At 56.2% G+C, this 263290-nt stretch overlaps 7 protein-coding genes and 1 long non-coding RNA gene across 15 annotated transcripts; 3 read left to right on the top strand and 5 right to left on the bottom strand.

The window, feature by feature from the left end:
- Positions 1-31106: 31106 nt before the first annotated feature.
- On the bottom strand, positions 31107-99260 carry IRF8 (interferon regulatory factor 8). 2 transcript variants are annotated; one of them, XM_056500961.1, is made up of 10 exons: positions 99254-99260; positions 40343-40370; positions 37584-37758; positions 36547-36730; positions 35507-35595; positions 35028-35139; positions 34722-34769; positions 33711-34097; positions 33091-33206; positions 31107-32246 (listed from the first exon to the last, which is right to left on the bottom strand). In XM_056500961.1, the coding sequence occupies exons 3-10, from the start codon at positions 37755-37757 to the stop codon at positions 32076-32078; spliced, it is 1281 nt and encodes a 426-aa protein (XP_056356936.1). In that variant the 5' UTR covers position 37758; positions 40343-40370; positions 99254-99260; the 3' UTR covers positions 31107-32075. The 2 variants fall into 2 exon arrangements, with proteins under 2 accessions (XP_056356936.1, XP_056356937.1); XM_056500962.1 differs by lacking the exons at positions 40343-40370; positions 99254-99260 and adding an exon at positions 38769-38793.
- On the bottom strand, positions 42982-58017 carry LOC130257963 (dual specificity protein phosphatase 22-A-like). Its single transcript, XM_056500963.1, has 8 exons — positions 57943-58017; positions 57748-57823; positions 56404-56437; positions 55845-55927; positions 51163-51212; positions 48226-48300; positions 47418-47589; positions 42982-44120 (listed from the first exon to the last, which is right to left on the bottom strand). Exons 2-8 carry the CDS (start codon positions 57766-57768, stop codon positions 43932-43934), a joined length of 624 nt encoding a protein of 207 aa, XP_056356938.1. The 5' UTR covers positions 57769-57823; positions 57943-58017; the 3' UTR covers positions 42982-43931.
- Positions 58829-62973, bottom strand: LOC130257966 (cytochrome c oxidase subunit 4 isoform 1, mitochondrial). Of its 2 annotated transcripts, none has more exons than XM_056500966.1 (5): positions 62881-62973; positions 62093-62172; positions 61269-61436; positions 59918-60049; positions 58829-59095 (listed from the first exon to the last, which is right to left on the bottom strand). In XM_056500966.1, the coding sequence occupies exons 2-5, from the start codon at positions 62169-62171 to the stop codon at positions 58959-58961; spliced, it is 516 nt and encodes a 171-aa protein (XP_056356941.1). In that variant the 5' UTR covers position 62172; positions 62881-62973; the 3' UTR covers positions 58829-58958. The 2 variants fall into 2 exon arrangements, with proteins under 2 accessions (XP_056356941.1, XP_056356942.1); XM_056500967.1 differs by having other exon boundaries at positions 62093-62185; positions 62881-62954.
- On the top strand, positions 63910-71747 carry EMC8 (ER membrane protein complex subunit 8). The gene is made up of 5 exons (XM_056500964.1): positions 63910-64217; positions 68224-68300; positions 69709-69778; positions 70244-70338; positions 71086-71747. Exons 1-5 carry the CDS (start codon positions 64020-64022, stop codon positions 71243-71245), a joined length of 600 nt encoding a protein of 199 aa, XP_056356939.1. The 5' UTR covers positions 63910-64019; the 3' UTR covers positions 71246-71747.
- LOC130257968 (uncharacterized) lies at positions 75326-81501 on the top strand. 2 transcript variants are annotated; one of them, XR_008841415.1, is made up of 3 exons: positions 77853-77946; positions 79532-79897; positions 81165-81501. It is a non-coding gene; the product is annotated as an uncharacterized LOC130257968 (long non-coding RNA). The 2 variants fall into 2 exon arrangements; XR_008841414.1 differs by having other exon boundaries at positions 75326-79897.
- GINS2 (GINS complex subunit 2) lies at positions 83224-87396 on the top strand. The gene is made up of 5 exons (XM_056500965.1): positions 83224-83530; positions 84225-84339; positions 84963-85062; positions 86099-86225; positions 86657-87396. Exons 1-5 carry the CDS (start codon positions 83441-83443, stop codon positions 86780-86782), a joined length of 558 nt encoding a protein of 185 aa, XP_056356940.1. The 5' UTR covers positions 83224-83440; the 3' UTR covers positions 86783-87396.
- GSE1 (Gse1 coiled-coil protein) lies at positions 89774-187991 on the bottom strand. Of its 2 annotated transcripts, none has more exons than XM_056500957.1 (17): positions 185967-187991; positions 153578-153740; positions 104959-105177; positions 101677-101876; positions 100229-100410; positions 99912-100109; positions 99559-99750; positions 98981-99297; positions 98319-98643; positions 96186-96766; positions 95554-95666; positions 94835-95105; positions 94609-94731; positions 94136-94504; positions 92924-93190; positions 92464-92567; positions 89774-90734 (listed from the first exon to the last, which is right to left on the bottom strand). In XM_056500957.1, the coding sequence occupies exons 1-17, from the start codon at positions 187920-187922 to the stop codon at positions 90600-90602; spliced, it is 5715 nt and encodes a 1904-aa protein (XP_056356932.1). In that variant the 5' UTR covers positions 187923-187991; the 3' UTR covers positions 89774-90599. The 2 variants fall into 2 exon arrangements, with proteins under 2 accessions (XP_056356932.1, XP_056356933.1); XM_056500958.1 differs by having other exon boundaries at positions 89985-90734; positions 94609-94716; positions 185967-187370.
- A 44274-nt stretch (positions 187992-232265) lies between these two features.
- Positions 232266-257369, bottom strand: KIAA0513 (KIAA0513 ortholog). 4 transcript variants are annotated; one of them, XM_056500952.1, is made up of 13 exons: positions 257103-257369; positions 241974-242451; positions 241256-241355; positions 240770-240843; positions 240608-240678; positions 239906-240113; positions 239466-239506; positions 238920-238998; positions 238414-238491; positions 236891-236920; positions 234556-234636; positions 234210-234304; positions 232266-234088 (listed from the first exon to the last, which is right to left on the bottom strand). In XM_056500952.1, exons 2-13 carry the CDS (start codon positions 242306-242308, stop codon positions 234039-234041), a joined length of 1242 nt encoding a protein of 413 aa, XP_056356927.1. In that variant the 5' UTR covers positions 242309-242451; positions 257103-257369; the 3' UTR covers positions 232266-234038. The 4 variants fall into 4 exon arrangements, with proteins under 4 accessions (XP_056356927.1, XP_056356928.1, XP_056356929.1 ...); XM_056500953.1 differs by lacking the exon at positions 257103-257369 and adding an exon at positions 247853-248043; XM_056500954.1 differs by lacking the exon at positions 236891-236920 and having other exon boundaries at positions 257103-257365.
- Between the last annotated feature and the right edge of the window lie 5921 nt (positions 257370-263290).

Genomic DNA, 263290 nt, shown 5'->3' with positions numbered 1-263290 from the left:
CCTGTTCCTTCCCCTGCTCCTGCCCCTGTTCCTGCTCCTGCTCCTGCTTCTGTTCCTGCCCCTGTTCCTGCCCCTGCTCTTGCTCCTGCTCCTTCTCCTGCCCCTGCTCCTGTCCCTGCCCCTGCTCTTGCTCCTGCCCCTGTTCCTTCTCCTGCTCCTGCTCCTGTTCCTGCCCCTGCTCTTGCTCCTGCTCCTGCCCCTGCTCCTGTTCCTGCTCCTTCTCCTGCCCCTGCTCCTGCCTGAGCAGCAGGAACCTCCCTGGAATTGTCTCTCATTTAGAGCTGGGCTTGTCTGGCATTATTTTGGGGAGCTGGGTTGCCCCTTCATCCCTAAATCTCCTCCCATCCTCAAAGGCTGGGACGTGCCAGCATCACTCACCCAGGGATGTGTCTGTGCAGAGCTCCAGGTTTGAATGAATCCAGGTTTGGCACAGCCCTGTCTCCAAATAAACTCATTTCCTCCCATTCCTTATTGTGCTGAGAAAAATCCCAGGGAATCAGTCCCATTAAAGCAGGAATTAAAGTGCTTTGGGACCCAGGTCAGGCCCAGCATTGCTCATAGGTGGTTTAGATCAGCACAGAAAAGAGCAGCTCCCCAAAAATCATTATAAAATTATAAATCTGTTACACCCAGGTAGTAAATTTGCTAATTTTCAGCCAGAGCAAGCAGGAATGGATGAATAGGATTGATAAATCCATTTTCCCTTTGCACCAGGACTTCCTGAAGGAAAAAAGAACTATGGAGCTGCTGGGAAGTGGCCCTTTAAAGAAAGCAGAATGGGTAGAAAAGCAGAAAATTGAGGAGTTTGCCTCAATTCCCTCTCCAAATGGGTTTGATTTGGAATGGGTTTTAGCTGGGACATTAAAGTTTGAAAAGCCTTATAAAGAGTTTTATTCATTGATGCACAGGTATTAAGTTGAGGTATAAAATATATATGGATTGATATACAGAATCCAAAAAATAAAATATAAATGTGACCATTGCCCCCAGGTTTTCAGGAACAAGGAGCATTTTAAAAAAACCACAATATAATTTCTATGCTAAGAAAATCATAACATTCCTTGCCAGACTGGGCAATTTGTTACACATTTAATGATGAGATGATACTCAGAGGGATAAAGAATAAAAAAGACTTGATGCAAAAGCCTTTTTTTAAGCATTGAGCTTTGCAGCTGAATCCTGAGTGTTTTAGAAGAAAACCAGATATTTAAAAATCAATAGGGGTAGGTGGTTCCACTTCCCCTCCTGCCTTAGGGAAAGGAAGAGCCCAGGCAAGGAATAAGTTAAATTTTTAAGGAAGTCTGACAAAAGGTTCGATTTTGAAACTCCAGAGTGCCTTTTCTAGGCTGATTTAGGGGAAAAAGCAGAGTTTCTGCTTTCTCATTAGCACTCAGGGGGACATTTTTGCTGCTCAGCTGCCAGGGCTGCACCTCCTGCAGCTGAGCCTTGTGCAAAATCCCTCCCAAAGCAGCTTCCCCAAGGAGGGGCCCTTGAAGCTCATCTAATCCAACATCCCTGAATTAATGGGGAAATTTTCAACCAGTTCAGGCTGCTCAAGGCCCTGTACAAACCAACCTTGAATGTTTTTGGGGATGGGGCAGCCACCACTGCTCTGGGCAATATGCACCAAGAGATTTTCCACCCTCTTGGAATAATCCTCCTCCTTTTATCCAGTTATTGTTTGCAAAAAGTGCAAACCAAAAATCCCACCAATATTCCAGGTATTTCCAGTGGTGCATCCAGCACAGCTTTTATCTTCCCCAGCGCTGCTCTGCCTTTCACTGAATTTACAGCAGTCCAGGCTGTTATATCACCAAAAAAATCTGATTTTACCCCCACTAAACCCAGCCCAAAGGGGGTGCACAGCCAGAGTTTGTCAAACCCACACAGGCTGTGTTTGTCCCCAGCTCAGCAGCGCATCCCACAGAAAGAGGAAATGGTTTGGAGGCTGCAAATCTTTCTTTTTTTATCTTTTTTTTTTTTTTTTTTTTTTTTTTTTTTTTTGCAGATGAACCGAGTGTAAATTAAATGCTGAGCAACAGGGAAGGAGTTTTGCACTGGGAGAAAGTTTAGCAGTGGTCAAGCAGTTCCCACGGGTGATTTTGTGCAAGAGGAGGATCAGCTGTGCTGCAGGACACGAGGGCTTTGGAGGAAATGCTGCTGCAGTGGTGCCTTGGGGTGCCCAAAGAGCTTCAGAGCCAGCAGCTGGAAAAAACAGTACTGGGATTAGAGCTGGAATAACCAGCACTGGGATTAGAGCTGGAATAACCAGCACTGGGATTAGAGCTGGAATAACCAGGAGTGGGATTAGTGCTGGAATAACCAGGAGTGGGATTAGAGCTGGAATAACCAGCACTGGGATGAGTGCTGGAATAACCAGGAATGGGATTAGTGCTGGAATAACCAGCACTGGGATTAGAGCTGGAATAACCAGGAGTGGGATTAGAGCTGGAATAACCAGCACTGGGATTAGAGCTGGAATAACCAGGAATGGGATTAGTGCTGGAATAACCAGCACTGGGATTAGAGCTGGAATAACCAGGAGTGGGATTAGAGCTGGAATAACCAGGAGTGGGATTAGTGCTGGAATAACCAGCACTGGGATTAGAGCTGGAATAACCAGCACTGGGATTAGAGCTGGAATAACCAGCACTGGGATTAGTGCTGGAATAACCAGGAGTGGGATTAGTGCTGGAATAACCAGCACTGGGATTAGTGCTGGAATAACCAGGACTGGGATTAGTGCTGGAATAACCAGCACTGGGATGAGTGCTGGAATAACCAGGACTGGGATGAGTGCTGGAATAACCAGCACTGGGATTTTTCACTTGGAAAGCACCAAGTAATTCCTGCAAGTGGGCAGGAAGTTTTAAATTAAACCTTAACTGTGCCTTGAGAGGAGGATTGAGAAAATTATTTCATCTTAATCCAGAGCCTGGCCAGAATTGCACCTCAGATCAGGGGATTTGAATTTTCTGGCTCTGGACACCCCATACCAGCCCCCAAGGAGCAGCTGGGTCCTGCCAGCCTCCCAGCCCTGCTCATTTGCCCAAGTTGTTTTGGTAAAGGAAAAGCAGCACCCAAGGGTGTCCCCAGGCAGCAACTCCCCATTAGCTGTGGGATGCAGAAGGGAAAGGAGCTCATCCCAGCACTCCCCTCCATCAGCTGCCCAGTTTATTGATCAGCTCACACAGACACTTCCCTCCTCACAGCTTTGTGCTTTTCCAAGCAGAAACCCCCCAGGAAAAGGAAGAGGGCAGAGCAGAGGGGACACCCATGGGGGCACCCAGGGGAGCAGCAATCCCCTCTCCAGCTGCCCCAGAGCAGCCACCACTCCAGCAGGAGGATTTCTGCACTCCCAGTTACCTCCCTCCAGCTCCAGCATCGGGGAATTTACGCTCCATTGCGAGCCTTAAAGAAAATCTGCCAGCAGCCATTAACTCTGATAAGGCTCCCCCCGGGCTCAGGAACAGCCTCCTCCAAGCATTTCCAAGGGATGCAGAGCACATTTCACATGAAATCCAGGGAATTTGCTGCCCTTCCAGCAAAAAGGAGCAAGCAGCTGGCTCAGCAAACACCCACAGCCCTTGTGGGTTAAAGCTTTACAAGGTACTCGAGCTGCTCCAGCCACGGGAGCGTCAGGGAAAAAATAAATAATAATGCTGCAGCAAGAGCATTTCCCTTCCTGTGCTCCTAATTAGCCTCATTAACCACAGCAAGGTGCACTGTGCTGAATTTAAAGGGTTTGTGGTTAAATAGGTGTGGGGGAGAGGTGTCTACATAGAGGTGAGCATTGCTTGCTGAGTAAGTAATGGAAATAGGATTTTTTAAAGGTGTTTTAGGAGTAGTGCTAGTGCTGTTGTTAATAATTCTGTTAATTATCTATGATTTCTGTAGGTAACAGTAGAGAAATACAAAATATATCTTTCCAAAAAAATCTCCAGGAGAGCCACAGCAGGGAGCTGTGTTTGCTGGGGGATTTTGCTGTTCCCATTCCAGGCAGAAAATTCAAAAAGAAGACCCAAGGTGGGAGGGATGAGCTGGAAAACCATCAAAGCCCAGGTCCCTGCCGGCTGGGATGTCTCTGACCATGTTCTCTCTGTGACAAAAACTTAGAAATTATGCCCAGATTTATTGTTTGGTGTGACCCAAGCTGAGGAATAAGCACAGGGGGACAAAGGAGGTTGGAGGTTTAATCTCCAGAGATTAATCTTCCCTTCAACCCTAAAATTCTTTTTTATGAAAAGGGACCTTGGAGATGTGAGGATAATTCCCTGCTGGGACTTTCCCTGATGATGGGGTCTGCCAGTCCCTGTCAGGATAGTGCATCAGCAAGGTTTGCACTTAAAAAAAATCAGTTTTGTGTCCCACCTGTGCAGCCAAATCCCCCTGGCAGGGAAAGAAGTGCCCGCGGGTTTGAGGGTCTCTGATAAAGGGACCAGCCACGGCTTTTCTGCGCTGGGAGAAGCGATTTTGGGGCTGGGCAGGGCAGAGGCAGCGGCAGCCGCTGGGTGGCAATCGCCATCCGGAGAGCATCCCTCCCCTTCGCCGCATGCAAATACGGGAACATCTGGCAGCAGAGACTTGTAAAGATAGCCCTCAGCTAAGCAAATACAGGAACAGGGCTTCGACCAGGCTGGCGTGTAGTTAAAGTGCTTTTTTTAATATAATTATGCTTTTTTTTTTTTTTTTTTCCCAATGCTCATTTGCCTGTTGTTGCTCGCCCTGCTGCACCTTGCTGGGTTTTATGGGCTGTCTGCAGGGTTGGAAGGGACTTTAAACACCATCCAGTCCCAACTCTGTGCCACAGGCAGGGACTCATCCCTCTAGACCATGAGCTCCATCCATACCTGCCCTCATCCTGCCAGGGAAAACTGTTCCTTGCCATTTGAATTATCCTTAAAACTGCTACTTTGCCCTCCCTGGCTGTTCTGGGCAGGGTTGGGTGTCCCCTGCACCCTGGGGCACTCAGGCAATACTCAGGAGCTGCTCTGAAATGCAGCCAGTGTTTGTGCAATTCCTCCTCACTCTGCAGGCTGGTTGGGGTGAGGGCTGAAGGACTGGGAAGGAAACCTGTGGTCTGGGAGTCTGGAGCCTGCTGGAGTGGTTTATTGAGCTCTTGCTCAGGCTTTCCTTGCAGCCCTGGCTGAATTGCTGTGTGTCCCCAGCCTCTGCTCAGCCACTGCAGTGGGACACAGTTCTGGCCCAGGGAGGAGTTCTGAGGACAAGGGAATACCTGAAACACCCAGAGAGCTTCAGCTGTACTTCCAGCAAGTTTTGTCACTCATCCTGCAGAGCAACCCAGTTTAGACCCAAACCCTGGTGATTCAAGCCCAACTCAGCAAGAGCCAAACCACCACAGAGACCATCCCTTGGGCTGGCTCTGCCCAGGTCTGCATGGCAGTTCCAGAGCTGCTTCACCACCAGTGTTCCCCTGAACCACACTGACAATGCCCTGCCACCACCATCCCCATCCCTGAACCACACTGACAATGACACTGACACCACCATCTCCATCCCTGAACCACAGCAAAACTTTAACCACCATCCCCATCCCTGAACCACACTGACAATGACACTGACACCACCATCTCCATCCCTGAACCACACTGACAGCAAACCTGCCACCACCATCCCCATCTCTGAACTACACCAAACCTGCCACCACCATCCCCATCCCTGAACCACACTGACAATGCCCTGCCACCACCATCCCCATCCCTGAACCACACTGACAGCCTGCAACCACCATCCCCATCCCTGAACCACACTGACAATGAACCTGCAACCATCCCCATCCCTGAACCACACTGACAATGAACCTGCAACCACCATCTCCATCCCTGAACCACCATCCCCATCCCTGAACCACAGCAAAACTTTAACCACCATCTTCTGAACCACACTGACAGCAAACCTGCCACCTCCATCCCTGAACCACACTGACAACAAGCCTCTAACCACCACCTTCATTTATCTCTGCCTCACAGAGGTGCCTCAACCAGACCTGGGATTGTGCAGCCAAGGCTGGGTTTGGAGATCCCCAAGAGGTTGTGTTGGTGGCCATGGAGGACACCCCAGAGCAGACTCACAGCCACATCTTCCCCCTGTCCCCAAACCACTGCCCAGCAGGAAGGAGGTGATGGGGCAGCATCCCTCAGGTGATGTAAGTGATCCCTCAGTGGGTAAGAGGCTGTGGTTCCCCTCTGGTTTGTGGGGCCAAGCACCATGGTTGTGATGCTGTGATAGGTCCTGGGAGCCACCACTGCGGTCAGCACTGAAGAAATAGTGCAGAGGAGCAGGCAGAGAGACTGCAGAGGGTGGTGGAGTGAGGAGAACCAAGGAACTGCTGCCACAGGACAGCTCAAGGTACCTGGGGCTGGGGCAGGAGCAGAGGAAGGGGCACAGTGGGAGAGAGAGAGGTGGGGTGGTGGTGCTGGGTGAGTTGCTGGTGCTTGTCTGAAATGGGGAGAGTGGAAGGAAGGGTGGATATGAGGAGGAATGGGGAGGAAAGTTGAAGAAAGGGATGAACAGAGCAAGGTGAGACATCTCTGGGGGCTTGGATGGACTCACCAAAGGAGCCAGCAATGGACTGGATGGTGCCTGGGGCAGGCAGAGAGGAGGCACCAAGAGCCTGCTTCAGTTCAGGGAAGGAGCTCAGGCTGCCAGCCTCACCTCTTCTGGGAGAGGCTTAAAGCAAACCTCCCCAGCATGGCAGCCTCAGGCTGGCTGCACCTCTCCTGGGCACAGGTGACCCTGAGCACACAAGCACAGCACGTGTTTGTCATCACCTCAGTGACAGGAGCCTGTTTCCAGCTCCGAGAACATCAACCATAAAACCACCTTGTTCTTAATGGATGAAGGCACCGAGTGAAGGATTTGCATGGGAGTGGCATTCCCAGAAGGGGTGAGGCAAACACCTCCTCTCTCCAAGCTCCTGGACACAAATGCTCTAAATCAGCTCCCACATTTCTCATGCTGAGTGTTAAGTAGAAAAATATCCCCACAGCTTACAAGAATTTTGCTGGTCACCAACATCTGCTCCCAAAGTATGGCTGCCAAAGTTTCCAGGAAACCCTCTGAGGAATTTTTTATCATATTTACTCAGTGTTGTGACTCAGTGCTAGTTGCACGTTTTAGGAGAGAGACTAAAGCCCTGGTTTTAAAACCATAGAAATGATCTTACAAGGGTTGGGTGGAAGACATGCTCAGGCACGAAGGGACTTCGTCCTGGTGGATTTTCAGACATGGATCTGCAGATACTCAACCACAGCAAACTGTTGCTTGGGCTCTCCCAACCCAGAAGATGACAGAGGTTGACTGCACATCTGGCCAATTGACCCTGCAGTTCCATCTCCAGATGTTACCTCAGCAGGTTATGGCTGCAGAGATGGCTTCACTGGAGGTGGCTACAATTCTGTTTCTGGCCAGCAGCTCCTTCCTGTTAACCTGCAGGAGATGTTCTGCAAATTGTCATCAGCTGGTGGTGTCTGCAGAGGGGTTTGATGGGAACCAGGAGCTCTGCGTGGCTGTACCCATGTGGAAGTGAGGGCCCTCCTGCAGTTTCATGCAGGTGGAACCAAGAACAACGGGAGGCACCAGCACCGAAAGTCCTGTCTTGGTTTCAATGGTGAACCACATGGTTTTGTTGTATTGTTTTTATTCTCAGGCCCAAAAATTGCTCCCATCTGGTTATTTCCCCCGAAACCGTCGCGAATCGGCACTCAGCCAATGGGAGCGGGGCTCCTGGCCCAAAATTCCCTTCTTCCCTTTTATGGTCATGATCTGGTCTCTCCAAAGATAAAAAAAGGTAGGCAGGGACCACGCCAAGATGCGGGCGGTTGGTTCCACGTGACAGGTTGTCCCGTGACCTGCTCCTGCCAGGGCCACGAAAGAGGAAAACACCCAGCGGGCAGAAGGTGAGACAATTTTGGGCTCAAAAAAAAAACAGAGTCCCAACAGACATCTGAGGTGGTGAGACACAGAGAGCTCTGGGGGTGGGGTGTGTAATCCCCCCCTGACCAGCCCTGCTAATGAGCACCCGTTAATTGGGGCTGGAAATCAGCTCTGGGCACCATGGCTGGGACTGGGTTCTGGGGAGGTTTTCAAGGCTTGGCCCAGAGTTGAGTCCTTGTTGTCCAAGTGATACAGGAGGAGAAATCTAATGGAGAGAGCTTGATCCAATTAGGAAAGGGATTTCCTCCTCCCAGCCGTGACCATGGGAGCTGACAGACATTGATTTCTGTTTGTGTGTTCATACTTTGGTGGCATTTCCAGCCCCTCAGCCTCAAATGGTGACGTGCAACACCCCAGCTGGATGGATTCATGATCAAACCCTGATCTGAGATTGGTCTGCAAATTCACAACAGAAAACAGCAGAGGTCAAACCCCACTGCCAAGTGCCAACCCCAGCCCTCCCAGAATCAGAGGTGTTTGGATTTCAGGTGTTTTCTGAGCTCTTCCTGGTTCCCAACCAAGTGATTACACATCAGTCTCTGCTCATCTCATCCTGCACTCGAGAGGAGCCCAATAACCAAGGAGGCAGAAAGGAAGCCACTTTCCCACTCTGACCCTGAGCAGCCTCCCTGTGGGCTTTTGGGAGCCCTGGATTCTGACAGGATTGGCATTATTTGCTCTTTTCAAGCAGGATGAGCTACCAGAAGGAGTCGTGGAGGATCAGGGTCCCAAACCCTGGTCTCTGACCAGGCAATTCCAGCAGATCCCCATCCACCCACCAGCACTCACCAGGCAGCTGCCTCCTCCTGCCCTCCAAAAAATGCAGAGCATTTCACAAACACAGTCCCTCGTCATAGTTTGTGACTCTCTTAATTCCATTCTCTGACAGAAAAAGCAACAAATTACTGGAAGAGGCAAAGCACCCTTAGAGCAACATTTGCCTCCTGTCTGAGCCAATCCTTAGTGTGGGGCAGCCCTGTAAGACAAACAGATAAACTCCCTGGAACATGTTTATTCCCAGCACCCCCAATGTATTTCCTCATACTGATCATATTTAAATCTCCTCTCCTGGCATGAGTGCATTCAAGTATTTGGTTAGAAGGTCGATTCATCTGCCAAGCAGGAAAAAAAAAAAAAAAAAAGGTGGCATTGCTTAAAGAGGATTTAATGGGAGTCGTGCTGGGCCCAGGCTGAGTTTTTGTCACTTAAAGCTCCGTAAGCAAGGCAGGAAATTTGGTATTAATGAGCAGGGGAGCAGCTTTGAGTTTCATCAGCCCTTCCAGGGCAGCACAGGCACCCCAGAGCTGCAGAGGAGATCTCATTTCTCTCATGTGCTGCTTCTGACAGTCCCATCAATGTAAAATTAGAACATGGGAAGTTTCAGGAACGAATTCTCAAATGTGCTTCAGTTGCAAGAAGTAGAAGAAATTAATACCATGGGGAAAATTTCCTGCCAGGCTGAAACTCTTGTCTTGACGAATGAAGAGTGAAATGCTCTGCCGAGTCATGGGCACAGAGAGTGGGGAGAAGGGTGGAGGAGGCCAAATATTTAATCTGCTTTGAATCTCCAAAATTCTTGACTCAGACTTTCACGGCTCTTCCTACCAAGAGTGCAGTTCCTGCTTTGCCAATTCCTGCTCGTTAAAGGGATGCAGCGACAGGAGAGGCAGGAACAGAAGGAGAATTTCTGGGCAGCCAAATCGTCTGCAAAGGCTGGGTAATGTCACTGTATAAATTCATGAGCCCATTCCTCTGGGGAGCCGGGCTTTAGTGCCAAAAGATCCTGCGGAATTACAGCAATCAGAAAACAATAAAGAGCTTGGGAAAACGCTGATGAGGGAAACCGGAGAAATTAGGGTAGTTAGAAAGACAAATGAGAAGGAATAAAACCCAGGTATTAAATAATTGGTGGGAGGCAGGAGGTAGATTAAGAGCTGTTTTCATGGCTGGGACCCCAGCACAAGGAACCATTAGATGAAAGGAAAAATGGGAAATCAAACCCCCCCCTCAAAGGGCAGCACTTGCACTTGGCAGAGGCGATTGGAGCAGGGAGTTCAGGCTGAAGCCACCATCTGAAGGGGTTCATGTGAGTGTGCTGTGCCATTAGCAGCAACAAAAGCTGCTCTGAAAGGGATTTCACAAACCCAGCCTGGCCCCCTCCTCTCTCACTCCTTTCCTTTCCACATCTGCAGGGAAGCAGCTGCTGGACCACAAGGCTGAAGCAAGAGCCTGGTGAGGTTTTGGCATTGGCCAAGAGACCTGAGCCACACCAGGCACTGCTGACACCCACGGGAGTGCTCCCCACAGCCTTGACCCACTCTGTCCTGAGGTATTTCAGATCATCCCCATCATTCATGCCTAGGGATGACCTTAACTCAGCAGATTTCTGGGAATCCAGCACTGTCACAGCTCATTAATATTTAACTCCAGATTAGGGGGTTGCTGCTATCAGGGCATGGGGGAGGCAATATTCCCCTGAGCTCTGATAAGAGATAGCACATCCAACTCCAGGAGTTAAATAATCAGGGATTAAATAAGCAGGGGATAAATAACACACTGGAGCTGATGGAGTTTATTGCCTGACTTGTTCACCCTTTGCCCCACATTGATATAATCCTATCTAAAGCAGACCCAAGGAGAAAAGTGAGAGTCCCTTGTTACACCAGTAGCTGACAGGAGCAGAGGGAAGCACAGGTGATTATTCACCATTTAAGGATGAGCTGTACAACACTTGTTAATTTTTTTTTCCCTGTAAATCTCCAGCTCACGGAGTTCTGTCATTACATGAGAATATCCCTCTTCCTTTTTTTGAGAAACAAGAACTGCCAAGGCTCCCTGAATGGAGGGACAGGACACAAAAGGGTATTTTTTGCAAAGATTGTGCCTTTTAACACAAATTTTCTGTGTTCTCTCAGGGCTGACTTGTGGCACTCTGGGAGATCTTGATTTTTTTTTTTTGCGTAATTCCTGACCTTGGCAAAAGCACAGTGAGATGGTGGCCAGCAAGATAAAATAATGGGGGTGATTAATACTGACTCTTTAATTCTGCCAAACTTCATAAACAGCTTGACCTCAGCAGGCAAGAGCTCGAAAGTGAAAATAAAAGCCAGGACAAAGGTCACTTATTCCATGCTGGGAGGGGCAGAATTTGCTTGGCTTTCACAAATACTCTCCCAGAAGTTTTATGAATGACTTGTCAGATTTCTTGGTGAGTCCCACGTCCCCAAACAGCCTCCAGCAGCTGGGACCAGCCCAGACCCAGCACTGAGAGATCCCAAAGTGGGACAGACGGGTCAGGGGCATCCCCACCCCTGCACTAAAGCATGAAAATGTGATTTCCTCTGCATTTCACTGCAAAACTTCCAGGGGAACAAGTATTTCTAAGGGAAGAAATGGCTGCAACCTCTGCATTTCCAGCTCTACCTCTCCAAACATCAGGAGGTGACATTTGAAGGAGAACAACCCAAACACTGAGGACCTTGACATTCAAAGCTGCATTGCAGATGTCCTTCTCTAAACAGTATTTTTAGTTCAGGAGCAGCAGCTCCATCTGCTTCTTCCTCCTTCCCTATAAGTTAAATAAAACCAAAATTCCTGGAATCTCAGCTCCTTGCTCATTTAAGAGAGCTACATTTTTAAAAATCCCATCACGTTTTGAGTTTTCTCCTTCTGGTCCCATCAGCTTGCTTTAATACTAAAGCAAGGCAAATTTTCCAGCTACCACAAGAAGCTGGAATTTAGGATCTCATTTTCTCCTCTGCTATTCCCCTCTCTCCAATCAGCAAAACGTTTTCCTGCAGATGAGGAGAAAATGTCACATCGTGCAGGGCTTCTATCACATCCTGGGGGCCAAAGGACACCCTGAAACAGGTTTTTTTATGTGAGGGGGCACTTTTTAAACTCATAACCCATGGTAAAAAATCACAAATATCTGATATCCCAGCATCTGCCCCATGTCCTGAAGTGCCACCAGGTCTGCCTTGGAGATTGGCATTTTGTGGCACATGCCTGGTCTGGAGTGGGGCCACCTCAGCAGTTTTGCCTTCATCTTCTGTGGGGTTTTTCTGTTCTTTGGAAGGTTTCAGGCAGAAATAGTGTTTCCCCAAGCAAAAAATAGGTTTTCAGATGTGTTATTGTTTTCAGGGTGCCTGCAGAGAGAGAGAGCTGCTGTGAGAGCCGTGGTACACCAGGGACACATCCTTCCCCACTGGTTTGGGGCAGCAAGTGGAAACACCAGTAAACCAAAGGAAAAAGGAAAAATCGATGGGAATAGGACCAAAAACTCTCATTCCTCACGCTGTAGCTATGCATACAAGATACTGGAAGTCTGTTTGACTTTGAATCAAATTTTTTGAGCTGCATGAGCATCCTTTGACAGGAAACAGACACTCCTTACAATCCCCACCCATGCTGCTATCAGCAGGGTTTGAGGTGCTTTTCTGTAGGTTTGCTCACTCTTCTGGGGCACCATCACCAGGTTTTCTTACTCTTCTGGGGCACCATCACCAGGTTTTCTTACTCTTCTGGGGCACCATCACCAGGTTTGCTCACTCTTCTGGGGCACCAGCAGGTTTGTTCACTCCTTCTGGGCATCACCACCAGCTTTGCTCACTCTTTCTGTACCACCTCCAGGTTTGCTCACCCTTCTGGAGCATCACTACCAGGTTTGCTCACCCCTTTATGTGCCATCAACAGGTTTGCTCACCCTTCTGGGGCATCACCACCAGGTTTTCTCATCCCTTTCATGGCATCACCACCAGCTTTGCTCACTCTTTCTGTGCCACCTCCAGGTTTGCTCACCCTTCTGGAGCATCACCACCAGGTTTTCTCACCCTTTGTGTGCCATCACCATGTTTGCTCCCCCTTTCCATGGCTCTATCACCAGATTTGCTCACTCCTTTCCATGGCACTACCACCAGGTTTGCTCACCCTTTCTGTGCCATCACCAGGTTTTCTCATCCCTTTCCATGGCACTATCACCAGGTTTTCTCATCCCTTTCCATGGCACTACCACCAGGTTTGCTCACCCTTTCCGTGCCACCACCACCCTGGTGAAGCCACCCAGCAGGCAGAGGCCGAGCAGAGCCATTTGAGCCCTTGCTCAGGCCCTGCTTGGCTGGCTGGGGCTGTGTTTCCTTCCCTGGGAGGGCTGTGGAGGCCATGCCAAGAGCTCACTCTGGGGTTGCACAACCCCAGCCCAGCGCCGGCTCCCAACCGTCAGCGCTGGAGGCGGCAGCGCCGGCGGGAGGGGAGGACGTGCAAAGCCCGGCTTTGTGTGCCTCCCCCCCCTCCCCAGGCTCTTTTTATACTTTAGAGAAGTTGGGTTCATCCCTAAGTTCCTCTCCCACAGATTGTTCCTGTTGTTGTCGCTGCTCCGACCTCGCACATCATGTGGCTCGGGGTGACCTGGGCGCAGCCGAGCTGGTGGCTGGAGCTCCTGGTGCCTGGCCGTGCTGGGGACACTGGGGACACCACTGGGGACACTGGAACAGAGGTCCCTGTGGCTCCACAGCTGCCTGTTTTTCCTCCTCACCCTCTCCTCACTCTCAGCCCATCCCTTTAGGGAACTCGCTCCTGCTTTAACTTCCTAAACGTGCAGCTCTGTCTGTTCCTCCACCTTGGCAGCTGTGCCAGGGAGCAGCTCTGGCTTCCAGCAGCCCAAGCAGAGAGAAGGGGGTTCATTTTTTGGGGAGCATCCCCTGAACAGGCTTGGCAGGAAGGGCAGAGTCGTGGTTAAAGGTGCAGCTTTCCCTCCTGCTGCTGGGTATCTCTCAGATTTTATCTGCTGCATCGTGGCTGGGTTCAAATTCCCGGTTGTTTGGGTGCAATAAACCCTGATTTATTTGTGGGGTCGGGTTTACTTGAAGGCTCAGCCAGGAAACTGAGCTGCAGCCCTGCTTTGATGCACACCTGGGCCAAAAGTCACCCCCTTGGTGCCAGGGATTGCAGGGACACCAAGCTGGGAGCAGAAGGGAATAAATTCATGGAATAAACTGAGTTCTAAGGGACCCACAAGGACCAGCGAGCCTTGGCTCTGCACAGCACAACCCCAGGAATCACTTCAGGCTCTTGAGAGCATTTTCTAAAGCCATGTCCCTGCTCCCAGTGAACCAGGGAGAGCTTTAAAACCCACAGCAAGGGCAGAGCTCTGGGTTTTTAAGAGCTTTGCTGTGATTAACAGGTGATTAAAAGTGATTAAGCAGCCGGTGAGGCAGGTCCTTGGGATAGCTCTGCTGCAGCAATTCCTCCCACGGCTCCATTTGCAGCTGCTGGGCTTGGATGGGCACTCAGGGCTCTTTTCCAAGGTGCTGGTAGCCAGCGATGAATCCCATTCCCTTTGCCTCCCACCAGCTCCCAGGAGCACCGAGTTGATTTTAGCACAAAAATCTATTTTTTTCTAGGGGGGAAAAAACCCAAAGAGCAGAGCAGAGAATTGGCAGTGGAGCATCCCACCCAAATCCATGCCCAGCAGCTGCAAACCAGCCCATCCCATTGAATATTTGAAATTTTCCATTCCGGTGACCACTTCCTGCTTCAACTGGATCGATTGACAGCACAATTCCTGCTGGAGGGAGCAGTCGGCGACTCAAAGGAGAAACCTTGGTGGTTATATAAGAACAGGGTGAGCAATTATGGTGAGACTCTGACCAAGCCGTTACTTTTATGGCTGGGGCACGTGGGGCAAGGGGATCAAGGTGTGCAGGGAGGAGAGACAGAGCCAAACCATGCAAAAAAAAACACAGTGAGGGATGGTGGAAGGGTTTTTTTTGAAATCTCACAGCCTCTAATTGAGCTATGGGAGGTGGTGATGGAGATCTCCTGGTGTTGTAGAAGCCCCAGCTGGGATTGTCACTGATGTCACAGCAGGGGTTTGTGGCAGCACAAAGAAAATCGTGGAAAAGTTGAAAAAAAAGTTAAAAAGAGAGATCAGAAGTGTCAGGGTTTGGAGGGAGGGGCAGGGAGAGGGTTCCCAGTGGAGTGGCCTCTCCGCTGATCTTTGAGGTTTTCCATCCTCTACCTGCAGAAAGCTCATCCCAAAGCCCTGTGGAGCTGCTCCCCAGAACCTCCCTCTCCGGGATTTTCTCTGCTTTCTCCACATTTCCCCTCAGTACCTCATCCTAAAAGGGTGAATAACCCATCACCCGTGCTTTCCCTCTGTGCAGTAAGGGATTCTCACGCCGTGCCCATCTGGTTTTTGCAGGAGCTTCCCGTGCTGAAGAAGCAGTGAGGATTTGGGGAAGTGATTTTCCACAGCCCTAAAGCTTTGTCTGGAGAGAGAGCTCTCTCTAAGGCAGGGCTGGATCCAGCCAGGAGCTCTTCCTGCAGAAGAGAAAGGATCCTCCATCCCCTCTTTCCCACTTTTTGGGGATTTGGAGCCACATTCCTGGGATGCACATCCCTGGCAGAGACATGGGATCTCCCAGGAGAGAATTCCCCATCACCCACTGAGGGGTGGATCTGCAAAGCAGAATTTTTTTTCCACTTCTCTCCAAAAAAATTTCTTCCTAAACCAATTTAAAAAAAAATCAATTTACTTCCTAAAAAAAAAAAAAAAACTTTCAAATTTTTCTTCCAAATTTACCCTAAACCAAAACAAATACATTTAATTTGGCATCTCCAGGAATTGGGGTTGATGCCCAATTCCAGGTTCCTCCATCACTCAGGACCATGGAAAATCGCACCTGCTCGTGTATTTGTATTTTTTTGTTATTTTTTTCCCCTCTAACAGCAGCCTGTGGTTTTCCCAGTGACTCAACGCCGGCTCCCAGCGGCTCTGCCAGGGTCAGGCTCTGTTCTCAGTCAATCAGCCCTAATTAACACTGACTAATGGTTCTCCCCGTTCAGACAGAATATTCCCACTGTTCACTTCCCAGGCTGTGCTTGTTGTTTCTAGCGAGATCTTTTCCCCTATGAAGAGGAAAATCCAGAAGGATTCGAAGCTCCTGATTTCTGAGATTTGCTTAGGAGTCATGTTTTTCGTGCTGTTCTGCTTATTGCAAACCGAAAACCACATTTTTTTCCAAGCAAACACCACGAATAAGCAGCTAAAAAAATAAATCAACATCCTGAACAAGTCCCTGTGATCTCAGCTCTGCGTTTTAGCAACACTGGAATTGGGATATTTGCATTTTGTTAAGGCGTGAGGAAAGTTGGTTAGCAGCAAAATAATTCCCAGGCTCCCCATTAAACCCTCAGTACAAACATTTCTACTTCCAATGATCCAGGGGTGGAATTTCATGGAATCCACACAGAGAGATGTTTTTAGCCCCTGGAAGCACCGAGGAAATATTAAATATACAGAGGGAGGGGAAGTGCACGGCACCAGGGAATTTGGGATTCATGGCAGACATCAAGGAATTCACCAGGGCTTGTCCATGAGCCTGGATGATCCATAAAAACAGAGGGAAAACCCTCTGGATTTGTTATTGGTGAGCTTAATCTTGTGTGTGGAGAGTTTATGGATTAGAGGGGGGATGATTTAACAATTATCACAGCCTGGAGGGGGGTAGTGGGTAATTTATGGGATGGTTTGGGTTGGAAATGGGCAAGGAGACCTTCCCAATGGATCTGTGATCCCACAGCTTTGCTGGGAGCAAATGTTCCACCCAACCAGGGGGATCAGAGCAGTGAGGAAAAAATGGGAGAACTGGGACTGCTCAGCCTGGAAAAGAGCAGATTCAGGGTGATTTAATTGTGGCCTGAAGGGAGCCCACAGGAAAGGTGGAGAGAGAATTTGGGCAAGAGCTGCAGTGACAGGAAAGGGGGAATGGCTTCACACTGAGGGGGCAGGGATGGATATTGGGATATTGAAATATTGGGATATTGGGATGTTTGGATATTGGGATATTGGGATATTGAGATATTGAGATATTGGGATATTAGGATATTTGGATACTGGGATATTGGGATACTGAAATATTAGGATATTGGGATATTGGGGTATTTGGTTATTGGGATATTGGGATGTTTGGATATTGGGATGTTTGGATATTGGGATGTTGAGATATTGGGATGTTGAGATATTGGGATGTTTGGATATTGAGATATTGGGATATTTGGATATTGGGATATTGAAAAATTGGGATATTTGGATATTGGGATATTGAAATATTAGGATATTGGGGTATTTGGATATTAGGATATTGGGAAGGAATTCCTCCCTGTGAGAGTGGGCAGGTCCTGGCACAGGTGCCCAGAGAAGCTGTGGCTGCCCCTGGAAGTGTCCAAGGCCAGGCTAGAAAATGCTTTAGCAGCCTGGGATAGTGGAAGGTGCCCCTGCCCATGACAGAGGTGGAACAAGATGAGATTTAAATCCCTTCCATCCCAAACCAATCCGTGATTAATGACCCCACTCCCAGCTCACTCTCAGGCCACCCTCCCTGGCCAAAAGCCACCCCAGAGCCACCCCAGGTGGCATTTTGGTGGCACTGGGTGCCAAACACCCCCCAGCCCCCAGCCCTGGCCAGGAAAGCGGTCGGAACATGAAAATGAAGTTTCCCTCGGCAGCAGAAACGCTGGGGTGAGGTTTGATTATTTTGGGTGGCAGCTGCAGCCAAGCAGAACCAGGACTGGGCTGTCCCCACCTTCGAGCAGAGCCCTCTGTGCTCTCACCCCTCTCTAGCGTGGTTCCTGCCAGGGGGATTTGGCACTCATCCCCAGCTGGGTGGCATCAGGGAGGGACCAGCATCATGCCCTGACTCCCCTCAGCACCCCCAGGACCATCAAGGGGTGATCACAGCCAGAAAAACTCTTTATTTCCTTATAAGCTCCATGATTTCAACTCAAATCTGCTTGTTTTTTATCCCCCCGCTGTGGCTTCTCGCATGCAAGGAGCTTTTTCTTGAGAAAGCCGTGGCTCAGGGGGGATTTTGGAGGGTGGGTGACCTGCCCTGAGCTGTCCCCACAAAGGGGTGGAATGGGGAAACGCTCCTGAGATGCTGCACCCAAAGGCTGAGCCGGTTCTTTGAAATATTTTTAATTTTCTTTTCAGTTTTGCTCTACCTTGCGGCTTAATGGGAACTTTGGGCACCGAGCATTTTCATTAAGGAACAAGAATCCTGTTAGTTTTTTTTTTTTTTTTACAGCCCTTCCTCATCACCCAAACCCAAAGGGAAGAATGAAGATTATTACCCAGGAGATAACGAAAGTGGTGCCTTCCTAAATCTGGGCTTTGCAGCTCGTGGCTCCTTGCAAAAGCTGCAAACAGCAGGGACAAACCCCTGGGGGAGGATGGGATGAGGTTGTGATGCTTCAATCCCAGAGTTTGCTGCCATAAGCAGCATCTCCAGCCCTGTTGGGGCCAAAAAAATGAGATTTTTGGGGCTGGGAAAAGCCCCACAGTCTCTGTAACCATCCTCTTCACGTTTCCTAATTGCCTTTCTGCAGGGGTTATTATTGAGTAATGCCCATTGGGTTGAAAAATTGCACCATAAACAGCCAACAGGGAAGGAAATAAATAATTGCTAATAAATGTCAAAATGGATTAGCAAAGCAGAAAGGCCAAGAAAGAGCAAGTGTTTTTTTTCTTCTTTTTTTCTTCTTTTTTTCTTTTTCTTTTTTTTTTTTTTTTTTTTTTTTTTTTTTTGGCTTGGAAAACAACTTCTTGCAAAGATTGGCTTTAATGAAAACTATTTCAGTGCCTTGCAGGGGAGTTAATGCTTTGTCATTTCCTCAGAGTGGGTTAAAATCTGTCTGACTCCCCCACAGTCTGCAGCCAGCCTGGAAAAAACAGCTTTTTCTTCTGTAAAACAAGGAGAAGGCATTAAAAATTGATGGATTTCTCCTGAGCACACCAGGAGCTTGGAATATTGGATGCAAAGAGCCCAAGTGTTGAGAAAATTGGGAAATTTGGCAGGTTTAGCAACACTCCAGGGTTTGAAATTTCAGAAGATTATGTGCATCTCACTCATATTTAGCAAAAAATCAGCTTCCAGGTCCATTCAAAAGGGAAGGAAATAGGATTGCAAGCCTTAAATAAAGTGTAAAACCAGATATAAATTAGGAAAAAGTGAAATAACCAAGAAGAAGATGCTGTTCCCTCCCAGCCAGGCAGTGTTTGGGAGTTCTCTGTGCAGCCCCTTCCTGGAAGGAGACACCAGGTTTGCTTTGGCCACCACAAACCTTTGATTTAAGGACTCATTAACAAAGCTGTGCTTGCCAGGCTGGCTGCTGGGAGCTGTAAAAGTGACTTATGGAGAAGGGGAAAATGGGAGGAATAAGGAGAAGCCCCCACTCAGCTCTACCCTTGGACCAGGGTGTTCCCTTTCACCAGGCAGGGCTGGTTCCTCTGATTGCTGCAAAAATCTCAGGTTTTAAAGCTCAAAAAGCTGATTTTTTAAAAACCAGAATGCAAATAAACCTCGTTTTGAGCTGCTTCCACACAAACCCTGGGCAATTCTTTTTTTTTTTTTTTTTTCCTTTTCATTTTCTCCTCTTTCTGTGAGCAACTCCTATTTCCCTGCTGCTGTGCTGAAGAAATAAAAACCTCAAGAGCACAGAGGATGCTGAAATGAATGGCCAACCCCTCTGTTATCCCTCGTGGCTGCCCTCACTCCTGCCAGCTCAACTTGTGGTCGAGATTACAGTGATAAATCACAAGCTCCTCTTTGAAATAACAGCTCTGATTTCACCCAGGGTGAGGAAGGAGAAGGAAAAGGACCCAGGGGGTTGTGCAAGGTGGGGGGACGGGGATGGGGTGGATTCCCCTGGGCTGGGTGGGGAATAGAGGGGTCCCAGATAGAGCCACACACAATCCCAGGTGGAAAATGGGTGGAAGTATCAGAGAGATTTCCATGCTCCAGCTGCTGTCCCTGTGTAAGGACGGAGGGTTTGGGCTCCTCTTGGGCAGGATTGGGGTGTGCAGCTACACTGAGACCTTCTGTATGAGGCAAAAATCCCAAACCTGCAGATTTCTCCCCAAAAAACCCTAAAATCTGTGGGTACAGCATAGCTTTAGCTCCTTTGGGCCCCAGAATGCAGCTCCCTGCCAGGGTGGTGACCCCACAAAGCAAACAGAGGTGATGGGGAGACCCCACTAAACCCATACCCAAAAGAGCTCCCCCATTCCTGCAGCTGAGCCCCCCCAAGCAGAAATAACCCCAAAGACACCCTCAGCTTTTCAGTTAAGCCAGACTGAGTTTCACCTCACTCTTTGGGATTTTCAGAAGCTTGCACCACCACACCCCTATTTTTAGCCTGTCCTCTCAGCCCCAGCTGCTGTGGCTGGGAGACCCTCGCAGGACTCCTGTGGCCAGGCGTTATTTTGGGGTATTTTCAGCTGTGTCCATCTGTGATGGGGCAGGCTGGGTGAAGGAAAGTGTGGTTTGAGCATCTGTGAGCGAGACAGGCCGGGCAGGAGGGGCAGAAACGGCTCCAAGGGCTTTCTGCCCGTGGCCAGCAGCAAATGTGGAAGTGGCTCCTGGATCCTGGGGTCGGGGAGGGTTAAATAAAGAAAAGGGTGGCTGTGACCAGTGGGGTTTGGTGCAGCTGAGCCCCAGCTCCTCAGCAGGAGGGGAGAGATGGAGCAGCCCCGTGCCCAAACCCGTCTGTGCTCCTAATGGGGCAGAGAGGGGGGATAAGAGATTTCTGCTCTCCTGTGTCAGCCCTGTATCTCCTCACTGTTTCACTGCCCTGGTGCAACCCTGGGTGCTGGGGTTGACCCCAGATTTGCTCTCCTGAGGGGCAGATTCACAACTCCCCAGAAGCCACGGCCTCAGCGCTTCCCTTTTCTCAGAACACAGGGAGATGCTTCTCCAACAACAACAATATAAAAAAAAAACAAACCCACCACCCCCCAAAAAAAAGCCACGCTGGAACTTTTACTTTCCTTGTGCCTTTTGCTAAATTTCAGGTGGGATTTGGGAAGTTGCTGCAGGTTTGGCAGCTTTCAACTTCGTGTTTTCACTTTTTAAAGTCAGCTGCGGTGACCGAGATCTGCCTGCCTCTCCCACACCACCTTTGCCTGGAAATACCCACTGTACATGGAAAATAATAAAAACAAAACCTCTCCAGGGGAGCCTCTGGTGGTCTCACCAGGGTCCCTGGTGGGAGCAGGAGCCTGTGGGTTGGTGGGAGGCAGCTCTGATGCTGCTGGGGACACAAGGAGCTTATCCTGAAGTGGTGGCCAAGGCCAGTGGTGGTGACTCCTGCTGTGGACATGGAGTGGCCACCTAACCTTGCTGGTCATGGAGTCTCAGAATGGTTTGGGTTGGAAAGGACATTAAAGATCACCTTGTTCCAACACCTGCCACGGGCAGGGACAGTTTTCACTACCCAAGCTCTGTCTAACCTGGCTTTAAACACTTCCAGGAATCCAATCCTGGATTTTAACCCCTCATCACCCAACCTCCATGGGGACAATGACCCACCCAGGATTTCAGCCTCAGCCAGGCAATGCAGGTTGGATCCCAGCACCACCTTCACCATCATGAGGAGGTCCATAAGCTCTTGAGTGGAGCCTCCACCACCCCAAAACCAGTCACCCAGAGCTGTCCCATTCCAGCCCCACCATTCCCACCTGGACATCACCCAGCTCATGGCACGGAGCATCCAAACCTGCCCTGACCCCACCCCACACCCCAGAGCTGGATTTGATCCACACCACGCTGGCTGCCCTTCCCCTCACCCTCCCCTGCACCCTTCCCAACCGGGGCATGTCTTCAAAGCAGAGGATTTATAAATAAAAGAAATAAATAAGGCCTTTTCATGTTCAAATTTAGCCCCGGGCAGACAATGTGTCCGCGCAGTGAAAGACTCGGTTTCCTGTCTGTTTGTCGGGGCTCCTTAGAAGCTTCCTCTGCACAACAAACCCGGCCTGAGGGCGGAAAGGGTAAGGACGGAGCTGAAACGTGAACAGGGGGATTGCACAACCCCCCTGGCAGCCTCCAGGCTCCGAGATCCAGCTGGAAATGCAGCCGAGGCTGCAGCATCCCTGCTGCACCCACCCGCCCTGGGCTGGCTGGAGATGGTGCCCAGGCAGCACCAGCAGGGCAGAGCGCTGGAGGAGGCGCCTGCCCAGCCCCAAAATAGTTGTTGGGATCCACAAAATGAGTCATTCGATTTCTCCACCAAAAATATCTCCCAGCTCAGCGCACGGGCCCGAAAGGAAAAGCCGGATGGCGCCTGCGCCGGGCGCTGCCAGCGGATCCTCAGCGGATCCTGGCGAGGCTGGGGAGGCTGATCCCTGCTGGGAGTGTGGGAAGAGCAGAGCCAGAGCTGAGAATGATGATGCAGCGTTGTTCTTGTGGTATTTCTGGCCCAGCCAGAAGTGGGAAGTGTCAGAAATCTCATCAGGCGCCACTCTCGGCCTTGTGAGATTTCCAGCTCTTTTGCAAACCCCCCTGAGGCCTGGATTCATCTCTGACCTGGTTTGCTCTCCCTTTTTGTTGTTTATTCCTATCAAACACCCTTTTGCCCTAAAGGGATGCTCAGTTCTGTCTTCCACCTCGGTGTAGATACAAGGAGTACAGGGATTAATGGGATTAATGTCCCATTCCACCCTGCAACCTCCTGCACCAAAAACAGTGGGGGAAAAGGGACAAGGAGTGCATCAATAACAGCAGGAACAAGGAAATAAAGCAGGAAAAATAGATTTCTCTCATTCCCTGGCATACTCAATAGATGAGAAATAAACCCTCCTCCCCAGCCCTGCAGCTTGTCTGACACAGCATTTATTGGGTAAAGAAAATTTGGGGTGTCAAAAAAAGCTGCTTCATTAAGGACTCTGTTAAATGTGTCCCTTTCCACATGAATGTCCCCAAGCTCAAATTGGGGTTTCAGGGCCATGGGATCCTGCAGCATCCCAGGATCAGAACAAGGGAATCCATCTCCCAGCACCAGCTCCCCTCCACAAAGCACTTTTATTTCCTTCAGGTCCAAAGATGAGCACTTGGGCAAAATAACCTTGGGGAATTTTTCCTGGAGAATTTTGTTTGCTCCAAGCCCCATCCAACACTTCCAAGAATGGAGCAAACCTCCTGGGAGGAGAAAATACGACAATGAAGTAATTTAGGTCAGAAAAGATCTCTAAGATCATCAAGCCCAGATGTTTAACGAGGTCACCATGAACAGAGGTGACAGGGGAGAGGCTCATCCCCATTACAAGGCACCAGCGAATCCACCCACGAGGAAAAGAGGTTTGACAGCTCTCAGGGCTTTTCCCCCTTCGAGATTTTGTTCCAGCCCTGAGAGACACAAAACCAACAGGGGGTTTTAGGGCCGAGCCTGGTGCTGACAGGAAAGCAGCTCATGCCCCACTTCTCACCCACTGAGATGTAAATGAGGCCACTCCTGCACCCACTCCAGCACTCATCACTTTTTCTGACAGAATTTCTGCAAGGAAATTCTGATTTTTAAAGCAGGGACATCCCCAGGCTCAGTGTCCCACGGTGGGGAACCCAGGAGCTGAGATCTCACTAAGAGCAGAGAGCTGCAAATTAATTCGTTCCTGGCAGAGGCCAAAGTTCAAGCTCAAGGCTTGTTTGTCCCAGGGAATGGATCTCATCCTGGCTCATCCCAGCAGGAAAAGCACTCCTTGACTATTCAGGAAGCTTCAGTAGAATAAAATAAATATTTATTTAGTGAATTTTGTTTTTCTCTGCGCGTGGGTTTTGTGCACTGCGGCTCATTTAGGGTTTTGAAAATTTGGTCTCAAGCGAGAATTCTTCTCAAATTCCAGATTCAGCAGGAGGCTGTAGCACAAGCACACAATAAATATCTGGAAAAGGAGAGGGGTTACAGGATGGGGAGGGTTTTTTTCAGCTGGTTTCAGTGAAACTCCAGGGTTTGCCTGTACAAAACTGAGAGCAGCTCTTGTGTTGGGGAAAGGAGTTGGGGAAGTTTTTTTGCAGCTCTGTGAACTTTCAAAGCTTAAGCTTTTCCTTTTGTAGGCAGTGGAGCTACCCCAGAAGCAGATGAGATGATCACACCTGCAGACTCTGAAGCTGAAGCATGTGATGGAAAGATGCTGGTTTTGGGGAGAATTGGCTCTGCCCCAAATCCAGCCTGAGAAAAGCTGATTGAAAGCACAGGACAGCAGCTCTGACTCTGCCAGACCAAAAAAAAAACCTTAATAAAATAGCTAAAACAGCAGAAAAATAAGGGACAGGAGAGAGATGATCAACTCACCACTAATTGTTATCTCAAGAAAAAACAGAGGTGTGCTAAAGGCAGCTCAGATTGGGGTCACAGGTCCATGGGCCACCCGAGGAGCATTCCCGGAACGCTGGGGTCACCACACCGAGCCCAACCGGCAGCTCAGGCTGGAGTGAACCTTTACAGCACGCCAATAAAAGGGAAAACAAACGCTGCCATTCATTCCCAACCTCCTATTTTAAGATCTGGCCCTGCCCTGAAATCAGATCCCGTCTCTGGCAGCACCATGGGTGACACAAATCGAGAGTGAATTATTCAATTCGCCTGAATCGTTTCCAGCCTCACCTCCCCTGATAGCCCTGCAGGCTGATAAGGAGTAGGATGTCTCAAGGACTGGGCTCTGATGAATCAGCTCCAGGTTGTTTGGAGATGAACAAATTCCTCGTGGGGTAAGGGGAGAGCCAGCCCCAGGGTATTCAGCCTTTGGGAAATGAACCTTCATGGACAGGCAGAGATCTTTGCTGCTGGGATTCTGTGAAGAGCCAAAATTAGGAGAGAGGACTAGAAATGACACAGTGACTCCTTTTCCTGCAGCAGCTTGAAAAGGTGATGTCACTTTACCAGAAATACAGAATAATTTCTCAATGAGGCAAAACCAAGGCCAGGTTTTGCTTTCACATCGAGACCTCTGCAGTTTCAAACTCACAGCAGAACGAGTTCCAGGCCAGGTAAAATAATTTGGGAAGGAAAGGATTATTAAAGGTCTTCTAGTCCAAACTAGATGGCCCAAAGGCCATCCAAATGGGATGGGTGCTGGCCAGACACCTGCCTGCTACTCAAAATCCTCCCTGCTACTCAAACCCCTCCTGCAATGACATCTCTTGGCTTCATGACTCATCCTTGCAGCAAGGAGCTTCACCCAGACAATCTGATGGGGGAAAATTAAGTTGTGCTTTTTCTAAACACCCCAAACCATCGCCCTCCTTGAAAACCAACTGAGCCAATATTTCATCAGAGGGCACAGCCCTCACCTGAGAAGAAGGGGAATTTCAGGGGACCACAATCCTGAGGGCTGCACTGAGCCTGCCCTGCTCCAGCTGAAGTTTCTCCTGGGGGAGTTGCACTGGCTTTGAGTGCCCAGCCCAGCAAAGCTGTAAAACCCCTCAGTTTCTCACAACCCACAGCAAGGTTAAAATTAGCCCAGAATTTCCAGACTCTGGCCCAGACTGAGAGTTTCCCACCTCCCCCCTGAGGGCAGAGCCCCACAGGGTGGGCACAGGGGGATGTTTCCCCACCCCTCAGCTTGGTGTGATGTCCCTGCAAAATCCAGCCCTTGGCTGTCACTCCTTAGGGGCTGGTCCCCACAGCCATGAGAGGGTTAAGGGAATTAATGTCCATGGAGAGCTGTGCTGGGGGCTGTCCCTCCGTGCAGCAGCCACAGCCCATGGTCCAGGCTTCCCTCAGCTCCTGATTTTGGGGTTCAGCTCAGCCACACTTGCTCCTTCCCCTCCCAGGGATCTCTTGAGTGTTGTGTGGGACCAGGGCTGGACTTGTGGCAGATGTTCACCCTTCTCCTGAGCTGCTCCAGCAATGAACCTCCCTCCAACCATCAGCATCTCTCACTTTCCCCCACCTTTCCCATCTCCTGCTCGGTGGTGAGCACCACAGACCACCTTCCCCACCTTCCCAGCCACGAGCCTCCTTCCTCCAGGCTCCCCCTGCCCTTGCTGCTGACACCACCACTGAACATTTCCTGCAAGCAACTGGTCCCTTCCCTTCTCCTCCTGAAGCTGAGAGGCTCTTCCCATCTCTCCTTGGGTCTCCTTCAGACCTCACCATCTGCCCAAAGGGGGACTGGAGGTCACACTGGTCACCAGCATTTAGGAGCAAACACTAAAACTTGGGTTGAAGCAGCAAAGCAAAACAGCAAATTTGAAATATTTGGTATTTTTACAAAAGAGTTGTCCAGACCCTCCTCCAAAACAAAACCCAACTGTGTTTCTGGGGCAGAGGTGTAAAAGACATTCCCCAAAATAATCCCTCTTGCTATTTTCTAGCTGTGATCCCTGGGAAGACCAACCTGCCTTTTGCAGCCTGCAGACCTGTCCATGAGCCAGATTTCTCTCAGGGAGAAGTGGTTTCTTCTCAAATACAGAACAGAAAGGCACAGGCAGGGAATCACTGGTTTCAAACCACTGTGGCTTCCACATCCCTCAGTCCTCCCTCTGAAGCCCAACAGAAGAAAAAGCAGGGATGCTGGAAATTGATATTATTGAAATTAATTGTTCCAAAGACTAAAAATCTTGTCATTCTTTTGGGGTTTTGAGCAGCCTGGTCCAGTGGAAGGTATTCCAATCTCTAGGATGAGTTTTAAGGTCCCTTCCAACAAATCTTTCCACGTTTCTATGATTTGCATTTCTCTGAAAAACACCCAGCACAGAGCAAGGAGGTTTTACATAACCCATGTGAATTATTCTCTCAGCAAGAGCTGGAGCAACTCTTCTGAACACCCAACTCCATTCACACATTGAGGTGAAAAAGAAAGAAAAGGAATATTTCTTCAGCTTGGAGTATTTTTTAACCATCACATTGCAAAAACCTCCTCAAAATGCCCTTTTGCTTGTTCCCATTCCCATTTTAGGGCTGAGAGGAAGGAAGAGCAGCAGAGGCCCAGGTTCCCTGCTGGCTCTGGGACACACAAAAAGCTCTGGCAGGTTTTTATGGCTCCTCAGTGCATCCGGGTGTTTTGCTACTGCAAACAAATCACCTGCAATAAAAACAAGTCAGAGCAGGACACATGCAAACTGAGGGGGGAGGGAGGGGATTTCAGCCTGGACTGGGTTTCAGGCTTGGTCTCATAGCAAACCCAAATATTGCCGTGTTTCTCCTGGCCCCTGTGCTGGGTTTGCTGCTGTGGTTGGGTGGAGCCTGTTTTGGTGTCTGGTGTTCAGGCAGGGACCTGCAGAGGGAAAAAGCTGATTCTGAAAATTAAGCTGCTGTCACATCTTCTGGGGTTTGGGACCTCCTTTCCTCTGCAGCCAAGCCCAGCTTGAGGAAACCTCGGGCTCCTCACTCTCAGCTCTTCCCACCACCTCCTCTTCCTCCTTTGGTGATGCTCAGAGCTGAGGAGGTGCCTTTGGTCGATCCTGGTGCTGCCTCCACAGGTCTGACCTCATGGTTTGGCCCTTGAACCAAGTCCCACCATCCACCCAAACCAAAATACAACTGAAAAGTGTCACACAAAACCATGTCCAAAAAACCATCACAAAACTGAGCAAGGACCTTGAGATCCACCAAAACCAACCCTGGGTGGGTTTTCCTGCCAGATTTCCATCACAAATCATCATCCTTGGCCATAAAACCACCCAAGGGGGTTTAAATCCCTTTGGAAAAGGAGGTTGGAGCTTTCCTGCCTCCCCTTTGCAGGGAGCTGCTCCCACATTACAACACAGGCAGGAACAGCCTGGAGAAGCTCACCCTGGACAGTTCTGTGCTGAAACGGGGGCATTGAGCAATCCCAGCAGTTGGAGAGCCCAGTGTCTAGAAATAAAAAGTGACTGTTTGTTTTCTAACGCCCCTGGGGGGCTCAGTGCCAGGCAGGGGCAGGCTGGAGGAAGCAGCTGGAGCTGCTGGGTCCTGGATCCCCCCCAGCAGTTCAACCGTGAGCTAGGACCTGCCACCCACAAAAAAATCTCGAAGATTTTTCCCAGTCTAACTTTCTCAAGCTCAGCTTTTTTTCCCCAAGCTAGAAACCTTTCTGTAAAGGAAACAGAAATGTAATGTAAATAATGTAAAAATAGATACCTACAAAATAATAAACACCTACTAAATAATAAGCACCTACTAAATCTGTGGAAAAAAAACCTGAAACAAGAAGTGTTGTTTTCTCTGACCAATGAATCTTTTCTGTTTTATTTTGCACAAACTATTTTGTTTAAAACCATGGTTTTCTTCAATAAATACTCTCTTTCTTGCACCACACAAGAAAAAGTCATGTTACTGTGTGCTTTCACTGCTCCACAGCCCCACACAGTAACAACCCACTTGTGGTTGCACAGCACTGGAGGGAGATGCCTGCAGAGCTTTTCCTCCAGGTTGAATTGGGATAAATCTCAGGATTTAGCTGTGACAAATCTCACCTTCCTCTTCCTCAGCCCATCAGACTTGTTCTTCACGCAGATTTGGTACTAGGTAATTCCTCACACTGGGTTTTAGGGATGTGGGAGGGGTGTATCCCCATGGATGCTGAATTCTCCTCCTGAAGCCACCTTCAGTGGTGCTCTTGGTGTTTGGTGAGGGCACGTCCTGGGAAACTCCAGAAACACGTGATGAACAAGATCAATGCAACCCAGGACATAACCCAGCTCATTTTTTCCAAGGCAAAATGCTTCCCAGAGGCCCAGCTGCCTTCCAGCCCCAAATCTCAGGAGAAAGGTTGGCTTTGAATCCAAATTACATCCCTGAGTCAGTGAACACAACACCAAGGGGCTGCAGTGCTGATCACATCTTATGCAGCACCTGGAAATCAAAATGTTCCTGTGTCCACCAAGATGTCTTTAGGTTGGAAAATCTTAGGAAATTCCCCCAAATTTCCTGCCCTGGTCCACCCTTCTGTGCCAGGTAAGCACATGGCTCCTTCCCAAATATTTTTGAGGGAGCCCTGTATATCCTGCAAGGTTTTTTTTTGGAAACCAAGCTCCACTCTCCTTCCCATGTGGAATCTTCTGCTCCTGAGGGCAGGAGTTCAACCTGGGTAACTCCCAGAAATTCCCTTCCCATCCCCACAGGCCTTCTTGGGAAGCAAGGAGATGCATTGACATCAAGTTCTGACTCCAAATGTGGGAAAGCACCCAAAAAAGCAGCAAGAATTTTGGGGAGGGTGGTGTGAGCCTCTCATTTATGCTCCACTATCCTGCCACACCAGGAGGGATCATTCAGGGGAGGGGATGCAGGGGATCAATCAGCTCCAGGGCTTGGGGACAGGGTCCTCAGCCAAAAAATTTGAAACTTGCCAGCAGACAAGGCACTGACAGAGAGGAGCTGACACTGGCACTGAGGTTTCACTTCAGGGAGGTGACAGAGAGGAACCCAAATGAACAGAAACCAACGAAAGTCTTTGAGTCACCAGTGCCCCAAACCACCGAGACAGGCACAGCTGCAGCAGCAGCTCCTGGAGCTCCCAGGGCTGGGCAAGGAGCAGGGATGGGATGCAGGCTCTGCCCTGGGGCACTCACAGACCCCACCAGCTGGGCTGGCTGTGCCATCCCTGCCTGGCTTGCAGGAAAATGAGAGATGTGCAGCAGTTCCTGCTGGAATTTCACTAAAGCCACGGTGAGTCTGGGGCCAGAGTGTGAAATCAATGCACTCACCTTGAAATCTGGGACATGGTGATGGATTGCAGGGTGGGGAGATCCAGCTTAGGGCTAAACCAGGCATTCAACCTCAGCCCAGCACCTCTGCAAGCCCCAGCTGAGCTGAAAGGGGACACAATCACCTGCCCACCCCATCACTCCTCTTGCATCCCACTTCCCAGTCCCAGCAGGAATTTCCCCTTGGGATCCCTCTGGGGTGGAAGCTGTGGTGCTGGTTAAGGGCCCAAAGCGAGCTCTGGGCTCTGAGACACTGAAAACACAAAAAACAACCAGTGCAATAAAAGGCACCTCTGCAGTCTGGGGTGGGAATTGAAAGAGCCCTGGGCAGGATCAGGTGGCTCCAGTGAGCACAAGGTGCTGGTTTCTGGGGAAGGACTTGGCCCTGCACATCTGGCAAACCACCAGTGGGGTTTTGGTGTGCCAGGCTCCAGCACAGCCCACAGTGGGTGCCTCACTCACACTCACCCTGCCAGGCTCCACTGGAGGTGAGGTGAGGTTTCCTCACCCTCTGGGCTGAATTAAAAACAAACTGGATTAAAAAAGCAGGATTAAAGCCCTTGGGATCCTCAGGAAGGGCAGAGAGAGGCTGAGCAGAGTGCCATGCCCTCCCCAATGCCACAGCATCCCACAGGAGCTGGCAGGAGCTGACAGGAGCTGGGGCTCCTTTGCCTTTAGCTATGATTTAGGATCCTGGTACACCCTAAAAAAAGTGGCTGTGCAGCCAAATCCAAGGGCTGTAATGCCTGCAGAGGATGGGCACCAGGGCAGGGCAGAGCATCCCCCCAGCAGGGCAGGGCAAGGGTGGAGGAATTCCCTTAATCCTCATGTTTGATCACAAAGCTCAAGCTGGTTCTCCCTTAAACCACACCTCTTAGAAATCTGAATGAAGGGTCCTGGTTTCTGCTGGGATAGAGTTCATTTTCTTCTCAGTAGGGGTGAGCAATTATATCATGCAGAACTTGCTTCTCTTCACTTTTATTCCTCTTTCCTTTTCATTACAATCACTATACTTTATATTTTTATAATTGGAATCCCTGAACGGTTTGCATTGAAAAACTCATCTCATTCCACCTCCTGCCATGGGCAGGGACCCCTCCCACTATCCCAGAGAGCTCCAAGCACCATCAAACCTTGTCTTGAGCATTTCCAGGGATCCAGGGGCAGCCACAGCTGGGGCCAGGGCCTCACCTTTCTCACAGGGCAAAATTTCTTCCCAAAGTAAAGAATTTCTCCCAACTATTAAACTTTTCTCAATCCACAAGGTTTTTCTTTCCAATTCCCCTCCCCTTGAAGGGGCAGCAGGGAATGAGGGAAGCACCTGGCTGGGATTGCACCAGCTCCCATTTCCCATGGGAAAAGAGGAAGGTTTTGGACAAAACCATAAAAAACTGCCCCCAACCCATGGCCTGGGAGCACCAGACCCAGCTCAGTGCTGGGACAGATGAACAGGGACACACCTTCCTCCACCCATTTCCCTCCCTCCAGTGCATTACAGCATTTTTGACTCGTTTCTTTCCTGCCTGGAGATGAATCCAGGAAGTTCTGGAAGAGGAAGGAGGTGACAGAGGCTTACCACAGACCCCACCACAGGTAAAACCAAATTAGGGGCAAGTCAGACATCCCAGACTCCCCCCACAAACTCCAAGACCCCACTCATTCCACCCAAAAACCACATGGCAAGAGAAATACAAAACATAGCACTTTAATTGCAGGGAGATATAAAAATTTACCCCAAAAAAATGAATAAACCTTAGGCACACAATAAATAGGCAGCTTTGGTGGCACACACAGGTGTGCAGTCCTGCTCTGGGAGGCACCAGCAGCTCCCCAGAGCTGGGGGCACACACAGGGGCTGTGAAAATGAGGATTTACACATGGATGATGCTGCCTGGACACGCTTGGGAGAGCCCCACACGTGTGTTTGGGAGGGTGAGCCAAGCTACTCACACTGCTGCAAATCTTGAAAAATTAGAATTCTCTATATTTATATAAACTCTGGCTCTGGTCAGGAAAAATTAAGATTCCTATTAAGTTTTCATATTCAATATTTACACATAGGATCTCTGCATTGGTTTGCAAATTTCAATCCACTTTGGCATGAAAGAGAAACACATAAATCTCACAGCAAAAATAAAGAGGAATTTCAGGAGTTCTCTTCAAGAGGCACACCCTGCCTTCCATCAGCAGGGCTCTTTGAAGGGGGAAAGCTGATTCCTGGATATCATTTCCTAAATTTGAGCATTCTAAGGCTTTTCCAAGAGTCCCCTCCTATCAAACTGCTTCTCTCAGCAAGGTCTGAGCTGCAGATTGTTGGGGCAGGTGGTTACAGCTGTTGATTTTTGGTTCTGCTTGACTGGCCATTAACAAAGGCAACACAAAGCAAAGCCAGCCCTGACCTTCCTTGTCCCCTCATGAGCTACAGACAGTCCTGGCACTAGAAAAGTCACTTTTATCTTTTATCATAAATTGCTTGGAGGACAAACACTGAACATCGAACCACTGGAAACGGCAAAGAACGAAGCTCAGCTTTCATGAGCCAAAAAAAAAAAAAAAAAAATTAAAAAAAAATTAAAAAAAATAAAAAAGGTGGGGGTGAAAAGGGACTGATGGGACTGATGGTGTGCTGAGCCCAGCAGGAGGAGCAGGCTCAGACTGTCAGACTGCGATCTGCTGGCTCTCTCGGAAGAGCGGCCGCGTCGGGCACACGTCCTGGAAGATCCGGTAGCCCTGCTCGTGCTGGGGCTCCTCAGCCATGGGCAGCATGGGGCTGGAGCTGCAGCTCTTCCCAGCCTCGTCCACCACCTGCCTCAGGTACAGCTGCTCCACCTGGGACATGGGAACAAAGGTCAGGAACTGAGAGAGGAGCGTCTCCTCTTTGGGCATCTGCTGCTGGAGGTGGGGTGGGGGGCACAGAGCAGAGCACAGGGGTGGCCAGGCCTGCCAGGACAGCAGGTCTGACTCCACTGGCACCTCCAGGAGGAAAGGAGCAGCCCCAGGAGCTCCTGCCAGCTTATTGAGGTGCAAGGACAGGCTGCACATCCAGAGGGATCCACTGGGTCACACACCCAAGACAACAAGAGGTGACAGGTCAGAAGCTGTGCAGGAGGCACAGGACCAATCTCTGGTCTTGTAAAATCCTCTCAGATCTCTGCTTGCTCAAGAGGGGAAGCCACACCCTCCCTGTGCCCTCCCTGCCATGTCCCTGCTGCCACAAGAGGCTCCAGAAACTCCCTGTGCTGAGCCTCTGCAATCCTGCTGCAGCTTCTCCAAGGAGAAGTTTCTGACCAGAGCCATGAGGACTGACCCCACATCCCATCCCCTCCTTCACCCTCCCAATGTTCCCCAACCCCTCTGCTGCTGGCCACACCACTGATCTTAAATCCACCACTCCAGGGATTTACTTCCCCATTTCCCACAGGAAAAGGCAGAAGTCCCAGTACAGTGCAGGAATAAGAGGAAATGGAAACATTTCCCTGCAGTTCACAAAACTAATTAGGGAGTTTCATTTGCAAACCCAGCTCCAGGAATCTGACAATCAGCAGCCCAAGCACCCCTCAGGAGGCTGTGGAAAAGCTCCATCCTTCCACCCCCACTCCAGGCACCCCAATGCTCCGTGGGTGGAGCTCTGCTGGCAGAATTCCCACCTTGGCTGGGTCCCAGCCCCCCGTACCTGGACAAGGATGAGTTTGCACCTCAGTGGCACAGCATCTGGGAACTCCTCCCCGAAGCACAGCATCACTCTGCTGTCTGGGAAGCGGCCCTGGTTGTTGTAGTACTGCTGCAGCTCTGCAAGGACAGGGGAAAACTTGGAATTTGCCCTCCAGAGGCTGCCAGGCTTTCTTACACATCCCTGGGATCAAATGCAAGGAAGCTGTGGACTCAAGCAAAGCCTCCAATTTTGGAATTTGCCACAGGACCCAAAACACCAGATTATTCCTTCCCAGGTCTGGTAGTGTCACCTGCTCATCCAGAGCACTTGGCAACACAGCAGTGATGGATTCTAAGTGGTGCAAGGAAAAACGGGGCCCAAGGGAGTCTCACACCAGGTTCAAGCTCCAGAAACCCTTTGTGCATTGTCCCAAGGCTTTGGGATCCCAGAACTGCCTCAGCTTTTCCAGGGTATTTCTGGCCAGAGTCATAGGGACTATCCCTGTTATTCCAGAAGGTTTCCCAACCCCAAACTGCTGGGGGCTGATCACCACATCTGCTGGCTGATCAACCAATGCAAGGAAAGAGCAGAAGCCCTAACACCAAAAAAAAAAAAATAAAAATCAGGAGGCTCCTACAAACCTCTGAAGAACAAATTGGTGTCAAAGATCTTCACCACATCCTCCCGGTCCAGTTTGTTGGGTCTGTCCTTGTAGGCCATGGTGTTGCCACTCCAGAAGACCCTGCCCTGGCACAGCCTCTTGATGAAGATGCCCTGCTTGTTGCTGTGCAGGAGGACACCCTTGTCCAGGTGGCCAAAGAGCTTCCTGGTGATGTGCCTCTGGCGCTCGGTGGGGACGGCGTCGGCCGAGGGGAAGCGCACGAGCTCCAGGGCGTCGGGGGCACACAGCTTCTCCCCCTGGCCCGAGGGCTGCCCCAGGGAGATCCTGCAGCCCTCAGAGCACGAGGTGCTGACGTGGCCCACCAGCCTCCCGCTGTAGTAGAAGCTGATCACCATCTGGGAATAACCTGGGGGGTGATGGGCGTGCGGGTTTTGTCAGGTAAGGGTGGGTCTGTTCTTCGCTGCCAAACCCAAAGCCCAAATTTCCTGGCAGTGACTCTCTCTTGGTGGAGGGATATCTCCCTCAGCCAGGGCTGACCAGCAAGTGAGAGCTCCCAATATTGCAGGATTATGGAAGTGACCTCTGGAGATCACCCAGGCAGGGTGACCTGGAGCAGGTGACACAGACACAAATCCAGGTGGGGTTGGAATGTCTCCAGAGAGGGAAATCCCACAGCTCCCTGGGCAGCTCTTCCAACACTCCATGGGAAGTTTTTCCACATGTTGAGGTGGTTTAGTTTACGGCCATTAAATATATTGAACCTCTCCCTCCTGCCTTTGCTCCACACTCCCCCCATGGACTGGCTGATCCCCCATCCCAAAGGCTGGCTGATCCCAGGCCCCAAGCAGCTGCTTTCTGTCCCCATGCCACCAGGCAGGATTCATCCCAGCATGGAAATACAGAAAATCAGGAGGGTGCAGCACCTCCTAAACCCAAAGCAAAGCCTCCCTCAAGGTGGGGCACCAAGTCAGAGCCACCTCCTGCCACCACAAGCAGAGAAGGGCAGCTGCTGGCCAGGTGAGGTCCTTACCTGAGTGGTACTGCTCATAGCTGGAGTATCCATTCATCAGGGGCAATGCTGTGGGCACAGAAAGCCAAGCTGAGCCTGCATTCCCAGCTCCCAAATCCCAACCCTCCAGTTTCCCCCACCAGCCTCCCCATTATCTGTCCCAGGTTTCCCAGCTCCCACATAGGAAATGCCAGCAAAAGCTCCCAGCTGGATTTCTTCATGAGTACTCCAAACATTCTTCATAAGGAAGATTAAATAACTGCTCCCCAGGACGACTTTTCTGCCCCAAAAATCTCCCAAACACCACACAAGCTGTTGGCTACTCACCAGGGCTGGGCTGCTGCACCCACCAGTCGGGGATGGGGGGGTTCCTGCAGGTCTCCTGGGGGGGTGAGGGGCTCCTCTTGATGATCCCCAGGTATTCATCCACACAGGAGGGCTGTGGACAGCAGACACTGGGGTCAGGGCAGGTTTGATGCCTCCAGCAAGGCCCTTTCAGCACTCAGAGAGGCTCCAAATGGCAATGCCAACCAATTTTGGGGGGTTGGAAAGAGCAAGTCTGGCATTGCTCAGGTTGGATATTTGAGTAAGAGCCTCAAGAGCTGCTGAGGGGAAGCAGCCAGGTGTGAGAAGGGCAAGGAGGGGCACAGAGCTGTGATTCCATCCCCAGCAGCTCCCTCCCAGCTGGATGCACAAGGAAGCAGGAGCCAGCATCAGAACCCTGCAACCCTGCAGCTTGGCAGGTGGAATTTTGGGGAAGGCAGCCTGAGCCAGGCACTCCAGCTGCAGCCCAGGTGAGGCCTCACCTCTTTGATGAGGTCATCGATGGCAGAGGAGCTGCAGTCCATCTCTGTGACATCATTCAGGCTGCTCCCACTGGCAATCCCTGCCTTGCCTGCAAGGAGAGGTGGGGGGCAGTGAGAACACCCACACTTGCCAAGCACAGCTCATCCTGAAGGGTTTTAGAGACCTTTCAGTGCAAGTTATGAAAGCAAGAACCACAGCAGAGCCACATAACAGCACCTTGGAGAGGATCACAGCCCCTCCAGAGCTGCTTTTTGGGGCCAAAAATCACTTTATAACTCATTTCCCCCCTGCACGGGGATCTGCAGCAAGAAAAATCAAAAATCTGGCTGGAGATAGAGACAGAGCTGGAGCAGAGGAGAGGGTTTAGGGTTTTTTTGAGCACCCCAGAGACTGGGGCTGGGGCTGCTGCTTCTCCTTTTTCCACCAGTCACCCCAGTGCAGTGGTGCTGCTGGTGGGAACCTGCAGTGCCATTTGCATAGGGGCAGCTCAGCCCCTGTGTGAACGGGCTGGAGGGGACAGAGGTGCTAAAGGCAGATTTCCTGACTGCAAAATCATTCTTTTTTAGCAAGTTTTTAACCAAAAAAAAAAAAAAAAAAAAAAAAAAAAAAAAGGACAAAGCACACAGGTTCCCCTAGTCACAAACTGTGACCTGACCCACACACATCAGAGCAGCTCTCTGCAAAATTATTGCTCCTCCAGCTAGAAAAGGGATTTATTGCAGCTCTCCACCATCCTCACAGGGCAGGGGTTGGGAGGAGAAAAAGGTTGAGACTCCCCCAGGTAGGGAAGGTGGAATTAATTTGCCCCTACAGCATCCTTAGGGAATGGGAGTTTCCATGAGGCTGCAGCTGTCCCCTCTTTCCTAGGGGGTTTAAGGGGTTAAAAAACCCAAGCCTGGCTGTTCTCCTGCCCTCCCTGTCACCCAGAGGGGTGCAAAGAGCCCAGAGCAGGGTTTGGCCAGCAAACCCAGCCCAGGTGCAGGGCTGTGCTCCCAGGATGGACCCAGAGCAGGGCTCAGCCCTTTCCTGGGCAACTCACACTTCTGCTCCTCCTCTGGCACGATCCTGTAAACCTTGTAGGGCTCAGAGATGTCCAGCTGGGACCTGTCTGTCACCTCCTCAAAGTCAGGGCTCTTGTTCAGGGCGCAGCGGAGCCGCGTCTTCCACGTGGCCGGCTCAGCTTTGTCACCTTCCTTGAACTTGCCTTTGAAAACAGCCCAGGCCTAAAGCAAAGAATGACAAAAAAAAAAAATAAATAAACTAAGAAAATCCTCCCTGTGAGCTCTACAAAGCCTCCCAGGGAAAAAGGGCTGAGAGCATTTTGCATCTTGCAGCCTCTCAAGCATCTCCTGGGGATTTGCTGTTTCACTCCTAGACTGCAGCCACCTGCACAGCCACCACACCTGGGGGGGTTTTGGGGGTGCAGAGCAGCACTACATGCCTCAGAAATGCAGAGAAGTCTTTGAAAAGCCAAGTTTTCAAAAAGCAGAGGTTAAAATCATCATGTGTGGGTTCACTTCTGCACCTACGGGTCAGGTCAAGGAACTGCTGCTCAATTAAAAAATCAAAATCAACCTCATTTTCCAGCACCTGACTAATAAATCAGTAAAAAAGTAAACTGGTTTCTCAAAGATCAGAACATAATTGTGCTTTTGGTAAGAGAACATATTTTACCACTGAAGAAAGAATGAAAAATATTACATATTTTAAAATATATATACAGATTTTTTTTATAGATATTTCTGTATTTTCAGAGTGCTGAGTTCAAGGCTATCCCCATAACTCAGTGCTTCCAAATCGGTTGTTACTGAAATTAAACTCCTTCACCACTACAAATACTGGAAGTGGCCTCAGAGGGAAGGGAATTCCTGGGGAAGACCTGACCTTTTTGCTTCAGGATGGAATTTTCCCCATTTTTTCCAAAACTGGAAACCCCCCCTTTCAGTGAAACACCTGCAAAATCTTTATAGTTTTTTTAACATAAATCAAGAGAAGCTAAGTTTAGAGCAGGTGAAAAGCTGCTTTTTACACAGCTGAAAACAAACTTTAAAAAAAAAATTTTAAAAACAAAGTTACCTTGAAAATAGAAGCATCCACCTCCTGGTTGTAGTCCTGCTTGCCGGCGTGCTTCCAGGGGATGCGGAACATGGACTTGTGCTCGTTCTCCCAGACCAGCCCCGGGTAGAGCTCGCTGTCGATCTGCTCGATGAGCCACTGCCGCAGGCGCCGCCCGCCGCTGCGGTCACACATCCTGCGGGACACAGACCTCTCAGAATTCCCAATTCCATCCCAGCCCGGCTGGGGAGCCGGGCTTGGGCTGCTCTGCCCCGTGCTCAGCTGGCACAGGCACCACCTGAAGCTTTTAGAAGCCAGTGATCTTGATTTTCAATCACCTTGAATGTCCCTTCCAACCCAAACCCCCCACAGCCCTGTAATTAATTCTAGATTTAAAATACCCCCACCCCACTCGACTTTCAATTATCTTCAATGTCCTGTCCAACCCAAACCCCCCACAGCTCTCTTATTAATTCTAGAATTAAAATACCTCCACCTGATCTTCAATCATCTTGAATGTCTCTTCCAACCCAAACACCCCACAGCCCTGTAGTTAATTCTAGAGTTAAAATACCCCCACCCCACCTGATCTTCAATCATCTTGAATGTCCCTTCCAACCCAACTCCCCCCATAGTTCTGTAATTAATACTAGGGTTAAAATACCCCCAACCCCACCTGATCTTCAATGATCTTGAATGTCTCTTCCAACCCAAACACCCCACAGCCCTGGAATTAATTCTAGAGTTAAAATACCCCCACCTGATCTTCAATCATCTTGAATGTCTCTTCCAACCCAACTCCCCCCATAGTTCTGTAATTAATTCTAGAGTTAAAATACCCCCACCCCACCTGATCTTCAATCATCTTGAATGTCTCTTCCAACCCAAACCCCCCACACTTCTGCAATTAATTTTAGAGTTAAAATACCCCCACCTGATCTTCAATGATCTTGAATATCCCATCCAACCCAAACCCCCCAACAGTTCTGTAATTCTAAGATTAAAATACACCCACCCCACCCTTCTTTTAAAAATTAAAAAGAAAAATCAAATTATTTCCTTCTGAGTTACTACAAATTCTTCCTCCGGCTCTACCCAAGTTCCGCTCCCAGAAGCAGCTGACTCAGTGCTCTGCTTATTCCTATTTTGCTGCAGGATAAGTCACAGAGGAAGCAGATGGATTAAAGCCCCCAGCTGTGCTGTCACCTGAGCTAGTGACACTGGGCAGGCCATCCTGGGGTGCCAGAGCTGTCCCTGGCTGGTCTCGGCACAAGGATTAGTCCCGGAGGGGGCAGCAGCTCCCCTCACCAGGCACTATTTGGGGAGCAGATGCCAGCTCCGAGCTGCATCCCAAATCCTCACAGGGACAAGGAGCACACAGCTGCTGGAAGCAAAGTGCCAGGCTCAACCCTCCCTGTCACCTCCACAGCATGACAGGAGCTGGTGGCCCGGCAGAAGTGATCAGCAGCCCCTAAATCAATTTTCCTCTCCCTCATTCGTTTGTTATTTACTGTCCCATTGGAAGATTTTTGGGGAGAAAACAAGGATGCTCCCAATATAGCCTGAGAGACAGTGGTCCCTGCTTTGCCATGGGCTCCCACCACCAAATTCCAGCCCTTCCCCACTGGCCAGCAGGACACAGAGATGGCCCTGGCTACTCAGAGCACAGCCCCTGTGTTTTAGGGATGGTGAGCACCAACACCACCAGGCAAAACACCACGAAGGGCACAGCTCTGGCTGCCCCAAAGGACATCTAGGAATGGGCAGCCTCTCTGGGGGCTCCAGCACCCAACCTGAGTGATGCCATACGGGAAGAACCTGAGAAATCCCGCAGATTTAGGCCAATCCTAAATCACCCCGTTTTCTGGAAAGCTTCTCCCCATCACTGCCAGAGGACAGAGCTGCGTCTCCCTCCCCGAGAGGGACTCAAGGAGCCCCTTTCAACCCGCCCGTCCCGGGCTCGGTCCTTGCACAGGGGACCGCCATGGGGACTTCCCGCACCCGTGCGATCCCGCAAACTCCCTGCCCTCCTCCGGCCGTGCGGGTGACCGGGGTAGGGCTCCTGTCCCCTGCCCTCCCGCCGCTCGGTGCCGGCGCCTTCCCGGTGTCCTCTCACAGGGGATGCCGGTACAGGTCGCTGTGCTGCGGCAGGTCCCTGAACATCCCACGGGGGATGCCGATACCTTTTCCCCGACGGGTCTCTGCCCTACCACGGCTGATGCCGGTGCCGGTCCCTGTCCCTCAGCCGGTCCCTGCCCTCCCATGGGGGATGCCGGTGCCGGTCCCTGTCCCCCGGCCGGTCCCTGCACACCCATGGGGGATACCGATGCCGGTCTCTGCCCTCCCACGGGTGATGCCGGTGCCGGTATCTGTCCCTCAGCCAGTCCCTGCCCACCGCCGGGTGATGCCGGTGCCGGTCCCTGTCCCCCGGCCGGTCCCTGCATTCCCACGGGTGATGCTGGTCCCTGTCCCCCGGCCGGTCCCTGCATTCCCACGGGTGATGCCGGTCCCTGTCCCCCGGCCGGTCCCTGCCCTCCCACGGGTGATGCCGGTCCCTGTCCCCCGGGCGGTCCCTGTCCACCCACGGATGATGCCGGTCCCTGTCCCCCGGCCGGTCCCTGCCCTCCCACGGGTGATGCCGGTCCCTGTCCCCCGGCCGGTCCCTGTCCACCCACGGATGATGCCGGTCCCTGTCCCCCGGCCGGTCCCTGCCCTCCCACGGGTGATGCCGGTCCCTGTCCCCCGGCCGGTCCCTGCCCACGCACGGGTGATGCCGGTACCTGTTTCCCAGCCGCTCCCGCTGCAGGTGTCTCTCCCAGTGCCGCGCCCGCGCTTTCCCCGCGCTCATTTTATATCCCAGCGCGCTAATGAGGCCACGCCCATGACCACGCCCCTTCGCGCTGCACCAATCACGAGCCCCGCCCTGCCCGGTGAGGGGGCGGGGCCGTGAGGGGCTGACCAATGAGGGGCGGCCCGGCGGGGCGCGCGCCGCGGTTTCTCTTAAAGGGCGGCTTTCCCCGAAATCAGCTGACCGGGAGGGGGCGGGGCCGGGGCGGGAGGGGGCGGGGCCGGGGCGGGAGGGGGCGGGGCTAACCCGCGCCTGTCCCGGGTCTGCCCCGGGCCGGTTCGGGCCCCTCGGTCCCAGTCCCAAATTAATCCATTCCCAGTTCTAACCCAGTCGCCCCAGTCCCCGAGCAGTCTCCAGCCCCAGGTCGTTCTATCCCCAGTCCCAAATCAGCCTTTCCAGTTCCAGGCCAGTTTCCCCAGTTCCAGATCAATCTAAGCCCATGCCAGCGTTCCCAGTCCCAGATCAGTTTCCCCAGTCCCAGACTGGTCACTCTCCTGTCCCAGGTAATTCTATCCCCAATCCCAAATCAGCCTTCCCAGTCTCAGACCAGTGTCCCCAGTCCCAGACTGGTCCATCCCCACTCCCAGTTTAGTCACCCCAAGCAGTTCCTTTCTGGATCAGCTCCAGTCCTGGATCATTCCCTCCCTCCCTGCCCCAGCACTTCCCACTGTTCCCAGTCCACATTTGGTGTCCTGAGTGTGCCCCAGCCCAGCCAGACCCAGCCAGGCCACCAGAGCATAAAGGACCATCTGCAGCCTGACTTCAGAGGGGTTTTTTTTTGGGATTACCAGATTACACACACATTTCTTGGAAGAAAACCATAATTACTCCCATGTGGGTAATACAGAGAAATGGGAAATGTATGGAGCTGCACAGATGGTTTAATAAAAATAACGCTCTGAGGTGCACAGCCTTGCCTGTCATTTCTAATAAAGAATGGCAGGAATGGTCCTTGTTTTTAAACACCCCACTGATCCTCATTGGATCCCCCCAGGAGGTTTGGGGTGAGCCAAAAACATCTTCTGCACTCAGATACAGCCAGGAGCATTAATTCTCTTTTTTGACCAAAAATACGATTTTAAGCTTTGCAGGGGCTTTGCATCATTACCTCCCCCTGCTAGATAGAGACCCTCCTCTAAAAAAAACTCTTTATTTTATTAAAATTCTGAAAAACCTGTGATATTTTAAAGGGTTTGCACACAACCAAACTCTCCATCCCCTTTGGAGACCAAAGACCTGGAGATTCACTGCAATGGAGTGAGATGACTTCATCACTCCCAGCTTCATTTTGGCTCTGCAGCTTCATAGGCAGCCTGGAAAGGTAAATCCAAATTCCCTGAGGTGAGGATAAAAAAAAATTTACCTTCTAAAATGGGATTTCAGGTTTGGAATAGGCTGGGAGGTGCCCTGTTTGCTGCTGGGAAGGGAAGATGAGCACTCCAGGAATGTTTTGGGAATAATTTCCCCGTGTTAGCAGCACCCTGGGAAGCTCAGCCACACTTCAGCAGAGTAGCTTTTCCCCATGCCAGAGGCACCAGAATTTTGGGAAAACTGATGTGGAACAGCAGAGCTGAGCAGCCAAGCGTGAGCTGCTCTTGGCAATGCCCAAAAAGTGGAAATCAGCTCAGTTTTACCTGTTCAGGGTTTGCTTCCCAGCTCCCAGAATTCCTAAATCCTCCTCAAGTCCCACTGGAAATAGATATAGATATATAGATATATAGATATATAGATATATAGATATATAGATATATAGATATATAGATAGATATATAGATATATATAGATATATAGATATATAGATATATATAGATATAGATAGATAGATAGATTGATAGATAGATAGATAGATAGACAGATAGATAGATAGATTGATTGATTGATTGATTGATTCACCCAGCTACCCCTCAAATCCAGGGAGATCTGGGTTAGGAGGAGCTTTTCAGGCACAGTTATGGCTGTGATGTATGGAGGGTGCTGCTGCTCCCTGTGGTTCCCCAAATCTGAGGGTTTTCCCAGGTTTTGTTTGGTGCTGTGGTTCCCTGGGGAATGTTTGATCCCCAGGAGGGGCAGAGCTGTGGAGGTTATCACACCTCCTGCAAATCTAATCTCTGCTTATCACCCATCTCAAATTACTTCCTATTAACTCCCACTTTCTTCTCTTTTCTCTTCCTGAGTGCAAGTTCCATTTTTCTGCTTCCTGAAATGAAATCAGAGGCTTTAAATCCAATATTGATCCATTTGCTCAGCCCACTCCATCAACAGCCTCGACCTCATTAATTGCTTTCCCATTACTTCCATGTGGAACAACAGCCACAGGGATCCCTCTTCTCCATCTAAAAAAAAAAATGGGGAAAATCAGCATTTTTTCTCCCCTGAAATTCTATACATCATGGAATATTTAAAACTTTTCGTTTGGCTGGTGGTTCTCATCAAGAAAATGGGAAGCAGGGCAGTCATTTCAGTCATTCCCACCAGGAATACCACAAATCAAGTCCAGGCACCCTCATGATTTTAATCACTCTCTTCTTTATTCAAAGCTGAGCAAGTCACCCCTGGTGCTGTCACACCATGAGTACCCAGAAATCGTCATCAAGAGAATTCCTAGAAATGTTTTTAATCCCTTTTTTCTTAGAAGGAATTGCAGAACAGACATTTTTGAGTGGACAAACAGTATTTATAGTCAAAGGCTGAGATGCCACAGAAAGGTTGAAGGTTTCCACGTAGAAGGGCTGAATCCATGGGATGGGACCAGATGAGGGGGATTCCTGCCAAAGAAAGCTCTGGAAAAACACAATCCAAGTTTGGGATGAAAAACTGGATGGGTTTTAGGTATTAAAAAGCTTTTGGAGAGAGACAGAGTTAAACTGGTCCATGGTTGAGTAAATCCAACCAAGCTTTTGGCTTCTTTGGCAAGCAAGGACATTCAGATGGGGCTCAGGGAAAACCCAGACCCACTCTGGCTCCAGTGCTGGATTTCCCCCCTCCCTGGGGCTGGGATAAGGAAAATGCCAGATATTCACCTGCCAAGGACAGGCTGCCCTGGGAAGCTCCATGCACAGCAAGGGGCAGCCCCAAACCACCTCCAGCCCCTCTCCCCATCCCCCTGGGTGCCAGCCAGGGCTCAGCAGCACCTCCACATCCCAAATTCATCCCTCCTTCCTCAGGGAAGCAGAGGACAAGGTGGCCTCTCTCCATCTCATCCCACCTTGCATTTCCAAGGCCTGCATCACATTTTGTGATCCCTGCCAGCCCAGGTATTGTCATGAGGAGAGGGGACAGGGCTGGCTGCAGCTCTGAGGGTGGAAAAGTGGCTGTAATTGGGAATGGGGAATGGGACAGAGCAGGATGCTGTCACCCATTCATGGAGCTGGCAGCTGACAGGGGGTCTGTGAGTCCTGTCCCCCCTCTCCAACCCTGGTGCTGGCAGATTGCTGCCCTAGGCATGAATCCCTGGAGGTGCTTGGCAAAGGGCAAACGGAGTTTTCCAAGCCCCAGGGCCTGCCTGGGAGCAGCCTGGCTGCTTATCTGCTCATCCATCTGCTGCCACCAGCGGTGCCACCTGCCTGGCAGGGAGGAGGGGAGGTGGGAGCTGGGGAGCTGAGCCAGGAGCAATCCCTGCTCCCCAGCTGCTGCTGGCCCAGCAGGCTCTGCAGCTCCTCCTGGTCCTGGAAGGGGTTCCTGCCATAATCCCGGAGGATCCATGCACGGTACTGCCAGGAAAATCCAGAAAAACTTGTCAGGGTGACCTGAAGAGCTGAGAGACAGCAGGGCTGCGACAGCTCTGGTGGAAAGCAGCGAGCAGAGCAATTCCTGCTGCATCCCCAGGCACATCCAGCATGCAGGAAGGTCCCAGTCCCACAGAGCTCACACTCAGCACACCACAGATGCAGAGGATCCCTCCATCCCAGCACTCCCACATCCCCAGCCCAGCACAGTCCCTGGCTGCAGCTGGGACAGCAGCTTTATTTATTTCTCCTTGCCAAGAAGCTGCTGCTGTTCCTCATGTGCCTGAATTCCCGTAAGGAATGCTTCCCAAAGTGGTTTTTGGTGTTTTTTTTTTCCCCACAAGCAGCACAGCCAAGTTGGTCCAGCAAGGTGGGGCAGGTTTTAGTCAGAGCACCTCACTCAGCACCGGGAGCGTGTGAGGAGCCTCTCCTCCCACTTATCCTGATTATTCTGGAGGCAGGAGCATCCTGGTGGCCAGGGGCCAGCTGGCAGCAGGCTGAGGCCTGGGAGCAAGGGATGATCCAGAGGAACTGTTCCCGTTAGTGCTGGGATGAGGAAACAGCCAGACAGCCCCAAATTGCAGCAGCCAGGGGCGTGGGCAGGAAGGGGCAGCTCTGCCAGGATTCACCACTGCAGCTGCCCAGGGCTCACAGGGAACAGCCACAACTCCCTGAGGAGCTGGGAACCAGCTGCTCCAGCAAGGAATTACTGGGATGAGTGGCAGGAGCACAGCCAGCAACACCAAACACCTGGAGGAAAGGATGGAGGGTGTGAGGGTACAGAGAGGGACTGAGCATTGGAGCCTGGGCAGGGATGGGATGCAGCCAGGGGATCCAGGGGCAGAGGGAAGCAGCTCCCATGAGCTTTGGCACCCCCAGAGTGAGGTGCTCTCACTGTGGATTTCACCTCCTGAATGGGCAGGAGGCACCGAGTTCCCAGAAAAAGTTTGGGATTCAGGACAGGCAGCTCAGCATTGTGCTGCCAGTGATGAGCCACAAGGGAAAAAATTTTAGACTGAGCCTGATGGTATCTCCCTCTCCTGCAGCCAGAGAAAATCAGCTGGGGCAGGGGGGATTTCCACTGGGAATGTCTGGATTTCCCAAATCCACTCTCTCCCACAGCAGGACTCCCCAGGGCTGTCAGACAATTGCCACCTGCAAGCAGGGAGATCCCTGTCCAGGGAGTGTGGCCTGTATTCCCTGCTAGGAAACAGCCCCTGGGAAGTGAGACCCAGAGGGTTTGGGGCAGGATTTGGGGCAAGATCCATGCCAGGATCTCATGGGTGGAACATCCCTTCCAAAAACCATCCAGAGAGATGGAGCTGCATGGGCAGCACTGCCTGGCAGGCACCACCCAGGCTGGGAGCTGGCTCCCAGCACCCAGGGAGGAGGGAAGGAGAGGGTGGGAGATGGGGGAGCTGCCAGGAATTGCCAGGAGCACCCAGCCCACCTGGGATGGCAGCAGGGGGAAAAAGGCAGCCTGGCCACAGGGGACAGGTCTGCCACCAGAATGCCCATCCCTGCCCACTGACTTCCTTTTCTGACCTTACCCATCACCCTGCTGCTGCTCTTGGTCCCTTCCATCCTTCTTTATCCCTCCAGCCCAGAGGAGCCCCATTTGCCAGCTGGAAACCACAGCAGCGAGGCTGGAGCATCTTCCCCACTCCTTCCTCCCATCTGAGCTCCCTGAGATGAAGGAAACTGAGGCACCACAGCCCCAGGAGGTCCAACTTGTTCCTCACAGGTTTTAACCACCAAGGGTTGAGGCTTTCCACCCCCTAGGGCCATTCCCTGCCCAGTGCTGACATCACAGGGAACACGAGTGGGAGTTTCAAGGAAAAGGCAGCTCTTGCTAAATCCCACGGATAGAAAAATGCAACCAAGCACCTCCACACTTGGCTGTGCCTTGGGTGTTTCAGGGAAAGGGTTGCAAAGCCACAGGCAAAGCTGTGAGGTGATGGAAAAAAGCAGCTTCAAAGGGAAAGGGAGGAAATTGTGGTGTCCACTGAGCCCAGGCTGGATTTTGGGAGCAGGAGGAATAACTGGGATGGAGGGAGGGCACAACAAACCCCCCACCAGGGGCTGTGCTGAGCCATGGCCAGAGCCTGGGAAGGGCTGGGGAGAGCTGGCCCAGCCAGGGGAAGCCCCAGAGGGAATCTCCAGCACTGAGGGTGTTTTGTAATCTCTTGGAGCATTTTCCACCCTCCTCCAGGGGCGTTTGTGCAAGCTGGTGATAACGGGGCAGAGCCACATCCCTCATGTGACAGCACCCAGGGAAGGGAACTTGGGGCTGGCCTTGGGGCCAGTGTCACATGCTGTCCCTGCTCATCCCCTCCAAGAGGAGAGGAATCCCCTCCAAGGGCTCTGCAGGCCAGAGGGACCACGGGGCTGTTTGCCACAGCTGCAGTGGGTGGGGGCTCTGCCTCCAGGGATGGCACCCAGCTGAGGGTGACACGAGCTGTGACATCCCTTGCTCACACCTTGGCCAGGGTTACCCTTTCCTTGCAGTCTGTGTCCCCTGGGAAGTTTGGGAGCCCAGGGATGGGTGAGGAGCACAGTGCAGAGCAGGAGGCTGGAGGCAGCTGAGAGCCAGGTGGGAGCTGTGTTTTAAAAGTCTTTTCCTTCATTTTCTCAGGTCTTTCCCTTTGCCTTTCAAGGCCTTTCCCTCTGCTTTCCAAGGCTTTTCCAGGTCACAAGTGCAGCTCTGATTTCTGCTGCTGGAATCCAGCTGGGCTCTGCTCCATCCTCCCTCCCCTGCACGGGGTGGGAACTCACCCAGCCTGAGCTTCTGCTCCCCCAAAACCTGCTGCTCCACCTCCTTTTGGGGAGGAAACTGGAGATTTCTCCACCCTGAGAGCAGATCCCAGCGTGCCCAGAAATCCCAAAACTCCTCACAAGAGCCTTCCTCCCTCTCCCTGCTGCATTCCTGGGAACTGGCCCAGCTCCTTCCTGAGGTTCCCAAGGAACAAACTGCTCTCCCATCCCTCATGCTGTGTCCCAACTCAAGAAAACAAGCTCAGGGTTTTCAAGTTGAGGGTTTTAAAGTTGAGGGTTTTCAAGTTGAGGGTTTTCAAGTTGAGGGGGTTTTAAAAGTTTTTTTAAAGTGCTTTCATATAATACCAATGCGCTGCTTCTTTTTTAAATTTCCTGTTCTTGCATGCAAACCCCCAAATCCTCAGGTGATAAATGACATTCCCAAAATTTAACTGGGGCGAACAGCTGCATGCAAAGGAGCTTTGCATTCTCGACAACCCCTCTGAAATCTGCCCAAGGGGATCTCACCTCCTGGAGCAGGGTCCTCTCGTACTGCTGCAGCTGCTGCTGGAATCCCGAGTTGGGGCTGGCGTAGGAGCGGGCAGCCCTGGTGGCAGCCAGGCAGCTCTGCCAGCCCAGCTCTGTCACTGTCATCAGGTATGCCACCAGGATGGTGCTGCTGCGGGACACCCCGGCCAGGCTGGGAAACGCCAGGAAACGCGTCAGGGGGAGGAGAATCCCGCAGGAATCCCGCAGGAATCACTCTCCATTCCCTCGCTGGGGTGTGAGCAGGAACGGGCTGGGAGGGGTTAACCCTCACCCTCAAGCCTGTCACACATTTTGGATGCTCAGGTGGTCAGTGCAAGGACCACCCATCCCTGGGAATGCTCCTTGAAAGTGATGAAATCTTTCCCAAAATAATTTTTCCTCCTTCTCTCCCCCTTCTTTCATCCCACCCTTTCTCAAAAGCAAAGCTTGCTCCTAAATGAGCACCTGGATTTTGGAAATGTGGGGTTTTCAGGTGAGTTCTGATTCAGTTTTTGCAGAGGGAGGTTGGCATCAATTCCTTGATATTTGGATGAGGGTTGCTCATTCCAGCCCAAGGCAAAGAGCTCTCACATGGGGAAGGACAGAAAATCTCCAAAAGGTGAGAATTATTATTTAGCTTCCCAAAAATAAGGATGGATCCAAAGCTGAAACCTTCCCATGGCTCTCCTTGCTGCTCTGTGCCCCCTCCTCTCCTTCCTGCCCCTCCCCAGTGATGTTCAGCACCAGGGACACTTTTTGGGAGCCCATCCCAGCTCCCAGAGGACGGTGGGGTGTGAGCAGCTCTCACCAGTGCACCAGGCAGCCTCCCCCGCCCAGCCGGCACTCGTGGATGAACTGGATGCACTCCTTGAAATGCTGCAGCCTGCAGGGAGAGAGCAGAGCTGAGGGGAAGGGCTGGCCGTCCCTGCCGGGCACCAGGACACCCAAAAACAGCAGCAGGGTCACTCCCAAGGGTTCTCCACCACCCTGGGAGCAGAGATCCTTCCTGTGCCAGGGGAAGGAATTAACCTGGGAGACATCCCAGGGGTTTCCTGCTTCCTGAGGGATCAAGGAGCGAGGGGGGTGGCATCAGACAAACCAGCTCAGCCCTGCAGGGACAGGGACACAAACTCTCCCAGTTATCCTGCCAAAAACACCTGCCTCCCTCCTAGGGAGAGAGGAGAGATGCCAGCAGGGAAGGAGAAAGGGAGAGAGAAAGGGAGGGAGGGAGGGAGGGAGGGAGGGAGGGAGGGAGGGAGGGAGGGAGGGAGGGAGGGAGGGAGGGAGGGAGGGAGGGAGGGAGGGAGGGAGGGAAAGGGAAAAAGGGAAACGGAAAAAGGAAAAGGGAAAAGGGAAAAAGAGAAAGAAAGGGAGAAAGGGAAAGGGGAAAAGGCAAAGGGAGAAGATATAGAGAGGTGCCAGCAGGGAAGAAGAAAGGGAGAGAAAGAGAAAGGGAAAGGGAGGAAAGGGAAAGAGGGAAAGGGAGGAGGAGACATTTTGGCCCCACCACAGGAAGGCACACAGAGGTGTGCACAGCTCATGTCCGTGGATTGCTGCCTGCATTCCCAAAAGCACAACCAGGAGCTGCTGGCAAAGCAGAGGGAGCACATTCCCCAAAACCAGAGCATTTCACAGCAAAACAGGGCAGGTGGGAGCCAGGGCTCACTGTGGAGACCTGGAAACAGGATAACAATTCCATGTGCACTGAGTGGACAGAGCTGGGTGTTCGTGGCAGGCTCTGGTGAGACACATCCCTCCTGTTGCCCCTGGATGGGATTCAGGAGCTGTTGTGCTGCTGAGATCCCACAGGTTTCCTCTCCTTCCAACAAAACCTGCCCACCTCCCCAACCACACTGAGCCCTGGGGCAGTTTTGAGGCAGAAAACCTGAATCTGGTCACTTGTGCTGCTGGTCCACCCAGGAGGAGCAGAGGATCCCTTTGGCAGCACCTCTGCTCTGGGCTGGACTTCCTCTGCTCCTCGTGATGGGGTGGGCGGGAGCCCACGCAGCCTTCCTGATTTCTCAGAAGCCAAGGCATGACCTCCCACAGTTATTCCCACTGTGTCCCTTGCCAAGGAGCTCTGGGAGCTCTCCAGAATCTCCTCCATCCCTTGCTAGCCCAGGGAAAAGGGTGCTCTTCACCCTGCCCTGGGAGTGCTGGGCTCAGCACCTCCTAAGGAGCCAAAGATTAATTTATTCAGGAATAGGAGGAGGTTCCTCCTAAGGAGCCAAAGATGAATTTATTCAGGAATAGGAGGAGGTTCCTCCAAAGGAGCCAAAGATTAATTTATTCAGAAGGTTCTGCTGAGCAGGAGCAGGAGGAGAAATGAGGGAGTCTCTGATGCTAAAAATACTGAGCCTCTCATTCCTGGAAAGAGATGTCAGCCCAAGGATGCACCAGCAAATGGAGCATCACCATTTGGGAGGATTTTCCCCGCCCTAAGTTTGTCCCAGGGGATTTCCCTGCTTGTCCTGCTGATCTTCAGAGAGCAGAACCATCCCCCAGGTCCTGCAGGTGCTGTCCCCACAGCCCCAAACGCTGCAGCTCCCAGTCCTGCCCTTCAGCAGGACCAGCAGGAACGTTCTCTGCTGGCAGAGACACGATGCTCGTGCAGCCTGCATCCCTGCCCCAGCCCATCCCCAAAGGAATTTGGCTCCCCCATCCATCCTCACCCACTCCACGGGTGTTTTTGCCCCAGGGAAAGCTCTGCCTGTGCTTTTCCAGCCTCAGAGCGTGGGATCAGGGAGTGGAACTGCAGTGCTGAGAGTCACAAGCAGGACACAAAGTTCACCAGCATTGTGAAATCCAAGGCATAAACTGACAAGCAGAAAATAGTTTCTTGAATAACTCTTCCTTCCTGCAGCCAGCCTTATCTTATTTTTTTTTTCCTCTCTCTCTCTTTTTTTTTTTTTTTTTTTTTTTTTTTCCCTTTCGTAAACACGAAAAGCAAAGAAATGAGCGAAGGGAGGGGGAAAAAATAGCAACAAAAAATCCCATTTCTTGCTGAGGCAGGGTTTTCTTGTAAAGCTTCTCTTTCCGCTCAGTGGGAGCATGAGCAAGCAGAATTCCACCCCCAGGCACGGCTGCTCCCAAGGATGCTGGAAAAAAACAGCACCCCCACCTTGGAAATTGAGTTTTGATGCTTTTTTAGGGTTTGATTGGAGAGAAAAATCCCGTGGATTTGCCAATTTGCTGGTGCAAATGGAGGATTTATGGGTGTTCCTCACCCAAAGCAGCAGCATCCCATAAAATCCTGGGAATTTCTCCCAGCTCCCCTCAGCAGCTTCATCTCCAAAAGAGCATTCCAAGATTTATGAGCATCTGTGCTTTATATGGTGAAAAAAAAAGTGGTATTTTAATAAATTTATGGTGGAAAAAATTGTATTTTAATAAATTTATGGTGGAAAAAAATTTGTATTTTAATAAATTTATGGTGGAAAAAATTGTATTTTAATAAATTTCTCCCTAAAAAAAAAGCCTGGAATACTGACATAAATCATCTAAAATTCCAATTTTCAATCCTGCCCAGTGGAATAATTCTGAAACTTGAAGAAAAATTACATTTCCTGACTGCAAATACACATTAAAATAGATATTAAGCCCTAAAATGCTATTTACCACATGAAAATGAACTCCAGCTTCTGGGAAGCTCAAGGATTATGTGAAATTTCACAGCATGGATGGACTAAGCCACAGAACCTGAGCTTTTATTGACCAACAGGAAAAAGGATGGGAAATCACTTACAGGTTTTCACTGGATGAATCCGAGGCTGAGATGCACAGATAGGTCATGTCCTGCAATTCAGAATAAAATAGTAATGAAATACCTCCAAGAATCACAAAATCCTTCATTTCTCTCTCTCTTTTTTTTTCCTTTCTCAGTTGACCTCGAGGGGAGAAGAAAGCTGAAAACCACTTTGGGGTTTGCTCCACTGCAATGGAGGGTGCATCCATCCCACCCAGAGATTTCCTCTCAATCCCACAGGACAGAACAGGCTGTGGGGACAACTAAAATATTCAGGAGCCTCCAAAGCAGAGCCAGGGAGCCCCAGACTCCACCAGGAAGATGTGCACTGACAAAGCCACTCTCATCAATGAGTTATTTCCTCCCTGTCCTTTTAATACCCCATAAATCATCTGCTGCCTGCTGGCCTAGGTCAGATTACTTTCCTTAAAACATCTCTTCCTCGATCCTCCCTGTTCAGAGCTAAATTTATATCCTTTTTAGCTAGGGGTTGGGTTTGGGTTTTTTTTTTTTTTAATCCTTTCTTAGCAAAACAGGGGGGAAATCAGCCAGAGCACCAGGGATTGCCCCATCTCCATCAAGTCCCTCCTGGCTCAGGCAGCCCAACCCCCTGGACCAGGAGGCTGGAAAAAGTGGAATATTTAAAGAAGGAAAGGGCAGAGCAGGATGGGCACAGGGATAATTCCATGCTGGAATGACCCACATTGGAAGGATGAGCATGGACAGGCTCTCCAGGCATCACCCACAGCACCATTCCTGGTGCCATCCCATCATCTCCCCACACTGGGAAGAGCCACCACACCATCAAATCCACCATGGAGAAGCCAAAACAACCTCAACTCACCCCAAACCCCAACTCACACCTCCCAGCCCCAGATTCATCCCGTGTTGGAGCCAGTGAGTTAGGGGAGTCTTTGAATCCCTTGAGGAGGAATCAAGGTGCAGAAATTGAGTTAAAGCCTTTAGATGATTTAAAATATATGAAGCCATTTACACATTAAGTAGAAGTCAGAAAGGTTCAGTAGGAGCTGCAGAGTTCTTAGTAAGTAAAAGGCCTCAGATACCACAGCAGCAGAGAGTGTTCTATTAAAGGTTGCAAAAATACTGATATCTTCACTAGAGGCTCCAAGCCCACTGTTGTGGACAGGACTTAGACAAAATAGAGTTATAGTACAAACATTGCTTACATTTCTTAAATAGAACAAGATAGATTCTATCCGTGGTATTACACGTAACCTGGTGTGCTAAGAAACCAAGATTCTAATAGGTAAGTGACAGTCTAAGCTTGCATCTTAGCTTGTTAGAAAAATGCTATATAACAGTATATATATATATATATATAATCAGAGAGTTGTTGCTTTTAGCCACTTGCTTCTTGCCATTTGCTTATTGCTGTTGCTTTGCCATGATTTTGCTATTGCCTGCTGAGACTGATGTGCTTTGTAACAAGATGTGCTTTGCAATAAATAACCTTTTTAATTATTAGCTGCTTTGCTTATTAAAATTACCCAATTAACTAAAAGCCTAAAAGCAAACTAGGACTAAAAGCTCAATGTAAAAGCCTTGTAGAGCTCCGGAGTTTGGTGCCATAGAGCACCTGGGGGTCAAGAAAGAACCCCCATACTGTTTCCACAATCCAGCAGCTCCCCACGGGGCTGGGTGTCCCCACCTCGGGTGTCCCCATCTCTGGGCCGGGTGTCCCCACCTCGGGTGTCCCCGCCTCGGGTGTCCCCACCTCGGGTGTCCCCGCCTCGGGTGTCCCCATCTCTGGGCCGGGTGTCCCCACGCCGGGTGTCCCCACCTCGGGTGTCCCCGCCTCGGGGCCGCGCGTGGGAGCGCTGCCGGGGTTTGCGGTCAGCGGCTCGGGGCCGTGATTGACACATTGCTCAACCCCCCCCCCGTGCCTTTCCACTTCCCCTTTGAGCAGCTTTGCTCCGTGGTGTAAGTGCTCCGTGTGCTTGCTCTGTGTTGGAAGAGCTCCGTGTGCTTTGCTCCGTGTTGTAAGTGCTCCATGCACTTTTTTCCCCATTGCCAGCGCTCCGTGCGCTCTGCTCCCTGTTGTAAGCTCTCTGTGTGCTTTGCTCCACGTTCTAAACACTCCATGTGCTTTGCTCCTTGTTGTAAGCACTCCGTGTGCTTTGCTCCCCGTTGTAAGCACTCTGTCCTCTTTGCTCCTTGTTGTAAGCACTCCGTGTGCTTTGCTCCCCGTTGTAAGCACTCTGTCCTCTTTGCTCCTTGTTGTAAGCACTCCGTGTGCTTTGCTCCCCGTTGTAAGCACTCTGTCCTCTTTGCTCCTTGTTGTAAGCACTCCGTGTGCTTTGCTCCCCGTTGTAAGCGCTCTGTCCTCTTTGCTCCATGTTGGAAGTGCTCTGTGTGCTTTGCTCTCCATTGTCAGCATTCCGTGCACTCTGCTCTCCGTTGTAAGTGCTCCATGTGCTTTGCTCCCCGTTGTAAGCACTCTGCACGCTTTGCTCCTCATTTGAAGTGCTCTGTGTGCTTTGCTCCATGTTGTAAGTGCTCCATGCACTTTGCTCCCCATTGGAAGCACTCCGTGCACTCTGCTCCCCGTTGTAAGATCTCCATGTGCTTTGCCCTGTGTTAGAAGTGCTCCGTGTGCTTTGCCCCCCGTTGGATGCACTCCGCATGCTCTGGTCCCCATTCTAAGCGCTCCATGTGCTTTGCTCCTTGTTGTAAGCACTCCGTGTGCTTTGCTCCACGTTCTAAACACTCCATGCGCTTTGCTCCTTGTTGTAAGCACTCTATGTGCGCTTGCTCCCCACTGTAAGCACTCTGTACGCTTTACTCCTCATTGTAAGCACTCTGTGCACTTGCTCCCTATTGAAAACGCTCCTTGCGCTTTGCTCCGTGTTGGAAGCACTCCATATGCTTTGCTCCTCATTTTAAGTCCTCCATGCACTCTGCTCCTCATTGTAAGCGTTCCGTGCGCTTTGCTCCATGTTGTAAGCGCTCTTGTGTGCTTTGCTCCATGGTGGAAGGCCTCCGCACACTCTGCTCTCCACTGGAAGGGCTCTGTGCACTTTGCTCCACGTTGGAAGTGCTCCACACACTTTGCTCTGTGTTGGAAGTGCTCTGTGCGCTTTGCTCCATGTTGGAAGTGCCCCATGCGCTCTGCTCCCTGTTGTAAGCGATCCGTGTGCTTTGCTCTGTGCTGTAAGCGCTCTGTGCACTCTGTTCCCCCTCGTAAGTGCTCCATGTGCTTTGCTCCCTATTGAAAGCGCTCCGTGTGCTTTGCTCCCTGTTGTAAGCGCTCCGCACACTCTGCTCCCTGTGGTAAGTGCTCCATGCGCTTTACTCCCCGTTGTAAGCGCTCTGGGTGCTTTACTCCCCATTGTAAGTGCTCCATGTGCTTTGTTCCCCATTGTAAGTACTCCATGTGCTTTACTCCCCATTGTAAGCTCTCGGTGAGCTTTGCTCCCTGTTGTAAGTGCTCCATGCACTCTAATCTCCATTGTAAGCTCTCCGTGTGCTTTACTCCTCATCTGGCCCAGCCCTGCGCTCACCAGCCCTGGCTGCTGCCCCAACCCCAGCCCCAAGCAGTTTGTCCTCCCTGTGGCTCTGTCCATTTGTCCTTCCCTGTGGTCTGTCCGTTTGTCCTTCCCTGTGGTCTGTCCCACTGCCGTTACTCAACGCCTCAGCAGGGGAAAGGCTCCTGCTGGGCTTTTGTTGGGGTTCCCTCCCCACAGTGACCCCAAAAAGGAAGAGGGGTCCTGGTGGCCCCATTCCCTTCCTGCAGCATCCCAACATCGGGGTGAAGCACCCCCAGACAAGGATGTGGAGCTGCAGGAGAGAGTCCAGAGGAGCCAGGGAAATGCTCCAAAGGCTGGAGCCCCTCTGCTCTGGAGCCAGGCTGGGAGAGCTCAGAGCCCCTTCCAGTGCCCAAAGGGGCTGCAAGAGAGCTGGAGAGGGACTGGGGACAAGGGACAGAGGGACAGGACACAGAGAATGGCTTCTCACTGCCAGAGGGCAGGGAGGGATGGGATGTTGGGAAGAGAAGATTGGATGGGATATTGCCTGGCGAAGCTGTGGCTGCTCCTGGATCCCTGAAGTGTCCAAGGCCAGGTTGGGACACTGGGATGTGTCTCTGCCCCCATCAGGTATCCAGCACCCCACGGCCGTGCCCCTCACTCCTCGCACATCCCGGCAGCCGAACCTGCAGCTGCTCCCGGCGCACGGAACCATCCGGGCGGGATTTGTGAGCGAGTCCGACACCTCTGCCATCATCCCAGGACGGCTCCCGCTGCCTCAGTTTCCCCGCGGGGGATCCCGCAGCGCTGGGGGATCAGCGAGGCCGGAGGAGCGGGGACACGGGGCGGGCAGCGCCCGGTCCCGCGGTGTCCCCTCCCTGCCGGGGCTCCATCCGCGGGGCGCCGCCGCCCTCTCGTGGGGACCCCCCGGCAGCACCGGGCACCCGCCGGGCTCGGTCCTGCACCTCTGCCCCCCAAAAACCACCGAGTGATGCCCCGAACATCCCGCTGCCCCCTCCCCAAATCCAGCGCTGAGCGCATTGGGGCAGCATTGCCTGGTGCAAATCTGTGTAAATGGGTGCAAATCGGTGCAAATCGGTGTAAATCCAGCATTGCTCCTCCCCAGGCCAGGAGAAGCTCCTGGGTGTCCCTTCCCAGCTCCTGCTGCCCCGGTGGTCCCCAGGCCCCCCCACGCACCTCCAGCACGGGCTTGGCACGGTTGTGGATGGACAGGATGTGGGTCACCCCCTTCCTCAGCAGGTTCTCGTGGTCCTCAGAGTCTGGAAACGGGAGCCACGTGGGAATTACCTGCCCTGCTGGCACACACCATTCCCCCCCACCCCTGACCCCATTCCAGCCCTTCCTGCTGCCCCTCATCCCACATGGTGCAGGGAAGGAGACTGGACACCTCCTGCCAAGCAAAACCCTCCTAAAGCCACCCCCAAAATCAGAAATCACCCTGATAACTCAGAAAAGGCTGTTGTGTCCCTGCTGCTGAGGAGGTTTCCAGACATGCCATGAATTTCCTGGTGTTCCAGCCTGGCTGCTGAGCACAGCTCCCAGTGGACATCCCTGTCCTGGGCTAGACTGGGATCACTGGCAGTTGGGATGGGGATTTGGGGCAGCTCTGGAGCTCTGGAAGATGCTGAGATTCCCAGCTGGAAGCACATGGAGCTGCCAAGGAGAGGAATTCTCCAACCCTGCCAGCTGCCCCAAGGATCCCACAGCACCATGGAGGGGCAGGGAGAACACTTACCACGAATATTGCCGAGGTAGAGGCCGGTGACAATCTGGGAGGTGACAAAAAGGAGAGGGAATTCAGATGGCACCAGGAACAAGGTACATCTGATGTGGTGGGCATGAGCTCCAGGTCTGGTTCCAGCAGGACCAGGACACCTGGCACAAAACTACCCAGGCCATGCCAAACCAAGCACCCAAATCCATGGATCATCTTAAAAAACAACCAGGAAAGGCTGAACCCAAAGCCCTCAGGAGAGCAGAGCTCAGAAAAATTCAGCTCAGAAATGGGAGGAGTTTGGATGAGATCCTCTGGAGTTTCAAAGGTTGCATCTGCCAGCTGGGGATGGATGGACACTATTTATAGCAGGATTTATATTTATTGCAGTTAAAGAGATGTCAGGGCTGCAAATTTGGTCTCCAACTTGTTGCTGCAGGGTTATGAAGGAGAAAAGGGACAGCTCAGGTGTTTCAGGGGTGTTAAGAACCCACCAGGGCATTTCCAGAGGCACAGAAAGACAGAGCTGATTATCTGCTGCCCATCTGGCAGAAGAGCCCTGCTTGGAGGAGTTTTGGGGTTTTCAACAGCACTGGGTGACATCCAGCTGAGCCCCAGCCCATTCCTTGGTGCAGACACCTGGATTCAGCACAGCACAGACTGTGAAGGGGAATGCAGAGCCCTGCATCTCATGGAATCCAAAACTGGACCCTACAAAAGTGTCTGCACCAACGCAGCCCTTGGCAACAACAGCCTGGGCTCCCCAGAAGGGTTTGGTGGCACTGTGGGGCTGTAAAAGCCACTTTGCCTGTCAGGCTGAGCTCACAGGGAGTTAAACCTGGTGTTAAACCACATCAGAGCCATGCAGAGGGAGGCTGCCCTGATCTGATCTCTCTGTTTTTGTCCCAGAGTCTAATTTTAAACTGGAGGACTCACATTCCAAGTGGTTATTTAAGGACACCAGCAGGAATTGATCCCCTCCTCCAGCCCTGGAGGAAAAAGCAGCATTGAAACCACACCTCCCCCATTGCTGGGGTACACCCCGAGGGTGGAAAGGGGGTGTGCAGGAACCCCTGTTATCCCTGAGGATGAAAATGCCAAGGTTTTGTCACCCCAGGGATGAGCACTGAATGCCAGCTGTCACTTTTCTGACACCTGCAGACACTGAGCTCTTCACCTCGGATCTAAACCTTGGATTTAAATAAATCCCTGTTTGTTTTCTTAATTCTCTTGAAGTGCTTGGCATTCCAAAGGGGTGTGGGAAAAGGGAATGTGCAGATGGTTGTATTTAGGGATCTGGGAAGAGCATCCATGGGCTGCAGAAGAAGAGGACATGCTGGCCACCATCCCACTGTCCCCCTGTACCTTGCTCATTCCACTCCCCATGGATTTTCTCTCCCCAGGATCAGGATTCGGGTGGTTGCTCGGTCTCCAAGGCTACCTGCAAATAAACACCCGAAATTCCCAGGGAGGGTGGTGAGATCTGGGCCCCTCCAAGAGCAGGAGGAAGGGAAACACACCAGGAGGGGAGCAAGCAGAGCCCTGGCATGCTCAGCTCACCTGCAGGCTGCTCTGGAGGGTCCTGCTGCTGCTCTGGAGGGAAAGGGAGCAGAGAGTGGCTGCTGCTGGGAAGGGGAGGGTGAAATTAGGATCTGGGATCATGGCAAGGCTCAGGTTTCTCTCCTGGCCTCCCTGGGGTTCCACAGCCTTTTGGGAAGGACAGCAACTCCCTTATCCCAGCAGTACAAACTCCAGCATTTGCTCCAAGACACCAATTTTCCAGGCACAAACCCCTGGCTGCTCCATGTTCCTCACCCAGGTCGGTGCCACCAGGCTGCCAGAGGCAGGAGGTGTGCAAAGGGCAGGGAAAAGCAGAATTCCAGCCATCAGCAGCCTGGGATTGCCACCCTCCTCCTTCTCAGCACCCCAGAGAATAATTTATCACCTAAGGGAATTTTCAGTTCCCACCAGATTACCTCACCTTAAAATCCTTCCCAAATTTCTGAGTGGAAGGGAAAGAGGAGCCAGCAAGTGGCTGAGACCCCACCACAGTTCCTAAACCACAACATCAAATTTCCTGATGGTTTCCTCTCCCATCAGGAAACAGCAAACTTAAATCCAAGCTTGGTTTAGTCTTCAGAGGGACCAAAGATCTTAGGAATAAAAACCATGAGTCTACATGTGGGTGCACAAGAAGCTCCATCATAATTAAGAAAATTTCTTCATGGATCAGTTCTGCTCACTGGAAAAACAGGGGTTAAGAGCTGTTCCAGGCATGGCCTGAAACAAAAGGCTGCTGAGGCCAGGAGACACCAGCTCAGCTGAAGGGAGAAATTTGGCAGCAGCTTTCTTAGCCCTGAAAATATTAAGCCAGGAAGAAAATAGTGTTCAGGAACCCAATGTCCCACCCCAACAAACCCATGCAGAGACCAGCAACAGGCACCTCTCAAGTTAACCAGACATTTATTAGCATTTCTGGAGGTGGAGAGGGTGTTCCAGTACAACAAGCAACGAGGTCACACACAGGTGATGGAATCATTTCATATTCAAGCAGAGCAGGTTTCCACTGAGTTGCTTTATTTCTTCCATTCGTTATTGTCATAATCCCACTGGGCTGAGATGCCCTCCACAGGGTTAACCCTCATGTCCAACATCCTCTTGGTCTGAGCTGCCAGCCACTCATCAGAGAAGGTGTGTGGGATGGGGCCATACACTGCAGGAAGGGAAGGAAAGGGAATGATGCAATTCTGTCCTCATGCCACATGAGCAAGGTGGGAATTTTGGGCTAAGTTTCACTAATAAAAGGGTTTTTTCCCCCTGAAGTCATCACACTGGAGCAGGTTGCCCAGAGAAGCTGGGGTTACCCTATTCCTGGGAGTGTCCAAGGTTAGGTTGGACAGGGCTTGGAGAAGTCTGGGACAGTGGGAAGTGTCCCTGCCCATGGATGGAGGTGAAATGGGATAATCTTCAAGATCCCCTCCAACCCAAACCAGCCTGTGATTCTGCGATCTGTTCAAATCTCCACTCCCTGCCTTCAGTTTCTGCAGCATCCAGCCCTGACTACACTCCCACATGGATTTTCCAGTGGTTTCCTTCATCACCGTGATAACAGCTTCCTGCTTTCCTATTTTTGGGAGCCTCAAGGCAGGGAGCAGCTCCTTTAACTGCTGCTCTGCCTCCTGGCAGCTAGAGGCTCCCTGGAGGTCAAATCCTTAGCTGGGAAAGCAGCCAAACGTGGCAGAAACCCAAATGTTCACTCCAAAGGCAGCAAAGGAGGGGAAGCTCTGGGATCAGGAATCTCACCACTCATTCCCTTCCATTTCCTGTCCTCCCAAAGCCCCACTCCATTTCTGTGAGTCAGCTTCCTGAATATCTCTGCTACATCCCCACAGGTGACAGCTCCAGGATGGAGTTTCAGGGACTAACAGACAGCTCCTGCTGAAGTCCCTGTTCTGGCTGTTCCATAAACCATTCCACCCCACAGAACTCCCATCAGCCATCTCCTGATCCCACTCTCCATGGAAGAGTTACTTACTGAAGTGCTTCTGCCAGATAAGGATGAGCCCAGTGAAACCAAGGAAGAACAAAACTCCCCCCAGAATGGTTTTCCACTCGTTTGTCCCTTTGTTCATCTCTGCGTAGGTCTCGTTGAATTTCATCCGATACACTGGGGGGAAAAAAGTATCAAATCCTCTCTATTAACTTTTTCTGAGATTTGCAGGTGACCAGGAACTCTGCAGAGGGAGGTGAACAAAGCCTGGGGCTGCCCAAAAGGGGATGGATGTTAAATTAGGTTTGGCACACACCAAAACAAACCAGTTGTTTCATCCTCACATCAATTTTAGTCTCCATTTTACAGATTATCCTAAAGTTGGGCACAAGTTACAGTATAGACCTGAAAGAAGGAAAATTGGGAGTTCTCCTTCCTCCCCTCCAATTCCCAGTGTGGTATTGACCCCAAAGCTCCCTAGCACAAATAATTCCAACAAGAATGCTTTGAGCTCAAAATGCTTCTCAGCTGCAACTGAAATCCATAAGAATTTTAAATCCAAAGCAACAGAGAATCTGGAGTGTTCAGAACTTCTGAGCTTTAAACTTTCCCTAGACCAGGTTCTCCCTTCACACCATGAGAGGAGTTAGAAAAGATGAGGCAGATTTATTTGCAAGTCAAAACACCCATGGGGAGCTTTCATGAGCTGGAATTTGGTTCATGCCAAGGTCACTGGTTATTAACATTCAAATCCACGTTTGTGTTTGGGGCTCACTTCACCCAGCTGCTCTAACAATGGCACTTTGTTGTTTGAAGAGATTTTTTTTCCTGGCTTGTTGAAAGCAGATAGGAATCAAGAAATAAATCTAATTATTATTATTGGTTTGTGGGAGAGGAAGGAATGGCTGAAGGTGACTTCAGATATGGAACAGAAGCCACAACAGGGCCATGTAACAACACCAAAGATCTTGGGAATAAAAACCATGGAGCACACAAGGAGCTCCATCATAATTAAGAAAATTCCTTCATGGATCAGCTCTGCTCACAGAGAAACTGGGAAAAACAGAGGCTAAGAGCTGTTCCAAGCATGGCCTGGAACAAAAAGCCGTCAGAAGAATTTGAAAAGGGCCTGGAGTGACAGGACAAGGGGAATGGAGCTGAGTGGGCTTAGATGGGATGTTGGGAAGGAATTGTTCCCTGTGAGGGTGGGGAGGTACAGGGTGCACAGAGAAGCAGTGCCCAAGACCAGGTGGGATACAGGACCTGGAGCACCCTGGGATGGTGAAACGAGCTGATCTCCCAACTCCCTTCCCACCCAACCCATTCCACACCACCCAACCCTGAAACAGTGCTGCTGCTGGAGCCTGGGAGTTCCCTCAGAGCCCCCCAAACCTACATTCCACTTTCTCATCCACGGACAGAGCGCTCCAGGACGCCTTCTCCTTCTCCTTGAGGGCCTTCTGCTGCGCTGACAGCTCCCTGACAAAGGCCACCTCGGGCAGGGGCACATCCCGCCGGTCCACGTAGGCTGGCAGGGTGTAATCCTCAGCCTTGACCACGCCAGCTGAGGGGACACAGGGACACTGCTCAGGCAGCTCTGAGTGCTGGCAGCACAAAACTCAGCAGGGAAAAGTGGAAGAATCAAGGGGGTGAGGAGTTTGGAGTAAGTCGTGGTTTAACAGTGTAAAAATGGAATTATGGAATGGTTTGGGGTGGACTGGGAAGGATGTTAAAGCTCATACATCTGTCACCTATCCCAGCACTCCAAGCCATGTCCAGCCTGGCCCTGGACACTGCCAGGGGGAATTTGTGGCTCTGCACAACTCCCTGACAGGAGGGGACAGCCCAGGTTGGGCTCTGCTCCAGGGAACAGGGACAGGAGCAGAGGGAATGGCCTCAGGCTGGAATCAGCAAGAATTTCCCCATGGAAAGGATGCTCAGGAATTGGTTTGGAGTGCCCATCCCTGGAGGTGTCCCAGGAATCCCTGGAGGTGGCACTCAGAGCTCTGGGCTGGGGACAAGGTGGGGATGGGGCACAGGCTGGACTCAGTGACCTTGGGGCTCTTCTCCCACCTGGTGATGATTGTGATTCCTGCCACCTCCCCAAGCTCCCTCCATCCCAACTCTCCCCTCACTCACACCCCACCCAGAGCAGCTTTTTGTGCTCCTCCCCTCCAGGCCCTGTTTCATTCCCTCCTGCCCCCAGCAGCCAGGACTCACCGTGCCCATGTGCCCTGAGGCACAGGGAGGTGGAGATGGATCTCCTCCCGACCAGGCTGAACACTCTGGAAGCCAACATCCTGCAGGGGCAGGCTGCAACAGTCAGTGCCCGAGGTGAAATAAGAACACTTCCCACGAGTTTATATTAAAAAATTATATATACAGTCTAAAGATGTGCTGCTTTCTCCAGCGGGCAGCACATCACTCCATGCTGAAAAGGATATTAGTGGGATATTCTCCCACTGAACGGACTTGGATGAGACTTACTCTCCCTGTTTTTAACCCGAGCCTCCTGCACTCGAAGCAAAGGACATTCCCTTATTTAAATCACCCTTCTAGAACCCCGTAATTCCAAAATAAACCATTCCTGGGCAGACTCCAGCAGCCCCAAGCAAGCCGAGGCCAAGCACATCCCACAGGCACTGCAGTGATCCCTCAGCAGGGAGCAGATCCAGGGAAGGGATTCCCACCCACATGGGATCCGAGCTCCCAAAGCCGCCCAAGCTCCCGCAAGGAGCCGTTGTCCGCCCCTGACCTTGCCCTCCCTGACTGTCACCTCAGTCCCGCCCGCCATGTCGCGACACGGGGGACAGAGCCCCGCACGGACACGCTGGAACCCGCGGGAGGGGTCGCAGCGCTCCCCCCTCACAGCCCTCCCCGCAAGCCCCGAGCCCGCGCCGCCCCGCCCGCCCGGGCGAGCATAGGGATGCCGGGGGGGCTCCATCCTCCCTCCCAGCCCGCTGCCAGCCCGTTCCCGGGCTCCTCCCGGCCCGGCCCGGCCCCGCGACCTGGCGACCGTCCTCTACGGCGGCGGGACCGGAAGGAGGCGCGGGCGGAAGCGCCGGGCACGCCGGGAGCGCGGGGCAGCGAGAGGCCGGGCCGGAGCGGCCGCGCGCGGGGGCTGACGGGATACGGGCGGACCGCCCCTGGAGGTTTATCCCGGATTCCCAAAATCCCGGGATGTTTGAGGTGGAAAAGAGCTCCAAGGTCACCGAGTCCAACCTGTGCCCCATCCCCACCTTGTCCCCAGCCCAGAGCTCTGAGTGCCACCTCCAGGGATGGGCACACAAACCTCCCTGGGCACCCATGGAGGCCACTGCCCACTCCATGCTCCCCCCAGCTTGGTTCACAGCTCCCTTTTTATACCATGGTTTTCCTTGTAGGAATCAATAATTGTTATTGTTTTGTTGTAGTAATTCTGCAAAGTAAGCAGTGGTGGTCAGAGAAACTTCCAAACTCCCGTGGGACAGCTCTTGGGACAATTGGTCATGGAACCATCTGGTCTTGGGAGATATAAAATAGAAGAAGTGGGAATTCTGATCTTTAGCAGATAGTTTGTGATTGATTACGCAAAGGCAGGAAATCTGATTCTGCAAAAAAACCTTTCAGACTATGGAAAACCCTTTAATTTTTTCTCTTTTACAAACTGGTGAACACAATATAACAGGGAGATTTAAATAGAGTGGGTTAAATAATCTATTTCCCTTTATCTAGCTCCATGTTATCTTATTTTACGTGTTCTGGTTTATACAAACTCCAAAACTTCTGTGATTAACACGAATCATTTATCAATTATCACGCAGGGATTTAAACAGAATGGGTTTAATAATGTATTTCCCCTTATTTAGGTCCATATTATTTTCTTATTTTAAATATCCTGGTTTATACAAACTCCAAAACTTCTGTGATTAACACGAATAATTTCTCAATTACCACACGCCCCGTACCCCCCCAGCCCGCTGTCGCAAAAGCGGGCGCGCTTGGCGGCGCTGCGCGGCAGTCGGGATCGCTTGGCGGCGCTGCGCGACAGTCGGGCGCGCTTTGCGGCGGGCGGGGAGCGGCGTGAGGCGGCGGCGGGGCCGCACCGGGCCGGGACCGGCGGCGGCACCGGGCCGGGACAGCGGCTCCGGGCCGGGACAGCGGCACCATGAAGCTGACAACGCAGGCTTACTGCAAGATGGTTCTGCACGGCGCCAAGTACCCGCACTGCGCCGTCAATGGGCTGCTGGTGGCCGAGCGGCCGCCCGCCCCGCGGCCGCCGCAGCCCGCGCTGTTCGTGGATTGCATCCCGCTGTTCCACGGCACGCTGGCGCTCGCTCCCATGCTGGAGGTGGCGCTGACCCTGGTGAGGGCGATGGGGGACGCGGGGAGGGGTGGTGGCGGAGCTTGAGGGAGGTGTTGGCACGGCCTGGGGGGAGAGAAGGGTGTGGAGATGCTGCAAAGGTTGGGAAAAGTCTGTTAGAAATGAAAAACAACGTCTCGATACTCAGCAAAATTTAGATTGCTTTATTTCATATAGAGCTGGGGAAAACGTGAGGGGTCACTGCCCACTCCGTGCTACACCGAATTTGGTTTGCAGCTCCTTTTTTATAGGATGATTTTCCATAGTAATCAATAATTGTTATTGTTTTGTTGTCATAATTCTGCAAGGTAAGCAGTGGTGGTCAAAGAGACTTCCAAACTTCCATGGGACAGCTCTTGGGACAGTTGGTCATGGAGCCATCTGGTCCTGGGAGATAAAAACAGAAGAAGTGGGAATTCTGAACTTTAGCAGATAGGTTGTGATTGATCACACAAAGGCAGGAAATCTGATTCTGCAAAAAAAACTTTTTTTTTTTCTCTTTTACAAACTGGTATACACAATATTCATAACAAGGGGATTTAAACAGAGTGGGTTTCATCATCTATTTCCCTTTATCTAGCTCTTTTCTTATTTTAAGTATTCTGGTTTATACAAACTCCAAAACATCTAGAATTAACACGAATCATTTATCAATTATCACAAGTCTGGGAGAGCTGGGGAAGAGAAGGATCCAGGGAGAGCTCAGAGCCTTTTCCAGTGCCCAAAGGGGCTCCAGGAAAGTGGAGTGGGATGAGCCTTAAGATCCCCTCCATGATTATTTTAATTTTACCATAAAACACACAAAATTCATCACTTAAAATATATTTACAGCAGTGTAGGAGTAGCAGGACACTGTGTGTTTTCTTTAAATCTGGATTAAAATGTCTTTCCACAGTGTTTGTGGCAGTGAATTTTATTAAACTTTAGGCTTTCAGTGCAGCTTTTGAGTGTAGATCTTGCAGCAGGATCAGATATTAGGAAATAAATCCTGTTTCTTGCAACATCTGCAGGAAGAAAATTATTCTGGAGCCAGAGCAATGGCAGAGTTTTTGGTACAAAAAGGTAAAGATTGGAAACTCTTGGTGTTTTCCACAATAATTAGGGTTTGGTGCAGCTCAGTGTGGGTCACAGCTGCTGAAAACACAGAATTTTACAAGAGCCTGGGGCCTTTTGCTGCTGTTGTGGGTTTAAACAAAGGCAAAGGAGTCAATAAATCCTGTCAGAGCAGCGGTGAAAATTGGATTTTCTCATGGAAAAGGTTGGAAGGAGCTGATTCCACATCTCCTGTACAACCTGGTGTGTGGATCCAGAATGAATCAGGGAGATCAAGGAATTAAACTCAACTTTTGCAGCAGAGCAGTTTCATTTCTAAAGGATTTAATGGGATCTGCTTCTTTCCAAGTTCAAGTATTGCTGATTGGTGGCATCTGGAAATCGAGGAGGCACTTCCAAACTTTCAGGGATACAAGGGATCAAAAATCACCAAACAAACCTCCAGAGGGAGGTCGGGCACTGAATTCCCCAGGGAATGTTCACATTCCCGAGGTTCCCAGAGCTCCCAGCACGGGGAGGGATTTTGGGGTGTCTGTGCAGGGGGGGAGTTGCATTGATGATCCTCGAGGGTCCCTTCCCAGCTCGGGATATTCCAGCAGTCTCCGATTTCCCGAGATTCGTAGCTCCGGAGGGCGGAGCTGAAGCTCCCGTGTTTAATTTGCACTTTGAAATCCTTTTCCAAGCCAGAGTCGTTAAGAAAAAGTGAATTAAGTTGCACTCCAACCTCTGAATTTCTCAGCTAATTGATGTGGTTTTACAAGCACGGCTCCAAAAAGGAGAAACCAAGGAGTGTTTCCTTCCTGGAACAGCTCTCAGCTCCTCCTCCTTTTCCTCTTCCTTTTCTTCCTCCTCCTTTTCTTCCTCCTTTTCCTCCTCCTTTTCTTGCTCCTTTTCTTCCTCCTTTTCCTCCTTTTCCTCCTCCTTTCCTTCGTCCTTTTCTTCCTTCTCCTTCTCATTTTCCTCCTTCTCCTTCTCCTTCTCCTTCTCCTTCTCCTTCTCCTTCTCCTTCTCCTTCTCCTTCTCCTTCTCCTTCTCCTTCTCCTTCTCCTTCTCCTTCTCCTTCTCCTTCTCCTTCTCCTCCTCCTCCTCCTCCTCTTCCTTTTCCTCCTCCTTTTCTTCCTCCTTTTCCTCCTCCTCCTTCTCATTTTCTTCCTCTTCCTCCTCCTCCTCCTCCTCCTTCCATGGTTTTCCAGCCCTGGTGGCTGCAGCAAAGCAAAGCCACTTTAGATTTTTCCTTGGCAGGGCTGGTCATGACTAAAAATATTTCTAATATTAAAATATTTCTAATATTAAAAACATTTCTAATAGGAGCTAATTGCTGTATAATACCTGTGAGGATAGTGCTGGAAATTACAGCTGGAAACAGCTTTCATTCCAAAATTAGATTTTTTTTTTCCCCTTTGTTTTATGCAGAAGCAATTTTTAATTACCAATTAGAAAAGTGAGAGCTTAAAATAATTCTCTTCTTTCTTTTCAAGACAGTTTTTAGTATGGAAGAAAAATGGATTTAGGAGAATGGTGTTTAATTTTTAGATGGATGGAGGTGCTTTTATATTATTATTGTTATTATTTGTAGTGGTGGTAATAATAATAATAATAATAATAATAATAATAATAATAATAATAATAATAATAATAATAATAATAATAATAATAATAATTATTATTTTGCTGTCTGTGCTGCTGTCTCTAATGCCAAGCTTTCAAACCACAACAATTAAAACCAGAGTCCTAAGCCCTCAAAATGGGTTTGGAATTGAAACAGCAACTCTTGCAGGGCTGCACAGCTTTTTTTTTTTTTTTTTTAATCACTTAAATCCATGTCATCCCTTGGATTATTCACATGGCTGTGTTGTTTGGTTGATTCTGCAGTCTAATACAATAATTATTGCTGAAAATGAGATTGATTTGACTCCCAGCATGCGACAGGTCAGCACCAGATGTATTTTTGGAGTCCTTTTTAATAGAGCTGGGGAGGGTTTTTTGAGGCTGTGCTCTCTAGGGACTGCAAAGGAAAATTCGAGCTGCTTCCTCCCCTTCTGTCTTTGTGTTTTGCTGACTTGATACCCTCAATTCTAATAAAAAACATTATATATATATATAGATATCATATATATAGATAGATATTTTCAAAGTCAGACTCAGCAGGAGGAATTCAGCTCCAGTTTAAAGCAGCAAGAACAGCAGTGTTTAAACTCATTCAATTAAAAAGCAACAACCAACTAAACAACCTGAGTTTTGTACTTGTGTAAATCAAAAATTGTATAAATTATGTGACAAAAATACATCTGTTTAGGCATTTACATAGAGATGTTAAATCAGGACAAACTCTCAAAGGAAAACAATTTTATCTCAGTTGAAAAGCTGCTAAATGGGGCAAACTTCTGCCTCACATTTCCCTTTCACCTCCAGATTTTAGTTTCTGATGAAGGCCCCAGATGATTTCACTTTCCCCTAGAAATGTGACATTAGAAATAAAACCTTTCTGCAAGGACAGGGCAGCCACACATCCATTCTCTGAAGTCCCTTGGCAGGTGAGCAGTGACAGAAGATTGTCCCAGCCATTGGTGGGTGAGACCCAAACCCTCTCTAGGCCGAGTTTAATTGTCCTGTCACTCGGATTTAGGCCAGGCTTTGACTGAGACAACTCCTTGCTCTTTTGCTCCATTTGGTTAATACTTCCCATCATTCTCCAAATGCTCTGTTGGGTTTCTCCATCCCAGCTAAATCAACCCAACTGTGAGCACACCAGAACCAGACAGAACTATTTCGAGATTTACTTCAGCTTTATTTCAGCTTTATTTCAAGAACATTGTGGCAGAGATTGAGCAACACTGGTTTATTTACAGTTCACCCATGAGATTTCCTTCATCTTGGGTTAGTTTTTTTTTTTATTTTCTTTAATCCTGGAGGTTTTTTTTCCCTTTAGGATTAATTGTTGCCATTGCTTTTGCAGATTGATTCGTGGTGCAAGGAGAACAGCTACGTGATAGCTGGATATTACCAGGCGAACGAACGCGTGAAAGATGCCAGGTGTGTTGGGCCAATATTTCCTTCTGTTTGCTCTTGTAGCTTGTATCTTGGACTCTGCCAGCAGCAATCATCCCCAGAAATCTGAGTGTGTGATTCACTCTGACAACTGGCAGCTGCTTGCACATTGTCTCCCTGGGCCTTTGGTCAGGTGCAGAAAGTCCAGGCTTTGCAGAATCCCTCCTCTCCCCCGTGGCTGCTATAAAAGGCCACTCTTTGAACCAGTGCCAGCTTCTTCAGTTGCAGTTGTCAGGGAAAAAGCCAAAATCTGCAGAGTGTTTGCTCGTGCAGTATGGATCTTGGAAAGTCTGGCGACTCCCAGGATCTTATGGAAAGTCAGGAGTGACCTGATTCTTTTGAAATTTCTTAATCATCGCTCAGTTTTGTCAAAGCAGTTTTGTATGTGGTAAAGAAGTGGAAGATTATGTCAGTCAGGCAGTGATATCTCTTATTTATCACTTCTTTTCCTCAGGATTAGTCTTTTTTTTTTTTCCCTGCTGGCTGACTCAGATTACTCACTAAACAATGAGGGACCTTCCTGTGGAGCCACAGTTTAATTTTAGATCTGTGGATTCCATGTTTTCACCTCTATCTATTGGACAAATCCGGGATTGGGACTAATTAGAGTAAGAACAATTTATTTAAAGTGTTATACCCCATTCCTGCAGGTGTCCAAGGTTGGATGGGGCTTGGAGCAACCTGGGATAGTGGAAAGGGATGGGATGAGAGGATCTTTAAGGTCTCTCCAACCCAAACCACTCCATGGTGATCTCATTCCAGTTATTTGTTAATTTATATTCAGACTCAATTATGTTTTTTAAGGGGCACTGTGACTTCTAAAGTATCTAACAGGGATAAAAGCATTATTTGTCCTTTCCTTATAAATCTACATTTTTAAGGAGAAGTTACAGTTTGTTCTCTTTGAGGGTTGAAGGAATATCAGAGGCTTGATGGTTTTTTAGAGCTTTGGTTTGATTTCTGAAGAAAAGTGGCACAACACAGAGATTGTCATTGGCACCACATTAAGTGGCACTGCATAGAGATTGTCACCTCTGAAAGGTGGGAAAGGTTTTCAAAGGTTATCTGATTCTGGATGAGTTTTCAGTGCAGACTGGGAGAAAACTCAGTTTCTTTTTCAAATACCTGCCAGAGCAGAGTCTTTGGTCTGGGGGAAGAAGATAGGAGGCCACAAAATGTTGATTCCCTGTCCTATCAAAGCCATTCCCAAACCCAGCTGAGCTCCAGTTCTGAGTGCTGCAGAGCCTTCTATCAGCTGTGCCATCAGCTCCTTTATCTTGTTCCTGTTTGCAAGCACCCAGAGTCACTCTCACATCTCTCTGAGCTCATTTCCTGCTGCTTTCAGCTGAAACTGTGGCTGCCATCACTCAGTTCCTTTTCCCTTCTGCTCCAGCCCCAACCAGGTTGCAGAGAAAGTGGCGTCCCGGATTGCCGAGGGTTTCACAGACACTGCTCTCATCATGGTAAAGAACTTCCTCCCCTCAACCCCTGTGTGCTCTGAGCCTGCTGCTGGACCAGGGAAATTCTCTTCTCTGGCTCCTTTCATGAGGAATTCAGTTTCTCTTCCTTTCCAAAATGTTCTGGGAAGGAGGTGCAGCAAGCAGTGAAAGGCAGAGTAAATCCACAGAGAGATTGTGGTGAGGTCTCTGCCCCTCAGAGGAGCTGGAGGCCTTCTCTGCATGTTCAGGCAGCAATTTCTGCCTCCAGCCCTCCTCATGCAACTTAAATTCTTATATTTAATGTCACAAACAGGGCTTTGCCTCCTCACTGCTGTGACAAAGCACACTGGCAGCTTAAATTTGGCAGTTTGAGGGTAAAACAGTGGATGGGTGTAAAATGCCCTGTTTTTACAAACTGATTTTGGGTTTATTTCATCTGTTGGGATGCTGAGCAGGAGACTGAGGTGGTGTTTCTGTGTCCCACGCCAGGTTGACAACACCAAGTTCACCATGGAGTGTGTGGAGCCTGCCATCCACGTGTACGAGCTGCACGAGAACAAGTGGAGGTGCAAGGACCCACACGTGTGAGTGGAGGGAATGGAGTGTTTGCTCCCCTTCATCAGGGCTTTGTCTGAAGTTTCTTCTGTTCTCACTCAGAGCCAGGATGAAAAAACACAAAGGAAACCAATTTTAATTAATAATTCTTGTATTTGGGCTTGGTTGTTTATTAAATCTTATCTAAAGTACAGAGAGTTCAGCAACATTTCTATCTACTGCTAAAAGTGAGCAAAATGGAGACAGATCCAGCTGCTACAAGGTCTCTTAAAGCTGAACAGTCCAATAGAGAATTAACACCTATATTATTTATACTTTTGACCCAAAAACCAAATTCCTGTGACCTGCAGTGCAGCACTAACTATCCATCCAAAACTCCTCCCTGAAATCATGAAGAAGAAGGAAGAAGATGGAGATAACACCCAAAATCCTCCATCTTGTCCCATACCTATTACTATATTATAAAAAATTCAGTTTTAAAACCCTTCACCATGTGAAATTGCACACTTCTATTTAACTACACACCCATGATTTTAACTCCATCACTCACTTTTGGAGGCTTTCTCCAAGGCCTCAGGTCAAAGGCAGTGTTCTCCAGGGGGTCAGTGCCAGAAAGCTCAGAAATCCCAGGTTTTTGGGATCCAACAGGTGAACTGGGAATTTTAGGGGATTTGGGGAAAAGCAGCTTGTCCGTGTGAGGACGCTGCAGCATGACTTAATTTCCCAGAGTTTTTTTGTGGTGATTCCAATTGATAGCTGGTTCTTTTCCATGCCAGTGACTTCTGTGAAGATTGGACTGAAGCCCAGCGAATCGCTGCCTCCCTCCTGGACAGCAAATCCTACGAGACCCTGGTGGATTTCGATAATCACCTGGACGACATCCGCAACGACTGGACAAACCCCGAGATCAACAAAGCTGTGCTGCACCTGTGCTAGGAGGGATCCTCCTGACTAATCCATGGCCATTCCCACTCTGTACTGAAGAGAGAAAAATGCTATTTTTGAATGTAAATGGAGTTCATATTCAGTACCTTGTGTGGAAAGCTGACTGATTAAAGAGGAGTGGCACGGTGCTGTGTCCCTAAAGCCGTGGAATGTTGGTGGTGACATTCCCTGGAAGAGCTGCCAGCTGTCCTGGTGGGCACCATCCCACTTGTAGTGAATGTTGCTATTCCTTGGAAAACAGAACTGCTTCTGCTTGGCCCCCACTGTTCCTGTTCCAAAGTTTTGACTCCAGCTTTTCTAATCTTTAGAGAGGTTACTTTTTAACGATTTCTGGAAATACCTTTCCAAAAAAGAAAAAAGAAAAAAAATCAATCCTGTCCTCAGATGAGAGATTTTAAGGGTAAATAGATCAAATGGGAGGTGAATGGTTTCTTCTGGCCTAGGCTGGAATTGTAACTCTCTTGGCACAGTAAAAGGCAATCTGCTGAGGATGTTCCATGCTCATGTGTCACCTGTTTTGCAGTGCTTTAGCATGACAGAGAGTTTTAAAGCAGCATTCCCAAATAACCTGGTGGTTCCTGCACTCTGTGGGCTTGGCAGGCACAATTACTGCTTGAATGTGTTAAACCCAAAGTAAATGATTTATAAAAAGGACTGGAAGCACACTGCTGAGTTTGAATCCACAGTTGGAGTCTACAGTAGTGAGATACTTATTATGTGTATTGGGGGGAGGTGTTCATCAGCAGATCTCATTTTCCACATGGTCCAAGTACATGGAATCAGGGAGCCTGGATACAGCCTAGTTCAGCTTACCCTGTCTTTCCCTTTAATATTTATTTCCAGGGGGAAGTTTCCTGGACAATGCAGCTTTATACCAGCCTGGAAGAGCTCTTTGTAAGCCCTTGCTGCCTCACTCCTCGTGGGTGTTTGCCCAACTGTAGTTAAACACAGCCTCAACCTGCAATAATTCCTCCAGAATTGTTCCTTCTCCAGCATTCCTTCTCTTCCTGCCCAGAAATGTTGTTACAAGGAAGATTCAAATATCCACAAAATGTCTTTCTGCCTGTCTCCAGTCTTGGTGTTAAAATCACAGCCAAGTTTGGGTTGGAAGGGACTTGAGGATCATCCCATTCCATGGGCAGGGACACCTTCCCCATGACCTGGTTACTCCAAGCCCCATCCAACCTGGGCTTATTTCAAAATGGAAATGTCACAACCTCTGAATTTTGAGTCAATAAGCCCAAGTTTTACTCCTGGTCTTGGAGAAGGATGGGGCAAGGCTAAAATCCCTTTTGCATCAGGGAGTAGAGCCTGGATGCCCCCAGGCTGTCGAGTTCCCTCCAGGTGAGATTCCACAGGGCTGTGAAGTGAGGTGAGGTCAGAAGGAGGAGAGGAAGCTTTGGACACTTTGTTTTTTATCTCCCTGCTGTGCCTGGGTGAGGTGTGATTACCAAAGAGATTGGCATCAAGTCAAGAACCTTCCCTAGGCTGAGTCAGGCTTGCAGGAGAGGGAAATGTTTTCACTTGTTGACTGAAAACATGTATTTAGCTCCCAAAAGCAGCGAGATAACACATTGAAGTGGCTGCTCCACTCCACATCTCTAGGAAAAGACACCCTGGGAGCAGAATGCAAAGCACCCAGGCTGCAGGAAGAGCACTTTGTACAAACACCCAGGGAAATCCGAGGCATTCTTCCAGAGGCAGATCCTATCTCAACCAGATTCCTCGTGTGGGGCTGTCACAAGGAGCTGCTGGGTCTCCTGAGCCAGGGGAAATGGGAAATGTGTTTCTTGTTCTTTGTAACAGCATCTCCTAATCAAGCTTTGATCATAAATACGCAAATTCAGGCTGATCCTGCTCCCCCTGTGAGGCAGAGTTTGTCTCCTCAGTGTAACCTGCTGGAATATTCCCTGTCACTAACCTGGGACACGGTGCTGGCAGGGGGGCAGCTTTTAGTGCTTTGTCTTCCCCTTTTTTTAATCTTCCCTTTGCTTTCAAATGAGGATTTTTTGCCACCAGCAGAAGCCCAGGCTGGCTTTAAGCAAAGAGGACAAACCTGCAGATCTTATCTGCCCTGGCCTATTTGCATTGAAGGCTGGACAAAAGCAGCAATTCCATAAATCCAGGCAGCCACCCTGGCTTTCCTGAAAGAATGAGGAAGCTGCAGGGCTCGGGTCAGGCTGTGTTCCCCTTTCCTGCTGATGTGCCCCGAGCAAATGCTGCTTTCCTGGCTGCTTGATCCGCTGGATTCAGCACAGGAATCCAAGGTAATTCCTTTTAAAACTTCAGGGGGAGGAAATCTGGGGAAAGGCATCTCTTGCTGCAGCCCTGGGAAGGCAGCACTGAGAATGTGTGTCCTACTCTTTTTTGGTTTGTTAGCAATTAATGACTTTCAGGATTAACTTTTTTTCTCCCTATCCACCAAAATTTGGAGATTTGACATTTGCCTGTCCAGATGTTTTAACATCCAGCTTTTTACTTCATCCACACGACCTGAAGCACTTGGAAAAAAGAACCTCTGAATGGTTTGGGATGGAAGGGACTTTAAAATCATCCCATTCCACCCCCTGCCATGGGCAGGAACACCTTCCATTATCCCAGGGTGCTCCAAGCTCTGTCCAGCCTGGCCTTGGGCACTTCCAGGGGGTGCAGGGGCAGCCACAGCTGCTCTGGGCACCTGTGCCAGGGCCTGCCCACCCTCACAGGAAACAATTCCTGCCCAATATCCCTTCTAAGAGCAATGGGAGCCATTCCCTGTGTCCTGTCCCTCCATCCCTTGTCCCCAGTCCCTCTCCAGCCTCTTTAGGCTCTGAGCTCTCTCTGGATCCTTCTCTTCCCCAGGTGAGCACCCCCAGCTCTCCCAGCCTGTGGGATTCTCTTTTCCCCACCCAAGCTGATTTTTCAGAACTGTGGCAAACATCCCCACAAGCAGATGGATGACAGGAGCCACGGAATCCCTGCTCAGCTGTTCCTGGGGCACTCACGAGTGAGGTCTCTGTTCCCAGGGAATGCCAGGCCCCACATTCTCCCTGAGCTCATCACTCTGTGTGTGCATACGAGGATTTGGGGAAGTTTTTTTCCCCATCCAGCAAGCAAAGCAGCCTGCTGCTGGCATTCTCTCTCTTCCCATCTGCTCCGGGGATGTTCCCTCCCCGAGGAAAGTGAGCAGAGATGTAACAGCTCCAGCCCTTGGAGCTGATGTTGGACGGGGGAGCAGGTGAGCGGTTCAGACATCACCTGGCACAGCTGGAGCCAGCTGCAGACAGATGTGCAGAGCCCACCCCAGCCGTGAGGGGCGGCCCCCTGCCCCCGAGAATTCCTTCTGCGAGTGGTGAGGCGAGGAGAGGTGACAGTGACAGATGCAGGAAGCAGCGCCGGGGCTCTCTGCTCGCTGGCTCGGCGCCTAATCGCTGCACTCTGCGATCGGGGAAGCGTCTGGAGATGCCGGTGGAGGAGGGCACTGCCAGGGAGAGCCGGGATAATGCTAATGGAGGAGGCTGTTAGTGGGGTGGGCTGAGTGCAGCCTGGAAAATGGCCTCGAGGGGAAATGCGCTCGGGCTGTGAGCTCTGCTTCTCGTTTGGGTGAAATTCAGCTCCTGGAGCCGAGCTGGGGCACCCACACCCTGGTCCCTACTGGGCTGCTCCTCTCCCATCCTGCCCAGGCTCTGCTATTCCCTTCTGGGCTTAAACACCTCCGCACATCCCAGTCCTGCAGCACAGCCCCGTCCTTGCTTCCCCCAGCGCCCTGACCCAGCCCTCCCGCAGCCAGCAGCGCTTTCTGCGTGCCCAAGGATCCGCTGAGGACTTTATCGATTTCCCTTTTGCTTTGTTTTTTTTCACTGTCGCTTTTAGACCACATTTTCACCCAGCCTTCTCTTTCGAAAGTACACCCCAGCTGCATCCCTTCCTTTTGGTTTCCCGTGGAAAGCAGCAGAGGCAGACTCGGAGAGGACGGTGACAGGGGGCTGGCAGAGGGGACAGCGCTCCTGCGTGTGGCACTGCCAGCCTGCCGGAGCTGGGATGAGGGAAGCAGGGAATTCTGCTCTTAAAAGCACCGGGTAGGTGGGCTGGGGGTGAGGGGTCACTCGGGAGCGCTTCCAGGCAGCGCCGCTCCGGCTGCAGCACTTCAGCGGGATGCGGGCAGGAGCCGTGCCAGGCACGGCCCAGGGAAACGACACAGCCCTTCCTAGAAATGCGCCCTGGGGCTTAAGAGATGGACCTAATTGAAAAAAACTCTATCGAGGTTGTAGCAGCAGGGATAAAAGGGAAAGCTGGGCCCAGATTAACCTGGACTCAGCGAGCGGGGAAGCGCGGCAGCCGTGGCCGGGTCCCGGCGGCGATTCCCGGCTGAATCCATGCTGGGAGAGGTGCTCTGTGCTGGATGCGGGGGGTCTCTGTGCCTCAGGTACGTGCTCGCTCCCCTCCCGACCCCTCCCGCCCCATCCCGCTGCATTTTCTCCGGGGGTGCTTCCAGCCCACGCGGTTCCTGCTGCTCCTGCCAGCAGCCCGTGCTTGGGCAATGCTGGAGCTGCTCCAGTTCCCCCGGAGCTGCATCTTCAGCACTCGTGACATCCTCCTCCCTCCCCACGCCTGGCATCCCCTCCGGGCCCGCTCGCCAGCCCTGGGTGACCCTGGATCTCCGGGAGGGAGTTTCTTCTCTGCTCCCGGCACCGGTTGCCACTTCCCAGCTCCTGCAAGCCCTTTCTGGGGCAGGTCCAGAGCCAGGCTGGGAGCAGCCCCTTCCCCTGCTCGGGCCAGAAGGGACGGGGGCAGGAGGAGAGAGGTGGCCTCGTTGCTGGGTTAGCACCGAGCCAGGGTGACGTGTCACCTGCGTTAGCAGACCCCGGCACTCGGTGACCCAGAAAGCTGCTTCCTCCCCCTCCCTGCTGAAAGGGGAGCCCAGCTGGTGTTTGCAGGAGCAGCTCCTGAAGGGAGCCAGCAGAGCCTCTCCGGGCTCTCCAGCCAAAGCTTTTCTTGTGGCCAGTGTTTGCACAACACGTCCCTTGTCCCTGCGGTTCCTCTGGCGCCTGGGAAGCATCAGCTCTCCCTGCCCTTCCCCCGGAGGGAATGTGGGAGGCTGCCCTCCATCCTCACCCTCTCACCAGGGCTTCAGCCCCGGGGCAGGATGGAGCAGGAGGGTTGGGAAGCAGCACAGCTACCAAAGGGACACAGCCAGGACTGGAAACCGGCCAGTGACCACCCCAGGGGGCAGCCGAGTGCTGGCCGGCTCTGGAATCTTCCCCCAGGGAGTGAAGGTGGCTCCGTGCCCCCCACCCCCTGAGCCCACCCTCCTCCTCCTCCCCTGGCCAGCTGGCTCTTGCTGGGCTCTGGCCACTTGCCCTGACGTGATGCTGAGCAGGTCACAGCTCAGAGCCTTGTGACAGGAATCAGGAGCTCCTGGAAGGGCTGTGACCCTGCACTGGGCTGCTCCTGTTCCTGGCACTCAGCTCTCCCTACCCTGCTCACCCAGCAGTGACCAGGAGGGGCTCCAGGCCATTCCCTGTCACCTCAGAGTGGACAACCCCCACTTTTAAACCTTCACAAAGGTTTTTGCTTTGCTCACCAGCCCCGGGGAGGACGGGAAAGGGTGTTTGACGCTGTGTTTGTGCCTATCAGGTGTCAGCAGAGCAGCTGGAGCTGTGCTGCACCCGCAGAACTAACCACAGGTATTTTAGCAGCCTGGTGTTTATGTTTCCCACCCCTGCTGCAGCAAGACAATCACTTTCTGTCACTGTTGTAGCAACAACTGCTGTTCCAGGCCAGGCTAATTCTAGCCCTCGTGGGTTTGGGGCTGTTTGTTCTCACCCAGCAGCAGCAAACAGGTAGTTTTGGAGACAGCTCAAGGTGGAGGTGGGATTTGTGCTGCTCTGACTGGATTTGTGCTCCCTCGGAGTGATCCCTGGCTCCATGGGATGCTGCATGCTCTGAGTTTGGGATGGAATCTTGAAAGATCAAGTTTGCCAGGCTCTGGTTCAGGATTTGTCTCTAACTCTTGGACTTTGTAGCTGAACAGGGGAAATAAATCCACATAAACCACTCAATTTGTTATTTTCTGGGAGGGGAAAAAAAGGAGCTGTGGGTTGCAAACATCTCTGCCCAGGACAGTGCCTGCAGCTGGAGCTGCAGCCTTGCCCCTGTGGCACCCTCCCTGCTCCTGGAGCTTTGCAATAACTCAGTTATCTGACAAACTGAGAAGTCAGATGGGGAAGGAAATCAGCTCTTCCCAGATTTCTGATTTTCATCAGACATGGCAGCACCAAACCAGCAGAAAGTGGAGCAAAACCACCCGTTCCCTCTCCCTGCTGCCCTCCGTGCCCATCCCAGCCGGGCTCGGTGGGTGGCTCTGATCCCACCGGGGACCTCCCAGACTCCTGGCATCACTTCTCTCCCGATGCCTGGGTGAAGTGCCAAGCTTTCCTTCCCTTCCCTTCCCTTCCATTCCCTCCCTCCGCAGCCGGGGGGTGTTTAATGTGCGGCCGGCGTTCCCTGCAGGCCGGCGCCCTGCGTTTGAACCGACGCTTTTCAGCTCCGGCTGAAAAGGAGCCGGCGCGGGGCCTCGCCTCTTAATTGCGGAGGAGGGGGAACATGGAAAAGCCTCTGGCTGCTGCTAATGCAGGAGAAGGCGGCTGCTGCGAGGCACAGCAACCTCCCAGCGGGGTGGGAGCCGAGCCGGAGCGCTCGTCCTGGGAATGGTGAGGAACCCGCTGCCTCCTGCTGCAATTCCCGCTGCCAGGCTGGGTTTGGGGCTGGGAAGGGGAAAAGATCCTTCCTGCAAGCTGGAGAAGGTGGAGGTGTTGCCGGAGGTTGATGTCTGTTGACATCAGGACCTCAGGGTCCTCCCAGAGCCGGGTGTGGACATTCACTGGCCATTTGTGGGCACTTGGTAGCCCTCAGGCTGCTTGTAGGGGTGTTGGATGCCCGGGGGCTTTGCTGACAGCCCAGGGCACTCCTTCCTCTCTATCTCCCGGCTCTGGACTGGCTTGTGCAGCGGGGTGAGAGTAAAGCAGCGTTTCCTCATCACCCAAGGGCTTTGCTTGGGGTTGGAGTGGGGGCTGGATGGGAGGAGCCGGCGCTCCGCTAACCTGATTAACCAGGTTCCCAACCAAGCTGGCCAAAGCCAAAGGCGGCCGGCGGCCACCTCCTGCATCCCTCCTGCGAGGGGAACCCCCTGCCAGCCTCGGGGTGCGCTGCGAGGGGGGATGCGACCGCGGGCATCGGGTAAGTGCCACCCCCTCGGAGCTTTGTCCCTTTCCCCCTCCCCAGTGCTCCCCTGAGTGTCCCCCCAGCCCGGTCCCCGCTCCAGTGACGCCTGCGATGAGTGTCTGGGGGTTTTTGGAGCGTGAACTCGTCGGGATGCAAACATTCCTTTGGCCTGGCGCTGGCACACTGGAGTTGGAGCCCCAGCAGCGAGCAGCAGGAATCCCGCCGGGATGCTCCCCGGGGGGAATTCTCTACCCGAATTCTGGAGCTGGAACCCGGCTCCCAGCCATGGGATGGGGGCTGCTGAGTTCTGCAAGGGTTTGGCCACAGGGGGTGATTCCAGAGCATCAGATCCCAGAGGAGACTCCCTGTGCACAGAGCTGGGTGTCCCCACCGTGACCCTCCTCTGTCCCTGAGCGGTGTGAGCCACCAGCAGGTGCCCAAATCCACAGGAGTTGCCACAAAACAGATTTCCTGATATTTGGGCAGCCTCCAGGAGAGCTGCAGAGTGAGGTCCTGGGGAGGACTCCACTCCCCAGCCCTGGGAGGGGGTGTCACAGCTCAGGCTGCACCTGGGGAACTGATAAAAATACAGAATTAAAAGCAGAGAGAGCAAATTTTCACTTCCCCTTGCTGGGTGCTGCCAACCCACCTCAGGGCTTCTTGGAAAGGCAGGGGACAGGCAGGGGGAGCAGAGGCTTTCCTTGGCTCTTTGTGTGGCCCAGAGCTTGGAAGAGCCAAAATGAGTCACTGACCCTCATCCCAATAAGCTTTTCCCAGCAGTGGTGGGAGGAGGGGTGAAGATTTCCCAATAAAGGGGACTTTTTTTTCACAGAATAATTTCCAGCATCTTGAAAAAGATGATGTCCCCCAGTGGGAATCCATCCAGAAGCTCTTGGGATATCAGGGATGCCCAAGAGGAGCAGGATGATGTGAATTCCAGCAGTGCATCCCAGCTCCAGCTCAGCTCTGGAGCATCCCTCTCTTTCCCTGTGTGGACTCGGGGTTTTCTCTGCAAGAACCAACCCAAAACCAACCCAATTCCTCCTGCTCACAACCTTCCCAAAATATTTTCAGCCCAGACCCCAGGAGAGGAGAAGCTGGGTTGGGACCCCTCACCCACCAACAGGCTCCTTCTCCACCCTCCCAAAAAGTTCTTCCTGAACCTCATCGGGCCAGATTGAGTCACTGGAGTGCCGTGACATCAGCGGTGGTTTTGCGAGCGAGCAGCCGCGTTTCCTGTGGTGCCCGGGCTCCTGTAGACACAGACACGCAGGAGGGATGTGAGCTTTGAGCTCCTGCTCCTTCCTCCCTCCCAGGATCGCTTCCCCCACCCCTCACCTCTCTCCCCCAGCGCCAGCGGCGAGGGCCGGCGGCGGAGCTGGAGAGCTGGATCCCGCTGAGAGGATGAAAACATGGGGCTCAAGTTATCCTGCCTGAAAGGTGAGCCTGGCACGGGGCTCCGGGGGGCCCCCGAGGGATGGTTCTGCCTGGAGGGGATTTGGGTGTGGGCGGGATTGGTGGAGTTTGGGAATGCGGTGGAATTTTCTGAAGTCCTACGGGTGACCTGTTGCACCTGGATCACTCCGGAGGGGATTTCCCAGCTTTATTTTCCCCACTCCTGTGCTCGTTCTACACTCTTTGCTCTGGAGAATCCATGGGTTAAGGGCAGCCCTCAAGGAATCAGGTGGGTTTCCTTGGAGGCAGGAAAGGGCTGCTCAGGGTTCTGGCTCCTGGCCTCCAGGCTGACCCCAAGCATCCCCCACTGCTCCACTCTCCCCAGGGATGCTCCAACCAGGAGCTTCTTCCCCAACTTTCATTTTCTTAATGGATTTAGGCTGGGAATGGCGTCAGGGATGTCTGCACTGGGGCAAAGTGGGAGCTTTTAGTGCTGCTGGCCTCGCAGGGCGAGGGCTGGATATCGCATCTCCCATTAGCTCTGCATCCCTCTGCCTCCTGCTAATCGTCCTTGGGGTCGTTAGGGATGGGACTTAATGAGGATCCCTCTCTAGGACGCAGAGCTGCCTCTTCCCTGGCTTTTCCTAAATTCTGTGGGATTCTGGTTGTGGTGGAGAGTTGGATGCACCACCCAGAAATGAGCTCTGCCCCCTCTCTCCATCAGGGATGTTGGGTGGGAGTGGTCGGGGGGGGTTGGGGTCTCACAGCCTCCCCTGTCCAACAAGGGATAACTGAAGAGGAGAAGCAAGCAGCCAGGGAATCCCAATCCTGCCCCAAATCCAGGACAGAGCACCAAAATATTCCCCCATGGCTCCAGACCCCTGAGATGAGCCTGGAGTCTGAAATAAAAGCAAAGACCCTCCCCCTTTTCCAGCTCCCTTACATAAGGCAGGGTTTTATCCTTAATTAAAAAGAGATTAAAAATATCAGTGTCTGTCCCCTCCGGGCATTTTCCTGCTTGGGAAGAGCTGAAACCTCCCTGGATGCCGCCTGTGCCGCACGGGGGCTTTTCTCCTGATTAAAAAAGCAGATTAAAGCGATCTGCTCCCCTCGGGTGGGGGGGTGGGTGGGCAAGTGGTCGGGGAAGGGGGGGATCCAGCTATGAAACCCCCCAAAATCCAAGGTGGATCCAGGGGAGGAGATGTGAAGATGCTGTGGATTCTCCATTAGACACGGAGGAGGGTGGGGAGCTGGGGGATGCTGTAGCCCAGTGCCTGATCTCCTTTTATCCCCGCTTCCAAAATTTCCCCAGGCTTGAAGATGTGTGTGAGCAGCGGGAACGGCAGCGAGGGGACCCCGGCGGCGTCCTCGGGACAGAAGCACCTGCACGTGCCCTCCATCATCGTCACACCTCCCACGCCCACGGGCACCACGCTGTCCCGCGAGGGGCGGCGCGGGGAGGGACCCTCGCCCTGCAGCCAGTGCTGAGCTGGGGGACACAGGGGACACCCAGCCTGGCTGGGATGGAGCCGCAGCCTGCGGGGAGCAGCTCCCAGCCACACACGGGGCGGGTTCGGACACCAAGGACTGGGGTTTGTGTCTTTTGCCATCAGCGCCCCCACGATGAATAAAACCCCTGGGGCTCCACACCCCCGGTTTGGCTGTGTCGGCACATGGGGGGTGGGTTGTGCCCCCCAAAATACTCCAGAGCCGCCCTCGTGCCCGTGGGTGGCCACTTCTCCGGCGGGGATTGAAGAATCTATTCCAGCGAGCAGCAGCGGGAAGATGAGCTCGGCATCACCGCCCGCGTCCCGGCGGAGCGGGCGCGTCCCGCAGGGAGCCGGGGGCGAAGCTTCCCGCGGAGCGGCGGCACCCGGAGCCGGCGGGAGAGGCGGGAGTGTGAAAGCAGATGGAAATTTAATTTTTTAATGACAGCAGCAGATGGCAAAAGACACGCGAGGGGAGGCGCAGCGTGGGGGAGACGTTCATGGCGAGCCCAGAACGAGCCGGCGGCGCCGGGGGCTGCACCGGGAACGGGGGCTTGGGACCCTCCTCGTGGTGGGGGGGGGTGGGGGTCAGCAAAGCTTGGATCGCACCCCAGGATGGGGGTGACGCTCATCCCAAGGGTTGTGGTTGCTCCAAGGGTGGTGCCCGAGGTGGTTTGGGAGAGGGATTGGGGAGAGGTGGATTCGTCTGGTGAGGGAGAGTTTCCATGGGGACTTGCAAAGGGGATGCAGCCCCCAAAAATCATCCATTGCTGAGCTGGGTGTGGGGAGGATGGATGGATGGATGGATGGGTGGATGATGGATGGATGGATGGATGGATGGGTGGATGGATGGATGGATGGATGGATGGATGGATGGATGATGGATGGATGATGGATGGATGATGGATGGATGATGGATGGTGGATGTGGATGGATGGGGAGCAGAGGAAAGGGACAGGCGAGTGATGGCAGGTGCCTGAGTGTGGGTGTCTGCACAGGAACCACTGAACAGACAGACAGACAGACAGACAGATGCTACTGGTCTGTGGACATGGGGGCAGCTGCCAGGGCCTGGGCACAGCCCAGGGACAGCCACACACAGCCTATGTCACCCATCCCAGCCCAGGTCACCCATCCCAGCCCAGGCCACCCATCCCAGCCCGTGTCACCCATCAATCAGCCTGTGTCACCCATCCCAGCCCGTGTCACCCATCAGCCCGTGTCACCCATCAGCCCGTGTCACCCATCCCATCCCAGGTCACCCATCCCATCCCAGGTCACCCATCCCAGCCCGTGTCACCCATCCCAGCCCGTGTCACCCATCCCAGCCCAGGTCACCCATCCCAGCCCGTGTCACCCATTACCCAGCCCGTGTCACCCATCCCAGCCCGTGTCACCCATCCCAGCCCGTGTCACCCATCCCAGCCCATGTCACCCATCAGCCCGTGTCACCCATCCCAGCCCGTGTCACCCATCCCAGCCCGTGTCACCCATCCCAGCCCATGTCACCCATCAGCCCGTGTCACCCATCCCAGCCCGTGTCACCCATCCCAGCCCGTGTCACCCATCCCAGCGCGTTCCCGCGGGGCGCTGCCGCTCCCGCCCGCCAGGGGGCAGCAGCGTCGGGCGCGCCACTCCCGCGGCGCCCCGGCAACAAGTGCCGCGCGCTGATTGGCCGAGCGCCAGCGGGGAGCGCCGCGATTGGTCCCCGTGCCCCATCCGGGCCTCCCATCGCGGGGCGGAGCGGAGAGCAGGACAGCCAATCAGAGAAGCGTGCGCCACGGCAACAGCGGGCAACAGCCAATCAGCGCGCTCCGCGCCGAGCCAGGCCCCGCCTCCTGCCGGAGACCGCGAAAAAGAGCCGGGAGGCGGGAGCGGGGCGGGGTGGGCGGGGCCTGTGGGGTGCGCAGCCAATAGGGAGCGAGGGCGCGCGGCGGGCTCGGCACCCGCCCGGAACCGATTCGATCCCGGTTCGATCCCAGTGAGGTCCCGGTTCGATCCCATTTCGATCCCGGCGTGATCCCGGTCGGATCTCGGTTCCATCCCGGTACCATCCCGGTCCGATCCCGGTGCGATCCCGGTCCGATCCCGGTTCGGGATCATGGAGCCGGCCGAGGTGGAGTTCCTGGCCGAGAAGGAGCTGGTGACCATCGTGCCCAACTTCAGCCTGGACCGGATTCACCTGATCGGGGTCTGGGGGCCGGGCTGGGCAGGGGCCGGGGCTGGGACACGGCTTGGGGCGCCCGAGAACAAATCTGGGGGGTTTGTGGGGCAGGGTCTGGGGGGTTTATAGGGGGTTAGGTCTGGGGAACTGGGTTTAAGGGTTTGGGATTGAAGTGCTGGGTCTGGGGGGATTAGGATGGCTCTGGGGTGTTTGGGAACAGGGGGAGGAGATGGGGGCCATGGGGAAGGATCGGGATGGATTTGGGGCGGTGGGGATGGAGGGATGAAGGGATTCGGGGATGACAAGCAGAGGGGTTGGGAGAGGAGGCAGTGCAGCCCCCCAGGAGGTTTGGGAGGGGGCTGTGCTGTCCCCCACATCTTTGGGGGGGTCTGTGCAGCCCCTGAGCCCTGGCTGGGAGTGTCCGGCTGTCCTGGAAGTGACCAGAACCTGGGCGTGTCCAGGGAGGTGGAATTTGTGGCTGTAACTCCTGTGAAACACCTGGAAATAGAAAATGCACTGGAAACGTGTGTAATTCCTTCTGGAGGGAGATGAGGAAAAGTGTGAGCGGGAATTCTGGGAAGCGAGAGGAGGAAATGCAGGATCAAATGTTTGACTCAGGCTTTTCCAAATCCTCTGGAAACTCTCACCACATTAACAGACGAGTTCTGTGCAGTCCAAGCCTTGGCTGTTGCCTGCCTCTCATCCCTGATTTGTTTTCCAGGGAGATCTGGGTCCCTTCAATCCTGGTTTGCCAGTGGAAGTGCCTGTGTGGTTGGCCATTAATCTGAAGCAGAGGCAGAAGTGTCGGCTCATCCCCCCAGAATGGATGGATGTTGGTGAGGATGGAGGCTCTGGCTTCAGCTCTGGCCTTCAGTGGCTGCAGTGGAAACTTGAAATTAAAAATAATCCATTTTTCATCATTAGTGGGGAGCTTAATTCAGAAACACAAAGCAACTGAGAGAGAAGGATCTCATGTTCCACTGCTGGGATTCTTTATTTAGTCTGAGGGTGGTGGGGCTTGTTCAGAAACAGCTTTAGGGACTTTAGGTCACAGAATCCCAGAATTTTTTTAGGTTGGAAAAGACCTCCAACCTCATCAAGTCCAACTTGTGCCCAGCTCAGAGCACTGAGTGCCACATCCAGCCATTGCTTGGGCATCTCCAGGGATGGGGGACTCCAAACCTCCCTGGGCAGCCCCTTCCAGAGTTTAATCCCCCTTTCAGTCCAGGAATTCCTTCTGATGTCCAACCTGAACTTCCCCTGGCAGTCAAAAATTCCCTGGGAAAATCCCTGTGAGGAGGGAGAGCTTGGAGGTGTCCATGGGTTGTGTGCCTGCTCACAGGAGCCTTTTCCTGCCCTCACATCTTGAGCTGATCCTACAGAAACAACGTGGGTTCTCCTGGGGAGGGGGGAAAAACACACCTGGCAAAACCTGAGCATCCCTGGATGTATTTTTTAGGGAAACTGGAGGAAATCCGGGATCAGGAGCGGAAAGAGGACACCTTCACTCCAATGCCCAGCCCCTACTACATGGAGCTCACCAAGCTGCTGCTGAACTAGTGAGTAGGAGCTGAGCTGGGCTGTTCCCCACCCTGGGATGATTCCTCAAGCTCTGCTTGGCAGCAGCCCCGCAGGGCGGTGGGGAAAGGGAGAGTTGAGGGAGGTTTATCCCCTCAGCCTGCCAAGATTTCACAGCAGCACTTCCCTGGAGGTGACTCTGCCTCTCAGGAACTCGGGGATCGCTTGTTCCGTGGCCTCCTGATCGGGGCTGTGCCGCTTTACTGAGCAGCAGCTCAGTGTGGAGGCCTGGAGGAGCCACAGCACAATCTGTTCAGCAGCCTCCAGGCTTCTTCCTTGGCTCTCCTTCAGGAGGAAAGCTCCTCTCTGCTCAGCCTGGGAAGCAGGAGGCCGGGGATATTCCGAGCCTGAGCTCCTGCCTGCTGAGGCATTTCACTTGTAAAATGTGCTGGCTGGTGTTTGTCTCAGCGAGGGCTCTGCTGACTTTTTAAGCCCTCGATTAAGCAGGGTGGGCATTCCAGCTCTGGTTTTTCCTCTGGAGAGGAGGCTCCTGGCGTGCTGCTCCTTCCCAGCACGCTCCAGCAACCCTGACAGCTCTGTCTGTGTGCATTGATTGCATCTCCAGCTCCTTATGGCAGCGCTGAATGGCCTTAATGGGGTGATGTGGCACATCCCATCCAGCCCTTCCAGCTTAATTCTGCCTGATAGAGCCCCAGGAGCCCCGAGCTGGGGATTTCATCATGCCTGAGCCCTTGGTTTCCCCAGCTGGCTGTGACTTTGGCCAGGTTTGGGGTCCTCTGTGCACCTTGTACCAGCTGGGCAATTAAAGAGCAGAAGGATTCTAGTGACAACCAGCTGCTGCATTGGGGCTGAGCATTCCTGGGGAAGGAAACCATCCCAGAAATCCCAGCAGGACAAGGAGCAGAGAGGATTTTAATGTGGAGTAGCAGGTTTTTAGCAAACTGTGCTGCGAGCGCCTGGGGTTGGGAGGGGTGACATGGTGACAGCATCACTCAGTGACACAACCACAGACAACCACACACCCCTCTGACCCTGCCTTGCCTTCCCCTGTGCCAGTGCCTCTGACAACATCCCCAGGGCAGACGAGATCCGGACGCTGGTGAAGGACACGTGGGACACGCGCGTGGCCAAGCTGCGCCTGTCGGCCGACAGCTTCGTGCGCCAGCAGGAGGCTCACGCCAAGGTGGGCCAGCCCTTCATCCCAGCAGGGATCCAGCAGGGATCCAGCAGCCCCTGGGGGCCCAGGGATGAGGGATGAGCTGCTGGGAAAAGGCTGGCTTGGGCCGTGCTTGTCCTGCCTTGTGGGAGCGTCGCTGGAGCTGTGGGTGGAACCTGGTGGGTCGGGGGCAGCACCTTGTGGGAGGCTGAATGGAAGTGGAATGGTTTGGGTTGGCTCTTGAAGATCTCATTCCACACCTTCCACTAGACCAGGCAGCTCCAAGCCCTTTGAACACTCCCAGGAATGGGCAATGCTCCTGAAATGGTGCTGGGGTGATTCTCCTGACCAGAGCTGGCAGCTGGGTCAGTCCCTTGGGGTGTCACCAAAGGGAACTGTGGGCTGTGAGCTGCTTCCCAGTACCTTGTCCTCCTTGACCCTGTTCTTTCCTCTTTTAGCTGGATAATTTAACCCTGATGGAGATCAACACCACCGGGACTTTCCTTACCCAAGCCTTGGATCACATGTACAAGCTCCGGACTAACCTCCAGCCTGGAGAGAGCTCCGACTCCCAGGATTTCTGACAGGGAGCTGGGAAAGAGCTGGAGCAGCTCCCACCTCCCTGCAGGGACCTCCCAGCCCTCAAATCTCCCCTCAGGGCTGGGTGGGAATTGCTCCGGAGCATCCCAGAGCCTCGCTGGGTGGATCTCTCAGGTTGTACTTCAGCAAGGGAACTTCTGAGGGCAGCACAGGCCACACACTGCCTTGAAAGCCATAAATTTTGAGGCGGTGCTTCCATGGATTTTCTCAGAGCCTTGGGGGAAAAAAAAAAAAAAAAAAAAAAAAAAAGGAAAAAAAAAAAGGAAGATGTGCTGGCAATGAGGTGTCTGCTGGGGAGATCAGCTGGGAAGCAGATCCATCTGCTCTTTGGAGAAGGACAAAAGAAAATGGTTTTCCCTCTCAGATACCAGGCTGTGGGGAAATACCAGAATATCATCCATCTTTATTTTTGTAATGTTTGGGGTTTTACTCTGAAACTCGTCTGTAAAAAATAACGTAATAAAAAAAATAATCGCAGCTGAAGAGCAGCATCAAATTAATCTTGGGCTGTGTCACAAGCAGTGCTTGGAAAATCCTGCAGCTCTCCTTTGGCTCTGGCCCCGTTTCCTGCAGTAGTGACAGGCAAGGAAGGGCAGGATCCAGGGCAGGATCCAGGCAGGATTCAGGAAGGATCCAGGCGGGATCAAGATGGGATTTAGGGCAGAATTTAGACAGGATTTAGGCAGAATCCAGCCAGGATCCAGGGCAGAATTTAGGCAGGATCAAGGTAGGATCCAGGCAGGATTCAGACAGAATCCAGGCAGGATCAAGGTGGGATCCAGGGCAGAATTCAGGCAGGATCCAGGGCAGGATCCAGATGGGATTTAGAGCAGAATTCAGGCAGCATCCATGGCAGAATTTAGGCAGGATCCAGGCAGAATTTAGGCAGGATCCAGGGCAGAACTCAGGCAGGATCCAGGGCAGAATCCAGGCAGGATTCAGGGCAGAATTTAGGCAGGATCCAGGCAGAACTCAGGATCCAGGGCAGAATTCAGGCAGGATCCAGGGCAGAATTTAGAGCAGGATCCAGGCAGGATCCAGATGGGATTTAGAGCAGGATCCAGGGCAGAATCCAGGCAGGATTCAGGGCAGAATTTAGGCAGGATCCAGGCAGAACTCGGGCAGGATCCAGGGCAGGATCCAGATGGGATTTAGATCAGGATCCAGGCAGGATCCAGATGGGATTTAGAGCAGGATCCAGGCAGGATCCAGGCAGCTCTGGCCGAGCAGGGCTGGGTGCCAGCTGCTGTAACTGTTCCTGGCTCCCGCGGTGCCAGCGCTGCCCTTCCCCGAGCACCTGGGCCAGGCTCCTGCTGCCACCTGTGCCCTCCTGCCCGGGCTGTGCCCCAGGGCTGGCACTGCCAGGATGGAGCACACACGGCAGGAGCTGCTGGGGATGCTGGGGTAGGGCTGCGTTCCCAATGGAGAAAGGATTCCTTGCCGTCATTAAGGAAGAGTTTATTTTGGGGAATTTTTTTGGGGGATGTTTTCAGGAATTACAGCAATATATTCATAAATACCTAATTACTACATTCAACAAATAATATATTACATTACAATTAATTCTGACAAAGTACACTTTGAACATGTTTAGGGTTGGGTTTTTCTCCTTTTTGGGGTTTATTGTTTTTTGTTTGTTTTCTTTCACAGCATCCAACCTGCTCCCAGCAGGCTCTGCCTTCCTCTCCTTCCTCCTTCCAGGCTCTGGCACAGCTGCTCCAGCAATTCTGCACGGACACAAATGCTCACCACAACCCTGGGGCGGGGGGAAAATTGGTCCAAAAACCAAAATCCAGGCTGATGATGAGGCTGCATCCCAGCCAGGCTCCTCAGCACGGCGAGGGATAAATTCCCAATGATTTTCCATCCCTGGCTTCTTCCCCCTCCCAGGAAGGGAAAGGAGCAGAGCCACGAGTGAATTTCACCGTGTTAAAATTCCCTTCCAAGCCCAGAGCTGGCAGTGGCAAGGCCAGAGGCTGGCGAGGCAATTGGGGATTTAAAAAAGATTAAACTAATTTCTGTCACAAGGGCATTCTGCTTTTTAATCTTGCCCAGCTTTTTTTTATTTGGTGAAGCCAATGAGAGAGCAGGGAGCAGGGGGGGTTTAGTGCTTTCCTTTGCCAGTGCAAAGAGGGAATTTAAAGCAGGAAGCAGAGGTCACCTTTTCCCAGAGATGTGAGCTGGTCTCGTGGTGAATTAAAAACAATTTCTAATAAATAATTTAAAAATAACAATCAAATAAAAAGCTTCCCCCTGGGGGAGGGGAGGCAGGGTATGAGCTGGTTTTTAGCAGGTTTTTTTGGGTTTTTTTTTAGCTAAAAATGGCACCAAGCCTGACCCTGGTGGCACCAGGACATCCCTGCCTGCCTGCAGGCACAGCTGCACATGGATTGTCCCCAAAGTGCCACCAAGAGACCCCACAAACCCCCTCTCCCTGTGCCCAAACTGCCTTAGAGCTGCTCTGATTGTCTTGGTATTTTTTTGGGGGGGACAAGGACACCCCAATGCCACCCATCCCTCACCCTCCACCCTCTCAGCACAATTCCTTGGGATTTTTCCTTTGGCAGACAGAGCCTGGGCAAGGCTCAGACACCACCCAGCATTTTGACACCCACAACAACCCAGCTGGAGCAGAAAAAGCCCCAGAAAGTGAAGAAAAAGGGTAAAAATTAAAAAAAAAAAAAAAAAAAAAAAAAAAAGTAGGATGGAAGGGCTCAGCTTCCTAAGGGACTGGTGGTGGGATGGGACTTGCCCCAGAGGAAAAGGGGATTTATTTTTCCTGGGTTTCAATCATTTTTAAAACATTTCAATATCTTTTCTGGCCCGACCAGCAGCAGTACAAACACTAAAAAGCGAGTTAATCCTTTTGCCAAAAGAAAAAAAAAACACCAAAAAAACAAACCAGAAAGAAAATAAAAACAGAGAGGTAGAAAGAGGGGGGGGAAAAATGGGGGGAAAAAAAAAGCAGAAACACCTTAAAAAAAAAGGCAAGCTTTTTATAACAATAATTAAAGCAATAAAAACATACAAAACTTTGTTGTTTTTTAATATATATACACAGTACAAGGCTGAAGCACCTTTTTTCTTCTTTTTTCCACCTGTTCCATCCCAAAACTGGGGTGACAAAGTGACCCCACGCGTGTCCCTGCCCCTTCCCCGCCAACCAGGAACAAAAAGGGACCTTCAACCAGTTTATTGACTTTATTTTTTGATAGCCAAGTGCATTTCCAGGGGAAGCCCCGGGCTGGGGGTGCCGTGCTGGGAGCAGGAACCCAGCAGCACCCACAGGGCCCCCCCGGGTTTAGTGTTGTGGAGTTTTTCACTGTCTTTTCTATTTATTTTATTTATTTTATTTTTTTTTTTTTTTTTAGAAAAAAAAGAAGAACCAACAAAAAAAAAAGTGTGGGTGGGTGGAGGGGGGGGGCGCTTCAGAGCTGTGGCCCCCCGAGGAGGGGACAGGAGGGGACATGCCAGGGGCTGCTGGCCGTGGGGTGGGCTCCCAGCTCCTCCCAGCTCCCCTTTGCTTCATGCATGGCACATTCTCCATTTATTTATTTCTCTTTTTTTTTTAATTTTTTTTTTTTTTTGCTTTCTTCCTTTTATTATTAACGATTCTGTCGTCGCCGCTTCGTTTTGTCGTCTTTTTTTTTTTTTTGTCGTCGTCTCGCTTTTTTTTTTTTTTTTTTTTTTTAAATTTTTATTATTTTAGCTTCAAACCTCCCAGTGAAAAATATTAAATATTCAAGGTAATAAAATAGATTATTATTTCTAGACTATATGTTCGGCCTGGCCCAAGGAGCGTCACCTGGGGTACCCCTTGAAATAACCCCTGGACCACTGCATTGCAGGCAAGGCAAGGCACTTCCGCAGGTGATCCAGCTCGGCTTGCAGGCGCTCCCGCTCCGACACCATCTTCTGCTTCTGGCTCCTCAGCTCCTGCAGCCAAGGGGAGGGGTCAGAGAGGCACTGGGCAGCTGGTGGGGCAGGGGGTGGTGGGGGGATAAGGTGGGGGTGGGGATGGGAATGGGGGTTGCAGGGGATGGGGCAGTGCAGGGAATGGGGCAGTGCAGGGAATGGGGCAGTGCAGGGTTTAGGATACATGAGAGAAGGGATGGGGCAGTGCAGGGGATGGGGCAGTGCAGGGAATGGGTGCTGCAGGGTTTGGGATACAAGAGAGAAGGGATGGGGCAGTGCAGGGTTTGGGACACAAGAGAGAAGGGATGGGGCAGTGCAGGGAATGGGGCAGTGCAGGGAATGGGGCAGTGCAGGGTTTGGGATACATGAGAGAAGGGATGGGGCAGTGCAGGGAATGGGGCAGTGCAGGGAATGGGTGCTGCAGGGTTTGGGATACAACAGAGAAGGGATGGGGCAGTGCAGGGTTTGGGATACAAGAGAAGGGATGGGGCAGTGCAGGGAATGGGTGCTGCAGGGTTTGGGATACATGAGAGAAGGGATGGGGCAGTGCAGGGTTTGGGATACAAGAGAAGGGATGGGGCAGTGCAGGGGATGGGGCAGTGCAGGGAATGGGGCAGTGCAGGGTATGGGTGCTGCAGGGTTTAGAATACAAGAGAGAAGGGATGGGGCAGTGCAGAATGGGTGCTGCAGGTTTTGGGATATAGCAGGGGTTTGGGATATAAAAGGAGATGGGCACTGCAAGGTTTGGGATATAGCAGGGTTTGGGATATAGCAGGGGATGGGCACTGCAGGAAATGGGGCAGTGCAGGTTTGGGATACAGCAAGGAACAGGTAGAGAAGGGAAGGGGCAGTGCAGGGAATGGGGCAGTGCAGGGTTTGGGATACAAGAGAGAAGGGATGGGGCAGTGCAGAATGGGTGCAGTGCAGGGTTTGGGATACAAGAGAGAAGGGATGGGGCAGTGCAGGGAATGGGGCAGTGCAGGGTTTGGGATACAAGAGAGAAGGGATGGGGCAGTGCAGGGAACGGGCACTACAGGGTTTGGGACATAGCAGGGTTTAGGATATAGCAGGGGATGGGCACTGCAGGGAACGGGCACTACAGGGTTTGGGATACAGCATGGTTTGGGATGTAGCAGGGTATGAGCAGTGCAGGAAATGAGTACTGCAGAGTTTGGGATACGGCAGGGTATGGGACACGGCAGGGTATGGGATATAGCAGGGTTTGGGATATAGTAGGGGATGAGATATAGCAGGGTTTGGGATGTAGCAGGAGATAGGCACTGCGGGATTTGGGATGTAACAGGGTTTGGGATATAACAGGGTTTGGGATATAGTGGGGTTTGGGACATAGCAGTGTTGGGGATATAGAAGAAGATGGGCACTGCAGGGTTTGGGATATAGCAGTGTTTGGGATATAACAGGGGATGGGCACTGCAGGGTTTGGGATATAGTAGGGTTTGGAATATAGCAGTGTTTGGGATATCGTAGAGGATGGGCATTGCAGGGAATGGCCACTGCACAGGATGGGTACAGCATGTAAATGGATGTGCTGTGGGACAATTGGGTGCCTCGAGGTCAGATCCCAGGAAGGCTGGGAACCCAGGAGGGTTGGATGCCCAGGGGATGAATGCCCACAGAGCCTGGTGCCCAGAGGATGAATGCCCAAGGGATGGATGCCCAGGGGATGGGTGCCCATGTGATGAGTGCCCAGCTGATGGGTGCCCAGGTGACGTGTGCTGTCCCCACTCACCGCCATGCTGTGTGACAGCTGCTCAGCTGTCAGGCTCAGGGTGTAGTGCTGGGCCTCCAGCCGCCGGCACTGCGTCTGCAGCACCTGGCGCTCCAGGTTTTGTTCTGCAACACCCAAAGGACAAGGGCTGAGCACCAGCTCCTCCCACGGAGGGTGCCAGCCCTGCTCTAGGCTCTGCCCAGCCAGCAGTGACCGCCCCCAGCATCCCAGAACATTCCCAACCCTGGCACTGCCTGTGGGGAACCTTTAGGTCCCACTGGAAGGACATTGGGCAGCTGTGAATATATAGATTTTTCATGCATACAGTAACTCTTGCAAAAAACAACAACAGTGCCTGTTGCTTTCATGCTGCTCCCACACTGCTGGAGATCCCCCAGTGCTTCCCAGCCCACCCCAGCAGCAACCTCCCACGGGAAACTAAAGCACAAACCAGCACTGTACCCTCCCTGCACCCCCTTACCTTCTATATGTTCCTGGTAAGCTTCAAAAATTGCCTCGATCCCTTGCCACTTGGGCCTGGGGTAGTCCTCCTCCTCCTCCTCCTCTTCCTCCTCCTCCTCCTCCTCCTCCTCAGAGGCAGAGTCCCGGGGCAGGGGGGGCAGTGGCCGCAGTGGCCCCTCGGCCGTGCCGTTGTGCGGGGGCCCGGCCAGGCGGCTGGACGCCTGCAGCTCCGGGATGTTGTAGTGGATGGAGGTGTCCAGCTTGTGGTTCTGCTCCACTGTCCCCCCTGTGGGCAGCCACAGTCAGCCCCATGGCCGTCTCAAGGCATTCATTCCCACCCTTCCCAGATTTTTAGGGGGATTACAGCAACTTCTGTGGGTTTTTATCTCTTCGCACACCAAAGTGGTTTTATTTATTTCAGTCACTCGACTGAGTTTGGAGGCTTTGGAGCTGTGTTATCCCTCATTTTTAGCTTCAGCAATGAGCTCATGGGATGCTCCAGCAGTGAGGCTGCCAGTGTCAAACCCTGGAGGGGTACAATGGGGTGATATCCCAAGACCCCACCAGCTTCCTAAATCCCTGCTTCTCCTTCTGGACATCAGGGGAATTTCTTGATTGGCAGGGTTGTTAAACACTGGAAGGAGCTGCTCTGAGAGATGATGGAGTCCCCATCCCTGGAGGGGTTCAAGGACCTAATGTAGCACTCAGTGCAGAATATTACTCTCCTGGATTCTTAAGTACTTTAGATTTGTATGTTAGGCATGTAAAGAAGTTACTGTTGTGTGGTACAGTAAATTCTATATGAATCCCTTGCTAAATTGTTTAAGTTATCAATTAAGTTAAAATGTTGTTCAGTTTAAGTTAAGTGTTGTCGGGCCTTTAAACATAACCTGTTGATCAAGTCCAGCCTCAGTTTAGCACATGGGTTTACTCTAAATTTGTGACTCAACATGAGGGTCTTTCATATTCCTTTTTGTCCTTACCCTTTCTTATCCTTTTGTTTTCCCCTCACTCCAGCCTCCACACAGATTATTTGGGGGTTTATTTATTGACTCTGGATTTTTGTTTGCTTTTCCTCAGAGTGCTTTAACCACCTAATAAACAGGAGACTGAACCTTGCCAACGAACTTTGTCGTGATACTGGCTTTACACCAAACCTGGCTTTACTGATACTTTTGCTGACCGTTCTTTAAGTGACTTTAAAACATCATTCCCAACAACTCCCAGTTACCTTTGTGCTTCTGCAGTGCTTTCTGCGTGGACTGCAGCACCGACTCGTGGAACTGGTGAGCGAACTCCTCGGCAATGAAGGGCTCCCAGGGCTTGCTCTTGCCGTTCATGCTGTGGGACAGCGGCACCGGGATGTCCTTGGGGAGGGGCCCCCTGACGTAGCTGAGGATGCTCAGAGCCTTCTTCCCGGGGTGCCCATCGCTCAGCCGGGGCTTCTCCGGCGCCGTGCCCGACTCCTTGGGCCTCGCTGGCTCCTGGGCTCTCAGCTGCTCCAGCCTGGAGGCTTCTGCTGCCTTCGGCCCCTCCGGCACGGAGACGGCGATGCCCACGGGTTTATCCAGGTCCAGCAGGAGCGGCGGCACCGGAGGCTCTTTGGGAAGAGGAGCAGCAGTTGGTTGCAACCAGGACTCTGCAACCCTCCAGGCAAAGCTGTGCCCCTCAACCCAGACCCAGGGAAGGACTCGGGGCGCTTACCAGTGCTGGGGGCACCGGGGCTGTCCCGCGGGGAGCTCTTCACCACTACGGCGGCCGGCGTGGTCTTCTGCTTCATGGCCTGCAGCATCTCCACCAGCTTCTCCTTGTCTGCAGCATGGGAAGCTGAGGTTTAGTGTAGCCTCTGCTCAGCAGAGCCAGCTCAGGGCCCCAGGCAGATCCCCCAGGGCACCCCCAGACCCGGGCGTGCGCGGGGCGTGGCTGTTACCTTTCCTCTTCTCGGCGCTGATGTGCGTGAGGTTGAAGATGGTGAGGAAGCGCTTCTTCTCCTCGAAGTTGGGGCTGTTGTTCATCTCGTCGGGGCTGTAGCGGGTGGAGAGCGGCAGGCGCGGCGAGGGCGTGCGGCGCTTGTTCTGCACCGTGGGCGGGGACGGGCTGCGCTCCCGCAGCATCCGCCGCCGCTTGCGCCGCTTCTGGCTCAGCAGTTCCTCCTTCTGCTGCTGCGTGGTCAGGCCGAAGAGCTGCAGGAACTCCAGCTTCTGGGGCGGCCCGGGGGAGAGCAGAGCAGGGTCATGCCTCGTCCTCGTCTTATCCCCATGCGCATTGTCTCATCTTCATTCCTATTCCCATCCTCATGCCCACCCTCACCTCTGTTGTGATCCCCATCTCCATTCCCATTCCCATCCCCATTCTCATCTCCACTCCCCATCCCCATTCTCTTCATTTTCATTCCTCATCCTCATCCCACTCCCATTCCCATTCCATGCTCACCCTTACAACCATTTCCATTTCCACCCTCATTTCCATCCCCATTTCCATTACCCATCTCCCTCCCCATCCTCATCACCCCATCTCAAACTCCCTGGTTCCTCTGCAGATATGTGGTGATGGTGGCTGCATTGGGCACTGAGAACTGGTGTAAAGGAGGGGCTGCTCCCCCAGGGGACAGGGAGGGGACAGAGAGGGGACAGGGGGTGGCCCCAGTACCTCAGAGGACGTGTCCAGCTTCAGCGGGGGCTGCTCAGCCACGCAGCGGAGATGGGCCCGCACCTCCTCCTCGTCGCTGTCGTCACAGGAGTCATCCAGGTCGTAGTAGTACCCTGGGCATGGGGAGAGGCTGGCATGAGGCTGGGGACACCTTGGGAATCTTCTGGGACACAGGGGAAACCCGCTGGGGATGGGGGTGCAGCAGGGTAGGATGTCAGAAGGGATGTGGGTCCAATATGGGGCCCAGCAGGGTGGGGGGGAGCCCTGTCCCCTCTCCAACAGCTGTGGGACCTTGGAGGGGATGGCCCATCGCTGTGGGATGGGTGGCGGGGGATCAGGGGGTCAGTGGGGCACAGGCTAGCGAAGCTGTGGCTCAGCCCCCATCCCACTGGAGTGGGGACAACAATTCCAGCCCCTCCCAGCTTTCCATCTCCTCCTCACCGCAGTTCCCATCCCTGCTCCAGCAGCCCCATCAATATTTAAAACCCTCTTATTAGCTCCAGCTCATCATTTATTAATGGGGCACGTCTGGAGCGCAGGGTTTGCCGAAGCGCTCGGATGTGGGAACGTCGGCATTCCTGGGAGACCCCAGCCAGGCCCCGCTGCCGGGGGGGAAATCCCTGCTCCCCCACCTTTCTCCCGGGCCTCCCGCCGCCGGCGCTCCTCCAGGTCCAGTTTGCTGACCAGCCTGCGGTGCTGCTGCACGAACTCGTCGTAGATGTACATGGGGTCCTGGGCGCGGGGCTGGGGGAGCCGGTAGGGTGAGCTGGGCTTGCTGGGCTCGGGGAACGGCGTGGCTGGGGCTCTCTGCTGGCTCAGGATGCTCTGAGTGGACTTTTCCAGCTCAGCTAGGAAGGGCGTGTGGGTGAAAGCCCCGTGCTCCGGGGCGCCGGGCTCCCGTCCCGGCGGGTATTTCTCCAGAGTGTCCCTCTTCCTCGGCCCCTCCTCCAGCTTCTCGGGGCAGAAGACCCTCTCCACCTTCACCAGCGGGATGCCCTGGCGGCCGGGCTCGAAGGGTGCTGGGTGGCTGTGGAGGGCGTGGGGCTCGGGGAGGCGCCGCGGAGGGTCGGGGGGGCTCTCCATCAGCGAGACGGGGTTCCAGAGGGACGTGGTGACGGGATGGTGCTGGGGTTTGGGGGAGATGAGGGGTGGCGGCCCGCCAAAGTGCTGCCCTGGCTCCCGGCTGCTCGGCTCGTGGCGGCTCGATCCCAGCCTGCAGGAGAGGAGAGCACCGAGGTGAGGAGCTGGCACTGCCACCGGAGAGCTGGCAGCGCTCCAGCCCCGGGGGATTTTGGGGTGAGGAACACCCAGAGAGGTTTGTGCACGTGGGGCTGCCACATTTGTCCCCTCCCTGCCACAAACCTGAGGGATGGGGGGCAGAGTTAAGGCTGTGCACGGGTGGGTTGGGCAGGGATGCGGCTGCATCCCAAGAGCTGGAGACCCCAGCCTTGACCCCTGCACGGGGACAAGCGAGCCACCAGCCCTGCCACAGCCCCATGGCAAGGGCAGCACCCCAGTGCAGCCCTCCTCTGACAGCCAGAGCCAGAGCCAGCCCGTTTGCAGGATAAATATTTCATGTGCCCAAGCTGTGCATTTAACACTTTTCCGCTCCAGCGCCCCGGCGCTCCGCTTCAGCTCGGCGCCGCCACCGAGTCACCACGGGCGGGGAGCGCAGCCTGCCTGCCCCTGGGAGGCAGGAGAAGGATGGAACATCCCCAGCTGCAGGTGTTTCGGGGTGACCTTGCTGTCTCCTCTCCGCTTTGGGGTGGGAGGAGCGGATGGGGAAGGGAGCCTGCGGCGGGCGCTCGCCTTTGTGCCGCCCCGTGATCCGCTCCTTATTATCCTCCATGAGCCGTGCTAATCCCCTGGATACCCAAAAATAACAAAGGGAGCAGGCGGCAGAGCTGCCTGGATGAGCCTGCACCGCTTAAGTGCTCAGCCACGGGGGCCAGCAAGGCTCTGTCAATCACTCCAGGGGTGTGGGCACGCTCTGCTGCCCCCCAAACTGCCCAGGCTCAGCGCAGGTGCCCCCCAAATGAGGCATCCAATGCCCAGCCCCACTGCCTGGGAGGGGGGAGCTGCAATTAGCAGCGCTGGTGGCTGGGCAGCACCTGGCCACTCGCCGCTGGCCCCCAGCCACCTCCCGGGCTCGGCGCCTGCCTCTGCGCAGATGTCGGGCACCGGGAACGCCTGGCACTGCCAGCACAGCCGGCCTGGCTGGCACCGGGCGGCAGGAACCTGCTGGCACCGGCCAGGCACCGTGGCTTTGGCTCAGGGGATGTGTGAGGGGCACGGCTGTGGGGTGGTGGGTGCTTGATGTGGGGCAGAGCTGGGTGATAGGGCGGGCACAGGCCACAGGTTGGGGGGGAAATCCTATAAATCATCATATTATGGCATCATGGAATGGTGTGGGGAGAAGGGACCTCAAAGATCACCCTGTCAAGGACAATATCCACTAGATCAGATTGCTCCAAGCCCCGTCCAGCCTGGCCTCGGACACTGTCAGGGATCCAGGGGCAGCCACAGCTTCTCTGGACACCCTGTGCCAGAGCCTCAGCACCCTCACAGGTTAGAATGTCTTCCCACTATCCCATCTAACCCTGCTCTCTTTCTACATAGAAACATTCCTCCTGTGCTAACACTCCTTTCCCTTGTCCAAAGCCCCTCTCCAGCTTAAGACAGGGATATTCCAGCAACATGGGAAAACACAGCTCATTTTTGGGGCAAAGCTCCATCCCTGGCACGGCGGCTGGCAGCATCCCTACCTGGGGTGCTCGGGCCGGTGCTCGGGCTCCGCTTGGCTCGGGGCACGCCCTATGTCCAGGTGCTGCTCCAACACTTGCTGCCGGAACTCCGAGACCTGGGACTGGCGATCCTCCTTCTCCTGGCGCAGGCGGCGCTGCCGGGCCAGCCACTTCTCCTCCTCGTTGGTGCGGTGGATGAGCAGCGCCGTGGCCGCGCTGCTGCCGGGCAGGGGGAACACGCTGTGGTTGGGGATGAGGCTGGGCACGGGGTGGTGGGAGCCCGGAGGGGGGTGCAGAGGGTGCTGGATGGGCTTTGGCGTGGGCAGCACCGAGTCCTTGAGTTTGTCTGCGGTGGGAAAAGGGGTGATGGAGAGTCAGGGTGTGGAAAAGGGGGAGTATTCTGGGGTGGAGGGACACAGAGCTGTGGGGTCAGAGCTCAGCACGGGGGGCTGCCAGCCCAGCTGCCTGGCACGCTCAGGGCACGGTGCCAGCCCTGCCCCAGTCAGATGGCACCGGCGCCGCGCCGCCGCTCCGAGCTGCCGCAGCTGGGCTGCTGGCAAGGAGATCTGGCAGCCAGGACCGCCCATCCCCGTCCCCAGCCCCCTCCCAGGACACTGACCCCCTCAGCTTTGCCATCTGGAGGGGACAGGGGACCAAGGCAAGCTCTGGAAGGCGGGTGTTACCTGCTCTGCTGGGCGCCAGCGGCTCCACCGGCTTGCCCCGCTCCTCGGCCGGGTGGCCCCGCAGCCCGTGCAGCTCTGCCACGGGGAGGAAGGGCCCCTCCATGGCTTTGACCATGCTCAGCTCCTTCTCCCGGGCGCGCTCCCGCTGCCTCTCCAGCTCCCGCTCCCGCTCCTTCTCCCGCTCGCGCTCCAGCTCCTTCTCGCGCTCCCGCTCCCGTTCCCGCTCCTTCTCCCGCTCCCGGTCGGCTTCTCGCTCCCGCTCCTTCTCCCGCTCCCTCTCCCGCTCCCTCTGCCGCAGCTCCTCGTCCATCTGCAGCCTGCAGAGAAAAATAATCAAAAAGAAAAGCACCAACCCCAAACACCCCCCTAAAATCAACCCTGGCTGTCAGTCAGCATCCCCTGGAACACCCTTGAACCTCCAAAGCACCCCCAAACAATTCCTGGGCACCTGCCAGCACCCTCTGCAGCACTCCCAAATCCCCAGTCACTCTCAGCATTCCTAGAGCATCCCAAAACCACCCCAACCCTCTGTCAGCTCCCTCTGGAGCATCCCCCAGCATCCATCAGCCCCTCCGTACCTCTCGGCGGCGAGGCTGGAGATGCGCTCGGACTGCAGGGCGGAGAGGGAGGAGTGGGAGAGCTCGGGGGGGTACCGGACCCCCGAGAGGTGCAGGTGCATGGCCGAGGGGTGCAGGGGGGGCAGCGAGCCCGGCGCTGGCAGCGGGTAGAAGGGGGACCTCAGTGCCGACAGGCAGTACGACTCATCCATCCTGGGGAGAAAGGGATGCTTAGACGGGCAAAGAATCCCCCCAGTTCCCCTCCCAGGAGCCAGATGGGGGCCGCCTTCTACTGGGAGAGCCCCCAAAACGCCCTCAGTGCATCATGCACCCAAAGCTCATCCAGGGGTGTCCCCAGGCTGGGAGGTGCCCACCTGAAGGCAGGGTGAGGGAAGGGGTGATGTGCCAGGTAGCTGGGGTGGTAGTAGGCGGCGGCGGTGGCCGGGTCGAGCCCGAGGGGCGGCAGGGAGGACATGCGCAGGTCCTCGGCCGTGTGGTAGGGACGGAAGCTCCGCAGGTAATCCTCGGTCACAGCGCTGGGAGGCACCACGTGGTGCACCGGCCGCTGCAGGCTGGGGGACAAGGAGAGGCTCAGCACCCCTCCCTGTCCCCCTCGAGGAGGTGCCACCTCCCCCAGGTGGGGCAGAGCCGGCAGGGGACACCCACACCCTGCAAACCCGAGCAGACTCACTTGAGAGGCGGGAAGCGGGAGTCCTGCACCACGGAGCTGGGGGGCAGCCCGAAGGAGTAGGGTGTCCCCAGGAGGTGGGAGGGGACAGTGGGACCCCCTGCCTTCTCCTGGGCGAGGGGGGGCTCCGAGATGAGGCGCTCGCGGCCGGCGCTGCTGCTGCTGCCTCGAGATCCTGCTTCCTGCTGCAAGGCAAAGGGGAGCACTGCCAGCGTGGGGACAGCTGTGTCCCCACCACAAGACCCTCAGCAGGTCCCCAGCGTGCCCTGGCTGGCAGCAGCACCCATGGAAGGATTCATCCACCAGGACATCTCCTGCCCCCAGGCGCTGGAAGGGCAGCTGGAGGGGTGGGAGGGTCTGGGAGGCTACACTGGGGGGGCCCCAGTGGGAAAGGAGGTGCTGAAGCCAGGGCAGAGCTGAGGGCAAGACTCCCATTACCTGCCCGGAGATTTATGGCTGCTTTGTTCTCCCCAGCTATTAATCATGCGGGGAGGAGTGACACGGCCAGGGGGAAATCCAGGCAGCCTTTGATAAGGGCCATAACCCAGGGGTCAGCCCACAATCCCCCCGGCATCAGCACCCTCCCACGGGGCCTCAGAGCCGCCTTCCATCAGCTTCCACCCGGTGTCAGGATGAAGGTCACCCCCTCCAGCTGGGGAGGGACCCTCAGCAATGGGGGAACAACTTGGGGTGGCAAGAGACCCCACAGATCTGGCAGTTAGTGGGGTGACCCCCCAGCAAGGAGAGTTTTGGTTTAAAAATTATTATTTTTCATTGCACCTTTTAGCAGCTCAGGAGGAGGAGGATGGTGGCACCCACAGCATCCCCCTCCTCACCCCATCCCATCCAGGGCAGGGCCAGCCCCAAGGTCACCACAAAGGGTTCGGTGTCCCCCCCTGGCAGCCACTCCTGCACGGAGCTCATTGTGTGCCAGGCTCTGCTCTAATTACCTCCCATCTCGGATTGTCTGCCAGACAATCACCACGCTCGGTTAACCCCCACCCCGGGGGGGACACGGGGGTGACACCGGGCTCGGGAGCTCCCGGACACCCCACACACCCCTCTGAGCTCCTGGGGATCACGGTTCCATTTATTTTTTCCACCCCACCCCTGCCCCCAGCGTTTCTCATCCCCTAGCCTCGCCTCTCCGCTTTGTGGTTTAATTAGTCTTTCCAAGTGGCATAATCCCCCCGGGAATCTGCTTGTAGCATGCGGAGGAGAGGAGAACCACTAACGATGCTTCTTAATTAGCTGCTCTCCCCCCCTCCTCACCCCCCTCCTCCTCCTTCCTCACACTCCCCTCCGGATGGCAGCCCGGGGATGCTGATGGCAGAGGGGGACGATGGTGACACAGCTCGGGGACACACTGTGGGCAGCCCAGTGATCCGTGCACGGTATCCCACACCCTGCATCCCTCCGGGGGGCCGGGATCCCCCCAAACGCAGCCGTACCTGCCTGCCCTCGCTCCTCCAGACCCCGTTGACCGTCTTGGTGGGGGCGATGGTGACGACGGGCGGCGTGCTGGGCACGCTGTGCCCCCCCGGGGGGACAATGATGGGGCCCATGGGGCCACGTTTGGGGGTGCTGGCAGGGGAGCTGTGGTTGGTGGCCGGGGAGGACACTGGGGATGACTCGCTGCTCAGTGAGGACCCTGGAATTAAATCAGAAATTGAAACGAGTTAGGAGAACAGCAGTTAAGTGGATGAAACCACCCTGTGAAGGAGCTGGAGCCATTCCTGACAGGATGCCTCACTGCAGGGAGCAGGGGGGGAGCACTGGGATGCACTCAGGGTGTGCAGCATCCTGCCAGACTCCCAAACTGGACACACATCCTCCCATCCCAGAAGTTCCCAGTGGTGCTAAAGGCTCCACCCAGCACGGTGGGATGGGGCAGCCTCTTGCTGCCACCTAACAGGGACCCCCAGTCCCACAAAGCCCCTTGGCACAAGAAAGACAGACGTGATGCCAGCCCCAGCCAGCCACATCTTCCCAAGGCAAACCCAGGGACTCCAGAACCCAGCTGCAGAAGTCACAGACAAGCCAGGGCCTCTGGAGACACTGGGATGAAGGAGTGACTCCCTGAAACCCTTGGGCAAGGCTTTGGTTTCATTTGCATAATACATCTGTACTTTAACTTATCCCCACCCCAGGGATGCTGGCCGTATTTCCAAAGGAAAAATAAAAATGGAGAACAGGAAAAACAGAGAAGTACAAATTCCACATTAAACACAGCACAGGGAGCCTGGTGTCTGATCCACAGAACACTTTCTACTCCCCAAACCCAGCTAGGCAGCCTGGGGGGGCTCTGAACCCCCAAACTCTGCTCCCTGCATCCCAGAGTGTGGGTCAGAGGGAGATTCCAACACTCCAGCGGGGATCAGCTGCTGGAGAGTGAGGAGTGGGCTGTGGTCCCAGGATGAGGGGCAGAGAGCAGGGCATGGAGAGAGGCATGGGTGTGCAAGGGCACTCCCCTGAGTGTGCAAGGGCACTTCCCTGTGTGTGCAAGGCCACTCCCCTGAGTGTGCCGCCAGCTCCTGCCCTGTGGGCACAGCAGGACACAGCTCCTCACCCTGCACCCCACCCTGCCCTCTCCTCACACCACACACCACCGGGAGGGAGCTGGGAATGCCAGGGGCAGCAGGAGGGGTGCTGGGGGGGAAGGATGCTCCAGAAGGATGCTCTGTGGGAAGGATGCTCAGCAGAGCAGAGGCCAAGCAGAGCATCCCGCTGCCGGCCGCCCTCCCTGATTAATTATTCCCGAGTCGCTCCGAATCGCTTTCATTTGAAGAGCAGCGAGGCTGGGGGAAGGAGAAAGGCTGTCCCCGACAAAGGAGGCCGATTTGACACCCACTGAAGTCTATCTTGTCAGCGCAAGGCCAACAACAATTAGCAGCCTAATCCCCTCTGAGCTGGGAAGCCATTACTCACCACGCGATAGCGTTAACAATCAATACCATCACAATGAGCCCGGCAATTAATGAAGCTAAAGTCTTACTTCAGAACCTTAATTCTCGCTGTGTGGCTTTAAACGGGAGGGTTTGTGATCGTTATAATTAACTGGTGGTATTCAGCCAGGAGTTAGTCAATGAAACTAATCTGGATTGGAGATGACAAGAGGCACAGTGTGATGGTGTCACCTTTGTTTTCTGACCTCCCGCTTCCCGCTCGGCGATAGCAGATTAGCAGCCCGGGCTGACAGGCAAATGTAATTAACAGCTGAGACCCTGACGGAGAACTGGGAAAAAAAGAAGGAGGGGTGGAATAAAACCCACCCTGCGGACAGCCCCGGGCAGGACAAGAGGCAGCAGCCCCCGGGCAGGCAATGGCTTTGTGGGGCTTAGCTGGGAAGGGGTCAGTCAGGATGAGCCGTGACAGTTTGGGATGCTGTGGAGCAGCAGGATATCCCTAGGGATGTGCCAGCACACCTGTGAGCCCATAAAGCTGGAAAAAACACAGTGATCCTGCATGGATCTGGCATCTGCCACAGCAGAGCATCTCCTGAGGTGGGAAGGGGAGTGGAGTGAGCATCTCCTGGTGTGGGAAGTGGGTGAGGGTTTGAGGGAAAAGCAATTTGTTTCCTGGTGCTAAAAACCACAGCAAGGAGAAAAAGCCCCTTCCCAACACACACCCAAACCCACACGGATCAAAAACCTCTGGGATGGGCCACCTGAGGCACCCAAATGGGCAAGGGAGGGGTTTTTGCAAACAAACTATGCAGGTGTTAAGGGGAAATCCAAAGGGAATGCGGCTGCTTCTCTCCAGTGCCATAAAATCAGTGCCCAAACCTGCTGATGTCCCTTGGGATGGGCTGAGCAGCACAGGGAGGGCACAAGCTGTGGGGTGCAAAGGGAAAAAAAAAGCAAAATAATTCCCCAAACTCAATCAACTGCTCCAAAGGAAGCAGATGGGTTCCAGAGGAAGCAGTTGAGAAAAACCAGGAACTTCCAGTGAAGATGAAGCATCACCAAGACCTGGTTCCCTCAGAGTTACAGGGAACAGTTTCCTTGGGAGCAGCTGATGCTTCAGGTCATGGCTGAGCCAGAGATTTTCAGGCTGCAAGGAAGGTCTTGTAGATGCAAAAGGGATTTTCCAAAAAGAGCTTTACAAAAGTGGTCTTGGGAAAAGGATTGTGCCAAAAGGGCCTCTTAAATAGGGTCTTCCAAAAAGACTTTGCAAAAAAACATCTTGTGGAAGGGATGGGTGTCTTTTCCAGGGATCAAAGTGCCCAGGCAGTGGGCAGTGATCCAAGGGGAGCACCCACTGATGCAAATTGCAGGGATAAAGACTATTTCATCCCAAATTGATGATACCAGCAGTCTCCTAAACACTTCCCAGCCTGGGGACTGCCTGCCTCCCCATCTGGGTGTGGGAGCCCTGGCAACTCCCATGGGATACACTCCATGAGGCAGGGGGGACCACGGGGTGCTCCAGAATCCCACATCCAAACTGAGGGAGGGGGGTGAGATGGAGGATGTGGGTGACAAGAGCTGGGCTGTTCAGGTGGGAAACTCAGCTGGGGAAGCAGAAAATTTTGGGGAACCCCTGGCAAAAGCAGGGGGTGGGAGGGAGGGAGGGCTCAGTGAGTGATAGAGCTCGGATTACTCCAGATGAGCTGAATTCCCAAACTGCTCCCTCAAACACAACACCAGGAGAAGGCACAGCTGGGAAACAGCAGGAAAACCATTTCCTGGGAAAGGCAGCAGTGTTGGTGCCCAGGCTGTCCCTGTCCCCACCTCTGGGCTCCTCGGCTTGCTTGGCGAGCTTGCGGAGGGCGGCGGCGAAGCTGGAGGAAGGTGCTGCCTGGACGGACAAAGTGCTGCTGGAGGCGGGGCTGCCATTGGGGACGATGGAGCCGTTCAGGGGGGACGGGGTCAGCGGGCTGACGGTGGCAGTGGTGCGGGTGGCCGTGGAGAGCATTCCTAGGGACGGCGACTTCGGCTCATGGCTCATGCCTGTGGGGGAGAAATGCCGGGTTAGACACGCTCGCCCAGCACCTTTCGTCTAGCTCCACCCTCCTAAAATGCACCCCGAGTTCAGGCAGTGGGGGGGGGAAGCACTCTCAGCATCCCACTGAATGCCTGGATAACGGAGCAGGAGGGCTCAGCAGAGCTCTGCAGGAATGGACAGGGTGATTTGGGGTGACACAGGGACTTCAGCATCCTGATGCAGGTGATGGGGAGAGGCGCAGTCCCCTGACTCACGTGGTGCTGCCAAAACCCAAAGTACCACTGCTGCACCCCAAATGCCACTATGGCACCCCCAAATCCCAGACACTGCACACTCAAATCCCCACTGTTTTACCCCTAAATCCCCAATACTGCATCCCTGGATTCCCAGCACTGCACCCCCAAATTCCCACTGTTGCATCCCTGGATTAACAATATTTAATCCCTGGGTCTTCAGCACTGCACCCTCAAATCCTCAAGATCCCCAGAACTGCACACTCAAATCCCCACCATTGTACCCCCAAAACCCCAACACTGCATCCCTGGATTCCCCGTACTGCACCCCCAAACTCCCACTGCTGCATCCCTGGATTAGTAATATTTAATCCCTGGGTCTTCAGCACTGCACCCTCAAATCCCCAGTAACACATCCCTGGATCCCCAGAACTGCACCCTTAAATCCCCACCACTGCACCCCCAAAACCCCAATACTGCATCCCTGGGTCACCAGCACAGCACCCCCAGCTCCCCACACTGCACCCTCAAATCCCCATTAACACATCCCTGGATCCCCAAAACTGCACCCTTAAATCCCCACCACTGCACCCCCAAAACCCCAATACTGCATCCCTGGATTTCCAGCACAGCACCCCCAGCTCCCCACACTGCACCTCCAAATCCTCACGCCCCAAACCCCCACCACTGCCCCCCAAAGCCCCGAGCTGCTACAGGGCACAGTGACCCCAAAAGTGAGGTTCAGGTGCTGAGCAGGAGGGTGCAGCCCTCCCCGAGCTCCCCCAGCTGTCACACCAATTGCTCCAGGGCTCTCCACCTCCCAAAACAGCAACTGCTGATGTCAGGGGCCCTTAAAATAGACTTCACCCAGCAGCTTCATTAACACCAGCCTAAAATTAGCCCTGCTCCCAGGTGGGCAGGAGGACAGCGGGGTCGCGGGGCAGCCCCCAACTCTCAGCAGGCCTGGAGGCAGCTGGAGGCATTGAACACCTGGAGCATCCTCTGCAGAGAGGGCGGATGGAGCATCCCCGGAGCATCCCTCGGACGGGCAGGCAGCAGGGCGGGCGCCGCGGGAGCCGGGGGGGCACGGGGGGCACTCAGCGTTGATTAATCTTTGCCCCCCGGCCCCAGGAGAGGCGGCCGGCGCGGCGGCGCGCTCCCCTCTGCCCTCATTATACAAGCATTTATTAACTCCGCTGCTCTCAGCCATTGACTGCCGCCTTGTCGACACGCTCGGCTCATGTAAATTCATTACCAGAACAGCTGGGAAGCCAACCCGCCACGCCAGCCTGGCCGCGGCACCCCCGGGCTCTGTGCTGGCACCCCCGGGCTCCGCTCCAGCCCCGGGTGAGGGCTCGGTGCTCCCCCGAGAGAGGGGCACCGGGATCTGCCTGCAGCACCAGGCGCCCACGCACCATCCAAAGGGGACACGGCACTCCAGGCACAGCTTGCAGCTCCCGTTCCCCACCGAGCATTGCCTCACACCCACCAGGCACTGCCCCACATCCACTGGGCACTGCCCCACATTCCCCAGACACTGCCTGGCATCCCCTTGGCACAGCCCTACATCCCCCAGGCACTGCCCCACATCCACCAGGCACAATCCTGCATCCCCAGGCACGGCCCCACATGCACCAGGTACAATCCTGCATCCCCAGACACAGCCCCACATCCACCAGGCACAATCCTGCATCCCCAGGCACAATCCTGCATTCCCAGGCACTGCCCCATATCCACCAGGCACGGCCCCACATCCACCAGGCACAATCCTGCATCCACCAGGCACGGACCCACATCCACCAGGCACAATCCTGCATCCCCAGGCACAATCCTGCATCCCCTTGGCACAGCTCTGCCTCTTCTCAGCACTGCCCCACATCCCCCAGGCACTGCCCCACATCCACCAGGCACAATCCTGCATCCCCAGGCACAATCCTGCATCCCCAGGCACTGCCTGGCATCCCCCTGGCACAGTTATGCATCCTCCCAGCACTGCCCCACATCCCCTAGGCACAGCCCCAAACACTTCCCAGTGCCCCCCAGTTCCTCCCCACCTACTAACCCAAACATAACCCCGCACTTCCAGCCCCAGTCCAGGTCCGGAGACGCTTTCCCAACCATGCGGTGGGATCAGCAGGCTGGCACACGGGCACGGGGCTGGCAGCAGGGCACCACCGTGTGATGCTCAGCTGATCCCAAACCCCTCCCGGCCAGCTCCTGATCCCAGCGGGATTTGCCAGGCGAGCGCAGGGCAGCCGAGAGCGGCCGGGCAGCGTGCGGGGCTGAGCTGTGCCGCTGCCCCAGCCGCGCTCAAAACCAGTTCTGCCGCTCCCTCCCGGTGATAAAATCGGCGCCTCCGCCCCGGCTGGGGCCCGAGCAGCGCCGCTCACCCGCCGTGCCCCGCCGGCGCTGGCGTCCGTCTGTCCGGGCGGCCCTGGGCTGCTCCGCGGGACAGCTGCCAGCTGGGGAAACTGAGGCACGGAGAGCTGGCTGGGCGGGAGCATCCTCACTGGGATGGGATGGGATGGGATGGGATGGGATGGGATGGGATGGGATGGGATGGGATGGGATGGGATGGGATGGGATGGGATGGGATGGGATGGGATGGGATGGGATGGGATGGGATTGACAATGGGATGCGGGGCTGCCACGCTGCATGCCCCCCCCCATCCCGCCGGCATCCCGTCCCCGGCACGGCGTGGGTGCCACTCACCCCTGCGGGTGGCTGGGGACGCCGTGACGCCCCACGGTGAGGTGAGGCCCCCCCCCAGCTCTGCCCCTCCCCGGCTGCTTCTCTCAGCAGGCAGATCCGTGCGGAAAAACAGGTCAAGTTTGGTGCCTGGAGCAGCCCGGGGTCATGGCAGCAGTTGCCTCAGCAGGGCGGGGAGATGAACCCCAAAACGGGACAGGCTGTCCCTACGCTGTCCCCAGCCCTGTGCTGGGTACAGGGCTGGCACTCCCAGGGAAACTGATGCCTGTACCCCACACACCAAGGCAGGGGGGCTGTGGGGGCCACAGGACACCTGGATCCCCCGCTGAGGCCACGAGGGAGGTTGGGGAGCGGGCGATGTGTCACCGTGTCCCCGTCCCTCCCCCAGCATGTGCCCGGGCACAGCAGCACAGGGAGTGTCTGGCATTCCCGGTGCCCGCTGGCTGCCTGCCCGGCACAGGAGGAGGAGGAGCGGGGATGGCAGGGTCACCGCCACGCTCCCCTCACCCTATGAGGGTTCCCACACGTGTCACCCGCCGTGGGGCTGCCATCAGCACCCCAAAGCCCTGACTCCTGGAGCGGCGCTGCCGCCCCCCCCGAACCCCCGCACCCCCGGCTCAGGGCTGGGAGCCGCGAGCTGGGAGCGTGCCATGTTCTCTCCATCTGCTCCTGATGATGCTGGCGGGTTTTTTGGCAGCGGGAGCCTCCTCCGGCAGCGAGAGCAGAACCAGTCTGGCTGCCTGGTGGGGCTGGAGACAAATAAAACCCCTTGGCAGGCGCTGCGGGCAGGCTGGAGCGGGCAGCGAGGGGCAGGGATGGGCTCCCAGCGCCCTGAAATCCCCGGGCACGGCGTTCAGCTGTCGGGAAACGGGAAGTGGGCAGGTTTAGCACCTTGGCTCCCGACTGCCCCCTTCCCAGCACCTCGAAAGGCCTCTAATGAGCGTGGAGTGCCCTTGGGAGCAGATTGCCATTGAACTCGACCTGCACCAGCCGCCCGCTCTTACAGCAGCTATTTTGAGCTGCCGGGCTCCCAAGTGCTGGAACTAATAATTTATTACCAAATACAATCAGGCAGCAGCTCCAGCCCCTGGCAAATGGAGCGGAAAAAAACCCAGTGCGGTGGGAGGCCGAGGGAGTGGGGAGAGACGAGCATCCTGCATCCTCCTCCCCGGGGATGGATCCGCACCCACCCCGCAGCACCGCAGCTGGGACGGAGCCCACTTGGCCAAACCCTCTGGAAAGCTCCACCACGCTCACTGCTGACGGCTCCCCAAGGGGTTTGGGGTGATGAGGTCCCCCCTCAGCCTTTCCCCCCTCTCTCAGCGCCTCTGCTCCCGCTGCTGAGCCGCATCCAGCTGCACGCTCCAAGCAGGAACAGCTGCTCTTGCATGGATTTTCAATGCTAATGGCCTCGCATTGTCAGCCCCCCCTTCCCTGTGCCTGAATGCAGCCAGGATGGAGGGCAGGGGGCCAGGGCCAGCACGTGCCCATCGTCCCCCTGTCACACACCCTGCCTCCCCCTGGGGCAGGGGACAGGCAGAGGGGACAGGCAGAGGGGACAGGCAGAGGGGACAGCTCCTCTCCCAGCGATGTCCTGCCGAGCCGCCGCACGTTTTCCACCCCTCATTAAAGCAGCTCTGCTGCTGCACCTCCAGCATGCTCCATTAATTAATTAATTGATCGATCGCAGCCCGCGCTCCTGCCCTCCCTCCCCACTTCCAGCACACAGCTGAAATGAAGGGAGGTGGCCAGCCTTGGTGTCCCCAAGTGTTCCCAGGCTCAGAAAGATGCAGGCACAGCCTCTGTCCAATTTTAGGGTGCTCAGGGCAGAGCACAGGACCCATCCTGAGAACATCCCCCATTCTCTTGGAGAGGCCTGGATGGGCTCCCCGTGGTCAGGAGCACCTCGGTGGGAAAGGCTGGGATTTGGGGCTCCCTGTGGAGCCCAGCACAGCACTGAGCATCCAGCACTATTATCCAGCTGGGCCTCCATCGATCACTCCTCCATGGACCATTGATCTGGCAAACGACAACAAGCAAACTAATAAGAGCTCGTTTGGAGGGCGCAGCGCTGGGGATGCAGCGATGCCGGGTGGTTTCTCTCCCTTCCTGGGCCCAGCCAAGCAGCCCTGGGAGCCTCTTCAGCCCTCAGGACATTGAGCCAGGGCAAGATTTACTTCAAAGCAACTTTTCTACCCTGTTTCTGCCCGGTTTTGAAACTGGGAAGTTGGAAAATCAAGCCCCTGTACCCCAAGGGTGCTGCAGGGCCCTGAACTCCCCTCTGCAGTTTCAAAGGTTGGGTTGACAGCTCCTCTTGGCTCCTGATGCCCAGATCCAAGTGCCAGCTGTCTCCTCTGCTTTGGGGGAAGTGGGGTACAGCCCTCAACCCTTCATACTGGTGTCTTCTGGGGCTCAGTGGCTTTGTGAGGTACCCCATGGGACAGCCAGGCATCGCCTGGGAGAGACTAGGCATTGCACTGGGATACTGGGAATTGCCTGGGGAAGAGTGGGCATTGCACTGGGATGCTGGGAATTGCCAGGGGAAGAGTGGGCACTGCACTGGGATGCTGGGAATTGCCTGGGGAAGAGTGGGCACTGCACTGGGATGCTGGGAATTGCCTGGGAGAGACTGGGCACTGCACCGGGATGCTGGGAATTGCCTGGGGAAGAGTGGGCATTGCACTGGGATGCTGGAAATTGCCAGGGGAAGAGTGGGCATTGCACTGGGATGCTGGGAATTGCCTGGGAGAGATTTGAGAATTGCACTGGGATGCTAGGTATGGTCTGCACTGCACTGAAGGACACTTGATGGCACTGCCAGGCACAGTTTGGTGCTGCCAGGCACTGCACTCTGGCATTCCCTGGAGCCACTGAGCATTGCACAGTGCTGCTGGGCACCTCATGGAGGTGGCACTGGGCATTCCCAGATGCCACAGGGCATTGCACAGCGGCACTGGGCAACACCTGGGTGGGAGCCAGGTGCCCCACAGCGCTGCCAAACCTCACAGGGCACTAGCAGCCCGAGAGCAGGCAGTGCCTGGCACATCCAGGCTGCCCTGCCATGCCCACATCCCCGTGCCCCACGGCCCCACGGCCCCGGGCTGGCGCAGGCGTGCAGCAGAGGCAGCGCATTGTTTTGGGCGCAGGATCCCTTGCCCAGCAGATGGCAGGTATAACAAAGCAGCTTGCTGCGGCCAAGCCAATTATTTATCTAATTATGATTTACCACTTAACCACATGATCTTTCTGCAGAGTTGTAGGCAATTAAAACCAGGGTGATTATGTGGATTATGCAAATCGGCTGGAGCCGAGCGAATAAAATTGGAGATTAGAGTTTCACGCAGGCTGGATCTTGTGTGGGGCAGGTCCTGGAGGGGCAGGGGCAGGGCAGGGGGTGCAGAGAGGGGCAGGGGGCTGCAGGCAGGGCAGGGGGAGGCAGGGCCAGGGGGCTGCAGGCAGGGCAGGGAGCCAGGACTCAGCCAAGGAAAGGAGCTGCAGGACACAGTTGGGAAGTGCCAGGACGAGGTGAGCAGATGCCTCGTGCCACCCCCCTGCAGCATTGCAAAAAAACTGCCAAAATCTGCCTCCATCATGGGGTGGGGATCCCCACTGCTGATGGGTGACCAGGGACTCCCCAGCATCCACCCCAGCCGCACCCCAAAAATCTGAGAGAGGCTCCACAGCGCAGCCCCCATCCCTCACCCCATTCATGGAGCAGCTCATGCCAGGCTTCAGGGGCAATTAATAACAGGTATTAATGATGAGTACTAATAAGGGGCATTAATAATGAGTATTAATAAGGAGCATTAATAACACTGCCTGGCAGATTACGCCGCCCGCCCGGCTCGATATGAGATTTATGGATGGCGCGAAGTCCGGAAATACAGGAGTATTAATGGTAATTCCTCGTGTCCTAGCAAAGGTCACAGGCAATCTCCATCAATCCTGCTGCAGAGCTGGGGGTCTGGCCAGGATGGGGGGCTCTGGGCAGGATAGGGGGGTCCCCTCTTCACCCCCCCAGCAGTTTCTGGTCGTGCAGATGGGCCAGAGCAAAGGTTTTACCTTGGGATAAGAAATTATCCCTGGCAAACAGTGAATTTGCTGTGTGGATTTTCATTTTCCCAATGCCAACGCCATCTGCTCCCAATGGGTGCCTCAGCTTTGAGCTATGAGATGTTGTGGAGGTCTAGGGAAGACCTTGGATTTCTCCAAGCCTGGAAGCACCTGCAGTGTCACCAGGGCTGCCTTAATGGGTGTTTCTCTTTTCAAAAAAAAAAAAAAAATGAGGAAGGTTTGAAGGAACAGAGATGTCCCTGGAGCCAGACTCTGCTGGGAGCCAGACTCAGCACTGGTGGGACAGATCCAGCACGTTCCTCATTGCAAGGAAGATCAACCAAAACCCCAGCAAGGGGAGCAGACCCCTCTTCTCTTCCCACGCTGGGATTTAGGGTGATTAACACCAGTGATCCCCTGTGCCAGTGCTGGGAAGGCCAGCCCGTGCCCCCACGAGCAGCATCTTCCCTTTTCGCCTACAGTAATCCTCAGCCTTTCGAGCAAATTATTAAAATTCACTTATATTTAATCTGCCTGCTGGAATTAATTGAATTTTTACGCTTGGCAAATGTCAGTGGGTGCACGCTGCCTCCCAACGGGGACCTGGCTGCAGGTGCAGCGGGCACAGCCCACGGCTCTCACCACCCTCCAGGGATAAATCCCACCCTGGAGCAGGGGGCTGGCTGCCCACAGGCCCCACTGGCAAGGGTGGTGGGATGCCAGGATGCCCAGCACCCTCCCAGCTCTGCAGGAATGCTCAGTGACACCAGGCGTGCGTCCCTGTGGAGAGAGGCTCCCCAAATCCCACGGGATTCCAACTGTGCTGGCTTTGGAGGGGACATGGGGACCCCTTCTCTCCCTTTCCCACACTCGTGCTGGAGATGCCAGCGCCCTGCCTGGCATTGTGGTCACCCCTTCCTCCCCTCCCCATCCTCCTCCTCCTCGCAAATTGCCAAAGCATCTAATTTGCCCGCCGGGAAGGCCGAGGGAAAAGCGCCGCTATTTTGCCGGTAATAAGCCCTCCAGACAAAGGCGGGATGAGCCATTCAGAGCCGGCAAGGGGGAAGGGTCCGGCCCCACGCCGGAGCGCTGCCAGGGGCTTGGGGGAAGCGAGAGATTCCCTCCTCGCCGGGGGAGCCAGCACCGGGACACACACACAGGATGGGACATCACCCCAGGATGACCCTGGGACGGGACACACCAGCGCTGGGGACACCCCAGCCCTGCAAACTGACCCCAAATCCCAACCCCAACTCGCTGTAGCCCCCGGAACAGCCCCGCTCCCTGCTCGGGGATGCTCCTCTCCCCAGTGGAGAAGTTCACGGTCGAATGTGGAGTTCACGGCCGGCAGGAGCCACAGGGGACCCCGGGCAACTTCCAAACTTGACTGGCGCTCGCCCCCCTCTCCACCGCCCGCCCGGGATTATCATAAATTAAGACGTAATTACTCCATGGAAATTTACAGCACAAAGCTGCGGCGCTAACAAGTGTGTTTGGCGGCACCGGGGGGAGATACAAAGCGCTATTGTCTGGCAGGCGCCAAAAAAGCTGCTCTGCCCCCAAACCCACACATCCCGGGGACAGGGACGAGGGTGGGGATGGCGAAGGAGCCACAGCACGGCAGCAGCGCAGGGAATGCGTTGGTTTGACACGGAGCTCCAAAAGGAGGGTCCCAGCAGGGAGGGGTGGGTGAAGGCTGCCCAGGGTGATGGGTGCCCCCCAAGCAGGTGCCACGGCTCTGCTCCCCAACAAAGACATCTCCTTTATTCCCTTAAATAACTCTCAGCTCCCAGCCATGGGTGCTGCACCCCCTTTAAACCCTTTTGCTCAACTCCAGCACACATGGGGTTAAAACTAAACCCCCTGGGGACCTGGAAAGGGGGGGGACACATGGGGATCAGAGCCATTGCTGGCGTGTGTGTCCCCCCCGGTGCTGCCACATTCCCCCAGCTGTCACACGCATTAAAAAATAATAATCATCAACGTGGCAAAAAAAAAAAAAAAAACAAACCAAAAAAAAACAAAAAAAAAAAAACAACAACCGAACCCAACAAAACAGTGCGAAAAAATTCAGGCGGCTAAAACAAATCCAGCAATAAAGGAGCTGGGATCCTCGGAAAGCTGGCTGTGCAATTAAGCAGTTTTCTGCTGTATGCCGATAATCACCTAATTATACTATTAATGACAGTTCAACCTGCTCGGAAATAAAAGGACATTCTTCCATAACAGGATGCCAGCTGTTTGTTACAGATGTCAAACATCTTTAAAGCATTATTATTAAAAGAAGGGGGGAAGGAGGAAGCTTGGGGATGCTGAAGCACAGCCGTGTTTTCCCCTCAAAGCATCTTGAAAGGCGTGTAGGGGGGGTTTTGGAGCATCACCCCCACTTGGAATCCGGGAGAAGAATCTGTCAGAGGGGGGTTTTTTTTCGGCGGGGGTCGATGTTTTGGAGTCATAAATCCCCCACGTCGGGCTCGCGGCGAGAGGCGCCTGGGTTTAATTAAGCGCGGCGTTTGGGAAATAAAAGTTAAAAAAAAAAAATCAGTCATAAAATTAGAGGGAGGGGATGCTCCTGCTGCCAGGCTCGGGGCAGGGCTGGCCCCGCTCTCCCCCTCCCCGGCTGCCACCGCCGGTGCCTCGAGCGCGGCTGCCGCCGGCGCTGCCCGCGCACGTGCCGCGGTGCCGTGCCAAGGAGCATCCCGGCAGGTGCCGGCAGCCGCTGCCAAGGCGAGGGAAAAGGGGGGGACACGCCAGGAGAGAAAGGCAGCACCTGCTCCCCCTCAAAGCCCCGCGGCGCGCTGGGAGGTTTGGAGGTGAGCGGTGCCCGCTGCACCGCCGGGGATTTGGGGCGCCAAGGAAAGGGGGGGCGGGGATTGTGGCAGGGGTGCCCCAAATCGCCAGCCAAATTCCTGCTGGGGTGATTCCACCTCTCTCCTGGAGTTCTGTGGCTTCGTGCTGGCACAGGGCTCTCGGGGGGCAGCCGGGTGCCCACCCGCCGTGGGGTGATGCCAGCGCTGGTGTTACCCACCCACCCAGCCAGACACCTGGCTTTGCACTCTGTCCTATATAGCTACTGGCAAATCTGCCTGTAAAACCATCAGGAACCGGGTTTAGCCTGGGAATAAAGAGATTATGGGGGGCGGAGGGAGGAAGGAAGGAGGAAGGAAAAAGGGGGTGTCTAATTCACCCTGCTCCTGGCTGTGTGCTACTGATATCCCGGGTGCCTGCAGGCCATGGCATGAGCAGGATTGCTGCAGAAAGGCAGCGGGTTTTGGGGGTGCCCACCCACCCACTCAGAGCTGGGGGGCTGTGATGAAGCCCCCTACCCAGGCCAGGACCCCCTTGGCATGCGCTGGGCTGGCACTGGCCCCACTTGCCAGACAGGATCCAGCAGGAAAAAACCATCTGGGAAGCGTCCCCTCGAGCTCCGAGCAATGCCCCCAGTCCCCCCCTTCCCCTGGCTTCCCTTTCCCCCCCTCCCCTCCTCAAACCATCACGGGGAAGCTGAAAGTGGTTGACATGGTTGCCATGGCGACCGAATTTAGGACTGGCGAGAGGAGGAGGAGGAGGAGGATGGTGGGGTGGGCAAGGGAGGAGGGCAGGAGGACTTCCCGGCACCCCAACATGGCTTGGAAACCCCCGGCATCACCCAGCCCCCCCTCAGCACCCCACCAACACCTCGTGCGCCCCTCGACCCCACACGCAGCGAGGATGAGGAAGGGTATCCCCAAACCCCAGACCCAGCTGGGGGGATGCCAAGAGTGGGGCTCAGCCCCCAGCACCCCAAACCCAGCCTGGGGGCGACTGTGCCCGCCCGGCGCTGCCGAGAGCCGCCGGTGACTCACACCTCGCACCAGCGGCACCCGCCGAGAGGGTGTTTACGCGGCATCACCCAGCTCCTTCCATCTGCTTTGATCCAGGGGCTAAATATTCCCGGCCCCGGCATAAAAATAGGAACCATTTGGGAAGGTCCTGAGTCAGCAGCATCCGCTGCCGGCACCCACCGCCATCCTCCCCGGCACGCCAGGCACCCGCCGGGGAGCCCCTCCGGCACCTGGGGGATTTGCCGGATTTGGGGACACCCACAGGGAGGGGGAGCCCCCAAAAAGCTGTGCGTATGCAGGTGCCACCCTCGTGCCTGCTGGAGCAAACAGCCAGGCCCTCCGGGGATGCTCCGTGTCCCCGAGGGGTGCCGCTGTCCCCAAAGGAGGGTGGTGTCCCCGAGGGACGCTGACACCGGCCGTAGGGTGACAACTGCACCCACGTTATCTCAGGGAAGATCAGTCTGAGCATGGCTCCCATATGGACCCGCAGGGCATGGGGTCCCTTCCCTGTCCCCTGGCTCTCAGTGCTGCCTGATGGCAGGTCCCCACAGCGCCCAGTGTCCCCTTGCAGCCGGCTGAGCCCTGTGGCACAAATACAGAGGGACAGAGGGGACAGAGGCATCGGTGACCACAGGGATAAAAAGGGACAGAAGCATCAGTGACCAGAGGGACAGAGGGGACAGGAGCATTGGTGAGGTGACCAGGATAAAAGGGGACAGCAGCATTGGTGACAACAGGGACACAAGCTCCAGTGACCAGAGAGATACAGGGGACAGGAGCATCAGTGACACGAGGGGACAGGAGCGACCGAGGAGACACAGAGGAGCCGGCTGGATCCTGGGCCAGCCAAGCTCCACCGAGGAGCAGCAGCGTGTGACACGGGCCACGGCCAGGCAGTCCCCGAGGCGGTGACAGTCCCCGAGGCGGTGACAGTCCCCAGCAGGACTCGCGCCGCTGAGTCACCGCCACCAGCCCCGCGCTGCTGAAACCCCCGCGAGCCCGGGGCGGGGGGAAGGCTCCTGTCTCCATCTGCTCCCACCCGACCTGGCCCACCGGCATCTCCCAGCGCCCGGCAGCGATCCCGCTGCGTGCCAGCGCCTCCAGCATCATTCCCCCTAATTGCTTTAAACCTCGCAGCCTGACACTTCCATGTTCCTCTCCGCCTTGCTTTTCTCCTCCGCTTTTATTATCCCCCCTCCTCCGAGGTGGTTGAGGAGCCGGCCGGAGCAGGGTTTTCCAGGGCGCAGGAATTAGTGCATCAACGGCAAAACCAGAAGTTTCACGCAACAGGAGCTGCCGCCGGGAACCCCGGCTCGACCGGCGCGTGCTAAATATGGAATTTAAGGGGGGAAAAAAGCCAACCCCAAACCCGTCTCCCTGCACCTGCAGCCCTCGGAGGAGTCCCCACCGCAAGGGACGGCTCTGGGGCCGGGCAGGAATCTCCCAGAGCTGCTGCAGGCAGTGGGGAAGAGCGAGGAGCAGGCGAGGTGTTTTTTGGGGGAACACGGGGAGCGGGACCCCCACAGCCGGCACGGAGGAGGGCGCAGGGTGTGAGCAGGGTGGGAGCACTCAGGGTGCCACAGGAAAGCAGGTCACCCATGTCCCCAGCGTGGCCCGGCGCTGGCAGGGGATGTCACACACAAGCGGGGGGACCCCCATTTGGACCCCGGTGCCCCCCGGCTGCCCTTCCCGGCTCGCCTCCGTGTGAGGAGCGCAGGCGCGCCGGGAGAGCCGCTGGCTCCGGTAAGAACGGCCACATGCCAAAGCCATTTCCTGAAACAAACAACCATCCACCGGGGAACGGCCACGCGTGGGCACCGAGCCCCGCGGAGGGCCCTGCCACTGCTCCCCAACTCCGGGACAGCGCCCCGAGCTGCACCCCAAAAGCGCCTCGAGTTGACGGCCGCGGCTCCCAGCCCCAGGCTGCATCCGGAGGCTGCACCCCGAGATCACATCCTGAGAGCGCTGAGGCTACACCCCCGCTGTGCACCCCAACCCCGCACCCCCAGAGCACCTCCAGCTCCCACCCCTAAGCACCCCAAAGCCCCCCCAAAACACACCCCAACCCCACCGATGCTCCCCAAACCCCGCGGGGGATCCCCCTCCCTCGCCGGCTGCCGCTGGGGTGGCACAGCAAACTTTGGTGCCCCAAATCGCCCTGCCCTCGCAGCGACGAGGCTGGCACCCCAAAACACAGCACATCCCGCATTTCTCCCCATCCCATCCTCGCCAGAACGCCCCCGGCTCCTCGGGGACAGGGAGAAACCCCCAGGGTGAGGGAGTGGCAGCAGGAGGAGAGAGGGGGATCCAAGCACCCCAAAACACCGCAGTGCCGTGCCAGGGCTCTCTGCTCCCCCCTCTCCCCCTTTCGCCCGACACCAAAACCTTTTATAAGGCGCTGGAAGAAAGTAAGTTCACCCCCAAATTGCCCTTGGCTGCCGCTGACTGGGGCGGACAAAGGGGAGTCCCCGGGTTAGGGGGGACCCCAGGGGGACACCCCGGAGTGGGGGGAGAGGGAGTGCAGAGGGCTGGCGGCAGCATCGCCCGGTGCCTTACCTGGTAAGTAATAGAGAGGTGGTTTCAACCCAAACATGATTTATGTTACAGTTCCATTGCAGCCAGGAAAAAAAAAAATTAAAAATAAAAATAAAAGAGCCAACGTGAGGAGGATGTGTCAGGAAGCAAGAAAAAAAAAAAAAAAGAAAAAAAGAAAAAAGAAAAAAACCCCAAAAATTAGCACCAAGCCACACGGAGGGGGTTGGAAAAATAAACCAGAGGCGAAAAAATACGGTGGAGCGGGGAGGAGGAGAAGGAGGAGGAGGAGGAGGAGGAGGAGGAGGAGCGGGGGGAATCAAGTGCGTGGGGGGAGGAGGAAAAATAAAAATTGAAATAGCAGCGAGCCCAGGGCGCCGGCGGAGGGTGGCGGTGGCGGCTGTCACCGGCGGGGCCAGGGCAGGAGCCTGGCTGCCACGCGTGACGCCTTCGCGGGAGTTTTCCTGCCGCTGAGCCCCCAGCTGCCAACCGCAGGCACACAAAAAGCCAGCGACGAGGAGGAGGAGGAGGAGGAGGAGGAGGATGAAGAGGCGGTGGGACCCTCGGCGGCGGGGAACGCACCCCCTGAGCAATGCAGTGGGGTTCCCCCCACGCTGGGGAGGGTGCTGGGGGGCGTGGGGCGGGTGATCCACGCGGGGGTTGCGAGCCGTGTGTCCGTCCGTCCGTCCGTCTGTCCGTGCGGCCGGAAAAGCCCCGTCTCCGCGGGCTGCGCCAAGGCGGGCGGGCGAGAGGCGGCAGACTTGCCCCTCGATCAATTTTCATGCAAGAATCATTATCGGTAAATTGGAAATCTGGCTCCTTGACAGCAGATTTGTCTCCCCTAATGACGGGGAGCGGGCAGGAGGGCGGCCGGCAGCTGCTCGCCCCAGCACCCTCCGCCCACCGCCCGCGTCCCCCGGGCTCCAGCCTTTGGCCCCGGCGCTTTCGGGGGAGGGGGTGAACCCCCGGGGCGCCCCGGGGAGCAGCCTCCTTCCCCCTCAACCCCCCCGCTCCTCCTCCTCGCCTACAGACGGAATAATTTTAAATTTATCTTTCTTGCCTTTTTCTGTTTTCAAACAGCTGCCGATGCGGCGGGCGGAGGGGAGGTGGAGGGGGGTGACAGATATATGTAAAATAAAAATAGGAAATCGAGCCCCCCCCTGCCCCCCCAGTCGCTTCAGGATGGAAAATAAGGAAATAAAACAATAAATAACCCAACTTTCCTGCCTGCCGGGAGCTGCCTGCTGCTTCACAAAAGGCAGGCGAGCAAAACCGCCGCGGTTGGGGCTGGGGGTGAGCTCCTGCTGCCCCCCCAAATCCCCTCTGAGCCCCTCAATCCCCCCTTGCCGGCCTCGCTGGGCGTCGGGGGCTGTAATGAGCCGCCCGATAGGATCTCCCCCATCCCCTCTCCGCTGATGCATTAGCAGATCCGGGAAGACATGCTTGCAGGCAAATAGGGCTAATAAATGCTATTACGGGAGCGCGAGGGAGGCTGGAGATCCTGGCTGCACCATAGTAACGAGGGCCCGGCTTAATTTGCTTTAAGCAAACGATCAACCGAGGCGGGGTGGAGAAAGGAGGGGACGGGGTGGGGAGGGGGGGGAGCGTCGCTGGCTCCGGGCGCGCACGGGCGCGTTTCCGCGGGCACGCGCCTCCGGCGGGAGCGCGCTTCTCGCGGGAGCGCGCCCCGGGCTGGTACATGTGCGTCTGAACCCCCCGCTCCCCTCCCAGCGCCCCCCCGCCCAGCTCCGTCCTTCTCTTCCCAAACTGGTTTTAACACCAAAGTTCACAAGGGCGACGTGTGATATCTCGCCCCTGCAAGAGAAGCCACATCCTGTATGATAATGACCAGCCCTTCAAACAGCTTAAAGATACAGAGGCCATTCCCAGGCGCCCGCTGCCTGCCCCTGCCCCACCGGAGCGTGGGGACAGGGGGCACGGAGGTCACCGTGTCACCCCAAACCCATCCATCCATTCCCAGGTGGCCCCTGCTGCTCCAGAGCGTGGGGGCAGAGGGGCATGGGGGTCACGGTGTCACCCCAAATCCAGCCAGCATTCCCAGGAGATCACTGCCTGCACTGGGTGTGGGGGCAGAGGGGCATGGGGGTCACGGTGTCACCCCAAATCCAGCCAGCATTCCCAGGAGATCACTGCCTGCACTGGGTGTGGGGGCAGAGGGGCATGGGGGTCACGGTGTCACCCCAAATCCATCCAGCCATTCCCAGGAGATCACTGCCTGCACTGGGTGTGGGGGCAGAGGGGCATGGGGGTCACGGTGTCACCCCAAATCCAGCCAGCATTCCCAGGAGATCACTGCCTGCACTGGGTGTGGGGGCAGAGGGGCATGGGGGTCACGGTGTCACCCCAAATCCATCCAGCATTCCCAGGAGATCACTGCCTGCTCTAGAGCGTGGGGACAGAGGGGCATGGGGGTCACGGTGTCACCCCAAATCCAGCCAGGCATTCCCAGGTACCCACTGCCTGCCGTACCTTCACCAGAGCGTGGGCATATGGGGGAAAAGGGGGTCGCAGTGTCACCCCAAACCTATCCAGCCCCATGGCTGGGCATGGATGGTTGGAGGGGGTTTGTGAGAGGCCCTCTGGTTGCAAATGCACGTGTGCACACACACACACACACACAGGTATCCCTGCACTCCCACCCTGCCAGCCGTGCTCCCCAAAATCCCACTCGGCAGAGACAGAGCCTGTGCAAACCCGCACCTTCCTCCTCCTTCCCCCCCCGCCCCCTCCCCCGTTAAAATATTGCTTTCCCGATTCCAGGTCGGGGGATTATTATTATTATGTCTTCTCTTCCTTCCTAACCTACATCTGTCAAGATCGGCGCTGGGAGTATTTCTGGCCCGTCCCCTGAGTCATCGTCGCTCGCGTCCCGCTCCCTCCCAGGCAGCTCCCCCGTGTCACCGTGCTCCGTGGGGCGCTGGCAGCTGCTGCTCCCACCCTGGGGGGCTGCTCCACCGTGTCCCCCCACCCCTGCCAAACCCCCCATCACACCTCACTGGAGCACCCTATAGTGTCACTATGGGGTGACACACCTGGGGGTGCCCTAAACCCAATGCCCCCCCTGCGTGGGTGCAGTGGGGACCCCCCCACTCCAGGCTGGGAAAGCTTTGGAGTCACCACGTCACCCAAATCCCACCCAAATCCCACCCAAATCCCACCTGGCTTGCGAAGGGGTTGGATTTGCTGGGTTCAGGCAAGCACCGGGGGACCCCTCCCCTGTTCCCCCTCCCCACGGCAGGAGCCGTAAAAATTAATTTGCAAACATGTCATTACACAATAGCTGTGCAGGCAATAAACCTGTAATTACAGGCGGCTCGGGGAGCGGGCAGGCAGGGAGGGGAGGGAGGGCAGACCTGCCTGCCAGCTCCGGTTTTGGGGTTTCGCCCCCCTCTCCCCCACCCCCCCCTCCCTCCCTCCGCTCCCTTTATTCATTATGCAAACGAGAATTGCTTCACTCCTGGAAGTTGGGCTCCACTTCAAAGGGGCGCCCTGCCTGCGCTCCCCGCCCTGCCTCCCAAAACCCCCGCACCCCAAAAAGCCAGGAGCACCCGTTGCTTGGCCGGCATGGGGAAACCGAGCTACAAGCGGCGGGTTTCCCCGTTGGGAAACCCTTTGCGACATCAGCCCAACCGAATTATCCGCCACCCTCCCGAGCTGTCCCCTCTCTGCGGGCACCGTGCCTCAGTTTACCCACTTACCACCCCGCGGGCCACCGAGCCACCCGCCCGGGCCACCCCAGCAGCCGGCTGGGCCACGCCGCGCCTCGCCCCTCGTTAGCGGGAGAGCCTGACGAGCCTGACCCACTTCCCCGAGCGCCGGGAGGATTAATTGGTTCCTCTGCTCGCGCGAAGCCGCCGGGAGCTGGGGCAGGTGCCAGGCGGGATTAGCAAAGCATGAGAGCGCAGCTCGCGGGGCCAGCCCTGCCCACGCCCGATCGCCACCGGGACACCCCTCCCTGCGGATGCTCGGCCTCCCCGTGGGTGTCCCCCACGGACTGGGATGTGGCCGTGCTGGGGACATCCACCCCAAGTGGGATGCCCAACCCTAAGGGATGCCCCGTTCTAGGGAAACTGAGTCGCATTCCCGGCACCCTGGAAGCATCCAGCAGTGGGGACACGGGATCAAGAGGAACGAGCGGTCGCCTCCCATCGTAAATAAGCAGCTCAGCGATGATTTCCTGCTCTTGTTGACCTTTGACTATGCAGAATAAAGACATAAATCCATATTTTAAACCCATCTGAGCGCCAGCCAGGCCCACAAAGCCATTTACAGCCTGCGATTTGGACGGGGCAGTGAGCAGGAAAGCGATGGTTTCTCGAGGTGACATTCCCCAGGAGGGAAATGAAGTGTTTTATTTGCAGATATATAGGGCACGGTCGTTCCTCTGCTTCCCCTTCCCTCCGCCCTCGGCTCATAAATAAAACATACGGCCGTGTAACCGGCTAATTACGGGAGGATGGCAAAACCCCGCCGGTCGCTGGGAAATCAGCTTTTTAATCAGCCCACTTTGCTCCCCATCTAACTTAAGCAGAAACGGGCATTTCGGGTGCTGGGATGGAGCCCAGACTCTCCGGCGGCTCGCAGGCTCCCTCTGGGGTTCTGCACCCTGATCCCTCGGGGCAGGTTTGGGGTTGCTTTGGATTGGGGAGGGTTCAAGCTGCTTCTGGTGTTATGTTTTTTTTTTTTTTTTTTTCCCCTGGCTGGGAAAAGGATGTCTTTGAAAAGTCTAATTGTTCCTTACACATTAGATACATTAATGAGGTCTCTGATCAAGCGGCTGGCTCTCCGGCAAGGAGGCTTCAAGTAGCAATTTTCCATTTGTGTTTCAAATTTTAATGAATGTTCCTGTCTCCGGCTGCGATGCGCGGTGATAATCCGTACGGCTCGGGTCAGCGCCGGAGCAGGGGCTGCCGCACGGGAGGGCTTGTACAAGGGTTTGATTTCTTTGGGGAATAGTTCATACAAAAAATGGTAATGGCAGAAGACAGTCTTCCTTCCCCCTCGGTTGCCAGAGCCCAAGAGCTACAAATCAGAGGGTTATTATTTCTTTCCGATGTCCCTAAAGTATCCTATATCTTTAGCGGGAGAGTAAAGTTCAGCCCTGATAAGATTGCGGCGCTGGGTGAGACGCGCTTTGCCTTTCCTCCTGCCTTGTTTTTTCTTCCCTCCACCTCCATCTCCCTCTCCCTCTATCCCTGAGCAGGCCACTGGGGTGTCCCCAGGGCCACCAGCCCACCCCAGCACCCCACATCCAAGGGCCGGATCCGGAACCCACCCCGCCAGGACAAGATTTGTATAACCTTGTTTTGGCATGCCTGCCATTAACTTAATTTAACATCCATATTGCCGCTACTTAATTAAATAGATGAACTCATTTTACATTTGCAAGTCTTAATTCATCCTGAACAAAATTGGCCATGTTTCGTTCTTTCTACGCTACCAGCTCCCCGGAACAAATGACTGCCTTTTGTAGTTAACTGCTAGTACAGGTTAAAAGCTAATTAGCAGCCCGGGTTGGGTGTTAACTTCCTTATTTATCACCCGGCGCCACTCGGTGAGCGAGGGGGCGCGGGCTGGCACTTCCAGCTTCCTGCGTGGGCCCCGCTCCCGTGGGGTCGGGGCAGCGGCGCTGGATGGGTGAGGGATGCACAGGGGGCTCAGTGCCTGACCGTGGGGCTCCTGATGCGCAGAGTGCTCGGTTTCGGGGGCCTGGCACATCATCCAGGTGTGTAGGATCTGTGGGGTTTGGCGTGGGGGTCCCGCACAGCACAGGTTTGATGCGCCGTTTTCAGTGCATGATGCCTGGCACACAGTGTGTGGGGTTCAGCACACCGTGCCCACGAGTGGAGTGGCACCTGGACACGATGAACGACACGTGGATGATGCTCAGGCCGTGACACTCAACGCACAGGGGTCAGTGAGTGGGCTTTGACACGCGTGGCCCTTGTCATGGTGGTGCTCAGCGCATCCCACAGCACCCAGCCATCACCCGAACATCTCCCTGGAGAGCACCCCTCCACCTCACCACCCTGCCATGCCCACCACAACCTCCCTGGAGGTATCAGGGGAGAGGCCCCAAACAAGCACCACGCCGGTTTTCCAAGCACGCTCCCACTCAGGCTGTTCCGGGGGTGCCCACGCCAAGTGGAGATGCTGGAGGCTGCTGAGCCTCACCACACCCCACCCACGCCCCCTCTGTGTGGCTCTGGCTGTGGTGGAGGGCACAGCAGGGCTGGGGGACACGGGGACCCCACCAGCAGGGCAGCCAGGCTGCGCTGAGCCTGGCAGGAAGCCGCTCCAGGAAGGCTCATCTGGTTTGACTAACAAATCGCTAACTGCTTCCCCCGAGGCAGGTGGAAGGAAACAAGCTCCGTGGCTGTAAACAACCCCCCCGGCCCCCTGCTTCCCACCCACGGCCCTCCACAGCCCTCCCCAAGCACTGGCCAGGGGCAGGTTGAGACAGAAAGCCCTTGTGCAACACCCCCTGCGTGCTCTGATGCAAGCCCTGCCGTGGGGGACAGGCCCCCCCAGCCCCTGCCGGGCGCCCAGGGACGCTGGCACCCCGGGCAGGGCGCGGGGTGACGCAGAGCTTGCGCCAGCCCAGGCTGGCCCTGCAGGACAACACCTCGCTGGCGCCTGCCGTGACATCCCAGCTGCTGGTGTGACTCAAGGGGACGAGCTGAGATGGTGGCACGGGGCATCCATAGCAAAGCCCACCGTGCTGGTGACAGTGCGGTCCCTCTGCCAGCACCCCAAAGAGCAGCGTGCCCAGGAGAGGCGACCATTGGTGATGGCAGTTGTCATCACCGGCGATGTCCAGCCCTGCTAACGGGGACGTGGCGGAGGTGGCGTGGGGACAAAGCGGCGGGAGGGGACTGATAGGCATCTCCCTGGCCTTGTAAACCGATCTGCCCCCACCTGCTGAAATAACAGCGAGGGAGGCAGCTCCGGTTACCGGCAGTGCCGGGGGCCGGCTGGGTGCCAGCGCCCTTGGCCGAGGGCCAGGCAGCTCGGCGGGCACCGAGCGGGGACCCCCGTTCTCCCCCCTTGCCCCGGGCACCGCACGGAGCTGCTCGTCCCGCTCCCCGGCGTCACCGCCCCGCCTGCTCCCTCCCCGCCCGGTATTTCAGGTCTGGCACCCAAGCCGGCGCCTTCAGGAACCAGCGGTCCCGCAGGGACATCACCCCTGCCCGGGGCCACCGCCGTGGGGATGGCACCAGCCCCGCCGCGTAGGAGCAGGAATCATTCTCCAGGTTATCCCGAGCGGTTTTGGCACAGAGAGGGGTCAGAGCATCCAGCAGCACCACGGCCAAAAATGCAAAGCCTGCTGGCTGGATCCAGCCCCTTTGGGAGGCGGGATGAGCACTCCCAGGTCCCTCTGCTCCCCCCAGGCCCCACCAGGACCCCATCCCAAATCCCTGCCATCAGCAGAAGCGAAGGAGCGGGGCTGTACGGAGCGAGGGTGATAGATAACAGCCCTCTGTGCCGGCGAGATAAATAGCCCCAGCAGCGCCAAGCTGTACTCGGCCAGAAGCTAATAGGGGCTGTCAGGGCGGTTTAGAGGAGCAGAGCATCGTTTCGGGGCCCGGCTGGGAGGACGCCGAGGGGAAGTGACAAGGAAGCTGAGCAGAAAGCGACAGGCAGTACACAAAGAGCATGTCCTCTGTAAGTGGTGATAAACCTTGGGAAAAAAAGAGAAAAGCTAAATCAGTTGTTTAGCCGATGTACCACATGCTGACAGGGCAAATGTGAAGGCTTTTATGGCCACATGGGTTTTCATTTGCAGTTATTCATAGCGGAGCCGGGCGCTTTATCTCACTTTACATTATGTGCAACCACAATGCAGACACTTGCACCGCAACGCATTGCCTCCCTGGAAAATATTAATATGTAAATGTCAGGCTCAGAGGGCAGCGAGGGAACGGCAGGCAGGGAGCAGGCCAGGAGATAAACCTGCCCTGGAAGGGAGGGGGGCCAGCAGGACCCCCAGCCCGCACCCTGGGGTGTGCAGGAAGGGGGAGGCACAGCTGGGATGGAGCGCGCAGAGAGGAGCCCGGTGTGCATCTGTGTGTGGGCACACGTGTGTGCACCGTGCACAGCCTCAGCTGAGAGGGATGTGAGCACAAACACGTGTGCACAGCAGAGAAACACCAATTCCTGCGCCTGCACTCACACACGTGTGCACCTTTGCGGCACGGTGCATCACCTCTGCAGGAGGACAGGCAACCTCGGTGACCCGCCACGTGTCACAATCCACGGACAAACCCCACACCACGCACACTGAGCACCCCCACACCCCCACGGGGAGCCCACCCGAGGCCATGGGCCACCAGGCCAGGCTGGGAGCAGCCCGGCCGGGCAGAGCGCGCCGGCGCGGCGTGCCAGCGCCTGCACAGCCCCGGCGGGCAGCGCTCCAGCCATGCCTGCTGTTCCCGGGCTCCATTCCTCTCCAAGAGCCTCCAGCCCCGGGGTAGTGCCAGACTGACAGCCTGGAGGCTATTTATTCGCAGGCAGAGGCAGCGGGAGCTGCTGGCGGATGCAGCCGCCTTTGTCCTACAGGGAAGTTTGCTCCCTGCCTCCTGCCTGCCCCCCATCTCCCCTGGTTTTCCACCTCCACACCCCGGTGCACCATCCAAACTGCAGGGAGGCATTTGGGCGAGTTCCCAGCCCGGGGTTCCCAGCCCTGATGCCCACTGTGCCACGGCAGGACTGGCCACAAAGCTCCTGGCACACAGGGACACCGGGCAGCTGCCACGCTCCCCCTGCCCCAGCAGCTCTCAGCATCACCCAGTCAGGCCAAGGCGCTGGAGGTGGCACCCCAAAGGTGGTGGGGGTAGGAGGAGGGGGGAACCCACCCCTGGGCTTTGCTCCTTGGCACGGTGCCTGCCAGGGTGGGGGGCACCTCCGAAACGCGGCCCCCTCGGCCGTTACCAGGAGAATCGCTGGCAGCCGGCGCTGGCACGGGGACAAGCCTGGGAGGGAGGTGGCCCCCCAGCACCTCAGGGAAGGGAACAATCCCTGGGCATTTCTTTTTTGGCAGGCCCCGGGTGCCCCTCCTCTGCACCCCCCGTCCTCCTCCCGCGCTCGGGCGCGGGGACACAATTAAATCAGTGTTCTGCTAACAATCTGCCAGCTAATAAGACATTTTCCTCCCTCTCCCTCCTCCCCCCCACTCCACCCCAATCCGTGTGTGATGGGAGCGCTTTGATATGAGAGTGGACTCTAATGGGTTCGGTGTAAGGGAGCCTTAATTTATTACGTGCCTGTAATTGATGTTTGTATAAAGTAGCTCTTACAGCTCCTCAGAGCGGGAGATGAAAAGCAATCAGTCAGCCATTTGCCTCCAAAGGAAGGAGAGAGGAGAAGACAGACAGCGAGAAAGAACCAGACACACTCATCAAGCCTGGAGAAAAACCCAGAAAACGAGGGAACAAACAAAATCACCCCCACGCAGCCTCACCAGCAGCTGGGTATCACCACCAGCATCCCTGGGTACCACCACCAGCATCTCTGGATATCACTGCCAGCATCCCTGGGTATCAGCATCAACATCCCTGGGTAGTGCTGCCAGCACCCTTGAGTATTACTGCAAGCATCTCTGGGTACTGCTGCCAGCACCTCTGGGTACCACTGCCAGCATCCCTGGGTACCACTGCCAGCATCCCTGGGTACCGCTGCCAGCATCCCTGGGTACCACTGCCAGCACCCCTGGGTACCACTGCCAGCATCCCTGGGTACCACTGCCAGCATCCCTGGGTGCTGCTGGCAGTCTCTGACTCCCCCCAACAGCATCCCTGGGTACCACCACCACCATCCCTGGGTACCACCCTGGGTACCAGCTGCCACAATCACCACCCCACCATTCCCAGAGCTGTATCCTGGTGGGAATGCCGGGGGCAGGGCAGGATGAGGCCCCCTCCCGTGCCAGCCAGGGCTGATTAGGCTGCAGCAGCCGGTGCTGAGCTGCTCTAATGACGGCGGGCGCTGGGGAGTCACGTGCTGCCCAGCGCCGGCTGGGGAGCCGTACGTCACCGGCCCCGGCAAAAAATCGGTGCTAAATTGAATCAATCCATCTTGGAAATGGCTCTTGTCAGCCAGTGTCAGGGAGAGCGTCTGCAGGAGAGGGATCAGGCGGGGGCAGGCCGGCGAGGGCCAGGCGGGCGGCACCGCTGCCGGGTGTCTCCTGACCCCCACGTATGGGGGATATGGGGGGTCCAGAGGGGGGGCACAGCAGGATGGGATCCTCACTCACCCAGCAGGAAAAGCAGAGCCTGGAGCAGACTGCATGCCTCAGTTTCCCCACACTCTGTGCCCCTCTGTGTGGTGCAGGAGGGCAGCTCCACATCAGGTAAAAGCCCAGGAGGGTTGCAGACCCCTCCCAGCGCCCACGTGCATCCCAACACTGTGCCCAGGGCAGAGTGTGCCAAGCTGGGAAGGACGATTCTGCACCAGGGAGACAAAGAGGCCGGCACTTGACACAAATATAGATGGATCCTCGGAGTACGGACCCTGCAGCCTGGCAAATTAAAACGTAGCGCGAAAGGGGGGACGGAAACAGCCCTGGTGATTGATTTTCCATCCAGACATTCAAACCAACCGAATATGTCACCCAGACAAGCCCTCGGAAAGCGGCGGCAAGCCCAGATTTATCCTCCACTTGGACTGGAGACCATCAATCCCTATCCAACCCTGGGAAATGGCTTCACGCCCCTGCCTTCCCACCACGGGGCCCATCCCATGGGCCAGCAGCTGGGATGGGCACCACGATGGGAAATGGGGCACAGGAGCCACTACCGTGCCAGGAAAGAGGATCCAGGCACAGGGACACATACCCAGGCTGCTAACGAAGGCAATTAGAGGGGAAAGCATCCCTCGCACCGCTTCTCCTAATTAAGAACCATCCAATTCCCCAACCCGCCTGTTCCCCGGCTCCGGTACAGCCTGTTATTTACCTGCAGCTAATAGGTTGGGCGCAGCTAATGATAGTCTTGTATCAAATGGCTGGATCTTGGCTTCTGACAGCTTTAAAGACCCGTCTCGGGGACACGAGGGTTTCTAATTACGGGGTTCGTCACGGGAAGGCTGGGTTCAACGCCAGTCACTCTCCCCGGGTGACATTTCTGCCCGGATTGGAAATCTAAACACAGCCCAGCCAGTTAAGGTTAAAAATACGGCGCTTGACAAGACAAGGGATCATAATTTGGGTCACCGCCGGGTTTAATTAATTGGAATGGAGCAATCAAAGCACAGCGTGCGGTAATTACAGCCCCGGTTGGGGCAGGGCTGGGGGAGGCGGGTGAAGGGATGGGGGGGATGCTCCCCAGCGTGGGGACGGGCAGGGAGGCATCGCCCTGGCCCCGGGGTGCAGGCAGGCATCGCGTGCAAGGAGCGGGCAGGGCAGGCAGGGAGAGGCGAAGGAAAGCGAGCTGGGAGCTTCCAAGCACGCCATTCCCAGCGGATCGCACTCCAGCCCCAACGGGAGCCCCGGCCAGGCAAAGCGGGTTCCATCCCCAGTGTCCCCATCCTCCCTGCAGCCCAGGCTCCCAGGCACCACCGCGGCTCCGCGCCGAGTGATTTATTTTCACCAATTACCAGGGCACTTTTCCCTTCGCCTGGACCACGCTTAATTGATTGGAACCTATTGAAAACAAATTAAGCGGCACCGGGGCGCAGGGACCTGTTTATGGCTCCTCCGTGGGACAGCGGGGAGGACACGTGAGTGGCTCTGACACGTGGGTGATGCACGGTGGGAGCAGAGGAGGAAGATGGAACAACCCAAATATCCCCCGAAATATCCCCCAGCGCTGCTCTCCGGCTCCTCTGCCACGGTTAATGCTGATGTGCAGGGGGAAACTGAGGCACGGAGCAGCATGGAGCTCACATCCTGGCACTTCCTTGCTGGAATAACTCTCCGTGGCATGGACAGGAGCGAAATGCTCTCCCCACCGCAGCGCCCCGGAGGAGGGATGCTCACAACGGTGACCCCATTAAGCAAACCCAGCTAGCATTAATTTGACCCCATCCGCCGCGCGCTAATCAGCTGTAACCGTGGCACCCAGCTCAATCCAAATTGATTTACCGAGGCTGGAAATGGATACAAATGTGATTAAAGGCTTTTTATTTTCCATAGGTCCTCTCTAAAATGATTTAAATCAATTGCTACGTGCAGGGTCCTCTTCCTCCTCCCCGGCCGACCCCGCGGCGCCGCGCTGTCGGCCGGGGTAGGGGGGTGGGGAACAACACCCCACTTTCCACATCTGCCCCACAAAACCCACCCAGAGGGGAGCAGCACCCCGAATTCCCCCGCTGACCCACCCATGGACCCCTGACATCCTTCACGGGCGGGATGCCGGCGCGCCGGGCGGCCCTGGCGAGCGATCAAAGCCCATTAGGCTGAGCGCCGATGCGCGCCCGTTGTTCGTCAATTATTCAAACAATAACTGCACCCTTATTTAAAGTCTAGTCTTGCGTGCGCGGCACTGCAGGCTGCCAAGGCCCACGTTAGATTTACACCCCCGGCGCGCTCCCGCCGCCAATTAATTAAGCAAACACATTCCTCCGCACGCTCTCAGGTGTGCAACCTGCCCAGCTCAGGTTCAGCCCGGCAGCACTGACACAGCCCCACCTGGGCGAGGGGTCACAGCCCCTGGGGGGCCCTGTTGGGGCTCCCTGGTTTTAGGATTTCCCTCAGGATGGCTGTTCTAGCCCTGCTCCAAAGGTGATTAACGATTAAGCAGTCCCCTCATCTCCCTCCCCGCAAATTTTCCCAAATTTGGGGGGAAAAAAAGCAAGGAGGAGGGGATTGACACCAGCATCCATTGTTGGGGCCCCCCTCGTCCCCAGCAGTCCCTAACGAGGGGGGAGGCTGGGAGTGACAGTCACCAAGAGGTCAATTCATTCATCTGGCCATGTTATTACAAGTCCAAATTTATTGTCACCGGGCCACATTAGCGCTGGCACGGAGGACGCGAGGTTGCACCCCTACTGAATAAGCAGATAAATGAAAGACATCTGGAGAGCAGAATGAAGGGGCAGATTATTAATGCTGAAATTTAGAAGCCAAGGTCTAAGCCACGAATCCATCAGCGCAACCAGTTATGTCCAATAAATTAGGAGAGATAAGGATTGAAGGATGGTATATTAAAGGCAACATTCATTTCTGAACTGGCACGAGGGCTTGCAGGCATCCTGCCTCTGCAGGGTTAACCCTTGGTGGGCAGGGATGTGGAGTGTGGGATGTGGCAGAGCTGGGGAGGCCGATGGTCCCTGCACAGAGCTGCCTGATGTGGGGCTGTCCCCAGTGCTCACAAGGGGGTGTGAAGGAGGGCGCACCACAGCGGAATGGGCAAGGTGACAGAGGAGAGGCTGGCACTGGAGCAGCACAGGGCATCCCATAACCACTGGGCAGGCAGCACAGAGAACCCCAGCCTTTCCTGCAGCACATCCATCCTCCCCAGTTAAGGGAGGCCTGGGGGTCTGCTTGGCTCCTCACAGCATCTGTGACCTCTGTCCCTGGGCTGGGGTTCAGCTGGCCCTGAAGGTTCTTTGGGGACTCATTGCCACGGGTGACAGGTAAGGACTGAGGGGACAGAGCCTGTCTGACCACCCCAGCCCCAGGCTGGACAGCTGGACAGCTGTCACCAGGAATTGTCCCCCTACTCCTCCTCCTTTGGCTGCCTCCCACCCACAGCCCCACCCCACCCCACAGGTCCCACCACACCAGCACCTCCCAGTTGTGCCTCAGTTTCCCTAATGGCATCACAACAGGATGGCAGGATGTGGCTACCTGAGAACACTTTGGTCCCTATCCTGCTGACGTGAGGCTGCAGCCTGGCACCTCCAGGACATGTTTTTCCCTGGGGAAAGCAAGGGGACACAGCAGGCCAGGGACCCATGAGCTCCTCAGTGGCACAGCCCTGGGGATGAGTGAGCACCTCCATGTCATGATGCCTGGAAGGGGAAAAATCAGGATTTTTTTCTCCCAAGCACTCAGTTTGGCTGGGTGACTGCTCAGCAGTCAGGTCACCCACCTGTGTCTCCCCTTGGCACCCCACAAGTGGCATTTTGGAGAAGAGATGTGCAGAAATGGGGAGATGATGGCGAAACAGAGAACTCCCTGCTGCTGGTCCCTCCTGGCCCAGCAGCAAAGGGATGTAGGGCAGGAAGGCACACAGGGCGCCCCAACACTGACCTGGCCCCCACACCACCAGCTGAGCCCCCTGCCCAGCCCCAAACCCCCCAGCACACACAGCTCCAGCCTCCCCAGCGCTCCCACCAGTTCCAGCATCTCTCCCCCTCCCCACTTGCTCCTCCCAAGCAAATTTCAAGCAGCCTCATCTGGCATCTGAGGGATTTGGGATTTGTTTAAGCTCTTTTCACCCGCCGGACTTTAATCGGCGCGTTTGCCTGACCTCCAGCCCCGCTGCAACCCCGGCGGTGCCGCCCGAGGGTCCCGGCTCGGGGCCATTCCCAGCTCCAAAGCCCGGGGCTGCCCCCAGGATAGCTGGGATTAGCTATCAAATAACTTTGCATTTAAACCCTTTTTAACAGGGCTGGAGGTCGGGAGGGTGAGGGCAGAGGTTAAGCCTGGCCGCGGCCGGGCGCTGACCCCGCGGCCGGGGACGCCGGAGAGGGGACGGGGCGGCACACACGGGGCTGGGGGTGTGGGACCCCCACCCACACCTCCCCTTGCACAGGGGGACCGGGGAGGGGGTGTCACCACAGCAGAGGGTGTCCCCAAAGCAGGGGTGTCCCCACAGCCCCCAGCCTCGCCACCCCCATCACTTACTGAGGCTCTGCAGCAAAGACGACCAGCTCTTCATCTCCAGCATGGCGGGGGTCCCGTGCCCCCCTCCCCAGGCTGGTTCTCAGGCTGCTGGGGGGCCGCAGGATCGCTCCCACACCCCGGCAGTGGGAGGCACAGCCCCGGTGCTGAGCCGCCGGCGGGTGACAGCGACCATTTTATTGCCTTTTAACTCTGCCTGCGCGGCTCCGGCGCGTTCATCCTCCCCCCTCCCCGCTTCCCAGGCTGGTCCTGGAGTTGGGGAGCTTTGCTTTTCCCTCCCTTCCCTCCTCCTCCCTCCTTGCACTTGATAGCAGCCTTGTCAAGAGCGCCGAGCTGCGCTGACCCCTGCCCTGGCGCTGCTAATTAAGGCGGCACAGTGACAGCCCCAGTGCCTCGCCAGCGCGCCACGGCACCGCTGCTCCTAATTGGAGACGCTCTGGAGTTCTCAAAAACCTCCCACCTGGGGCTGGGGGTCCTGGGGGGGGTCCTGCAGCCATGCCAGCAGGGGGATGCAGCGCCCAGTCTGCACCCACCAGCATCCTGGATATTGAGATGCCAGGAATTACTGAGAAGCCGATGCAAAAATTGGATGAAGTCAGGAGGAAAGTGGGACTGGGATGGGTGAAGGTGAGCGATTCCCTCGGGAACAACCCCTGCATGAGGGACACCCCGTGCTGGGGCCTCCCGAGGTATTTTTGGATGGTGAGGAGTGAGGGCACCGGGCATGGCAGGCAGCCAGCACACGGGGCTGTATCTCCCTGCGGCAGAGCAGGGGCTGGCAGGGGTATCAGCCGGGACACCTGGCTGCTGTCCCTGTCCCTCTGCTGAGACCCTGAACGCCCTGGGGAGCCACAGCACGGCTGGGGGAGCTGGAGGGGCACCCCAGACCCCCCCAGCCCCGGGGCCGTGTCCCCTGGCACGCCTGACGGATCTATTGTGTCGTGACAGACGAGCTGCTTTATCGCGGGGAGGGAGCCAGCGCCAGCCGTCAGGCTGACCCCGCCGGCGGGCTGAGGAGAAACAGAAGAGGGCTTGTATCATCCGGGGGGTCAGAGGGCACGGAGGCAGCCGGGCCCCCCCGCGCTCCCAAATTCCTGGGATGCACGCCCGGGCAGGCAGCTGCGTGCAGCCCCTGAGCCGCAGGTGGGGGGCTGGCAGGGTGTGGGGGACAGACACCCCCCTCCCTCAGCACCCCCCAAGTCCCTGTGCTGCCAGCCCAGCCTCCCCTTGTCATCCCTGTAACGTGGGGATTGTGCCCTGCCACAGTGTCCCCAGTCTGTCCTGTCCCATCCCTGAAATGGTGTCCCCAAATGTCCCATCCCACTGCAGAAGGGGGACACAGATGGACAAGGATGCTCACAGTCACCCCTAAGCCAAACCAGCGACCGGGGTGTCACTGCTTTTCCCATTCCACCCCAAAATTCAGTGTCACCTCCATGTTAGGGCCCTAGAGGGACGGGCAGGGTGGCATGGCGATTGCAGCCTTGACTCACATGGAATTAATTGGAAATCACATCCCTGAGGCTGGAGCAGTGTCCCAGGACAGTGAGATAGGGATGTTTGATAGGACCCCACTCCCTGCTCCCAGCAGCAGGAATTTTGGACAAACAATGCTGCCCCCTCCAAAACTGTCCCCAAGACTCACATCCCTCTGGGATCAATCCCACTGGGCTGACATCCCTGGCATCAAGCATAGCCAAGCTGTGGGGGCACGATGGTGCCAACCACGTGGGTCAGAGGCTGTCTTTGCCCCCTCACCCTGGCATCTGGGGGTCTGTGTGGGCCAGTGGGGAGTGAATCCCCCCTGGAACCTCTCTGAGCTCCCCATCCCTTCCTCCCCTCCCTTCCAGCAGCCTTTGTGCTGCCACCGAGCCAGCACCTCCGGGGTGGACGCATTAAAGCAGCACAAAGCAGAGCCGAGAGGCATTTCGGGTGCAATTTTCCCTGCTCCATTATTGACAAACAAGCTGCTTTGTGCAGGTGATGCCGAGGCCAGCGCAGCAGCTGGGACACCGTGCCACGCCGCGCCAAGCCGTGCCAGCTGGACACCCCCCCCTCCTACAGCAGCGCCAGCCACGCCACATCACCCAGATCCATGTCACCAAGGGGGAAGAGGCAGGGGGAGCGCTCTGGGTCGAGCAGAGGTGCCCAGGCGGGCGCTGGCATCGCCGGCGGGCAGCGCCTTTCCCCCGGCCGGGGCACAGCGTGCGGCGAGTCTGTCGTTAGCGCCGTGCCAAACCCAAAGTGGCTGCTTCGGAACGGCAATCCAATAAAAGTGCTACTTGTCTATTTATCATCCTCAGGGCTTTTTATCACAGTGCAGATGGCTGCTACCTTCGCAAGGCACAGCAGTGTGCTGGCACGCGCCCGCCGCACAGAAGCTCGGGCGCCACGGAGTCTGTGCGTACACCTGCGAGGAGCCGGCGGCCGCCTGCTCCAGGGGAGCCGGGCAGCGCCGCCTGCCAGCGCCACAGCGCCCCAGGGCACGCCAGATCCCCGCCAGGGTGGTGTTTGCACCGGGCATTGGCACCAGGGATGGGCGATGGGCATTGGGCACTGGGCACTGGAATGGGGCACTTGCGCTGGGGATGTCCACAGGGCGTTCTCACTGATCATTTGCACAAGGTGTTTGCATGAGCATTTGCATCAGGGATGGGCACTGGGCATTGGTGCTGGGCATTCCTCATCCCTGGAAGTGCACAAGGCCAGGTTGAACAGGGCTTGGAGCAACATGTTCCAGCATAAGGTGTCCCTGCTCAGGACAGGGCGTTGAAATTAAGAGATCTTTAAGGTCTTTTCCAACCCAAAGCATTCCACACCATGATTTGCACTAGGGATGTTCATGAGGTGTTGGCACAGGGCTGATGCAGTGGGCACATTCACTGGGCACCTGCAGGGGGTGTTTGTTTGCACCAGGCACCTGCACCGGGCATTTGCACTGCGGGTTATTAGCGGGCGTTCCACAGCCTGTCATTACCCAGCTGGGAGGGCTGTGGGCAGCAGCAGCAGCGGCAGCAGCGGGCACAGGGCGGTGGGTGGGAGCCGCTGGAGCAGGTGATTAAAGCTGTATTAAGTGTCTGTCTGCACGCGGGAGAAAACACACCTAATTATCCAGCGGAGTCAGCCGGGAGGGAGGAGCTGCCCCGATGGCAATCGCGTAATGAAGTGGAACGCAGGGCCAGGCCTGGCGCGGGCCGTAATTAAAAGGCAGCAAAGCCAGAATTGCAACGGTGGCGGGCAGCGGGCAGGGTCCCAAACCCGCAGCTTGTTGGGAAGAGGGAATGGCAGATCCACGGGAATCCCTCCGTGGGTAGCCCACTCACATCCCCACTCCACGCCACGTGCACCGTGGCCTCAAGCCCCACGTGCTTGTGCCAAACCCACCCCGCTGTATGGCACAACACCGGCGCACTCCAGCAAAGCCACCCGGGTGCCAGGACGCGGTGCCAGCGCCCCCGCCCTGCCCGCGGGCACGGGGCAGGCACCGCTGCATGGGCGTCGAGCGCGGCCCGCTGCGCAGGGGCGATGCCGGGACACGGAGCCCCGGCGCCGCTGCAGCAGGCGGCGGCGAGGCGGCAGGGGCGGCCAGCCCCACCTCTTGCGCCGGAGCCAAAGCCACCAACCCACGCCAGCGCTCCCCGAGCGGGTCCGGCGGGTCAGGAGCGCCCCGGGGAGACGCCGTGTCGCCCTGCCTGTGCCCGGCGTCCGCAGCACCGCTGCAGGGACCCCACGCCCGCCGCCTCCCCCCCGGCCCGGCTGCCCCAGCCGGTTGGGAAGCGGCCGGGCTTGCCTGGGAATGCCGCTTGCATCAGCCCCGGCCTGGCTGGCACCGCTGGCAGGCGGGGACGTGCAGCGCCGGCGGGCAGCACGCTGGGGTCAGGCCCTGGAGAGGTGCAGCGGGGTAAGGGCATCCCTGGCAACACCACGGGGACCCCCACAGGGGACACTCAGAGGGGCAGTGACCACCCATCCCATCTCCCTGCCATTCCAACTGCAGCACGCCGCGGTGCCAGCGCTCACAGCCTCATCCATGGCACGGTGGCAGTCTCCACTACAACGGGTGGCACGGTGGCAGGCGGTGAGGACACGGGAGGATGTCCCCTCCTTCTCCTCTCCCTGTCTTTTTCTCCTTCTAATTTTTTTTCTTTTTTTTTTTTTTTTTTTTTTCCTCCAAGCTCTCCAGAACAAAGTACACACTCTACCTCTTCAAACCCACCACCATCTGTCCGTCCGTCTGAGCGCCGCAGCCCCGCCGCTCCGAGCGGCCGCCTCCGAGCAGATGGTGACAGGGGAAGGACAAGCCGCTGCCACACAGGGCCGGGACGGCAGCGGGTCACGGCGGCTCCATCGGCCCTGACCTCCCCATCCTGCCCGGCACGGTAATTACCCAAACAGCCTGCGCCGGGTCATTGTGCCGGACACCAACAAAGGGCGGCCGACGGCGGGACCTCCCGACCCCTGCCAGCCCCTGGCGACCCCCGCCACCCCTGCCCTCCGCCAAAAGAGCAATAAATCAAAGAGATGGGACGGGGACAGGCTGGCGGGGGGGATGGGGGTGGGGACTCCCTCCCCACCAGCACGTGGGTGAACCCCCAACACCTGGGCGATGATCCCTGGCCGCTCCGCAGCCCTCCTGGATTAGTGAGGCCGTGCAAAGCACTGGGTCCATCCCCCTCCCTGGCCGAGGGGACAAGTCCCTGCTGCCCTTAGGGACACACACAGGCTGCGTGTGTTCCCAGGCTGAGCGCAGAGGAGTGAGGGATGCTTCCTCCCCCTCCGCCCTCCGGTCACAGCCAGTTAATGGGGAATTTCATGGGTGCGGCACAGCGGAGCGCGGCCGGGAACATGCCGGAGCCATCTGCTCGCAGGACCTGGGGCTGTCGAGCCGCCCTGACCTCGGCAAGGCAAACAATTTGCAGGAGCAGATGTCGCACCCTCCCTTTCCCCCCGGGGCTGTGGGTGTGTCACACCCTGGGCTCGGCACCCCCACAAACCCTCCCGGCACCTCGGCACCGAGCTGGGGGCACAACCAGAGAGGAAAGGCACATCGGGGAGGCCTGGGAATCTCACCGCAGGAGTGACACCCCCCAAAACGCGGGGTCTTTGGGAATCTGGACGTGGCACAGCAGCACAGAGGATCCCTGCTCTCTCCTGGCACCCTGGGCACCACTCACGGGCTGCCATCCCCCTGTGCCCGCTGGCAAGGATTTGGAGAGCCGGCTGTGCCCACAGAGCTGATACCCAGCAACCCCCGTGCCATGGCAGCAGCGCACAAAGGTGCCTGGCTCTGTCACCACCCGCACGAGAACAGCTTGGCACGGGGGCAAAGGTGCAGGCGCGGCCGGAGCCAGGCTGGTTTCCCGCAGGTCCCCGGGAGTGGCTAGCACCGGTGTCTTTGGGACTGATTAAAATTCATTCTGCATGATTTAGGACCTAATCTCGGTGAAACTCCACAGCGCTTTATTAATAGCGCATTAGTGGATAATTCATGCGTTCGGATGAAAAATCAGCCCGTGTTATTCTCGGGGAGGGGGGGACACGCTGGTGGGGAGGGGACGACACGGGCAAGGGGAGGGGGGCACCCCACTCGCCCAGCCGCCCGCACCTCCCTGCCGCCGCCGCATCCCGGCGAGGCAGCAGCCCTTCTGACAACTGCCACCACTCATTAATCTTGACGAGTTTTCTGCTGAATATTCTTCCACAGGCTTTCAAACCGTTCACTAATTGCAATTAATCACTTACCGAAACAGATGTCAGGAACAATGGAATTGGGAAGTCTGGAGGCTTGATAAAGCTGTCAGAGGAGCGCGCTCGTGTGGCAGCGGGTGCCAAAAGGCGCTGGCAACACCTTCCCCGAGCCATGTGCTGGGGGGACCCGGTGACCCCATCCTGCCCGCGCGGCATCTGTCCACCCCGGAGAGGGAAAACGCACGGAGAAGGGGCACGGGGGGGCTCTGCATCCCCATCAGCCACCAGCGCATGGGATGGGGATGTGGGAACTGGTTTTTGGTGGTGGGAGTGGCACACCTGCAGGGATCCCATCAGCACAGCTTCCCCCTGACACGGGGGCGGCTGGGGGCTCTGCTCTCCATCAGGAAAGCCGCACGGAGCCCCAGCGGGGCGGCACGTCCGCCGAGCCTCGCGCAGGCGACGGCACGTTCCCCGTCCCTGCCAGACGCCGCTTTAGCACCAGCAGGGATCCAACAGCCTTCCCCGGCAGGCGCGCCACGCTGTTTACCCATCACACATGAAAGGTGCCGAGCTGACAGCTCCAGAGACGGGAGAGAGCTCCCGGAGACACTGACGGGGCCAAGGCGCCCGCGCGCCTTCGCCTCCTGCCCGTGGAGACCCCGAAGGCCACCCCACAGGTGACCCCAAAGGCCACCCTAGAGGTGACCCCAGCAAGGGGCAGCCCCCGGGCTTCTGCTCCCCTACAGCCTTACCAGCTGCAGCTCTGCACACCCCCACACCTCAGCTGCTCCCCCAGCTTGAAGACATCCCTTGGGAACACGGTGGGGACAGGCTGGGAGAGGGAGCACTTTCCCAGTCGAGGCAGAGGATGCTGCACCAAGAGCAGTTAGCCCCGAGTTCCCCACTGTGGGAACACCGTTGTGGGGACACCCACACCTCCCCAGCAGGGAGGACTGGAGCATCCTTCCGGGGCTGGCACAGCACGAGCCCAGCCCGGGGCTCATGACCGGCGCGGCCTCGACACATGTTACAATAAATATTCCGCACAGACACCGTTCCATATGTATGATCCGGTGGGGTGATGATTTTTCTACTGATCACTGGAAGTGACAGCTGTGCGGAGAGCAGGAGAAACAAAGGCACCGACTGCTCTCCCCGCTACACTCCGCTAGAGACATGATGGTGTGACACGGAGTGGCAGCATCTGGTGGCACGGGGACTGGCAACCGGGACGGGACGCCTGTTAGCACCCGCCACAAAGGGGTGGCCACGGGGTGGGGACAGGGGTGGGGTGGAAATAAGGACGGGGCGGCCATGGGAGTGGGGTGGAAATAAGGATGAAGTGGCCACAGGAATGAAGTGGCCATGGGGATGAGGTGGCAAAGGAAATAAAGATGGGGTGTCAATGGGGACAGGGTGACAATAAGGATAGGGTGGCAGTAGGGATGACGTGGTCATGGGAATGAGGTGACCACAGGACAAGGGTGGAAATAAGGATAAAGTGGCAATGGGGAAGGGGTGACCATGGAGACGGAGTGGAAATATGGATGGGGTAGCAATGGGGACAGGGTGGCATGGGGACAGGAATGGGACAGCAATGAGTATGAGGTGAAAAGAAGGATGGGGTGACAACATGGTGACCATGGGAACAGGATAGCAGAGGGTGACAACTGGGGACAGGCTGGCCATTGCAATAAGATGGAAATAAGGATGGAATGGGAATGGCAACAGGGTGGCAATGAGGACAGGATGGCAATGGAAATGGGGTGGAAATATGGAAAGGCGTCAGTGTGGATGGGATGTCAGTAGGAATAGGGCAGAAATCAGGATGGGGTGGCCATGGGGATGGCTCCCATCAGCCCTCACATGTCCCACAGTAGCCCCCAGCCCCTCCATCCTGCCCTCCTGCCCCCACAGTGGCTGTGGGATGGCTACCAGGAGCACCCAGCCACCGCAGCACCCGGCCCAGGCAGGGTCAATATTTGCATTTGATTTGCAAGCGTTTCCTCCCCCCAGATAACGGCGGGGCTGCTGCACGTACAGGAGGGAGAAGCACTGGGTTGGGTTAATTATTAGTGAACATGCAAATTCCCCCTCCACGAGATAACAATAAACACCGTGATTTCAGCGAGATAAACAGGGCTTTAAATTTCCAGCAGCCTTTACTGGTGTAAAAATAAGCGTCCCTTATTTATTTAGCTCCTTTGAGAAACCACATCAGTCCCCAAACACAGTCTTTTACTGTCAAGCTACAGTAGAAGCCTTTATAGGCGGCGAAGATCCTGACAGCTACCCCTAGCACAACCATCTTTTATTCATGCTCATAATATAAACTGTATTGCCTCAGAAACAAAAGGATTTAACTCGCTGCTGGCCGGGTGGCAGCGGCCGAGCCGAGGTCCCCGCTGGGGGCACGTGGTTGGGATGGCTTTGCTCTGACATCCCACATCTCTTCATCCCTCAGGATGCCTCCTCCTAGGGACAGCGCTGAGACAGACCCCTGCTCTGATGCATCAGCACATCCACGGATAAAATAAGCCAAAATAACAATCCCCCCCCAGCCTGGAGCCATCAGGCAAAGCCTCGGTGCTCTGCGGTTCCGAATCCCACCCTGCCTGCACAGACACAGGAAGAGCAGCGGTTACAAGAGTGGTTCGTATTTAATAATGCAATTTATATTCCACTCTCAACATAAACTATTGTAAAGGCACACTAATGTAAAAATACATCTGGCTTGTCAATAGTTTATCTTCTGGATCTGCATCTAAATCCCTGGGCATTCTTGACTTATGGCTGCACCAGTGTCTAATGAATAAAAAGGTGCAAATTATAGGCCTTGCTTTAATGCTCATCATAAAATTAGATGATAGTTGCAAAAGCTGCATTCTCCTGCCCACAGTGCAGCAATGGTAAGCTATAAATAAAGTGTATTTAATGTATCCCAGCGCTGCGCAGAGCCAGGAAACAGTATGTTACTGCACAGCCTTCAATGGATCCGCCACCAGTTCAATGAAGTGATAACTGATCCATCATGTGAATTTATGTTAACTGTCTGCTCGCAAAGTCACGGCCCCAGCACTGTAAATAGCCCACAATCCTTCCAGCCCGGCCTGCCTGCCAATAAACCTGTCACCAGCAGCCTGGGAGCAGCCACCTTAGGACACCGCAGACAAACCATTACAGCTTGGGTTTCCTCCTGGTTTTTCCATTGCTGCCGTGCCTTGCTTTACCAGCAGCCCAGCACCCCCCTCCTCGGGGCTTCCCAACCCCGTGTGATGCTTTTCCACCTCCCTGGAGCTGTCACATCAGGGACGAGGGAAGCCCAGATGGGATCCGGGGGGCTGCGGGTGCGTGGGTGGGATGGCTCCCGTTCCGGCGACAGGCAGATGATGGGAAGGGGGGACAGGCTGGAAGTGGAGCCCCTCCTGTTGGGGTTCCTGCAACAGGGTGGGATGCAGAGCCAGGAGGGAGGGAACAATTCACTGGATGGGGACAGAAATGTAACTGCATCGTGACTGGAAAGCATCCTCCTCTGGCAGAGATGTGTGTCCCAGGGCTGGCACCTGGGAAGGACACAACCCTGGGAAAAAGTTCCTGGGAAGATGTGGTCACCAGGAAGAAGATGTGGTCCCCAGGGACAAAACATTCTCAAGAAGATGTTCCCAAGAAGCAGATGTCTTTAAGAAGGAGCTGACCCTGGGAAGATGTCATCCCCTGGAAGGAAACATCCCCAGCGAGGATGTCCCTGGTAAGGTGTCCCTGGGAAGATGATGTCTCAGGGAAAGACACATCCCCAGATAGAGGATAACCCTGAGAAAATGTGGGCAGGAGATGTGTCCCAGGAAGCAGATGTCATTGGGAAGAAGATATGCTTAGGAAGAAGACATCCCTGGAAGGAGATATCCCCAGCAAGGGGACATCACTGGGAAAGTGTCATGCACAGGAAGAAGATGTCTCTGGGAAGATACCATCTCCTGGAAGGAGACATCCCCCACAAGGATGTCCCTGGGAAGGTGTCATCCACAGGGAGGTGTCTCTGGAAAAGTGTCAGGAAGAGAATGTCCCTGGGAAGATGTGATACTCAGGAAGGAGATGTGTCTAACAAGATGTCTCCAGGAAGACACAGTCCTGGGGAAGATGTTCCCAGGAAGCAGACATATTTGGGAAGGAGATGCCCCAGGAAAGGAGACATCCCTGGGAAGATGTCATTCCCTGGAAGGTGACCTCCCCAGCATGGATGTCCCGGGGCAGGTGTCACCTGCAGGGATGCATCACTGGGAAGAAGATGTCCCAGGGAAGAAGACATCCTTTAGGAAGGAGATATCCCCCTTCAAACAGCCCAAACCCAGGAGCCCCAGCAGTGAGAGAGGAGACACAGTGATCCACAGGGAGCAAGGTGGCACCTGGAAGGACACAGGGGACACCGTGCCCATGGGAAGAGCACTTGCCATCCCCCTGCCCTCATTAACGTGGTGCTGAGCAGCCTCTAATAATAGCAACAGTAAATTCTCCAACCCAATTCGGGTCCATTTCTATAAATAATGTAGAATCTTTTTATTTACTGACAGGTTGTAAAAGTATCAGTGAGAATAATGTGAAATCAGGCGCTGCTGAATAATTCATGGCAGCAGCTCGGCTCCCCCCGTCCCCGCGCTCCCCTGGCCCCGGCGTTTACACGACAGCACCTTGTGCCTGGGTTTATCTCATAAAAACCAGGACTAACGACCTGGCACTAATTCTTTATCAACAGAGACTTTTACAGCGAGGGGAGGAGGAAGGAAATAGAAAGAAATAAAAATAACCCCGGGTGCACCCTATAAAAAATGCATGGGTCCATGTCCTCGCCTCCGCACGGAGCCGGCCATCCCCGGCTCCTCCCATCTGTAATTCCTCACAGACCCCACAGCCTCTCCAAAAATTAGTATTAATTAGTACCCACAGCCCCACACTGGGATAATTAGCGCAGAAGAGTGGCACAACCCTGCTGGGACATGGGGACACTGGCAGGACCCATGGGAACATCAGGAGGACTGATGGAGAGACTGGCAGGACCCATGGGGACACTGGCAGGACCTGTGGGGATGGTGACAGGACCCATGGGAATGATGGTAGGACCCTTGGGGACACCAACAAGACCCATGGGGATGGTGGCAAACACCAGCAAAGCCCACAGGGATGATGACAGGACTCAGGGGGATGGTGACAGGACCCATGGGGATGGTGACAGCACCCCTGGGAACACTGGCAGGCCCACAGGGATAATGGCAGAACCCATGGGGACAATGGCACTATGCTCCCTGTCCCCATGCCACCCTCAAGGACGCCAGCCTGGGGCAGCAAACCCCTGCTGGGGGGGCAGATGGGTTTAATTTGGGCAGAAAAAGCTGATCACTGGGGCAACTAATCCCTGTAACAACCTGATCTGGTGTCCCTCATCCCTCCTGCCACCTCTGAGGGTGATGGGGACAGTGGGGACCCCCCCTGCAGCCACCCCCATCCCCTCCCCAGAACAATACCTACCCGCCGCTGTTTTGATGTGCGGCACAAAGCCGGGAGAGCTTTCCATGTAACATGATAAAAGCAAGTCCCCAGCCAGCACAATTATTTGATAATTCTCCCTTAACACCCATCAAATTAAAGCAATGTCCAAGGGCTGCCTGAAGTGGCACTGATAGGTATTAAACTTTAATGAGATTTAATGGCACTGCCCTACTTTTTAAGCGCTCGGGCCTACATTTATGAACATTTAATTTCCCGGGCCCTGACCTCTTTTTTTTTTCCCCCTTTTCCCCGTGGCCCCCCCTGCACAGCTGGATTCTGTTAGTGCTGGCAGCCGCCCCGACCCGGGATGCTCGGCCAGCCCTGAGCCCATGGAAATCTCCAGGCACTGCAGGGTGAGATCTTGACTCCTGCAGGGAGCAGAGCAGGGAGGGGGAGCCCAGGGAAAAGCCAGAGGGGAAGGGGGGTGTAGATGTGATTCACCGAGAGCGAACACAGCCAAATTTATGGAATTACTTAATTAATTTGTTCTTGGAATGGAATGACACTGTGGGTCCCAGGGGTTGGAGGGGCCCTCATGCTGCAATGGTTTTGTTTAAGCACCCCTGAAAAATAAGTGTGTCCCCACTGCAAACCCACTGTGCCAGGGCAAATTTGGGGGGGGCAGACCCCTCAATGCCCCCAGGGACAGAGCACAGCCCACTGAGCCAGTTTATTGCTGCCCTCTAGTGTGTAAGGGACAGCCCAGGCCTGCTGTCACTTGTTCCCCTCCCCACATGTCCCCCATGGCCACTTGGCCACCGAGGATGCTGCGTTTCAAGTGATGAGATGCTCAGAGCCCTGACAGACAGGGTTCCAGAGAGCAGCAGCTCAGCACCCCAAAATCCCACTCATGGGCACAGACTGGCACCAGCCTCCTTTCCCATGGCACGGCAAGCCCAGGTTTGACAGGGCTTGGAGCAACCTGGACTAGTGGAAGGTGTTCCTGCCCAAGGCAGGGGGTTGGAATGAGAGAAGCTTTGAGGTCACTTCCAACCCAAACTATGCTGTGATTCTGTGGTCCTGGTGGGATCCAGGATGCAGCATTTCCCTACACTGGGAGTACCAACCATGAACAGGGGCTGCTGGCATGGGTGACCACTTGTGGCATGAGGGTTAGGGAAACTGAGGCACACACAGGGCAGCCAGGCTTCTGAGCTGGAAATGTCCCTCTCCCGCCTTCCCAGCACCCACCTCAACTGCAGGGAGCCCAGCAGCAGGAATGCAAAGGCAGGGCAATAAAAGGGAGCGTTATCAAGCGCCAGCAGAGCTGACAGCTCAGGGAGGAGAACAGGCAGGGAGGGAAAGGAACAGAAAGGAAAAAAAAAAAAAAAAACACCCCACCCTTAACCCCGAGATCACTTATCATTCAGGCTGCATCACGCATCTAGAAAGTGCAGACACAAAAATGTAATGTCATAACATTCGCAGTTCAATAACCTTTGCTTCACGAGACGGCTTGAACTGTCAGAGGAGCTGGAAGGTAAATATTTCAGCGCCCAGGCACTGAATGCAAAGGCGTGGGGAGGGGTCGGCCTCGGCTTTCCCCGGCTCGCCTCGACACGTTCAAATATCCCCCGCCGTAAATCCCGGCCGGCGCTGGGGAAAGGCCGTGGCACGGATAAAATACGAGCAGATATAAAGCCAGACACCTTTATTGTTCGGCAAAGTCTTCCAACAAGTTATGAACCCGCAGCTTGACCCTAACCCATCATCTTGTTATACAGCGGAAACAAAGGCAGCGCCGGGAGCCGGGGCTGGAGCGGGGCAGGATGCGGGTGGGAAGGAGGAAAACCCAGCCTGCCTCCTCCACGGGGGATATTTGGGTGTAATTCATCCCTAAACCCCACATCTACCACGCTCCAGGCTGCCTGTGGGGAGCAGACCCTGTGTTAGCCCCTTGCAAGGAAGGTTCAAGGGTACAGAATTCCCTCGGCCGGGGTTAACAGGAGCAGGACCCAGCAAACACCCATTAGCCAGGACGGCTCATGTGCAGTGCAGGCAGGAGGAAGGAGATTGCACAGCCAAGGAACAACGGCTGCGGGAGGGTGGAGAGATTTCCCAATGGGGAAAATTCCCCTAACAGCACCGGGAAGGTGCAAAGGGACAGCATGGCACAGCGGGCAGCCCAAGGTGTCTGCACAGCACGGCGGGCAGCAGCCTGGCATCCAAACCAGCTGCACGGCACAGTGGGCAACAGCAGCGCCAAGCAGCTTGCGTGGCACACTCTGCACAGCCCTCCCCGCCGCCTGGCACAGCTGGGGACAATCAGAGCCACCTGCCTGCAGCTGGGCTGGCACCCCAAAAAGCTGGGCAACAGCAGCGCCAAAACTCACAGGGGAGCGGGACACCCCGAAGCGCCAAGCAGGGAGGGTGTCAAAGGGGGCACGGCCGCGGTGAGGAACAGTTAAACGGCCCCCGCCCGCACCGGGCATGTGGCAACAGGCAGCAGCACACCCTGCCCAAACACCTGCTACCGCCGCGCTGGCACGGGGCGAGCGCCCGGGGCGGGCACGGCGGCGGCGGCGCGGGGAGCACGCCAGGGCCCGCAGCGAGGAGCGGCATGTCTGCGCTTGGCAGCACAACACAGAGCAGGTGACAAGCGCGCCGGCGGTCGCTTTATTACAGGAAGCCAGCACGCAAGCATCTGACGCCGCGCTGCCCGGAGAGAAAATAAAACACCCCCCTCTCCCCTGCCATTAACAATCCCTCTGCGGGCGCAGAAGGGCCCGGGGATGAGGGGGGTGCGTGCCCTGCTGTAAAATGTGGCATCGCAGCTCAGCCTCCCCCCCGCTGCACGGCTCCCAAGGCCAAGTAAATCCCAAGGGAGTAAAATTATGTGTGTGTGCACAAACATTTTTCCTCGGCAAACACTCCCCGAGACAACAAAACCAGCCGCCCCTGCGCCCGTTCCCGCGCCGCCCCGCTCCTCTGACCCAGCAATTAGAGGCAGGCATTAATATTTAAATATTGCCAGCTCGGGAGAAGGGAAATCAAATAAAACACGCCAGCGTGCCGGCAGCACATCCAGCTCCTGCTCTATGAGCCTCAAAGAGGGTGCACAGCAGCAGGGGGGTGCTGTGCCACGCTGCTGGGGACACCGGGGCGTGGATGTCACAAGGGGAACCCCCTTTCCGGGCCAAATCAGGGTGGGAAAGCAGCAGTGATGCTTTTGCCTTCTCAGCTGGGGGGTTTCAAAGGAACCCCAACCCCTTGCTGACCATGTTTTGGGGTCCCCACTCCCTCCCAGTCATACAGCACCCACCTGCAGGGTGCTGGGGACACACACATTCAGGCTGTACCCGCCCCCCCCGAGTGTCACCCCCTGGTCCCGCGGGTGCTCGGAGGCGGCGCTGGCCCAGCAAAGAGGATTTACTGCTCAACGCAAGGGGCTTTAGAGGCAATAACTTTCCCTCCTCTTGACTTAAATGGATTTGAAACTTCAAAAAGGATCGAGGGGGCAGGCTGCCAAGCGGCCGCCCCCAAGGGCTGACCCCGCAGGGGCTGGGGGGGCCGAGGGGGGGCTGCGAGCCCAGCCGTGGCCAACGGCCGTGGCAGATAAGGGCTGGGGGGCCAGAAGGCTCTGAGATAAGGCAGCTGCCGTTACGGGAGTGGGAGCTCTGGGGTGCTTCCTCCCGCCCCACGGTGCAACCGCAGCGGGGTGCCGGGCTGGGGGGATGTGGGGGGGACGTGGGGCAGCCAGGGCACGAAGCACGAGGCATGGCGAGGGCCAGTTCAAGGGCAATCCCCCTGGCAGCTTGCCCAGGCCAAGCTCTGTCCTGGCTGCTCCCTCTTGGGGCTCGGTGGGGCTGCCCCATAGCAGCCCACAGGTGGGTGATGCACCCCAGCACTGCCAGCACATGGTGGTCTGGGTTGGGTGTCCCCACCGGGCTGTGGTGGCAGAGGCCATCTGCTGCTGCTCACAGTGACACCAAGCCTCACACCCAGCAGTGCCAGGGCTCGGGGACAGAGGTGTGACCCATGGCACCGTGCCCTGGTGTGGGGGAGAGCACCACTGCCTTCCCCCAGGCACAGCCCCTCCAAGCCTCAACCTCCCCCGGGCCAGCCAGCAGAGTAAGGGAGAGGGCTGGGAGGAACAAACAGAGGAGCCGCAATTAAAACTAACACTCCCTCCTCGAGCTGCCCCCTAACCTGTACCCCTGTCCCAGCCGCTGGCGTGCCAGGAAAGAATGAACTGTCCTGCGTCCTTCGGCACCCCCCCTGCACCCCCCGGCAGCCTGGCCCCCCGCCAAAGCCACCATCTCCTCTCTGCAGCTCCCTGCCCTGCAGCCAGCACGCTCACCCCCCTGCACCGGCCAGAACAGGCCCCGTGTGTGCGCACAGGAGCTCAGCCCCAGCGGGACGTGCAGGCACACGCACCCCGAGTGCCCCCAGCCCGGGGTCACCGCGCTTGTGCAACACCCGCGCAGGCGGCGCGCTCGCAGCCACCCCCCTGCACACCGGGTTTTCAGCCCTGCGGGACCCCCTGGCTTCAGCTGGGCAGCCCTGCCAGGCCGCGGTGCCCGTGGCAGCCGCTGGCAGGTGACACGGGCAGGCTGGCGGGCGCACACCCACGGACCGCACGGCTCACCCCGCTGCTCGCCGGCGCACGCGCGCCCTTGCAGGAAGAGGCGCTGGCTTCCCGCTGCCTTTTCCCTCCATTAACTCCCTCCCTGGATCTGGATCCTGCCCGTGGTCCCAGCAGCGCTCACCCCACGGCTCTGTGCCCCCAGCCCAAGGAGGATGGGGGTGAGGATGGAGGGGCACGCACCTCCGCTGCTCCAAGGGCACTTGGGGACAGATGCTACGGATGGGGCACTCGACAGATGTCACCCGTTGGGGACTGGCGCCCGTGTCACCATGCAAAGCAGACACGGGCACTAGCAGGGCACGGTGAGCCGGCAGCCCCAGGGCGAAGGGCACGGCAGGGCAGCACAGGCAGGGCTGGAAGAGCCAGGATGGAGTGGAGCAGGGCAATAAAGGCAGAGGCAGGTGAGACGCTGGGGCTGCGGCATCACCCTGGCACAGGGTGCAGTGCCCGGGCTCCCCACGTCCAGCTCCATCAGCAACACAGTCCCACCCCAGCTCCAGCGGTCCTGGGAGTCCAGAAATTTGGATATACAGCAGGGGAGGGTGGGTAAACTGAGGCACAGCCCCACGCTGCACCCTGTAAATCCAGAGAGGGACAGGCAGCAAGGCAAGAAGGGTCAAGGTCAGGGCCACCAGGTGCCCTGCCAGCCATGGGAAGTGACCCCAAGGGTCTCTCTGGAATGTGGGTCATTGGCACTGGGCACCTCAGCTGGCCCCAGACCCTGAGGGCACAGAACCCAGAGGGTCTCATCTCCCCACAACATTCCCCAGCTGGATCCTCAACACCAAAGCAACCTCCATTTTCCACACCATGGGGTCCCCCAAGGCCGGGGTGACCTCTGTCCACAGCACCACAGGGCACGTGAAGCTCGGGGTGGCCTCTGTCCCCACCATGATGGGGCACCCCTCCACCAGGGCGACCTCCACTCCTCACACAACAGGGGCCTCCAAGCCAAAGGCAACCTCCATGCTCCAGGCCACAGGGTCCCCCTGCCTCAGGGTGACCTCCACCCCCCAAACAACAGTGTCCCCCAAAAGCTCAGGGTGACCACTGCCCTCTATGTCATGGGGTGCCCCAACTCTGGGGTGACGTCAGTCTGCACACAATGGGGTCCCCCAGCTGCAAGGCGACCCCCAACCCCAGGGCAACCGTGGGGTCTCTCAACCCCAGGGTGACCTTGGTCTCCCAAAACACGGGTTCCTCCAGACCCAGGTGACCTCTGTTCCCCTTACAACAGGGTTCACCAATCCAGGGTGACCTCCATCCCCCATTCCATAGGTTCCCCTAAACACAAGGCGACCTCTTGCCCCTTAGACCATGATGTCCCCCAACTCCAGGGTGACCTCCATTCACCAAACAACAGTGCCCCCAAATCCCAGGGTGACCTCCACCCCCTGTATCACGGGGTCCCCCAACCCCAGGGTGACCTCCATCCCCCCCACCACGATCTCTCTCAGCCCCAGGGTGACCTCTGTCCCCCAAACCACAGGGTGACCAGCAGAGGGTCTGGGAGGGATTGCGAGAGGCAGGATCACACCGGCCCCATCCCACCCCTCCAGCACAACTCCCACCGGGTGTGGGGGGGGGGGACACATGGAGGCGCTGATTGGGGGGCTCCCCATGGAGAGGAGGGGGTGTCACTCACCCGCGGGCCGCGCCGTCCAACGGGGGCCGCGCTCCTCCATGGGCAGCGCCGGCGGGAGCGGAGCGGAGCCGAGCTGAGCCGTGCCGAGCCTTCCCCCGCCGCTTCCTGCTTCCCTCGGCGCCCGCCCGCCGCCCCGAGAGCCGCACGGCTGGAGCGTGACTCACCGGGGGCCGGGCCGGGCAGGGCAGGGCAGGGCGGCGGGGGCGGCGGGCACCGCACCGCACCGGCACCGGCACCGGCACCGGGGGGCTCCCGGAACGGGGATGCTGGGCAGGGGGCGGCACAGCCCACCTGGGACCACCCCCCTAATTTAACAGTGCAGGGGGGTCCCAAAACAGGGATGCTGGGCAAGGGGTGGGACAGCCCACCTGGGACCACCCCCACTAATGTACCAGTGCGAGGGGGGGGGTCCCAAAATAGGGATGCTGGGCAAGGGGTGGGACAGCCCACCTGGGACCACCCCCCCTAATTTAACAGTGCGACCTTGGAGTCGCTCCTCAGAATTAGGGTGATGGGGGTGTCAGTCCTGATCACGACCCCTCCCCAAATGTAGAGATGGGGGGATGCCTGGTCAGGTGCTGATGGGGGTCAGGGGTTGGGATGGGATCCAGGTCTTTGACCCCCCCCACCCCAAAACTGCTCCAAGATACCCTGGGGCTCAGGGGTGCCAGCATGTCCCAGCACAGTGAGCCCAGACCCTGCAGAAATAAGGGGTGTTCCCAGGGCAGCCCCCTCGGGGCACCCCAATGCCCCAGGCACCCCCTGCACCAGGTGTGGGAGAGAGACCAGCACTGTCCCTCCCAGGTGGGGATGGCGGTGGTCACTCCTGTGCCCCCCCACCATCACCTGGGCTTGGGGACACCAGTGACACCAGTGGGGTGGGGCTCAGCCCACTGCACAGGAGGAAGTTGCCCATCATTCACCGGCCACACCAGTCAGCTCCACGTGCCAGACAGGCTCAGCTGGCTCGGACAGGCCGGACCCCCACCTCCCTCGGGCAGGAAGGAGGCTCCAGTGAGGAATCTCATCCTGGCATTGCCAGCCATGAACTGGCACCTCCGCAGGAGGAGACACAGGCCATGACAGGGACACCCAGCCGTCCCCAAACAAACTGCCACACCACCACACACACACAGCCACCCCAAATCCCTTCCCAGCTCACCCTTGCCTCTGCATCCCCTCCATCCTCCTCCTCTTCCTCCAACAGGCCCCGGTGCCTGGCACGCCGGTGCTGCCGCCGTGTCTCTGCTGCCTGCCACCCCCCCCAGTCCTCCTCGTGCTTCCCCCCCACCCTCCTCGTGCTTCCCCCCCCCCCAACTCCCTTTTCCAGTTCTATTTTAAATTTTTATTGCATTCTTTTTAAAGAATACAGAGGAACAAATGCCCTTATCAGCAATTCTCACAAGGTATAAAGAGCCGCTTTTATCTCCTGCCTTTACTAATCTAGAGCGAGCCAATGCCTGTTAATTTTTTAATTTTCCTGGTGAATGCATTTGTGGTTCCGTCAGCATCCACCCGGACACACGCAGGATCCCCCCGGCATCCCAGCCCAGCCACCCTGGCATGGGATTGACACCGTGCTGGCAGAGCTGTGGCTCATGGTTTGGCAACCACAGAGGGATTTTGTGCACTGGGAAGTCCCGTGTGTCACACGAAGCTCCCCAGCATGTGTCACCACCCCCAAGATACGGAGGTGCTCCCACAGATGCCAGCCTGGCTCTGCCTGGCCACAGGGAACAGGTCTCGACGCTCAGCACGGGGATAAATCCCATGCCCAAGCTGTCCAGATGTCATTGTCACCCTCTCTGGCCGAAGTCCCCGCAGGGGCACAGGGGGGGTCACCCCTGTGTCCCCCCCAGGAAGGGACGCGGCGCAGGCTGCCCGCACAGCAGGGCTGGGAGCGCAGCAGCCGGACGCGGCGCGCAGATGAGATGTGGCAGGCGTGTAACAAGCCATTAGTCACTGTCACCTTTGCCCGGCAGCCACTGGCAGGGTAATAAATCCCGGGCTGACTCCAGCGGGCCCGTTCCAGGCCACGGCTCCCAGCTTGCCTCCGCACCACTGCCGGCTGGGCTGTGAGCAGCTCGTAAATGCATCCTGCCCCCCTCTCCCCCCGGGGGACACAGCACCCCAAACCACAGCCAAACCCCTCCGATGGGTGACATGGGCCACTGCATTCCTGAGAAGTATCATTCTTAGGGAATGTGAGGGGTCACGAACCCCCACCGCCAAGCAGCCCCGTGGCCCTGCAGGCTCTCCCTGCCTGCCCCAGCTTCCTGCCCGCTGCACCTTGCGGTTCCTGACTCTTCCCAGCCCCACGCCAGGAACCGGCACTGGCGGTTGTTACCGGATCAAAGGAGCCTGGCATGGGCCAGCACAGCCAGGAAGGGCTGGCAAACAAGCCGGTCCAGGGAGGCGGCAGGCGGGAAGCACGCATGATACCTCTCCTAAAAATGCTGCTGCTCCTGACGGACAGGGCGGCCGAGTCCCCGGAGCCGCGGTCCATCCCAGCCCCGGGGGCCCCCCGGCTCCCCAGCACAGCCGGCCCAGCACCGCGGCTCTCCCTGGCGCCCACGGCCTGACTCACAGCCCCAGGGACTGCGGCGCTGTCGGGGTCACCTTCCCAGCGGGGCTGCGGGTGTTGGATCCCAACCCCAAGCCGCTGGGTGTGAGCCTTCACCGGGAGTCCCGAGCAGCACGTGGGGCTGATGGCCACCCCACAGCGGGACAGGGGTCATCCCTCGGGAATGGCAGCCTCTGGTATCCCCTCGGTAGCACCTACTTGTGGCTCCAGCGTCCGCACCCTCCGCATCCAAAGGCGTCCGCTGGCCGACGTCCAGGACAGTGCCGCCCGTTCCCGGGCTCTCCCCAGCGCTGGCCACTCGGTGCCGGGACTCACCGGCCGCAGCCTTGGTGGCGGCTGTCTCCAGGGACGAAGAGGACGCCTGGAAGAGAAGAAGCAGGACAGAGGCTCAGCGCCGTTGTGTCTCCTGGTCAGGGCAGCACCAGCCCGGGTGGGGGGCACGGGGGGGGCACAGACACAAGATGCTTTTGTTTTCCCGGCGGCCGGTGCACGTGGGCAGCGCGGGAGCCGCACGCCAGCCCGCGCCGCGGGGCTACAGCTGGATCCGGCCGATGGCTCCCAGCGCAGCCAGACAAGAAAGGCTGCAGGGGGGGTGAGGACATGAATCAAAGCGGCGTCCCCTCGCCCGCCGGCGGCAGCTGGCCGGTTAGGCAGCTCCCGATTACTCAACCGGGCAGTGTTTACTCGAGATCAACAACCCCCCCCATCGCCTTCCCTGCCAGGCGGGCGAGGGAAACGTGCTGCTGGGATGGGGATGGCATTCCCGCTGTGCCGTGTTTGGGGACAGTCCCCCTGCTCGACCCCCCGGGGGTTTGTTGTAGCTGTCACCCTCCTGCCCAGGCACACAGCTTGGGCTGTCACCGCTCCTGTTTAGCTTTAAAAAAGCAACATCCAGTGGCACCACGCTCATCCCAGTGCCACCCTGGGAAAGACACACACAGGTTCACAGCATGCTGTGCCCACCTGCACGGTGGGATGCAGGTGACCTCCCCCTACCACAGGTGACATCCACAGGGCGCCTGATTCGAGGACATCAGGGCCATGGTGAGGGTTTTATGTTGATCCTGTTTTTCTCGGGATTGCTCCCATAAACATGGAGATGGATGGCTGGTTGATGCTTTGCAGGGAAGCCCTTAGACTCAATGAGCCACGCACACGAGCGGACGTATAAATTTACCGTTTGCTTCCTGGAAAGGTTTAATTTATGGAATCCATATGGCAGCGCCGCACAACCGCGAGCGCTTGGCACATCCCCCGAGTCCTCGAGTGCCACCACGTCCCAGCTCCAACTGGCGGGGTGCCACCGGCTGCCCCGGTGATGGCGGGATGCTCTTCTCTTTCCCAGTGATTAACAGAAGGTGACTTTCACAGCGGGCAGGGGACAAGCCCAGGGATCAGTCCCCACCCCTGACAGCTTGGTGTAGGATCCCTGAAGGTGGCAGGGATGTCTCAGGGGGGACACTGTGCCACTGCTCCTCCTCCCAGGACAATGCCACCGGCAGCAGCAGGCAGCAATCCCCTACCTGTGGGCATGGGAAAAGGCTGGGGCGCACTTTGATACCCGGAGCAGCTAATCATTAATTAGCATTAATTACTCCCCATCACGTGTCACAGCAGCATTGGGCAAGACGCAACTGGGAAGTGCCAGACCAGGGTCTTGGTGGGGAAAGTGGATTTTGACAGCTGGGCCAAGGCTGGCACTCTCCTTCTCCCCAGGAACCCCCCCCACACCCCAACCCATCATCCCCACAGCACCAGCACCCTCCACCCCCTCTATTTTCCTGCCAGGGGATGCTGAGATGCAAAAGCAGCAGAGATGGGTCCCACCTGCCCAAGGGCAGCCAGGATCCCACCCCCCCTCCCCACCCGTGTCCCCTGGGACCCCCAGGCTCTGTGCAGAGCACCGGCCGCCTCCTTGCTTTAACTTCACCCGGCCCTATCTGTCAGCAAATCATCCCCGGTTACACAGATAAGGAATAATTGATGCAAAGGAGCCATCTGTTTGCGAACACGGAATATCTGCTCAATTAGGAGGGATCTGTCCACCCAGATAAAGCATGGCAGCAGCCCCTCAGAGCAGGGGCCTTCCTCCCCAGCCATGTCCTCAAAGACTCACCCCCAATTAGAGGTGAGCAGGTTGATTTGGGTGCTAATTTGTTAAGCAGCACCTTGAGGTGCTTGGGAAGAGGCTGGGAGGGAAGGGTGCTCTGCCACCAAGCGCTGAAATTTGAGGGGAGAGCTGGCAGATCCCCAATGTCCCACTGTAATGAAACTCCTGAGCTCCTCCTGGCTCTGGGAGATGCTTATCCCACATCTTTCCAGGGATGGAGAGAGGGGAGCAGGATCTGTGCCTGCTGAATGGTGCTGAGCTGAGGCCAGCCCGCTCGTGACATGCAGATGGAGGAGCCTGAAACAGCTCCCAGGACATCCACAACAGGGATGAGGGACACAGGGCACAGCCTCAGGCACATCCAGGTCAGGGGTAGGAGTGCAGCAAGTGACAGCAATGTGACATCGTTATGTGATGTTATTAGCACAGGAAAAATGGAGCTGGCACGCAGGCCAGCTCCACAAGTGACAAAACCACGGGGAAAAGGTTCCAACCAGAGCTGGCAGGGATGGCCCCATGGCATCACACTCCTCAAACCCCTCCTGGGTGGCATCTGTCCCAACCTACCCCAGCAGGTATGAAGGACATGGAGAGCTTGAGTGGGGTCAAAATAGATCTGGGACAGGCACAGAGTGGCACTGCCATACCCCACGTCAGCCGTGTCACCTGTGCCCCACACCATCAGCATGGTGCCCCCCTTGCATGGCAGCCTGCAGACAGAGAGGCACCAAGGGCAGGAATGGTGTCCTCATGTCCAGCATTCCCATTGTCCCCAATGTGTCCCTCCCCACCAAGGGCACGTTCCTTCTGCTGCCATCACTGGGCTAAATAAATACCTGCCAGCTCTGCCCCCAGCTTTGGGATGGCAGTGGTGGAGTGGGAAAGCAAAGGCCACGCCAGCACACTTCCTGTGCCTTCGGGACACCCAAAAACGTGGCTTCCCCATCCTGCCTCCCCTGCTGCCGGGACGGGCTGCAGCGTGCGCAGCGCCGGTGCCGCCCACGGAAACGCCGCCCACGGGAATGCCACAGGCACGGCAAACCCCCCTGCACCACCCCAACTCCCCCCTCCCGGGTGGCAGCACCCCGGAAAACCCCTGCGCTGGCAGCAGCCGGGGCACGGGGGTGGATGCAATCTTTGGCTCTTGGCTGGCATCACCCCGGCACGGCGGCGGGCACGGAGCCCGGCAAGCGCCGGCACAGGCGCAGCGGCAGCGGGGTTTGGCACAGCGTCGGTGCCAGCTCCTGTGAGCGAGCGAGGGATGAGCTGAGGAGAATGCCCAGCACAGAGGGGCGCATCCTGCACTTCCCAGGGGATGCAGAGAGCGCTGGCTGTAAGGCCTGGGGGACACAAACCCCCCAGGCCTGGGAGGCGGCGCTCAGGATAAAAGGTGTTTTTGGAGTGCTGAGGGCTGCAGGAGCAGGCTCCCCCCAGCTCCCTTTGTCGCTGAGGCCCTCAAGCCCCCCGGCTCCTGCTGGGGCTTTTATCACAGCACAGCCCCTGCCGTGTGCTCCCCCCAGACGGTTCCAGCTGCTCTTCCCTCCAGGAAGCCTCTGCCCTACTCATCCTTGTCCCTGAAAACAGAGGGTTTTCCCACAAGAGCAGGCTGCAGTGCCCCTGGGGAGCTGGGGTCCCTGCTAGCGGCGTGGCTTGGCCCTGATGGTTGCCCACGGGAGGGGTGGTGGCTGGGTCCATGCATCTCCACTGTATTTAAAGTTTCCCAGCCGTGTTTGCTGGTGGAAAGTTGGAACCTACAATTACAGCTGTGCTAACTCCTCATTAAAGAGGGGAAGGGGGGAAAAAAAAAAAAAAAAAAAAAAAGAAAGAAACAAAAGGCTCCAGACTGAGCGCCATTAACCCTTCCCAAGATGGGGATGTGGGCTCCATACAGCTGGAGGGATGGGTCTCAGTGGTGGCAGGTGACACCGTGCAGCGAGGGTCTGCCCATGAGCATCAGTGCCCACCTGGACCCCCGCTCCGTGTCCCGGTGCCGCGGCGCCCGCGTGGGCACGGCCGCGGCTGTGCCGGAGCCGTTTGTCACGGCAGGGCTGCGGTTCCCGCTCGCTCTCCAGCAGCGACACCGTGACGCCTGCTCCAGGAGCCCACACAATATGTTCGCACTCATCTCGCAGCTGCCCCCAGACAGCCCGAGGTGCCGGTGTGTGCCGGCAGAGCCGCGACGTGCGAGAGCCCGGGCGGGAACTGGCACGGCTGGAAGGGGCTGGAGACTGCGGTCAGGCTGGATGCCACACGGGCAGGCGAGGCTGGAAACACTGCTGGATGCACCAGCAGCCTCCCATGCCCCAGCACACTCAGCCAGGCTGTGCCACGAGCCCTGGGAACAGCGGGCAGGGGGCCAGGCCTGGCTGTGACCCCCGTGTGTCACTGCAGCCACCCTGCACACGGAGCAGAAGCTGGTGCAACACACGGGGTGAAGCACATCCCCCCAGGACCCCATCCCCAGCGAGGGTCTGACCCTGTGGTCACCTCAGCATGACCACAGCCCCCCTCATGCCCCATCCCCAGGGAGCAGCGGGTCCCTGCGTCACTCTCCAGCCACCCCCCCTCCCCTCGGCGACACCACCTCAGCGCCGCGGCCGCAGCGGCTCTGACAGCAGCTAACGAGCTGCAGGCAGCAATTTGGGTTATATATAGCCCCAAAGTGACTGCATCTAATTGCTCCAGCGCACACCGGCCCCGCCGCGGGGTCCGGGCGCTGGGAGCGAGGGGACAGGGCGACAGCCACGCGCTCAGCCCCCTCCCCCGGCTGTCACCCCGTGTGACCCCCCGGGCACCCTGAGGCTGGCGGGGCACAAGCATCGCCCCATCCACGCCGGCCCCGAGGAGCTGCGCTGTTCCCGGCGGCTTTGTGCCGGGCCATAAGCGGCTTTGGCTAAAGCCGCCGTCCCAGCCCGTCCCAGCCAGGGACCCTAAGGAGCTTTTGTCCCCTCTCATTAAGGGGGCCACGGGGCGCAGCACCCAGCACCTCCTCTCCGCAGCCTGTGGGTTTCTGCCAGCTGCTCCGGCAGCCTCGGGAGGGAGGCACGGCTGCAGGGAGGGAGGGAGGGATGGAGGGATGGATGGAGGGAGGGAGGTGCTCCCTTTGTGGCAGCCCCCATCCCCTCGCAGCAGCTGCCAGGCGAGGCGGCGGGCGCGCAGATGCGGCCGGGGGAGGTGCTGTGTGTGTCTCTGTGCGTGTGTGTGTGTGGGTGTGTGTGTGTGTGTGTTTTGGGGGGAGTCCCCCGCAGCGGCTCCCCACGCCGGCGGGGCAAGCGGCGGCCCCGCGGGGATGGGGAGCCGGAGCCGAAATTGTTTGCCAGCTTCCTCGAGACGGCACAATGGAGGGCGCGCAGGCGGATCCGGGGTCAGGGGTGAGAGCAGCAATAAGTGGTTTATGCCTTTTGTGAAGAGGCTGAACTGACAGCTCGCTGGATTAACAAAGACGTCCTCTGTTCCCGGGCAGGTCATGTGGAAAGCGCTGCGCCGACCCCTGTCACTTCTTTTTTTTGCAAGAACAGACATTTGTTCGCCAGCGAACAGGGAGGTGATGGAGGGGGAGGCGGGGGGCACGCAGCCGCCCGCTCCCGGCTTTTCCTCGAGCTGCTCGGGGGCTCTGGGCGCGGGGATCGGCGGCTGCTCGCTGCTCCGGCAGCCCTGGCCACGCCAGGCACCTCCCGTGCCTCAGTTTCTCCAGGCTGTGCGAAGAGCCGTGGCTGGTGGGGATGTCAGCACCTCCACCCCATGCCCGGGCAGTGCTGTGCTCCACAACGCTCCAGGTGCACACGAAATTCCCCCCGTGCTCGTCCTTCCATCAGCCCAGCACCAGGCTGGCTGGGCAGGATGGGATCTGCATCTGCTCGGTCCCTGTCTCACCGTGGGGACACACGTTCCTAGCTCGTGTTTGCCAGTCCCTGCCAGGCTGGGGAATGCTCCCTTCAGCCTCCTTTCAAGGCAGGGAAACTGAGGCAGAGGAGGATGTGAGTATCCCACAGCAGGGCTGGCAGCAGCAGGGCCCTGCAGGGAACAATCAGCCTTTTCAAATCCGCAAGGATTTCCTCAAGGTTGTGCAGCACAGAGCCTCTGCTGTCATCATTAGACTCCAGAGTTAACAGCTGCAATGCTGCCATTCCACACTGACACAAACTGCCCTGGCTGGGACAGTCACCCCCTGGCCTCAGATGTCCCTGCAGCTCCCTCCTCCCTCTGTCACCACACCCCAGGCCCGGCTCTAGGTCCTCCTGAGACCACAGGGCCCAAAGCTGGGATGGGAGGGATGCAGCTCGGTGTCTGCCTCCCAAATCCTGCTGAGATCCCACAGGACATGCAGCTGCTCAGCCCCAGCCCCTGCTCCCCATCCCCACCTCAGGGACTCCCCAGGCCAGCCCAGCTCACCCACCTCCAGCTCCAGAGCTGCCGGGCAGTCTGTCACCAGTGTCCCCTCCCCGCCACCCTAAATACCTGCCATGGGAACCAGAGGCTGCCACAAGGGGCTTTTCACTCCGGAAAACCCCACCCACCCCACAGCGGCTCATGTTTTCGGGACATTCCCACACGTGCCAACCCCTGCGAGCTCGGGTAAACTGAGGCAGGGAGGAGCAGCCAGGTGGGTGCAAGGCTCTGCCGGGTGAGGGGACACATCTGGGGGTCCCCATCCCTCTTGGGGAGGGGGCACGGCGATCCCAGCGAGGGCCAGGCTCGGGCTGGGCGATCAGCCCGCGGCACGGCGGCATTAAAGCCTCAATCCGTGTCCCTCAATCCCCCTCTCCATCCCGCGGGCAGCTTAGCGCCCGTTCCCGGCTCCCTCCTGCCATCTAAAGACGGACTTACCGCCAGGTCCGGCGCTGCCTTAAGCCGCAGATTAAACGTGAACCATCTGCAAGGGGAAACTTTAATGCAGGATAATACCTGCCACACACACCCCGCTGCCCCAGGGCCAGGCGGGCGCAGAACCCCGCGGTGGCACCGAGTCCCTGAGCGGCACCACGTCCCTCCATGGGGATCCTGAGGCTCTGCACATGCTGTTCCCATCCTGCTGGGTGTCCCCATCCTCCTGGCACAGCCCCATGAGGAACCGTGCCCAGCCAGCCCCCACCTCGCCAGGCTGTGTCCCCCGCTAAGGCAGTCACCCCAAGAAGGGGACACCCAGGCACGTGGGGGGGTCCAGGCAATGCCCCACCCAGTTAATTACTTTAAGTGATTAATGTCTCTTCATCAGGGCAGCAGATTAGACCCTGCAGCTGGGAGCTGTTTTCCCTCACAATCTCCTCCCCCAGGGGACAACAAGGGGGGTCCTGCACTGTCCCCATTTTTAGGAGTGAATCCCACCTCCCCAGCCCCAAAAAGGTGGCCCAGGTGTCCTCTGTCTCCTCAGCCTGGCAAAGCCTCCAGACCAGCAGCATCACCCAGGGTGCAGCAGGGACATGGGGTCACCCAGGCTCTCCCTAGTGCTAGAGGGGACAAAGCTGGGCTGAGCATCACACAGCCAGAAATGACCTCTGGCAGAGAGAACAGGGGCACAGGGAACCCCAAAGCTGGGTGGGGGAGGATAAGACCTCTCCTCAGGACCCCAATGAATTACACAGAATCACAAGTCCCCTGCTCAGATCAGCAGGGAAAGGAGCCAGGGAGATTTTCCAGCACCCAGCCCACTCCTGATGGAGAATTTACAGCCAGGATTCACTATGGGCTCAGTAATTAGTGTTGGGATGCTGAATCAGCACCTGGCCACCAGCACTGAAGAGATGGAGCTGGGGGGGCTCTGGTGGTCCCCCAGGAGGGATACAGGGGGCACTGGGGTGAAATCCCTATGGCTGGGAACACTGGAGGAAAGCTGGTAGCCCAGCATCCCATCCCAGTCTGCTGCTCCAGGACCAGCTCCAGCCCAGGATCCCTCAGATGTCACCTTGGGAATGCCCAAGGATGAACAGAACCCCCTCATACTGTTCACCTAAAGACAAAAATCCCTCTGGCCCTCCTTCACAGCCTGGATGCTGCATCTCAGGATGCTCAAGCCCTGGGATGCCCGAGCATCCTCCCAGCTGTGCCCGGGCAGCCCTCTGGCCTTGATGGCTGCCATCAATTTCCCGGGGTCGGGGATTGCAGGGCCGGCTCCCCGGCAGATCCAGCCTGTGCTCCGTGGCTGATTACAGCCATTTCCCTGCCCGTGCCCCCTCCCCGCTGTCTGCCTCCTGCCTCCGTCTGCTGCCGGGTTTTATGAGGGCCATTTCCAAGAGGTCGCTGGAAATAGATTTTTATCACCTCGTGATAAATATCGTTTATGGTGACATTACTGCTCCGAGCAGCCGTGCAGGGGGAGGGAGGAGAGGCAGGCTCCCAACCCCAGCTCCGCGGGGCATCGGCTGGGCCCCTCCTTGTCCCTGTCCCCATTCCCGGAGGTTCGGGCAGCGCCATCCGACACCATCCATCCATCCATCCATCCATCCATCCAGGCGGCAGGAACAGAGGGAGCTGCATCATTAGCCCCGCGCGCCATTAAGCACTTAAAAAGCCATAGGAATAAGCCGCGCCATTAGCTGGCAAGCGAGCTGGGAGGGGAGGGATGCACGGAACCGAGCGTGGACCAGGGAATGTCACCACCCCGAGGGCAGAGCCGCCCCCTCCCGCACACAGCTCCAAGGTGGAAAACCAGGGGCTTTCAGAGCTGACACATCGCTTCTGCAAGGGGTGACGCCACCGGGCGCCTCTCCAGAGGGACTTTTCGGCTCCTTGCTCATCCCCTCCTCTGCTTCAGGGACGGGGCTGGCACAGAAAGCTGGGAGGAAAAGCGGAGCTGAGAACTGCCAAGTCACCACAGCGGTGGCCCCGCGCGTTGCAAGCCTGCACGGAGGTGACCCGGTGGCCCGGGCGAGCAGGGTCCTGCCCCGGCCGAGCCCGCAGCAGGGACAGCTGCCAAGCCATGCCCACAGCAGCTGCCTCTGGAGAAGGGCATGGCAACGGGCAGGGGGCCAAGGCCAAGCTGTTCTCCGTGCCAGCCCTGCCACACACAGCGCTGGGCACCGGCCACCCCCGTGGAACAATCGCCCCGTTCACCAGCGCCAAGGTGAGGGGGTGGCACCTGTGGGGACACAGGTACAGTGCCCTGGGACTGCTGCAAAGCAGCTGCAAAACTGCACGCCCAGCAAAGAGCAACCATCGCCCCAGGCACTGCCAGCCCGTGCCAAGAGTCGTGTTTGCTCTCCCCAGCACTGGCACTGGGTGCCTTGGGCAAGCCACCTCCTGCCCCACTGCCTCAGTTTCCCCAGCTGGCAGGATGGTGGGGCACAGGCAGGGGGTGGGCTGGCATTGGGGGGACCCCAGCCTCTGTTATGGCTCCTTGTGACATGCAGTGAGAACTGGCTGTGGTGACTCACTTGGGAAAGGACCACGGTGTGGGGCTGGGACTTTGTATGGGGACAAGGCAGCACTGGCCACCTGGCAGGGTGGCATGACCCCTCCTCAGCTCCCCACACCCGGTGGGCAGAAAACAACACCAAAAAGGGCCAGTCTGGTCACCCTGATGGCACGTGGGGCTGCATGGGGACTGCCAGCCCCAGACGCAAGGACAAGGAGTGCTGGTGGTGTCCACCCTGTTTCCCCTCTGCTGCCAGGACAGGTGCCTTGCTCATCCAGTGCCACCCCCATGTCATCATCCCTGCCAGCAGCCACATCCCACCTTTAGGTTCCCCAAGCCACTGCATCCCCTTGGGGACAAGAGTCCCTTGTCCAACAGAGACCCTGGAACGCCCAGCAGCAGGATGCCTGCAGAGCCAGCTGCCTCCTGTGCCCATGAAAGGAGATTTGTTCACCTGGTGAGTGGCTCGGTGACCCCAAGCCCAGCCCCTGCCACCACCTCGTGGCTCCTGGCACAGAGGAGCAGCCCAGCCTGGCAGGGCCACCTTGCTGGCGGTCACAGTGACCTCACAGCGCTGCTGAGAGCTCCGAGCCCAGCTCCTGGCCCAGCACACGGCTCCTCCGGCCAAGGCGGGCTGGCAGCTTGGCACCCACCCCCCCACGGCGCCCTCCTCACCCTGGGCTGGCAGGGAGCGGGCAGCAGCAGCTGCAGGAGTGCAGACAGACAGACAGACAGGCAGCACGAGCACAGCCCCCTGTGTGCCACCCCGAGCTCTGGGGTGCGGGTTTGGGCACTGCCAAACCCCAGGTGGGTCACCCCACAGACCACCAGCATCTCTCACTGGGGGGATAAATCCCAGCTCAGCACCCCAGCAGAGCACCAGGGGTGTCCCCATCACCCACGGGCAGAGCCTCGTGCTGCCAGGGGCCAAGTGCCACAAGCCCTTCACCTACTGCCCCCAGGAGCCAGACCTGAACCCCCCAAGGGTGGGCACATGTGCAGCAGCCCCCGGGTTGGGGTGCCCCCCATGCACCCCCTCAGAGCCGTGTATGGGCCTGCTGGGGTGCAGAAAAAACACTTTACTACTAAAAAAAAAAAAAAAAAAAACAAACCACAGAAGAAACGGGAAGTGCAGAAGACACCTGGCAGCACCACACAAAGTTTGCAGCAAGTTCCACAAAGCCCCTCCACAAGTACCCACCGCAGGTCAGGGGGCCACAGGGGATCCCCCACTGTGTCCTCACACCCACCCACAGCAGGCACCCCAAAACACACCCAGCAAAATCGGGGGGGGACACGCAACAAGTCAGGGTGGGTACAGGGTTTATCCCCCCAGCAATGCTCAAGGCTGGACAGGGGGGTTACAGGGAGGGGTGCAGAGGCAGGGCTTGGGGGTACAGAGGGGTGGGAGGATACAGGAGGGGGTGGAGGGGTACAGGTGTGAGGGGGGGTACAGGCAGAGGTGCAGACCGGGGTTAGGGGGTACAGAGGTGGGCGGTACAGGGATGGGATGGGATGGAATGGGATGGGATGGGATGGGATGGGATGGGATGGGATGGGATGGGATGGGATGGGATGGGATGGGATGGGATGGGATGGGATGGGATGGGATGGGACGGGATGGGACGGGATGGGATGGGATGGAGGGTACAGCAGGCTGTGTTGAGGGGGGTTACAGGTAATGCTGGGGGGCACAGCCCGAGGAGGGGAGGGCACCGGCAGCTGCCTGCCCGGCACGTACCTGCGGGGCGCGGTGCGGGGCGCGGTGCGGGGCGCGCTGACCCCGGCGGCGGCAGCGGGAGGAGGCAGCGCCGCGCACACGCACACGCGCGATCACATCCCGAGCCGGCGGCGAGAGGCGGGGGACACACACACACACACACACACACACTGCCGGGGAGGTGGGGGCTGCGCTGAGCCGGGGGGGTCAGCGAAATTAATAACCGAGAAAAAGGCACTTACCCCCTCCGCGGGGCTCGCCACCGTGCCGCGGGGGTGGCTGGAGGGTGGCGCTGCGAGGGGAGGGGGGATCAAAGGCTGGGGGTGGGTTGGGGGGGGGGGTCTCGCCAGCCCCCGCTGCCTGCCACAACAAAGAGCCAGACACAACAAAAGCAGCATATGGCCAGAGCCGCGCGGGGCTGTAAATTAAACATAAAGGGAAGATTAGATAATTAATGAGCGCTCCCGGGCCGGCCCCGGGGGAAGGGGAAGGGGGGAGCTGCCTGCTGCGGGGAGCCCCGAGCCCCCCGCCCAGCCCCGGCGGGGAGGGGGCCGGGGGGCACCTGTTGGGAGGGAGGATGGGCAGCGGCCGGGCCAGCCTCGCCAGCTGCTCCGGGGCGCAGCCTAAGAGGATTAGCGGGGGCATCCCGCCCCCGGAAAAAGGGCTTGAAGCTGCAGGGCTGGGGGTGGGGGTCCCTGCAACCCCCCCACGTGCGGTGTCGCCTCTGCCCCATGCCGGGGGGAGGGGGTCGGGCTGGCATCCTGCATCCCTGCATCATTGCATCCCTACATCATTGCATCCCTGCGTCCCTCCCCGGGCAGCATCCCGGGGGAGGGGGGTGGGCTCGCATCCTACATTCCTCTGCCTCAAACACCGGCACCCACAAACACGCACAGGGATCCAGGCACAGCTCAGAGTGTTCCCCCTGCCCGTGCTCCCACTCCCACGCAGGGAAGGTGGATCCTGCCCTGCCAGGAGCACAGAGCCCCAAATCCACTCTGCTAGGCAGGAGGGGAAACTGAGGCAGAATGGGGGAAAACAGGCAGGAGGGGGGACACTGAGGTGGGAGGGGGGAAACTGAGGAAAGAGAGGGGAAACTGAGGCAGGAGAGGGTGAGTCCATGCTGGCTGCTCAGATCTGCACGAGGGTAAATTCGGGCTGTCCCAGCAGCCCTGGAACATCAGCACCGGCATGTCCTGGCTGCCCCGCAGGCGGGAGGAGGCGGTTCCCCGGGAAGGGGGTGACAGAAAGAGCGTCAGGCTCGGCCCGGCCAGGGGAAGGAGTTAATCCCATTATTGGCAGGCTCACAGATGGCGGCTGCACTATTCCACTGCTTAGCAGATTGAACAGATCAGGCAGGAGGGAGGGAAGGAGGGAGGGGGGGAATCTCCTCCCCAAACACCCACAAAACAGGGGTGTGAGGGGCTGTGAACACCCCCCTGCACCCCACGAGAGCTTGGACACCCAGGGGTGCTGCCCTGCTCCCCACAGCTGCACCCTTTGCCAACATAAACCCATCCACTCTGCCCTGGACAAGGGGTGGCTGACACAGCAGGGGACTTGGGGACACCCCTGCTGTCCCCAGGCCAAACCTGCCACCCCCAAGATTCCCCGGGAGGTCAAGGGCCAGGTCCTGTTTCCCTGGCTCAGGGAGATTTCAGCAGCTGCTCCCAGGGCACCGCAGCCAGGGCTGGAGCCTGGGATTAGGGAGTGTGGGAAAGGGCTGGCAGGGAGCCAGGGACAGAGAGGCTGGAACGTCCTGAGCGGGGAGGACAACCGAAAAGGGATGGAGGGAGGGACAGAGGGAAGGATGGAGGGATGGCAGGAGGGCGGGAGGGAGGAGGGGAGAACAGAAGTCAGCAGCTCCTCACCCCCGTGCCACCAGCGAGGAACCGCAGGACTCCAGGCAAGCCACGCCATCCCTGCCCGAGCTCAGCAGGGCTCAGCGACCTCCACCCCACAGCCCCCCAGAGACCCCACAGAGACCCTGTGCCAGGTCCTGTGGCTCCCAGCCCAGTCCCAGCGGGCAGGATGGGGCCAGCTCCAAAGCAAAGCTGCCCACTTGCCTTTGGAAAACAGCTGGAAAACACTGCGCCTTTGATCTGATTTCACCGGCCTGGCACCCCACAAAATAACCCCCCAGACCACCTGCATCAGCCCCCCACATCCCTCTCAGGGCACCCCCAGCACGGGGAGGGCACAAGGTGAGACATCCCCTTGCAGAAGGCACTGAGCACCACGCTGGGGGTTGCCAAGGCAATGGGAGAGTGGGAATCTGGCTGGAAAAGGTTGGGGATGCAATCCCACAGGGCTGGGGGCCCTCCAGCACACCAGGATGCAATGGGAGATGGGCTGGGGGACCATGGCACCCCCAACTCCCACCCCAGGCAGGGAATTGGGATGTACCCACTGCCTGGCCCCATGGTGTCCCCATGCCAGTCCCTAACTTTGGGGGGGTCTCTGCAGGTTTGGGGGTGCAGTGTGAGCACAGTCCCAGCATCCCAAAACAGCTCAGCTCAGCTGAGGGAATCCTGGCCAGAGAATGACCTCCAGCAGGAGGGGACAACCCCAGAGCCCTGGGGACACCGGGGGGTACCGAGGGACAGCCCTGTCCACACTACAGCCCAGGATGGAGCCCAGGGCAAGGCTCCACAGGGTGAGAGCTGCCAGCAGGGTGGGCAGGCTGCTCCTCAGCCCCTCGGTTTCCCCTGTCATTCCTGCCTTGTGGCCGCAGGCAGGATCACCATGGGCAGTTTCACCAGTCCCTGCCCAGCCCACTGGGAGCACAGTGACAGCTCTGCTCCCAAACCTGCCCTTCCAGCAGCTCCAGCACAGCTCCCAGGGACCCACCCCAGCCACTGGCACAGGGCAGAGGGTGCTTGGTGGCCACAGGGCGAGCATCCCTCTCTACTGCCAGCTCAGGAACATGTTTGTGCCTCAAGAGCCAGGTCAGATCCCTGGTAAACTCACTCTGGGACTTCCGCCTCCACCCTACCCAACACAGGGCTCCCCAAACCTCAGAATCCCCCTCTGGAAGCTCAGCCCAACCCCACTGCTCCCACAAATCAGCTGGGTGCCAAGCTGTGAGGATGTTCAGCCATCCCCAGCTTTTTTTTGGGGGGGATCCCCCCCCATTCCCATCCATGTGAGTTCTGAGGATCCATCAGCTGGGAGCAGACAGGTTGGGGCTGGGAGCTGCCTCCCGTGCCAGCCCAGACAGGCTCCCAGGGGACTAATACCGGCATGTAAATATTAGATACTTCTGTCTCCTCTGAGGCCAATTACACAAATCGTGGCAGCTCCCGCAGGACTCTCTGCTCCTACTTACTGTATCATCATTAACAGCTTATTAGAGAACAGCTGCTCCAAGAGGGGGAAACAAAAAAGAGGAGAAGCCAGCAGGAGAGGCGGGAAGGAGATGGGCACAGGAGGATGAGGAAGCGTGACCTCCACCCTGCCCCAGCACTCAGGGACACCGGGAACATCACCCCCATGGTGGCACCGGTGTGCTCAGCCCTCTCTGCAAACCCAGCACCAAACCAGCCCAAAAATCAGTGGGATCTGCTGTGGGATTCCCAGAAGCTGCTGGAAGGGGACAGAGGGATGGGCCTTGCTGGTGTTGGACTGGGAGGTGGATTCAAGGAAAGCAGGAGCTGGAGTGAAGTCACCAAAGCAGCCTGGCACCCCTCAACCAGGGGAATTTTGGGGTTGGGAGGTCCCTTCATGCCCACAGGGAGGATATTCCTCAGCCTCTGGGTGCTGGGATGGGAGGACAGGAGGTTTAGGATCAGCTCCCCAGCACAACCCAGCGTCCCTGAGGGGGGACACACATTCCCTAAACCAACCGCAGCATCATTAAAAGCTGCAGCTAATTGCAAACCAGACACTCCCTGCCCTCCTCCCGGTCCCTCGGGGGTGACAGCAGCCAGGCTGGGATGGCAGGGGCGCTTTTTGGGGTCCCACTCCCTCTGAGTGCAATTAGGCACCATCACTCCCATCCCTGACACCCACTCACGGCCCCTGCGGCCACCAGGGCCAGCCGGGTCCCCAGCGGGGTGGCCACGGCTGCTCCGGGGCCGGGGCAGGGTGGCCCCGGGCAGGTGGGCAGGGCAGGTGGCCCTGCTGGGAGCCGCGTCCCCGGGAGGATGTCACGACATGCCTGTGGTGCGCTCTAGCGTCAGGCAGCATTAATGCACGGCCGGCAGCAGGCAGCAGCTGCACAGCTGGACACGCGTGGGGACGGACACCTGGACACGGGGTGGGGACGGACACCTGGACACGGATCCGCGTGGGGACAGACACCTAGACATGGGGGTGGGGATGGACACCTGGACACGGATCCGGGTGGGGATGGACACCTGGACACGGATCCGCGTGGGGACAGACACCTGGACACGGATCCGCGTGGGGGCGGACACCTGGACATGGGGGTGGGGATGGACACCTGGACACGGGGGTGGGGATGGACACCTGGACACGGATCCGCTTGGGAATTGGCACCTGGACACGGGGGTGGGGATGGACACCTGGACACGGATCCGCGTGGGGATGGACACCTGGACACGGGGATGGGGATGGACACCTGGACACGGATCCGCTTGGGAATGGACACCTGGACACGGGGGTGGGGACAGACACCTGGACACGGGGGTGGAGACGGACACCTGGACACGGATCCGCGTGGGGACGGACACCTGGACACACACACATAGAAAGGGACACTGGCACAGCCACCAGACCCCCCTTGGGCAGGGGACACGGCCACCAGCTGCACCTCACACCAGTGTCCCAAACTGGGGGCACTGGGGGACAGATGTCCCACGCTGGGGGGGACAAACCAGATGCTCTGCGGGGAGGGGAGGGGCAGAGGGGCTCCCCAGGGCTTTGGGGGGCCGGGGAGGCAGCAGCTTCCCGTCTGATTGCTAATTATCCTCGTTATTCCGTGTCAGACACTTTATGAAGCACCGCAGTGATTTGCTCTTTCCCTGTAATTAGGCACGTCGCAATTACCGTCTAATTCAAGTTCAAGCTCCGCGTCCTCGCGACCTTCCCGGCCCTGACACCACGTCCCTGCTTGTCTCCCTGGTGTCACCTCTGCCCTGTGACTCCTCCAGAGAGGAGAGGGGCACCCAGGGGCTGGTGGAGGACAAGGCACGCAGCCACCCCCCGCCAAAATCCATTAAATGTGCCACCAAAAGCCCCAAGCCAGCTTTGGGGCCCCCCCTCCAGGAGGGTGACAACGCTCCTGAGCATCCCTGAGCCCGTGGGACACAGCCCACAGCCAGGCCCTGCCCACACACAGTGACACCAGCTGCCACTTTGTCCCCTGTAGTGCCATTTTAGATTCCACAGGACACATTTAACACATCCATGTCACACCCTCAGTCCCCATTCCCGCAGGGACAACGGCACAGAAACAGCAATAAAAATTGCTGAAATTTTCCTTAAAATCCAACCCTGCCCAGCCTGAGGCCACTCCCTGGGAGCAGAGCCCGACCTGGGCCTGTCCCCTCCTGTCAGGGAGTTGTGCAGAGCCACAAATTCCCCCTGAGCCTCCTTTTCTAAGGGGAAAAAATGGAATACAGAGAGCAGGAGCCTGGGTGATCGATCAGCAGCTCTCAGCGTGGCACTGGGATTCCCTCTCCCCACCTGGCTCATGGCATTTGCTCCAGGAAGAGCCACATCCCCTCCTGGAGCATCCCAAAAACGCCACCGGTGCCACAGCCCCGTGCCAGGCTCCGGTGGCAGCAGAGAAGGATCCCCCCCTTCTCCCCCCAGCTAATTAATCCTTCTGCTCAGCAGAGCTCGTTAGTGCTGCAGCAGCGTGGGGCTGCTCTGGCCACCCGGCACAGCCGCCCTTCCCAGCAGAGAGCAGGGCCAGTGCCAGGGCCAGCAGGGCCTGGGGGTGATTTTCCAAGCTTACAGCATAAAATAAAAAAAAAAAAATTAAAAAAAAAAAAAAAAAAAAAAAAAAAAAAAAATTTTTAAAAAAAGGAAAAAAAAAAGGAGAAAAAAAGAAGAAAGAGGAGTGAGGTGGTAGAGAAAAGGAGAAAACCCCCTCCCCAAGCTTACAGCATAAAATTAAAAATTAAAAAATTAAAAAATAAAAAAATTAAAAAATTAAAAAATTAAAAAATATATAATAAATAAAAAATATTAAAAAATTAAAAAATTTTAAAAGGGAGATAAAGGAGAAAAAGGAGAAAAAAATAAGAAAGAGGGGTGAGGAGGTGGAAAAAAAGGAGAAACCCCCTCCCCAAGCTTACAGCATAAAATATAAAAATTAAAAAAAAAAGGGAGAAAAAGGAAAAAAAAGGAGAAAAAAAAAGAAGAGGGGTGAGGAGGTGGAGAAAAGGAGAAAACCCCCTCCCCCAGCTTACAGTACAAAATTAAAAAATTTTATAAAAAAAGGGAGAAAAAGGAAAAAAAAAAAAAAAAAAAAAAAAAAAAAGGAGATTAAAAAAAAAGGAAGAGGGGTGAGGAGGTGGAGAAAAGGAGAACCCCCTCCCCCGGGCGTGAGCGGGAGCGAGCAGCGGCCAAGGAAAGCAGAGGAGTCAGCCAAGTGCCTCTCTCCGTGGCGGCAGGGCGCGAGTGGGCCGCCCTGCAAATGTTTTGAATTTCCAAAACAGAAGGGAGAAGCCAAGAGCTGCCGAGTTCCCCCAGACGCCAAGAAGGACAAAGGGCATCGCTGTGCGCAGGAGGGGAGGGGTCCCTGCAGCCCCCGGCTGTGCCAGCTCGGGGATGTGGCGCAGGGGCGCTCCCAGCTCGGCTCCAGGGATCCAGGGAGGGGAGACGGGCGCTGGGCGAGGGTGGGCACCGCGCTGGTCGCCCGCGGGGATGATGGGTGACTGGCCCTGAGCAGGGCTGGGGTGATGCAACAGCAGCGAAAAGCCCCCAGCTCCCGGTCCTGGCACAGCAGGAGCCCCCCAGCTCCCGGTCCTGGCACAGCAGGAGCCCCCCAGCTCCCATCCTCCTGGGAGCCCACCCGCCCCAAGAGCCAAAAAAACGGGCTGGAAAATCCCCGCAGAGGCTCTCCTTGCTGCAGGAGACACCAGCACTGATCCAGCAGGAAATCCCAGTGCCCACCCCGGCTGCTGGCAGGGATGTGAGGATGCTGCATGGGTGGTCCAGCCCCTCTGAGGGATCCCATCCTGCGGGGTGATGCTGTGCCCCAAAAAAACAGAGCCCACCCCATGAGGAAGATTGGTGATGGGGCAGCATCCATGGGAATGCAGCACGGGCCCCACGCTAGTGGGGGGACCCCACACCCCTCCCTCCCCTGCAGATTACAACCTCACACAGATTATAATCTTAAATTATTAAACCCCAACAAATCCAAACTCCATCTGCCTAATCCTGCCCCTCCTCGGCATAAACCCCCTCCCAGGGGGATGGGGGGGAGCGGGGCTGCCTGGATGCCAGCCCTGCTACTGGGAGGGGTGGGAGAAGCCGGGGGGGAGCCCCCCCAGCCACGCTGGGAGCAGGCAGGGAGACAATATCGGTCCTATGCGGCCCCCTCGCCGCCAGATGTGTGTTAATAAGGCAGCTGCCCCCTAAGCTAATAAGGTCACTTACTGGCTCCAGCAAGACGAGAAAACAAGCAGGGGCTTGGCTGCGGTACAGCCTGACTTGGCACCCGCCGCACGCCGGCTTCCTGAATTCTTGCCGCTTCCAGAACAGCGCAACGGGGTGGAAAAAAGCAGAGAGAAACCTCCCTCACCCCCCAAAAAGCACCCCCGTGGCCTCCAGCATGCAGCATCTCCCTGCTCCCAGCTCCCTGCTGCCCGTGCCCTGCTGCCCTCGCCCCTCTGCGGGGTTTATTCCTTCGGGAATAAAGGTGGAAAGGCAGGAGAGGGGGGATTCCTGCAGACTTTCCCAGCAGCACCCCCCGGCCCCGCTCCCTCCCTCGCCTGCCCCCGATCATGGCGCCTACAACTCCCTTTGTTTTAATATTCTAAAGCGAGCCAGATGCCGGCTTTAATCCCCTCAGCTGGGGAGGATTTGCAAACACATTAGGAGGCAGAGGCGGCCCCAGCCCCAGCCCCAGCCCCACGGCTGCACTGCGCCCCATCTGTGCCCTGGGAGGGGGATCCCGGCCCCTAATTGCCTTCTCATGTCGGGATTAGGGGCTGACGAGGTGTCCCACAACAGGGACACGAGCATCCCCTGTCACTGGTGGGGAGGGACCTTTGGTTTGCTCCCAGATTTTGGGGGTTTGCCCCTGTGGCACGGTGCCAGGGGGATGGGAGCAGCGTGGATGGGTCCTGCAGGGTGGTGGGAGCTCAGGAGAGCTGGGCTGCAGCTCTCCTGAAGATGGGATGATGGATGGTGTGTCTGTCCCAGTGGTGCAACCTCACAGCTGCTGGAGCAGAGCGTGAGCAGCTCTCCCGCATCCCCTGTGGATATTGGGATATTCTGGGCAAAGCTCTTCCTGCAGCACGAACAGGGGAAGGGATTTCCATCCCGACCTCCAGCACCACCAGCTCCTGCTCTGCTGCTGCCTCCTTCCCCTGGGATTCAGCAAACGAGGCTGAGATTAAACAGGGAGCAGCAGCAGGAGCGAGAGGAGTCAGATCCCGCAGGAGCAGCTCCAGGTGTGCATCCCATTTGTCTGACAGCATCCAGGCCGGCTCCCCTGCATCACAGCACAGACAGACCCTTCCCACAGCCAGGAGGGGGAAGTGGCCTCTCCAAAGTGGGGGGAGGCAGCAGCAGAGCCCCAGGGGCTGGAGGGTGATGGGAATGTGATGCTGGAGCCATGTCCCAACCCCACAACATCCCAAACAGGGAAACAGCTGCCACACAGGATGCCCCATAAACCCCCTCCTCACCCAAGGGTCAGCTCACAGCACACCCTCACAGCTTCCCAAATGCTGGGGGTTCCCTCCAGGCCCCCCAGTCCAGGCTGGACTTTGTGGGGAACCCCAAACAGCTCACAACCCTGCAGGGACCAGTACCCCTCCAAGATCTCCACATCCTCCCCTGCCCATCCCAGTGCTGCCTGGGAGGTTCCTGCTCCAGCTTCCCCAGAGAAACAGCTCCAGGAACACAGAACCTTCCTGAACTATCCCAGACCCCATATTTGCACTCCAAAAGCAGCAGGGCTCTTTTTGAGGGTGGGTTTTTGGGTTTTCTTTTTTGGTGTGTTGTTTTTTTAAGACCAGGATCTCCTCCATAGCACTTAGCAGCCAGGAGTTCCGAGGGAGCACAGCTCAGTGCTTTAGAACAACGCCTCATTTGCCAAGAAAAAATCCCAAGGAGAAAAAATAAAATAAAAAAAAAAATAAAAAAAAACACCAACTCAAAAAACACCCAAAAAACTCAGAAGATAATTAACTCCACAAAGCAGCGACCCTGAGTAGCTCCAATCTTCGCTGTAACTCCCCAGCCTCTTCTCCAAGGAATTATTTCTTCCTGTCTCCAACACAACAGCACCAGCACCCGGAGGCCTGGGGATTTTATTGGGGTTGTGTGTGTCCCCCAAACCCTGCAGACAGATTTGCCTCCACCCAGGCAAGGTGGGGGGGGCCCAGCCACGCATGAGACCCCCATCTCTGAGCAGGGTTGCAATGGGATCACTCCCCATCCCTGTGGAGGGCTGGAATAGGGACACTGAGGATGTGGGGCTCCACTCCTGAGGGGATGGAGGGAGGGGAAATGGGCACTGCTGGCCCCCAAAACCCACCAGCACCCCCTGACACGGAAGGAGCCACTTTTCAGGTTCCTCCCTGCAGAGAAACAGCAGGAAAAGGCAGGACAGGCACCCCGGGGGTGCATTTTACCCCCTCCCCTTTAAGTCTGGCAGGAGGGATGCTCCACCAGAAGCTGGCCCAAGTGGCACCATCACCCCCATGGCAGCATCACCCCCTGCCCCTCACCAGGGAGGGGAATTGAAGAGAGAAGAGCTGAGAAAAAGCAGTGCAGAGCCAGCCCTTCCCACTGCTGCTCCCCCAGCATCCCCCTTCCCCTGCTGACCGCAAAAAGCCAACATCTCCCCGCGCCCCTCCAGCCAGGGGATGGGAATGTGGAAGCAATTGCACTTGGCAAGGCAGCAACAGTGAGTCAAAAACAGTTGTTTGGCTTGTCAGCCACCCAGGCCCTGCAGCACTCTTGTTTTCCTTTGCCTGCCTTAACCCCTTCCAGCCCCACACGCTGCTCCCAGCAGGACCCACAGCCCCCAGCCCTGCCACGGAGAGGAGAGGGGAGCTGGGGGGAAGCCTCATGGCACAGAAATGGGAGAATGGGCAATTCTCAGGCAGGAAACCTGCACTGAACCTGCTGTGGGGCACAGAGATATCCCAAGGCCACCAAGGATGGCCGGTGGTCCTGGAGCATCCCACCCACTCGCCCCAGGAGATGCAGAGAGCTCCTTGTCCCTGCCACAGAGAACATCCCAGCTGCCCCTTTTGGCAGGCTGAAGGGACATGGCCACGTGTGCTGGGGACCCTGTGCCACTCCAGGGTGGTCAGACCCCCCGCCAGTGCCAGCCTGGTGGCACTGGGTGATTTAAAGCCCTGAGCACAGCAGGCCCCATCCCATTTACAGCAGTTTAGCACATCCCAGGCTGCTTCCCACCGGCTCCTCCAGCCCCTTCCCTGCTGGCCATATGGCAGCAAGGGCAGGAACACATCCAGAGCCACCAGGGGCTGCAGCAGGGGCTCTGCTCCATGCCCAGGTCACCCCTCACAGCCCAGGATGGGGTTCCCACACTGCTGGGACCCCAGCTGAGCCAGGCTGCCACCAATTTGGGGCAGGGTAGGGGGACACCAGCATCCATCCCCCCACTCCCCACCATGGAGGCACAGCCAGGATATGGGTCAGGGTATCCCTCTGGGCATCCAGCCAGGTCCCACAGCTCTCCATTTCCCCCAGATTCATCCCACAGAACACAGAAACCAGGAGAGAGGCCAGGGATGGGGGTCCTGGTGACACCCCCCCACTGCACCCCTCCAGCACAAACCAGGGCGAGGGGATGGCTGGGGAAGAGTTAAACCCTCGGGAAGGGGAGGAAAAGTGTGGAGGGCAAGGCTGCGCCCGCCGGGAGAGACAAAGCGAGCTGCGGGAGCCAAGAGATGAAGGCGAGGATGCGATAAGAGGGGGAGCGGGTGTGTGCGCTGGAGCGAGGGAAGGGGAGGAGGAGGAGGAGAGGTGGGTGATGACCAAAGTCATTGAACATTTTTTGGCACGCCTACCCCCGAGTATCCTGGCCGTTGGCCCAGCTCGGAGCTGAACTTAAACAAACTCCTGTTGCAGCCATCTGCTTGATTTTAAAATAAATCAAACAATCTGTTGAGCCGTGGGTGATCAAATTTCCATCTGTGCGGACGCCTGCTCGCCTCCTCGGAGCCTCCGCTTGCCTCTACCAGCCAAACACTCCTGGCAGCATGTGGCCTCCCTAATTCCTCCAGGAAAGGGAGAAACCGGACCTCCCCCTGCACCCCGGCCCCCTCCCGCCCTGCCCCGCCACCCTCCTGACTCAAACCCGGCTTTGCTATTTTTACAGCCGCCCACCAAACAGAGAGACACGTCCTGGGTTTAAACGGGAGGAAAACGGGGCTGCAGGGAAGATCCCAAGAGGGATGGAGCTGCTCCGTGCCTGCCCACGCTGGGGGGATTCCTCATCCTGTCTCCATCCATCCATCCCACGGGTCTGAGGGAATGGGAAGGGAAAGGGCAGCAGCTGCTGGCCCCGGCGTGGTGACTGGGGCTGGCCACAAATAGCAGCTGTGTGGCTGTCCCCAGGATGGGGACACCGGCCACACGTCACCCCCAGGTGCCTGAGGGTGCCAAGCTCGCAGCCAGCCCGCCCAGCCACCCTCCCCAGGCAGCCTGCTGGCCCCAAAGCCCATCCAAAATCATCTCATCCCGAGGGTTCCCCCCTTCTCTGGGAGCAGGGAAGCCAAAGGGTGTCACCACCACCTGCACTTTGTCCCAGGGTCCCCAAAGTGTGAAAAGAGAGGTGGCATCTCCCTCCTCCCCTGTCTCTTTGTGCCCCTGCTCGCCTGGGGGAACAGCACCCGTGACATCCATGTCCCCAGAGCCCCTCTGAGGGGTCAGTCCCTTGTCCCAGCCAAGGACAAAGCCCTGCTGGCATCACCCCAACTTTGCCATCCTTGCCCCGAGCCCTTCCTTCCGCTCCGAGCAGAGGGCACCGGGCACAGGGCCAGCACAGCCAGAACTAGGGCAGCAAGGGGTGGGGAAAACAGCAGAAGGACTAAAAGATGAGCAGAGAGGGAGGAAATGATTGTGAATAAGGGAGAAGGAGCAGAGGATTCAGGCTCACTGGACCCCAGCAGCTCCAGTGGGGAAGGTCAGGGTGAGAGCACATGGGAAAGGGAGGAAGGACACGACAGCAGGATTTATTCCTCCTCCAGGGCTTCAGCTACTGGGGTGACACTTCCTGAGGGTCCCCATGGCAGGGTGGAAGCAGCAACAAGGAAAAGGAGGTGCCCAGCACCCACCAGAGCCCTGCCAGGAGGCCGAGCCAGCAGCTAGAGAGCAAACCTCACCCGTGTGGGACACTGCCAAGCCAAGAGCTGTCCTGGCCAGCCCAGGGCCAGCCTGGCCAAGCCACTCACTGCTGGAAAGAACAGGGAGCAGGGTGGCCCCCACCCTGCTGCAGCCTCAAATGCTCCCCAGTGCCAGCTTTTGGGAGGGGTTGTCCAGCCCCAAGCACACAGTGTGCAGCACCCCAGGCTGCAGGATCAGCAAGATCAGCATGAGAACAGAGAGATCAGCAAGGGGAAAAAAAACTGCAGCAGCTTGGGTGATCCCAGTGCCACAAGGGAACAGCCCCACAGGAAAATCTGCTCCTGGGGATCCACATCCCTGAGCTCAGGCAGTGGCTGAGATGGGGAGGTCCCTCCAAATGCTCCTTATGGAGTAAAATCCAAGCAGAGCCCTGACAGGATGCACAGCAGGGAGCAGGTTACACAGCACAAGCAATAGCTGGAAGGGGAGGAAAAAAAAAAAAAACCACCAAACCCCTTTTTGGAAGAGGAAAGAGCTGACAGGACCTGGCTGAGAAGCAGGAGAAAGCCCAGATTTCCCAGTTACTGTGCAGATGTTCTGGACTGAAAACAGAAGACGGCAGGAGCGAATTCATCTCCCCCTCCAGAGACAGCCGGAGCATCTGGAGTGTGTCTGCAGGCAGCAGAGCCTGCTCCCCTTCCCTGGCAGCCCCCAGCCCCAGGGTGCCCCCCACACCCAGAGCACTGCCAACCCAGCCCTGTCCCAACACCAGGCTGGCCTTGGCACCTCCAGGGAAAATGGAAAGGCTTTGTGTTTGTGGTGCTTTCACTCGGGGATAACTCCTGCTGCTGCTCCCAGAGCTGGGGGAGTGATGGGCAGAGGAGAAGGAGGCTGGTTTAGCAGTGAGGATAAGGAGGGGGCCAGGAGACATCCATATATATATTTATATATATATATACTTATTCCTGGCCAGGATAATAACTGGAATCATCAGCACTTGATCATCACTCAGTGTAAAGCTTCATGGCTGACTGAAGTCAGCCCCTTTCCAGAAACATGCTGGAAGCAGCTGGAAGGTGATGGTGGCAATTTGCTGTGTGTCCCACACCCTCAGCTGTCTGTGTGTCCCTCCCTCCCTCCCAAGTCTGTCTGTCCCACCATGGCTGTAAAACACTGAGTGAGAATCCAATGTCCTGGCTGTCCCCAAAATGCTCCCAGCTCCAAGGTCTCTCCCTGGTGTCCCCAGGGACAGAGGTGGCTGCTGGTGGCCCCTCAGATCCATCAGATGATGCACTCCTCATTTCCAAGGAGGGGCAAAGCAGGGGAGGACAATTAAAAACATTTTGGAGGGTCAGCTGGGAAAATTCCCCCTGCAGGGATGGGCACCCACAATAGGAATCCCCAGCCTCAAAACAGCAGGTGCTGGGGACACAGTGGGTGACAGCATGCCAGGACACAGCCTCCAGGGCTCACAGAGGGGCTGGGAGCAGTCCAGGCTCCTGCCCTTTGGCCAGGGAAGGCAGCTGTCCATCCCAAACCAAGGGGGGGATGCCCCTGGCTCCTCTCTCCATCACCCATCTCCCATCAGGACCTTCCCTCCCATCCCAGCTGGGTCTCAGCCTTTTTTCAGCTGTAAGGTGGAAGACAAAAATTCACTGGGAGAAAGCAAACCAGACTCTGCAAGCCTCCTGCCCTCTTCACATCCTTCATGGGGGTGCCAGGACCCTCCCCACGCATTTCTGATCAAAGCCAGCCCCAAAACCCAGCTGCTTACCCCTGCCTAGAGCTGGCTCTGCCAGGATACCAGGGCAGGCAATGCTGTGGCCAGCAGGAAGAGGCAGCACCAGGGCAGACAGCGATTTCCTGAGTTTGTGTGCCTGGAATAACCCTCAGTAAATCCTGCAGCAGGTCCCTGTGCCATCCAGCACCAGGGCCACCAAAACACAGAGTCAGGGATGGAGGGAGCTCCTGCACCTGCACCACCACAGCAGGGACAGCCCTGCCCATTCTGGGGTGGGATGGGATGGGATGGGATGGGATGGGATGGGATGGGATGGGATGGGATGGGATGGGATGGGATGGGATGGGATGGGATGGGATGGGATGGGGTGTGAGGCAGGCACAGGGCTCCTCTGCCCCGTGCAGGATGCAGCACGCTCGGCACAGGCAGGTTGGAGAGGGAAAGCCAGGGCAGCTGCTGCTCCAAGCACGCCAGCTCCGTGGGTAAACAGATGACTTCAGTCTCCTGAGAGCTACTAAAGCCCAGCAGCACTTGTGCTAACGTGGAAGGAGGCAGGAAAAGAAGGAAACTAAAGAGGGAGAAGCAGTGCAATACCCACACCAGGCTGCAGAGCACACCCAGGTAACGCCACCCTTCCCCCAGCCCTGCCAAAAACCCACCCTGGAGCCATCCCCTTCACCCCTGCCCTGCTGCCAAAGAGCCAGCATGGAAAAGGAGTCACACAGCAGCCAGGGCAGCTGCACCAGGCTGTTCATCCAGCCATGGCACGGCTCAGCTCGCCTGTGCCAAGGAGAGGCTGTGGCAGCTGCTCACCCAGCACCAGGAGCAAACCACGACCTGCCCGCAGCAGCCTGGGCTGGCAGCGGGGCTCCAGCACCCTCCCCACGGCCCAGGGAGGGGAACCAGGCTGGGAGCAGTGCCTCTGGCACAGGAGCAGCCCCGCTGTCCCCACGGGAGCTGCCACAAGGAGCCAAGGCACGCCCGAGGCACAGCCCTGGCCGTGGGGGACCCGGGGCTGTCCCAGCCCTGGGACAGAGCCCAGGGGAGTCGTGCTGCTGCAAAGGCTCCTGCTGCCAGCTGCTCCAGCAGGAGAGAGCCCAGCAAGGCTGGGAGGCTGCCATCCCTGCTCCCGGGGATGCTCCTGCCTCACTGTCCCCCTGGATCTGCACCCAGCCTAGGGCAGTGTCCCCCTGAGACACCAGAGGGACATTTCCATGCTATCCCTTCCAGCCCAGGATGGCACCATGTGGCCTTTTGCTGCAGGGAGGAACATCCAGCCAGATGCTGCTCAGCAGCACAGGACTGTCTCTAAAAATGGAGCCAAATGTGTCATCAAGGAGCAAACAGAGCCCTCCTCACCCCAAAAAACAGCAAGGGAACAGATCCAGGGCACCTACTGCAGCCAGAGAGGTGTAAACAGGCAAACCAGCTGTGCCCCAAAACATGGTGGGTCCCCAAAACCTGCTCAGGAGATGGAGACAGCTCCTTGCCACTCAAGGATGGTGACAGGGCTGTCAGGACAGGACCCAGCTGGTATCTGGAGGGTGAAAAGCCAACTCCTGCCATTCCTGATGTCCTTGGAAAAGCAGCACCCACGCTGCTGTGCAGGGAAGTCCCTCCTCGCTGGGCAGCAGCCAAGGAGCATCCCAGGCTGCCCTGGAGCTTCCCGGAGGGCTGAGGGAGGCCAAGTGTCTGGACAGAACATCTGTCCAGCTGCAGCAGCCAGACCGTCCAGCCGTCCCTTCACCCCCTCTCCCGACTTGGCTGCCACTCCAGGGGATGCTCCAGCAGTTGCAAGAGCGTTGTCACTGCACGGGGGGAGAGTGGAGCCAGCCCCTCTCCCCGGGGCGCCCACATTTCGGGGGGTGCAGCAGGGTCAGACCAGCACTTCTGGCAGGTGCCTGCTCGAGCAGCCTGCAGGGCTGCTGCTTTTGGGAAAGGCAGGGAGAAAGCAGAGAGCGGGGAGGTGAAAAATAAATATATAGCAGCCAGCTGGAGAGCTGTGGAGTCAGCACGAGGTCTGCGGGACGCGGCGCTGGAATTTCGGACAGCTGGTCCTGCAAGGTCAGAGCAAAGACCCCTGTGCTGCTCCCCACAGCCAAACACCCCCAGCTGGAAACCCCAAGGGGACAAGCCACCAGCCCAGGGGGTGACTCTGACCCTAAGTGGAGGGTGAGGATGAGGAGGGACAGCCAGGTGCGAGTTCCCACACAGCAAAGCAGCCCTGACCTCGGGGGCAGGAGAGAGCCTGGGGCACATTCTCCCCGTGTTGTTTTCTTTGTTTGCCATCTGGGAACACGATCCCGAGGGAGGCCGTGCCCCGAGACATGAAGTCATATCATGATTATATTGCCACCTCCATGCTGGGATTGAGATCTCACCCGAAAATGCCAGCCCGGGTCGGTGCTGCAGCAGCTGCTTTGCTGACAGGCAACAAAAAAAACACTAAAAACAACTTCACATGCTGCAAACTGAGCAGGTTTACCCCAATGAAGCTGGCTGAAATTGGCCTGATTTTTCTCTGAATCTGTTGGAATTTGTGATGGCAAAAGCTGCCACAAGCACAGGTAGAACCACCTAAACCAGCCTGAGAGATTGAGGTGAGTAAAACCAGCTCTGCTCCTTATTTAAGGGATGAGGAGAAGCCAAGTGCAGCCTGTGCCACCCCCCTGGAGCCCACACATGGTGCCTGGGCTGGGGACACAGAGGTGCCATCAGCTTGGCCAAAAAAGCACCACCACCCAAAACACTGCCACTGGCCAGAAGGTTAAAATCCATACAAGATGCAAAGAAGGCAGAGGTCCTGGGTCTCTGCCTGCACAGGTCTCTTAATCTCATGCTGCAGTGCACCCAAATATCCCATAATTTGGCCTGCTGCAATGCAGGAGGAGGGCTCAGGCATCACTCCCTGCCTTCTGGGTTTGCTTTTCTGGCATCCAGGAGCTTTGGCTGCCTCTCAGCATCAGTGGGACAAGGTTTAGTGGAGAACACAAGAACTCTTTGATTTTTGCCCGAAACCCTTTTGGAAAGCCAAAAGGAAAGTGCCCACCAACAGCTGTCAGCTCGACGCAGTGATTTGGAAATGCAGCCATGACCTTTGGAGCTGGGAACCTGCAGAAGGGGCCAAATCTCCAGCTGAGCCAACAGCACTGCTGGCAATTAGTAAATACAGTGAACTCAGCCCCTGGGGCCTGACTGTGCCCTGTCAGGCACAGCCCCACGCCACCAGCCCCAGGTGTGCTCTGGAAAGTGGGAATGGAAGTGGAAAACACCACGTGATTCCCAGGAGCTGAGGACAGGGCTGGGAGAGGCAGAGAAATCCAGCTGCTCCCGAGGAGCACCGTGCCAGCACCTCCACAGCACCACCAAAAACTCAACACAGATTTGTTCAGGTTGGAAAAGCCCTCCCAGCACTGCCAAGGCCACCAGTGACCATGTCCCCGAGTGCCACACCTTTTAAATCCCTCAAGGAATGGTGACTCCACAGCCACAGGCAGCTGTGCCAGAGCTTGATGAGTGGAGAAATTTTCCTTAAAATCCAACCCAAGCCTCCCCTGCCTAGCCTGAGGCCATTCCCTCTGCTCCTGTCCCTGTTCCCTGAGCAGAGCCCGACCTGGGGCTGTCCCCTCCTGTCAGGGGCTTGTGCAGAGCCACAAATTCCCCCTGAGCCTCCTTTTCTCCAGGCTGAGCCCCTTTCCCAGCTCCCTCAGCCTCTCCTGGTGCCCCAGCCCCTCCCCAGCTCTGCTGAGCCCTGGGGACACCACTGGTGACCAGCCACCACCTGGATGTGTCCCCACTCACTGCCACTCTCCAGGCCCAGGTTCCAGAGAGATTTTACTCAAGGAACAGCAACTCATCCATGAGCAGCCAGTTTCTCCAGGGAAATGATGTGGGAAACAGCACAATGCCTTTACTGAAATCCACACAGACAACATCCAGAACCTTCCCTCACCCACTGAGTGGGTCACCTTGTCACAGGACATCAGTGACAAGGACCTGCCACTCATGAACTCACATGGGGCCTGATGGTTTTCCTCAACAGCTGTGCTCGAGTTATGGTAGGATTTGAGAGCTTTCCAGACACCTGGAAGTATTTCCAAAAGTTATATTTAAGGGGAAAAAAAAAAACCCAGAAAACCTCAAGAGGAGTCACTTTTACAGGTACAGAAGTGCAGAGAGAGCAGTGGGAGGTGAAGATGGGAAGAGCTGGAAGACAGGGGAAGCTTTTCCTGGTGAACACAGGACAATGAGAACGCCAGACAAGCAGCCCTTGAGCTGGGAATGCATCACTTCACCCTGTGGAGAGGGCTGGAGAGCCTGGAGGTGACTTGAGAAGGCACAGCCAGCCAGGAACAGGTCACTGTCACCTCTGGGAAGCAACCAAATAAATCTGGGCATTTTGTTGTGTATTCAAAGCCATTGCTCCCAACAGCAGCTGCTCGAGGAACTGGCTCCTCCTGGGATCCCAGTGGGATGCACAGGCAATTTATCCAGATCAGCAGGAGGAGATATCCCACCTGGATACCCCAAACTCACCAAAAAGTGCATTGATCTACACAGCTGCCCCTTGTAAGGGGCACAGCTGGAAAGAAAATCCATTTTCACAGTGCACATCTGGAGCCCTAGGGTGACAAGCCAAAGGCTGCCCAAGCCAGATGCCCTTTCTACACCCAGCACTGCCATTTTTCCATGGAGGGGAGAACCCAAAACCACCCCACACGTGCCAACCACAGCAGGGCTCTGCAGAGCTCACCTCCAGGAGATCCTCCTGCAGCAGGGAGAGCTTCAGGCACCACCCCACCTCCACAGAGCATCACTTGTTCCACTGCTCCCCACCACCAAACCAGCAGCACAGGCACCACTCATCCAAAAATATCAGTGGCTCCTCCCTCCTGGCAAGCCTCAGATGTGGGGGTCCCTCATCAGCACCTCCACACTGCCACAGAGAGGACCTTAGCCCCATCCTGCTCTTGCTGCCCTGCTGAAAGAGGGAGATGTGGGGGTGTCTGGTGGCTTTTGGGGCATTGACCTCAGGCTTTGAGCCATCTGTGTCAACTGTACACAGGCAGGACAGCAGCAAACCACAGCTGTGTGCAGGGGGTGTGAAAATGCAAGTGCAGCCCAAAAATGAAGTTGCAGAGCTGAAATAGAATTGGGGAGATGATTTTAACTGCTCAGGCTCATTCCTTCCATCCTGGTCCCATTGGAACAGGGTCCTGGGTGTCACACAAGAGTGAAAGGCTCATCTGGGGTGACTTTGAGCAGCAGGAGTGGCTGAACAAGGGTACAGCTAAATTAACCAAGTGCCCTACCCAAGCATTAAGCTGTGTTTTAAATAACCTTGACATCTGTGAGGTCTCAGCCTGCTGGAAAGCATGTGGAGACAGGGAGGGAAAATGGGCCAGCACCTTCTGGCCAGCCAGAGTCCCCACCAGGACACGGCAGAGCCCTGCCAGGATGTCCCCACAGCTCTGCTGAGCCTCCTGTCACTCAGCCCCTGGCAGCAGCACCTTAATTTGCTCATTAGCAAACCCAGCAACAAGAGGAGGAGCTCAACAGTGTCCCTTCCCTGGGACACACTCTGTGTCCCCGTGGGACTTGGGGATTGGGGCCAGTGGGGACGAGGACTGGCGTGCCTGAAAAATGTTGGGATGTGGGGAGGTCACTAAGGAACCCCAAGGGAAGCACCAAGAGCACCCATCCATGCTGGAAGAGAATTGCTGTCCAAAATGTTCCCATGGGGTGGCCTGGGGACACCAAGGGAGCAGAGGAGTGAAAAAACAGCTGGGGACACACAGATGATGCTCCTGTCACCAGCTGCACCGTGCTGGGCACTCCAGCATCATCCCTGGGTCAGCACCAGACTCACCTGATTCCTGAGTCCTCCATGGCCACCAGCACTCTGCAAATGCCACCAGACCTGTGACCACATGGGCATCACAACCCACCCAGCAACCATGAAAAAAACCCACCTGCATCCACAAACCACCCAAAATTATGTCAGCACCAACCAGCTCAGGCTGACAGACCCTGGGGAAACCCCCCAAAAGGAACAGCTTCCAGAGGATTCCGGTGCCAACCCAAGCTCCTGTGCCATCCTGGCACCCTCCAGGTGAATGCAGCTCCTGCCTGGTGGCTTTCCAAGCAGTGTCCCCCCCCAGCTCAGGAGCCAGCAGAGCTGAGTGGGAAATCATATTTGTGAGTAGCCAGGGGAGAGCAATGGGAGAGAAAAGGAGCGCTGTCTTGGAAGGACTGGTTTACATTTCTAAAGAAAATGCCAGTGCCTCAGAGAGCTGCAGGGTTCTGGCTATGGATGGAGCTGAAAGGCTTTGAAAATGACCTCGGGGATTTGGGATGTTGGCACTTGACAGAGCCCAGCCTGGGGCCTGGTTTGGTGATAGAGTGCTGGCTCTGGAGAGCTCCCACAAGCTGGAAATCTGGGGGTAAAAGCTGTTATTTCCTCATCCCACGAGAAAGACAAGCTTGGGAGGAATAAACTTTTGCTCTGCCATGTGCTTTTGAGGTGATGCCTCCAAAGCAACCAGTGGAACCCCAGGGGAAGCCACAGAAATCTGGCAGCACCTGGGCGATGACACCCGTGACACCCTTCAGGGCTGCAGGACTTTTGGGGAGCCCCACTGCAGGATAACCAGAGCAGCACGGGTGGGGGGCAGCCAGCCCTGTGCTCACCCCACAGCTGTGGGAAGAACAGGCTTCTCCAAGGGAAATCCCTTCATTAAGGCACCTTGTAAAGCTGGGGATAAGTTGGGAAGTTTTCTACAGAGCCCATGAGCTCCTTCCAGCTTCCCAAGGATGCTCCCAATGAGGGCAGACCAGGCAGCTCTCCCACCCTTCTGGCACCTCTGAGCACCCTTGATGGCAAGCTGGAGAGGATTGGGATTTCCTCTGTCCTGGCTCCCACCTCCCTCGTGCAGAGCTGCCAACAGCACAGACACTTCTGGAACGGGACAGGTCTTGGCTCTTCCCACCTCCTGGAAGGATTTTTATCCGTTCCTTCGCAGCTTGACAGCTCCAAAAGTTCATTGCTAAAGGCACCCCATCCATTAGCCTTCACCCCCAGGAACCAGACCCAAAAGAAGAGCATCCATCTACGTCACCACTCCAACTCCTGCTGGATTCCAGAGGTGGGAAGCGCCGGGAAAGGAGGGATGGGGTCTGGACCAGCTGCCTTACCTTGGGGAGGAGACACGGGGGTGCCACTGCCAGCAGCTCGGGCGGGGTCACGCTCTTGCCAGCCAGCACCACGGCCCCGCACTCGGCACAGGCGCCGATGGTCAGCTGCTTGCCATCGTCCACCAGCAGGCTGTTGGCCACGCGCAGCGTGTAGAGGAAGACGGGGAGCCGGGCCACTTGAACCGCTCTTAATCCAAGGCATCGCTTCTTCTCCTGCCGGCAGAAGAAGCAGACGAAGGTCTCCACTTTGTACTGCCGGGACCAGGCGCTGCTGGGGTGGTGAGAGTTCCTGCCCTCGTGCTGCAGCCACTGTCCCAGCAGGTCGTGGTAGCACAGGATGCAGGTGGCCACCAGCCCCGTGGAGTCGGCGGGTCTGGCCCGCGGGGCGGGCGGGTAGACCGTCAGGAAGGGGAAAAAGGGCTCCTTCTCCCCAAATCGCCCTGGAGGGTTGACGTTGAGCTGGAACTCTTTGCCAGCTCCCAGCTCGGCCCCGCAGATGTAGCAGACAGAGGTGGGACCAGGTTTGATGACAGCGGGGTGGCCCGCGAGGTCACCAGCGGAGGAGAAGACCTGGTGGTACCTCCCCAGGAAACTCTGCACGGAGGAGATGAGCTCCTCGTTGTGACAGGCCCTGTACATGGCCCACAGGTCCTGCAGCACCCCGAAGCACTTGCGGCAGCTGCTGACCTCCCAGTGCTTGTTCAGCCCCTTGGCGCCGGGCGGGCAGGGCAGGAGGCTGAGGAAGGGGAAGTGCATGGTGCTCTTCGCGTTGCCGTTGGTGATTTTGGCCGCCACCGGCCTCGCCTCCTTGCCGCACTCCTCCCCGCAGAGGTAGCAAGCCTCGGGCACCGGCGGGATGCCCGTGCCGTCCTCCTTCACCCCTCGGCGGCCCTTGTTGGGCATGGCCCCGGCGCTCAGGGGCACCACGTAGAGCCGCTGCAGCACGGGCACGTTGGCCAGCTCGAAGCTCTGCCACTGCTGCATGAGGGAGGCGAAGCAGCAGGGACACACCAGGGTGCTGCCGGTGGGGGACAGCGGCTGGGCGCCCGGCGGGGGGCTGTGCAGCCACAGGAACGGGAAGAAAGGTCCCGGCGAGCTCTTTTCCTGCTTCTGCACGTGGACGCGGTGCTGGGCGCCGGGTGCCAAGGGGCTGCCGCAGATGTAGCAGGCGGTGCCCGGTGCCCAAGCGGGCCGCTCGCTGCCTTCCTCCCCCTCCTCCTCCTCCTCCTCGCTGGTGATGTTGATCTCGCTGTCCGAGGAGCAGCAGGGGGGCCCCCGCTCGCTGCCCGCCGCCGGGGGGGCCCGAGCCGCGCCGCCCGCCCCCTCGGGCTCCGAGAGGGGCTCGGCCTCGGAGAGCTCGGAGAGCTCGGAGCCGGCTGCCGGCCCTTCCTCCTCCTCCTCCTCTTCCTCCTCCTCCTCCTCCTCCTCCTCCTCCGGGTGGCCGGCGGCGCGGCGCGGCGGCGCGGCGGGGTCCCAGCCCGAGGTGCCCCGCCGCAGCCCGGCTCCCCCCGCCGCCGCCGCCGCCGCCGCCTCGCACTGATGGGGCCGCTTGAGCCAGTACATGCGCTTCTCCACCGGCGTGCGGCTGCGCTCGAAGGAGTCCCACTGCTCGCCCAGGAAGCAGCGGCAGACAGCGCAGACCAGGGCGCAGCCCTCCGCCGAGACGGCGCGGGCGCCGGGCGCCGGCTCCTGGTGCTGCAGGAAGGGGAAGAAGGGCCGGTGGTCGCGGGGGGGTCGCACTTGAAGCTTGAGCTCTTTGCCGCGGCTGATGCCGCCGCCGCAGATGAAGCAGCAGAGCGGGGCCGCCGGGGGTTGCGCTGCCCCGGGGCCGCCCCCCGCTCCCGCTCCCGCCGCCGCCTCGCCGGCCGCCAGCGCGGCCATCAGCCGCTGCTTGCGGGAGAGCGGCGCCGCCGCTGCCCCCGGCCCCGCCGCCGCCCCCGGCCCCGCCGCGCTCATCGCCGCCCCCGGCTCATCCCGCGGCTCCGCCGGACACGCAGGCTCGGGGGGCGGGTTTGCGGAGCGCTCCCCCCCCACCCCTCCGCCCGCCTCCTCCCGCCGGGGGAAGGCAGCGAGAAAGGAAAGAAAAAAAAAAAAATTAAAATAAAACAACGGCAACGACAGCAACAACAACGACAACAACAAGAAAAAAAAAAAAAAAAAGCTCCCAACGGCAACAAAATATCCACGAACAGCAACAAAAATAAACCCGGGATAAAAGTTCGGTGCGAAAGTTTGGGTCCCGCCGGCGGCGCGGAGGAAGGGCGGCTGCCGGCCGCCTCCCGGCCCCGGCGCCCCCGGCCCGGCTCCTCCCCGGCCCCCCCTGCCGCGACCTGCCCGCCCGGGGGGGCCCGGAGGGAGGAACGAGCCGCTGCCGCCCCCAGCCCGCCCGCCGCCAGCCCGGCGCGGAGCGCAGCGCAGGGACCCCGCGGGGGAGGGAGGGAGGGATGTGGGGATTTACACAGCCACCCCCCGAGGGGGTTTATGGCCGGCCCCACGCGGGGATCCCCTCCGCGCCAGTCACCAGAATCCCGTCGATACCCCCTAACCACACCAGGGCGCTTTGCGCGGCTCCCACTGCCCAAAGGCAGTGTCCTGCCTCAGGCCGGCAGGACGGATCCCACCGAAAGCACCGGCCTTTTCCTGCCCTTTCCAGCCATTAACTCGGTGTCCCAACCACCCCTGGTAATTTATTTCCCGTTTTAAAACTACTGCCGCTGTTCCAGTTCAATACCAGATTCTATTTCCCGCTCGGTCCTAAAATGCTGCATCGCTTTGCCACTCACTGGTAAATAGCTGATGCGTTCCCAGCCGGAGCTGGCGGCGTTTCAGCGGCGCATGCAATAATCCCGGTATATCCTTACCTGCCTCACAGCCCGCGATAAGATTTAATGCTTGGAAAGCACTTTGCTGTCCTTGGACAATAGGCACCGCGGAAGCGCAAACTGTACCCAGGGCCAGCCTCAATTAAACCTGGCTGATTAACCACCCGAGCGGCTCGTCAGCATGCCCACCGGCTCGGCACGGCTCTCCCGATTAAATAAATATATTAGGAGCTGGAAGGGGGAATTTTTTAAATTTTTTTACGAACAGTCGTTTCAGGAGGAAGCCTGCTCCTCCAGGCAGTGCTGTGGAGTTTGTGAGTTCATGGCAAGTCACTGCAATATCCCAGGTGCTGTCCTTGCAAATCTCCCTGAGCCTGGAGGGTGCAGAATGAAACCCAAAAGAGGCAAGGTCAGTGGTTGGATAGGACACAGGGACAGAGGGACAGCAGGATGAATGCCTGAGCCACGTGCCAGCACACCCAGACGATGCACAGAAGCCACATTGTCCCTTGCTCCTCATCTCTCCTCGGGGCTCCCCGTCTGGGTCCCCCTTGGGCTGACCAACCCTTGGTGTCACCTCCCACCCAGATTGCGGGTGACAGCGTCCGGTGCTCCCCAGCAACTGGCCCTGAGATCAAACAGATTGTGTGACATCAGCTGGAGCGCGGGCAGGGGCAGGAGGGCTCTTCAGGGACCCGGATCCAGTTTCCACGCAGATGGCTCCGGTAGTAAAGAAGCAGGGGGTGGGAGGCAACACACAAAGCGGGAATACGATACCTTGGGAGAACTGGCTCCACGGGGCTTTTTCAGGGGTTTCCAGAAGACAGCAGGGCCTCGTTATATTTTATTTATTTATAGGGCTGATGTGGTGGCTGCTCCATGCACTGAGGGCAGCGGGAATGCCGCGTGTCGGGGTGGACATGACTCAGATGCTCTTTAAAGACTCACACGGTCTCTCGGTGTCACCCGTTTTCCCGGACGGAAAGGGGCCACTGGGCCGGATGGGATCCCTGGCCCCAGGAGGCAGCACCGGATCTGGGAATGCCTCACCCCAGTTGCCCAGCTGGAGCTCCCCCGGGAGCTGTGGCCACCAGCTCAGCCCACCCTTCGAGCGAGCCGACAGATGCTCTCCCGCCTGCTCCGCAGATGGGCGAGAAAACAACACGCTCTACTCAAAGTCCAGAGCTCAGCAGGGCCAAAGCCCCCTCCCCACCCTGCCCTGAAACACCAGCCCCCCGTGCCCCTCTCTGGAGGCACCACGAGCCCCTGGCTACCCCGTTCCCCCACTGGGACGCGGCCTCGGAGCAGCTCCCCGGGCCTTGGCTGCGCCCGGACAGAGCAGCTCATTTATCATCCTGTGCCGCCCCGGCCCTGCGGTCGCTGTTTGCAACAGAGAAGCTGGGAGGGAGAGAAAATTTCTCAAGTCGGCCTCCTCGGCAAGAACTGAAAACATATGCCCTGGCGGCAAACGCGTCCCCCGGGGCGCGCGGGGATCAAGGCGAGCCTAGCGCAGGATTTTCCAGCGCGGCTCCCGCCGGCGCGCAGCCCCGCTGCCAGAGCGGGCGTTCCACACCGCCCCGGGCTGGGGGTGCTGACAGCCAGGTCTGCTCCTCCGAGCACAGCGGGATGCAGGGCAGGGTGGCTCCTCGCTCGCTCTGCGGGGCCGATATCCCGCTGGACCTTGCTGGCTGCGGTGCGGAGCTGTCGTCCTGCTCAAAGACGAGCCCTGGGACAGATGTCCCTTACGAGGTAGGGGACAGGCACTGTCGTGCATCAGGACTCAGCAGCAGTTGTGCAAGGTGCTGTACAAACAGCTGTGATCGTCCTCGTGGGGCAGGGGTGGTCCCCCAGCTTGTATAGGGCAGGGATTCAGGATGGATTATAAGCAGCCCACAGGGTGCTGGGTCCATCCCTATCCCCATCCTCGTCCCCATTCCCGTTCCTATCCCCATCCACATTTCCATCCCCATTCCTGCTTTTATTCCTCCATCCATCCCCACTGCCAGCCCCAACCTTATCTTTATTCTCATCACCATCCCATTCCTGTTTGCGTTCCTGTGCCTTTCCCTATTGACATCCTTATCCTTACACCCCTTTCTTTTTCCACTTCTGTCCCATCTCATCCTCATCCTCACCCTCATTCCCATCCTCATCTGCATCCTCACCCATTTCCATCCTTATCTCTCTCTCCGTCCTCATCCCATCCTCATCCCATCCATCTCCATCTCTGTCCCTATCTCAGTCCCTTTTGCCCTAGGGACTCCTTAGGACAGGGCTCAGCAGCACCCATTCCCTGGCACCCCTAGGAGCAGGCACGTGCTGCAGATCCCACATCCCTGGGACCGGGAGGTTAATATGGAAATTACCAACTGCTTATTCCTTCCAGCTGTTGCTGTGAGTCATCAAGTGCCTTAAAGAGCATTTCAAACAACACAGTGCCTTCGAGACAGCGTGGCTGCTGCCCCAGCCACCCCCTCTGGATAATCCTTGGCAGGGTCTGGTGTTTGAAAAGGGAATATTTCTCCAAGCAGGCAATTCCCAGCCGTGCATGGCCGTGGCTGGGGGGGGCAGAGCAGCCGCTGCCTCCAGGGCGCCTGTCCAGCTCCCACCTCCACCCGTGGGCTCCTGGCGTCCTGCCCGAGAGCAAAGCCAGGCAGGGAAGGGCACTGGGAAGGGCAGCCCAGCCCTGCCACCATCTCTGCCCAAAATCCAGCAGGGACATCTAAATGCCACCACGTGCCAGCACGGGTGAGGATCCCTGCGGTGCCACCCGGGGAAACTGAGGCACGGGGCGGCCAGTCTGAGCTCCACGGTGTCACCTGCCTGGGGTGGAGGTGGCAGAGTGGCTGCCACGGGACGCTGGGACACTGGTCTGAGGTTCAGCGACCTTAAACCCTGCACTCAACAGCTGTATTTGTCTCGGCAAGCTTTTATTTCCTTTTTTTTTTAAGAGAAAAGGCTGATCTCTGCACTCAGTTGGTGCTGATTTTTCAGATGGGAGAGATAGGGCTAGTTCATGGAAATAGTCAGGATATATCCCTTATCTGCTGCTTCAAGTTCAACCTTTCTTTGAACTTCTGGACTGACTTCATTGATTTTTCACTGTTCCTTTCGCTGGAAAAGCCCAGGCAGTTTTTTTCCTGCTGGCAAACTGCTTTCCCCCAGCCCTTCATGTGGCTGTGCAGGTGAGTCAAGGATACTCCCGGCCAAGATCCCAGCTGGTGCAAGAAGTAACATCTGCCTCTGCACAGCGGGGAGCCTGGAATCAAAAAGCAATGACCCAAGGAAAGCTGTGCACAGGTGACAGGGAGCTGTGACACAAGTGGAGGGGACGGGGACACGGCCACCCCATGCTGCAGACTGAGAGAGGATGCAGGGAAGGAGAAAAGGATGCTGCTGGGATGGTCCCCTCCAGGTGACTCTGGGCAGAGGAGGGGACCGCTGAGTGCCACCACAGCCCTGTGGGGACACTCTGAGCCTCTCTGAGCTGCTGCTCCTGCGACAGCCACAGGACAAAGCTGTGTGGGGATGTGGGGACAGACAGTGCTCACGGTGGCTGAGCCCAGCCAGGATCCCCTGGAGCACCCTGTGAGTCCATGAACATAAGTGGATGATCCAACACCCTCAGTCCATGCCCCAAATCCATGGATTCCCACAGCACTGACCTTGTGCTGCTCCTCCTGCTCACCCCCACTGGGACCTTGATTCCCCCATGTCCTGTGAGCCAGGAGGGAGCCACGTCCCCTGCAAGGCACAAGGGCCCAGTTTCTGGTTGTGGGGTTTTTTTCATAAGGTTGTTGTTTTCTTTTTTTTTTTAAGAGATTTTTTTTTCTTTTCCTTTCCAGGGCGAGCAGCTCCACAAATGCCAAGTGCTGATGCCAAAGGGCCGTGTCAACAAAGAAGAATGAGTGTGGCTGTTAGAGGCTGCTATTAAAAAGGGTGGAGAGGAGAAGGAGAGGGGGGGTGAAAAAGAGAAGAAAAGGTTTGTCACTGCAAATAATAACAGTTTGCAGAGCAGTAAAAATCCGGGAGCAGCAGCAGGACCCCTGCAGTGCCCTTGGGTGCTGATCAAGCAGGGACTCTGCATCCTGTGTCTTTCCAGAGCACAAACCCAGCCCAGCAACTTGGCATTCCCTGTGGGCAGCACAAAGTGTTTTTCAGGCTCCAAGGGTTTTCCAAGCCTGCTGTGCTCCTGCTTGGCCTCCAGGCCCTGCTGCAGGGAGCCACAGCAGGGCTGTGCATGGCATCAGCTCCCCAGGATGGGGCGGGTCGAGGTCCTGCCCCGTGAGTGCCAGGAGCTATTTCTATTTCTAGGCAAGCCCTGGCTGCTGGGAGTGGGATGGGAGGGAAGGAACCTCTCACATGACTCCGAAGATGCAAGGGGAAGAAGCGGTCTCTGGTTTCAGCTTTCTATTCCCAGCCCCGTTATTCACCCGGCAAAGATGGATCAGCCCTGCTGGAGATGGGGCTGGGGTCAAGCAGCCTCATCCCCCTGGGGGGCAGGTGGAGCTTACAGCTCCTGCCCAGCTGAAAATCCCCCTTGGCACTGCCTCTCCTTCCTGCCAGGATGTCAAACCCATGTGGATGTAGGGGATGCTCAAGTAACACCACTTGGGAAAAGACAAAGTAGGCAGAGGAAGAGATAGACAAAGCCTAAATATTACTCCAAAATCCAGAGCAAAAGTATTTTTGAGGATAATCTACCAGTTTGCTTCATTGTTTGCTTCATTTTTCAAAAATATTCTTACTTACTATTTTTTAAGGGCACCATGGTCTGTCCTTAGCCATGATTTCATTCCCACATCACCTTTCATTGCCACCTTTCCCATGCCACTGCCACCCTCTGTGCTCATCTCAAAAGCAATGGCAGAAGGCAAACCTCTGGAAAAGCCTGGTTTTTGAGTATTCTCCCTCCCCACCCCCCACATAGAAAAAGAAAACTTTGGTCAAAATTGAGATGTTCCCACAGAAATTGGTATTTCCCGATGGAAAAACATTCCATCAGCAAAACACTGACCTGCTCCGGTTACAGCCTGGTCATGGCGATGAGGCAAAGCAGCTGGGAAAGGAATTAGGAGGGAGCTGGGAGCTGCCTGGCTCCACCACATCCTCGGGTCCTGCTCCTCCCTGCAGCCAAGCTGCCAGCACAGCACCCCGAGGTGCCATGGGGGGTTGTCCCCAACCCTGTGACACCCCGGGGTGGCTCAGCAGGGTCACTGCTCCCCCAAATCCAACTGGAGCTGGGGTGAGCCAGCAGTACCAGATGTTCCCAAGGATGGAGCTCTGCAAACAGCCCGGTCTGTGCTCCTGATTGGGAATATCTTGCTGGATTTAGCGAGCTGGGGGATGAGATCAGAGGAACAGAGCTGGGAGCTCAGCGGGTTCACCCCTAGAGCTGCCTCCAGTGTCTTCCCTCTAAGAATTGATGGAAGAGCTTGTCTGGGAGGTTCTCCTGTGCCTTGGGGTGGCCAAGCAATGGATGGGGTTTGGTTTTTGTTCTTTTCTGAAGGCAGGCTGGAACAGATCAGGAATCAATGGAACAGATCAGGAATCAGTGTCCCCTGGTGTAGGGAGAGAAGAGAAATTCCTGTGTTGGACAGATTTTTGTTGGCAGTCATGGGACAGAAATCCGTGGCCTTGCAGCAGCCAGAGCATCATGTGAAGGGTCCAGCCCCACCATGGCAAGCACAGGTGCCCAGGAAAGGTGCCACCAACCAGGAGGAACAGGCACTCATCTCTGTCACTGCAGGCTCACCCTCCCCACGTGGCACCAGAACCCATCAGCCGTGATGGACACATCCCTTGGGACACAGACTGCAGCTGTCACAGCTGGGGAAACTGAGGAAGGAATCTGCAGGAATGTGAGCCCAGACCTTCTAAATCCCCATAACCACCAGCTCATCCTTCCCTGTTCCAAGCCCTGCTCCCCACGTGCCTGTTCAGGGGCATCACCAGCCCCAGAGCCCTCCCCCATCCTGGATATTCCACGTGGGCCAAGCATCGCCTCCTTTGCCAGCTCCTGTCTGTCTGTCCAGCTGAGCTGCATCCCTGTGTCCTGCTAATCACTTTCCTGACCAAACCTGGGTTTCCAGCAGGGATTTTCCTCTTCCAGATTCTCTCAGTGCCCAGTGGTCTCCCCCTCACCTTCCACACTGTGGGACATGTCATGATGGGGACACTGGACCTCTTGACCTGTGCCCAGGTTGCCTCCTGAGCAAGCAACATCCCCTTCCTGGGAGGAATTGTGCCTGTGTCTGTCTCTGACCTCTGCTAAACACATCCATCCCAAGGGATGTGCTGGCCCTGCTGGAGGCAGCAGAGATGGAGCCTGATCCCACCAGGAAAATAAATGTGCCTTCATCCAAGGGATTCCATGCAACCCCAACCTCACATCAGGGTGCACCCCATTCCTGCTCCTGCCCTAAATCAACACCAGCAGCACGACCCAAAAGCAAATTTATCTTAAAGACTTTTTATAATGCATATAAAAAAATACAGCTTCATCGGAAAGGCTTTTTTTTTTTCTTTTTTTCTTCCCCTTTCCTTTTTTTTTTTTTTGAGGGGGGGGAAAGGTTTATACCTCCTTGGAGACCTCTTCAATAAAACGCATTCTGGCTCTCTGAGCGTCTGACTGCAAATCAGGTTCCAGCCGTTCCCTTCCTGTGCCGACCTGCTGGAGTCGGCTGTTATTCTTGGCAGGGTGCCCTGAAGGAAGAAAAAAATTCCCCCCCCAAGCTCCCAGCGGCTGGGAAATGCTGATGACATGACACCTTCCAGCATTCTTCAAGGTCAAGAGGGGAGGGAGGGAAATGAAAGGGGAGAGGGTTTTTTTTTTTTTCTGTTGTTAGCATGGGTTATTGCTTCTCTCAGGCATTTCCCTTTGATGCTCGCTCCTTGTTACGCAAGATGTTGCAGGCTCCCCGTGCCCTGGGTACGAGCTCACCCCCTTCCCTGCTTCCCAGCAGCAGGGATCTGCCTCCCCAGGGCCTTTTGGGACCAGCACTGCATGGGCTCAGCTTAAACCCGAGGTGGTTTTAACCTGCACATCTCAAGGTGCGTCACGTTTGCTCCACCTCACGCTGCCCCACAGAGCTCCATCCTCCAGGACACCCCCACGCCATCCAGGAGCCTGTGGTTATTCCAAACCAAAATCTGTCTCCCTGGATCTGCCCCCAGCCCATGGGGCTCCCCACACAGAAAGCCCCCATCCCCCTCAGCCAGCCCTGGGTGCTGCATCCAGCTGACAGGGACACGCAGCATCCCGGGGGTCCCCTGCCCGCAGGACTCCTGCTCTGACAAATAAAACTTGGCACCTCTCTCCCTGAGATCCAACAAATCTCTGCTAATCCCCCTGCTCCCAGCTGCCAAATCCTCCTCCTCCTCCTCCCCCCGGCCAAGGTGCAGAGCTCTTTGAGGCAAGCTGCACGCAACCATTAAACTTTTCAACAAGGAATCGCCGTCATCAGGGCACAGAGGACGAGTGGCAGCACTGATGTCCCTCGTGGCAGTGACAGGGAGGCTGCTGCACTCCTTGGAGAGGTTTTGGTTGATGCCCCAGCTCAGGGTTGATGTGCTGCTGGGGCTGCTCTGTCCCTGTGGGTGGATCCTTTACTCTCCCCCTTTCCCAGACCACATTGGAAGGAAAATCCAAAACATCCAAGCTCTGTGGCAAAGCAGATGCCAGCAAAGGTGTTCAGGGACAAGAGAACAAGGCAGGGACAATCTCACTGTGTGTGCAGGCAGGTTTGGGATGGGGTGACATCCCTGGACCCCTGGGAGCCCGGGGACATTGCTCACGTCCTCACAAGCTGCATCACCACACCTGCAGTGCAGGATCTCCCTCGGGGGACTGTGCTCCTCCTGCTCTGTGTTCAGCTGAGTTCTCACTGCCACAGCATTCCATGAGACTGCCAAGGATCATCCTTGAGCTGACCCACCTGCACTGGGATCCCTTTGCTTTCTTCACACACTTTTTTGGGGCCAGGGTGGTGAACGGGCCTGTTGGGTGAGCTGGATCAGTTCAGGGCTAATGGGATCTCACATCCTTGTTGTGTTCTCGAGTCGTTATCCAACCCCGGCATTACCAGCACCACAACACCTGGGCTTGCCCTGGGACTGGGAAAGGAGCTGTGCAGAGTCTCCAGGACACCCCAGCATCCCTGCAGGCTCCCTGGAAGCTGGTGCACGGCCGCATCCTGCCCCGAGGGCTGCGGAGGAAATCCTGGAAGGCCATCTTACAATGCAGCCCTTCCTGTCCCCGAAGGAGCGCCGAGCACGGGAAAGGCACGGCGGGCTCAGCCAGCCCCGGGGGGACGTGGGCCTGCCCCCCAGCGCCTCACCCAGCCCACCTGGGGCCACTTCCCGCCCGGCTCCCGGCCAGCACCGCTGCTTTGTCTTCCCAACCCGCAAACACAATGGGAGCGGCGGGGGGAACGGCCCAGGACCCCGCTGGGGCAGAGACGGGAGCACAGCCGCGATGCTGCCGCTCCTTCGCACATCCCAGCCTGGCTGCCCTGCCATCCCACCTGCGCTGCAGAGGGAAACGTGGCAAAGGGAAACACCTCCCTGCCAGCCCTGCCGTGCCCCAGGGTTCCTCACCCCGTGCTGGGGCGGGGGTGGCAGCAGGTCGTGTCCCCGCACGGCGGTGACAGCGCTCCCGTGTTATTGCTGCCGGTTGTTTTCCAGCGGGGAGGCCGCGGGGCCAGCTGGCTGCCGCCAGCCTGGAACAGCGTGGCCTATTTTAAACCGCTTGCACAAGGAGTCAGCAGCTCCAGCTCGGATTTTTTCCGAACTTTATTTGTCCAAACGCTCCGCAGGGAGGGAGGGAGGGAGAGCAGGAGGTGGGGGAGCAGCTCCCGGCTTGTTCTGCCGCCAGCAGCTCACCTGCACCGCGGTGCTCTGGGGTGGGATGCTGCAGCGAGGATGCTGCAGGCATGGAGCAGTCCCCAAATCCCCCAGGAGCAGCCAAAGAGCTGGAGGTGACAGGGGCAGAGCATCAAAGCCAGGATCCTGCCTGTAAAAGCAGCAGATACCTGTGCACAGGCCGAGTGTGGCTCCCTGGAGCATTCCCAGGGCAGGCAGCTCTGCTGTGCCAGAGGCTTATGCCAGGCAGCCACCCATATGGACAGACCCACTGGGAGCCAGGATAAAATCCCAGCCAGACCCTGCTGAGAGCACCAGGAGAAAGCACTGGAAAACTCTCCCACTCTCATGATGGTCCCACAGCCCCACCATGTCCCTGGTGAGCTGGGCCATCCTGCTGAGGATGCTGAGACCTGGGGATGGAACACTGTGCAATGATGAAATATCGACAGCTTTAAATTAAAATCCCTTGTTTGTACTTTTCCACATCCACCATAAACTTTTTGGGAGGCCAAGGCTTCCCTGAAGGTCCTAAAGGTCCCAGAAACACAGAGCAGCAGTGCTCACAGAGCATCTTTTCCCTCACAGAAGACTTGATGTTCCACAATGCAACCAGAGTATCCATCACTCAGGATTTTTTTTCCATGCTATTTTCTTTAGATCAAGCTGCTAACTACACCTCTTTATGAAACAACTCCTTCTGCCTGGGCTGAGGTGAGCTCAGAAGATCCTTCCAGCTCCTCTCCCAAACCCAGCAGCTCTCACAAGGGTCAGCAGCCAAAATGATGTAAAACAAGATTTCCTAACCCTGCCGGTGGGAAATCACTGGAGAACGGAGGGGATGACTATGGTTTAAAAAATTTAATTGTGCTCAAAGGTTTCTTGTTTTTTTTGTTTTTTTTTTTTAAACTGCTTCCCCAAAGAAGTGGGAAATAAATTTCCTTTTCCAGAGTCACCAGAGCCTTTTCACGCTGGGGAGGGACTGAGCTTCTGCTTGGGGGGACCTGCCCCTTGCTGGGGGTCCTGGAGCACACGTTCTGCAACTGCTAAACCACCCAGCTCACAAAACCTTCTTCTTGGGCTTTAAACTCTTGGCTGGAGGCCCTTCCGAGCTTTTGAGTTTGAAGAACAGCCCAACTCTTGGAAGAAAAGGCAGGGGGGGGGAAAGTTATCAGCTGTTGAGTGCTAGCTGGATGGGATAGAGCCGCCGAGCCAGGGGGACGGCCGGGGAGCTCCACGGATGTCACGTTGGCCCGAGGCAAGATGTTTATGGCCCTGGCTGGAAGCCTTTCAGAGGAGCCCATCGCGGTGATTTACAGCGCTTCCGATGGACGCGGAGCCGCTCCTCCTGCGCTGACCGGGCTGCAAAGAAAACATCTGCAATCTGTCAAAGTCAGCCAGGGGGCTGAGGGAGTCACTGAGCGGGTGTGTGTGCCCGAGGGCAAGGTGACAGCAGGGCCAGCACGTCCCTGCACCCGGCACTGGGGCAGGAGAGCAGCCAGTTCTGCCTGAGGACACGCAGATCCTGCCCACTGCCCTTCTGCCTTCAGCACTGCAGCCCAGAGGTGCTAAAACGGGGATTAAATCAACAGGCTTGCCTTTCACAGCAGCGCTGCTTGGGGAGGATGGAGCCCAGCTCTGTGAGATTCTGGATTTAACCCGGCGAGGCCAGAGAGTGGTGGGAGCGTAACCAGCAGCTCCTGGCTCCACCAAGGCTCATCCAACACCCAGAGCAGCCTCCCAGGTGCTGGAAGCTGCACCCACGCCCTCCTGGTGCTGCCAGCAAGGGGTCTGACCCATGGGCAGCCCCCAGGGGCCAGCTGGGCTCCCCAGCTTGGTGCCATCCATCACAGCTGAGATGTGGGAAGCAAACGTAGCCAGGATGGCTGATTTCCCCTGGATTTGGGGAAGAGTGGGTGGGAAGGGTTTAATTCTGTACACCAAAAGTTCCTTTTCCCAGCCTAGGAAAGGGACCACAATGCTCCCACACACCGTGCTGCACCCACTGAGTCACTGTGTGAAAGGAGAAGGGGTGATGCTGCCCTTGCTGGGACCCCAAATCCACACTCACACCCCTCCCCACTGAGAGGAGCCACATCCCCTGGCTGCCAAGCCTTGCTCTGGGTCAGGGATGGTTGCAATGAAGCAAACGCTGCCCCAGGGGTTACAAAAGTTTTTTTCTTTTTTTAGGAGCCTAATTTTGTAGGAAGAAATGAGCTGTAGTGCAAGTGAGGGATTGGCAGCTGCCTCCTGGAGATGTTGGGCTGGGGGCTGCCCAGGAGGAGTTGGAGGGCTCTGTGCCTCCCTGCTGGACACTCTCACCCATCTCCCTCCCTTCCCAGCTGCTTCCCAGCACAGGGTGGATTTTTAAACACAAACAGCCTCTGGGCAATGCAGGCCAGCAAGAAAACAGGGATCACTGCCCACTGCAATGAACTAACCTGCACAACCCCCATCCCACAGCCCCCAGGAGGTGTCCCAGCCCTGAAATGGAGAAAAACCCCCAGGTGGGGTGCAGGCAGGTGGGTTTGCCCCCCCTAACAAAGCTCACACGGTTCCAGCCACACAGAGGCCATCAAGTGAGTGACTGTAAGAGGGATGAAGGCTCCCAGAGGCCCTCAGCAGCCTCCAGCACAGCATTTGAGCAGTAAATGGCTTTATTCTGTTCCCAGCACTCCCCCATTAAACACTCCATGTCTCTGCCGCTGCTTTAAGCCAGTGATAAGTCAGATTGAGGAGGGTGAAGAGGGGGATGTAAAAAAAGCACCCCCAGGCATGAAATGCCAGCGAGCCCCTGCTCCCCCCTCCCAGGATTTATGAATGAAAACACGTTTCTCCTTGGCACCGCGAGTTTCCTCGATGCACGCGGGCAAGGAGGGGGGGAAATCCTGGAATTATGAGGCTCCAGCACCAATTAGGGCTGTTTACATTGACGTAAAGTCTGGGTGAAGTCCCCACCCCTGCTCCCAGCATATTTATGAAATTACTCCTGCTGACACTGACAAATGCAGGAGGGAAAGTCCCGGGGAACAGGGATCCAGCCCGGCACTCCGTGGGGTTTTTTGAACCAGCAATGAGATAGTTCCTATAAATATCAACCCCCTCACCCCAGGCAGGACAAAGGGGCTCAGCTTGAGGAGCCCTCAGCATTGCCCTAGGGCAAGGATTCCCACAGAGGGAGAGGAAGGCAGCAACACAACCCAGAGGGGCTGGGAAGCATAGGAAGACTCTCCACATTTTAGAATTTCCTGGATAAATGTGATCCAGGCTCCCCCTCCCCAGTCCAGGGACCTCAGGCCACTGTCACCAGGTTCTGGCAAAAAGGGGATTCTCTGCCCCAATCTCCCTGATCACTCCCTGCTTCTGCACCAGGACATCCCAGGCTCCATCCATAGGAAAGAAATAGCAGCTTTACAGCTGAAAAATCCCCAGGAAAACCTTTTACCCCCCCCCAAGTCCATAAAGGGAAACCATCTGAACCTGCTCCCCACCACCCACGCGGCAGCGCAGACGCAGCGCTGGGCGCCAGCACGGGCGTGTTGGAGGCAAACCTTCCAATTAGGGAGCTGGGCCAAGCCAAGACATTCCCACTAACGGCTCCTGGCACGGGAATTTGCCAGGGGCTGAGCAGGATTCGTGCTCAGAGGGAGATGCCACGGCTGGTGCGTGGCAGGGGACACGGGCTGGGGGGTGGAGGGTGCAGAGCGCTGCCAGAGGTCAGGGAAGGCTGGAAGCAGCTCCAGAGGGAGGGAATAAAGGCTTGGTCCAGCTGGAGAATACCAGACAGGTTTGTGGGGCCAGTGCTGAGCACATTCAGGGGTTTTGGGGAAGGGCCTGGGGCAAGGCAGCAGGAGCTGAGCTTCAGCAGCGTGGAAGATGGAGAGAGTGATTCCTGAACGCTGCCAGGCTCAAAGTGAGCTCAAATCCCCCAGGAAAGAGATCCAAGCGTGGCAGCAGGCAGATCAATACAGACTCTTCTTGCTGCTCCCCAGCCTGGGGAGGAACCACCAAAAAGGAAGAAAAGGTGATGGAGGAGGAGGAGGAGGAGGAGGAGGAGGGGCAGGAGCTGCCCAATGCTGCCTCCCTGCAGGGAAGCCAAGTGCAGAAATGCAGGAGCAGAAGGATTAGGCCTTGGGCAATGGGATGGAGAGAGACTGGGAGAGCTGCAGAGGAAGCATTAAGCAGGGAGAACCAGCCCATAGAAAGAAAATTACTTCCCTTTTTTCCCCAGAACAGAGCTCAGTGCTAACCTGAGGAATTCCCCATGGCACAGCAGCAGCAAAGCTGGAAGCTCAGCAGGATTAAAGCCGTGGATTAATTCCTTTCCCAACAAATAAATATCTCCTAGGCCGTTATATGGACAGCAAGACCATCTGTGGGGACACTGATGGTGATAAAAACCATGGGCACAAGAGGAAATCTCAGGCTGTAGAGCCCTAATCCAGTCAGATCTGAAGGCAGATTTTCCCTGCTGCCATCCTGACAGGCAGCCACTGGAAAAACCAGAGGTTTTGCTCAATTTGATAAGGAGAGAGGAGCCTCTGAGCTGGTTTTTGCAGCCCTTGGGCACGCTGTGATGGAAAAGCAGCACAAGGAGCATCGCCTCGCTCTATACCACAGAGTTTTTATTTGTTAATGGCTTCTAGGTTAAAAATTATTTAACACAGGCTGCAAAACAACACATTTCCCATCTGGCAAAGCTGCTCTCTTCAGCTAAAGCAGCTCCACACTCCTGAGGTCTCCAGCACACCGAAGCCAAGAGCCCACACGGGGTGGGAACCACGGCAGCAGCCCCCCTTGCAGTGCCCTGATGACTTGCCAAAAAGCAGAACTTGCAGCAGTTCAACTAAAAATGGCAAATCCTCTTTCATCCCCCCGGCGTTATTTTTACCCGGTGTCCCAGCGCAGGGACAGCGCTGCCATTTCAAAGCTTAGGCTCGGGCTTAACAAGATGGGAAAAGCTCAGCGGTGTCTGCTGAGTCTCGGGGTGAAAGCAGAGCAGAGAGAGGAGCTGCTTTAATTTTATGATGAAATAACTCCCTGTGCTGGGCCACGGGCACCCTCCTGGGTGGACCTGCTGGGTTTGGAGCAGCTGGAGCTTTTGCTGCAGGGAAGCTCTCGGGTGGGACTTACCTTGGGTAAAATAAAGCAGCTTTTTTCAGCAGCAAAAGCAGCTTCTAGCAGGGAAAACAATCCTTCCCATCACCACTTCCCTGGCTCATCCACAGAGATTCCCTCTGGTGTCTGCTCTGATTCAGGATGGTGCAGGAGGAAGGAGCTCCATCCTCATCCCACTCACCAGGGCTAACCCTCTGTGGTGGTGAGAGGAAGAAACACTAGGGCAGAGTGGGAGAAGAGGAATGGGATTTCAGGAGGTGGGATTTTCAGGCTGACAACATCTGCCTGAGATGGCTTTGAGCTGGGGCACTGGGTATTCCCATAACAATAAAGCCATGGGGGGAAAAAAATCCCTTTTGTTTCCCAGGCCAGCGGCTGGAGCAGTTCCTGTTCCAGGGATGGCATTAACGGGTTTGCTGTAGCACTAATTATGCAGCAGTGGGGATGGGGGAGGGCTCAGCCCTGATTTTGCTTCTTGTTCCCTCTAAATAACTTGAAGTAAAAAAGGAAGGTGCAGCAAAGAGCAGGGAAGTTGGGACACTCTCACTCCATTAGCTCCTGGTAATGATATTATTTGTATTAAAGCTTGAGATAAAAGCAGCCAGGCAGACCTCAGCTGGGATCTGGATGGGAGATGGGATGGGGCTCCTCTCTGGCCACAGGGATGCTGGAAGCTGTGTCTGTGAAAGTGTGGAAGAGAAGGGGGGGGGGAAATACACACCTGCCTCCTCATATTTCCCTGTAGACACTGGAAAATGGGATTCTTTTCACCCTAGAGGGGAAGCATCCCAGGCTTTTCCATCCCAACAGCAGGGTTGTGCCGTCCCATGAGCTGCTATCCCCTGCCACGCAAACAAAACATGGATAATTTGGCTGCCTATCCCGGATTTTGCTTCCAATCCCATTGGGAAGGGATGCCTGGCAGCCTGGGGAGTGCAGCAACAAATAAACTCCATTGCTTTAGCACTGTTCCCATTAAGCGACCACAGGCACAAGATTTGCAGTTCCAAGCACCATGGAAAAAATCAAGGAAGCCTCTTGTCCCATCTCCCAGATGAAGGGGAGGAAAATGAACCATGGAAAGGAGAAACCAGGGAGTTGAAATAAGTGTCAGCAACTCAGCCTGGCTCTGTTGACACCACCCGCGATGCCCCGGGTGGTTTTGTACTGTTTGGGGAAGGGCTGGAAATGCTCTGCAAACAAACCCCAAACGTTCCCCCACCTCCATCCAGCCCTGGTTTTCATGCCTGGCTGGAGTTTGCAATAGCAAAGAGCCAATAACTGGGTCAGGGCATCCATCCGTGCAGGCAGAGCCGGGGCAGGAGGCTCAGAGCTGCCCCAGCTCCAGACCACGGGGCTGGGTGTGGATCCCTCCCAGCTCCCGCCCGGAGCCGCTCACAGACACCCGAGCGGTGTCTGCGGCCAGAGCCACACAGGGACACCTTGTTCTGCCACTCCACCGCCAGGCTCTGCATTCACAGCGCTCCTGCTCCCCCTGCCCAGCTCTGGGGAGACCCACAGACTCTCCACAGGGAGCCAGGACACGCACGGACCCGCTGAGCATCCTCAGGGCAGCGCCGCTCCGGCACACCGGTGTGCGGGGGGATCGCTCCTCTCCTGGCCCCCAAAAGCTCCAGCCGGCTTTCCCAGCACGGAGCAGATGGCAGAGCACGGGAAGGCGGCACAGGCACCACCAGCTCCATCCCAAGCCTCCCTGACAGAAGCATTTCCCTCCTGGAGCTGGGATGAATTTTGCCCCATCCCTGCGAGCGTGGCAGTGAGGGGGTGGAGCACTCCCACTCGTTTTTGGGGGTGTTTCCCCAACTAGACAGGGCTTGATGGCTCTTTCCCTCCTCCTCCTCTCTTCCCAGAGCCGGGATGGATTTGTGAATGGGCTATTGTGAGTGGATGGAGAGAGGGAAGGGAGCAGATGGGGAGCGGGCTCGTCCCCGTCACGGGCCGGTGGCCCGAGCCCTGAGCGATGCAGCCAGGTGCTAAAGGCCAGCCCTGCTTGAAGGTTACCCAGATCTGAGAAACCCGAGCTGCAAAAGACCTTGCAAAAGGGCAGACCCGGCCTTATGGCCCGTCTGGAAGAGCAGACCTCCCCTCTGCCTTGCACCCCTTCTTTGCCACCCACATTGCCGGTGGGGCTGCACCCAGGGGCGCTGGCTGGGGGACAGCCCCTGCTCACTCTGCTTTCCAGGGCAGGAGCAGCCTCCTCCTGGGGCAGCCAGGAATTCAATTTTAGCTGCGCTTCTCAGAAAGCCTGAGCCAAGCCCTGAGCCCAAACACGGAGGCGCTTTGGCCCCCAGCCCTGCCCTGGGAGCACCTCCGAGCCTGCCCTCAGCCAGGCGGGGTGGCAGCAGCTCCAGTTTGGTTCCAAAAGCAAAAGTGGGGGTCGGGAGCAGGGGCAGACTTGCACCCCACAATCCCAACCCTGACAGAGCTGCGTGGGTGCCAGGGCACCCTGGGGCATCACCACCTCCACCCTCCTGCCTCTGCTGCTCCCCTGCTCTCACAGGGAGGATGTGGGGGACACCCCGAGGGGCGCAGAGCAGAACCCCCACCCGGCACACACACACATTCCAGCGGCTTTACCCTTCGGAGTCGCGGCGGCTGGAGAATTCCAGCTATTCCAGCATCTTTATCTTTTTTGGCTACCATTTCTCTTTCGGCCACGTTATAAATTAAAAGCTGCTTTGCTTTTAACCTCCTCCAAGCTGCACCTTTTAACCTCCCTCCCCCGGCTGCTGGCAGGGAGGGGGCTGCTCCTTGCCGGGGCCGATGCTCTCGCCTTGGAGGTCTGCCGCAAGCCAGCGAGCCCGATTTTCCCCCCTCGCTTGGCTCGGCACCGGGTGCCAACAAAGGCTCCTTGCAAAAGGAGCTTGTCATCGCTGATGGATGACGTGGTTGTGCGGCGGCTGGAGCCAGGGAGCCGGGCTGTGTCTGCACGGGGGCTCAGCCAGCCACCTGGATGGCACTGACAGGCTGCCCGCCAGCAGCACGGCGGCTGCCGGGGCTCTGCGGGGCTTCCCGGGCAGGGGGACAGCCTGGGGGGTGGCACGGGGACAGCCTGGGGGGTGGCATTGGGACAACCCAGGGAGTGGCAGTGGGACAACCTGCGGGTGGCATTGGGACAACCGCGGGATGGCACTGGGATAACCCAGGGAGTGGCACTGGGACAACCTGAGATGGTGGCACAAGGACAGCCCGAGGGGGTGGCACTGGGACAACCTGGGGGATGGCACAAGGACAACCCGGGGGGTGGCAGTGGGACAACCCAGGGAGTGGCAGTGGGACAACCAGGGGGGGTGGCACTGGGATAACCGTGGGGGATGGCACAGGGACAACCTGGGGGGTGACAGTGGGACAACCCAGGGGGTGGCACTGGGACAACATGTGGAGGTGGCACTGGGACAACCCGGGGGTGGCAGTGGGACAACCTGGGGGGTGGCGCTGGGACAGCCAGGCCACCCTGGCTCGGGGCAATCCCAGACACAGCACCTGGGGCGGGGGTGGCTCGCAGCCCAAACATCCCAAAGCCATCCCGGCGGTGCCGGTGACCGATGGGCTCGGAGGGGCCGGCCGGGAGCTGGGGGATGACAGACAGGCAGCGCTGAGAAATAATTCCCTCCATCCTATGTGGCTTCCTACATAAGGTATCAGTGCTGCTCTTGATTAGAGAAAAGCTTCCCATATTACAGGCTTTTGGCTCCGGGGAGGAACGAGTTGGCCAATTGCAATTATTAAGACATTTAAAGTGCATTTAACCCAGGAGCCCTTATTTTCCCCTTTCAATGTAACCACTAATTCCTCCTAAATGGTCTGCTCCGCACTCCCAACCAGACAAAGGCTTTAATGTTCGCCTGGAAAGGCTCATGGCACAGGCACCGGGCACGGCGGAGGAGAGAGGAATGAAAGGCTGGTGCAGCCTCCAAGGGGGAATCAAAGCTGGAGACCGGAGCTGAGCACAGCTTGGAGCCCTTGCAGGGTGCAGGGTCCAGGCAGGGGCTGGAGGCACGGGATAAAGCTCAGCAGGGCAAGGAGAGGCACAGAGAAAGGTTGGGATTGTGTGAAGCCTGGCCAAAGTTATCCCGGGGTCACCTCAGGGAAACAAAGCAGCCCAAGGAGACATTACTCACTGTCCCCAGCAGCTGGTGACCCCAGACACCATGAGGACACTCACCCTCCCACCTTGCCCACATCTTGTTTGGATGAACAACTGACTGCCGGAGCCGTGGGAGCTCATCCTGCTGCCCTGGTGGTCCTGGTCCGCAGCCAAAAATCCCCTGGGACACCAGCCCCTGCCACTGCAGCTCGGGGACGGCCCCCAGCCACCCCTCAGCCATGCAAAGCAGGGCTTGCCTGGAGCTCTGTGCTTTAATCCAGGGCCAGGGGTTATTTGCCTTGTTGCTCTGCTGCTGTTGGATCCCCCTCAGGCAGAGCCTGGAAACGCTGGATTTGTACCAGGATGAACCCGGGGCTGCAGCCTGCAGCAACATCTGTGTGTCCTCACCAGCCAAGCAGCGTGCTACCCTCCCCCTCCCCCCCAAAAAAAAAAAAACCAAAAAACAAAAATCACCAAAAAACCGGGCTCCCCATCCCAAAAATACGATGTGGAAGGAGGCTGTGCAGCTGGCATCCCTATCTTCTCCACGCTGCCTAAAATTCGAGGTTGTGTTTATCACCTCTGAAGGACTCCAAGCCCCAGTGGAACATCCAACCATTCCCATACCGCCCTGTTTTTCACACCCAATTCCTCCCGGAGCGAGGGACTGCTGGAGGAAGGTTTCCCCCCCAGCCCTGGCGCAGCAGTGGGTTCCCATTCCCAGCTGAAGCTATCGGCACACTCGGACCCGATGGGGAAAACAGATGCAGCAGCAGATGCGAAAGTCATCGGCTCCTTCGGGGCGGGAGAGAGACCGGCCAAAAAAAGCAGAGCAGGATGGGCAAAGGGAAAACAGATTTTTTTCTTGGCGCTGGGGTAACCAGGAGGCGGCACGGCAAGAGCCGGTGCGAGCCCGGCTGTGCCGGATCCAGACCTTTTCCCTGGGGTTTATTTCCCAAACAACAACAACAAATTGGTTGCAGATTCCAAGGCGGGTGGGGAAATAAAAGGAAATCAAACCAAAATCCTTTGACTGCAGAGATTAAAGGGGATCAGAGGCCAAACACACAGTCAGCACCCAGCTCCTCCACTCACATGATAGAGGCTGCTTTGCATGCAGGCTGTAATTAAACAGCTGTGTTTTCTTTAAAGTATGATTTCGAGTTTGTTCAAACACCATTTTTGCAGAGTACCACGGGATTGTAAATGAATAGACTTTTAAAAACATGTTTGGCGGGGTGGCCTTGGATTTGGGGCTGGGGAAGGAGGCAGGAGAATATCTAGGGCCGGGGGGGGGGAATGAAATAAAATAAAATCAAATAGCCTGCAGAGCAAAGATCTCGGTGGTGAGAACATGCAAAGCAGGGCCAGGACTGCCATCCCTGGCAGAGAGGCGGACACGCAGCAGCTGCCAGCAAACACAGGGTTAAAAGACTCCAACCAGCCCCTCTATTAAGAGCTGAGCACATTTAATGGTTTAATATTAACCCAAGCGTGACGGCAGGATTTCAGCCCTACTGTCTCGCCTTGGAGCTCAGCCCCAGCGAAGGCTCCGGCTCCCTGGCGAGCGGGCACTGGAAAAGCTGATCCCAGGGTGATGCAGCTCCAGCGTCCCTGGGCTGGGATGCCAGCAGCCCTCTGGCACAGCCGAGGGCTCCAGGCACACCCAGAGCGGTGCGAGCAGGGCTCGGCTTGCGGCAGGTAGCGCTGCCCGGCTCGGCAGATAGTCGATACCTCATTTGAGGTTTAGCCTTTCAAGCATTTCCCATTCATTTCAGCAAATGGATCGGCTCGAATGGATGTGTGCGGGGAGATCGAAGGGCCCCCCGCCCATCCCTGAGGATGCCCGGCTCCCCTCCCGGCAGCTCGGGGCGGTAATGGGAGGTCGATGCGGCGCTAATGACCGCTCTGGGTGTGACCTTCGCTCAGGGTTAGGGACAGAGCTGTTCCAGAAGGAAAATTGCGGCTTCAGCCCGCTGGCTGGTTCAGGAGGCTAATTGCAGAGGGGCTGGCCGCTGAGGGTTGGGGGTGATGATTCACAGCTTGTCTGGATTTCGGGTCTCTCAGGGCTCATCCTGCTGCAGCCTCCAAATCACAGCTGAGCCGGCTCTGGCCGTGCCCATCTCCCACATTCCAGATCTTCTCCAGCAGCCCTGCGAGGGCTCTTCCTCCAGATCCACACCCCACAGGCCATCCCAAAACATTCCCCATAAGTCATTCCCTCCCAAAGCATCGGAGCTGCTGCTTGGGCTTCAGGGCAGCAGCCAACCACTTTTCATCAGTGTTAGAGTGATTGTCGCCTGCAAGTAACAATCACAGGCTAGGAAACACAGCAGCGCTGCTGCTGGTAACCCCATCGCCCCTGGAGGCAGCTCCACACCTTGCTCAGGCCCAAAATTTGGACCCAGAGCAGCTCTCCCTGGTTTACAGCCCACATTGGAGCTCATTAATGGGATGACGATTCCCACCTCGGAGCCGTCACTGAGACAATCGTTCCCGCTTTGGAGTGATTATTCCTTCCCAAGAATGGGCTCCAAGGTGGGAACTGTCACTCCATCGGTGGGGTCACCCTCCAGGTGCCAGCACTTGGCACAGCGGATGCTGAGAGCAGGCCGTGCTCCCAGCAAAGGACCACGGCACCACCCGCGGCCCCCGCGCCCCCGCAGCCGGGATGCACCAGCCGAGCCTCCCGGGAGCGGGGAGGGCGATTTTTTGGGGACAAGGCGGTTGCAAAGGTCACTGTTGCCCTCTGCTGGTCCAGGGACAGGGAGAGCGGGGACAGCCCTGTTCCCACCCCGAGGGTTCCACCCGGGCTGGCCGGGACACCGCTGTCCCTTGCTGTCACATGTGCTGAGCGTGTCCGTGCTCAGCCCGGCTGCCTCGGCAAACCCGTGTGTGGCTGTTCCATCCCCTGGCTGGCAAAGAGCCTTTCTGGTCCCTGTTATCTCTCACTTAAGGATTTTCCTTACAGACACTGCTGCCAGCTGAGCCCACAGAGACACTCAGCCAAGCTGGGCAATGCCTTCCATGCAGGAAATAAATCAAATCTCCAGGAAATAATCAAATCTCCAGGGTAGAGAGCCATTCTCCATCCCCAGGGGATTGTAACCTACCCTGGAGTTATGCTGCCTCCCATCCCCACCTCCATCCCCAGGCAGAGGATGGGGATGTTGCCCATCCCAACAGGTAACTCCTCCCTCCCTCTCTCACTCCAAAGCTCCATAATTTTCCCTCTCATAAGCAAATCCATAGGAGGTAGAGGGAGGCTGGCATCCGGAAGGCAAAGTCTGCAGATTGCTAAATCCAAAGCTGTCGTTGCAGTCCCAGCACTGGCAGAGGGCCCAGCCAAAGCTGCCCTGCCTGCAGGTCCCCAGGCTTGGCACCAGAGCTGCTGAGCCAGAGCCTGCCCGGCAATTCCTGCCCCTGAAAGCTCCAAGGCACACGGGCAGGAGGGATGCTCTGTGAGCAGAGGGAAGGGAGGATGCCTCAAGAGCCCCAGGAAAGGGGAATCTCGTGGGACACTGGTTATGCAGCAGCAGTGATGGCACAAATTGGGGGTGGGAGATGTCTCAGGGCTCTGGGGAAGGAGAATCACTTGGGATCCTGGTTATGCAGCAGCATCAGGCTGTGGGAATGGGAGATGTCTCAGGGCTCTGGGGAAGGAGAATCCCTTGGGATCCTGGTAATCCTGGTAATGCAGCAGCATCAGCTGCAGGCTCTGGGTGTGGGCACAGCTGTGACTCTGTCAGGCAGGCTGAGGGTGTTGTCTGTGCGTGGCCCCTCCTGCCAGGAGCACGGACCTCCCCCAGGTTCCTCTGTGTCCTACTCCCGGGTCCTGTATCGTGCTCACAAACCCCTGTCAATAAGCATTAAGAAATCACCCAGCTCGCTGGGGAAGGGAAAAGTCTGTAGGGTTAAGATAAGACATGATGACAGAGCAAGACAGGGAGTTATCTCGGGCACGGGGGGAAGGAAACGAGCAGGGAGAGAGGGAGGGAGGGAGGTGGGAGCAGGGCTGATATTCCCTGCAGAGCAGCAGCCTGCCAGGCTGAAGGTCAGGCAGAGGGCTGTAGCAAATCAGTTTTTAATTGAAAACGAGCCCAGCAATGATGCCTGGGCACAGTTACCTGTGTGGGGATGCTGGAGCTGGCTGCCACCAAGAGCTTTGCTCTCCAAATAAAAAAGGGTTTATTCTTCCACCAGCACAGCTCCCCAAGGAAAACCATGTGCAGGGAATCACAGCCCCTCCTGCATCCCTTCCAAGGGAGGAAAGCAGGGAGAGAAGCATCCTGCTGTCCTGCTACCTCCCAGAGAGAGCAGGAGGTGGAGGAGAAGGAGCCTGTTTGGATCTGGAGTTTAGAGACACATGGAGAAACCACAATTTCCTCGAAACTTTGCATCTGCTGGAGCTCAGTGGCTGCTCTGACAGGCAGGGGTTGTGCTCTATTGGATCCATACGTTACTCTGTGCAGTCAGAGCCAAGATCCCACCGTGGGATTTGTGGGGCCTCGTCAGGAAGAAGCTCCAGAGCTCACGAGGTTCCCAGGCAGCTGCAGCCAGGCTGCATCCTCCTTCCTGCCCCAGGTGTTCCTCCCAGCAGAGACATCCCTTTCATTCCCACCACTCTCCCACCTCCCAGGTAGCTCTGGTGGGGACCTGCTGGCTCTGGCTGTGCTGGTACCCATCATCCAGCATCCAGCAAAACATCCCTTGTCTCTGGAGAAAAGCATCCCTCAGGCCCCTGGACTGAAATTCCTGTTCCTGGGATGCCTGGCTGAGGGAAATAGAGCCAAGGGTTGGACCATGCCTGAGCTGATGACACATCTCAGTTTCTCAGAGGGTTTTTGGGGTGGAAAGAAGGGAAGTCACCCCCTCTCCTCTGTACTGCCTCATGGTACATGGAAGCTGGAGGTGAAGTGGATTTTTGGATGCTCTGCCACCACCAGCTGGGAAACCTCCAGGTCTGTATCTGGTCCAAATGAGCCCAAGGTGAGCTTTGTCCCTCAGCATCCTTGAGGACCGGGATGCAGCTGGAAAAGATCGTTGCTCCCACTTGGAGCTGAGCAGCTCATGTACTTCAGTGGTGCTTACAGTGATGAATCCCTGTCTGAAAACACTTCCCCTGAATTAATATCCATTTTTTTCTCCATTAGCACTTCTGTCAAGACAGATTTGCTGCCCTCAGGCACTCAGAAACCAAAGTAAAGACCAAAAGCTGGGAACGGGGGAGTTGCCCCTCACCCTAAAGTTCAATATGGTTAAACAAAACCTGATTATTCCCATCAATCCTGCTTTCCTCCATGGAGCATTCCTGTGTCACAGCATTGGGAGATGTTAACTCACTGCTGCTGCCTTTAAGGGAGTTATTCCTGATTCAGAGCAGGGCCAGGGATCAGCTCTGAGTGTCCCCAGCAAGCAGCAGGATGCTCAGGGATTAAGCCTGACATGCATCGCCCCTGAGGGACAAGGAGAAGCTGTCCCTGCAGTTTCCCATGGGAAGGGAGGGTGGAGGGGGAGAGCCACTGAGCAGCTCCTCACCCTGGGAACAATTAATCTGCAGAGCCCAGGAGGAGGCTTTACCCTCTCCGTGCTCCCATTCCCAAGGGGGACCCTGGAAATGCTCCAGCCAGATCCCACCTTGTGCTAGGGGGTCCCTGCTGACCATCCATGGGGCATGGAACACAGCATCCAAAGGGCTGGGCAGGGCCACCTTGGCTCCCCAGAGCAGCACCTGGAGGCATCCAGAGCGTGCTGAGCCTTTCCCCAGCCTCCAGGCAGCCTTTCCAGGCTGGTGCATTTTTAATCTGGAGCTGTGGAAATTCGGGCTCCTCTCCAGCCCTCGGAGTGTTCTGCATTTTGGCTTGTAGCTCCTGCACCCAGGGCAGAGGCAGGAGCAGGGCTGTGCCCCCCAGCTCTGCCCCACACATGGGGATCTGTGCCAGCACATCTCATCTCCCTGTTTTCCTCAGGGCTTTGGAGCTGGGATCAGTGCAGCAGGAGCCTACAGCGAGCCCTGCTGTGATCCATGGGCAGCACAGCACCCCCAGGGTCACATTTTGGTCCTGGAGACAGCTTCAGCCCCACCCTCAGCGCTCAGGCAGAGCCCAGAGGCAGCTCCAGGGCAGGAGGCAGTGTCCCAGCTCAGCAGGGTGGAGGATGATGGATGGGGGGGAATCAGCATCCTCTGAGGAGCCTTGCTGGGGACAAAGCACCAGAAAGCTGCTGGTGAGTGCAACAGCTCTGCAAGAGCAGGGAGCTCTGGAAAAGCAGGAGGGCTGGCACAGCAGTGCCCTTGGGATGTGCTCTCCCTGCCAGCACTGCCACCTGTGGCACCCCTTCCCCAGCCCTTTGATCCTCCTCCAGCTCCTGGCTCTCCTCAGCACTCCTGTGGGGATTTTCCAGACCACCTGGGTAGAAGAATTCCTGCATTCCCCCGTGTGGCCCGGTGCCTTGTCTGTGCCTCCCTCGCTGCCTCCTTCTGCCATGCCAAAACCCAGGCTCCCAAAATACTCCCAATTTCCAGAGCAATCACTTTTCCCCAGCTCCCCTGAGCTGCCAGGGCCCATGGTGAGGGTTTGCAAAAGCTTTTTATTGGGATGTGCAAACACCAGCGGGTCTAAAGCCACTCTTTAAGCTGGAACTGGCAGGGTTTAATCAACTCAGGGCTTTGGGAGGGTTCACCAGCTCAACCTGCCGTGTTTACTGGGAATTCATTGCTCTCCTGTGCTGCACCAGGCTGAGCTGTTCCACAGCATCACTGCTGGGCTTCAATGGAGAGCACTCTGGAGGACTGCAGGATGGGGCTGTGCCAGCACTGGGATCCTCACACCCCTCTGCAGCATCCTCTGTACCATGAACCCCCAACTTCACCATCAAAGCAAATGCTGGGGTGTCCCCAGCTCCCTCATCCCTGTCACCCCATTTCCTCCCATGGACCCAGCCTGCAGGATTCAGCTCCTGCTCCCCCCTCTGTGTCCAAGGAGAACCAGCCCCCGGTGGCTTCACCCCCCTCCTTCCCTTGCAGGCTGTTTTTCTCCTCCTCTCCTCCTTCCATCAAGCAGCAAATATGCTTTCAGAGCAATAAGACGGCTGTTCAGCCTTTGGAACAAATGTTCTCTGCCAGGCTTCGAGCACAGGGGCGGAGGGGGGACTCACACTGATTTAATGACAGTGATTTAAGCAATTTGATCCATTTTTATGGTGCATTTACAGTTAGGGGAAAGGGAAGGAAAAGGAAAAAAAAGAGGAGAGAGAGAGAAACACAGGAGTGGAACGGAGGCAGGAAAGGTTAGGGAACGCACCCCAGCAGGCGCTCAGGGAGGGAGAGAGGCTGTCACAAGCTGTTCCCCTGGCTGCTCTGCCAAGGCCAGGCCTCGCCAGCCTCCTGGAAATCTGGCTGGTGTCAGCCTCAGCCCCGGGGCTGCAGCTCACCCAGGAGCTGCTCTAAAACCTCCCCAGGTCACAGGGACCCAGGGGTGTGGGGTCAGGGTAGGGCAGCACCTCGTTTTCCTTGGGAAAAATGCAGCAAGGGCAGAGCCAGACCCCAGCTGTCATCCTGCTTCCCCCATTCACCCCAATGGAAATCCCTCCAAGGTCACATGCATTTCCCAATTCCAGCCATAGGGATAGAAGTGACACTTTTGGGGTACTGAGGGATGAGCTGCCTGTATAAACACATCAAATCCAGTTGGAACAGAGGTGAAAACAGAGCTCTGAGCTCACCCAGCTCTGAAAACTTCAGCCCCAGGTTCTGCTGAGACCTGGCCCTCTCATTCCATGTGCTCTGCACAGCTTCATCCTGGCCCCATTCTGTATCTCCCAGCTGGCTCCCCAGAAATTCCAGCCAGATGTGGGTCATGCCAATGGATCCCACTGTGGACAGCACCTCATATTCCACAGGGCTCTCTGCAGGAGGTGCTGCACCTGTGGGAGTGCTGCCAACCCCACCTGCCCCATCCTGCCCTGCCCTTCCCCTCCAGTGGGGAATAACCCCCAGTAAATCCAGGATGCAGAGTAATGGAATTGGTGGCAAAACACTGCTCCTCCCTTGGGAAGAGACCTTGGAAATGCCCACATTCAGCTTGACAAAAACCAGTCAGCTTGGCTCTGTGGGAAAAGGAAGAAATTCCATGCAAAACCCTAAAAGATCCCTCTTGGGGTTCCCCTCTGCCACAGCTGGTGGCTTTGTGGGACCAGAGCTGGCTGAAGCATCACACTCTGCCCAAATCCTCACGTCCTTGGCAGCACCTTGAGGACTCAGTATCAGGGAAAACACAGCTGGACTTACCCTGCTCCTGGCTGGAGAGCAAAGTGAGGCCTGCCTCAGGAAAACTGAGGGGAAAATGTCATTCCAAGAGAGTTTACATCAATAAACAGAGAGGAGCAGCCTCTACCAAACCCCCTCCACAACAAACTTCCAATTGCATCCTCCCACTCCACCTGCAAGGAAAGCTCTGTGCCAAGATCTTCCCCTGTTCCCAGAGGGTTTGGGTGTTGGTGGTCCCTCACTTTGCTTCTCCATCACTTGTGCAAAGCAAGGGCTGTCCCAAAACATGGATCTCAGCTCCTGATATCCCACCTGCAGTGGTCCAGCCTGCTGTAGGCACAGGGACAGGGCAGCTGCAGGCACAGGGACGGGGCAGCTGCAGGCACAGGGACTGGGAAGCTGCAGGCACAGGGATGGGGAAGCTGCAGGCACAGGGATGGGGAAGCTGCAGGCACAGGGAAGCTGCAGGCACAGGGGGCACAGGGATGGGGAAGCTGCAGGCACAGGGACGGGGAAGCTGCAGGCACAGATATGGGGAAGCTGCAGGCACAGGGATGGGGCAGCTGCAGGCACAGGGAAGCTGCAGGCACAGGGACGGGGAAGCTGCAGGCACAGGGACGGGGAAGCTGCAGGCACAGATATGGGGAAGCTGCAGGCACAGGGATTGGGCAGCTGCAGGCACAGGGAAGCTGCAGGCACAGGGACGGGGAAGCTGCAGGCACAGGGATGGGGCAGCTGCAGGCACAGGATTGGGCAGCTGCAGGCACAGGGATGGGGCAGCTGCAGGCACAGGGACTGGGAAGCTGCAGGCACAGGGATTGGGAAGCTGCAGGCACAGGGATGGGGAAGCTGCAGGCACAGGGAAGCTGCAGGCACAGGGATTGGGGATCTGCAGGCACAGGGATGGGGAAGCTGCAGGCACAGGGATGGGGAAGCTGCAGGCACAGGGATGGGGCAGCTGCAGGCACAGGGATGGGGCAGCTGCAGGCACAGGATTGGGAAGCTGCAGGCACAGGGATGGGGCAGCTGCAGGCACAGGGATGGGGAAGCTGCAGGCACAGGGACAGGGAAGCTGCAGGCACAGGGAAGCTGCAGGCACAGGGAAGCTGCAGGCACAGGGATGGGGAAGCTGCAGGCACAGGGATGGGGCAGCTGCAGGCACAGGGATGGGGAAGCTGCAGGCACAGGGATGGGGCAGCTGCAGGCACAGGGATGGGGAAGCTGCAGGCACAGGGACAGGGAAGCTGCAGGCACAGGGACAGGGAAGCTGCAGGCACAGGGACAGGGAAGCTGCAGGCACAGGGACAGGGAAGCTGCAGGCACAGGGACAGGGAAGCTGCAGGCACAGGGACAGGGAAGCTGCAGGCACAGGGACGGGGAAGCTGCAGGCACAGGGACTGGGAAGCTGCAGGCACAGGGATGGGGAAGCTGCAGGCACAGGGATGGGGAAGCTGCAGGCACAGGATGGGGAAGCTGCAGGCACAGGATTGGGAAGCTGCAGGCACAGGGATGGGGAAGCTGCAGGCACAGGGATGGGGCAGCTGCAGGCACAGGGATGGGGCAGCTGCAGGCACAGGGATGGGGAAGCTGCAGGCACAGGGATGGGGAAGCTGCAGGCACAGGGACGGGGCAGCTGCAGCACTGCTGAAGCTGTCACCACACAGAGATGCTGCACACCCTCATCACTTATGCATGATTTATCCAGCTTGATGCCCTTTGTGTCCCACAGGAATGAGTTGTGGCTCCTGGGAGCTCTCTGCAGGATGGGGAAAGGGGACCCAGGGACAGCACAGCAATGTGGGAGCTCCCAAACCAGGCTTAGGCAGCCCACACCTCCCCAAGGAGAATGAAGATGGAAAAGGTTGCACAGAGAATCCACCTCCCTGCTTGACTGGTCAGTCCCACAGCCAGGAAAACCCTTCCTGGAAGCTGGTGGAATTTTTTCCTGCTTGTTTCTTTGGTTCTTATTATTTAATTTTTTAACTATCAGGGCTCATCTGGAAGCTATACATGCCCTGCAGGTCTGTAAGGGATGGGCTTTGAACACATCCCAAAGGGTTCTGCTTGGAGTGTCACCATGGGAGCTGCTGGCACTGACACCTCCATGGAACCAGAGACATCCAGGAGAGCAGCAACCCCAGCCTGGCCTCGGGGGGGTTCTTGGCTTTAAATACTTCCAAAGGAAAAGGGAAAAAAAAGACAAGGCAACAAATTCCAAGCAGCAAACAAAATAAATCTTCCTCTCCAAGCCAAAACAGAGAGAAAATAGCCAGGGACCTTGGCCGGGAAGTTGTTTATTATTGTCCTGGGGTTCACTGCCAATTTCAGCAGTTGGACAATTTTCCTTTTGCAGCCCAGAAATAGCCACCGCTTTGCCAGGCAGCCCCGGGCGCCGCAGGGTGGGCTCCCAAAACATCCCTGCTCCGGCCAACACCCCGACCTGCCCGGAAAGCCCCGGGCAGCCACGGGGGTCGCTTTGGCGAAGGGATTTTTCGGGAATCACCTGCGAGGCTGTGAGCGGAGCCCCGGCCCTGCCCGCAGCAGGATGCGCTGCGGGCGCAGCTGCCCTCTGGCTTTGTTTCCATGGATTAAAAGGGAAAAAAAAGAAGAAAAGACTAAAGCTCAGGAGAGCAGGAGGGATGGATCCACCTGCCTGTGGCATCACCCCGCAGCTGCTCCCAGGAAAGGGGCAGCTGCTCCTCGGTGGGGTCTGGGGAGTCTCATAGGAACAGGGAATGCTGACCCCAGGGATGGGTAAAATCGGGATTGCCGCGTTCCCCTCGCATCCCTCTCCTCATCCCAGGAAGACGTAGGACAAAGGGAAAGGCAGGCTGCCTCCAGCACGCGGCCTTTTGTCTTGCAATTAAAAACAAACACAAAATAAGAGCTGGGAGGGACCCGCCCGCTGCGGCCGCGGCCCCTTCACACAGGCGGCTCAGCCCAAAGGAATCCGAGGGCTGGGAAATCAAATCCACGTGGGATGCGAGAGAACGCTCCTAAGGGCCCCCCCAAAAGCCCCCCGGCCCCTCGGGGGGACACTCCTCCCTCGCAGAGCAGTGGCACAGCTCCAGCTCAGGCGGTGACTCCACAGCCGCATCCCCTCTCCCCCCTCCCTGCCCCCCCTCTGGTCCCCAAACGTGGCCATGAGGATGGGAGGGATGGGAAGCTCCTGCTCCGCAGAGGATCCAGCCCTGGCACCCCCCAGGAGCCTCTGGATGCCCCCAGCCCAGGAGGAGATGCTCATGGGGATGTTTTACCTCCTACCAGTGTCATCATTGCTTTCTGCAGGTGATAATGGCAGGAAGCCACCAGGTGGGTGGGGATGAAAAGCAAGGTGCCAAAGAGGACCGAGGACAGCTTGATGTTGCAGAAAAGCACCTGGAGGATGCACACCTGGAGTGTGGGAGCACCACCCAACACCATCAACAGGCTCTGAGGATGCTGAGCGTCATTGTAGGAAAGGATTGAGCCTCGCAGGTGATGCCCAAAACCCAGAAGATGCTAAATCCCCTCTCCTCAACCCACAAAACCCATAAAACCATCAGGAAATCACATTATCCTTACACAGAAGCTGAAATTCAGTAAAATCTCCTTCACTGCATCTCCTGTATCCCTGGGACAGAGCTGGGGTTTGCTCCCCTCGCTGCTCCTGTGAGTCAAGGTCACATCAGGCTTTTGGCCACAGCTCCAGGAGCCCAATCCCCTGCTTTGAGAAGGAAAAATTAAATTTTCATTCAAATTTTCACTTCAGCAGCCAAGATATCGGCTCAATTTCCACCTGCTGCTTTGAAGCCTTCGCTTTGCATGGGAGAAGCACACAACTGAGAGTTTTCAATTATAGAGCACTTGCATATTAGGGCAGGAACAGCCAGGAGTATGGATTTTAAGCCTAAAAAACATCAAAATAAAAACAAAATGAGAGGCACTCAGAAGGACACTGCCCTGGGAGGGACTGGCTGCTGCTTGCCTGGGTGGAGCAGGGCCACCACTGCCAGCCCATGGATGTGCTAGTTCCAATCTCAGCACCAACAGCTTGTGACATGGAGTTGGGCCCTTCTCTCCCAAAAATCAGCCCTGCAGGTCTGGCTGGGAGGTGCCAGGGCTGAACTCGAGCCAGGTTTTAAGCAGGAACACGAGACAGGTTTGGACCTTGCCCTCGAAGGATGCGTGAGTGGGGCTGCCTTCCCCAGGCTATTGCTGTACCCTCTTCCAGAGGGATAAAAGAGGATTTATCTTCCCTGCAGGGCTGGGGATTCCCACTCTGAAGCTGCAATTAGGCTGGAAACTGCTCCAAGTATCATCAGTGGATTTGGAAAGGGTGGGAGAAGAGGGGAGCTTGGCACTGCTGGGCTCCAGAGCAGTGCTCAGCCAACTCCCCCTGAGGGATGTCTGCTCACCCCGGAGCCCCAAAGCAGCTCACCCCAATGTCCTGTAGGAGTGATTTCCACCTGCATCTCTCAGGGATGACTGTCTGAGATCCAGCCAGGCTGCCGGGTTGGAACTTCAAGGAGCAGAGATCCATGAATGGCTGAATCCCATCCCCAGCTACCCCTTGTACATTCCAATAAACCCCATCAATTGTGGGAAGAGCAGTGTTGGCTCCCAAAATCATCCCATGGAATAAGAAAACGCAGCCTGGCCTTCCCAGCTCCAGCATCTCACAATCCCTCATCCTGTCCCTTGTTCCTTAAGGAGAGACCATCCCCACCTGGCTCTGACCTCCTTTCAGTGAGATCTCTCAAAGTATCATCCCAGATCTCCAGAATTCCCCCTCAGGCTGCCAGAGCAGGCAGGGAGCCCCTGGTTTGCACCTGGAGCTGCACAGAGCCTGATGACCCCCCCAAGCCCAGACTTTCCCCTCGATATCAGCGAGCCAGCAAATCCCAGTGTGCGGGACCACCAGGAACGTGACATTTGCCAGAGCCCCTGCAAGGAAAGCCAAGAACTGGGGCAGGATCTGCAAAAGGCAGCAGCAGGGAAGCCTTTGGGGACACTTTAAGGAGACTTTGCAGGAGGAGATGACGCTGACACTCTGCAGACACCCAGCATTTTCCAACAGATCCAGACACGAGTCCTGCTCTCCAAACTGGAGTCTGTGGAAAAGGAGGAAAGCACATGGCCATGTCCCCAGCTCCTCCGAGGGGACCAACCCCACTTCCTAAGGGACCTCCCCAAGAGCAGACCCTGCCCTTCCTCCCCAATTTCAGGCTGAGCATCAGCGTCTCTCCGAGCCATCCCGTACCCGATGCTCGCCCCCGGCCGGTGTGAGGATCTCCCCGGCAGCTCCAGCTGCACGGCACACCCGAGGGGCCGCCGCCGGCCCGGCTGCAGCTGCCTTGGCCCGGCTTCAAGCCCAGCACCGCTCGAGAGCAGCTTGTTATTTCGGTCCTGCTACGGGGTTATTTTTAGAAAGCGCTGAACACCCCTTCTCCCGAACGGCTCCTCCAGGGATGACCTTGCGGAGCTGCAGCCGCTCACTCCCCGCTCCACCACCCCTTTCCTTGGGGACTGTCACCCACCGCCCCCAGTGTCCCCACCCTGTGCAAATCCCGCTGCCAGCAGCATCTCTGCAGGGCGAGGAGGGAGGAGGCTGAACTACATCTCAACCCCTGCCGCCATCCAGGTTCGCTCCCGGTTTCAATTATCACCTGCTGGAGCAGCAGCTGCCGAGTGCCGGGAACTCAAAGCGAGTCAACAAGGTCTTGTTGTTTCAGCTGCTCGGGGGCACGGAGCTCCGTGCGCTCCCCCCGCCCGGCTCCGCAGGGATGCAGCGGCCCCCGCCCGCCCCTCTGCGCTTCCATCATTCCCCCATCCCGCTCTCCCGGGCAGGTAAACGCTGCTGGAGCTGCCGAGGGGGGAGCGGAGAGAAACCTCAATAACAACAAGCTGGGGAAAAAAAAAAAAAAAAAAAAAAAAAAAAGATAGAAAGAAAGAAAGGAAAAAAAAAAGCCCCAAGAAGCAGCCGCTGCACAGAGGTTATCCGGGGGACAGAGCAAATAATTGGCGAGGCGAACAATGCATTTTAATTAAACCTCTGCAGGAAACGAGGGGAGGGAATCAAGTTAATTGCACGGAGCGGGAGCAGGAGATTAAAAATGCTCTTTGCTTAGAAGATGGTGGCTCCCATCCGCCTTTGCCGAGGAAAACAAGGCCACCTGGGGTGGCAGTGCCGGCGTGGGGACACGCAGCTCGCTGGTTCTGCCGGGGCTCGATATGACAGCGAGGTCTGAGGGGATCATGTTGGTCCCCTCTGCCAGGGGGCTGGGGGTGCCCAGCCCACAGGAATGGGTGCAGGATGAGCCTGGCTGTGGGAGCCACTCCTAGGGAGTCCCACAGGGATGGGGACATCGCTTGTGTCTGCAGGAAAAGGACCATGAGGTGTGTCCCAGGGGATGTGTCCCACAACAGCTCGGCCCTTCCCCTGCTCAGCCCAGGCCGTTTTTGGCACTTTCCCCATGAAAAACCATCAACCTTTACCTTTTCCTGCCCACGATACTTCAAATTTCACCTCTCTCTGCTTGGGACCCTCTATTTTTCTCAACTACTTCCTTCCCTGATCTTTCAAGCCCTTGCCTTCACCCCACTCTTGACACCACAAACGAGACCCTGACTTTCTGCCAGTGATCCCCAGAAGAGCAGCACATCCATTTCCCTTCCTGCTCACGAGAGGAAACAGGATCACAGGCTCCAGGCTGCTGGAAGACGGGGGCAGGACCGAGCACCCCACACCTGGCACAAGGAAGGGCTCCCAGCTCAGCGCCATCCCCTGGCACCCATCCCCGGGGCAGGAGGCACCAACCTCTGCTCCGAGGCAATTTGTGAGCTCGCGATCCCTGCCCTGCCTCCTGCCGCCTGCTAATGAGCCCCAGCCCCGTCCGCCTGCCATGAGAACAGCAATCAGCGCCGCCGCTCGCCTGCTAGCAACAATCTCCCTCCTTCCCTCCTCTGCATAAATTTCCCAGGCTGTGGTTTTCAGCCTCTTATCCCACATAGCTTTATTCACAAGAGAAGTCCCACTGGGGGCAAGGAAATTACTCCAGCAAGGAAAATTACCCGGGCACAGGATGCACACCCAGGGCACCACGCGAGGGGCTGGGGTGGTTTGGTTTTTTTTTTTTTTTTTTTTTTTTTTTGCACAGCATCGAAACCAAAATAAATCCACGGAGGGAACTCAGAGCCAAGCCTTGCTCCTGACCACGGGTAAGAGCCAGACAAATTACAGCAATTAAAAAGAAGAAAGAGGCATGTGGACTTTCATATCCACAAACCTCAGGATGCAGCCGGTGGGGGAGAGAGCGTTTCTCAGTCACACACAGGCAGCGACGCACATCACAAAATGCTCCGTGTCCTCAGAGGCACAAGCTGTCCCTCCAGGCAGCGGTGCCACCAGGACAGCCTGTCCCTGCACAGGATGGCTGTCGGCAGCGGGACACAGGCTGTATTGTCCCCAGAGCTGGAGATTGAATCGCAGGTTGGCCCTCCCCGCTGTGCACAAGCGCTGCCCTGATGGGAAACGAGAGTTCAGCCGAGATCTTCCGCTTTTCCCCTGCAGCTGCGGGCGGGCGGGCAGGAAAACCGCAGAGCTCTGCTCAAACGCTCGCACCGAGCGGCTTTCCAGCCAGAGAAACGCTGCTGCTTCACCGCAGGCTTAAATTGCATGGTGGGAGGGAGAAAATTGACCGCTATTTTCACCCCAAACCTGCGGCGGAGCCGGGAGGTGAAGCTCATCAGGCTGACAGCGAGATGGCTGCAGCATCGCCAGGCTGTTTGCTCAACGGGAGCATCCTAAGTGGGAATAAGGCTGGATTGCACTCAGCATCCCCAAGGAAGGGAGGGGAGAGGAGGGGGGGCAGAACCAGCAGGGCCAACCCAAAATCCCATTCCCAGACACCCCCTGCTGCTGCCTCTCCATCACTCCTAGGGCTGTCCCAGCCCATCTGGGGGTACCCACGGCACCCCTGGAGCTCTGTACGACCCCTGGCTGCCAGCAGGGCTGTGGGAACGCTCTCCTCTGCCTGCCATGCTGCAGGCACAGGGACATTTGGCAGCTGCCTGCCGGGAAGGTGTCTGGAGCGCTGTGGGAACATGAGTCAGAGCTCCCCGCTCTCCCTGACGTCTCCCTCCTGCTCATTTATTCAGCACGTCAAATATTTGCCCTGTGCAGACCTGCATTATCCAGGAGGGGCTTTTTTTTTTTCCCTTCTCCTGGTAGTGACAGCTTCAAAAAAGCCACCACAGTGCCATCTTGGGAAACCTGACCTCCCAGCTAAGCAGTTCCAGCATCCTTTTCCTCCCCTGCTCCAGGGACCGGCTCCTTCAAGCAGCCAACCCCTCTGTGAGGGATGGAGGGGCTGGATGCCAAAACCCACAGGCTAAAGCAACAACCCACAGGGCTGCAGCGGGGAAAGGTCATTTCAGACCCGCTTCCAGCACGGGCTGAGTGACAGCAAAGCTGGGAGCCTGCAGGAAGCAAGCAGTGGCCCTGCTGTCCCCTCGTGTCCCCGAGCATCCCGCCTGGAAGCGGCACACGCAGTGGCAGGAGAGGCCAGCCAAGGAAAACTGCTCAATTTTGCCTCCCTTCGGCAAGGAAGTGGCTTTGCTGGCTGCCAGCCCCACAGCAATCCCCTGAGGATCTCAGTCTTTTTATTTTTTTTGAGCCACATCCCTGGATTTCTTGCTGAAAGGGCTGCTCACACCTTGAATTCCCAATCCCCAGGGAGAAGGAAATGTGTTCATCCTTGATTAAAAGCTAAAGGCTGGGCAAGGTGACCTTGAGCAGAGGTGGCACGAGAGAATTCGTGTCCCACCTGGCCCCATGGGATTCTTATCCCAGAGTTGCAGCCAAAAATGTCCCATTTCATGGAGAAAGTGCAGAAATGGCTCATAAAGCACAAGCTTGGGGATGCAGCTGAGCAGATCAGCTGCCAGATGAAGACAGCGTGCTCTGGGGGAAAACAAACACACCTGCCTCCATCCTGGCTGCAAGAGGAGGAGGAAAATCTCCCTTCAGTCTCCAGTCCCAGCAAGGACACACACGAGGCTTTCACCTTTTGCCAGAGCTTCCCAGGATCAGGGCTGGCATTTCTTGCTGCTGGGGGCTCCAGAACCTGCTGGTCCCAAGCCAGCCAGCTCAGCATTCCTCCTCTTCCTTGGGAAGCCACAACGCATGGAAAAGCCTCAGGGCTGGAATAAAACTACAAAAAGCTTCTGCAGTGCTGTCAGAAACAGCACCAGGAGAGAAGGGAACTGCCTGGTGGGTTTGGTCCCCACAATCCAGCATCCTGCTCCATCCCTGAGCTCCATACCCAACCAGAGGGAGGGAAAGCATGCTGATTTTCTGGGATTTTTCCAGCTTATCCAGCATTTACAGAGCTGCCTGTCCCTCTTTGCCTGTGGAGGGGCAAGTTTGGCTGAGCCTACAGCAAGGACTGCTGGCAGATGAGCTCAAAGCCCTTTGGGGAAAGCAGCTGGGGGGAAAACCCACTCAGCCAAGACACCCCCTGTGTCTCCCAGCTGGACAAGGAGCTGCAGTGACCTTGTCCAGACATGGCCTGGAGTTGGAAGTGAGGAAGGAGAGGATGTGACTCACATCTGGGATGTGGCCACAGAGGACAGATGGGTTTTATTACTGTCCAGCTCCTCTCTGCAGCTCTGTCTCCGTGACTCAGCCTTGCCTTCGGGCCCTTCCTAAAGCAGCCACAGCACAGCCCTTCCCAGCAGCTTCCCTCTGCTGCAGTAAAACAGATTTGGGAAATTCAGGCTCCTGCAAGGGGAAAAAAAATAAATTAAAACAAATCAAAGTTATGTTTCTCCGTGGGAATCTTTCAATTTCAATTGTAAATCATTCAGAGAAGGACGAAATCAAATGTTTTAGTGGCAGGATTCATCTCTCTGTGTTTAGAGACTTAAAATCCAACATGCCCAAATCCCAGTGGGAAGGACAGTGAGGAGTCCCCTGGGTTTTCTTGGACACGTCCCACAGGGCAAGAGGAAACATCTGGAGATGTTCCATGTCTGGAGGGAGGAATAAGGGGATTTCAGCAGGTTTCCTTCCCACAATCCCAAGGAAACTCATCAACTTTTCATGGGGAGAGCCCCAAAGCACGGAGACCAGGCAGAGCCCCCATGTGTCAGGCATTAGAGAATTTAAAGAGGGGAGCTGTGCAGCCAGCCGGGTACAGCTCATCGTTTTGATGACACAGCTCCCGCACCTTGGGAAGGGCTTCCCTCCCCACTCCAACCCCCGGAGAGCCTTTGGCACCTTCACTATTCACTATTCACCCACCGCTGCCACCAGGCAGGGGGACACAGGGGGTGACAGCCCTGCCCGGAGCACACCCGGAGCAGGATGAGCGCAGCAGGGAGAGCGGCTGGAGCGGGTTTTCCATCCACATCCCTGACGGCACCGGGAGCCCGAGCTCCGTGAGCCCCCCGGGGCCACGTGCAGTTCGCCTGGCAGACGCTGGATGGGGCTGCGACACCGGTGACCGGCACAGCTGGCACGGCCAGATGTGCCGGGGTCCCTCTCGGCGGGTGCCAGGCTGGCCGTGCCACAGCTGCCACCATCCACGCGGGACGCTGGGGCTGGCACAGGTGGCATCAATCCAGGCTCCGGCTCTCCTGGATACTGAGGGAGCATCTGGAGAAAGCGGGAGACTTCACCTCCAAAAGCTTTTCCGTGTTCTGAGCACGGCGATGGAAAGGGAGAGAGGGAATTGCTGCCTGGCAAAGCGCTGATGGGGATTTCTGCAGCTGCAAGGTGAGCTGAGTTTCCCACCTCCCCCTGCCCGAATCCAGCTCTTTGAGGGACTTTGGACAAGGGCACAGAGAGGATAGGAGGGAAAGGCTTCACTTTGTCAGAGGAAGGGGTGAGGTGGGATATTGGGAAGAAGCTCCTCTCTGTGAGGGTGGATCCCTGGCAGTGCCCAAGGCCAGGCTGGATGGTGGGTGCTTGTCTCTGGGGCTTTCACCGGTTTTTCCAGCACCTTCTTTGCTGTTCTGTGCTTTGCTCAGCGCTGAGGGGATGAGTGGGGGCCCAGTCCCGTGTGTTGGGGAGCTCTGGGGTGGCTGGTCCTGCCGTGGAGGATTTTGCTGTGGCAGGAAGGCTCCTGGCTGCACCGTGGCATTGTGCCACACAATCCCTCTCCAAACAAGGAGCACTTTGTGGGCACAGCGCTGCCCTTTGAAGCTCAGTGGTGGCTGTTACCAGGCAGGAGATGCTGACACAATTCCTTCCTCCAAGCCTAGAAATAAATAGAATAAAATAGAATTGAAATAAAATAAATTAAAAAATAAAATAAAATAAAAATAAAATAAATTTAAATTAATAAATAGAATTGAATAGATCCCAACAGTATAATTTATTAATTATTATATACCAGTACTACAGATGCCAATGCTTACAGGAGATGATAATAAACACTAATACAACAAATTAATGCTAATAATTAATAACAAATATTAATAAAGCTAATAACCCCTTGTCACTGTGCTGAGAGGGCAGAGGGTGGGTGACCCTGAGGTTTTGGGCTCCCCTGGGCTGGACTGGCAGTGTCTGATCCATTGCCCCAAAGTGCCTGTTCTTGTTTGGCTCACAATTATTAACCCTTGCATTGCCTTTTAACCCTTTGATCAATTATCAGAGCCTCAAATAATGTCAAGTAACTCTTCTCAGGGTAGAACCAGGGAGGAATGACCTCATCAGCTATAATTGGTGATTCTTGTCGGTTATGCTAATTTGCTAAAAATACAAAATGGTAAATCTGTTACAGGACACATCTTTGGCACGTTTTCATTCAGTGCATTGTGCACCATGAGGATCCTTTTAGAGGAAACTCCTTTTTATCCTCTAACCCATGGCTCATCATTTCAGCACCAGGGAAAAGCCATCAGTGTCTGTAACACCAGCAGGACAGGAGAGTTGTGACACAACTGCTTGGACTGGGAACCACCCTGCACCCACCATACATAATTTTTAAAAAATCCTGAGCTCTTCATGGTGCTCCAGGAAACTCCAGGAGTTGTAGAAGTACAATAAAAGTCATTGTGCTCCTTGCTTTTGTGGGTTTGGAGATCTCTTGTGGGTTTTTTTGGGTGGGAAAGGGGCAGAGGGGGTGTTTTGTTAATTTTCTGTGTTTTGTTCTCCCGTGGTTCCTGCAGGGGTTTGGTGCAGCAGTCAGAGCTGGGGATGCCCTTCTGCTGGAATTTAAACTGCAAGGAATTCTCAGAGCATTGGGCCTGGAAGCCAAAGCTTAGAATTAAACACAAGATTTGATCTGAGACCTTGGAAAAGTTTCCAAACTTAAGTGCTAGAAGCGAGAATAGATTTATAGCTTAAAGCAGAAACCTGTTGAGATAAATTTAGCTTTAGAGTTTAAAATATGGACAAAATAAAAGTAGTTACAGAGGTAGCAAGAAGTTTTAGAGTGCAGCAATATTAGTTTGTGTGTCATGATATGACTGGCTAAGAAAGTTCACACTGTAATATGAGTCAATAAGGCAGAATATCTCAGTATTGGCTTAGGAGCAGAAATATCTCTGTTGGCAGTGTTTTATTGGTTAATAAATCCTTTAAAAACCTTGTAATCATAAGTCTGGGGACTTCTGAGCCATGCTGTGAACATCTGTAAGATGAAGTTACCCTTTCTGCCTCTGTAGAAGACAAAAAAATTAAACTGCATTTTTTAAGGCAGCCCAGAAGTTCTATTTCTCTGCTTCATTTTGGAAAAGAAAAAAAAAAAAAATCCCTGCAAGAAGATGTAATGTAGGATCAATAATCCAGTGGCTGCCAACTCTGTTCTCAGCAGATTTTGTCCTGTTTGTAAATAGAAACATGGGATGCATCTGCTGGAGTGAAGAAAAAATAGATGTCCCCCAAAACTCCCCATTGAAGAGAAAATAAAGATTCCCCCCAAAACTCCCCATTAAAGAGAAAATAAAGATTCCCCCCAAAACTCCCCAGTAAGTTTAAGAATAAAATATTTGTGTATCCTAACAGATAAAAAAAAGTCTTTTTGTCATGGAAGAACTGGTTTGGAATTCTCCACAGCTGGAGGAAGAAGGGACCTGGCCTCCCTTTGGCAGCTCAGAAAGTGAATTAATGTCAGAATTATTATTGCACCTCCCTCAGCAACAGCACTGGAATGGGATTTTATACACTGAACTCTTCATTCTATTTTCCTGAGGTCACAAGGGGTTATTTGAGGTCATTTGAGGCCCTGATCAGGGTAACTTCAGGTCATTTGGGTTGAGGTCACAGGGGTCACTTGATGTCACTGGAGTTTCTTGAGGTCACAGGGATTACTGGTTGTCATTTTGTCTCCATTAATTGATTGATTGTGGGGCCAAATGGGAACAGAAGGGTTAATTCTGATGAGCTGTGGCCAAACAGGAACTTCACACTTTTTACACTTTGGTGCAATGGATCAAACACTGCCAGCCCAGCCTCAGGGTCACCCAGTGGTGTCACCCATCCTCTGCCCTCTCAGCACAGTGACAGGGGATGGTTATTAGCTTTATTAATATTTATTATTAATTAGTAGTATTAGTTTGTTGTATTAGTGTTTATTATCATCTGTAAGCATTGGCACCTATAGTATTGGTATTAGCCATTAATACAATCATCAATAAATTCTACTGTTGGGATCTATTGAATTCAATTTACAATATTATCTTTTGGCATCCAATAGTATAATCACCTATTACTACCTAAAACCAGGAATATTTCTTAGAACAAATAATAAATTATCAGTATTGGTAGGAATAAGTATTATTGCTGCTATTATTAGCATTATTAGCTGCCACAGGGGCATAAATGTTTCCTGTTGGAACCTCCCTGGGATTATGGAATGCTCTTCCCACCCTTCTGTTTGTGGGAGCAAACTCCTTAACTCAGCTTTGAATCTGTACTTTATTTTCACACAGATTTAAAACAAAAAAAAAAAAAAAAAAGAAAAAAAAAAAAAAAATTCCAACTCCTGGAAATGCACACCCAATCCAGCAAAAATATATCTAACTCCAAAAACCCTGAGGTGTCACCGACTGGCTCTGTCTATCATTGATTTTAAATTTGTGGGAGCTGCTGTGGCAGCAGCTGTGCAGTGTCCCTAAAATAAACCCAGAGGGGAGAGGGGAGCCCTGCACAGCCCCAAACCAGACATCCCAAAACTTCCCAGAGGGAAGAGCAGTGCTGGCTCCCAAAATCACCCCAGGGAATGTGAGAACACAGCCCAGCAGCTCCTCTTGTCCTGTCCCTTGTTCCTTGAGAGGAGAGACCATCCCCACCCAGCTCTGACCTCCTCTCAGTGAGAAATTCTCAGTATCATCCCAGATCTCCAGAATTTCCCCTCAGGCTGCCAGAGCAGGCAGGGAGCCCCTGGAGCTGCACAGAGCCTGATGAGCCAGTGTCCTGGTTTAAGGACAGGTGTCTGCCAATAGAGGCAGGAGCTTCTCTTTGAAATGGAGAATGTAAACCCCTTCCCTCCAAATTATTGTAATTTTGAAATTAAAGGCAAAGATATGGGAATTAGGAATAACAGTTCTTTACTAGGAAAATTGAAATAGAAATGCAGTATTACACAGAACAATCCCAACCCTGCCAGAGTCAGAATCCAAGCTGACACCCGTCAGTCAGTCAGGGTGTTGGCACAGTCCCATTCAATGGTGGCTGCATCCTCCTGCAGGGGCAGATGTGGTTCAGCTGGAGCAGTGCTCCTGGAGAAGGTGCAGTTTCCTCTGAAGCTCCAGGGATGATGTGGAAAGGTCTGGCTTTCCTCTCGAATCCAGTGAAAAGATGGAAACTTGCTGTTCCAAATGTCAGTTTTTATCTGGGTAGGAAAGGCTTGGCTCCTCCCCTGGCTGGAGCATCTCCCATGGGATGATGGAATTTTATCAGTCATGGCCTGGGACTCAGTGGCCATGAACAAGAGATATCTCCTGGAGGGAGGATGGGCTGTGGGAAGATAAAGATGATTGCCCAGCTGGTTTAAAGATGGCCCATGAGCAGATAATGTGTGCCAGGAGATCAGGGGCACTGCCCCAGCTGGGTTAACAGATGGGGACAGAATTCACATTTCTGGCCACATCAACCTAGCACAACCAGCCACCCCCCAAACCTACACCTCCATATCAGCCAGCCAGCAAATCTTTAAGTAAGTTCCTTTCCAACCCAAACCACTCCAGGATTCTTTGCCAGTGGGATTTTCCCAAGTTTCATCCCCAAACCAGGGCAGGATGGGAAGATCCAGCCCCAAAGCTCAGCCCTGCATTGCAGATCCTGCTGCAGGCCAGGGCCAGCCCCAGATTCCCTGAAAGCTGCTGCCAGCCCTCCCAGCAGGGCCCTAAATCCACCTGGACTTCCTTGGCTCCAGCTGGCTGAACAAGCTGGCAACAGCAGAAAGCGAGGCAAAGCCTCTCCTAAAAAAAAGATTAAAAAAAAAAAAAAAAAAAAATTGGGAGAAGTCTCCATAAATCCTGAGGCAGTTACTGGTGGAGAGGACTCCCCTCCTCCTGCTCCACACGCTGCAGCACAAATTATGGCCCCAACCTCGCTGTTGTTCAGTGAAGAACATCTGAAAAGGCTGTGACAGATGAGAGGAGGGATGATTTAACAGCCATAAATCCAGCCAGCTTAGAGGTGTTTTTACAACCAAACCCATCTTGAATCCCCTCTGTTATGAATACTTATCACTCCCAGACACTGCTACAATGGAAAGATTTTTAACAGCTTTAATAGAGACGCAATAAAACCCCCAGAGCAGGGCGAGCAGCCGTCCTTTGATCCCTCTGGAGGGAGGGAGAGGGGCTGGGAGCTGGAGCTGTGCTCAGGCTCGAAGGAGCAGAGCTGGAGCAGCCACTGGGCTGAGCCTGGCTTTAATGGATGGGTGGAATCACCCCGGAGCTGGGGCAGCTTTCCTAAATCTGGTCCATGGTGTAATCAACACCCGGCAGATAAAGGGGACAGGGGCAGGCTGTGCCTCCTCCAGGGCTCCTCCTGCAGCTCCCAGGCCTAACCCACCTGCAGGGATCTAAACCCAGCTGCACCAAGGACCCTCCTGGGTGTGGTGACACCACTTTTTAACCTGGTGGTGGCTGAACTGGCTCAGTGGCCACCACCCAGTGAGCAGGACAGGGACACTGTCCCTCGGCACTTCCCGGAGCTCAGGAGATGTCCCAGCCCAGGGTAACTGGGGATGGATCTCACTCCCTCCCAGGCTGGGATTAAGCAGTCCCAGAACTCATTCCCCCTTCCTAAACTGTCCCTGCAGCCTCCCAAAACCATTCTGAGCACTCAGCCAGCAAAGCCAGGAACAGGGAGGTGCCAGGGGGCACCCACTGCAAAGGGCACCTGGAGCTGGGCAAATAGCTCAGGAACAAACCCCTCCTTTCTTACACACACACACTTATCAGGCACAGCAGCTGATAAGGAATTCAGCAGGTGGGGGGAACAACACTGATCCCAGGCTCCTTGTTTTCCATAGCTGAGCAGGGAAAAGAGCCAAGCTTTGGGGCTGGTGGCTTTCCCTCCTGCACTGGGGGGTAATGAAATAAAAACAAGGAGCAGGGAAAGCTCCTTCCTAAGAGAAATGTGGCTACCAAGAGAGAAACCAGCTCTGCAGGACAAGGAACAGGCTCAGCTTGGCCACACAGAGACCTGAGGGGACGTGGACTCTGAATCCTGGGTGGAATGTGACATTCCCAGCCTGTTAACCTAAGGGAACATTTTTTTTTAATAAGATAATACCAAGTAATTGATTTTTAAATACACTGAAATCAAATGTCCCGAGGCCAGAGCAGGATCCCAGCTCTGCTGTCAGCTCAGAGGCAGAGCACAAGGGAAAAGAAAATAAAAATTAAATCTCCTTCATGTGCCTCTCTGGCTCCAGGGCAAATGCGAACATCTCTGTAAAAGGTGCAACAATTTTTCTCTATTAAAAAATAAATTATCAAAAGGGAGAAGCTGGCAGGGGCACCAGGGACCTCTGAGGTCGATCAGGCAGCGTGGAGAAAATCCATCTGTTTAAAACACACATCAACAATTGAGCAAAAAAAAAAAATTCATTTTGAAGATAATTTATTCCAGTCTCTCTCTCACACACTCCATCCTTCACAGAGTCCCAGTCGAGGAGGGTTCATGGCTATTTTTTATTGGATTTTAATTGTTTTTATAGAAAAATACACATGCAAATAATATATTTATACTTCAGCGCTGAACTTCTCTTTTCATGTTGGAAAAAATAACAATAATAATAATAATAATAAAGAAATGAAGGAAGATTTGGGAAAGACCTGAGTGGAGGCAGAGACAGGGAAGTTCATGGGGATGGGATGCTCCAGGATGCTGAGCTGCTCATGGTCCAGCACTTTTTATCCAGCAGGAAGTTTTTTATTGGGATGAGGGACCAACATCAGCCCCTGACCCCAACAAAAACCCTTCTCCAGTAACTCTGTCCAGGTTTTGGAATGGCCAAGGAAAAATTGGTGCTGGATTCATCCTTCCTACAGACCCAGCATGGATCCCATCCCCAGCAGCAAGGGAAGCCCAGCTTAGGTAAAAGTATCACCTTGATGCCTGGAACTGACACCAGAATCTACATGGAAAAAAATATCCTTTTATGCTATTTCCTATGGGATACAGCTGGCAGCACAGGGAAAATGGATTGATTTTAACCTGGACTTGTGTTCTAGGATGATGTTTGTAGGGTGAGACTCTGTTGGACCCTTGGCTGGGCAGGGCTGGGGGTTTCTGCCCCTGTGGGCTGCTCCTTGCAGAGGGGAGCAGCGATGTCCCTGTGTCCCCAGCAGTGTCCCCAAGTCCCCAGCAGTGTCCCCAAGTCCCCAGCAGTGTCCCCAAGTCCCCAGCCTCTCTGCAAACACCATGCCAAGGTCCAAGGGCTGAAACAGCAGCCCTGGAGCAGAAGAGGAGATGTCCTTTAGACAGGGCAATTTCAGGTTTGATGGATGAGCAGCTGGAGCGAAGAGCTGGCGAGGGAGAGGGCAGAGAGGAGCAGCCTGGGGAAGGAGGACAATTAATCCACTGCCACAGGACGCCAGGAGGCTTTGGGAAATGTCACAATGCAGCAGCATCCCGACACTGAGAGGGCAGCAGGGAGAGGGATGAGGGGTTTTATCATCTCCTCCCACGGCAGCAGAGCTCCTCTGCCCTCAATCCTGCCCATGGCTTTTTTCCTACTGATCCAGGCTAATGATATGGAGCAAACTGCTGTGTCTCTGCCCAGAGGTACCAACCACACAGGCAGCACAGGGGAGGCTCCCCAAGGGAAGGATTTCCCTCCAGCTGCCAAGGAGCTGTGCACCCAGGGTGGCAGCAGCGCTTTGCCAGCCCCACTTCTGCCCCCAGCAAGGCCCTGCCCGTGTCCCCAGCCAGTGGTGACATCCCTGGTGACACCACACAACCTGAAGCTCCTGGCTGTGGTCCCTGCCATCACCTCCTGCATCCTTGGTGCAGCTCCAGCATCAGTGAGGGGACAGCAGCAGGGAAAGGGAACCTTGGATACCTCTGGATTCACCACCAGACACCTCACCAGCCTTTCCTGGGGGGCTGCAGACACAGCACCTGGGGGCTGCACTCTTCCTTCTTGCCCCTTGCGTTCTGTTTTCATTTTAACCAACAAAATTCGCTTTTGGGACTGTCTACTCCGAAAATAGAGGCGGGAGGGTCTGGCGAGGGTGGGGGCTGCTTGGCTCCTATGTCTACAGGCTGCCCTGAGGCAGCTCTAGAGTTTGGAGGACGATCATGCAGGTTTTATTGCAGCTCGTGTGTGTGGTTTGGTTTGTAGGTAGCCCAGCTTCAGCCTCAGGTAGCCCCGGAGGTGGGTTCCTCTCCCCTCCCACCTGTCCGGCCGCCGTCTCTCCACCACCACGTGCCGGCCAGGCGGCTACTCCGTGGCCATCTGCTCGATGTGGTCACTGAGCAGCTTGTATTGCTCTGGGGAGGAGAGAGAAAAGGGCTCAGGGAAGCTGCTGAACCATCCCATCCACGCTCCATCCCTCCAGAATCCCAGGAAGAAAGAAAAGGAAAACTGCACATCCCCTGCGCTCTCCCCTACCTTCATCCAAGTTGCCGATGGTCGCCTGCTTCTTCAGGAAGTCACTGCAGAGTTTCTTGCTGAGGCCAAAGGCCAGCATGTTGTGGATGAAGGTGCTGAGGGAGGACAGAGATGCTCTGGCTGAGAGAATGGCCAGGCTGCCCCTTCTTCCCCCCACCTTCCTCTCCCTCCCCACGGCCCCTTGCTGTGGGCACTGGCATGATGCTCGATCCCCTCAGATACTCAACAGAAGGGGCAGGAGCAGGTCCCAGGGAGAAGATCAAAGATCCTGTGCTCCATAAGGGTTTTTCCCCAGCAGAGGAACACCTGGCAGGTGTCCCCAGGGGTGCCCCCCTGCCCTGCTCACCCCAGCTGCCCGAAGGTGATGTTCTCGTTGAAGCGCAGGCTGTCGTCGCGCTCCTCCTGCGTCATGTGGCACCACTTCTCCCTGCAAGGAACGAGCCAGTCTGGCACCACTCTGTCACCACTGTCCCCTCAGGACCCCCTGTCTGCTTCCTCCCACCCTGGGCCACGTGGCTGGAGGACAGGAAGGCACCGAGAGCACCTGGATGTGGTGCTGGATGAGCTCAGAACATGGATGCATCTGCAGAGCTCTCGGCCTGGAGCAAAGCAAGAGAAACCTCAGGAAAAGCCTTACTGAACCTCGGCTTTGCCTGGAAAGGCCCTGATTAAGAGCTAAAAATAGCATCAATCCCTCCAGCACAGAGCTCACCTCAGTGCCACGGTGGGCACCAGGAGGAAGCAGGGCATGGCCATCCCAGCAGGGCTCTGCTGCAGCCCCCCAGCCTGGGAGGGGGACAGGGGGACACCAGGCACCTGTCCCCCACCTGCAGCAAGGCTCCACTCCCCAAATCCCAAACATACCTCACCCTCCAATGGGGCAGGAGCTCCCACACCCCTCCCCACGGGCCAAAATCCCAGCGGTGCCCTGAGGATGCCTCAGCTCCACTGCAGCTCCCTGCAACTGCAGCATCACCTTAAGGGATGGAGGGGATTAAGCTCTAGGCAGTGGCAGAGCCCCCACCCTGGGAATAAAGCCTGTGCCACAGGGATGTCACTTGGGGTGGTGGCAGCTGGGCTCAGTGCATGCATGCCAGGGAAACTACAGCTCCACGGTGAAGCCAGCCCCTTCCCGAGAACCAGGTGAGGTTACAGCCAAGGAAGAGAGGAGGAAAAGCGAGGAGAAACAGGGATAGGCAGAAGAAAAGTGGAGGAGAAGGAAGAGGAGAACACCAGGAGAGGAACAGACACTTGTAGCTGGCCAGAATGTCAAGCAGGAGGGGAGAGCTGTGCTGGGTGCAAACTGGGATAGAAGGGGTCTCACCCAAAATTCGGGGAGGTTGGCTCAGCCCCAGTGTGGCTGAACTGGAAGAGGGTGGGTGCTCAGCCAGGCTGACCCCACAAAACGAGCCAGTCCCCACTAAATCCCCAAATGTGCAGAGCTGCTGAGCTGAGCCTCCAGCCACCAGCTCATTGTTTATAGGGCTCTGGAAATGCACACAATATGTTCCTGGGGATTTGGTTTTTTTAAAGAAAAGAAGGTGTAATTTCTCTCAGATAAAGCTTAGGACAGCAAATAAAACCCACAGTCAAATGCAGAGGCTGAAAGGAGAGGGGAAGAATCGAATTAAGGGGCTTTGAAATCTGGAAGCAAAACTTCACAGACCCCACTGGCTCACTTACAGAAGAAGCATGTTTGTAACTCTTTTTTTCCTGCCCTTTTATGTTTTGGAGGGAGGAAGAAGGGAGAAAAAAACATTATGAAAGTGCCCCAAAAAAAAAAATTGACCATGTTTCTGGGAATGCCTGGGAAAGGAGAAAACCCACATGTGGCTCCACTCAAAGCCTTTGATCCTCACACTGGCCCAGCAGGGCAGGCACAGGGGTGAGGAACCCCCTGGGGTGTGGGGCTGTATTTTGGGGTATCCAGGGAAGCCTTGCTGTGCCTGGAAGTGCTGAGAGCTCTCCTTCAGCTCTCTCCTCTTCCAGCAGCAGCAGCATTTCCCCACACACAGCAAACCCCAGCAGTGACATTTACACCATTCCTTGGCCAGGACATTCCTCAGCCACACAGAAAATTCACTGCCAGGCTTCCAAAAATCCTCACCCTCTTGCTGATGCCATCACCTGGAGGGATTTGCTCCCAGATCCCACACTCCAAGAGGGCAGTGACTGTTCCCCTGCCCCAACAGCAGCTCGTGGCCCCAAGGACATGCTCCCAATTGTGACATGCAAGCCCCCATCTGCAATTCTAATTTTGCTAAGGGATGGCAGCAGAAAAGCACATTAAAAACAGGAAAGGACCAGCTTTTCCAGCTGGCAAAGGATCCCCAGCACCTCTAAGTGGCAGCAGAAGCCAGGAGCAAGCAGGAAGGACAGGAGAGGGGGATGCTTTATTCAACAAAGAGACTCAGTTCGTGTCCAAAACCTGCCCACAGGGATGCTCCCGGTGAAATATCACAGCTTGAAACCATTCAGGCTCCTTTTTTAAGAACCACATGAAAGAGGAGTCAATCCAAACCCCTCTGGCCCTTGGGGAAGGCGATGCTCACGCTCAAACCTCCCCCTCCGTGGAGAAAGGGCCTTGCAGAGCCCCCCAAAACACATCCCCCCCTCCCCAGGGCAGGATGTGGAGCTGAAGGGAGCCTGGGGACGCTCAGGAAGGACAGGGACAGACACACCTCTTCTCCTCTTCCTCCCCAGTGTTCCCTCTGGAGCGGCGGCAGAAACGGGGCCGACAAAAGTGGCGCGTGAAAAGATCATGCAAGACAGAGGGATGGAGGGGAACGGAGAGAAGAAGAGACGGAAGAAGGTTGTTAGAGGCAGAGAGAGAGGAAAGAGAGAGAAAAAGAGGAGTTTAGTTCTGATTCCTTGCCCCCCCTCCCCTGCCCTCCCCACCCAGAGGAGGAAAAACCTCGCCAGGTCTCGCTGCAGCCCCGGGAGGACAAAGCCCGGCCAGCCCAGAGATGTCCTGGTCACCCCACCACAGAGGTGGCCTCAACCCCGTCCCCACGGACCTTCTGGACATCTGCCATGGCCGGGGACCGAGCTGGAATCCCAAATTCCAATCCTCCCTTCAGGGATTTCCATCCTCAGCCCGCACGCAGCATCCCAGCCCAGTGTAAGCATCCTGCATCCTCTCCAGAGGACTCGGGGGGGTCACCAGCACCTCCCAAACCCCCCAAAACCCTCAGGATGCTCCAGGCTGCAGCTCCCAAAGCTCCTTTGTCACTCAGGCTCGCTCCTGCAGCCGAGGCAGACTCAGCCATCAGATTAATTGGGAAAGGCACTGGGAGCAGGGAGCAGCTGCCGCTGGCGTCTGTCCTTGTGAGGCATTTGCTGCTGCTAATTTGGGGCTTAATCAAAGCAAATGCAGTTATGGTTACACTGCTGCTCAATAGGCTCTTCCTGTGCTTGCTTGGGAGAAAAAAAAAGAGGAAAGCAATAAGGGGAAAGCAGGGATTGATCCGTGAGCTGAGCCTGGCACAGCAGCCCAGGGTGAGAGCCAGGGCTGCTGCGGCTGAGCTCGGGGTTTGGGGAGGACACAGAGCAGGGCTGGCTGTTCAAAAGGGCTGCTCCAGCCCGGTGATTCCACCCCGAGGGCTCAGAGCCTCAGGGCACTGCACAGACAGCGGGAGGAGCTGCCTGGGGGTGGGAAACTGCCACAGGAGAGGAGAGAGTGACTGGAAAGACACAGCTCCAGGCTGGAGCAGGAGTTGGGCACAAGCTTGGCGAGTGTCTCACCCTCTTCTGCACCCCCCAACAAGAGCAGCCCCTTCTCTGGCAGGTTTATCACAGTTTTCAGGGCTGGCAGTGCCACCATCCCCAGCTTCTCTCCTTGCTGGCTGCAGGTTGTCCCTCCTGGGACATGCCCTCCATCCACTACACCCTCCTGATGGCACCCAGCACCTCCCAGACCTGCTGCAAACTCAGCACCAACAGCCTGAGCCCTGGCTGCGATTTCTGGGCACGTCTATAGGGCTTGGATCCTCCAAAAATGCTGCACGAAGAGCAAGAAAACCTTCCTGCTCCCAAACCCCTACCAGGCTGCACATCTCACCCACCCCAGTGCTCCCAGTCAGGGATGGAAAGCAGAGCATTTCCCCAGGGCTGGACAAGCTCAGGGCTGTTGGGAGGAGCATCCTGGGGGGCTGGGGGGGACGGGGAGTCCCCTGTTGCTGTCCCAGGTCGGGACATGCCCTACCTGGTGGTGGGGGATCTCTTCCTGCGCTCGCAGTGCACGGCGTCGAAGAAGGCGGCGTTCCAGAAGCGGAGGTTGTGCCTGCAGGGAGGGAGGGAGATGTTGGGAATGGCCAATCTGGGATTTATCATTAGGAGCCACAGGGTGCCCAGAGAAGCTGTGGCTGCTCCTGGATCCCTGGAAGCGTCCAAGGCCAGGTTGGATGGGGTTTGGAGCAGCCTGGGATGGTGGAAGGTGTCCCTGCCCATGGATGGGGTGCAATGGGATGAGCTTTAAGGTCCCTTCCAACCCAAACCATTCCAGGATTCCACAATCTCACCCTGAGTCATCCCAAGGGTCAGGATGGGCCAAGCAAACCTGGCAGATTTCTGGACCAGCCCTTTGGTTAGCACAAGGGACGTGCCAAAGCTAAGGCCAGCTCTGTTAGGGACACCTGGGGACATCTGGGGACATGTGGCCAGCAGGACAAACCCCCCCCCAGGCAGGAGCCAGCTCGCCCTGGGCTTTACCAGATGGGCTGCTGCTTGAGGTGCATGTACAGGTAAATCTTCTCCCCTTTCTTCTCCTCCTCTGGGCTCTGCAGGGACACTGTGGGGACACACAGTCACACAGCAGCATCTGGGGACTCCCACCTTCCCACCCACGTGTGGATTTTGTGCCCCCTCCCTGTCTGGTGGCTGAGCAGCTGGGAGGGTTTGCAAACCAAACACATCCTCTACACATCCACAGCAATGGGACAGGAGCTCTGAGAGCCCTTGGAGGGCAGGGATCAGCCCTGTTCAAGGCAGGGATGTCCCAGCAGGATCCTGGGGGGACTGGACTGCTGGTCTGGGAGCTCACACAGGTACTGGGGGGGACTGGTGCACCCCCAAAGCTCAGAGGCAATGGGTGCCCAAACCTCTGCAGCCTGTGACACTGAGAACAAGATCCCCACAGAACAAGAGGCTTGACTGGAATTCCAAACCCAGCCCCGAGGCATTCCAGCATTTCCAACCCTCTCTCCTTCCCCAGGGCTGCCTTGGCCATTCCTATTTCAGCTCTGCTGCTGCACTCACCCGTCTTCTTCAGCTTCTCCTTTGGTTTGTCTTCACTTTCACTGTGGCACAAAAAATCAATGTCAGCTCCAAAAATCCTGTCCCCCCAACAGCCCATGGCCCCTGGCAAAGGGAACCTCAGTTGAAAGACCCCCTGATCCCATGCCACCATCCCCAGGGCCAGAAAGGTGACAAAGAGACAGAGACATCCCTCCCCTGGGACCCAGCACAGAGATGGTGCAGAAGATCATGAGAAGGTCACATGGCTGTCTCGGTTTTGAGACAAATTAGGAGGAATTAGGACAATGGCCAAGGGAAACAGGACTCCCAGGCCATGAGGTGACAGTGACTAAAGCATGGGACAGGCTGGAGTCACCTCTCATGGCCATGGCAGCCCCATGGTGGCCCTACACCCCCAGCTTGGTCAGGGGTGCCTGCCCACCCCAGGGAGTGGTACCCACTCGCTCTTTTTGGTGGCAGGACCCTTCAGTTTGGTTTCCAGGCCCCCAAAAAAGCCCTTGACGTTCTCAGTCTTGGCTGAGGTGTTTTTCAGCAGCCTCTCTGCAATGTCCTTCTTCTCAGCCAGCCAGGTGTTCGCTGACTTCAGGTACGAGTCGATGCTGCCCGTGGGCTTCTCCTTGGCCTCCAGGGGCAGAGAGTGAGGTTTCCCTGGGGAAAATGTGCCAGGAACTCAGTGGTGAGTGCTGCCAGCTCCTGGGGACCTGCACCCAGCTCCACAATGCACCACCAGGAGATGAAAACACCCAAGACCCCATCCCAGCTCCTGTAGGGTTGTATTTCTATTTCTATTATTTCTATTTCTATTTCTATTTCTATTTCTATTTCTATTTCTATTTCTATTCTCCCCGCTCCCATTTTGGATAAAAAATCCAGTTCCCCATGGAGGAGCAGCCACTACACATCAAACAATAAACCAAGGTGATTCTGGCATGGGGTGTTCACATCCCACCCCATGGACTGGGATAATCTGGGGGGTGTCACATGCAAATATTCCTGGTTGGAAGCAAGGACAAAGCAGCATCACCCCCCCAGCCAGGAGTTCTGCCAGGTTTGCAGGGATTCTGGGTTCTTTGCCACCCCTCCAACACCCTTCCCATGCACAGGACACACTTCAGAGCTCCACAGGTTTGCAGTTCCCTTACCTATGTAGTAATAGGTGAAACACATGGTCATGAGGTTCTTGGCAGGGCTGAAATCGTCCATCTGGTGACACCTGGCACAGAGGGGGGACTCAGTGAGGACACCCAAGCGCAGCTCTGCCCCCAGGGCCTTTGGGGGGTCACCACCAAGCCCCCAGGACTTACTCAAAGAGCACGAGGGCGAAGGACTGCATCAGGCGGTAGAAGGTCTGCTCTGAGACACACTTGGAGTTGCAGCGCTGCAGGGACAGAGCCAGGGCTCAGCACAGCAGCAGGAACAGCCTCAGCCCCAGGACCACCCACCATGGGCAGGGGAAAGAGCACTCATGGCTGGGTATCCCCCTCAGAGACAGCACTGTGCCTGTCTGAGTTATTTATTTATATTTTATTTAGGGAATAGGATGTGTCTGAGTGCTGGTGGGGTTTAATTTTAAATAAAATGAGTGAATTCTCTCCCACATTGCACCAAGGGTGTATTTAACTGCTCAAAATGCATTTATCCGCTCCTGTATCTCCCTCTGCTGTGGTTCCTCTCTTTCCTTGAGTTCCTGCCTTCCAAAAATACTTCTTTGGGATATAAATAAACCGCCCTGGCCTGAGGCTGTTCCAGGAGGATCAGTGCAGGATCCCTGCTGCCTCCCCACCACTCACCTGGGCGCTCACATATCTCGCAAACCACTCCCTGCCCTTCCCGTTCTCGCTGCTGCACAGCTCCCCAAACCTGGCCTTCTCCTCCTGGTCCAAATCCTCTCTGGAACAGGGAAAAATTAAAAAAAAAAACATCATTAAAGCCAAGGATGTGACCTGCACCCCCCAACATCCCTTTGGCATCAGCATCCCGGTGCTGCGGGGCTGGAGGAAGAGGAGGAGAGCAGCATCCATTCTGTCATCCCTCGCCTTGTGCTGCTCTTTTCTTCCTCCCTGGCAGGAGGGAAAGCACAGGCAGAGGGAGAAGGGAAGAGCCAAGGACAGCAAGAGCAGAAACTGAGCTCCAGAGACAGGCAGGGAGCCCCAGAGCAAAAACAAGCCCTGTTGCTGCTCCTCACGCTCCAGTTGCTGCATCCAGCCTGACACGGAGCCGCGGAGCTCTGGAGATCAGGAGCTGGGGCTGCAGGGCTGGGGGCACAGCCAGGGGCTGCCACGGGGGCACGTGTGAGCCACTGGAATTTCTGTGATCAGTGGGGAGATGGGGACAGCGAGCCCGTGGCGTGGGAGTGGAGAGAGAAGAAGGGCTGGGAGATGAGCTGGGATGCGGCCAGGAGAGGGGTGCAAGGAAAAGCCACAGCCCCCCCAGCACTGCCACAAACTGCTGCTGCCGGGGTGGGAAAGCAGCCAGACCCAGCCCCATCCCCGGGGCACCGCTGCTCACCCCCCGGTGAAGATTTTCTCCACGTAACTCCGCATGAACTCGCGGCGCTCGGCCGCGGCCTGGTCCCGCGCCGGCTCCGCGCTGTGGCCGGAGGAGAAGGACTCGTTGGAGGAGGAGCGGCGGGGGCCCCCCCAGTGCTGGGGGGAGTCCCCCATGTCGTTCTCGCTGTCTGCAGACTCGGTGGCATCGCTCTCCTCCGCCGCCACCTCGTGCCCCGTGTCCCCCGGCTGGCCGGTGTCGCCGGGAGCGGCGGGAGCAGCTGAGGGGGCGCAGGCGGGTGGCTCGGGGTCAAAGTCTATGAGGTTCCCCACGGGCACGTCCAGAGGGGCCTCCATGGCTCTCCCAGGGGATGTGGCAGGGCTGGGGACACCGGCTCCTGGTCCTCTTGCTCCTCACTGGGGCGTTGAGGCCATGGCTGGCAGGATGCTGGCTAAGGCAGGCAGGAGCTCCTGGGGGACAACAGGTTACCACAGGACATCTGAAAGGCACAAGGAGGACAAAAGTGAGGACAGGACCACAGGAACCACCACCGTGGACCCTGGGCAAGGCCACCACCCATGATGTCCCCAGGGGAGGGACACACAGAGCTGGCTCCTCTCCCCCAGCCACGTGAATCAGCAATCCCATGGAATCCTCATGTGCTTTCAGCACTGCTCGAGAGGGTTTTCCACCCTTTAGCCCAGAAAAGGGACACTGGAGCCTCAGCTCCATATGTCACATTTGGGATGTGACATCTCGTGGCCTGATGGGCAAAACTGTGCTGGCAGGAGCCAGCAGCTGGCAGGACACTGGTGGCTCTCCAGGGCAGCCCTGCCATCCTCCTGTCCCTGCTGTCTCTCTGCTCACGGGTCTGTCTGACCCCGTTTGGAAATGGGATCACCTCTGGGCTGGAGCATCCTGGGGTTTAACACTGGGACTTAGCTGGGAATGGAGAGGGGATGCTGGACACGACAGAAACTGGGATGGGATGAGGATGCAGAGCTCTGGACTGCAGTTAAGGGGGTTTGGCACCCCAGATTGCAAAGGTCCTGCAAAGGAGGTACAGAGAGCACAGGGATGGGGATGGATGGACATTCCCATCCTGGACAGTGCTGCAGCACAAGAGGCAAAGAAGGGACCACCCTGGAGCTGCCCCTGTGTCAGACAGTCACTGATGTACCCAGTGAGGGTGTTCCTGCCCCAGGAGATGGTGAATTAGTGTCTGAAACCCAGCAGCACCGGGCACAGGGTGGCACAGGAGCAGGGACAGCAGCACAGGTGACAGTGAACAGTGACAAACCCAGGGCAGCACGACAGCAACACTAACACAGCCCTGCTGCCTTCCAGAGAACTGATCCCAGGGCACAGGCACCCACCCCCAGAGCAAAAATCCCCCAAAGGACAATGTCCAGCCCCTCAGACCAACAGGAGCTCAAACTGAAACCAAATCTGACATTTCACCGAGCACAGCACGGCGGGAAAACAACCCCTGGGCTGCAGGAGCAGCCACTCTTCCAGCAGCATCCCCCTCCTCCTCCTCCTCTCCAGGGACCCTTTGGGACATGGGACAGTGAGAGAAACACAACTGCTCGAGTGGCTGGAAAAGCTTGTCCCCAGAGACAGCAGGGACAGAAAGAAAAGTCACCTTGGGTGGCAGAACCTTGTGCTGCCCCAGCCTCCCTCACCTGAGCCCCCTGGCTCCCACACACCTAAAGCTGGCTCCCAGGAGCTGCAGGGACACTGCTGCACTCCAGCAGCTGTGCAGAGCTCGGCTCCTGGGAGAGGAGCAGCCCAAGGCTGCAGCACAGCAAGGACTGGCCGTGTTCCCACGGGGATCCAGCCAGCTGCAGCCTGGCTCCGTGTCCCTGGCAGTGGGAGCCATCCCAAACCACCCCTCCAGCTCCAGGGACACCCATCCATCTGTCCATCCATCCATCTGTCCATCCATCATCCATCCATCCATCCATCCACCCACCCATCCATCCATCATCCATCCATCCATCATCCATCCATCCATCCCTCTGCCCCCAGCCCTTCCCACTCCCACAGCAGCTGCAAAGTCCCTTTTGGCACCGATGGAGAGGAGGTTCCAGGGAGAGCTCAGTGCCTAGAGGGGCTCCAGGAGAGCTGGAGAGGGGCTTTGGATATAGGCACGGAGTGACAGGACACAGGGAATGGTTCCCACTGCCAGAGGACGGGGTTAGATGGGATATTGGGAAGGAATTATTCCCTGTGAGGGTGGGGAGGCTCAGCTTGCCCCATGACCCTCCGGGAGAGAGGACTTGGAGTTCAGCCCGGGAGCCCCAGGGAATGCATCCTGCTCAGAGGGATGGAAAATATTTAATCCCTCACTGCCCAGCTCATGGTAAAGCTCTGCCCTTGAGTGAAGTGTTCCAAGGTGTTGGCAGCTGCTGGAGGTGCCCAGGTTTCCCAGGCACCTCCAGAGGGGTTGGGCTCTCAGCACAGAGCCCAGAGGAGCTTCAAAACCAAAACCAGCTGCAAAACCCTGTCCTCACTCCACAACTTGCTCGTTGCTCCAGCAGAATAAATCCAGGGAAGGAATAGCCAGAATATCAAACAAGAGCCTCAGGTCCCACAGGTGGCACTGCTCACTCACAGACTTCAGCACAGCTGCACATCCCATCACTGCCCAGGCAGGTCCCAGTCCTGAACGGGTCAAGTTTGAGAGGAAATGAGGGTTCTGGAATAAAAAGGGACTTTTAGGCTGCTTGGGAGCCTTGATACAACATCACGAGCTTCAGCATCATCCTGGAATTCAGCAGTTCCTGGGCTGACTTTAACCATGAAGCTCAACCAGACAGGTGGAGACCAGCCCAGGAATATCAGCCAGGAATGTGCTGAAGCCACACATGGGAATGCCACAGGAAACCCATGATGCCCTCAAATTTTGGAAAATGCCTGACTTTACTAAAAAGAAATGCTGGGGTAGATGTGAATGATTCAACTATAGCTGCTTATGTGTGCAAGCAGCTTTTCTCCATGACCTGCCCTTGAATCCAGCATTCCTGGCTGGATCTCCCAGCATCCCTAAGCCCTGCACTGAGTTTCCCCTCGGGGCTTTTCCCAGGTGCTGAGGTCAGGTTTGCTGTGGGGCCTCAGCAATCCACACCTGGGAAATGGGATCCAATCCCAGTTTGGAAATCCCAGAGGGGAGCAGGATTTGGCCGAGCTGTGTCCCAGCTCTCCTCTCTCTCCAACCACAGCGTCCCAATGCTCTCAGCCTGTCCCCAGAGCTGGATGACAAACTGAGATAATCCCTGTTATCAGCTCGGGGGTGGGTGGCATCCCACATGATGACAGTGCTCAAACCCACACTCCCTGCATCCTGCACGGAGATGGTGCTCCAGCCTGGAGCTGTCAGGGATGACTAAACACTGTAATTAAAGCAAAGAAACCTCTGGCTGCCTCCTGGTAGCCCCATGCCTGCAGTCTGGCACCAAGACACGGAGTGCAGGATCTCTGAGAACGTTCAGCTCTGGGAAAAGGGAAAAGCCACAATCGATGTTCATGCAGGACTCGTCCTGGCAGCCCAGAGGGGACAGTTCTGCTGCTTTGGGCACAGCCAGGAGCTCTGCAGAGAGCCAAGGGCTGCCTGCATCCCGCTGCTGTGCCAGGCCAGGGCAGGGTTTGTGCCCTGTGCTGCAGCACAGGTGATTTCAGCACATCCCAGCTCTGCCAGGTGACAAGTTGTTTTTTATTTTGTGAAAAAGGGGTCGGAGTTTTGCTGCCTTCTCCCAGCCCGTGTGCTGGTGCCCTGCAGAGGAGGCAGCCCCGGAGCAGGGCACACACAGGGGTGTCACCACTGCTGAGGGACTGGCAGGGTGCCACTGCTCACTGCTGGCACTTCTCCACGCTGCAGCCCTCCGTGGAAATCCTCCCTTTTTTGAGAGAATTTTTGAGGCCAAAATTTCGAGGTTTTGGGGCCAGAATTCCTGGGGGTTTGGGGCAGGAATTCCCAGGGTATGGGTCTTAAAATTCCCACGATTAGGGGGCTGAAATTCCCAGGATTTGGGGACTGAAATTCCCGGTGTTCAGGGCTGGGTATTCCAGGATTTTGAGGCAAAAATTTCCAGGTTTTTGGGGCCATATTTCCTGGGGTTTTGAGGCAGGAATTCCCAGGATTTGGGTCTTAAAATTCCCAGGATTTGGATCTTAAAATTCCAAGGATTTGGGGGCTGAAATTCCCAGAGTTTTGGGGCTGAAATTCCCAGGGTCTGGGGCTTAAAATTCCCAAGATTTTGGGGCTGAAATTCATAGGGTTTGAGGCTGAAATTCCCAGGTTTGGGGCTTAAAATTCCCAGGGTCTGGGGATGAAACTCCCAAGATTTTCAGGCTGAAATTCAGAGAGTTCTAAGCTTGGAATCCCCAGGTTTTCAGGACCAGAATTCCTGGGGGTTTGAGTCATAAGATTCCCAAGATTTTGGGGCGGAAATTCCCAGGATTTTTTGGGCTGGAATTCCCAGATTTTGGGGCTGAAATTCCCAGATTTTTGGGGCTGAAATCCACCCTGGCACGGGAATTCCACCTTGCTGCCGGTGCTGGCGCTGCCCTGGCACCCACCTGCACTGCACCCACGGGTCGGTGCCAAGCCGGGCTCTGCAAGGGCACGGCTGAGTGCCTGCCAAGGAAAACTCCGTGTGCCGAGAGGGAACAGCCTGTTTCCTCCCCGGGAACTGGTCAGTCTTGTTCCCCCGTGTCCCTGCCCCGGGCAGAACACGCCGGCAGCGGGGTCACGGCTCCGGGGAGTGCCAGATCCCCAAACTCACCCTAAATCCAGAGGTACCGCGCTCACCCCCCTCCCGAGCACCCCGGTGAATTTAAACACACAAACCTCCTGGTTTAAACACATCTGGAGAGCCGAAACTCCTCCTGGCTGGGCTCGCCCGTCCCGGGCTCTGCCAGGGAGGCTCCAGCTCTGGAATTCCCAAAATCATCCCCTACCTGCCAGGGGGGTACCTGGGGGCGGTGCTCGGCTGGGCTGGCACAGGTGGGGCAGACACCGCACACAGCCCGTGCGTGCAGAGTCAGCTCCAGCCCATCCTGAGCCGCCACCGGGATCCCCATCCCTAAATCGGGAGCGTTTTTGGCATGTGATGTAAATCTAGAGGATCTTTCCCCCAGCATCATCTCCTCTCCCTGCCTCCCAGGCGGACCCTTCCCCTTCCCAAACCTGCCTTTACCTCACACGGGGCGCAGACAAAACCATCACCCAGCCCTTAAACCGGAGCCATTCCCAGGGAATCCGAAGCCCGGCGAGCTCCCAGCTTGCCCCGCTTCCCTGAGAGCCTTTTCCTTTCCCCCCGCTGCCATCAGACACCAGATGGCAGCTCCCCATTCGCCTGCACTTGCGAGGAGAATTAAATGTCTCTTGAATAGACCTGAGCTGCGCAAGCCGGGTTTTTGCGGCGAGCAGCGGTTTCTCCTTTCACCCTTCCCAGCAGCACAGCTCCCACACCCCCCCGGCCACGGCCACATCCCCAGGGAGCCCCCAGATGGGGCAAAATTATCCTGCAATTCCCATTTTTACCTGGCAAAAAAAGAATTCCTTCCGGGGGCCACACCAGGCTGTATTTTGGAAACGAAAAGCACACCCGGGGGGGGGTTCCCTGCCCCGACCACCCTCATTCCCACGGGAAATGGGAATCCCCCAGCCCCTCGGAGGGGTTGGGGATGCAGCCGGTTCTGAGAGCGAAACCTGGGGCTGACGGAGCCTGGGGACACCGGGGAGGATGGATGTGTCCCCCTGAGCTTAAAGACAGCTGGATAAAAAACCGGGGTGTCACCTGCCAGCGGGAGATGGGGACAGAGGATGGATTGAAGCCCCAGACGGGGTCACAGCGCCATCCCCACCCTCCCTCCCTTCACCCCTCGTTTTTTACCTGCAGCCAGGAGCCTCGCAGCAGCATCCGGCCCGGGGGTGGCCGGCGTGGCCAGCACGCCGGGGAACGGGCGATGGAGGCGACGCGGGGGCGCTGCGCTCCCTCCGTCCCTCCCTCCTTCCCTCCGTCCGTCCGTCCGTCCCTCCCTCCCTGCGGAGCTCCGGAGCATCACAGCGCTCTGCGCGCACAGCGCCGGCTCCGGGAAAAGCGCCGGGAAAAGCTCGCGGGGTGTCACCCGTGCCGTGTCACCCGTGGGATGTCACCCGTGGGATGTCACCCTGCAGCACAGGGACAGCGTTTTGCCCTTTGAGGGATTCCCATACCCCGCATCGTCCTCCCAAAAACAGCCCCTGTGCGCCCGGGAATGTTAAGAGAAATTAGGATTCCCATCAGAGGGGGAGTTCTCCAGACTAAGTAGCTGCACTGGCAAATATCCAAAATATCAACCAAAATATCCCCAACAAAAGGGGGAGCAAAACACCTTAACTGCCTGCACATGCAAATATCCAAAATATCAACTAAAATAAGGTGGGGTCCTCATCAAAAGGGGGAGCAAAACTTCTTAAGTCCCTGAACATGCAGCTATCCAAAATATCAAGTAAAATACCGTGGGGTCGCTGTCAAAAGGGGGAGCAAATCATCTTAAATCCCTGCACATGCAGATATTTAAAATATTAAGTCAAATAAGGTGGGGTCCCCATCAAAAAGGGATTTCCCAGCCCAAAACAGCTCATCCAAGCCCCTGTGCACCATGACATCTGGGATATTGAACAAAATAGTTCAGGGTTCACATTAAAGAGGAATTTTCCAGCCCAAAGCAGCTTCAGTCCTGGCACATGCAGATATCCCAAATATTTACCCTAATGAGGTGGGATTCCCATAACAGAGGGATTTTCCAGCCCAAAGCAGCCTGTCCAAGGCCCTCTGCATCCTGACATCTAGGATATTGAGCAAAATAATCCAGGGTTCACATTAAAAAGGAATTCTCCAGCCCAAAACAGCCTCAATCCTGGCACATGCAGATATCCCAAACACAAACTAAAACAAGGAATTCCCATCAATGAGGAGCCCAAAACAGCCTAACTACCTGCTCATGCAGATATCCCAAATATTAATTAGGATAAGGTGGGATTTCCCTAAAAGGGGGATTCTGCAGCCCAAAATTCCTTGTCCAAGCCCCTCTGCACCCTGACATCTGGAATATTAAACAACACTAGGCAGGATCCCCATCAAAGGGGGATTTTTCAGCTCTTTTCCTCACCTTTAGCTGTTTTTTAGGCCTTCCCAGGTTTGTGAATTATCTGCTCTGCTTTTCCCCAGGTGAGGCACTCGGGGGGGAAAAAGTGTCAGGTGAGATCAGAGGAGGGGAAAACCCCAGTGGGGAGGGGGAAGTGGGTGGGAGCAGCACCAGGACAAGGCAGAGCTCAGGGAATTGCTGCCCACTCCAGGGGCAGTGCTGGGGTCTGGCTTCTCCCTGGAGAGAAACTTCAAGGGTTTCATGGCAAGAGATGGGAAACAGGACAAGGCTGAGCCCCTGGGAGGGATGGCCCAGAGGGACAGGGGGTTACGTGCCTGGGGGGAAATTTTGGGGAATATTTGATACAAAGAGAGGCAAATGAGCTTGGAGAGGAGGCCACCAAGCCCTCCAGGGCACCTCAGCCCTCCCAAAAGGAGCCAGGCAGTGCCCAAAAGGGTCTCTCTGAGGATTTTGGGGAGCAACAGCCCCTGATGGAGAGAGGAGGCTGGAAACCCCCACATCAGCACAGAATCCCTGGTCCTGCTTATCCTCCCTGCCCCAGCATCACCCCAAGCCTGAGCAGAGCCCAGCTCTGTGCATCCCCATGGACAGGGAGACAGGAATTGCTGGCCCAGCACACCCTGGAGCACCTGCAGTCCTACTCTGACCCCCAAGAAGAGCAAAAACCTGGAAGAACCACATCCTGCCTCGCTGGAGGTGCCAATGAGCAGCAAACAGTGTGATCCCAGGGAAACGCTGCTGGGAAATGCAGCATCCCTGCCCAACCTGAGTGCTGCTGCTCAAGGGCAGCCTTGGGAAAGAATCCAAAGCTTGAATTGTGTGGTTTTCAGTGCAGGAGATGAGTGAGTCACTCCTGCCACGGAGCATTCTCGTCAGGAGAGCTCAAACGATGCCAATTAGTGTGAAATTGCTCATTGTCCCCTCGGTGTCATCACCAGCCCACGGAGGGAACAGCAGTGCCTGTGACACAACACTTGAGCTCAGCAGAAAGCCAGAGCATCCCTAATCGACTGTCTGCTCAGGGTGATTGTTATAATTAAGCCAGACTTCAGGAATTGCAAGTGACATGGAATAAACACCCCCAGCTCCCCAGTTTGGATATGACACCATGGGGAGGGTTTTGGTGCCTCCCCCAATTTTTACTGGTTGGGTTCTCTCGTGGATGCCTGGCCTTTTTTTGTTTGTTTTTATGTGTTTATTCTGCTGCTGACCCCGGGTTTGGAGCATGGCAGGTGGAAATCCTGGGAGAACACAAATTCCTGGCACTTGGAAGTGTCCCAGACCAGGTTGGACAGGGCTTGGAGCAGCCTGGGACAGTGGAAGGTGTCCCTGCCCACGGCACAGGGTGGAACTGGATGAGCTTTAAGGTCCCTTCCACCCTAAACCTAAAATTCCATGGATCTATGAAATTTTGTGCCTCCTCCACCTCAACTCACAATCCTGGCTGGGAATTCTTCATGTTAACAAAGAAAGGAGAAGCCCCAGGCTGCTCACCAGGGACTGGGGGAGCATCCACCCCACGACTGCCAGGGAGGCAGAACCCAGGCTCAGGGTGGGTTATTCACCCTCACTCCATGGTGGTGCCCCCAAAAACTGGGACAGTGAATGTTCCTGCAGGGAAAGGCTCTGGGGGTGGCTGTGCCTGTCACACACCACCAGCGCCCTATTTCCCCTATTTATTTTTCCCTATTTCCCCTATTTTCCCTTATCTCCCCTATTTCCCCTATTTTCCCCTATTTTCCCCTATTCCCCCTATTTACCCCTATTTTCCCCTATTTTCCCCCTATTTCCCCCTATTTTCCCCATTCCCCCTATTTCCCCCTATTTCCCCCTATTTCCCCCTATTTCCCCTATTTCGCCTATTTCAAAATCTATTAAAAATAATCTAAAACAACCTTAAAAACTCTCCACAGCACCCCAAAACCCCTTTCAAAACTGCAAAAAATAACCCAGAACAAAAAAAAAAAAAAAAAAAAAAAGCAAAAACCCCCAAAATTCCACTTAAAAACCCCCCTAAAAATCATAAAAAAAAAAACTTTCAAAAACCCTCAACCCCTCAAAAAAAAAATTAAAAATCCTCAAAAATCCCCAAGAAACTAAAAAAAATTTAAAAAAACTTTTCAAAATCCCTTAAAAAAATGCTAAAACAACCTTAGAATCCCTCCAAAAACACCTAAAAATCCTTTAAAGTCCTGCCTGCCAATCGATCGCTCTGAGATCGATTAATCACGACTGTCGATCGATTGATCTGGATTCGATTGGTGATGCCTGACGATCGATTAGTGCTGTTTGCCGATCCAGGCATTAAAAATCAATCACAGAGCAATCGATTGCAGACAGCACTAATCGAACCCAGAGCAATCGATCGGCAGGCAGGAATTTAAATTGGTTTTTTTGGCTTTTTTTTGGAAAGTTTTTAAGGTTGTTTTAGCAGTTTTTTAAGGGATTTTGAAAAGATTTTTTGGAATTTTTTTTAGTTTTTCGGGGATTTTTGAGAATTTTTTAAATTTTGGGGGCGGAGTTTGAGGTTTTTTTTTCAATTCCACCCAAATCACCCCAAAAATCCACTTGGAATACCCCAATTTTACCCCAACCCCCAAATTTAACCCAAATTTCTACCCAAAATCCCCCAAATTCACCTGGGACACTCCAAAATCCACTGGGTTCACCCCAAAATCCACCCAAACCTTCCCAAAATTCCCCTGGGAAACCCCAAAATCCACCAAAATTCACCCCAAAAATCAACTCAGGACACCCTAATTTTACCCAAAACCCTGAATTTAGCCTCAGATTTTGCCCCAAACCCCCCCAAAATTCCCTCAGAACATCCCAATGTTACCCAAAATCCCTGAATTGAGCCCCAAATTCCTGGGTGGTCCTTATCTATGCCATATTTGGTAAAAGGGGTGGGGCCTGCCACTCCCCATGCCATATTTGGTAAAAGGGGGCATGTTCTGAGTCCCCCATGCCCATATTTGGTTAAAGGGGCGGTGCCTGTCCCTCCTCCATGCTCATTATGTGTAAAAAGGCAACACAGGCATTAGTAATGGAGCCCAGAGCAGCGGTTTGGCCGGCGTGAGCAATGGAGCCCAGAGTGATGGAATAGCAAATGATGGAGAAGCAGGGGAAGCACATTTTGAGGAAGTTACTGAAGTATTGGGTAACTTTTTTGCCTCACACCCTGAGCAGCAGGATCAGCACAAGGGCCAAGGGAGGAGCTGGCAGAGCCAGGAATGAGCCAGGGTTTGGAGACAGAAGGATCCCAGAGTCACACAATGTCCTGAGTTGGAAATGATCATCTTGTCCCTGTGTGCCCCTGCCCAGACACCCCAACAATCCCACCCTGTGCCTGGCAGTGCCCAAAGGCTCCTGGAGCTCTGGCAGCCTTGAGGCTGTGCCCGTTCCCTGAGCTGTGCTCATTCTCTGGGCTGTGCCTGATCCCTGGGCTGTGCCTGATCCCTGGGCTGTGCCCATTCCCTGAGCTGTGCCCGTTCCCTGGGCTGTGCCTGATCCCTGGGCTGTGCCCATTCCCTGGGCTGTGCTCATTCCCTGAGCTGTGCCCATTCCCTGGGCTGTACCCATTCCCTGAGCTGTGCTCGTTCCCTGGGCTGTGCCCATTCCCTGAGCTGTGCCCATTCCCTGAGCTGTGCCCGTTCCCTGGGCTGTGCCCATTCCCTGGGCTGTGCCCATTCCCTGAGCTGTGCTCATTCCCTGGGCTGTACCCATTCCCTGGGCTGTGCCCATTCCCTGAGCTGTGCTCGTTCCCTGGGCTGTGCCCATTCCCTGAGCTGTGCCCATTCCCTGAGCTGTGCCCGTTCCCTGGGCTGTGCCCATTCCCTGGGCTGTGCCCATTCCCTGAGCTGTGCTCATTCCCTGGGCTGTACCCATTCCCTGAGCTGTGCCCATTCCCTGGGCTGTGCCTGATCCCTGGGCTGTGCCCATTCCCTGGGCTGTGCTCATTCCCTGGGCTGTGCCCGTTCCCTGGGCTGTGCCCGTTCCCTGGGCTGTGCCCGTTCCCTGGGCTGTGCCCGTTCCCTGGGCTGTGCCCATTCCCTGGGCTGTGCTCATTCCCTGGGCTGTGCCCGTTCCCTGGGCTGTGCCCATTCCCTGGGCTGTTCCCTGGGCTGTGCCCATTCCCTGAGCTGTGCCCATTCCCTGGGCTGTGCCCGTTCCCTGGGCTGTGCTCATTCCCTGGGCTGTTCCCTGGGCTGTGCCCATTCCCTGAGCTGTGCTCATTCCCTGGGCTGTGCCCGTTCCCTGGGCTGTGCCTGATCCCTGGGCTGTGCCCATTCCCTGGGCTGTGCTCATTCCCTGGGCTGTTCCCTGGGCTGTGCCCATTCCCTGGGCTGTGCCCGTTCCCTGGGCTGTACCCATTCCCTGGGCTGTGCCTGATCCCTGGGCTGTGCCTGTTCCCTGAGCTGTGCCCATTCCCTGGGCTGTGCCCATTCCCTGGGCTGTGCTCATTCCCTGGGCTGTGCCCGTTCCCTGGGCTGTGCCCATTCCCTGGGCTGTGCCCATTCCCTGGGCTGTGCTCATTCCCTGGGCTGTGCCCGTTCCCTGGGCTGTGCCCATTCCCTGGGCTGTGCCCATTCCCTGGGCTGTGCTCATTCCCTGGGCTGTGCCCGTTCCCTGGGCTGTGCCCATTCCCTGGGCTGTGCCCATTCCCTGGGCTGTGCCTGATCCCTGGGCTGTGCCCATTCCCTGAGCTGTGCCCGTTCCCTGGGCTGTGCCCGTTCCCTGGGCTGTGCCCGTTCCCTGGGCTGTGCTCATTCCCTGGGCAGTGCCCAGCACTCTCTGGGGTAAGAATCTTTCCCTGAGATCCACCCCAAACCTGCTCTGGCACAGCTCCAGCCCCTCCTGGTCCTGTCCCTGGTCACTGCAGAGGAGCCAGTGCTGCCCACCCTGGTGTAAAATCCTGCTGTGAGGAACGAGAGCAGAGCAAGGCTGGGGGAAACGAGATAACAGCTGTGATAAAAACCCCAAACCCCAGCCCTGCAGCACCACAGGGCCAGGCTGACCCCAAGCCAAGAGAGGGGCAGCTCCCCTGGGCAGGGCTGTGCCAGCACAGCCAAAGCACCTGGAGAGGGACAGGGCAACAAGAGGCTTCAACATCATCACCCTTGCACAAGGATGAGTTAATTTACATTAAAAAGACCCCCAAGAGGAAACCACCCAAGCCCCAAAGGATACTCACCCTCCACCGTCTCATGGGCTCAAAGATGTGGTTCAGCCTCCCAAGACAAGGAAGATGCCGAGTTGCTGGTGCTGGTCTGTGCTCCAGAGCCCCTCCCAGCCCCGGAGCTGCTCCCCGAGCCCTCAAACCCAGCACCAACAGCAGCACAACGCAACCAGGCGTTGCCACACCACGGATGGTTGTGACACAGCTGCTAAAAACCTAAATAAGCCGCTCTTCCAGACTGACCCTCTGCAAATCCCTCCTAATCCAATCTTGTTTATGGCATTAAGTTGGACCCTCCCATGCTGAGCGCCCCTGTTTGCTCAACTGTTGGGAAAATCTTCATCTTTTCTTGGTCCTGGTTGAAGCTCTGATGCAGAAGTCACCAGAGTTTCCTTCTCCTCGTGTATGGAGGTGTCTGTGGACAGGGGACACCTGCAGTCCCAGCCCTGCATCCCACACCTCACCAGCCTGGGCATGGAAAACCTCCCTCAGTGCCAGTGAGACACAAACAGGAGTTCTTTGGTTTAAAACAGAGGTTTCTCACCTTACCCAGACACAAGGGAAGAGCTGGAGGAGATAAACCCTGCTCTGACCTCCAGCTTCCCCCATAAATCCTAGCTGGCACCCAGGTGAGGAAGCAAGCCCCAAACCACGTTAGCTCGGTGTGTTATTCCCACAAGAGATGCCAGAGCCACATTCCCCTCCAGAGCTGGGAGCCGGGAATGCTCTGCCCTCCCTGAGGCCATCCCACAGATGATCCCAGTCAGGAGGACACAAACCTGGGGGTTTGCCACAGGCTGTCACAGCCACACGCCTCTGTGATGCTGATTCCTCCAGGGGAGGAAAAACCCTGCCCGGGTGTCCCCAGCAAACATCTGCCACGAGTGTCAGAGCAGCTCAGCATGGAAGGGTTGTAATTACCCTCAGCCTCCCTGGAATCTGCAGCCAAGCCGTGCCACTGAAAAGGAAACCTGGTTTATCTCTCCTAAAAGGAAAGCTGGAGCTGTTTATAAAGGGAGACACGGCTGGAGCAGCAGGAATGGGGCTCCTCTCCCTCTGCTCCCCCTCCAAGTAATCCTGGATAAGTTTGGATCCAGGAACACCCACAGGGACCTGCAGCCATCGAGGCTGCCTGCAAGTCCCCGTGGAGCTGGGGAAGGGCTCCAGGGGGGCTCAGTCCATGGAAAACCAGGAAAATCACCGGTGGAGCCCCAGCAGCGGGAGCTGGGAGGAGGGAGGTTGGTTTTCCTCCCTCCCCCCATTGCAGGCAGTGGGAAGGGCAAGGAGCAGCCGTGGGGAGGACAAAGGTGACAGCTCTGTGATGTCACAGTGTCCCAGGGTGGTGGCACACGGAGCTCCCGGAGCAGCAGCCTCGGGATGGTGGGACCCACCTGAGCTGGGGTAAAACAGTGGGATTCACAGGGAATGGCAACAAACCCAACCTCTGAGCACCCCCAGCTGCCCTCCAGCCCCCAGTGCTGCTGCTGGTGGCACCTGGGTGCTGCTGGCACCTCCAGCTCAGCCCTTGTGTCCCTGCTCCCCTCTCCTGCTCTATTTCACCAAACCAGGGATGAGCATCACCTCCATCTGCAGCATCTTTCCTGGGAAGAGTGTGGTGCTCCCAGAGAGGAGCTGCTGGGAGCCCTGCAGCCCCAGAGCGTTGGGACACAAGCACAGGATGCTCAGGACACCCCGGTGGCCACAGCAGCGAAGGGAAGGTCACCAGCACGTGGGAACAGAGCCCAGGAATGTGCAGATTAAGGCACAGCAGTGCCCTTTCCCTGCTGTTATTCCCAAATCCTGACAAAGGTTGGATCCCTGAGCTGGCCACCTCAGCCATCCTCTCCTGAGATGTCACCTCCCTGCTCTCCTCTCTGCAATCCCAGAGGGTTTTTTGGATCCTGGTCAGCAGCAAGGGACAGGGACAGGGAGGACAAGACAACCACTGCACTTCCAGACAGGGAATCTCCACCACTCCATCCCCAGGGAATCCCATCCCTAATTGGTTTGCACAAAGATCTCCCAAATTCATGAGCAAATAACCAAGAATAATAAGAGTGACTAAATTAATTCCAGGCGTGGAAAGCAACTTCAGCTCAAGGTCCTGCAGCTCCTTCCAGTGGGGTGGGATGGGATGGGATGGGATGGGATGGGATGGGATGGGATGGGATGGGATGGGATGGGATGGGATGGGATGGGATGGGATGGGATGGGATGGGATGGGATGGCAGTGCCAGTCACCCCTAAGTGATAATTTTTTAACACACACACCAAATCCACCCAAACCAAGTGAGCTTTTTTTTTTTGAGCTGTGGGGTGGAACAAGATGCTCCTTGAGGTCCCTTCTCTGATTTTCCCCTCCCAAGCTGCTGCCCTGGCTCTCTGAAGTGTTTTGTGTGTTGTTGTTTCCCTCCCAGCTCCAGCAGTGACTCTGTTTGTGTAAAGCTCCAGCACATGCCGGGTAACAGCCCACGGAGGAATTTACAAATCTCGCCTTTGGAGGCAGCAATTGTCACTCCAGCCATCTGCCAAAGCACGAGGGACAATCCAGGGGACGGATGTGTCACAGCAGTGCCAAGGACGAGCCCAGAGGGCGATCAGCAGAGACGCCACAATTCGGGATCTCATGACAGCCACCCCCAGACCCACCCAAAAAATCACCGAAAACTTTCCAAACCACAGCAAACTTTCCAACTTTAGCCATTCCACACCTCCCTGCTGCAATCCAGCTCCCGAAATTCCCTCCCAGCAGCTCTGCCAGGAGGGATCAGCACCCACCAGCTCCCAGGGGAGCCCCAAAATTCCCTTTTTACCTTTGCTCCCTGCAGAAGCGGCGATGCCCAGCCCCGGGCGGGGACAGCCTGGCGTGACAGCGACACTGCCGCCGGCATTCACCCTGTCGGTGATTCATCCGAGCTCCGGGTGACAAAGGGAAAGCCAAACAAGGCGGGGCAGGGATGCGCCCGCTGCTTTTCCCTGGCCCCGGGTGCCGCCCACAGGACTGGAAATACCTGTTGGTGCTCCTGGCAGAGCCACCCGGGCTGTGACAGAGGCCACCAGGGCTGCTGCCACCGCCTCTGGGGCTGTCACTGCCACCCTGAGCCTGGCAAAGCGTTGGGGACACTTTGGGTGCATCCCACATCGGGAACCCAAAGCTGTTTCAGCCCCTGCCCAGGAATGAGCCCATTCAATCTGTGCTTGAGTCAGACTGGGCCTGGAGGATCCTGAGCTGTGCCTGGGACCCCCAAATGCTCGAGGAGTAACCCCAGTAACCCCCCACCCCAAATCCAGATTCACTGGGGTGCCCTGAGAGCTTCTCCCCATGTCCCACTGAGCACAAAGCGCCTGCAAACAGCACAGCCAGGGGAGAAAACAGGAAAAAGTCTGGGAAAAACGCGGCTTTATTTCTCCCTGACATTTAATAACCTTTATTGTCCTCTGAGCAGCATTTCCCATCCCAAAAAAACACGGATTTTCCTCCAGGCTGGAAAAGCTTTGGAGCCTGGCAGCTGCTCCATCCCCTCACCCTGCACCAGGAACCCCAAAAAGGTTCCAAACCAGAGGGAAACGCTGCGGGATGCAGGGTTGGGGTGACCCTCCTGGAGCTCCCTGTAACCCCTGCAGCTCTGGGATTCATCCCCAGTTTCAGCACTGAGGCTGCTCAGAAGATTCCAGGGACACAGCAGAGCACCCGAGGCGCTTCCCAGGCACGGGGAGAGGCGCCGACACCTCGCAGGAGGCGAAAGGAATTAATGGTGCTGCAGTTCCCACTGCCTCCATCGTCAGGGGAGGCAAAGGCGCCCGAGCAGCCTCACTCGAATGCACGGCACGGTCATTTTGGGTTTAATGTCATCCTGCTTCCTGGAGCTGGGAAAAGCCTCTGCTTGCACGGACCGTGCCCCGGGGAAGGTGGAAGCAAAGGAGGGGTTGTGAGGAGTTTTATGGAGCAGCTCAGCTCAGTGACCACTGAATGAGGCATCACCCCCAGGAGCTGCTGGCTGAAAAATGCCTAAAATCAGCTTCGTGTTCCTATCAGATGGGATATCTAATATCTAATATCAGCTTGATATTCCTGTCAATCTTTTATGAAGGGTCTCAGCAAGGTTTCCTCCTGCCCACCAAACTAAAAGCATCACCATGCACGGGGCAGTGGCATCACCTCACCCAAAAACAGGAGTTTGGACAGCAGAGGAGGGGGAACCCCAGTTTTCTCTGGGATTTAATCCTCCCTTGGAGCCCTGAGCTCTGCAGGAGGAGGTCAGGATTTTCCCCAGGCTGATGTGTTTCCTCCTCGGGGCCTCTTGTTTGCACAGGCTGTGAACATTTCCTCCTCCCGGAAAAGCTCTGCAGGGAGCAGCCAGGATGGCACTCACAGCCCCCAAAACACCACAAATTCAGCAATCAGATCCACTCAGCTCACCCCTCCCTAAAACCTGCAGAACCCCCCTGCACCTCTGGTTTTTAACCCAAGAGCACAGCCAGGCACTGAGCCCTGCCAGGTTGGGAATTCCAGTAAATCTCCAGGTGCTGCTGGAAGAGAGAAATAATCACATACAGACCTTGGGGGCGTCCCACAGCAGCAAAGTCGCTGGGTTTTTCCTGCAGGGCTGGAACAAGGAAGAGATAAAGCAGGTTTGCTCCAGAGCACAGGCAAACAGCTGCTTATCACCACGTCGGCAGCCTCAAGGCTATTGCAGGGTGTCAGGGGAAGTATTATTCCTCCCCTCTCCCGGGAAAGGTTCTATTTTTGGCCCCTCCGTCACAGGGAGCTGCTGGGGGCTGGGAGAGCAGCCAGCCCTGCAGAGCCCCTTCCCTCCCAGCGCCAAAATCACCGGGGAGTGGATGGATTTTGGGGAAAACAGAGGCGGTTTGGGTTCAAATTGCTGAATTCACCCTCACCCAGCTAGCAGAGAAAGCTGCAAGGGAGAAGTTAGAGCTTCTTCCAGCACCTAAAGGGGCTCCAGGAAAGATGGGAAGGGACTGGGGACAAGGGATGGAGGGACAGGACACAGGGAATGGCTCCCACTGGCAGAGGCAGGGTTAGGTGGGATATTGGGGAGGAATTGTTCCCTGTGAGGAAGGGCAGGTCCTGGCTGTCACTGCCCATCCCTGGAAGTGTCCTGGAAGGGCTTGGAGCAGCCTGGGACAGTGGAAGGTGTCCCTGCCCATGGATGGGAGGAATGGGATGAGCTGTAAGGTCCCCCCAGCCCAAAGCACTCCCTGATTCTGTGATAACCCAAAGCTCAGCTGCAAAGGGGCAGAGCCAGACTTTGTGCTGGGTTTTCTAATGGCATTTTAGGTGGGTGTTGGTCATTTTCAGGGTGGAAAATGGTGAATCCTGTGTCCCTAGGAGGGACAGCTGGCCTGACCCAGTGCTGGTGACAGCCCTGAGTGGTGGTGAGGGAACACTGGGTCCTTCTGCCAGCACGTTTGTGACACTCCCTGCACCACAACTCCCTTGGCCAAAGAGGACACGTCCATCCATTTCTCCCTCCCTGCCTGGCTCCACTTCCCAGCCCTCACAGCTCACCTCGGTGAGCTCCACCACACCCCTGCAATGCCCCAACACACAGAAAAAACCCCAGTTTTGATGATCCCCTTCTGTCCAAGTGTGAGATCGGTAATTGAGGGTAAAATTCCATCCAGGGTCCTGAAAACAGCCCAATAAATGAGCTCAGCTCTTTGCTGGTTGACTCAGCTAATCCTTCAGCTGCCGCCAGACAGCTTTGATTGTATCTTCTCTCCTTGGGCTCCCTTTAATGCCAAGGCCAAGCTGTGGCAGCTGCAGCAGCTCCGTGCAATTCATAATCTGCCTTTATTCCTGGCTGCACCGCTGAACAGAGGTCGGCTCCCGCTCCTGCCTTGATTTATGAATATGGATTTTGTTGGTTAAGCCATTAGGAGCGGTGATGGAGCAATTCCTCGTACATCCTGCGCCGCGAGTGCCTCATTTGCAGCCCGCTCGGCAGAACGCTCCCCCTGCAAGGCTGTTCATGCAGGGAAGATTATATTAGGGCTTTGTCTGTAATGCTGTAATTCCAGCTCGCCTCCGATGGGAAACAACCCGCAGGCAGGGAAGCGCTGGGGAAAGGAGGGAACTCGTGCCGGGCGGGAGGAGCTGATATCCCGCCCCAGAAGGATTCAAGGAAAGAGTTAAATGTGCTGCGAGCCCAGCGGGGACTCTCCATCCATCCATCCATCCATCCATCCATCCATCCATCCATCCATCCATCCATCCATCCATCCATCCATCCCAGGGGATGCTCCGGCTGGGATTTGGGGGGCTCATCCTGCTCTGCTGCCCAGGGCAGCTCAGGCCGGTCGGGTCCCTGTCCCGGGTCAGCACGTCCCAGCCCCGTTCCGCAGGGCTTTGTGGAGGAAGAAACAGGCTGTGCCCGGAGGCCTCGCTGTGCAATTAGAGAAAACAAAGAGGGAGAAGGGAATTGTGCGGCGGGGGCCGGGATACGGCTCCCGTTTCCTGGCTCCCAGCCGTGGTTTTTCCCGCTGCTTGTTTTGGAGAGAAGGTTTCCTCTTTAGCTGCCCCCGTGTCAGGCACCGCCCAGCAGAATTTGGCACCTTCTCCCTAAAAAAACAGCACCAAGATGCGGTCATGGGTGAAACGAGCACGGGAATCTCTGGGGAGGGTCCCAAGCAAAGCCAAATTTCCCTTTCACAGAAGGACGCTCGGAAAGGTGCACGAGTAATATCTCTTTTCCAGAGCGGCAGAAAATTGAATGTCCACGTTATTTATCCAAGAACTCCTAAATGGAGCGGATCCATCCAGCTCATGGCTCGCCAGCATCTCCTCGTTTGTTTTTAATTAGGGGGAAAACGCGGGGGCCGAGCCAGGCGGGGACCGGGGCTCGGGATCGCGGATATCAGGAAAATCCCGGCAGAGGGGGATGAAGGCAGGGGACAAGGGGACAAAGGGACAAGGGGACAGGGGGACACTCGCTCTGAGGGCTCAGGGTGATGGAAACCAGGATTGAGGGACAGGGGTCACACGAGGCTCCGTGGGAAGAGCAGCCCTGGGTGGGTGGCGTGTCCCAGGGCAGGAATAATTTGGGTTCCCGGAGGTGAGGAGAGGGATGACAGAGCGGCTGAAAGCCCCAGGGAGAAGCTACTCACGGTTCCAAGAGAGGGAAGAGATGAAGGGAGAGAGGGAATTTGGGGTTGTCCCCAGGTCCCGGAGGTGGGATGATGGGAACTGGTTCCCTTGGGATCAGCTGGAGAGGGTGGGAGGTGCGGACTGGGGGGGGAGCAGGGAAGGAGGCGCCGAGTCCCGCCTGGGGGATGCCCCAAGTGCCGCAGGTACCTCCAGGGGTCCCGATTTCCGCAGGTGGCCCGAGCCAAGACTGCAGCGTTTCACATCTGTGCGGATCCTGCTCCCATAAATGTCAGTGTCCGCTGGATCCTGGTCTGAGTGTCCGTGTGGATCCTGCCTGACACACGGCCATACCCCTGTGGATCCTGGTCCCACGAGTGTCCGTGTGGATCCTGCCTGACACACGGTCATATCCCTGTGGATCCTGGTCTGAGTGTCCGTGTGGATCCTGCCTGACACAGGGTCATACCCCTGTGGATCCTGGTCTCACGAGTGTCCGTGTGGATCCTGCCTGACACACGGCCATACCCCTGTGGATCCTGGTCTCACGAGTGTCCGTGTGGATCCTGCCTGACACACGGCCATATCCCTGTGGATCCTGGTCTCACGAGTGTCCGTGTGGATCCTGCCTGACACACGGCCATACCCCTGTGGATCCTGGTCTCACGAGTGTCCGTGTGGATCCTGACCCCATGGGTGTCTGTCTGTGCTGATCCAGGTCCCATGAATGTCCTCGTGAATCCTGATCCCATCAATGTCCGTGATCCCAATCCCACCAGTGTCCATCTGACCCCAATCCCACCAGGGTCCATCTGATCCCAATCCCACCAGGGTCCATTTCCGTGTCCGTGATCCCAATCCCACCAGTGTCCATCTGATCCCAATCCCACCAGGGTCCATCTGATCCCAATCCCACCAGTGTCCATCTCCGTGTCCGTGATCCCAACCCCACCAGTGTCCATCTGATCCCAATCCCACCAGGGTCCATCTCTGTGATCCCAATCCCACCAGTGTCCATCCGATCCCAACCCCACCAGGGTCCATCTGATCCCAATCCCACCCGTGTCCGTGTCCGGTCTCCAGGCGCCCCCTGGCGGACACAGCGCGGCCCAGCCTCGCTCGGCAGCGGCGGCTCGGGGAGAATCCCACGGGATGGGAATGGGGATGGGGATGGGATGGGGAGAAGGCATTGGTGGTAAAAAATATGTTAAAAAATATATTAAATATATATATATATATATAAAAATAGTATAGAAAATATATAAAAATAGTATATTAAAATAATAGATAATAATATAAGATATATAAAAACAAAGTATATAAAATTTATAAAGCTTTATAAAAATATAAAAGTATATATAATATAAAACATATAAAATATATTAAAATATATAAATATATATAAACATATATAAATATAATATATAAAAATATATATAAGTATATATAAATATATTTAAAAATATATAAAAATATATATAGAAATATATATTAAAAAAATATATAGCACTGAGCAGCCTAGAGCAGTCCAGCCTGGATTAACCACCAGCACTGAATCAGAGCCATGTCCAGATCTGGAGTTCAGGCTGAATTTGTGGAGTTCAGTGCTCCACAGCCAGGGGTTGTTCTCAAAAGGAACTCACAGCAAAGCTGGCAGAACTCAAAGCACAACATTCCCTCGAGGAAAGGCAGGACAGGAGCACAGGGCTGGCACAGCACCTGCAGCAGCAGGAGAAGCTCCTGTGGCAGCTGAGCTCATGCCACAAGCTCTCCCCTTCCAGAGATCTCCTGGAAAAGCAGGGCAGAGCTGGGTGAGAGTCTGGAGCAAACACAAACCCAGTCTGACCCACAGAGATGGGGCTGACACCACCACCCTGCCTCCCTCACCCCTCTGGT

This window comes from Oenanthe melanoleuca, chromosome 11, assembly GCF_029582105.1.
Source record: "Oenanthe melanoleuca isolate GR-GAL-2019-014 chromosome 11, OMel1.0, whole genome shotgun sequence".
Lineage (NCBI taxonomy): Eukaryota > Metazoa > Chordata > Aves > Passeriformes > Muscicapidae > Oenanthe > Oenanthe melanoleuca.
This window is presented reverse-complemented; position numbering and strand designations above follow the sequence as displayed.

Excerpts from the sequence above, each read along its gene's own strand:
- KIAA0513 (XM_056500952.1), bottom strand. The coding sequence starts at position 242,308 with ATGGAGGCCCCTCTGGACGTGCCCGTGGGGAACCTCATAGACTTTGAC. Across the intron at positions 240,114-240,607 it reads TTTCACCTATTACTACATAG|GGAAACCTCACTCTCTGCCC; the intron begins GTAAGGGAACTG and ends CATTTTCCCCAG. Across the intron at positions 239,507-239,905 it reads CCTGCCACCAAAAAGAGCGA|TGAAAGTGAAGACAAACCAA; the intron begins GTGGGTACCACT and ends TTTGTGCCACAG.
- GINS2 (XM_056500965.1), top strand. The coding sequence starts at position 83,441 with ATGGAGCCGGCCGAGGTGGAGTTCCTGGCCGAGAAGGAGCTGGTGACC. Across the intron at positions 83,531-84,224 it reads ACCGGATTCACCTGATCGGG|GGAGATCTGGGTCCCTTCAA; the intron begins GTCTGGGGGCCG and ends TTTGTTTTCCAG. Across the intron at positions 85,063-86,098 it reads ACCAAGCTGCTGCTGAACTA|TGCCTCTGACAACATCCCCA; the intron begins GTGAGTAGGAGC and ends CCCCTGTGCCAG.
- LOC130257963 (XM_056500963.1), bottom strand. The coding sequence starts at position 57,768 with ATGGGGAGTGGAATGAGCAAG. Across the intron at positions 55,928-56,403 it reads CTACCTCGGCAATATTCGTG|ACTCTGAGGACCACGAGAAC; the intron begins GTAAGTGTTCTC and ends TCCCGTTTCCAG. Across the intron at positions 44,121-47,417 it reads AGAGGACCCTGCTCCAGGAG|TACCGTGCATGGATCCTCCG; the intron begins GTGAGATCCCCT and ends TTTTCCTGGCAG.
- EMC8 (XM_056500964.1), top strand. The coding sequence starts at position 64,020 with ATGAAGCTGACAACGCAGGCTTACTGCAAGATGGTTCTGCACGGCGCC. Across the intron at positions 64,218-68,223 it reads TGGAGGTGGCGCTGACCCTG|ATTGATTCGTGGTGCAAGGA; the intron begins GTGAGGGCGATG and ends TTGCTTTTGCAG. Across the intron at positions 69,779-70,243 it reads CAGACACTGCTCTCATCATG|GTTGACAACACCAAGTTCAC; the intron begins GTAAAGAACTTC and ends GTCCCACGCCAG.
- LOC130257966 (XM_056500966.1), bottom strand. The coding sequence starts at position 62,171 with ATGTTGGCTTCCAGAGTGTTCAGCCTGGTCGGGAGGAGATCCATCTCC. Across the intron at positions 60,050-61,268 it reads CGTGGATGAGAAAGTGGAAT|TGTATCGGATGAAATTCAAC; the intron begins GTAGGTTTGGGG and ends TTTTCCCCCCAG. Across the intron at positions 59,096-59,917 it reads TATCTGGCAGAAGCACTTCA|TGTATGGCCCCATCCCACAC; the intron begins GTAAGTAACTCT and ends CCCTTCCTGCAG.
- IRF8 (XM_056500961.1), bottom strand. The coding sequence starts at position 37,757 with ATGTGTGACCGCAGCGGCGGGCGGCGCCTGCGGCAGTGGCTCATCGAG. Across the intron at positions 35,140-35,506 it reads TCGATGACCTCATCAAAGAG|CCCTCCTGTGTGGATGAATA; the intron begins GTGAGGCCTCAC and ends TGCTGTCCACAG. Across the intron at positions 34,098-34,721 it reads CTATGAGCAGTACCACTCAG|GTTATTCCCAGATGGTGATC; the intron begins GTAAGGACCTCA and ends ATCACCCCCCAG.
- GSE1 (XM_056500957.1), bottom strand. The coding sequence starts at position 187,922 with ATGAGCGCGGCGGGGCCGGGGGCGGCGGCGGGGCCGGGGGCAGCGGCG. Across the intron at positions 99,298-99,558 it reads TCCAGCCTCGCCGCCGAGAG|GCTGCAGATGGACGAGGAGC; the intron begins GTACGGAGGGGC and ends TTTTCTCTGCAG. Across the intron at positions 96,767-98,318 it reads CACCGGCCCGAGCACCCCAG|GCTGGGATCGAGCCGCCACG; the intron begins GTAGGGATGCTG and ends CCTCTCCTGCAG.